The following is a 288,358-nucleotide window of genomic DNA, read 5'->3' as shown; positions in this document are numbered from 1 at the left end:
GTGAAAAGGACAGCCAAAGTACTGTGTACATCAGCTATTGTTAAGGGGTTAAAACCTTTTACAGGTGCCAAGTTGTGACATTCTGCATCTTCACACCAGGCACTGACATTTTGGAGTTGAGGTATTCTTGCACCCCAGCACATTCACATGGACTCAACAGACTTGACAGATGTATTGTGCATCTGCTCTACTGCTCTATATAACTCCCAAGGCCTTGCTTTATATATTTTATGTTAACTTTGTTAAAAAAATGAATTGTAAGTTTCTGCTCTAAAGGCGCATGGTACAGCTATCAATGTCACTGATCTGTCTACTGTCACAGGGTGCGCAAATACCGAATGTTTGAAATGGTTATGCCAATAAAAAGATGATGAGCTCTACCTGCAAAGGGTTAACATAAGAGTCGCTATAAATATGTAGGCACAGGAGGAACAACAATAGTGAGAAGTAACCATTCAAGTGCAGTTGTACCCAAAAGTTTAATGTCCCTTTAACTACTCTATAGTATATAGGACTCAAATATTATTATAATTATATTATTATTTTTAAATAATATTGGCCTTTGTGATCTGGGTCTTTTTTGATGCATGATCCACATGAGAGAGAGGAGGAGATTAATTCCTAAAGAAAAGGACGATTAGGTTTCAACAGTGGCATCTTGTCTAGGTGCTAATGTTGCAAAGCCCCTCTTAACCATTACACTGCCACTCTTATTGTTTCTAGACATAACTTACTGTCACCTAGAACAACTCCAATTTTCAATATAAAAAATTCCCTTTATCACAGTGCATCACAAACACCACACAATTTTATTACATTAAAGGGACCAACAAACCTTTTATTTGTGCAACAGCTTATATGTTCTCCTTCAAATGTGAAAAAGGACACTTGCTTAATGAAAATCAAGAACTCTAAGCTGTCCCCATTAAATTGAAGCAACTACAACTAGAGAGAATGACAGCAACATTTTAACACAGGAGCTCTTCATGTAGAAATGAGAATTAATTGGGTAGTCACGATTTTAAGTGTGATTTTCAATTAAAGGGTGCAGTAAAAGTCAAAATTAAAGGGCCAATAATAGTGGAAAATGATGACACTGTAATTCATTAGAGCATACAATTTTAGCACAAGAGACCATGCAACTATGTGTGTTTAACCCCTCAATGGGAAGTAGCATAGTGGAGTCCCTAGAATTAAATGTGGGTGGAAGCACGTCCAGGAGGCACACCAGTATTTACTGGACAGGGACCAAGGACTCGTGTGGGCGGGAACTAGTGTGCCCATGGGTGGTAGGCAGAACAGGGTGGGGCAAGGCCAGGCCAAGCATGTCACAGGTGGTGCTGGGGGCCAGGAAAGCAAGTGTATGACCACCGTCAGGGTGGGGTCCGTCAGTAGTTACCACCCATCGGCAATGCCATTGCTTAAGCAGAAATGGCTAGTTAGCCATTCAGCAGCGGTCATTTAAACTTTCATGGGACCAGAGCAGTATAATTTTATAGAGACTTTTCCTTTTACTTTATTCTCTTGGCATCCATAATTTGAAAGTATACCTTGGTAGGCTGCGGGAGGCAACAATATAGTACTTAGAGTAGCTGGTAATAAGTGTCTATACAAATATGCCTCTTGTCAATGACTCTCCATATGTGTTAAACTTAGGCTGACCATATTTCCGCTTTAAAGGACAGTCTACCATAGAATTGTTATTGTTTTTAAAAGATAGATAATGTATTTATTTATTTATTTATTACCCATTCCTCAGTTTTGCATAACCAACACTGTTATATTTATACCTCTTTTTACCTCTGTGATTACCTTGTATCTAGGAACCTTCTTCCAGCCCCCTGATCACATGACTGTGACTGTTTATTATCTATTGTCTTGCATTTAGCATTGTTTGTGCTAAATCTTTAATTAACCCCCTGTGGCCTGAAACACAGTGTTATCTATTATGGCCCACGTTGTGTACTTTCATGTCTCTTGTGTTGAAAAGAGTTTAAAAAGCATGTGATAAGAGGCAGCCCTCAAAGGCGTATAAATTATAGCATACGAGCCTACCAATGTTTAGTTTAAACTGAGAATACACAAGAGAAAAAAAGCAAATTTGATGATAAAAAGGTAAATTGGAAAGTTGATTAAAATGTACAAGTCCTATCGAAATATGAAAGTTTAATTTATACTAGACTGGCCCTTTAAAGGGACACATATGAAAAATACATATGGTCAGGGTTCTTATACAAAACATTTCTTTAAACAGCCCTGAAAAGAGCCCTGACATATGTATTTTTCATATGTGTCCCTTTTTTAAAGCGGCAATATGGTCACCCTAGATAAACTAGCTCCCAGTAGTGCATTGCTGCTCTTAAAGGGACAGTCTACTTGATTTCTTTTATTTGTTTAAAAAAGATAGTAACGCCTTAACTACCGATTTCCCAGCTTTGCGCAACCAACATTGTTGTTATTAAAATACTTTATAACCTCTAATCTTTGCCTGCTTCTAAGCCTTTCAGGCTGCCTTTTATCTCAATGCATTGTATTAGCTTTTCACATCAATACAGAGCTAGTCATGTGGGCGGATATAGATAACTTGTGTTCACTCCCGTGGAGTTATGCAGGAATTAGCACTAATTGGCTGAAATTCAGGTTTGGTAAAAAGCACTGAGTTAAGGGGGCAGTCCTGCAATATTACAGTGTTGGTTATACACAACTGGGGAATGGGTAATAAAGAGATTAACTATCTTTTTAAAACAATCTCAATTTTCAAGTTTAAGCTGTCTTTAACTATAGAACCCTGTGATTGCCCTGAAAATCAATTAATGGTTCTTTTAAATATTATAAATGCCTTAGTTTCTGCTGTATTGGTTGGAGGCAGGTGACGTAAACTATGAACAATATACCAAAAACAATTTGTTAAAAGATGTATTTTTTCTAAACAGAAAAACACAGCACAATGCTTTTGTATATAATATGCATTGGCGTGTGTTTGATATTTATGTCCCTTTAAGACTATAACCTCTACTATAAAAAAAACCCAACTGTGAATCATTGGTTTAGAAGAGAAACTACTAATGACTGTCATTAGTTTGTTTATTTACTTAGGTTAAATTACAAAGTACAACACATATAAGATCAGGTTAATATATCATATGTTTATCCGATCGGGATGATTTCTATCCACCACTTTAGAAGTCGTAAGAACGCTGCTACTTAACTTTGGTTTCCGGCGGGAAACTGCTGCATTCACAGCATGGTAAATCGGCCCCTCTGTCTTTTAAAGCAGCTGCTAGTATTGACTGAGAAATCTATACAAATGTATTCAGCATGGAATAAATCTAAAGCAAGTAGTTGTCTTCCTCGTTTTCTCCTTAACATTCCTGTTAGGAAACTCCACGGTCGGCTCAAAATCTCACCAAAACATATTGGATTTGTAATAAAGAAAACTCACTCAGGCATAGAACTGCTTGTCTTAGATTTGTAGCTCATGTGAAAGCATGAAAAAATATTTAATAGCAATTCTAATGTGCTTGCACCAAACACTTATCTCACTGAGAATACAGCAAACCGAGATCACACATAGATTTAGTGTTCTATTAATCCAACATATTTACCTGCTATCGAAATAATGATTTTCAAAGCTTGCAATAGCACTTAATACAAGTATTGATATATATATATTAGGGTTGCCACCTCAGCCATGTTTCCCTTGACACTTATGAGTTATAAATGCTGCAGGGTGTGCAGGTAGGACCCTAGACAGCACCATAGTTGCCAACAGTCCCTGATTTCCAGGGACAGTCCCTGGATTTTTTTTGTCCCTGGAAATGTCCCTGAAAATCTCTTTTGCACAACATTTGTTGTTTGCATATATATATATATATATAGATATATATATATATATATATATATATATATATATATATACACATACACATACACATACACATTCACATACACATACACATACACATACACATACACATACACATACACATACACATACACATACACATACACATACACATACACATACACATACACATACACATACACATACACATACACATACACACATACATATATATATACAGATAGATAGATGATAAATAGATATAGTGTATTATTAAATATAATTCATTTCTATGGAATATTGTTATTATTATTGAATGGATTCACATTATTTGTCTTTCTAATTTTGATGCTGTGTTGTAAAAATAACCATATGCCCAGAATGTGTTCCAGAGACTGGGTAGGTGTAAGAGCTTGGTGCTGTAATCTGTATAATAAACTATGGATAAGTCTAAATTTATACTATTACTTTTCAAATGGGTGTGTTTTGATTGCAGAACTAAGTGGGCGGAGCAGTTGAACAGTAGGTCGTCAATACTCCAGTAACCGCTTGCTTGCCTCTGCTGCAAAGTTGAGGTTTTCTTTAAATGTTGGCAACTATGACAGCACACAAATAGTGACACTGAACAGCACTTTTCATATTCCTCTCTGCACACCCAGCAGCATGTATAATTCAAATGTGTCCTAAGAAAACATGGCCGAGGTGGCAACCCTAGTGTATATGTGTGTGTGTATGTATATATACACTCACTGGCCATTTTATTAAATACACCTTGCTAGTACCGGGTTGGAACCCCTTTTGCCTTCAGAACTGTCTTAATTCTTTGTGGCATAGATTCAACAAGGGGTTTGGAAAACATTCATCAGAGATTTTGGTCTATATTGATAGCATCACGCAGTCGCTGCAGATTTGTCGGCTGCACATCCATGATGCAAATCTCCTGTTCCACCACATCCCAAAGGTGCTCTATTGGATTGAGATCTGGTGACTGTGGAGGCCACTGGAGTACAGTGAACTCATTGTCATGTTCAAGAAACCAGTTTGAGATGATTTGAGCTTTGTGACATGGTACATTATACTGCTGGAAGTAGTTATCAGAAGGTGGGTACACTGTAGTCATAAAGGGATGGACATGGTCAGCAACAATACTTAGGGGCCAAAAGTGTGCAAAGAAAATATTCCCCACACCATTACACCACCACCAGCATGAACCGCTGATACAAGACAGGATGGATACAATGCTTTATGTTGTTTACGCCAAATTCTGACCCTACCATCTGAATGTTACAGCAGAAATCTACACCCAGGCAACGTTTTTCCAATCTTCTATTGCCAATTTTGGTGAGCCTGTACGAATTGTAACCTCAGTTTCCTATTCTTAACTGAAAGGAGTAGCACCCAGTGTAGTCTTCTGCTGCTGTAGCCCATCTGCTTCAAGGTTCGATGTGTTGTGCATTCAGAGATGGTATTCTGCATACCTTGGTTCTATCATTCTCGAACCAGTCTGCCCATTCTCCTCTGACCTCTAACATCAACAAGGCATTTTCGTCACACAACTGCCACTCACTGGATATTTTCTCTTTTTCTGACCGTTCTCTGTAAACCCTAGAGATGGTTGTGCGCGAAAATCCCAGTAGATCAGCAGTTTTTTAAATACTCAGACCAGCCCGTTAGGCACCAACAACCATGCCACTTCAAAGTCACTTAAATCCCCTTTCTTCCCCATTCTAATGCTCGGTTTGAACTTCAGCAAGTTCTTCACCATGTCTAAATGCCTAAATGCATTGAGTTGCTGCCATTTGATTAGCAATTTGTGTTACCAAGCAATTGAACAGGTGTACCTAATAAAGTGGCCAGTGAGTGTGTGTGTATATATATTATATATATATATATATATATATATATATATATATATATATATATATATATATTTTATTTAATCACGATTTTCTTATAAATGACTATAACACCTTATTTTTTTAATTAAAAAAATATTTAACACTACAGAATCTTAATGTACATGTTTCTGAATGTCCAATACACTCTGGAAGCATAAAAATACAAACCACAAAATAGTTAAAATAAAATTAGCTGCCTGTGCTGTGTTTACATAGTAGACACTAGCCAGTTCCTTGGTCTTCTGACACAACATTGTCATGTTTTTTGGGCAGTCAGTCTAGCTGTGGTACGATTAACATATGAAGCAGTATAAGCATGGAAAAACCTGAAAAGTGGCAGACCTTTACAGCAGTATGATTTGTGTATAAGTGCAGTAAAGGTAGTACAATGCACACACTGCTGCATTTGTAGTGACTGTCCAAGCAAACAGAGGGATGTGGCATTGACAAGGTTAATCCTGACATCCTGCAGCCTGTCATATTACATCACACAGCTATTCTGTAGTATATAACATAACACTAAGAGCAACTATAGTTAGAGTACATAATACAAACAAGTGAACTCAACACATACAAATCTAATTGAAATGAAATTAGCTGGCCAGTTCTTACCACATTGTCTATGTTTTCTTGGCAGTCAGTCTAGCTGTGGTATGAGTAACATATGAAGCAGAGTGCATGGAGAAACCTGAAAAGTGCTGACTGTCCAGCAGCATGATTTGTGTTTCTAAGTGCAGTAAAGGTAGTACAATAACACTGCTTCATGTCTTAGTCATTTAGCTGAGTGACTGTCCAGGAAAACATGGGGGATGTGTAGTTGACTTTCATCCTCCCTCTCCGCTTTCGTTTTCATGACAAACAGAGACATTTTTTTTTAAATTGTGTAGTCTCGGCGGTTTTTAAATCACGGCGATTTATTCACGGTTTTAAATCGCATATGCGATTAATCATGCAGCCCTAAGCCATAAATATGGTTTTATGGTAACATTGCAGTGTGCTGGGTTTTTTTAAAAAAAAAAATATGTCAGGCATTTGCTTTAAAAGAGCAGTAAAGTAAAAATAAAACTTTCATAATTCCGATAGAGCATACAATTTTAAACAACTTTCCAATTTACTTCTATAATCAAATTTGTTTTGTTCTCTTGGTATCTTGTTAATCAGTCAGTTCCAGATCAACAAAGCACTTCTGGGAACTAGGTAATGACATCTGGTGAGCCAATGACAGAAGGCATAAATGTGCAGCACACAATCACTATTTAACTTCCAGCAGTACATTGTTGAAAAGCATAACTAGTTAGGCTCAGGAGCAACAAAGGATACCAAGAGAATTACATACATTTGGTAATAGAAGGGAAATTGGCAAACTTTAAAATTGCATGCTCTCAATCATGACTGTTTAATTTTGACTTTACTGTTCCTTTGAATAAGGGAAAAAATAATGAGGGAGATTAGGAGGAAATTAACTTCCTCAACCCCCATAACTGGGCACCCTACAAATTAGTTTTTTTTTTTTTTAACATTAAACTGGTGTAATCCAGTTATAAGCAACCAGTATTATTCATATGCCAGCCTCTATGGTTTCAAAAGGGCCACATCTACCGTTAAAACGAAGCATGAAAAGGGAAATAATATAAATGGTTATTGCGTGACAGTAAAATCCTTTTCCTACTTTGGAATAAGGTGTGGCAGTCACATGGGAGTAACCCCTCATTGTTTTCCTCTGGATCAGCATAGACCCTGACCAAACAGAAGGTTGGCTACACCTCGCTTTGCCACCCAACAAGTATTGTACTGACATGGCCGGTGTTTTTGAGGTTCAGGTCAAAGTTCAAAATAAAGTTCAATATAGAAGTAAAGATGCCATCATTGTCAAACCTTGTAAGTGACTTCTAGAATCTTATTCTAAACAATTGATCATTTAAATCATTCCTAGCAGCTTCAGTTCCTGATTTATTCTGTATAATATAATGCTTCATGGTAAAACTTTTAAAACAGTGAGCTTAAATAATAAGCTCACAGGCTAGTCTAAATAAGCTTCCTACCAGAGGTGACCATATTTCTATTTTGAAAAGGAATCTAATAAATCATTTTAGGTGGTGGCTCTGAAGTTAGTAAGAATAAGTAAGTTGCAAAGCATCCTAAATACATTTTTTTATCTATATGCCCCTTGTAACTGTCTTACCGGATATGTTCAGATAGCTCCTAGTAGTGCATTGTTGATGCTTCAACAAAGAATACTAAGAGAATAAAGAAAAATTTTATAGTAGAAGTAAATTGGGAAGTTGTTTGTATATTTGTAAAAAAATTGTTTGCTCTATCTGAATCATGAAAGAAAAAAAATTGAATTTCATGTTCCTTTTAAAGGGACATTTTGGTCAAAACTGAAATGCACATAGATCTATTGCATCTTTTAATAGAAACACATTAATAATATACATATAGTATATTGACAAAAATGATTGTAGTAAAAGTTACCACTGCTTTAGTGTTAGCATTTGTCTCTGCACGTGCATGTGAAGAATAGCTAGATATTCTCAGTGCTCCAGTATTTTAAATGCTGTAGTTGCTCAGAAAGCCAGTGGGGCCGGTGTCCTGGCAGAACAGCCAACTCCTTGATTAGCCAATTCCGTCACAGTGACGTGGAATCAGCTTTCTGACTGAAAATTCCCTCAAGTGGCATGCGCTTTATTGATTCACTGCATCAAAATATATAGAATGCACTGTAATTCCCCCATCTTCACTATCTTTTTTTTTCCTTCGCCTGAGGGGGGGTTCAAGGAAGGCGTTGCCCCCTTTTAAACCTTATTCCCCAAGGTTCACTTCGGGTGTATGCCAGAAGATCAGCGGGGAACCCCCCTGAACTCCCTAGGCAGAGGCAAAAAATAATTTGTGATGATGGGGGAATTACAGTGCATCTTATATATGTGTGGTAAGCAAGTCGTTCCGTTGCAGGGATTAGCTTCTGTGGTGGAGCACATGCGCAGTGAGTCAATTTTTGATCAGACTTGGTTAAATTTGACAGTCTTGCGGCTATTGAATGTGGTGATGCCCTGTAGAATGCGTGACGCGGTGGAGCACATGCATCGTGAAAGAATTTGCAGTCACACCGCTGATTTCACGTCAACTGGAAGTGACAGATTTGGCTTATCTGAGGAATTAACTAATCAGTCAGAACACCGGGCTTGTAACCTGCCAGCAATCATGCAAATTGTGTCATTACCAGATACAAGCTCTCTGAGCAAGTGCTGAGTTAAAAACGCTGGCGCACGCATACTTAAGTACACTCTTGAAACAGCTATAGCTTTTACTAAAAGCATTTTTGCTAACACATGTATATAGCAAAAATGCTCCTATTCAAAACAGAAATGCACCCAAATTCCTGTCTGACATGGCATAACCAGTTGCTTTAATATCATAAACACTAAAACCCCATAAAACCACCCTAGCTATTTAATGATGTCAATATGTCTTTTAAACTCAAACAACAAAGCTTACATTTTATAGATTATTTCTTGGTTACACCCATGTCTGTTTTCAGAATGCTGATTTATCTATTGCAGCAACATATTTATCATTGCAAACCAATATTATATGAATAATGATTCTCACTTTACTGTACTTTTTTGTTAAAATGCAATTTAGTGTCTTGAAGTTTTAAAAATAAAATATTAAAACTTGAATAAAATGCTTACACACATTAATTTGTTACTATTAGTAAAGTGGCACCTGTATTTAAACACAATTATCATCAATATTAAATCATGTCACGTTTTGCTTTCATGAACTGAAACCCCCTTCAAAATTAAACTCGCATGACTAAGATAGAGCATGTATTTTTTTTTTATAAATCATCTTTTATTGAGGGTTATACACGTGTTTATAAACATAAAAACCAAAACGAAACAAAAAGCAATTTGACCTTATACAATCATGTGACGTCATAATAACGATAACTAACAACGTACTGTCTCACCATAATAAATAGTAATAACCTAATAATTTAGTCAACTTTGACTACCTGTAAACCCCCTTTTATTTTTATTTCTCTTCGTTTCCATTTCTGCAACAAAATACTTGTAACTCTTACTGCAAACGTGATTAAACCAACTAAACCATAACAAGGGTCTTATTGACCATAGTTATAACCTAAAATGACTAGAATGTTTGTTAGTACTTAAGCAAAACAAAACCAAAAAAACTCATCCGATCCGGGCGATGTCTTTATCCAAGCGGGCAGCAAAGTCTTCTTCCATCCAGCAGCATCTTCCATCAAGCGGAAGGAGCGAAGTATGAAGATTGATGGAAGATGCTGCCGGATGGAAGAAGACTTTGCTGTCGCTTGGATAAAGACATCGCCCGGATCGGATGAGGAGTTCGGCCCGGTGTGGTGAAGACAAGGTAGGGAGATCTTCAGGGGGGGTAGTGTTAGGTTTATTTAAGGGGGTTTGGGTTAGATTAGGGGTATGTGGGTGGTGGGTTGTAAGTTGGGGGTGGTATTGTGTTTTTTTTTTCAGGCAAAAGAGCAGTTTTCTTTGGGGCATTGCCCCCACAAAAGGCCCTTTTAAGGGCTGGTAAGGTAAAAGAGCTTTGAACTTTTTTTAATTTAGAATAGGGTAGGGAATTTTTTTTATTTTGGGGGGCTTTATTATTTTATTAGGGGGCTTAGAATAGGTGTAATTAGCTTAAAAATCTTATAATCTTTTTTTTATTTTTTGTAATTTAGTTTAGTTTATTTAATTGTATTTTTAGATAGATATTTGTAGTTTATTTAATTTATTGATAGTGTAGGTGTATTTGTAACTTAGGTTAGGATTTATTTTACAGGTAATTGGGTAATTATTTTAACTAGGTAGCTATTAAATAGTTAATAACTATTTAATAGCTATTATACCTAGTTAAAATAATTAACAATTTACCTGTAAAATAAATATAAACCCTAACATAGCTACAATGTAATTATTAATTATATTGTAGCTATCTTAGGGTTTATTTTATAGGTAAGTATTTAGATTTAAATAGGAATAGTTTAATCAATAATATTAATATTAGATTTATTTTAATAAGAGTTTAGTTAGGGATGTTAGAGTTAGATAGGGTTGTTATACTTAATATATATATATATATATATATATATATATATATATATATATATATATATATATATATATATATATATATATATATATATATATATATATATTATAACGATATTAACCCTAATATAATTAGGGTTAATATAGTTAATATATATAATATAATAACGATATTAACCCTAATATAATTAGGGTTAATATAGTTAATTTAGCTGGTGGCGGTGTAGGGGATTAGATTAGGGGTTAATACATTTATTATAGGTGGCAGCGGTGTAGGGGGATTTAGATTGTAGGCAAAAGAGCTGATTACTTTGTGACAAAGCCCCGCCAAAAGCCCTTTTAAGGGCTGGCAAAAGAGCAGTTTACTTTGGGGTAATGCCACGCAAAAAGCCCTTTTCAGGGCTATTTGTAGGGTTAGACTTAGGTTTAGGTGGTAGGGATAGTTTAGTATTTTAGGGGTTAAATAATTTAATATAGATGGCGGCGGGGGTAGGGGCTCACTTTAGGGGGTTATAGATTTAATATAGCTGGCGGGGGTCCGGGAGCGGCGGTTTTAGGGGGTTAATAACTTTATTAGGTTGCGGCAGGGTTTGGGAGCGGCGGTTTAGGGGTTAATACATATTTTATTGTCAGGATAGAGAGGGGGGATAGCGGATAGAGGGTTAGACGTGTCGGGCTATGTTAGGGAGGCGTGTTAGACAGTGCGGGTGATTTCATACTTTAGTCAGGTTTTGTAGGCGCCGGCAGTTTCTAACGTGGCGTAAGACTCTGGCGACGCCAGAAATTTTGTACTTGCGCAGATTTCTGGACATCGCTGGTTTATCCGACTTACGGCACGTTAGCAACTGACGGCGCCGTATATTGGATAGCTCGAGATGCGAGCTGAAACTGCGGGCGATGCGGGTTCCCTCGCTTGCGCCGCAAACCTACGCCGTATATCGGATCGCGCCCCAGGTTCCTTGCTGCCAGTATGACTAGGTTTAATATTTAGAATCTGTGAAACCCTCCTTGTTACTTGACAAGAAAATTATAATTAGAAGGGTAAGTTTATGGGGATTTATTTTCACGACCCTTAATAGCCAGAAGTGAACTCTAGTTTATGCCAAAATTGTTTAAGTTTAGGGCATTCCCACAGCATATGTATTAAGTCTGCAGCAACTAAACTGCATTTTGGACATTTGTTAAAGTTTATATTGTTCCATCTGTAAGCTCTATCTGGTGTATAATAAATTTGATATAAAAGTTTTATGTGGGACTCTCTCCATGTTTCGGCTATAGTAGCGTCACAGAGTAGGGAGAGGGATCTTGTGATTTGTACATCCTCATCTATATTAATTAGAGTGAGATTTGACCATTTCTGAGCTAACTTCTCTAGATTAAGATTGCCCTTATGTGAGTTAAGATAAGTATACCATGGCGAGATAGAAAAGTGACCTGTTTTGATCAAAGCTGGCCATGACTCCAGCTTCCCCCACGACCATTTCCATCTAAATTTGGTATATAGCTGAATAGCATAATGCCTGGCTTACAGGTAAGCAAAGAAATCTTGTCTAGATAGATTGAATTCTAGTTTCAACTCTTCAAAGGATTTAATCATTCCTGTCTCTGAATTAAATAACTGTGAGATAAGAATGAGCCCTTGCTCCATCTCTTCAGGAGTAATGTTTGTGTTCCCCCTTGAAATTCCGGATTTCCTAGGAAAATTTGATATCTAGGTATGTTAGTATTTATTCCCATTCGTGTTCCGATCTTATTCCAAGCCTGTATTATTGTATATATTGTTTTAAGACTTTTCACATGCTTAGATATTAGGTAAGGCGGAATGTGTAACAAAGAAACTGGTCTTAGGGGGTATATGATACTATATTATATAGAGCATGTATTTTTAAGACACTTTTCAATTCACTACTATTTTCAAATATGCTTTATTCTCTTGTTGTCCCTTGTTTAAAAAGAATACGCACATATCCTTCACTAGTAGGTGCTAGCTACTGATTGGTGCCTGCACACATTTGTCTTTTGTGATTGGCTAACTAGATGTGTTCAGCTTGCTGCCAGTAGTGCAATGATGTTCCTTCAGCAAAAGATATCAAAATAATTAAAGGGATAGAACACTGCAAAATTGTTTTTATATTAATGTATTTTCAATGACTTGTTATACCAGCTGCTGAGTATAGAATGTATGAGAAATTGCATTTTAAGATTTATTTGTGTATATGAAGTAGCTGGTTTTGTGCTTTTAAACTACAGCCTATTACAATGGGTTGAACTTAAAGGTAATATCATATCTCATTATGTTATCACTTTGTGTACACACACTTGGTTCTTTATCTTATATTTGTCTGGAAAACTAAAGCTCAATAAATAGAGAGAACAATGGAAAATTATCATTTTATTACTTAACTACCCTGCACCCCACTGAGAGTGTAACTTCTGCTGGCTGTGTTTACTTTAGGCTATTCAATAGCCTGGGGTAAATGAGCTACTTGTAAACAATGTAATACACTCCAGCAGGTAAAATGGATCATTGGGAACAATTTACATGGGAGATTTTTTGGGGGGTGAACTGTCCCTTTAAGCAAATTTGATAATAGAAGTAAATTGGAAAGGTGTTTAAAATTGTATGTCCTATCGAAATCATTAAAGAAAATTTTGGGATTTCCTGTCCCTTTAAAGGGACATGAAACCCAAACATTTTCTTTCATGATTCAGATACTGCATACAATTTTAAACAACTTTCAAATCTAATTTTATTAGCTTATTTGTTTAAAATAATTTCTAGATATGCTCAGGAGTTTGTAGTTAGCTGCTGATTGGCGGCTGAACTTGTATGCCCATTTCAATTGGCTTACAAATGTGTTCAGTTACCTCCCAGGAGTGCATTGCTGCTTCTTCAATACAAGATACCAAGAGAATTTCTAGTTTGGTATCCTTTGTTTAAAATATTATCTAGATAGGCTCAGCAGTTTGCAGTTAGCTGCTGATTGGTGGCTGAACTTGTATGCCTATTTCAATTGGCTTACAAATGTGTTCAGCTATATCCCAGGAGTGCATTGCTGCTTCTTCAATAAAAGATACCAAGAGAATTTCCATTTTTCTACATATCCAGGAGTACACATTTGTTTCAAGAGAAATATCACCAATGATAGAATACAGTACATATATGGTAACTGCTAAATGCTCCTGAAGCCCTGTTGTAGGAACATTACAGTCTAGATTTCTAATTCCACTCTTGCTACCCTTTGCAAAGTGATCTGACACAATTCGTTTTGTTTTTTCATTTCTGTTAGGCTGCAGCGTTTCCTTGGATGGCAGGTTAACAGGTCCAGACATTAAACCCAGGTTAGTGGACAGCAAAGTGTTAAATCATTGTTGAATGTGTTGTGGGCAAAGGGATCAATCACTGATTCTGATAAGTTATGCAGTAGTTATTTAACACCTCAATTGCCATAAGGATTTCTAGAAATAAAGGGGCTAAATTATTATGTTATATTTTACTTCTGTTATTAAATTTAGCTCTTCTCTCTAGTATCCTTTAGTTGAAAGTAAGTTCATTTCCTTGAGTGCATACTGAAGTAGACTCAAGCAGGGGTGAAACTACAGGGGGGTACAGAGGTCGCAGGTGCGACTGGGCCCCTGAGGGTGGGGCCCAGCTTAAAAAAAAAAATGTTAATAAAAAACGTTAACCTACCACTGCCTGCACTGATATAATGTGAGTGTGATTTGACTACAGGGGTTAGTGTTTCTGTTTTACCCATTGGTGTTTATGTGTGTGTGTAGGGTGTGTGTGTATGTGACTGTGTGTGTATTTATGCATGTATGTGTGTTTGTGTATGTTTGTTGAACCAGCAAATTACAGACCTTATTACTACAGTATGGGGGGGGCAGGGGGTAAACAGTGTCACTATACAGTACCATTATATACAGTATGGGGGGTGGACCATGTCACTGACTACTGTGGTCACTTTATAAAGTACTGGGCGGGTAGGGTCAGGCCAGCCATCTCACCGGCAGATTACAGACTGTGTCACTGACTCACTATATGCAGTACTGGGGGGTTAAATAGTGTCACTATATCAAGATTTGTGACTTATGCACCATATGCATAAAATGGTTACAAACATTCCTGCCATATAGTGCTTGATCTTGTCTTATCCTTTTTTTAAAAAAACATTTATGTTACAGGCTTGGAAAAGGTATATGATATATCACACATAGTGAAATGCAGCACATATACTTTGTCACTCCAGTCACCCTGGTGACAGATGATGTGCCATGTGAAATATGACACATAAAGTATTGCATGACAACATGTGACAGCTAAAATGCTTCATACCAGTAAGTTAAAGGTAAAGTATGTCAAGTAATCTTCCTTCCAGTTTAAAGTGTACCACAGTGAAATACACTAGATATACGGTGTATGGAATGACATCAAATACAGACAGGTGCTATCATGAGTTTTATTTTTCTTGCTGTACTTGAAATGTATTTATTTATGTTTTCTTTTGTGTTTCTGAAGTTTTGTTGTATTTTCAATAGGGAGAGCAGAATTGTAAAGAAATCCCTAATTTAAAAAAAAATATATTTAACACTGATATTTTTGCCCTGGTTCGCATACTAGAAGCAAATCTGTCATGATCTAAGAACTTAAGACCAATATATTAACATGAGGCCCATAGATCAATAATTTGGAAGCCTTAAAGGGACATGAAACACATTTATTTTATTTTCATGATTCAGATAGAACATACAATTGTATAATATACAAACAACTTTCCAATTTACTTCTATTAGCAAATTTGTTAATCCTCTTTGCATCCTTTGTTGAAGGATCAGCTATGCACTACTGGAAGCTAGCTGAACACAGTGAGCTGATCACAAGTTATATATCTGCAGCTAGTAACCAATAGTGCATTGCTGCTTCTGAGCCTACCTAGTTATGCTTTTCAACAAAGGATACAAATAGAATGAAGAAAATTATATAATTAAATTGGAAAAGTGTTTAAAAATACATGTTGTATCTGAATCATAAAAGTTACATTTTTACTTGAATGCCCCTTTAATATTCTTGAGCAGACATGGCCGGTGACCCAATCAGAAGTGAACAAATTAGAGCATGTCATCCGTACACTACAATGGCATGTTAAGGGCGGCATACAATACATTTATATAATTTTTTGGGGTGGCGATCAAACACAATAAATTTCCTAAAAAACAAAAGGATATAACAACCCTGAAAGGTGCGCTAAAAGAAAAGGGGAAAGCAAGCAAAATAAATCAAGCCAATAGCCCCAATATGAGTACAAATAGTCCCAAATATGAAACTCCAGGTCCGATGATCAGGCAGCACTCCAAACAAAAAGAGGGTCACAAAACAAGTCCTGAAAGAAAGAAAAGGAGGCACCTTATGGTGTAGTAACGTTAACCCAGAAGACAGGCATATAAGGTAACGACAAATGTAAACTCACAAAAGTAGTAGCACACACAGTGCTATAACGAACAAGCCGAGGCTTCAGAGCCGCCCAGCAGACTGTCTCCTGGAATCACTAAGCCAGTCACGACACAAGGCATCCACCAATCAGGGATTACTTCACCAGTTGCATCAGAGGTAATGTCAGAGGACGTCCGCCAATCGTCAGGCCGAAAAGGGAGGTCTGTAGCACCCAGGAAGTTTTGCCCGGGAATGATCAATGTCACCGTTCGGAGCTAGAGGTTGTCTCGTATGATCTGCTGAAGTTCATGGTCTACTGAATCTTTCTGGAATCAGACTGACAGATAACTTTTTACACGGCACTTACTCTGGGGAGCTAAGGAAATTGTGAGGAGGGATCGTTGACAAAGACCTACACCGCTACCTCAATTTATGGTTTTAGAAATCCCTGATGTAGGCAGCGATTCCGGCTTGTTCAGATAGCGCATGCGTTACCTGTGAACGCGTTCAAAATCAGGGGTCAAATTGAATAAGAAGCTTATGCGCATTTTTGTGTAGGGCCATTTATTCCTGTGAGTTGGATGCCGAACAGGGTACAAATCTATTGGATCATTGGCAAAAATTTGGGAGGAGGAACAGGAACATAAAAATAAAGGAAAAATAATTATAATTGATTTTATTGGGCAAATTAGATTAAATTGATGAATGAAACTAACTTTTATTTTTAACGATTTTTTACAATAGTATTGTCCATAATGCAGAAGTTTACCATCACTTTAACGTTGAGTTTAATGCCCCTTTAACAATTATTAGTACTGATTCATCAATGAAGCTCCATAGTTATCATTACTCATTTGATATACAGTCAATATATTATTAGATTTCTTGGAGCATTTATATAATTTTTTGGGGTGGTTTTCACATATCTCTTTTCTATATGTGGATCAGTGTCTGTGACTGATTAGAATCTCCCATTTTAAATATATTACACCTTTAAATACAACAGAACAGCAATGCATTTCCAAATTGTTCTCTTTTCCCTGCACAGCTGTCTCTGTGACTCTGAACAGATGCTCAATCAGAAAGATTTGCTCAGCTCTGTAAACAGATTGTCTTCTGGTGTGCCGCTGCGCATTCTCCAGTTAGTCTGTCTCTCTCTGCCTGCAAATGTTCTACTCATTCATAACATTCGATATATAATCTGTCCCATTCATGTTTATGTCATTACCAGTACATCACTAAATCCTACACTTACTTAGTAAGTTAGTATGTGTGTGTGTGTGTGTGTGTGTGTGTGTGTGTGTATATATATATATATATATATATATATATATATATATATAAACAGAATATATATATATATTAAAATATATATATATATATATATATATATATATTAAAATATATATATATATATATTAAAATATATATATATATATATATATATATATATATATATATATATATATATATATATATACACAAATTCACCTCACTGACGAGGCCCAAAGGAGGCCAAAACAATCGTCTGTTGTTGTTTAAAGGATTGCTTGGAATTTCAAGGCTGGACTGACCTTGCTAGGCAGGATCAGACCGATATACTTCAGGAAAGTTCTCCTCTGTGAAAAGCACAATTGGGCTAAAATAAGCTGTTCTTGGATGGTAAGCTGGTCATAAAACAAGCTACTACGCTGTTGTTCATTCTTAGCATACTACTTTTCTTTCAGTATGTAGCTAAATAATATTTTTACCTGCGGGAGGTACTTATGGTAAGTTTATAGAATCAAGGTTAGAGTCAAGTTTCTGACCAAATTTGCCACCTTGATAGTATTGATTGTTTGGGGCCAGTATGCCAACTTAACCAATTTAAAAAATTTCCACACAAAACGAGATTTTTTAAACTTATGGAAAAATCTGGTTAATCAGTATAATTTACATCATATGATATTCTTCTAGAATTTATACATTTACCTTCTCATTCTTTAGGCTTTAAGTTAAAACAATGTTACCCATATTAAATGGCCATTTTAGAGAAGAAGAGAAAAAAGACACCCCAAAAAAGACATAGATAAAGTACCTCACAGGAACCACAGAAAATCGCTGGTCCTAAGCAGAAACTGATGCTAAATAAATCAACAGCGGTACCATGTGTTTAATCATTTTATCATTTTTCAAGGGTTAAACACACAGAATTGCATTTCTTTATTTCACTATAATGGCCCTTTAATCCAATATATTAATGTAACATCTTACATAGAATTGTTAGCAGCCCGATAATGAAAAAATAAAATCAGTTGGGACAATTGTGCAGGTAACACTTTGACATTATTTTGTGTTAATTTTTAATTAAGATTTTAAAAACATGCAAACAAGATATACCACTTAAAAGTGAGATGCACATAAGTGTCTTTCAATTTTTTACAGAAGCATGTTTGCAATACCTATATGACTCTTATACTTTTCATGATAGCTTTTTTGTTCACAGGCATATACAGCAAAATAATTGTAAAACTAACTTTTTTAGCTAATTGTCAACTCTTTTGTAGTTCAGGGGCACACCCGTTAGAAAACCACTCAAATGTTTATAGATATGCGCAAAAATGTATTTTCATTATTTGTTTGCAAACCAAATGAACATACTGTATTTAACCTCTTTACACCCTTAGGACGTTCCATGCCTTCCTAACGGCGCTGGGCTTTAGACCCATAGAACGACATGGAACGCCCTTTGTTATTCGGTGTCCTGCACCCTCCTGCTTTGAGGAAAAGGATCATCGGGCTGGAGTGTGTGCCTAGCGTTGTAGGTAGTCCCCCATAATCCGATCTTGGCCTTGAAATCGCGTGATTGCATTGACGATCGCATGGTTTTGTTTTTCAAGCATGTGTTTACATCGGAACTTTGTTCCCATGTAAAAACACTTACTCGGCCATCAATCGGTTAAACTAATCGTGTATGAAATTTTTTATTAAATTAAGGAACTGATGAACAAATACAAAACGTGTTAATTTAGTTTCCACTACTAAATGGAGAAACTAAATGAACACATTTTGTAAAGATTTAATAAAACCCATCAAGAACAAAAATACATTCACATACATACATATACCTATGTAGTGCTACTTACATACTTTACAATTACTTTAATAAATTCACAGACAAAACATACACTTAGAAATAATGCAGTTTTCTACAATCAGTATTTAGAAGCTGTGCTACTTTCTATGAGTACTGATAGCCCCTGAAACAGATCTGAATAAAAACAAAACACGGAACACATGACCTGCCCCAGTTCTGCCAATTATCTCTTTTACAATTTTTTATATGGTTTCATTCTGTTGCTGTTTTTGTAAGTATTTATAAATTTCTAGTGACAACTGACTCTATTCTGGTTCCGTGGTCCATTCTGTTTTACAGATTGCTTTTTTATTTATGTATATATATATATATATATTATTATTATTATTATTATTATTATTATTATTATTATTATTATTATTATTATTATTATTATTATCAGGTATTTGTAGAGTGCCAACAGATTTTGCAGCCCTGTAATATATAATATATATATATATATATATATATATATATATATATATATATATATATATATATATATATATATATTATGAAGCTTGTTTAATAATAGCACAATTATGGATATGCCAAATGCTGCTTAGCTTCCTATGCCAAATTAAAGTCATGTTTCCAATTTGTTGCATCTAAAAGAGAATTTTAAAATGTATTAAAGCTTTCTTAGAAAACTGTTGCTACTGTACTGAAGAAAAACAAATATGCTTGTGACTTGTCGTTACCAGCTAGTGAGCAATATGTTACTAGGTTTATTTGTGCAGAAACATGCACTTCCTGTCAGCTTCAAAATCAAAATAATCTTTATCTATCTGAATCATGAAAGTTTATTTCGGACTAGACTGTCCCTTTAAGTGTGTCGATAGCTTAGCTGGTAAACTGTGCCTCAATAACATGGGGCCGTTTGAGAGATAGTAATGAGTTGCTACTTCAGGGAAGTTTGGGCCGAGTACACACGGAACAGTGACACCTTGTGATAGATGCTGACTTAAGCAAACTTGAACCGTTTGTCTTCAGGATAATAACAATTGAAGCAAAACTGAAGTGCGTGTGTTTAGCATGCACCATTTAGATATTAGTGGACTATCAAACAATCAGGGATAATAATGAAAAATCACATTGTGTTCTAGATATACCATACCTAATTCTAAAAACCGAATTGTAAGGTATTGACTGACCAATATAACTCTGTATACTTAAAACACTATATCTAAGTCAGTGGCGTAGCGTGGCTTCTCAGCGCCCAGGGCAAGGCAAGAATTGCGCCCCCCTAATCCATTAGCACTGACTGAGTCTCTTCCACCAGTACAGTAGCGATTGGCAAATTTGCTTTGAATATAGGAGACAGCTCAACAACTTAGGAGACAGGTTTTTGTTTTAAAACAAACAAAGCTTTATTTTAACAACAAAAATATATACTATATATATATATATATATATATATATATATATATATATATATATATATATATATATATATATATATATATATATATATATATATAAAATTCTAAACTCTACATTCATCCTTAAAAATTAGGATTCAATATGGTTGCAGGCAGGCAGCCATTACTTTATTATATACATTAAGTAAGTAGATTATATAACTTAACAATTACATTTTTTATGGTTTAATATTTAAACATGGGATTTAATTTTTAAATACATCTGAGCCAGCATGCCAGAGTGTGAGAGTGATCTATGCTGCTTTAAAGTGAAAGCCAGTTCATTTTTAACCTGGGTAAAACATACAAGATGTAGATCATTTACATCTTGTATGTTTTATTTTACCCAGGTTAAAAATGAATTTGAAACAAAATAACCAGCTTTCACTTTAAAGCAGCATAGATCACTCTCACACTCTGGCATGCTGGCTGGCTCAGACTCTGGGTCCTTTGGAAGTTGGAATTTGGCTGGCTGGCTCAGAGTGACTCTGGGTCCTTTGGAACTTGGCTGGCTGGCCCTGCGATGTCACCTGGGTAACGGTAGAGGCTAAGCTGCATTTTGCGTGCGTTGCCATTTCCAATCCCTATTCCCCAGGGCCCAGGCAAAAACAGGGGCTATAATAATTTAATTATAATTCTGGCTGGCAGTGGCACTGGTGGTCTGGTTCTGATACGGACCCGGTGATGAGTTTGGTAATTTCTGTTGACACTACTTACCTTATCATTGCGGGCGCGGCGTACTAGTCTGACTCCACTCTGGCTCTGCTGCTCTGACTTCTTCCTCCCTCCTGACATGTGCGCTGGGAGTGGGAGTGGACCGTGCTAACTAGTGGCATAAACACTAGTCTAGCAGCAGGTAACGGTCGAATAGGATTACACTCATAAAATTATGATAATTAAATCATTACACAGCACGTCTTGACTTCAGAGTAGTAGACAGTTCACTTGAGAGACAGAATGGCTGGGCGCAGGCGCCTGTCAGATTTTTTTAGCCTCCCTGTAGCGCCGCTTGGAGTGGGACTGTGACAGTCTACTGTCTTGAGATGGTGGGGACTGGGGAGGCTGGGAGCCAAGCATTTTGCGCCCCCCAGAATTTTGTGCCCGGGGCAACCGCCCCTGTGCCCCCCCCCCCCCACGCTACGCCACTGATCTAAGTACCTATACACTATATTTCGCTATATATCAAATATTTGTGGTGATAAAACAATTTTAACAACAGAGAAGGGATGTAGATGAGCTTAACCCTCTATAGACATTACAAAATCATATATTGTTATACATAGCAGTTTAAACATAATAAAGCTGACTCTCATTCTGAATTCCGGACAAATTTGCATATCAGAACCAATACAATGTTTATGAGATGACTATGGGATTGAGAATCACTTAACCATACAATTATGGAGAGTGTTAAGACATATACAAATAAAGAAAGTACAATAAGCTTGCATATTATATGTTGTAAACAATCTGAAACACTGCCCTCATTTGCAAGTGGTTCAATTGTGTTCAGTACTGAGAAACATAGTATCCATAGTGATATCTCTCAGTTACTATTCAGCAACATTGTGTTTAACAGGAATATTTCTCTTCACTACAAGTTTTATATTCGTAATTATAGAGATAACCACTGCTATCTACTAAAGATCGTTGATATCAGCAATCGAATAAGTTGAGACAGAATTATGATGTTATAAACTTAAACCATATTTTTTTTTCAATATCTGCTATATATAGCAAGCAATCAACCACACTGTTCTCTATTATAAGTAGTCTTTAATTTTAACTATCAACAACGCATGTATAGCGATAAGCTTTCGGCCATTAGATTTGGGAGTTTTTCATCTAAAAACAAGAAGAATGCAGGAAATAATTTTCTTGTAGAAGTGCCCATAATTATCATCTTCTGGATTTTCTCAGTTCTCATAATGTCAAATGTAAGTTACAGTTAATTTACAAGGTTTAAAATGCAGTCCAAAATTGCAGAATGTTACAGACCACGTTTTCAAAAACTCACTGTCGCTGTACAAACCAGGAATCGCAAAAACTCACTCTCACTGTACAAAATGAGTTTTGTATGTTGTTTAACAGGTAAGACAATGTCAAACACTTAACTCCTGACCACAACAACGAAATTGCAAAGACAAATCTCATTCTTAAAGAGAACAATACTGTACTGTACTGTAAATAATGAAAAATGAAATAAAGATTGTGATACCGGGTTTGCTAAAACCATTTCACTATACTGCACTCGGGTTTTCTTATTTCTCGCATTCCCTAGAGATCATAGCTGTACAGGATATCAAGTATTATTAGCACTTTACATCTGCTGATAATTGGCAACCATGTAAATGCAGCATATGTGTCTAACTATGGTATTAACCCTTTTGTGGGGGTTAAATTCTCTTTTATGAGCAGAACACAGCAGGTGAGCCAACAAGGAGTAGGTCACATGGCAGGTCAGCAGTCACATGTAGCCCCAAATGACCTCAGGTTTCCTACCTGTGAGCTGCAATGCTACTGGCTCCTGATCTTTATCTATAAAATTAGTTACGTTGTAGGGGTTAAACACATAGCTAGGGTCAATAATGCAAAAATTATTATTTTAAATGTGATCGTTGTGATTTTTTTTCCCCCTGAGATCAAATATATCAATCATCTTTCTTTATATCAATCTATCTATTAATCTAGATATCATTCTATTGTTATGTATAAGAAAATATAATTATATTGTTTAATTAAAATCTTTATAACAAGAAACACACCTAATAAACTGCAGAGATTTTGTGCAGTTAAAAAATAAAATTATTTTGAGAAAGCATAGCTGTGTTTACAACAATGGTGTCCAACCTTTACACCTATATATCTATTTTTGGGTGGTTGTTGTGTTTTTATTTATTTATTTTTTTTAATTGGAAGATTGATTGAGGAAATGTTATAAATTTTACTATTCAAAGCAAAAAATATATGCCGCACTTATAAGGCTGAATCCTAGTGCAGCCATTGTTTAAGCCCTTAACTCCGTTAGGACGTTTCATTCCATCCTAACCGCGCTGGGCTTTAGAGCCGTTAGGACGACATGGAACATCCTAGCCATTCTGCTTTACTGAAGCAGCTACGGCTTCCTAACTGTGATCGTGGACTGGAGGGTGTGTCTAGCATCATAGGCACTCCCCCCAGACCCGATCCCATCATTGAAATCACGTGATCACACGTACAATGGAGTGATTTCAATTTTTACTTATTTGTTTATATCCAGCGGCGGACTGATCAGCCGGGCAAATAGGACCTGGACCGAGGGCCCAGCATGTCAGGGGGCCCACAGATAGAATCTCCATGGGTCCTAGTGTGCTGCTTAAGCTGGTGCTGACAGCTGCCCTATCAGTAACTAAGTAGTGGGTTTAGTGGGGGCCCTGGCCCCAGAGTGGGGCTCTTGTGCCTGGATGTGGGTTTTTTTGCTCCGTGGGCCCTAGAGTGTGGGGGAGCCCTGTTGGGTGTCTGTCACTGTGAGGGCTATGGAGTGGGGGTCTGGCCCCGGAGGTTAGGGGCCCTATCTCTGTCCCTTGATGTTGGAGATCCTAGCCCTGGAGGTTGGGGGCCTAGTAGGGGTAGGGTAGGGAGGCTACGCTACTATGTACATTTACATACATTTGAATACATTTGGGTCAGTGTGAGACAGTGGGGGCCCTTCCCTAATTTTTGCCCGTGGGCCCTGATTGGTCTCAGTCCGCCCCTGTTTATATCGGAACTTTGTTCCGATGTAACAAATAAGTGCCTGCAGAAAGGGGTTAAGTACAAACAAGCATTTTATGTTCAACACTAACTTTCAAATATTTACCATTTCTGAATGTATATATGTATTTAGTTGGGCTTGTGATACAGTACAAACCCTAACTCATTAAAGTCATTTGGTTCAGTACTTAAACATGTTAAAATGTGACATTTTTCCATATGAGGAGTTTGACAAGCTACTATATCGATCTTCATGAAATGAAGAATGAAAATGGATTTAATTGGATAGTATTAAAAGGGCATGAAATCCAGTTTTTTTTTTTCTTTCATGATTCAGATTAAGCATACAATGTTAAACAACTTTCCAATTTACTTATTGTCTAATTTACTTAAAAGGACACTAAACCCAGATTTTTTCTTTTATGGTTCAGATAAAGCATGCAATTTTAAGCAACTTTCTAATTTACTCCTATTACCAATTTTTCTTCGTTCTCTTGCTAACTTTATTTTAAAAGCAAGAATGTAAAGCTTAGGAGCTGGCCCATTTTTGGTCCAGCACCTGGGTAGCACTTGCTGATTAGTGGCTAAATGTAGCCACCAATAAACAAGCGCTATCCAGGGTGCTAAGCCTAAAATTGTCCGGCTCCTAAGCCTTACATTCCAGCTTTTAAAATAAAGATAGCAAGAGAACGAAGAAAAATTGATAATAGGAGTAAATTAGAAAGTTGCTTAAAATTGCATGCTCTATCTGAATCATTAATTATTATTTTTTTAGTTTAGTATCCCTTTAATTCTTAGTATATTTTATTGAAGGATCAACAATGCATTACTGGAAGCTAGCTGACCGTAACAATGACAAGAGAAATGTATGTGAAGCTATCAATGACTAGCTAGCTTCCAGTATTGTTACTGAGTCTACCTAGGTATGCTTTTCAACAAAGGATACCAAGAGACAGAAGCAAAATAGATACAATAGGTAAATGGAAAGTTAAAATTGCATGCTCCTTTTTGAATCATTAAAGGTTAATTTTGACTTTTCTGTCCCTTTAATGAAGAAACTGAGAAGTAGTTTAGTACATATAAATCTTTGTAAATCAGAGTTTTTTTTTAATTGTGTTGGAGCAGTACAAAAAGGCAGAGACTGAATTGTGTCAGAATGCAGATGCTCTCTTCAATATCAGACAAAAAAAAAACTAAAACGTTATATTAGGTTTACAAGGTAAGTTTATATTTTAGAACTTATGCTTATTTTGAATTATGTACAACCCCCACTTTTTATAAATCCAAAATCCAGAATTTTTCATCAATATTTAAAATAAATCCTCCCCCCACACACCATCTTCTGTCTGTGCCTTTCTAAGACTGATGGTACAGCCAATCAGAATTGTACCACAAACCCCTAGACTTTATCCAGAGCGTGTTATAGGGACACTCAAGTCTTCATTAAACTGTCATTATTCAGATAGAGCATGTCATTTTAAACAACTTTCCTATTTACTTCCATTAACAAAATGTGCACAGTCTTTTTATATTTACACTTTTTGAGCCACTAGCTCCTACTGAGCATATGCAAGAATGCACAGAATATACGTATATACATTTGTGATTGGTTGATGGCTGTCACATGATACATGTGTAGTGGACATGGGCATAACTTTTAAATTTGTCAGAAAAAAATCTACTACTCATTTGAAGTTCAGACTAAGTAATATTACATTGTCTTGTTATCTTGCATTTGTTGATTATGCAAAACTACTGTATTTGCTGGTCCTTTCATGGTGTTCTGACTTTAAAAATCCATACGGCTAGATTTACGGCTAGATTTAGAATTTGGCATTAGCCGTCAAAAGCAGCGTTAAGGGGTCCTAACGCTGCTTTTTACCGCCCGCTGGTATTTAGAGTCAGCCAGGAAAGGGTCTAACGCTCACTTCCTTACCGCGACTCCAGGCTACCGCAGATCCCCTTACGCCAATTGCGTATCCTATCTTTTCAATGGGATCTGCCTAACGCCGGTATTGGAGTCTTGGAAGAAGTGAGCAGTAGACCCTCTACCGACAAGACTCCTACCAACAAAAAAAGTCAGTAGTTAAGAGCTTTATGGACTAACACCGGAATATAAAGCTCTTAACTACTGTGCTATAAAGTACACTAACACCCATAAACTACCTATGTACCGCCACTATAATAAATAATTTAAACTCCTAATCTGCCGACCGGACACCGCCGCCTCCTACATTATACCTATGAACCCCTAATCTGCTACCCCTAACACCGCCGACACCTATATTATATTTATTAACCCCTAATCTGCCCCCCCCCAACGTCGCCGCTACCTAACTACAAGTATTAACCCCTAATCTGCCGACCGGACCTCGCCGCCACTATAATAAATGTATTAACCCCTAAACCGCCTCACTCCCACCTCGCAAACACTATAATAAATATTATTAACCCCTAATCTGCCCTCCCTAACATCGCCGCCACCTACATACAATTATTAACCCCTAATCTCCAGCCCGCAACGTCGCCACTACTATAATAACGTTATTAACCCCTAAACCTAAGTTTAACCCTAACCCTAACACCCCCCTAACATAAATATAAGTTAAATTAAACAAAATAATATTCCTATTATTAAATAAATTAATCCTATTTAAAACTAAATACTTACCTAGAAAATAAACCCTAATATAGCTACAATTTAACTAATAATTACATTGTATCTATTTTAGGATTTATATTTATTTTACAGGCAACTTTGTATTTATTTTAACTAGTTACAATAGCTATTAAATAGTTATTAACTATTTAATAGCTACCTAGTTAAAATAATTACAAAATTACATGTAAAATAAATCCTAACCTAAATTACAAATACACCTAACACTACACTATCAATAAATTAATTAAATAAATAACCTAATAAATTACCTACAATTAGCTAAACTAAAATACAATTAAATAAACTAAACTATATTACAAAAACAAACAAACAAACACTAAATTACAAAAAATAAAAAAATATTACAATAATTTTAATCTAATTACACCTAATCTAAGCCCCCTAATAAAATAAAAAAGCCCCCCAAAATAAAAAAATTCCCTACCCTAGTGAAGACGACTCAAGGTAGGGAGATCTTCAGGGGGTTAGTGATAGGTTTTTTTAAGGGGGGTTTGGGTGGGTTAGAATAAGGGTATGTGGGTGGTGGGTTGTAATGTTGGGGGGGTATTGTATTTTCTTTTACAGGTAAAAGAGTTGATTACTTTGGGGCAATGCCCTGCAAAAAGCCCTTTTAAAGGCTGGTAATAGAGCTGATTACTTTTGTAATTTAGAATAGGGTAGGGAATTTTTTATTTTGGGGGGCTTTTTTATTTTATTAGGGGGCTTAGATTAGGTGTAACTAGATTAAAATAATTGTAATATTTTTTTATTTTTTGTAATTTAGTGTTTGGTTTTTTTTGTAATATAGTTTAGTTTATTTAATTGTATTTTAGTTTAGCTAATTGTAGGTAATTTATTTAATTAATTTATTGATAGTGTAGTGTTAGGTGTATTTGTAACTTAGGTTAGGATTTATTTTACATGTAATTTTGTAATTATTTTAACTAGGTAGCTATTAAATAGTTAATAACTATTTAATAGCTATTTAATAATAGGAATATTATTTTGTTTAATTTGAATTATATTTATGTTAGGGGGGTGTTAGGGTTAGGGATAGACTCAGGTTTAGGGGTTAATAACTTTATTATAGTAGTTGCATTGTTGTGGGCGGGAGATTAGGGGTTTTAAAATTGTAGGTAGGTGGCGGCGATGTTAGGGAGGGCAGATTAGGGGTTAATAATATTTATTATAGTGTTTTCGAGGCAGGAGTGCGGCGGTTTAGGGGTTAATACATTTATTATAGTGGCGGCGAGGTCTGGTCGGCAGATTAGGGGTTAATAATAAAATGCAGGTGTCAGCAATAGCGGGGGCGGCAGATTAGGGGTTAATAAGTTTAAGGTTAGGGTTGTTTAGACTCGGGGTTCATGTTAGGGTGTTAGGTGAAGACTTAGAGAGTGTTTCCACATAGGAAACAATGGGGCTGCGTTAGGAGCTGAACGCTGCTTTTTTGCAGGTGTTAGGTTTTTTTTTTCAGCCCAAACTGCCCCATTGTTTCCTATGGAGATATCATGCACAAGCACGTTTTGCCAGCTAATGGCTACCGTAAGCAACGCTGGTATTGAGGGTTGAAGTGGAGCTAAATTATGCTCAACGCTCCCTTTTCTGAGCCTAACGCAGTCACTCAGACAACTCTCAATACCAGCGTTGTTTAAAGGGTGCGCTGGGAAAAAAGCAGCGTTAGCTACGCGGGTCTTTACCGACAAAACTCTAAATCTAGGCGTTAGAGTTTGGCATTAGCCGTCAAAAGCAGCGTTAAGGGGTCCTAACGCTGCTGTTTACCGCCGCTGGTATTTAGAGTCAGCCAGGAAAGGGTCTAATGCTCACTTCCTTACCGCGACTCCAGGCTACCGCAGATCCCCTTACGCCAATTGCGCATCCTATCTTTTCTATGGGATCTGCCTAACGCCGGTATTTGGAGTCTTGGAAGAAGTGAGCGGTAGACCCTCTACCGACAAGACTCCTACCGACAAAAAAAGTCAGTAGTTAAGAGCTTTATGGGCTAATGCAGGAATATAAAGCTCTTAACTACTGTGCTATAAAGTACACTAACACCCATAAACTACCTATGTACCCCTAAACCGAGGCCCCCCCACATCGCCGCCACTATAATAAAAAATGTTAACCCCTAATCTGCCGACCGGACACCGCCGCCACCTACATTATATCTATGAACCCCTAATCTGCTGCCCCTAACATCGCCGACACCTATATTATATTTATTAACTCCTAATCTGCCCCCCCAACGTCGCCGCTACCTAACTACAAGTATTAACCCCTAATCTGCCGACCGGACCTCGCCGCCACTATAATAAATGTATTAACCCCTAAACCGCTGGACTCCCGCCTCACAAACACTATAATAAATATTATTAACCCCTAATCTGCCCTCCCTAACATCGTCGCCACCTACCTACAATTATTAACCCCTAATCTCCCGCCCACAACGTCGCCGCTACTATAATAAATGTATTAACCCCTAAACCTAAGTCTAACCCTAACATCCCCCTAACATAAATATAAATTAAATTAAACTAAATAATATTCCTATTATTAAATAAATTAATCCTATTTAAAACTAAATACTTACCTAGAAAATAAACCCTAATATAGCTACAATATAACTAATAATTACATTGTATCTATTTTAGGATTTATATTTATTTTACAGGCAACTTTGTATTTATTTTAACTAGGTACAATAGCTATTAAATAGTTAACTATTTAATAGCTACCTAGTTAAAATAATTACAAAATTACATGTAAAATAAATCCTAACCTAAATTACAAATACACCTAACACTACACTATCAATAAATTAATTAATTAAATTACCTACAATTAGCTAAACTAAAATACAATTAAATAAACTAAACTATATTTAAAAAAAAACACTAAATTACAAAAAATAAAAAATATTACAATATTTTTAATCTAATTACACCTAATCTAAGCCCCCTAATAAAATAAAAAAGCCCCCAAAATAAAAAAAAAATCCCTACCCTATTCTAAATTACAAAAGTAATCAGCTCTTTACCAGCCCTTAAAAGGGCTTTTTGCGGGGCATTGCCCCAAAGTAATCAGCTCTTTTACCTGTAAAAAAAAATACAACCCCCCCAACATTACAACCCACCACCCACATACCCCTATTCTAACCCACCCAAACCCCCCTTTAAAAAACCTATCACTAACCCCCTGAAGATCTCCCTACCTTGAGTCGTCTTCACTCAGCAGAGCCGAAGTCTTCATCCAATACGGGCAATGTGGTCCTCCATCCGGGCAAAGTCTTGATCCAAGTGTCAAAGAAGAGGTCTTCCATCCTGGCGATCTCTTCTTCCAAGCGGCATCTTCTATCTTCTGTCTTCCGGATCCATCTTCATCCCGCCGACGCGGAACATCCTCCTTCCCCGACGGACTAACGACGAATGAAGGTTCCTTTAAGGGACGTCATCCAAGATGGCGTCCCTCAAATTCTGATTGGCTGATAGGATTCTATCAGACAATCGGAATTAAGGTAGGAAAAATCTGATTGGCTGATTCAATCAGCCAATCATATTGAAGTTCAATCCGATTGGCTGATCCAATCAGCCAATCAGATTGAGCTCACATTCTATTGGCTGTTCCGATCAGGGTTAGACTTAGGTTTAGGGGTTAATACATTTATTATAGTAGCGGCGTCGTTGCGGGCGGGAGATTAGGGGTTAATAATTGTAGGTAGGTGGCGGTGATGTTAGGGAGGGCAGATTAGGGGTTAATAAAATTTATTATAGTGTTTGCGAGGCGGGAGTGCGGTGGTTTAGGGGTTAATACATTTATTATAGTGGCGGCGAGGTCCGGTCGGCAGATTAGGGGTTAATACTTGTAGTTAGGTTGCGGCGACGTTGGGGGTGGCAGATTAGGAGTTAATAAATATAATGTAGGGTTCGGCAATGTTAGGGACAGCAGATTAGGGGTTCATAGGGAGAATATAGGTGGCGGCAGTGTCCGGTCTGCAGATTAGGGGTTAATAATAAAATGCAGGTGTCAGCGATGTCGGGGGCGGCAGATTAGGGGTTAATAAGTGTAAGGTTAGGGGTGTTTAGACTCGGGGTTCATGTTAGGGTGTTAGGTGTAGACTTAGAGAGTGTTTCCACATAGGAAACAATGGGGCTGCGTTAGGAGCTGAACGCTGCTTTTTTGCAGGTGTTAGGTTTTTTTTCAGCCCAAACTGCCCCATTGTTTCCTATGGGGATATCGTGCACAAGCACGTTTTGCCAGCTTACCGCTACCGTAAGCAACGCTGGTATTGAGGGTTGAAGTGGAGCTAAATTATGCTCAATGCTCCCTTTTCTGAGCCTAACGCAGCCACTCAGACAACTCTCAATACCAGCGTTGTTTAAAGGGTGCGCTGGGAAAAAAAGCAGCGTTAGCTACGCGGGTCTTTACCGACAAAACTCTAAATCTAGGCAATAGTTTTTAACTCTGACTTCCAGGCTATAGATTTTAATCAGCTCAGGTTAAGGTTTGTGGGGCTGGTGGTATGGATTTTAAATGGACTATTTATGGCTTGTATATAACTGTGTGTTGAACCCCTGCAAAAGGGTTAAATACACAGTTAAAATCTATTCGAGAGCAGCAACATACAACTGGGAGCTAGCTGATCACAACTGGTGAGCAATGGCAATAGGCATATGTGTGTAGCTACAAATCACCAGCTAAACTACCATTATTGCATTGCTGCTCCTGAGCCTAGCTTCTTTTTAACAAAGGATACAAAGAGAACAAAGTAAATATGGAAACATAAGTAAATTGAAAAGTTTCTTAAAGTGATGGTAAACTCTCCCCTTTTTAAAATCAGATCTGGTATGTAAGCGCTATTTTAGATGGAGTTTAATTCATCATGTGCAATGAAGATGCGCTATAACTTAGTTATTAATATAGATATGAAATTCAAATACCCCACGTTACACCACCCACTTCAAAAGTCAATTTTCCTGTCAGCTAAATGATTGAATTACTCTCCAATCAATGCTCTAGCTACAACAAAAGTGTCATATGGGGAGAGCGCTGATTGGACAACAATTCAATCTGTTAGCTCACAGAAAATGTTACTTTTGAAGTGGGCGGAGGAGCATGCAGTATTTGAATTTCATATCTATATTAAAAAGCATGTTATACTGCATCTTCATTACAGCTAATGAATTAAACTCCATCTAAAATAGTGCTTACATTCCAGATCTGATTTTAAAAAGGGGAGAGTTTACCATCACTTTAAAATTGTATTCTGTCTGGGCCATGAAAATTTATATTAAAGGGACATGAAAGGCAAAATTTAAATAACTTCCAAGTAAAGAATGTTTATTGTCAATTATGCAACATTGTAAATGTGTTACTTGTTACAATACAGATTCAACAACATGTCCTGCATTTAAATGATTGCTATAATAAGATCAAACTACATTAAAGGGACAGTAAAGTAAAGTATAAACTTAAAGGGATACTGAACCCAATTTTTTTCTTTCATGAAATTTTAATCAAATTTCTATTTTACTCCTAATATCAATTTTTCTTCATTCTCTTGCTACTTTTATTTTAAAAGCAGAAATGTAAATCTTAGCAGCCAGCCCATTTTAGGTTCAGCACCATGGATAGCGCTTTCTTATTAGAGGATTACATTTACCCATCAATAAGCAAGCATAACCCAGGTTCTCAACCAAAAATGGGCCAGCTCCTATGCATCACATTCCTGCTTTTTAAATAAAGATAGCAAGAGAACAAAGAAAAATTGATAGTACGAGTAAATTAGAAAGTTGCTTGAAATTGCATGCTCTATCTGAATCATGAAAAAAATGGGTTTAGTGTCCCTTTAAAGGGACAGGAAACCCCAACATTTTCTTTCATAATTTAAATAGAACATATATTTTTAAACAACTCTCCAATTTAATTCTATTATCAAATTTGCTTCATTATCTTGTTATCATTTGCTGAAGGGTCTATCTGAACACATTAGCCAATCACACAAGAAAAATGCGTGCAGGCACCAATCAGCAGCTAGCTCCCACTAGTGTAGGATATGTGTGTATTCTTTTTCAAAAGGGGATACCAAGAGAACGAAGCATATTTAAATATAGAAGTGAATTTGATGTTTTAAAATTACATGCTCTATCTGAATCATGCAAGTTTAATTTTTACTTTTTGTCTTTAGTCATCTGGCTGCAGTGTTTGCAACAATGTTATATATAGTTGCAAAATGCTAAAGACACATGCAGGCTCCTAAAATCCTATCAGCCTATCTAGGTTTACTTTTCAACAAAGGATATCAAGATAACAAAAAATCCTATAACTGCACCACATTATTTTTCAAAGTGACGTAATGTAATAAAGTTACTGCATCAACTCCAAGTTCTTTTAACAACTATTGAATCATACAGGGAGTTTCAAAAACAGTAAATAGTGTGTTATGTATACATAGAGCTATATATTCAGTTTATTGCAAGCTCAATTTTATTCAAGATGTCAACATGCTGTAGATTCTAAAGCTATTAAAGAGAATGGTTCACGTTGTTCGTTCAGTGTAGTGTAATGAATACAATGAATGCGTAAACAATAACGCAATTTATACAAGACACAGGTCAATTGCCTGGTGAATCTGAACTTAGCCCCTAAGTGGTTTTTCAAATGTTAAAAGGAAATAAAACCCAGACTTTTTCTTTCATGATTTAGATAGAGCATGACATTTTAAACAAATTTCTCATTTACATCTATAAACTTTTAATCATTCTCTTTATATCTTTTGTTGAACAGCAGGGAAGTAAGCTCAGGAGCATGCTCGTGTCTGGAGCACTATATGGCAGCAGCTTTTTAAGAATCGTATTCATTTGCAAGAGCACTAGATGGCAGCACTATTGCCTGCCATGTAGTGCTCCAGACAACTACCTAGGTGTCTCTTAAAAATAAGAATACAATGCAAACAAAACAAATTTGACAAATTATAGTAAACTGGACAGATTTTTTAAATTGTATGCTCTGTCTTACATAGTAGACGAGGTTGAAAAATAGACAGAAGTCAATTGAGTTAAACCTATACAAATCTTTATATACAATAAAAGCTCCAGTTGATCATATCCCTGAATTCTGTTTCTAGCCAGAGATGTATCTAAATCGATTGTAAATGTATCTAAGGTATTGGCATTTACTACCTACTAAGGTAATGAGTTCTACAATTTGATTCCTCTTACAGTAAAAAAGCGTTTAAATTGCTGGAGATGAAATCTCCTTTCCTCCAGCCTTAAACAGTAACCTCTTGTCACAGTCAATTTTCTTGGAATAAACAGAGCTTCCGCCATCTCTGTATATGGGCCTTGAATATATTTATATGAAGTAATCATGTCACCTCTGAGGTGCCTTTTTTCTAAAGAAATCAGACCCAGTTTGGCTAACCTCTCCTCATAGCTTAAATTCTCCATTCTCCTTATTAGCTTTGTGGTCCTTCTCTGAACTTTTTTCTAAGTCTGCAATGTCTTTTTAAGAAATTGGTCCCCAGAATTACAAAAGAACGTTTATTTTTTTATATATCCCTTTAATAAGCATAACAGGATTTTTTCTACACCTGTCTTCATACACTACAAAATACTAAAGGAAACAAGAGTTATGTATAGTAAAAATTGGTGCGTTTAAAATTAAACTTTTATAGTTCAGATAGACTCTTGAATTTACTTCTATTATCAAATGTATATCTCTTGGTATCATTTGTTGAAAAGTATACTAAGGAAAGATTAAGAGCTGCACTGCATTGCTGGTAATTGATGGCTACACACATATGACCCAATACTGCATTACTGTTCTGGAGCTAACTTTAAACCCTGTAAAGCGGTTAGACACAAAATTAAACACCTAGTTATATGCAAGTGATAGAGTAAGCTTAAAAACACTACAATTTTAAACTTTTATGTCCCTTTAACTAGGACAGTAGATGATAGCTTATATTAGTTATAGGTCCTGAGAATTACTGGCTTTGTGCCAAAAAGGATGACCACAATGCTCCTTTATGGAAGATACATTAAAACAAAAATGCATATTGCAGGGCTCGAGCCAGGCTGGTGATAATGTGCATTTGTAATGCATCACAGCAATATGCATTTTCCATATGTGTTCACTTTAATGAGACCAGTCACTCCAAATAGTGTTTGGGTAATTAGTAAAACAGACTATTTCACAATATAAACACTATAGCTCATAAATAGTTAATATAGACCATTTGCTACTGAGGCCAGTGAATGGGAAGAGTGATGAGGTTTTAAAAGGGTCACTTAGGATATGATAGATTAACCTGTAAAAAGCTAATACTGATCAACAGGTGTTTATGTAATATTGTTTGGGAATCAATACATTTTGACAAAATATTATATATGGGTGTCTATGTTTAGTTAAATATAAGCAGCAATCTGCATTTTGATCAGTATTTGATGGCTTTGCTTGTTTGTGAAATAATTAGGTGCTGCTAGACATGAGAAATACATTTTTTAGATTTGCAAACCCAGTAATTGTTAATACAGCAGCGAATTAGTTAATGTGGGGGCACCGAGGTTTGCGTGGGCAGTGTATGTATCAGGGTGTAAACAAGATGTCACAATCCAGGAACACCCCCTCCCACCATAGTGCTTCATCCTCCTCTTTTGGATCGAATTTTTTTTTTTCTCATCATCAACAAACCCTCAACCCACTCAGTACCACAAAGCTTCACTCAAGACTACAGCATCTTTACAAGACTCTCTCACTACAGCATCCCTGCAAGAACTGGGAGCGTGATGGCAGCACAGTGTAACCCACCCGTGACCATAGTATCTCAGACCAGCCCACTCGTAATTCATTTAACCCTTTCACTAATAAAAGGAAAATATTGCAGTGTACAGCAGCAGGTCAGAATCTACACCCGACACTCGTGATCTGCAAAAGACGAGTAAAGGTGTTGACTGCCCTATCCTCATCACCTATGGTGGGGGTATCCAGTTCAGTATCAAAATGTTCCCTTCTTCATATATCCTCTTACTCCTGCAGATCGAGAGACCCACGCGTGACAAATCACCCCACCACCCCCGCATATTTCCCGAGCCTCCTTGCATCCTACCTGCTGGGGTCATGTGTGCTGGAAATCGGAGCTCAAAGCACCGGCTGGAAGGCGCTGCTGCTCCCTTCACTCTGCAGTGCAGCCACGGCGCATGCGGAGCGCACAGACTGTGCTGACATGCAGGCTGCGGCCGTGTGCCTTGTACTCCTGGGGGAGGAGGGGGCTGTGCCAGGGGGAGAAGGCAGTGCCAGGGAGGGGCACCTGTCAGGCAGGCATGGAGGGGAAATTTCAGCAGTATCACTGAATATATAAATCAAAAGTAAGTCTCTAAATCAAGAGAAGAAGGTGAATGTTATATTAAAGCACCAAGGTTGCGCACCCCTGTATCAGATGAAAGCAAGTGGTGCACCTGCTAGGAAAGAAGTGCAGCCCTCAATAAGTTGTTTCCTTTCAAAATATTAATGATGTCATTTTATATGTAACTCAAGGTCTTGTTTTTAAGGTGCTTATTAATAAAATTAAAGCTGGTGTTATTTAGACAACGTTTTATAGCAAGGATGAACTCTCTTCATATTTTCACTAAAAATTATAATAATTTTATGGGTATTAACTCAAAAGTCAATATGCAACTGAATAGCTTAGATTAGATTTGCTAACAAACAGGACCCCTACAACTTTGTGTAACTGCACAAATTAGCTCAGGCACTATAGGGAAATTCAGGATTAAAGTGGAAGCATTTTTAAAATATTTTTTGGTACTATGCTGGTGTTACATAAATCCAGTATTATTTACACTTATTAATTATATTATTTGTTACAGGGACATGAAACCCTAAATTGTCTTTCATGATTTAGGTAGAACATACAAATTTTAACTACTTTCCAGTTTACTTCTATTATCAAATTTGCTTCATTCTCCTTGTATAATTTTTGAAGGAGCAACAAAGCACTACTGGTTTCTAACTGAACACATGGGTGAGCCAATGACAATCGGTACATATATGTAGCCAGCCACCAATCAGCAGCTAAAATCTAGGATCTTTGCTGCTCCTGAGCTTTCCTAGATAAACCTTTCAGCAAAGGATAACAATAGAAGGAAGCAAAATAAATAATATATGTAAATTGGAAAGTTGTTTAAAATTGTATTCTCTATCTGAATCATGAAATAAAATTGTTGGGTTTCATGTCCCTTTAAAGTCATTTTTTTATTTAAGCATTAGAAATTACTCATTGGATTTCAATAAATCTAAATGCAAAATAAATATTTTAAATGCATAAAAAAAACTGTCATTTTGAATACAAAAATATGGATTGTTTTGCAATCCCAGGACATACCTCTGAAAAGTCTTTAAAGTGTTATATTTGTCATACTACCCATAGTGTGGCCAATTAGGCACACATATAAACAAGCTCTCGCACCTACAGTATCTCACAAAAGTGAGTACACACCTCACATTTTTGTAAATATTTTATATCTTTTCATGTGACAACACTGAAGAAATAACCTTTGCTACAATGTAAAATAGTGAGTGTACAGCCTGTATAACAGTGTAAATGTGCTGTCCCCTCAAAATAACTCAACACACAGCCATTAATGTCTAAACCGTTGGCAACAAAAGTGAGTACACCCCTAAGTCCAAATTGGGCCCAATTAGCAATTTTCACTCTCCAGTTTCAAGTGACTTGTTAGTGTTACAAGGTCTCAGGTGTGCAAAACAAATTCAGTACAAGACTGAAAAAAGAATGTACATGGATAGCACTCAACAACTCAAATTGATATGAAATTATACATAAAGGTAGATAGAAAAGACCCTTGCATAAAAGGCTGTCTGCATAGGGACGTTAAAACGTAACTTTTATTTTTAATTAGGCAATAAAAAAAGAAAATATTAACATACATACAATTAAAAACACTGTAATGGGGGAAGCCCCCATGGTATAGAAATTATAGCAAAACTCTGATAGGTAGAGTTGAGAATGGAGTGTAGTGCCAGGTAATACTAGGGTAGAATATGGCAATAGCCTCCCGTATAAAAAAGTAAGCAGGAGAGCATGTGACAGTAGTCACTGTGAAATTAGTAATGGGTATCAGATACTAATATACTGGTGCTTGGACTAGTAGCACATACCTATTTGTAACATATCCCAGTATTGAACTATCCACTTGTGTGTGTGGTCACATAAATTGAAAAGTATAGAAGTGATTATATCACCTTAGAATATAGCACACAGGTAGGTATGGTAAGCTGAGAGTGTGTACTCATCTACATTGATAGCCAACATTTGTTTGTACACACTGGTACAGTGTTGGATAAACCACTTCTCTTACTGGACCCCAGAATTGGGGAATTAGGTCAGGGTATATATCACCCTGTGGTATAGGCCACTGAGCAGTTAATATTGTTGGCTTACAAATATTAAATGAACCCAAATATGTGGGAATACGTGAAAGTATTCATATAATAATAAAGGTAGATCAACACTCTAAAATTAATTTGTGTAGCATAGGAATTTATTAATAAATGTAGCACAAAGATTCAGTGTTGTTGGCTTATGATATTATTTAACAACAACAGCAAACCCGGATTTGCTGTGCAACGATAAGGTGTGTTTGGTGTAACTTGAGTTTAGAAGAGACACATCAATCTCATAATTTGATTTTTATTTTGGAGAGATGGTCCTGGAGACCTGCTAAAAAATCCCTGTGCAGCTCAAAATGTATATAGTTGTGCACTCATAAATTAATTAATGAAATTAAGTATCAATATATAATATAATATAATATTAGTAAAGATAGTATATATTCGGCATACTATATAAACCAAGTACTTGATATCTGTTAGTGCTAGGTAATAGACAGATCTCCCTTTCTCCACCCACAATACTTAAAGTTAAGTTAAGTGATTAGTTCCTATGGACTGGGTGCCAAAAACCATTGGACAGTCAAAATATACATATATTTTAGTATTTGTGTTTTTGAATTGCAGTTGGGGTCAGCTTGGTTTATAATAATCCACTACTACAATGTCACATCTAAAAGTTTGTTAAATATGTGATCGAGCAGCAAACTAACCTTGCATCTCCTTTACAACACCACTTTGTATCTAATATTGTAATCAATTACACTATACAAAACCACCTATATGTGGTCACAATATTGAAGTTTATAACATATTAATACATTTGCGCAAAATTCTGCCACATAGGTTGGAATACGTAGCTATTTTATCAAAGTGGCGGTATAAATAATAACAAGGAGGCTATGAAAGGTGAATGTACCTGTTATACCACCCAACTCCCCCTAACATGTTTTGCAAAAGAGCTTTATCAAAGGTGGGGCGGCCGGCTCTAATGCAGACTTTTATAGGCTGGTACGTAAGATACTTCACACTTTCCCCCAAGAATGATAGGTAGAACAGGATGTGGCTTCTCATAGGCCCCACACAGGGGGCGCGGCTATCCAATCGTGTGGTAGCTGGTGTGACGTGTAAGGACGTTTCCCTGGTGATGGGAACCAAACATAAACAAAAACAGATCAGAGACTGTAGGTATGTGTAATGCACCGATCGTATGCAGTGTATTCATTCAAAAGCCTCACTCGGCTTAACTATACAGTCTTGGAACGTACAGTAGGAATCTGACGTAGGTAAAAAATTCAATTGTTCCCAACACTTAAATAAGATCCTAGAGTATAAGTTTATTATTTAACTTCTTGGAAACATATATATGCATGTACAAAAAAATGTTGGCTATCAATGTAGATGAGTACACACAGCTTACCATACCTACCTGTGTGCTATATTCTAAGGTGATATAATCACTTCTATACTTTTCAATTTATGTGACCACACACACAAGTGGATAGTTCAATACTGGGATATGTTACAAATAGGTATGTGCTACTAGTCCAAGCACCAGTATATTAGTATCTGATACCCATTACTAATTTCACAGTGACTACTGTCACATGCTCTCCTGCTTACTTTTTTATACGGGAGGCTATTGCCATATTCTACCCTTGTATTACCTGGCACTACACTCCATTCTCAACTCTACCTATCAGAGTTTTGCTATAATTTCTATACCATGGGGGCTTCCCCCATTACAGTGTTTTTAATTGTATGTATGTTAATATTTTCTTTTTTTATTGCCTAATTAAAAATAAAAGTTACGTTTTAACGTCCCTATGCAGACAGCCTTTTATGCAAGGGTCTTTTCTATCTACCTTTATGTATAATTTCATATCAATTTGAGTTGTTGAGTGCTATCCATGTACATTTTTTTTCAGTCTTGTACTGAATTTGTTTTGCATATCTATCCTTATATATGTACAGCACCTGCCCTTTACTCATTGATCATTGTGTCCCCCATTCGAGGGTTTCGATAGTAATCATTTAGGGCAACAACATATATAGTGCCATCGTTCTTTTCTTCTCTCTTGTGTCTCAAGGTCTCAGGTGTGAATAAGGAGCAGGTGTGTTAAATTTGGTGTTATCACTCTCACACTCTCTCATACTGGTCACTGGAAGTTTAACATGGCACCTATGGCAAAGAACTCTCTGAGGATCTGAAAAAAAGAATTGTTGCTCTACATAAAGATGGCCTAGGCTATAAGAAGATTGCCAAGAACCTGAAACTGAGCTGCAGCATGGTGGGCAAGATCATACAGCAGTTTCACAGGACAGGTTCCACTCAGAACAGGCCTCGCCATGGTCGACTAAAGAAGTTGAGTGCACGTGCTCAGCGTCATATCCAGAGGTTGTCTTTGGGAAATATAAGTATAAGTGCTGCCAGCATTGCTGCAGAGGTTGAAAGGATGGGGGTCAGCCTGTCAGTGCTCAGACCGTACGCCGCACACTGCATCAAATTGGTCTGCATGGCTGTCGTCCCAGAAATAATTATTTACAGTTAATGGTGGGGGGGGGGGGGGGGGGGGGGGCGGCTAGAGTGTTTGTAAACAGGAAACCAATATATTTTTACATATCAATCTTATTATATTGAAATTGGATTAGCAGCCACAGATATAGAGCAAAGAACAGAACATAACTAACAAAGTAATTGCAATAGAGTATACAATTGTATATAGTATGCTCTTATCTGTGTATTAATTTAAAGCTCTGCCCTAAAGGTCACAATCAACATTTAAATTATAAATTTTATACATTCATACTTAAAACGTGAAAAGAAAAAAGAAAAAAACTACCACACATACAATAGCTTAAGCTAATATTAAAAACACTAAAGCCAGTTGTGGTTTAAATTCCCATATAATTTCTAAACTCAGAGTAGAAATTTTAAATAGTAACAGCCAACAGTAACATAATGGTTCTAAATAAAGCCCTTTCAATCCGAGGGCTATAGTTAAGTTATCCTTATTTTTACTTGTATACTGCTCGGCTTATATCTAAAATGAGTTTACCAATACATTGTTATTAACAACATGGTTTAGCTAATTAAAACAAAGGAGAGACAAAGCTTCTCCAAGAGGACCCCTGACGCACGTTTCATAAAAAACGCTTCCTCAGAAATAAGCCTCTTCTAAAGATGATGCGCAAGAAAGCCTGCAAACAATTTGCTGAAGACAAGCAGACTAAGGACATGGATTACTGGAACCATGTCCTGTGGTCCGATGAAACAAAGATAAACTTTTTTGGTTCAGGTGGTGTCAAGCGTGTGTGGCAGCAACCAGGTGAGGAGTACAAAGACAAGTGTGTCTTGCCTACAGTCAAGCATGGTTGTGGGAGTGTCATGGTCTGGGCCAGCTTGAGTACTGCCGGTGTTCTGGTAAGATGGCGAACTTTGGAAAACAGTGAACCATGTCACTTCCTGTGATGTTACTACTCCCATTACTACTCTAAAGCTGAGTGTCCGTGCTCGTGCATGAGAAACAGCCCCCCGCCCCTCAGCTATCGCAACTGATTCTTCTGCTGGAGACTCAGCTTTAGAGTATTAGTAGTAATGGGAGTAGTTGCAGTGGGGGGCGGAGTTCCGAATATTGCCGAGGAACTGAAGAAACAACTTCCCATGAACGCACCATTTTTGATACAAAATCCCACGCTCTAAATATTTTACCAGTGACATATGCAGCCAGGTATGTGATGACGCTGGCACACATGCGCATTAGGTCCAAAATTTGTGAAACAACTGATGTAACATCACAGGAAGTGACATGGTTCGCTGTTTTCTAAAGTTCGGCCATCTTACCAGAACACCGGCACTGGGGAGCTACAGTTCATTGAGGGAACCATGAATGCCAACATGTACTGTGGCATAATAAAGCAGAGCATGATCCCCTCCCTTCGGAGACTGAGCCGCAGGGCAGTATTCCAACATGATAACGACCCCAAACACACCACCAAGACAACCACTGCCTTGCTAAAGAAGCTGAGGGTAAATGTGATGGACTGGCGAAGCATGTCTCCAGACCTAAACCCTGTGGAGCATCTGTGGAGCATCCTCAAACGGAAGGTGGGGGAGAGCAAGGTCTCTAACATCCACCAGCTCGATGATGTTGTCATGGAGGAGTGGAAGAGGACTCCAGTGGCAACCTGTGAAGCTCTGGTGAACTCCATGCCCAAGGGCGTTAAGGCAGTGCTGGAAAATAATGGCTGCCACACAAAATATTGACGCTTTGGGCCCAGTTTGAACATTTCCACTTAGGGGTGTACTCACTTTTGTTGCCAATGGTTTAGACATTAATGGCTGTGTGTTGAGTTATTTTGAGGAGACAGCAATGTTATACAGGCTGTACACTCACTACTTTACATTGTAGCAAAGTGTCATTTCTTCAGTGTTGTCACATGAAAAGATATAATAAAATATTTACAACAATTTGAGAGGTGTACTCACGTTTGTATCTCTGTGCAGTATTTTAGTATACGGTATCAGGTTTCCACAGAATGCACTCCAGCCTCTCAGAGGGTAGTGGAAACAATACACTTTTCAGAGCTAAATTACAGAAAAAGCAGTCAAAATTATTAGTTAATAATAATAATTATGCCACACATATAAAGGCAACTGATATCCAGTAGTCAATCCAGCACACATGTATATGAGAAATGTACGCTGGAGGCTGCTGCACACAGCCCATAGAACAAACACAAGTCCAATACAGCTGCACTTGAAATACATTTCTCCTTTATTGTTCAGAACTTCGTTAAAAGACAATGTTTCGATTAAAAGATCTAACATACACCATACTAACATACACTTTTATAATATTAGACAGATATGCAATAAAGCCACCTCTTAATTAATTAACCCCTAAGTGAACTCTAATATATACTTAACCAACTATGTATCGCCCTCTATAATACACTAAAAATATAGACAAGTTTAAAAAAATGATAAATTACTTCTCTACCTTTCACGATTAGCCACCAATTCTAAACACACTAAGGTAACTTTATGCAAATAAGTAAATCCATTAACAGTCTAGACAAGAAGAGATCAAACACAAATAAGATACTAAAAGAAAGACCAATCCCTATCTCTATTCATACCGATTGGTTGGAGGGTATTCAAGGTTTAAATCCAAAAGGTCTCTGCATTCAATCTATCTTTTCCCCTTCATGGTCTAGATATGCAATCTGTGACTTGAAATCTCGATTGAGATACATTATGACCAGCTTCTATAAAATTATATGCAACTGGGGCTGATATATGTTTGCTTCTGATTTACGATTTATGTTCTATTATGCGATCCATAACTCATCTAGTGGATTCCCCATCCCCTAAATAGATCTTCCTGCAGGGGCATTTAAGTGTTACAGACCCTGTTCAAGAGGCTAGTAAACAGATGTAAATGTAACCTGTTAAAACAGGAAATAATAAGGAGAATGGGTGTGCACTCCACAGAATCCTCAGTGGTTATTAAACGTATATTGTTTTGCACTTGTATTCAAACAATAAAGTTTTCATTCTTAACAACCTAGTAAAATGTAATTTGTGCTTGTTTATCAAAATATTAAACATGTACATATTCATTTTTCACTACAGTATTCCTCTTTCACTTTTCATGTAAACCAATCTCAACAACTTTACATTCTTATCTATACAAGGGAATGTCATACATAACAGGACATGTAATAATTCTTTTCTAATAGAATACAATAATGCATCTGAGATTATCTGCATATAAAGTACATTTAACTGTAAAGAACTGACTCTATACATACATACACACATACATACATACACATTTTGCATTAACAGTAACATTAAACATCAATATAGCATTCAACACCAATGAATACTGCATTAATAAAATAATTTAAAAGTAACTGGAGCCTTACAATCTTATATTGATTACCTCAGTTGTGCTTACAGATCAACTGATTCATTGAATACAGAAATGTTGACATATCTCTCTTATTTTCTCCCATCTGACATTTTGCACATTTAATAAAGCTGTATATAAAATATCTCTTTTCCACCTTAACTCCTTAACGATCAAGGACATGCCAGGCACGTTCCCACAAAAAACGGTTGTTAATGACCAAGGACGTGCCTTGTACATCCTCTGGGGTTTTTAACTGATGGAAGTGATTGTGATCGCTTCCAGCCGCTTTCAGGGTATTGCAGCGATGCCTCGATATTGAGGCATCGGGCAAAACCCTTTGTTAAGCAACCAATGCCTCTGTGGCCCTCTCTGCATAAGCCAGCGATGGTGCCGATCATTGGTGGCGTGGGAGGGATATGAGGGAGTCGGGTGGGCAGCCCATCGCTGGAGGAGGCAGGACTGGAGGAGGTGTGTGAGAGGCGTGAGGGAGGTGTGCGAGAGGCTGGAGGGAGTGTGCGAGGGGCGGGAGCGGGTGGAATGTGGCGGGAGCAGATACGCCACAGAAGTTAGTGAGTGGGAAGGAGGGGGAGGGGGATAGTGTTTTGGTAAAGGGATCTGGGAGGGGAAGGGGAATGAGGGGTGGGCAGCTACACTACAGAAAAAATATGTTATTTCATAATTATTATTTTTTTTTAAAAAAAAGCCTAATTTCCTGCAAACTGGGTACTGGCAGACAGCTGCCAGTACCTAACATGGCAGCTAATAGGTTAAAGAGCTGTCTGGGGGGTGCTCAGAGATGTTGGGTGGTAAGGGGGGGATCCTACACTGCAGAAAATATATAATAATAATAATAATAATAATAATAAAAAAAACTTTTATTTTTATGTTTGTAAATAATTTCAGTGAGAAACTGTGAAAAAGTTACGATTTTTTTTTTATTTGATCGCATTTGGCGGGGAAATGGTGGCATGAAATATACCAAAATGAGCCTAGATCAATACTTTGGGTTGTCTACTAAAAAAAATATATATACATGTGAAGCGTTATTCAGGGATTCCTGACAGATATCAGTGTTACAATGTAACTATCGCTAATTTTGAAGAAAAAAAAAAGTTTGGAAATAGCAAAGTGCTACTTGTACTTATTGCCCTATAACTTGCAAAAAAAGCAAAGAACATGTAAACATTGAGTATTTCTAAACTCAGGACAAAATGTAGAAATTATTTAGCATGGGTGTTTTTTGGTGGTTGTAGATGCGTAACAGATTTTGGGGGTCAAAGTTTTAAAAAAAAGTGTGTTTTTTTTTTAAATTTGTTCATATTTTATCATTTTTTATAGTATATTACAGTTGCAAGAAAAAGTATGTGAACCCTTTGGAATGATATGGATTTCTGCACAAATTGGTCATAAAATGTGATCTGATCATCATCTAAGTCACAACAATAGACAATCACAGTCTGCTTAAACTAATAACACACAAAGAATGAATTGTTGCCATGTTTTTATTGAACACACCATGTAAACATTCACAGTGCAGGTGGAAATAGTATGTGAACCCCTAGACTAATGACATCTCCAAGAGCTAATTGGAGTGAGATGTCAGCCAAATGGAGTCCAATCAATGAGATGAGATTGGAGGTGTTGGTTACAGCTGCCCTGCCCTATAAAAAAACACACACCAGTTCTGGGTTTGCTTTTCACAAGAAGCATTGCCTGATGTGAATGATGCCTCGCACAAAAGAGCTCTCAGAAGACCTACGATTAAGAATTGTAGACTTGCATAAAGTTGGAAACGGTAAGACAAATTGTCTATAAATGGAGAAAGTTCAGCACTGCTGCTACTCTCCCTAGAAGTGGCCATCCTGTAAAGATGACTGCAAGAGCACAGCGCAGACTGCTCAATGAGGTGAAGAAGAATCCTAGAGTGTCAGCTAAAGACTTACAAAAGTCACTGGCAAATGCTAACATCCCTGTTAGCGAATCTACAATGCGTAAAATACTAAACAAGAATAGATTTCATGGGAGGATACCACAGAGGAAACCACTGCTGTCCAAACAAAACATTGCTGCACGTTTACAGTTTGCACAAGAGCACCTGGATGTTCCACAGCAGTACTGGCAAAATATTCTGTGGACAGATGAAACCAAAGTTGAGTTGTTTGGAAGAAACACACAACACTATGTGTGGTGAAATAGAGGCACAGCACACCAACATCAAAACCTCATCCCAACTGTGAAGTATGGTGGTGGGGGCATCATGGTTTGGGGCTGCTTTGCTGCATCAGGACCTGGACGGATTGCTATCATCGAAGGAAAAATGAATTCCCAAGTTTATCAAGACATTTTGCAGGAGAACTTAAGGCCATCTGTCTACCAGCTGAAGCTCAACAGAAGATGGGTATTGCAACAGGACAATGACCCAAAGCATAGAAATAAATCAACAACAGAATGGCTTAAACAGAAGAAAATACGCCTTCTGAAGTGGCCCAGTCAGAGTCCTGACCTCAACGCGATTGAGATGCTGTGGCATGACCTCAAGAAAGCGATTCACACCAGACATCCCAAGAATATTGCTGAACTGAAACAGTTCTGTAAAGAGGAATGGTCAAGAATTACTCCTGACCGTTGTGCACGTCTGATCTGCAACTACAGGAAACGTTTGGTTGAAGTTATTGCTGCCAAAGGAGGTTCAACCAGTTATTAAATCCAAGGGTTCACATACTTTTTCCACCTGCACTGTGAATGTTTACATGGTGTGTTCAATAAAAACATGGCAACATTTCATTCTTTGTGTGTTATTAGTTTAAGCAGACTGTGATTGTCTATTGTTGTGACTTAGATGATGATCAGATCACATTTTATGACCAATTTGTGCAGAAATCCATATTATTCCAAAGGGTTCACATACTTTTTCTTGCAACTGTATATGATACAATGAAAGTAATGGTATCTTTAGAAAGTCCATTTAATGGTGAGAAAAGCAGTAAATAATATGTGTGGGTACAGTAAATGAGTAAGAGGAAAATTACAGCTAAACACAAACACCGCAGAAATGTAAAAATAGCCCTGGTCCTTAACGGTAAGAAAATTGAAAAATGGTCTGGTCACTAAGGGGTTAAAGGGACATGAAACCCAGAAAAAATCTTTCATTATTCTGATAAATACAATTTTAAAAAAAGTTTCTAGGTTACTTCAATTATCAAATTGTCTTCATTCTCATTTTATTCTTTGTTGAAGAGATGTCTTGATAGGCAGCATGCACATGTCTGGAGCACTACATGACAGGAAATAGTGCTGCCATCTAGTGCTCTTTCTAATATATAAGATTGTTGCAAAACTGCAGCCATATAGTTCTGCAGACAGATGCACACTCATGAGCCTACCTTCCTGCTTTTCAACAAAGAAAGCAAGAAAACTAAGAAAATTTGATAATAGAAGTAAATTGGAAATTCTTTCGTGAATGCCTGAAGAAATACCACACACAAAGTGCAAGCAATTTTAAGCAACTTTCTAATTTACTCCTATTATCAATTTTTCTTCGTTCTCTTGCTATCTTTATTTAAAAAATAAGGCATCTAAGCTAAGGAGCCAGCCAATTTTTGATTAAAAAACCCTGGACAGCACTTGTTTATTGGTAGGTGAATTTATCCACCAATCAGCAAGAACAACCCAGGTTGTTCACCAAAAATGGGCCGACATCTAATCTTACATTTTTGCTTTTCAAATAAAGATACCAAGAGAATGAAGACAATTTGATAGTAGGAGTAACTTAGAAAGTTGCTTATAATTGCATGCTCTATCTGAATCACAAAATAAAATAGTTGGGTTCAGTGTCCCTTTAAGTGTTTTGTGTGGTATTTCTTTAGGCATTCAAAAAGAGGAGTCTGACAGTTCGAATAAAATCCAAAGTATTTATTGATATACATTAAAATACAAGGAAGGAAGAAAAGTATTGTTAGGGTAAGCGTAGCACTGAATACATTTTCGACTGCACTGGCTAGTTGGCTCCGGTATGTCTTTCTTCTTTTGCAAGTATGTATATTAACTGTTTAATGTGAGAGAACGATCCAGTTGCACTAAGTACACACCCTCTTGAGAAAGAGCGAAACGCGTTGAGGTATTTTGACCTTTCCTGGCCACCGTACTAGCCGTCACTGGCATTCTGCTGGGTGGGTGTGCTCTTAATGAACTCCTGAATGAACTTTCGTTTACTGAATCAATCATCCTGAACGGACCACAGCGTTTTTCTCAGCAGCAGACATCTGGGCTTACAGGACCTTTGTGGAATGGATTTGTTTGCTGTTGCTGCTATCAATTACAGACAGTCGCCTAGATTTAGAGTTCTGCGTTAGCCGTCCAAACCAGCGTTAGGGGGTCCTAACGCTGGTTTTGGCCGGCCGCTGGTATTTAGAGTCTTGTAGGTAAGGGTCTAACGCTCACTTTCCAGCCGTAACTTTTCCATACCACAGATCCCCTTACGTCAATTGCGTATCCTATCTTTTCAATGGGATCTTTCTAACGCCGGTATTTAGAGTCTTGGCTGAAGTGAGCGTTAGAACTCTAATGACAAAACTCCAGCCGCAGAAAAAAGTCAGGAGTTAAGAGCTTTCTGGGCTAACGCCGGTTCATAAAGCTCTTAACTACTGTGCTCTAAAGTACACTAACACCCATAAACAACCTATGTACCCCTAAACCGAGGTCCCCCCACATCGCCGCCACTCTATTAAATTTTTTTAACCCCTAATCTGCCAACCGCACATCGCCGCAACCTACATTATCCCTATGTACCCCTAATATACTGCCCCTAACATTGCCGACCCCTATATTATATTTATTAACCCCTAATCTGCCCCCCCAACGTCGCCGCTACCTACCTACACTTATGAACCCCTAATCTGCCGACAGGACCTCGCCGCCACTATAATAAATGTATTAACCCCTAAACCGCCTCACTCCCGCCTCAAAAACCCTATAATAAATATTATTAGCCCCCCTTAAAAAACCTAACACTAAGCCCCTGAAGATCTCCCTACCTTATCTTCACCACGCCGGGTATCACCGATCCGTCCAGAAGAGGGTCCGAAGTCTTCATCCTATCCGGCAAGAAGAGGTCCAGAAGAGGGTCTGAAGTCTTCATCCTATCCAGCAAGAAGAGGACATCCGGACCGGTAGACGGCATCTTCTATCTTCTTCCATCCGGCGTGGAGCGGGACCATCTTGAAGCAGCCGACATGGATCCATCCTTCTCTTCTGGCGACTCCCGATGAATGAAGGTTCCTTTAAGTGACGTTATCCAAGATGCCGTCCCCCGAATTCCGATTGGCTGATAGGATTCTATCAGCCAATCGGAATTAAGGTAGGAAAAATCTGATTGGCTGATTGAATCAGCTAATCAGATTCAAGTTCAATCGGATTGGCTGATCCAATCAGCCAATCAGATTGAGCTCGCATTCTATTGGCTGATCGGAACAGCCAATAGAATGCAAGCTATATCTGATTGGCTGATTTTAGATTAGGGTAGGGCATTTTTTTATTTTGGGGGGCTTTGTTATTTTTTTAGGGGGCTTAGAGTAGGTGTAATTAGTTTAAAATTCTTGTAATCTTTTTTTATTTTTTGTAATTTAGTGTTTTTTTTTTGTAATTTAGTGTTTGTTTGTTTTTCTAATTTAGTTTAGTTGATTTAATTGTAGATAATTTTAGATAGTTTAGTTAATTAATTTATTGATAGTGTAGTGTTAGGTTTAATTGTAACTTAGGTTGGGATTTATTTTACAGGTAATTTTGTAATTATTTTAACTAGGTAGCTATGAAATAGTTATTAACTATTTAATAGCTATTGTACCTAGTTAAAATAAATACAAAGTTGCCTGTAAAATAAATGTATAATAGCTACAATGTAATTATTAATTATATTGTAGCTATATAAGGGTTTATTTTACAGGTAAGTATTTAGCTTTAAATAGGATTAATTTATTTAATAAGAGTTAATTTTTTCGTTAGATAAAAATTATATTTAACTTAGGGGGTTGTTGGTGTTAGGGTTAGACTTAGCTTTAGGGGTTAATACATTTATTAGAGTAGCGGCAAGGTCCGGTTGGCAGATTAGGGGTTAATACTTGAAGTTAGGTGTCGGCAATGTTAGGGAGGGCAGATTAGGGGTTAATACAATTTATTATAGGGCTTTTGAGGCGGGGTGAGGCGGTTTAGGGGTTAATACATTTATTATAGTGGTGGCGAGGTCCGGTCAGCAGATTAGGGGTTAATAAGTGTAGGTAGGTAGCGGTGACGTTGGGGGGGGCAGATTAGGGGTTAATAAATATAATATAGGGGTCGGCGGTGTTAGTGGCAGCAGATTAGGGGTACATAGGATAATGTAGGTTTCGGCGGTGTATGGAGTGGCAGATTAGGGGTTAATAATAATATGCAGGGGTCAGCGATATTGGGGGCGGCAGATTGGGGGTTAATAAGTGTAAGGTTAGGGGTGTTTGGACTCGGTGTACATGTTAGGGTGTTAGGTGCAGACTTAGGAAGTGTTTCCCCATAGGAAACAATGGGGCTGCGTTAGGAGCTGAACGCTGCTTTTTTGCAGGTGAAACTGCCCCATTGTTTCCTATGGGGATATTGTGCACGAGCACGTTTTTTAAGCTGGCCGCGTCCGTAAGCAACGCTGGCATTTAGAGTTGCAGTGGCGGTAAATATGCTTGTACGCTTCCTTTTTGGAGCTTAACGCAGCCCTTCAGAGAACTATAAATACCAGCGTTGTTTAAAAGGTGCGGGGGGGAAAAAGACACGCGTAGCTAACGCACCCCTTCTAACGCAAAACTCTAAATCTAGGCGAGTATTCCTTACAATGATGTGCTGTATTTTTATTTTAGTCTTGCGAGTGTCTGCCATACATAGGGGCATTTTATCTATTAAACTACTTTTATTTGAATCAGAGGTGTGCTCTCTTTTTTCTTTTTTAGTTCTTATTCCAAGGATTCCATGGATTCTGAATTGAACTGTGTTGATATCACAGACTTTTGTGGGTGTGCATTATATTGTTAAACCACACTGGCGCTGCACAAATATTTTTGAATTGCATCGAGCTATTAGATAGGGATATCCAATTTTACTATATATTCATTGGTGTTGTTGTGCAACTTTGTACCCTTCTGTGTATCCTTCTTTTTGAGTGTGTGCACTAAGTAAATAATGTCTTAGCTTTAGCTTACTGACCATAGAGACTCAAACTAGACTTACTGTTAGTATTACCATATAGAGACTAGCCCAGCATGTTTGCTCATATAGGCATATTGATATTTCTCCAAACAGCAAATAGTTACTCTAATGCCCAACTTCACATGGTATATACCTCCCCTTAAACCTGCTACAACAATAGTTAGCATCTCAGGATCCGTACATTTCACATGAATAAAAATGCACAAACCGTGGTAGCAATGCTTCCAGGGATTAATTTGCATAGCCTAGTGTAGGTTAACTTAAGAGTGCATTGGTGAAGTGTTATGTTGATTAGTGATGTTCATTTTCAATTTTAAACAAAAAATTAAAAAATGTAGATGTTGTGTGTCTTGGTTCTAACTGCTAGATTTTTGTTTTCCATGTCAAGCTCTTATGTGTAATGTATGCAACTCGTATATTAACTGCTTAATGTGAGGGAACATTTCAGTTGCACTAAGTACAAAATGTCTTAGCTTTAGCCTACTGATCATAGAGATTCAAATTAGATTTACAGTTAGTATTATCATATAGAGCCTAGTCCAACACGTTTGTTCATACAGGCATACTACAATATCTCCAAACAGCAAATAGTTACCCAAATGCCTCACATGGTATATACCTCTCCTTAAACCCACTATAATAATAGACAGTATTTTAGGAACCGTACACCTCACATGAGTAGTTTACTTCTAAACCTTTACATCTCCCTCGTATGTTATAGAGTTCATTTTCTTTGCATGTCCATTATATCATAATCTTAACCATATTATGTTAACATAGGTCCAAGAGTGACCATTTTTATCATTACACTCCCCCTAGATACAAGTCTAAACTGTTTGGGTCTGAGAGTGGCTCAATATACCATGAGAGGGATCTATAATAACTAAAATAGAGGTTTCAATTTAGTTGGTTCAGTATTATTCCTGTAATATCATTTTTGTCTATTCTGTAAACAGTCGACTACATATGAATCAAACATGATTATTTACTATCACCTAGATTACGAGTTATGCGCAATATAGAGAAATTAACAAATGCAATAAAAGTTGCGTTATTTAACCCCTTATAGCGCAGCCATTACAAGTTTTCAACAGCCGGCTTGTGCGTGTGATATGGCTGCGTTGAGCTCCATACCGCACACAATACAAGCGCTAATTTGAACTGCTCGTGCACGCTTTCCCCATTGACATCAATGGGGAGAGTGGGTCAGAAAAAAGCCTAACACCTACGATCGCGGAAAGAAAAGCTCCGTAACGCAGCCCCATTGATGTCTATAGGGGAAAAAAAAAAGTTATGTTTAAACCTAACACTCTAACATAAACCCCAAGTCTAAACACCCCTAATCTGCCGCCCTCTACATCGCCGCAACCTACATAATGTTATTAACCCCTAATCTTCCGCTCCCGATATTGCTGCCACCTAAATAAAGCTATTAACCCCTAATCTGCCGTCCCCAACATCGCCGCCACTATACTAAAGTTATTAACCCCTATTCCCCTGCACCCCAACATCGCCCACACTATAATAAATCTAGTAACCCCTATTCTGCCGCTCCCCGACATCGCCGCCACTAAATAAAGTTATTAACCCCTAAACCTCTGGCCTCCCACATGACTGCCACTAAAAAAACCTATTAACCCCTAAACCGCCAGCCCCCTACATCGCAACAACCTAAATTAAACTATATATTAACCCCTAAACCTAAGGCTAACGTCCCCTAACTTTAACATAATTAAAATAGACCTAAATTAAACTTACAATTATTAACAAAATAATTCCTATTTCAAACTAATTTTGTACCTGTGAAATAAATCCTAAGATAGCTACAATATAACTAATAGTTATATTGTAGCCAGCTTAGGTTTTATTTTTATATCACAGGTAAGTTTGTATTTATTTTAACTAGTTAGATTAGTTAGTAAATAGTTATTATTTACTAATTACCTAGTTAAAATAAATACAATCTTACATGTGAAATAAAACCTAACCTGCCTTAAAATAAAACCTAACATTACAAAAAATAAAAAAACCTACCATTACAAAAAATAAAAAACACTAAAATTACTAAAAATAAAAAAACTACCATTACACAAAATAACAAATGAAATTATAGAAAACAATAAAAATGATTCCTATTCTAATACACTTAAAAAAACCCACCCCAAAATAAAAAAGCCTAATCTAGAATAAACTACCAAGGGCCATTAAAAGGTCCTTTTGTGGGCATTGCTCTTTTTCCTGCCCTTAATAGGGCATTCAGTTATTTTATGAAATGCCCAAGCCCTAATCTAAAAATAAAAACCCACCCCAAAACGAAAAAAAAATACACAAAATAACAAACAAATGATCAAAAGTAATAAAAATTATTCCTATTCTAATACCTATTTAAAAAAAAAAACAACCCCAAAAAGAAAAACCTAATCTAGAATAAACTACAAATAGCCCATAAAAGGGCAATGCCCTAAGTTAAACAGCTCTTTTACCTGAAAAAAAAAATCTAAAAACCTAAGCTAGCAATTGCCCTGAAAAGGGCATTTAGCTCTTTTGCATTGCCCTGAAAGTGGCATTTAGATCTTTTATGAAAAGACTAAATCCTAAACTAAAAAAAACCCACCCAAAAAAAAACCTTCACTAACCCCGAAGATCCACTTACAGTTTTTGAAGTCCCATTTGAACGATCTTCATCCAGGTGGTGAAGTCCTTATCCAGGCAGCGAGAAGTCTTCATCCAAGCGGCCTCTTCTATCTTCATCCAGGAGGCACAGTCCTCATCCAGGTGGCGAGAAGTCTTCATCCAGGTGGCCTCTTCTATCTTCATCCAGGCGGCATCTTCTATCTTCATCCCGGCGGCGCAGAGCGGGTCCATCCTGAAGACATCCGGTGCGGAGCATACTCTTCATACAGTCGCCACCATATACTGAATCTTCAATGCAAGGTACGCAATTTAAGATGGCGCCCCTTGCATTCTTATTGGCTGATTTGATTTTGGAAATTCAAATCAGCCAATAGGATGAGAGCTACTGAAATCCTATTGGCTGTTCAAATCAGTGAATAGGATGAGAGCTAATTATATTCTATTGGCTGATTTGAACAGCTTATAGAATTTCAGAAGCTCTCATCCTATTGGCTGTTTTGAACAGCCAATAGGATTTCAGTAGCTCTCATCCTATTGGTTGATTTGAATTCCTAAAATCAAATCAGCCAATAGGAATGCAAGGGACGCCATCTTGAATTACGTACCTTGCATTGAAGATTCAGTGTACGGTGGCGACCGTATGAAGAGGATGCTCCACGCCGGATGTCTTCAGAATGGACTCGCTCCATGCCGCCGGGATGAAGATAGAAGATGCCACCTGGATGAAGATAGAAGAGGCCACCTAGATGAAGACTTCTTGCTGCCTCGATGAGGACTTCGCCACCTGGATGAAGATCGTTCAAGCGGGACTTCAAAAACTGTAAGTTAATCTTCGGGGGTTAGTGAGTGATAGGTTTTCTTAAGGGTTTTTTTTTGGTGGGATTTTTTTTAGTTTAGGGTTTGGGCTTTTCGTAAAAGAGCTAAATGCCCTTTCCAGGGCAAAGCGAAAGAGCTAAATGCCCTAAAGGTTTTTGTTAGAGTTAGGTTTTTATTTTGGGGGGTTGGTTAGGTGGTGGATTTTACTGTTGGGGGGTCTTTGTATTTTTTTACAGATAAAAGAGCTGTTTAACTTAGGGCAATGCCCTACAAAAGGCCCTTTAAGGGCTATTGGTAGTTTATTGTAGGCTAGGGTTTTTTTTATTTTGGGTGGGCTTTTTTATTTTGATAGGGCTATTAGATTAGGTGTAATTCTTTTTTATTTTGGATAATTTCGTTTGTTATTTTTCATAATTTAGTGTTATTTTTTGTAAATTACTATTTTTTATTTTTTGTAATTAGATAGTTTGTAATTTTTAGAGTAGTGTTAGGATTTTTATAATGTGTATTTTAGTTTAATTTAATTGGTAGTTTAATATTAGTTAATTAGTTATATTAGTTTAATTGTTAGTTTAAACTTAGTTTTTTTTAATTTGACAGGTAAGTTTTAATTTAAAATAGGGAAATTTTAATCTAAAATTAAGGGGGGCGTTAGGTTAGGCGTTACTAGTTTAAATTAGTTTATTGCAATGTGGAGGGCTTTCAGTTTAGGGGTTAATAGTTTAATTTAGCATATTTCATTGTGGGGGGCTTGCAGTTTAGGGGGTTAATAGGTTTATTTTAGTGGCGGTGGTAGAGGGTTTAATAACTTTAGTATAGTGGGGGCGATGTGGGCGACGGCAGATTAGGGGTTAATAATATTTAAATAGTGTTTGCGATGCGGGAGAGCGGCGGTTTAGGGATTAATAACTTTATTATAGTGGTGACAATGTCGGGGAGCAGCGGAATAGTGGTTAATACAGTGGTTAATACATTTTATTAGTGGTTGCAATGTCGGGAGCGGCAGATCAGGGGTTAATAAATTTATTTTAGTGTTTGCGATGCGGGAGGACCTCGGTTTAGGTGTTAATAGGTAGTTTATGGGTGTTAGTGTACTTTATAGCAGTTTAGTTATGAGTTTTATGTAACAGATTTGTAGCGTAAAACACATAACTACTGCTTTTAGATTGCGGAACGGAACTTGTCGGTATAGGCTGCAACGCAAGCTTTTTAGCCTCTCCTCAAAACTCGTAATGGCTGCGCTATGGAAATCCCATGAAAAAACGTAATGTTTTACATGTGCGAGACTGACGTTGCGTTACAGGCTAAAAGGCTTGCGGTACAGCTATACTGACAAGACTTGTAATGGCTGCGGTGGTGTTTTAAAGGGACTTTAAACCCCAAATTTTCATTCTTTAGATATCCTTTGTTAAAGAAATAGCAATGCAAATGGGTGAGTCAATCACATGAGGCAAATATGTGCAGCCACCAATCAGAAGCTACTGAGCCTATCTAGATATGCTTTTCAGAAAAGAATATCAAGAGAATGAAGCAAATTAGATAATAGAAGTAAATTAGAAAGTTGTTTAAAATGGTTTTCTCTATCTGAATCATGAAAGAAAAATGTGGGTTTAATGTCCCTTTAACACTAAAATGGCCATGGTGTATGTTTTTGAATATTACTTTAACATGTTTACTTAATACTGTGTGCTCGAATAACCTCAATAAAAAAACCTAAATAAAAAAAAAGAAATTAAACAAACATCTTTCAATGCCAATATGAAACATGAAAATTGCATAAAATATTATACAATTGTGCACATACATTTTATGTGTCACATAAGCAAATATATAACAAAATCAGTGTTGCGGTGAGGGAGTTAGGGCAAGTGGAACTCAGAATGCAGGAATAGATAGGCTGAACAACAGAAGTCTTTTAAAAAGATTTACTGAATGAATAGCAAAAGAACAATTGGCAGTTAGAACTGAAGAGAACACCTAAACAGTAAGTATATCATAAGCGTCAGGGCTGAACACTAGAATCCTTTACAATTTCAGAGAACCTTGGAGGGTTGCAGAAACAAAGTCCAGTGGATTCAAATGCATCAGTATTGCAATATACCTAGTGGGAACTGTTGATGAGCTTGCCACAGAATACAATACAGGTACAGAAGACTTAGCAGGTTTGAAGATAGTTGTCTTTAGTACAGCAGACACAGGAGAATCAGCAAACACAGGATACTCAGCGGGTATTGTTTGTGAGGCTGCCACAGGATACCAGGTAGGTACAGCTGGCACAGCAGGCTTGAAGAAAGCTGGCACTGGTATAGCAGTCATAGGAGACTCAGCAGGCACAGGATACCCAGCGGGTACTGTTGGTGACACTGTCATAGGATACCAGGTAGGTACAGCAGGCAAAGCTGGTTTGAGGAAGGTTATCACTGGTATAGCAGACACAAGAGACTTAGCAGGCACAGTACACCCAGTGGGTACTGTTGGTGAGGTTGTCATAGGATACCAGGTAAGTACAGCAGACAAAGCTGGTTTGAGGAAGGCTGTCACTGGTATAGCAGACTCAGGTGACTCAGCAGGCACAGGATATTTTGCGGGTAGTGTTGGTGAGACTGCCACGGGATACTAGGTAGGTACAGCTGGTTTGAGGAAGGCTGTTATATGTTCACTTAATCATTTTTTGCAATGACTACTTCCCAAACAGTGATAACAACCCTTTTTAGGATTAGACAGGAAGCTTTGTTTTATTAGCCTAGATGGCCCTATATCAAGATGTAAAAAGCTGTTTTCTAAAATTCTTGGACCTTATAAAATGCTGGCATGGGGGAGTTTGAAAAAATAGAAATATTGGGAATATTTTTACTTTCTCTATTATACTCAGTAACAAAAAACACGTTTTTTTGTATTTTCTTTTTTCTTAAAGGGACACTGAACCCAAATTTGTTCTTTTGTGATTCAGAAAGAGAATTCAATTTTAAGCAACTTTCTAATTTACACCTATTATCAATTTTTCTTCATTCTCTTGCTTTCTTTATTTGAAAAAGAAGGCATCTAAGCTATTTTTTTGGTTCAGTGCTATGGAAAGCACTTGTTTATTGGTGGGTGAATTTATCCACCAATCAGCAAGAACAACTCAGTTTGTTCACCAAAAATGGGCCGGCATCTATACTTACATTCTTGCATTTAAAATATAGATACCAAGAGAATGAAGACAATTTGATAATAGGAGTCAATTAGAAAGTTGCTTAAAATTGCACGCTCTATCTGAATCACAAAAGAAAAAATTTGGGTTCAGTGTCCCTTTAAATCCAATCAACTCATGTGTAGGTATACACACAACTTTCTTCAGATGTTCTGAAATCATATCTAGAGCATAGCCACATATTAAATTCAGGAGATTGAATTGAAAATAAGAAATTCTGTCTGAACTTTTTTTGTAAATATCAGTGATCAATCCCTACTTACGTTTGCATACTTTGGCAGGGCCGGCTCAATACATTGTGCTACTAGTCCTACTAGTCTGGCCACTGACATTACTAAGCCTGCCTATCTGCATGCAACCAATGCTTATGCACAATTTCAGCATAAGTGGGAAGAAGTTAGGGGTTAATTCCGTTTCTTTGTGCATTCCCACACAAAGACAGAACACAGGGGTCTGACAGTGACTGACTCAGTCAATAAAGTGCTGCCCCTTGTCAAGTGCTGCCTGGGTCCCTTGGACCCACTTGATCCCATGGTTGAGCCAGCCCTGTACTTTGGTATCAAGAAAGTCAATCGCACTATAAACTGACTTGTACTGAAAAAGAGAAGACACCATATTGAGCTCTTTTACAAACTTCATCAATGAGTCAATGTCGCCCCCAATACACCAAAAATATAATTGATATAGCACCACCATGTGGAGCCATATTGAAAGAAACTATTTGTGTGTAAACAATTGTTTTTTAAAATACATTAAAATATGTATTGGTGTATGATAGAGCAATGTTAGAACCCATCATGGTCCCCTGCTTTTGAATATAATATCGATCACCAAATAAAAAATAATTGCAGTTAAACAGCTGCTTCAATAAATTCAAAATAAACTGAATTTGGATGGTAATTCATTGTCCACTGGTAGATAATACATAATTAACACCTTCTATCCCACTTCTGTGAGTAATTGATGTATATAAACGCACTATATCAAGCCAAAGTAGTATACATTTTCCACTTGAAATAATTACTGCCTGTATTTTCTCAATTAAGTCACCTGTATCTTTAATATAAGAGGCAGCATTTTCCACAATAGGCCTTAGAATTCTGTCTAAATATACAGATATATTCATCAGAATGGAATCAATAGGGCGACCAGGAGTTTCTTGTAAACTCTTATTATTTTTTGGAAGAATATATAATACTGGGGTCTTAAATTCTTTTGGTATCAAAAATGTAAGTTAAGTTGTCAATAAGCACATGTTTAAATTCGTTATCAACCTTCATTAGCTCTTTTCTAATAACATAAACTAGATCTTTATTAATTATAGCATAAACCTCAGTATTAGTTAATAAGCTATACATTTACATGATATAATAATTGTATCCATAAGTACTTTGGCTGCTCCCTTATCAGCATGTTTTTAAATCACACTAGGATAGTTTTTTAGGAATTTCAAAGCTTCCAATTAATCTCGCTTCAAATTGTGTAGTATAATATATTATCTAACCCGTTCTTTCTCTGATGTTCTAATTTACATTTGTAATGCCTTAACATAATTAACAACCAACTTCATTAAGGTTTCTAGACTAGATACAAACATGCTCTTATTCCTTAGACCTAATGTTTACGGATCCAAATTATTAAAGCAATTTTTCTCATACGTTGTTTATAGATCCTGAGCAAAAAATTATTTGAATTTTAAAGTGTGAAAAAAAACTTTAGTAAATTAATCTGCTGATTAAATTAAATACTCTTTTCCAGAACTTTTTGTGACAAATTAACTACTTGTGTCTGTTGCTCCTCCTGGAGCCTCCGGTTACCATTCTGCGTTGTTGTCCCCTGCATTTTTGTTGTGGTGGACGATCTCTCTTACCATCATTTATGGTGGTGCCATCTGACACTTTGCCGCTGTCTGCGTCAGAGTTACCCTGTGAGGAATCAAAGGAAAGTGGTGAGCCGTCAACTTCTGTGTCCACTTTTGGATCTCTGCGTGTCTTGAGTTACGTTTCATCCTATGATCACGATCATCATAATTACTGTTTAGCCACCTATAGACAATGCCCTTCAAGTTATCCTGCTCATCTTTGGCAAATTTACAGCTTCTTCAATGTTGGCCTTTTAATTCAGCATACCCTCTCAAACAACACACAAACCACACACTCTCATACAAAACACACAGCGCACAGCGCTCTCATATATATGTTTATCTTTACAGGATTATGAAAACACTTCAAGTGACAGATTCCTTTTGACTTTTGTAGAGGGCTACAGAGCATTGCAGTCAACAAGTTACAGCACTGATATTTTCCAGACATGGGTCTAAAGATACCATTAACAACATTTAAATAATTTTAAAATGTGCGGCTCTCTAGCTTACACTTGATACCAGTTCCACTTTGGATGTCTCAAGATTAATTTTTAACATAAAAGAATTTCATAAGCAGAAACCCGCCCCGCTGCCATAAGATTTTATGCAACTGTATACAATGATAAGTAATGCAGCACTGCACATCACTTGCACTAAAGAGAAAACAAACTTCATTCAAGCTATCAGAAAAACCTTCCAAAAATATTGTTTTAAATACAATCAGGAGTTAAGAATCAGGAGTTAAGAAGCAGCAGTCATAAGACTGCTGCTCCTTAACCCGTCCGCCACCTCTGAGGTTGCAGACTACAATCATCCCAATCAGATACCGAAGGATGATTGACACCCCTGCTAGCGGCCGATTGGGTGCAAATGTGCAGAGGGCGGCATTGATATGCTGTCAGCATTTATCAATGTCGGGCGGATATGATTTGCTACAGTGAATCATGTCCACCCGCTATTTGTTAAATCTACCCCTTTGTGTTAACCACCTCAATTGGAAGTGTATTCCATGAATCAACAACCCTTTCTGAAGCATTTTTTTACAGAAAGGCTGGTGGATTGATGGAATAAACTTCCAATTGAGGTGGTAAACACAGACGGCGAGATTACGAGTTTTGCGTTAAGAGCTATGCGGTGCTAACGAGCAGTTTTTTCTCACCGCTCACTTACCTACAGCACTGGTATTAAAAGACAAGAAGTGAGCCTAGAGCAAAATTTAGCTCTGCACTGCACTTCAATACCAGCGCTGCTTAAGTCAGCGGTGAGCTGGTCGTACGTGCTCGTGCACGATTTCCCCATGGGAATCAACGAGGAGATCCGGCTGAGAAAAAGTCTAACACCTGCAAAAAAGCAGCGTATAACTCAGTAACGCAGCCCCATTGATTCCTATGGGGAAATAAATTTTATGTTTACACCTAACACCCTAACATGAACCCAGAGTCTAAACACCCCTAATCTTACACTTATTAACCCCTAATCTTCCGTCCCCGACATCGCTGCCACCTACATTATATTTTTTATCCCCTAATCTACCGTTCCGGACATCGCCGCCACTATAATAAACATATTAACCCCTAAACCGCCGCACTCCCGCCTCGCAAACATTAGTTAAATATTAATAACCCCTAATCTGCCATCTCTAACTGTCAGGGTTTTTTCTCTGTTTTGTTTGCCATGTGCTTCTGGCAGCCATTTTACTCACCTCTCTTGCTGACTCTGTTGCATACTGTGTGATGCTGCTCATTTCCTTAACTTCCTTTTATGGCCAGACTGGTGTACATCATCCGTGTGAGACAGGATGCAGTCCCAGAATTGTGATGTCATCACTTATTATTTAAAGGGCCTCTGTTCAGTATGCTTTGCCCTTGCGTTTGTGAGAGCTCCTGTGTATTACCTGGCTGTCTGACGTCCCTCCTGGTTCCTGATCCCAGGCTTGTTCCTGACTCTGCTGTTCTCCTTGTTCCTGATTCCGGCTCGTCTGACTACTCGCTTTGGCTCCTGACTCGACTCGTCTGACTATTCGCTTTGGCTCATGACTCGGCTTGTCTGACTGCCTGCTCTGGTTTTGAATCCTGGCTTATTTAACTTGTGGACTTTTTATTATTTTTTGCTATTATTAAAGGTGTGATTATTTTTGCACTTCTCGTCTCAGGCTGATTCCTGACATCCTGACACTAACATCGCCGCCACCTACCTACATTTATTAACCCCTAATCTGCCTCCCCCAACATCGCCGCCACTATACTAAATGTATTAACCCCTAAACCTAAGTCTAACCCTAACACCCCTAACTTAAATATAATTACAATAAATCTAAATAACAATTAATATTATTACCTAAATAATTCATATTTAAAAAAAAATACTTACCTGTAAAATAAACCCTAAGCTAGCTACAATATAACTAATAGTTACATTGTAGCTAGCTTAGGGTTTATTTTTTATTGTACAGGCAAGTTTGTATTTATTTTAACTAGGTAGAATAGTTATTAAATAGTTATTAACTATTTAATAACTATCTAGCTAAAATAAATACAAAAGTACCTGTAAAATAAAACCTAACCTATGTTACACTAACATCTAACACTACACTACAATTAAATAAATGACCTAAATTAAATACAATTAAATAAATTAAATACAATTAGCTAAAGTACAAAAATAAACAAACACTAAATTACAGAAAATAATAAACAAATTACAAGATATTTAAACTAATTACACCTAATCTAATAGCCATATCAAAATAAAAAAGCCGCCCCCCAAAATAAAAAAACCCCCTAGCCTAAACTAATCTATCAATTGCCCTTAAAAGGGCCTTTTGCGGGGCATTGCCCCAAAGAAATCAGCTCTTTTACCTGTAATAAAAAATACAAACAACCCCCCCAACAGTAAAACCCACCACCCCCAAAACCAACCCCCCAAATAAAAAGCTAACTAAAAAAAAACTAAAGCTCCCCATTGCCCTGAAAAGGGCATTTGTATGGGCATTGCCCTTAAAAGGGCATTTAGCTCTATTGCGGCCCAAAATAAATAATCTAAAAAATAAACCCACCCAATACACCCTTAAAAAAACCTAACGCTAACCCCCTGAAGATCGACTTACTGTTCTGAAGACCGGACATCCATCCTCAAGGAAGCGGCAGAAGTCTTCATCCAACCAGGCTGAAGACCTCAATGAAGCCGGGAGAAGTCTTCATCCAAGCCGGGCAAAGTGGTCCTCCAGACGGGCAGAAGTCTTCATACAGACGGCATCTTCTATCTTCATCCATCCGACGCGGAGCGGCTCCATCTTCAAGACATCTGACGCGGAGCATCCTCTTCATCCGGAGTCTTCTTACTGAATGAAGGTTCCTTTAAATGACATCATCCAAGATGGCGTCCCTTAGATTCCGATTGGAACCCTTATTCAGTAAGAAGACTCCGGATGAAAAGGATGCTCCGCGTCGATATCTTGAAGATGGAGCCGCTCCGCATCGGATGGATGAAGATAGAAGATGCCGTCTGGATGAAGACTTCTGCCCGTCTGGAGGATCATTTCGCCCGGCTTGGATGAAGACTTCTCCCGGCTTCATTGAGGACTTTCGGCCCGGTTGGATGAAGACTTCTGCAGCTTCCTTGAAGATGGATGTCCGGTCTTCAGAACTGTAAATTGATCTTCAGGGGGTTAGTGTTAGGTATTTTTAAGGGTGAATTGGGTGGGTTTATTTTTTAGATTAGGGACTTTGGGCCGCAATAGAGCTAAATGCCCTTTTAAGGGCAATGCCCATACAAATGCCCTTTTCAGGGCAATGGGGAGCTTAGGTTTTTTTAGTTAGTATTTTATTTGGGGGGTTGGTTGTGTGGCTGGTGGGTTTTGCTGTTGGGGGGTTGTTTGCATTTTTTTTTCACAGTTAAAAGAACTGATTTCCTTGGGGCAATGCCCCACAAAAGGCCCTTTTAAGGGCTATTGATAGTTTAGTTTAGGTTAGGGTTTTTTTTTATTTTGGGAGGGATTTTTTTTATTTTGATAGGGCTATTAGATTAGGTGTAATTAGTTTAAAGATCTGTAATTGGTTTTTTATTTTCTGTAATTTAGTGTTTTGTTTTTTTGTGTGTTTTAGCTAATTTAATTTAATTAATTGTATTTAATTTAGTTAATTTATTTAATTGTAGTGTAGTGTTTGGTGTATTGTATCTTAGGTTAGGTTTTCTTTTACAGGTCAATTTGTATTTATTTTAGCTAGGTAGTTATTAAATAGTTAATAACTATTTCATAACTATTCTACCTAGTTAAAATAAATACAAACTTGCCTGTGAAATAAAAATAAACCCTAAGATAGCTACAATGTAACTATTGTAACTATTATTTTATAGGTAAGTATTTAGTTTTAAATAGGAATAATTTAGGCCTAGATTTGGAGTTTGGCGGTATCCGTGAAAACCAGCGTTAGAGGCTCCTAACGCTGGTTTTAGGCTACCGCCGGTATTTGTAGTCAGTCAGGAAAGGGTCTAACGCTCACTTTTCAGCCGCGACTTTTCCATACCGCAGATCCCCTTACGTCAATTGCGTATCCTGGCCTAGATTTGGAGTTTGGCGGTAGCCGTGAAAACCAGCGTTAGAGGCTCCTAACGCTGGTTTTAGGCTACCGCCGGTATTTGGAGTCAGTCAGGAAAGGGTCTAACGCTCACTTTTCAGCCGCGACTTTTCCATACCGCAGATCCCCTTACGTCAATTGCATATCCTATCTTTTCAATGGGATCTTTCTAACTCCAGTATTTAGAGTCGTGGCTGAAGTGAGCGTTAGAAATCTAACGACAAAACTCCAGCCGCAGAAAAAAGTCAGTAGTTAAGAGCTTTCTGGGCTAACGCCGGTTTATCAAGCTCTTAACTACTGTGCTCTAAAGTACACTAACACCCATAAACTACCTATGTACCCCTAAACCGAGGTCCCCCCACATCGCCGCCACTCTATTAAATATTTTTAACCCCTAATCTGCTGACCACCACCTACGTTATCCTTATGTACCCCTAATCTGCTGCCCCTAACACCGCCGACCCCTATATTATATTTATTAACCCCTAACCTGCCCCCCACAACGTCGCCTCCACCTGCCTACACTTATTAACCCCTAATCTGCCGACCGCAAAGCGTCGCTACTTACGTTATCCTTATGTACCCCTAATCTGCTGCCCCTAACACCGCCAACCCCTATATTATATTTATTAACCCCTAATCTGCCCCCACAACGTCGCCTACACTTATTAACCCCTAATCTGCCGAGCGGACCGCACCGCTATTATAATAAAGTTATTAACCCCTAATCCGCCTCACTAACCCTATAATAAATAGTATTAACCCCTAATCTGCCCTCCCTAACATCGCCGACACCTAACTTCAAACATTAACCCCTAATCTGCCGACTGGAGCTCACCGCTATTCTAATAAATGTATTAACCCCTAAAGCTAAGTCTAACCCTAACACTAACACCCCCCTAAGTTAAATATAATTTAAATCTAACTAAATAAATTAACTCTTATTAAATAAATTATTCCTATTTAAAGCTAAATACTTACCTGTAAAATAAATCCTAATATAGCTACAATATAAATTATATTTATATTATAGCTATTTTAGGATTTATATTTATTTTACAGGTATTTTTGTATTTATTTTAAATAGGTACAATAGCTAAAATAGTTAAAATAATTACAAAATTACCTGTAAAATAAATCCTAACCTAAGTTACAATTAAAAGTAACACTACACTATCAATAAATTAATTAAATAAAATACCTACAATTACCTACAATTAAACCTAACACTACACTATCAATACATTAATTAAATACAATATCTACAAATACAATGAAATAAACTAACTAAAGTACAAAAAATAAAAAAGAACTAAGTTACAAAAAATAAAAAAAATATGTACAAACATCAGAAAAATATTACAACAATTTTAAACTAATTACACCTACTCTAAGCCCCCTAATAAAATAACAAAGACCCCCAAAATAAAAAAATGCCCTACCCTATTCTAAATTACTAAAGTTCAAAGCTCTTTTACCTTACCAGCCCTGAACAGGGCCCTTTGCGGGGCATGCCCCAAAGAATTCAGCTCTTTTGCCTGTAAAAAAAACACATACAATACCCCCCCAACATTACAACCCACCACCCACATACCCCTAATCTAACCCAAACCCCCCTTAAATAAACCTAACACTAAGCCCCTGAAGATCTTCCTACCTTATCTTCACCATACCATACCATGTCCTGATCCAAGCCCAAGCAGGGGGCTGAAGATGTCCATGATCCGGCTGAAGTCATCATCCAAGCGGGAGCTGAAGAGGTCCATGATCCGGCTGAAGTCATCATCCAAGCGGGAGCTGAAGAGGTCCATGATCCGGCTGAAGTCTTCTATCAACGGCATCTTCAATCTTCTTTCTTCCGGATCCATCTTGCAGACCTCCGACGCGGAACATCCTGCTGGCCCGACGGACTACCGACGAATGAAGGCTCCTTTAAGGGACGTCATCCAAGATGGCGTCCCTCGAATTCCGATTGGCTGATAGGATTCTATCAGCCAATCGGAATTAAGGTAGGAAAATTCTGATTGGCTGATGGAATCAGCCAATCAGAATCAAGTTCAATCCGATTGGCTGATCCGATCAGCCAATCAGATTGAGCTCGCATTCTATTGGCTGTTCCGATCAGCCAATAGAATGCGAGCTCATTCTGATTGGCTGATCGGATCAGCCAATTGGATTGAACTTGATTCTGATTGGCTGATTCCATCAGCCAATCAGAATTTTCCTACCTTAATTCCGATTGGCTGATAGAATCCTATCAGCCAATCGGAATTCGAGGGACGCCATCTTGGATGACGTCCCTTAAAGGAGCCTTCATTCGTCGGTAGTCTGTCGGGCCAGCAGGATGTTCCGCGTCGGAGGTCTGCAAGATGGATCCGGAAGAAAGAAGATTGAAGATGCTGTTGATAGAAGACTTCAGTCGGATCATGGACCTCTTCAGCTCCCGCTTGGATGATGACTTCAGCCGGATCATGGACCTCTTCAGCTCCCGCTTGGATGATGACTTCAGCCGGATCATGGACATCTTCAGCCCCCTGCTTGGGCTTGGATCAGGACATCGGAGGAGCTCTTCTGGATCGATCGGTGAACCTGGTATGGTGAAGATAAGGTAGGAAGATCTTCAGGGGCTTAGTGTTAGGTTTATTTAAGGGGGGTTTGGGTTAGAGTAGGGGTATGTGGGTGGTGGGTTGTAATGTTGGGGGGGGTATTGTATGTGTTTTTTTTACAGGCAAAAGAGCTGAATTCTTTGGGGCATGCCCCGCAAAGGGCCCTGTTCAGGGCTGGTAAGGTAAAAGAGCTTTGAACTTTAGTAATTTAGAATAGGATAGGGCTTTTTTTTTATTTTGGGGGTCTTTGTTATTTTATTAGGGGGCTTAGAGTAGCTGTAATTAGTTTAAAATTGTTGTAATATTTTTCTGATGTTTGTAAATATTTTTTTATTTTTTGTAACTTAGTTCTTTTTTATTTTTTGTACTTTAGTTAGTTTATTTCATTGTATTTATTTGTAGATATTGTATTTAATTAATGTATTGATAGTGTAGTGTTAGGTTTAATTGTAGGTAATTGTAGGTATTTTATTTAATTAATTTATTGATAGTGTAGTGTTAGGTTTAATTGTAACTTAGGTTAGGATTTATTTTACAGGTAATTTTGTAATTATTTTAACTATTTTAGCTATTGTACCTGGTTAAAATAAATACAAAGTTACCTGTAAAATAAATATAAATCCTAAAATAGCTATAATATAAATATAATTTATATTGTAGCTATATTAGGATTTATTTTACAGGTAAGTATTTAGCTTTAAATAGGAATAATTTATTTAATAAGAGTTAATTTATTTCGTTAGATTTAAATTATATTTAACTTAGGGGGGTGTTAGGGTTAGGGTTAGACTTAGCTTTAGGGGTTAATACATTTATTAGAATAGCGGTGAGCTCCAGTCAGCAGATTAGGGGTTAATGTTTGAAGTTAGGTGTCGGCGATGTTAGGGAGGGCAGATTAGGGGTTAATACTATTTATTATAGGGTTAGTGAGGCGGATTAGGGGTTAATAACTTTATTATAATAGCGGTGCGGCCCGCTCGGCAGATTAGGGGTTAATAAGTGTAGGCAGATGGAGGCGACGTTGTGGGGGGCAGATTAGGGGTTAATAAATATAATATAGGGGTCGGCGGTGTTAGGGGCAGCAGATTAGGGGTACATAGGGATAATGTAAGTAGCGGCGGTTTACGGAGCGGCAGATTAGGGGTTAAAAATAATATGCAGGGGTCAGCGATAGTGGGGGCGGCAGAATAGGGGTTAATAAGTGTAAGGTTAGGGGTGTTTAGACTCGGGGTACATGTTAGGGTGTTAGGTGCAGACGTAGGAAGTGTTTCCCCATAGACAACAATGGGGCTGCGTTAGGAGCTGAACGCGGCTTTTTTGCAGGTGTTAGTTTTTTTTTCAGCTCAAACAGCCCCATTGTTTCCTATGGGGGAATCGTGCACGAGCACGTTTTTGAAGCTGGCCGCGTCCGTAAGCAACTCTGGTATCGAGAGTTGAAGTTGCGTTAAATATGCTCTACGCTCCTTTTTTGGAGCCTAACGCAGCCATTCTGTGGACTCTCAATACCAGAGTTATTTAAAAGGTGCGGCCAGAAAAAAGCCAGCGTTAGCTACGTGGGTCGTTACCGACAAAACTCTAAATCTAGCCGTTAGTTAATTAAAGTAATTTTCTTTAGATTTATTTAAATTATATTTAAGTTAGAGGGTGTTAGGGTTAGGGTTAGATTTAGGGGTTAATACAATTAATATAGTGACGGCGACGTTGGGGGCAGCAGATTATGGGTTAATAATATTTAGTGTTTGCGAGGCAGGAGTGCGGCGGTTTAGGGGTTAATATGTTTATTATAGTGGCGGCGATGTCCGGAGCCGGAGCGGCAGATTAGGGGTTAAAAATTGTATTATAGTGTTTGCGATGCGGGAGGGCCTCGGTTTAGGGGTTAATAATAGGTAGTTTATGGGTGTTAGTGTACTTTTTACGGCGTTGTACCATAAAACTCTTAATTACTGACTTAAGAATGCATTAGGGATCTTAGAGGTAGAGGGTGTACCGCTCACTTTTTGGCCTCCCAGGACAGACTCATAATACCGGCACTATGGAAGTCCTATAGAAAAAAGGGTTTACGAAGTTTACGTAAGTCGTTTTGCGGTAAGGCCAAAAAAGTGTGCGGGGACCCTAAACCTGCAAGACTCGTAATACTAGCGGTAGTGAAAAAGCAGCGTTAGGACCTGTTAACGCTGCTTTTTCAGCCTACCCCACAACTCGTAATCTAGCCGAGAGACTGTAAAGGAATTAAAAAATGCCTGGGACATGCATTTGGTTCTCCTAAGAAAACAGTAACATGTACTTTGGGTATATTTGATGCCATGGGCCTTTTTGGTTCTTGTCTACCGTCAAATTCTATCGGCTAGATTACGAGTTTTGTCGGTAATGGTGTGCGGTGCTAACGAGCATTTTATTCTCACCACTCACTTAAGACAGAGCTGGTATTACAGGTTTTTAGAAACCCGGCGTTAGCCGCAGAAAAGTGAGCAGAGAGCAAAATTTAGCTCCACATCTCACCTCAATACCAGTGCTGCTTACGTTAGCGGTGAGCTGGTAAAACGTGCTTGTGCACGATTTCCCCATAGGAATCAATGGGGGAGAGCCGGTTGAAAAAAAACCTAACACCTGCAAAAAAGCAGCGTAAAGATCATAACGCAGCCCCATTGATTCCTATGGGGAAATACATTTTATGTCTACACCTAACACCCTAATATGAACCCCGAGTCTAAACACCCCTAATATTACACTTATTAACCCCTAATCTGCCGCCCCTGACATCGCCGCAACCTGCATTATATTATTAACCCCTAATCTGCCGCTCCGGACACCGCCGCCACGTACATTATACTTATGAACCCCTAATCTGCTGCCCCCAACATCGCCGACACCTACATTATATTTATTAACCCCTAATCTGCCGCCCCAATGTCGCCGCAACCTACCAACATTTATTAACCCCTAATCTGCTGCCCCCAATGTCGCAACCACTATAATAAAGTTATTAACCCCTAAACCTAAGTCTAACCCTAACCCTAACCCCCCTAACTTAAATATAATTTAAATAAATATACATAAAATTACTATAATTAACTAAATTATTCCTATTTAAAACTAAACACTTACCTATAAAATAAACCATAAACTAGCTACAATATAAGTAATAGTTACATTGTATCTAGCTTAGGGTTTATTTTTATTTTACAAGCAACTTTTTATTTATTTTAACTAGGTACAATAGTTATTAAATAGTTATTAACTATTTAATAAGTACCTAGTTAAAATAAATACAAATTTACCTGTAAAATAAAACCTAACCTAAGTTACAATTACACCTAACACTACACTATAATTAAATTAATTCCCTAAATTAACTACAATTAAATACAATTAAATAAAATATCTAAAGTACGGAAAAAAACAAACACTAAATTACAGAAAATAATAAAATAATTACAAGTTTTTTAAACTAATTACACCTAATCTAATCCCCCTAATAAAATAAAAAAGCCCCCCAAAATAATAAAAAGCCCTACCCCAGTGATTTTCAACCTTTATTTTGCAGTGGCACACTTTTTTAAATTAAAAAATCATGCGGCACACCACCATCCCAAAATTTTACAAAATAACACATTGTAGATTAATACAGTGTGTATATAAAAAAAAAATACAGTGTATATATATATATATATATATATTTATATATAAAATATATATACACATACATACACACACTGTACTGTGCTGTTATGCCATGCCTCCTACAAACTATACATGATATTGACATTCATTCACAAACAATCATAATGATTGTCTGTGAATGAATGTCAATATGTCATGGCTGTAAATGACGCCTGATGAGCCTGTCACATACCTCCCAATATTTCAAAATTTGAAATAGGGACACCCCCGCACGGGGAAAATTCCCCTCCCCCATCAGTCATTATCTCACTCAAAATAAAATAACGGCCCACAAGCAAAATTTAAAAAATATGTGACATTGTTGTCAGTCTGCCGCGGCACACCTGAGGATCTCTCACGGCACACTAGTGTGCCACGGCACACTGGTTGAAAAACACTGCCCTACCCTATACTAAATTACAAATAGCCCTTAAAAGGGCCTTTGCGGGGCATTGCCCCAAAGTAATCAGCTCTTTTACCTGTAAAAAAAAATTACAATACCCCCCAACATTAAGGACCACTTCGCCCGGCTTCGTTGAGGGCTTCGGTCCGGTTGGGTAAAGACTTCTCAAGGTAGGGTGATCTTCAAGGGGTTAGTGTTAGGTTTTATTAAGGGAGGATTGGGTGGGTTTTAGAGTAGGGTTGGGTGTGTGGGTGGTGGGTTTTAATGTTGGGGGGGTATTGTAATTTTTACAGATAAAAGAGCTGATTACTTTGGGCAATGCCCCGAAAAAGGCCCTTTTAAGGGCTATTTGTAATTTAGTATAGGGTAGGGCTTTTTATTATTTTGGGGGCTTTTTATTATATTAGGGGGATTAGATTAGGTGTAATTAGTTTAAAAAACTTGTAATTATTTATTTTCTGTAATTTAGTGGGGGGATTTCATACTTTAGATAATTTTATTTAATTGTATTTAATTGTAGTTAATTTAGGGAATTAATTTAATTATAGTGTAGTGTTAGGTGTAATTATAACTTAGGTTAGGTTCTATTTTACAGATAAATTTGTATTTATTTTAACTAGGTAGTTATTAAATAGTTAATAACTATTTAATAACTATTGTACCTAGTTAAAATTAATACAAAGTTGCCTGTAAAATAAAAATAAACCCTAAGCTAGCTACAATGTAACTATTAGTTATATTGTAGCTAGCTTAGGGTTTATTTTATAGGTAAGTATTTAGTTTTAAATAGGAATAATTTAGTTAATTGTAGTAATTTTATTTAGATTTATTTAAATTATATTTAAGTTAGGGGGGTGTTAGGGTTAGACTTATATTTAGGGGTTAATACATTTAATATAGTTGCGGCAACATTGGGGGCGGCAGATTAGGGGTTAATAAATGTAGGTAGGTGTTAGTGATATTAGGGAAGGCAGATTAGGGGTTAATAAAATTTAACTAGTGTTTGCGATGCGGGAGTGTGACGGTTTAGGGGTTAATATATTTATTATAGTGGCGGCGATGTCCGGTTCGGCAGATTAGGGGTTAAAATTGTATTTTAGTGTTTGTGATGTGGGGGGGGGGCTCGGTTTAGGGGTTAATAGGTAGTTTATGGGTGTTAGTGTACTTTTTAGCACTTTAGTTAAGAGTTTTATACTACGGCGTTAGCCCATAAATCTCTTAACTACTGACTTTAAAATGCGGCACCAGGCTTGACAGGAGAGGGTGTACCGCTCACTTTTTGGAAGACTCATAATACCGGCGCTATGCAAGTCCCATTGAAAAAATAGGATACGCAATTGACGTAAGTGGATTTGCGGTATTTTCGAGTCTGGCCAAAAAAGTGAGCGGTACACCTGTACCTGCAAGGCTCGTAATACCAGCGGGCATTAAAAAGCAGCGTTGGGACCTCGCAACGCTGCTTTTTAAGGCTAACGCAAGACTCGTAATCTAGGCGTATGTTTCTATTATTTGTGTAACTGTAAAACTGCAAATAATACAAAATGTAAAGTTCACAGACTTTATCATGCATACTAACAAATGCAAATAATTCAGCTGCCAAAAAAGCTATCTAAGCTTACTGTAGGGTTGCCACTTTTTCTGGTCATGTTGATTAGCATACATTTGCATAAATAATTATAGAGCATAAATCAGGAACAGAAGCTGCTACATCTGTTTTTATTGTTTGTTTATAATTAAAGGGACATTCTACACAAGATTTTTCTTTGCATAAATGTTTTGTAGATGAGCCATTAATATAGCCAATCTAGTAGTGTTTTTGTACAAATGTATAGTTTTGCTTATTTTTTTAATAACATTGTGCTGATTTTCAGAGTCCTAACCAAGCTCCACCGTGTCAGATGTATACATGTGTATACAGACTACTGCTGTATCCATTTTATGTTTTCTGTTTTTTCATATGCAGGGAAGGGGGAGTGTCTGCTCTTCTTGTTTTCCCAGCCCATTTTACTTGGTGTCTCAGCCTAACCTCATCAGCAATGCTAAAGTGGGAGCTTCTAAGTAAGTTTTTAAAAGGTTTTATACTGGATTTTTAGATCAGCATTTGTGCATATTCTTCTTTATAGTAGTGTCTGTTAAGAGATAAACAACACCCTTATCTGCAGACTTGGAATAATAGTTAGAAGGTACTACTGAGTTGAGAGATACCGAAATTGGGCTAGATTACGAGTGGAACGCAAAATTATGCTTTCGTGAGCGCGAAATTTGCACTCTACTCAGAAATACTGGCACACGCAAATGTGCAGTGGTATTACAAGTTAAACCCAATTTGCTCTCACTTCTATAGTCTCCAACGGGAGCCTTGTTCTCATGCCGTGAGACACGGCAAAGAACCTATCATGTTGGGCAGCATGTTTAAAATATATATGTATATTAATATATACATATATATCTATGTGTTTATATGTGTATATACACATATTAAAACATAAATATACATATGTATATAAGCATATACATATATAAACAGTATAAGCACAGTGCCCATAGACTGCAATGTAAAGGCACTTTTCAGTGCCATTTTTTTTTCTAACACCCCACATCCCCTCACTTTAACCCCTTATAACTGCTTTGTACAGTTTTTCCCCCAAAATAATAAAGATGCTTATATATATATATTATTATTTTTAAATGAACTGTACACTTTATCATGGGAGTAATTGGGGGACTTTTTTTAATTAACCAGAGGATAATTAACCAGAGGACTGACCTCTGGTTAATTGCGCTTAGCACAAAGTGCTACTGCGAGCTCAACCAGCCAATGGCTGGTTATTTACTGGGCAAATTTACCCCTTTACAGGCACACATTAAATTAGCACTTCACTTGTAATCTAGCCCATTGTGAGTTTGCCTAGTTCGCAGCCTTAGACTGGACCCTTGAAAGTTTAAAGGTGGCATTCTTCCAATTAACACCCCCCTCCACAGTTTATCTGGTTGGAGCAGTCAACACCAAACTACTAAACTTTGAGCTCCACTTTCACGCTCATTAACGCTACACAATACTATTTGCAACCACATTCGGATATATACTCAGAGACTACTAAGAGATCTGCTAAAATGGTGGCTGTGGAAGAATGGGAAAGGAGAGTTGAACAGCTTTTAAATCAGCACTTTCAACACCTAGAGATAAGACTCAAGTCAGTGCTGATCTCCTTCTCTGAAGATATTGACTTTTTGATGGCCTTTCTCTCAAGACAGAAGAAGCTTGCAGTAATCTTAACTCTGTGAGGTTGAGCGATGCTGAGGACATCATTGTGCACCCAAGAGAGAACCTTCAGAAGTTCATGCTCCCTCTTACATGTGGGACTTGTTTAGATTTTATTACATAAAGTGTCCCGCTGTCTGCAGAGTTTGTTGCTGAAGTTTATGGGAGCCAAGCAAGAAATAAAATCTGGGAATCAGTAGTGCTTGTTTTGCAATTAGATCTACCTACCTTTGGGCATCTACAGAAGTTTGTTGATTGAATTACCCCCAGGAGAGCTATTAATCGTTCAGAGAGGCATCAGTGGAGCCCTAAATTAGGAAAAGCGGAGAACTTTTGTCATGGTGGAACTTAAATCTACAAGATACGAAGACAGTAGGATCAGCAGAGTAAATATGGCAGTTTGAATTGCATTCTTAATCATCCTACTTGACCATCTTGTCCCACATGGTTCTAATAACCCCTCAGTCAGAGGTCACCTGATGCAGACCTGGATCAGGGTTTGGATTGGGTTGAGATTGAGGACTATCTTGGAATGGAATATCTTGCCTACATTTATTCTTATGCTCCTTTAATAGTGCTTCTTCCTTTTTAACAATGAAGGTACCATTTCAGGTTCTCCACTGTATTTCTCCCATCACTCATGTTATATTTGTACGGTCCAAGAAAGACCTTATAACTCATAAGGGAGATTGTTATTGGTAGCGGCAATCCAAATGTTAATTGTAGATTCACAGTAAATACATTTATATTGAACTATTACACATAAAATGAGTGGAGTTAGCGTGCCTAGACATTCCCATAGATGGTCCCAAGTAAGTGACTACATCCATGTTGACTCACATGATCGACCCGTGTTCTTCACTCCAATTTTGGTTAGAAGCCTTTCACTCTGCAGGCCTGAGTCATGAAAGTGTCATGTGGAGATTTTGCAAAAGGTTTACAGAGATCTCCCTTCACATGAAGCTACCGGAGACTGGGGTACCACTTGCCATGGGTATCGGATAAAGGATCATATAGTGGAAACCCTTTGCTTATAATTAAAAATGACTTATGTCTGAAATCTCATTAAGGGGGCCCTTAACATGTCTAGTCTATGTTATCTTGCTCTTTACCCAGTTGTTGGTTAGTTTTATTCTGTATCTTTTTTCATTAGTAAGGTAAGCTTTTATTATGTTTCAGTATGTATTCCAGATAAAGTTAGATATGATTGAAGTATCATTATTACTCTGCTAATGCACATGTTTACTATACATTATTTAAGGGAGCCTAACTGAAAAGCTACTACATACCTGGGGGGGGGCTTTCATCTTATTATATCTGTTGGTGTACTTGTCTCAGGAGTTGACAACCAATAAATGTTGTATGTCTTTGCAATTATGAATATTAATAATTAATAGCAGTATGAAACTATTGTCAGTGATGTCTACAATTAATATAGCAGAAATTTTGTCAATATACTTCAGTGAGATCTCTTTGGTATACTCCTAAATATCACTATGTAGATATCTATAAATTTGACAACAATATTATTATTAAAATTGATATTCAATCCTTTGTTCTTGATTAGTTATATTTATAGACACCTTGAATTATATTTATGTAAAAACTAGATTATGACTCAATTATACACATTTGTTCAAATACCACAAATGAGAATACCAGAACAGTCTATAATTAGCCAACAAGTTTTAGTCTAATGCCAAAATATGGATTGCTAACTTAACAGTACTTAGTTAACTATATAACAAGATACTTAACACAAATCTCAATAAATCTAAGAGAACTTTCAGAAAAGTATAATTAAACTATTTAGCCCACAAATGGTTCTATATAACTTCAATTAAAACACCAGAAATTGTATATTATTAATGCAACAACCAATAATATGCAATTTCTAAGAGATTTCACAATAAGTAAGACTGACTTATAAATATCAAAATACAAATTATTTTTCCTAGCAATAAAATAACTTAGCATCAATATAATTATTTATATGCTGCACAGGTCAATGGGACATACATTTAAAGTACAAAATACCCTTTTAAATCACAGCTACAATTTAACTATAGCTATAGAATACCTTTGATTTAAATATTAAAATATGCTTAACCAAATAACCAAATGAGGGTTCATCTTTTTCAGATAGATCTATTTACTATCATATGAGAGGTATTGCAATTATAAAAAAAAATAATGCCCAATTTTGCTTTATAGAGACTTTGATTCAAAGCCAGGTTGTCAGTCAGTCAAAATTCAGCAGCATGTGTACTTTTTCTCTTGCATGAGACTTTTAACAAGCCCACCTCTATTCTAATCATTGGTGAACATTTGGATAAGCTCCAATCAATGCTTTTCTCTTATAGGCCCTTCAAAGCTGTCTTTCCATTGGCCCTACGAAGCTGAACATTTAATTGATTTACTGGGAAAGTATGGATTTTAACAGTCAACTCGTTTGGCTGTTATACCAGTTTTAGTCTATTAGGGAGCAGCAGACATAGAAATGCAGTTTACTATATATCTTATTTTAATTTTTAAATGCATATTTAATATACTAACTATTTCTTGCATCCACAAACAAATATGTCCAATATGTAAGGGATCATTTAATATTATTTAATCTGAGTATTTCAATACTAAACATTATATACTACTTATAATATTTTAAAAGATGCATTTAAAAGTCACATTTTTATGAGGGACTAGTAGTATAAACCAATAATAAATATATGTATATCTGACTTATTTTGTATATCAGTTCATTTGATATTCTGGTACATATTTCATTTCCCAGTCACCATCTTATATCATATAGATGAACATTATAGTTATTGATTAATAAATGTCTCAACAGTGTTTAAGACATGGGCTCAAAATCTATGATGCATTTATATGTTAACTTAAAGGGGCCTATTTACCAAGCTGTCAACTGTTCTGCATTCGCCGGCACCAATACGCTTGCCTAACATCACCGCCGCGGACCTGAGTACGCTTTCCATATTTAACAAAAAAGCTGTCAAAAAGCTGCGCACCAAGTATGGGGTGATGAGCAGCGGACTGTTGTTAACTAACAGCCATCGATCTCGCTGCTCTTTGGCTTTTTCCCAGCTTTATTTGTATACTGTCAGTAAGCACCGCCACTATACTTAAATGTTTAACCCCTATCACGCCGCACCCGGACCCCGCTGCAACTAAATAAAGTTATTAACCCCTATTCCTCCAATCCCAGAGCCCACCGCCACCTACATTATACTTATTAACCCCTAATCTGCCGCCCCCTACACCGCCTCCACCTACATAAAGTTATTAACCCCTATCCTGCCGCTCCCGAAACCCACCGCAACTAAATAAATGTATTAACCCCTAAACCGCCAGCCCCCCACATCGCCATAAACTAAATTAAACTATTAACCCCTAAACCTAACAACCCGCTAACTTTATATTAAATATTAACTCATCCCTATCTTATAATAAATTTAAACTTACCTTTAGAATTAAATTAAACTATATTAAACTAATAATTAACCTACCCTAACTATTATAATAAAATTACATTAAACTATATTAAATGAATAATTAATCTAACCTAACTTTTATACTAAAATTACAATAAACTACAAATTAAAATAACTATATTATATATTTAAACACCTAACCCTACTCAAATAATTAAAATCTACACTAAAAAATTACAAAGTTGCAAAAAACTAACGCCTAGATTACGAGTCTTGCGTTAGGGTTAAAAAGCAGCGTTGAGAGGTTCCAACGCTGCTTTTTAATGCCCGCTGGTATTACGAGTCTGGCAGGTACAGGTATACCGCTCACTTTTTTCCGCGACTCGAACATACCGCAAATCCACTTACGTCAATTGCGTATCCTATCTTTTCAATGGGATTTTCCTAACGCCGGTATTACGAGTCTTGGAAAAAGTGAGCGGTACACTCTCTCCTGTCAAGACTCCTACTGCATTCAAAAGTCAGTAGTTAAGAGTTTTATGGGCTAACGCCGTAACATAAAACTCTTAACTAAAGTGCTTAAAAGTACACTAACACCCATAAACTACCTATTAACCCTTAAACCGAGGCCCCCCCATATCGCAAACACTTAAATAAAATTTGTAACCCCTAATCTGCCGACCGGACATTGCCGCCACTTTAATAAATATATTAACCCCTAAACCGCCGCACTCCCGCCTCACAAACACTAGTTAAATTTTATTAACCTCTAATCTGCCGTCCCTAACATCGCCGACACCTACCTACATTTATTAACCCCTAATCTGCCGCCCCCAACATCGCTGACACTATACTAAATGTATTAACCCCTAAACCTAAGTCTAACCCTAACCCTAACACCCCCTAACTTAAATATAATTTACATACATCTAAATAAAATTACTATTAGTAACTAAATTATTCCTATTTAAAACTAAATACTTGCCTATAAAATAAACCCTAAGATAGCTACAATATAACTAATAGTTACATTGTAGCTATCTTATGGTTTATTTTTATTTTACAGGCAACTTTGTATTTATTTTAACTAGGTAGAATAGTTACTAAATAGTTATTAACTATTTAATAGCTACCTAGCTAAAATAAGTACACATTTACCTGTAAAATAAAACCTAACCTAAATTACAATTACACCTAACACTACACTATAATTAAATTAATTCTCTAAATTAACTACAATTAATTACAATCAAATTAAATAAACTAAAGTGCGGAAAACAAACAAACACTAAATTACAGAAAATAATAAAATAATTACAAGTTTTTTAAACTAATTACACCTAATCTAATCCCCCTAATAAAATAAAAAATCCCCCCAAAATAAAAAAAGCCCTACCCTACACTAAATTACAAATAGCCCTTAAAAGGGCCTTTTGCGGGGCATTGCCCCAAAGTAATCAGCTCTTTTACCTGTAAAAAAAAATACAATACCCCCCCAACATTAAAACCCACCACCCACCCACCCAATCCCCCCTTAATAAAACTTAACACTAACCCCTTGAAGATCACCCTACCTTGAGACATCTTCACCCAGCCGGGCCGAAGTCCTTCACGAAGCCAGGCAGAAGTGGTACTCCAGACGGGCAGAAGTCTTCATCGAAGCCGGCCAGAAGAGGTCTTCCAGATGGGCAGAAGTCTTCATCCAGGCAGCATCTTCTATCTTCCTCCATCCGGAGCGGAGCGGGTCCATCTTCAAGATATCCAACGCGGAGCATCCTCTTTCAACGAAGTCCAACTGAAGAATGAAGGTTCCTTTAAATGACGTCATCCAAGATGGCGTCCCTTGAATTCAGATTGGCTGATAGAATTCTATCAGCCAATCGGAATTAAGGTAGAAAAAATCTTATTGGCTGATGCAATAGGTGCCGTCTGGGTGAAGACTTCTGCGGGCTTGGATGAAGACTTCGGCCACTTCGTTGAGGACTTCTCCCGGCTTCTTGGAGGATGGATGTCGGCTCTTCAAAACTGTAAGTAAATCTTCTGGGGTTATTGTTAGGATTTTTCAAGGGTTTATTGGGTGGGTTTTAGTTTTAGATTAGGGACTTGGGCTGCAATAGAGCTAAATGCCCTTTTAAGGGCAATACCCATCCAAATGCCCTTTTCAGGGCAATGGGGAGCTTAGTTTTTTATAGTTAGCTTTTTATTTGGGGGTTGGTTGTGTGGGTGGTGGGTTTTACTGTTGGGGGGGTTGTTTGTATTTTTTTACAGGAAAAAAGAGCTGATTACTTTGGGGCAATGCCCCACAAAAGGCCCTTTTAAGGGCTATTTGTAGTTTATTGTAAGCTAGGGGTTTTTTTATTTTGGGGGGGCTTTTTTATTTTCATAGGGCCCTTAGATTAGGTGTAATTAGTTTAAAGCTTTGATAATTTCTTTTTTATTTCTTGTAACTTAGTGTTTATTTTTTTTGTGTAACTTAGTGTTTATTATTTTTTGTAACTTAGTTTTTTGTAACTTTGTAATTTTTTAGTGTAGATTTTAATTATTTGAGTAGGGTTAGGTGTTTAAATATATAATATAGATATTTCAATTTGTAGTTTATTGAAATTTTAGTTTACAAGTTAGGTTAGGTTAATTATTAATGTAATATAGTTTAATGTAATTTTTGTATAATAGTTAGTGTAGATTAAATTAATTAGTTTAATATAGTTTAATGTAATTTTAGTATAATAGTTAGTGTAGATTAAATTAATTAGTTTACTATAGTTTAATATAATTTTAGTATAATTGTTAGGGTAGATTAATTAATAGTTTAATATAGTTTAATTTAAATCTATTATAAGTTTAAATTTATTATAAGATATTCAATATTTATTGTAAGGTTAGCGGGTTGTTAGGTTTAGGGGTTAATAGGTTTAATAAGTGTTAGTGATGTGGGAGGCCGGGGGTTTAGGGGTTAACAACTTTATTTAGTTGCGGTGGGTTCCGGGAGTGGCGGGATAGGGGGGTTAATAACTTTTATTTAGGTGGTGGCGGTGTCAGGGTGGCAGATTAGGGGTTAATAAGTATAATGTAGGTGGTGGTGGTGTCGGGGCAGCAGATTAGAGGTTAATAACATTATGTAGGTGGCGGCGGTGCAGGGGGCGGCAGATTAGGGGTTAATAACATTATGTAGGTGACGGCGGTGCAGGGGGTGGCAGATTAGGGATGTTAAGACTCGGGTTCATGTTAGGGTGTTAGGTGTAAACATAACTTTTATTCTCCCATAGGAATCAATGAGATATCGGGCAGCAGCGAACATGAGCTTTCGCTGCTTTCTGACTCCCATTGATTCCTATGGCATCCGCCGCCTCCAGGACGGCGGATTGAAAAGCAGGTACGCTGAGCCGGAATAGTGGCGAGAGTACCTGGTAGTTATTTCATAACTAGCAAAAGTAGTCAGATACTGCCAAATTTGCATTTGGAACATCTGTAGTAACGTAAGCATCGATCTGTGTCGGACTGAGACCGGCAGATCATATGGTTACGTCACAAAATTCTACTTTTGCCGGTCTGTAGGCTTTGATAAATAAGGATAAAGCAACCGCTGCGGCCGATATAGCACTCCACACTTTGTCAGCAATTACCTTGCCTGTTATCATATGGCAGCGGAAGGCTCTATATAATACCATATGCAGAACAGACTTCATTTTATATAAGAGTCACATAGACTCGGATGTGAGACGAATATAAAGCGCACTACAATGTGAAAAACTTTACCCCATCACCATAGAGCACAAGAGAAGCACGTTTTTGGCTAATCATCTGGAAATGGAAATTCCACATATCTAATGACTCTAATAAGTACCCATACCCCAGATTGGTAGGGATTACCGATTGCAAGCAGTGCACACTGGATCAAACTTGCTTTTCACATTATCACTCTGGTATAGCCAAGAAGACCGCTCCGTTTGCTATAAGCCGTGTATAATACCTTATTGATATAATGAAATCAAGAAGAACACCCAGGCAGGACAAATCGTCCAAAGGACCATCCATATCTAATACAAAGCTAAATATCTTCTTTTAGGTACTTGAAATGCCTGGAGTGGACCCATCAAGTACACAGGACCAAGAAATGGAGACCTTAGACTTAGAGGCTAGCCTGCCTTCACTTCAAGACCACGAACCAGTCACCAAAGCTGACATTGGAAACTTACCTACCAAAGCAGACTTTTCTTCTTTCTTAACAAATGTGGGGAAGATGATAAAAGAGGGATTGGCAGAGGTAAAGAAAGATCTCTCTGACCTAGGAGATAAGGTCGCATTCTTAGAAGAAAACACAGAGCAAATTAATAATGACAGCAACCTACAAAATTGGGCTGCAACCATGCAAGACTCCATGTTACACCAAATGCAACTCTACATAGAAGACCTCAACAACAGAGGACACTGCAGTAACTTCAGAATAAGAGGCATATCTGAAAAGATAACAGCAATCTCAATTCCACAGCACCTACAAGACCTCTTCCGACTACTCCTACAAGATGCTGCCTCCACTAACATACCCTTTGAACGAGCTTACAGGGCACTCAGGCCGAAATCACCAGAGGACAAGCCCCCAAGGGATATCATCCTTAAGTTCCAGCTCTATACAGATAAGGAAAAAATCATGAATGCCGCAAGGAAAGCTCAACAAATATCGTATGAAGGAGATGTTCTTCAAATCTACGCAGACTTAAGCCCAATAACACTGGACAAGCGAAGGGGAAGCTAAATACCTTACAATGCACCTGCAAGACCTTAAGATTCCCTACAGATGGGAATACCATTTTGCATTAAAGTCTTCACAGGATACCAGACAGCTATTTATAGAACACCGGAGGATCTCAAGATATACTGCAAGCAACTGAATATACCGCAACTGAAACCTCCTTCCCTAAACCAGTCTTTTGATAAAGGAGAAATTATAAGGCATAGCAACCCAAAGCCACAGCGGTCCAGCTGGACAAAAGGGAACAGAAAGAGATCCAGTTTGGCCTCTGGCTTAACAACTACTCCAAAGGATCCGTTATGAACCTCTCCTCTTCCTTGTAAGTAATGATGGACTTTGTATTACATTCCCACTTCTGATAAGTAGGATGTGGGGCCTACATTGCCTGGCGTATCTGCCAGTTGAGACTAGGAGGAGTAAGTATATTGCTTATCTAATTGTCTTTAGTTACTCTTAGTTAGACTCTGTAATTCTTAAGACTAGAGCACCAGCTCACAAAGCACCCTTTAGGACCAAAGTAAAAGTTAAGTTTTCTAGCTTAACTCGAAACAGAGGGAAGTTCCCTTTATTTTATAGTTTACCATTAGTATTGCACTAGGAAGTACCCCCCCCCCCATAGAAAGGATGTATTGTATATTGTTATATGCAATAGCATTAGAATTTTTGTTTAGTTATACTGTTATTTGTTATGCATTTGCTCTTTGACTACATTCAAACTATTACTTGTAGTTTATTGCTCACAGCAGGTTTTCCCATGCAAATGTAACATACTCTTTCTGGTTATACACTACTACACACTGCAGGTTGTATTTATCATTTATATACCACGCCTATCTCACTATCACTTTTATCAAGGTCCACTGCGAATACCCCATGAAATGCCTTTTCTGACACCAGACCTCAGAGATGTCCTGATCAGACCTTTTAAATCACTTATATAGTCATGGCTACTCGTAAATTCAGAATCACAATGCAGAACACTAAAGGCTTAAATTTTCCGAAAAAAGGTCAATAGCCCTTAACTGGTTCCACAAACAGAAGTGCAAAATCATTTTTGTACAAGAAACCCACTTCCTTCAACAGTCTGAACCTAAGTTTACCACTAAACACTATGGTTATTTCAATTCACATAAAGACAAGAAAAACAAACGGAGTGGGTATACTATTTCATAACTCACTGCCCTTCAATTTACATTCCAAATACACTGACAACGAGGGTCACTACCTGATATTAGTTGGGGATCTCTTCCACAAACCTATCACGCTAGTAAACATATACGTCCCCAGCACAGGACAAGCACATTTCCTCAGAACTAGAGAGATACTTGAAATTGCAAAACAGTACAATCATTTTATCGGGGGATTTTAATGTTGCACTTAACCCCTCATTAGATCACTCCAAAGCAAAAAATTCACACCCCCTTAATTCCCTTAGGGTGATCACGCAGTGTTTACGTTCTGCTACATTTCTAGACCGTGGAGAATTCAACACCCAGCTCAGAAAACGTTCACCTTCTTTTATTATCCAAACAAAACACACTCTAGACTAGACTATGTCTGTGTTGATCAGTTAAGCTTACCCTTACTTCGAGATTCAGACATAAGCCCGACACCATGGTCAGATCACTCTTCAGTGTCAATAGATTTAGAATGGCCAGATCGTCCTTCCACGGACATTGTATGGAGACTGGACAACACTCTTCTACTTCAACCCCCTATAACAGATAAAATAGCGCGAGCACTGCGTGAGTAATTTCAGCACAATGATACTGGCCAAACCTCACCACAGATAACATGGGAAGCCCACAAGGTGGTAATCGGAGGAGAATTCCTCAAACAAAAAGCTATTTTACTCAAAACATATAAAGCTGAATATAACAAATTAATGAGCCTATTTCGAGAGGCAGAGCTCATCCACATGAGCAACCCCTTGAGCGACACTAATACCAACAACCTCCTAGTAGCCAGACAAAACTTAAACAACTTGTTAAATAAAGAGGACCATAGAAAGGCCTATTATCTTTAAAAAATATATACTTTACTGAGGGCAATAAAGCTGGTACTTTACTAGCAAGATCTCTTAAAAAACAGACTTATGCAAGCTACATCCATAAAATGACTTTGATAGAAAATATTGACACCTTCGACTGTAGAGAAATTGCAAACACCACCTATTATACTAACTTCTATAATATCCCCCCTACCTGCTCATCTACTGATATCCCCAAGATAGATCAATATCTCAAGAGTGCCCAACTACCAACAATCCCTGAAACTATATCTAAATCCTTAGAGGACCTGATTGATGCCAAGGAAATCCTAAAAGCTATCAAAAGCATACTCACACAAAAATGTCCAGGGCCAGGCGGCTTTACTAATATTTACTATAAACAGTTTAGGCAAATACTAACACCACATCTAGCTAAAATGTTTAACACACTAGATCAGGAAGGACTTTTCTCACTGCAACAACTGGAAGCACACATTTCAGTGATCCATAAGTAGGGCAAATCAGCGACTGACCCAAGCAATTACCGCCCCATATCGCTATTAAACGTCGATATAAAAATGATTTTAAAAATTATAGCTAGAAGACAATCCTATTCTGTCCTCAATAGTCCATGTTGACCAGGCAGGCTTTGTGCCGCGCAGGGAGACCAGGGATAACACTATCAGAGCATTACTACTGATAGAATATGCTCACAGAACTAACCAATCCATGGTCTTGGTCTCCACTGATGCGGAGAAAGCCTTTGATAGGCTGAATTGGGTTTTCTTAAAAAGAACGCTGCATCTTTACTCCACGCCTACAGCTAAGGTGAGAGTTAATAGAGTTTTGTCCCAGGGCTTTCCGATATGTAATGGCACCAGGCAGGGCTGGCCGCTCTCCCCTCTCTTATTCATATTGACAATGGAAGCATTGGCATCCCATATCACATGTCCAAATATCACTGGTATTAAAACTGGTATTAAAATAGGACCAAATTAATACAAAATATCGATGTTTGTGGGCGATGTCTTATTGACAATCTCATCCCCGGTTGCTTCCTTACCTCCCCTACTGGAAGAATTTGATAAATTTAGTACCTTATCTAACTACTTAATTAATAAACAGAAATCCTCAATATAAACCAGCCAGGGAACAAATTTAAACATTTCCGGAAAATGTGCCCATATAAAGCACATTCTTGTAAACTGAAATATCTAGGTATACAATTAACTCCCCGATTGTCACAACTTTATGACAGGAATTATAAGTCTTTATTTAACTCCACCCAACATACGTTGCTCACATGGCAGGATAGACCACTCTCTTGGTTGGATAGAATGCAATCCATAAAGATGACCATAATCCCAAGAATACTTTACACACTCCAGACCATACCGATTTTGCTCCCTAAATCCTACCTCCTGCAATTGCAAAAACTTATTAATACCTTATGTATGGGGCAAAATCCGCCCTTGTATAAATGTAGCAACCATGTATAGATCACTTGCACAGGGAGGACTGGGGGTCCCCAAACTTGAGTCTTATTACAGAGCTATAATATTACAACAGATACTCGATTGGCACAACAAAAAAGAAGACAAGGCTTGGATTTCCTTGGATTCATAGATTTTAAAAACTCCAAGAGGCCTATTTATCATATGTCTGTCGGACCTGATCCGACAGTGCGGATAAGGTCCGACAGACATCACTGAATGCGGAGAGCAATATGCTCTCCGCATTCAGCATTGCACCAGCAGTTCTTGTGAGCTGCTGGTGCAACGCCGCCCCCTGCAGACGGGTGTCAATTAACCCGATCATACTCAATCGGGTTGAATTGTGGCGATTCCTGTCCTCCTCATCAGAGCAGGCAGACAGGGTTATGGAGCAGCTCCATAACTTGTGTTTCTGGCGAGTCTGAAGGCTCGCAAGAAACACGGGCCCTCAAGCTCCGTTCGGAGCTTGATAAATGGTCTTCCAAGTCCTGGAGCTATTTGCTGGATGCCTAAAAGCATACGGCCCACTTTATGTTATGTCACTTGGTTACGACCATACCAAAAATCTCCACACTTTACTCCCCACTGACCCCAATATCCCCTAATATGGAGTTCATGGGAGGATATGAATTAATGGGGAAAACAGTGGTAACATAGGAAATCCCTGACACAGTCCCGATTATTGAAACTCTAGAGCAGGGGAAACTAAAACCACAAATGGACCTACACAACATACTAAACGGGGCATTTACCTCCTGGCTTAAATATTCACAATTGAATCACTTCCTACAACATAACCACCTTAAACGAAACCTCACTAGAACCCCAACCCCCTTTGAACATCTATGCCTATCAACTACACCACCCAAAGGATCCTTCTCACTATCTAAAATAATACTAGACATGGCAAGCCAAACTTCACTTCCACTCTATACAACACAATGGCAATGTGAGATAGGTACACAACTAGATGAAACGGACTGGACTAAAATATACCAAAACACTCGTAGGTCCTCCACATCTGCTCGCTTGATAGAACTAAATTTTAAAGTCCTCCTCCGCTGGTACTTGATACCTCCTAGGCTCGACAAAATCTATACCCTCTCCTTCCCGCTATGCTGAAGAGGGTGTGGGGATACGGGCACCATGTTGCACATGTGGTGGAAGTGTCCCAAACGGTCAGCTTACTGGAAAGAGATAGAACAAACACGTGAAAGTGCTACTTGGACAGGACTTCACTTTAATAACTTTGTTATTGAAAAAAAGCACTAATTGCAGATGTAGAATACACTCCCTTCACTAATTGAGCAAATGTTTCCCTTTGTAATGTGCGTTTGACTATAGCTAGGGGGTCCACACAGGTTTATAACAAAGGTCCTTTGAAATAAGATTATTCTGTCTGTGATGTGTAATTTAGCATAGCCAGTAGTCTGAAGTTAATTTCTGATTTCAGAATTTAATGCAATTTACAGTATAGAAATTACACATACATAGATTAATTAATCTATGTACATATTTTACAATAATATCTCACCTTTTACATGACATATCTTTAATCAAGAGAAGACAACCCTTGGTTACTTTTGCTTTAAAACGAGGAAAAAGAAACGCTGGGTCTTTAGGTAAATATACACAGTTTATTAGGAGCAGGCTTCCATAAAAGACATCAGGTAAGCTCCTATCTAAAGCGTTTCGCGCATGAGCACATGCGCTTCATCAGAGATATTGGTCCCTACTGCTGGGGGTCAATTTAAAGGTGTGAAGAGCCAATCAGAGGAGTGTTAGTATTAACCCTTTTTGTGTATAATAAACTGTATAGGCTAGTAATTAAGGGAAACACACCAGGATACAACTGATAGTCAAAACGACTTTTGCTTTACCCAGAGCTCAGGCTAGACTTCAATACTGCCTGCAATCTACTCCTTATAGATTTCCTATTAGTGTAAAAGCATGGCAACAGGGAATTTTCTGTGAGAATCATTGAGTTGAGATCTCATTAAGGGGGCTTTGAACATATATCTGTTATGCTATTTTATTTTTTATCCAGTTATTAGTTAGTCTCCTCATTGGTGATTGAAGATTTTATTTATATTCATTCTTTATCATATATCAAGCTAAAAATAAGTTTGCAATGTTATATTCCCTATATTTGAAAGCTACCACATACCGGGTGGGTAACTTCTATTATGTCACTTATATTGAAGAGTAAACAACCCCTGGTAGTTCTTGTGTTTCCTCATAGCCCTTTATAGTCCAAAATATTGCCTGCAATTTGTTCCATATAGAACCCTTATTATTGTAACTGATACCGAATTGCAAGTGGCAGAGATAGTCTGACATACTTATCGTAGAGAATATATGTTCAATACCTATTATTAGGCACTACTTTTTATGGCTAGACACTTAGTTTTAAGAGACTTTTTCAGGGTTTGGTTTTGGGTCCCGGTTCAAACAGCTAGCTAGTTTTAGTTTTATTATAGATGTTTTTCAGACAGGAAATGCATATTACATACATTTGCTCTTTATTATGTATTCTTCAGTGAGTATTTTACCCTGCTATATATCTATGTCCAGCAAGATCCATATTTCATTATGAGGCTCATTAGCTAGAGTATTGGTCATCAATAATTTATATATTCTACTATGTGATACTGAATATGCTTCACTGGCAACCTGGGTCCTTACTTCATCCCATCTTCATTTATGATAGTTTACCCATTAATATGTTGATACTTCACATGTATAGCTATACCCGTGAAGCAGAGCCATATGTCCTGCACACTATACATAGGATGGCATTAAAGGGACATTGAACACTTTGAGATGGTAATATAAAATGATAAATTTTATATATAAAACAACTCTGCAATATACTTTCATTATTTATTTTGTCCTCTTTGCCTGTAATTCCATTCTGAAATTGTGAGCTTTTCAGTTCCTGTTAGAAATGGAAGTGCAGAACACTGTTAAATCCAGCACAACCATTGGCTGCACACTCTAATGACCTATGTATAACTGACCCTAATTGGCCACAGCAGAGAAGGTAACACAAGTTACAACATGGCAGCTCCCAGTGTTTTATAGACACTAAAACTTTACACTTATTTTGTCACTTTTTAAACAACTAATGAAACTTTAAAAAATACATCTACATGTTAGTTATGGACTAATCTTTTCTTTGAATGCATCATTCTATCTAGCATGTATTTAGTGTTTAATGTCCCTTTAACCCTTCCTAAGTCTCTCAGATCCTATAGACATAGTCCATATCCAAAGAATCTGTATAGTCCATACACACAAGTAATGTTTACTTTACTGTAAAACAAGAGTGAGGTCCAAAAGAGACTATTTTTTTTTTTTTTTTTTAATTGTTCACTACTTTGGACCAAGTTTATCATATATATAAAAAATAAAACGAGGTTCACCATTTGAGACCCAAGCGTGGTCTCCTATTGTTCAAGAACTCCTTCTGTTAATTTGTTTTCTATATATCAGTAGGGGTTCCATAAGCGGCCTCATGTTTTATTTAGAAGGTATGCAGTCTGATGGCAAGTGATATATATAGTTACATTTTTTCTAAGTGTCATATAAACCTGAAATGTATACATTCTCCTTACATTGAATTTATGTTTTTTTAATGATTTTCTTTTGTATTCTCTATGGACATATGTTTGTTTGTATGCCTTGAACTGAACTAATGAGGTGAATGGAGAATTTAAACTACGTGGAGAGTTTAGCCGAATTGGTTCTGTTTTCTCTAGAAAAAGGCAATTGAGAGGTGATATGATTACTTTATACAAATACAATCAAGGTCCATATACAGAATTGGAGAAAGTGCTGTTTATTCCAAGGCAACTGTTTGTGACAAGGTGTTATATTTTAAGGCTAGAGGAAAAGAGATTTAATCTAAAGAAACATAAATGTTGCTCATTGTGTAAGGCAGGAGTGCATGTAAATAACTTAGATAAATGGCTCAATATGAAAACTAAAATGTTTCTTTTATGATTCAGGCAAGTTTCTAATTCACTTCTCTTATTCTTTGTTGAAGAGATACTAAGGTAGGTGCCTGGAGCACTACATAGCAGGAAATAGAGCTGCAATCTAGTGCTCTTACAAATGAATAGCATTCTTACAAAACTGCAGCCATATAGTACTTCAGACACGTGCACGCTCCTGAGCTTACGTCCCTGCTTTTTATTAATGAAAATAAATTAGAAAGTTGTTTAAAATTGCATACTGCATCTGAATTGTTGGGGGAAAAAAATTGGTTTTATGTCACTTCAAATCAGGGTGGATTTGATTTAAATCACAATTTAAATCACTAGTCAGTAAGAACGATTTTAAATCGATTTGAATAATGGTTTTCGTTTTTAAAATAATAACTTTTCAGATTATGTTTCTGGTTATATCAGATCATTACTGATTTGGTTATATATAATTAGATACGCATAGAAAGATCATTAAAATTAATGACATTATTTGGAGGTGAACTATCTAAAGTTTAATAGGTTAATTATTCATATTTTATCAATTTTTCAGCTATTCTTTATTGAAATTAGAAAAATAATGATTGCCTTCATAATAACAATTTAAAGGGACAGACTAGTCAAAATTCAACTAGCATTATTTAAATAGGGTATGTAATCATCAAACTTACTTTGTTCTTTTGGTATTCTTTGTTGAAAGCTAAACCTAGGTAGGCTCATATGCTAATTTCTAAATCCTTGAAGGCCGCCTCTTATTTCAGTGCATTTTGACAGTTATTATTATTATTATTATTAATAAAGCTAGACAGCGCAAGTTCATGTGTGCCATATAGATTGGAGTAATGGAATTAATTTACCAAAAAAATTAAATGCTATAGCCATGAATATACAGTATCTTGCTATATAATTAAAAAAAAATCTATATTTCAGGATGAATAACCATTATATTATAATGTATCTTATTTTTTAAATAAAACAAGCTTTATTGAGTGAAAAATGAATAAAATACAGAGTCACAAGAAAATGTGAAGTAATACAAAGTCGTGGTTACATGGGAGCGCACAGCGCACCCACAGACATCAAAAATAATAATATGTGACTAAGAGCTTGCTTTTTTTTTTTTTTCACGAAACTGCAACAAACATTTAACATAGCAGTGTAGGTTAAGGTCATGCATAAGTGCAATCTTACTGTGCACCAGAGGGATAAAACAGCGGAATTCACAGAGAAGAGAGAAGGGGGAGAAGAAAAAAAAAAGGGGGGGAGGGGGAATGAGCATGTGATAGAGTGTCCTACATTTTTTTTTTATTGAGGTTTGATTTAAGGCATATATATTATAAAAGTCAACCAAGTTCATACAATCAGTATAAAATAAACAAAATGAACATAACATAATTATATGACACTGGTCAGGACTATCATTAACAAAATATTTGCCAGATAGACTATGCGCCCTCCAAATGTTATAAAAGGCCACTTTGTGTGTTCGTGTTTTAACGCTGAAAAAAATGGCCATTTCAGCGTAAAAACAGCAATACAGCCATTACAAGTCTTGTCAGTATAGCTGTACCGCAAGCCTTTTAGCCTGTACACAACGTAAGTTCCGCACTCGTAAAAATTAAGTTTTTTCATGGGATTTCCATAGCGCTGCCATTGTGAGTTTTGCAGTGAGGCTAAAAAGCTTGCGTTACACCCTATAACGACAAGATCCGTACCGCCATCTGAGACCAGTAGTTATGAGTTTTACGCAACAAAACTCTTACATAAAACTCATAACTATAGTGTTACAAAGTACACTAAACACCCTTTTGAAAGTACAGACATGTGTTCAGCTTTCAATGTTATATTTGATAAGTTTATTACTCTCAATGATTCAGACGAATCTGTGAGAAGGGACTGTGTTCCCTCCTTTGAGGTCGCCAGGGCCCTTGATTGTCTTTGTGTGCTCTCGTGCGTGCTCTGGCTGGTTTTTTGTGTGCGCCCCCTACCTCTGCGTGTCCTCCTCCCTGTTCTCCTACATCTAAAAAATCCTCTCTTTTATTCCTACTAGAGGATCTAGGTGTAATCGTGGATGTAGGGTTGGGGGGGTCTTCATTACTGGATTGATAATTGCTAGAACTACCTTCCTCCCCATCAGTGTCGGATATGTCACTTTCAATTATGTTGACTTTGGGATTCCTGTTACTATTCCTATAAAAGCCATTTTTCCGCCATTTATAAACTCTATTGTTGTTAAAGTCACTAATGTCTCTGTTGAGTTTACCCTGTTTTACACTTTTAAGTTCAAGTTCATATTTGTCTAGTTCTTGTTGGTAAGACTTATATAGTTGGTTAAAGTCTTTATGCTGTTGGAATTTTTTGAGAGCCTCATTTTGTTCTTTAATTTTTGTCTCTAGTAAATCATACTCAGACTTATCGTGTTTCACTAGTATGCCCATCAATTTGGCAGAGCATTCTGATAGGGCCTCTTCCCATTCTGTTGTTAGAGCTGGATTTTTAAACTCAAAGGCTGGGAAGAGCTGAATTCTAAGCCCTCTAGGTATTAATTTTCTTTCAATATACTTCTCAAAAAAATGACGATTCCACCATACTTTGTCTTGGCGGTACATCGTTCTATGGACATCTTTTAGGGCCCCATCTAGGGTAGTAGCTATAGTGACATTCCCTGTGGTGTTGTCTCCATCAAAGATCTCATTAAGATCTGCATTTCTCTAAGCTTGTCTGGTTTGTCTATCTAGATCAAATGTAGATTCCATGTTTATACGTGGAGTAGTTTGTGTGCTCTACTATTCTGAATTCTGGAAAACCAGATACCATAGAATTAACACACAAAAATGAATAGTGGCACTACTTGTGCTTTTCCTCATTAACTTTATTTACATATATATTAATATGATTCATATGTATTAATTGTGTCAGTCTATAGAGGAAATGGTGCTTGTGCACAAAGTCAATCCAACCGAAAGGAAAATTGATATAAAGGATACCAAAATTCCAAAAGTATGCACTTGTAGCACTCTGGGCCCTAAACTGAGGGGCAGGAATTCCCAACAGGGTTTTAAAATATAACTTTTATTTATTAAAATTAAAAAACCAAATTGTTGGTTAAAAATACACACACAATTAAAATGCACACCAGTACCATATTCTAGTGGTATTACGTTTATAAGATCACAAACTGTTAAGATTAGGCCTGTATATATTCACAATTATAAGTGATCTAAATTGTAACAGATAACGTCCGCTAAATACTGTTGCAATAGAAATTGAAACAAACAGTTATAGAGAGATGTGATTTGGGTAAGTTTTGATCAGACTAGTCCATAATGCCTATCCGGTATGTTAGTGTCTCATTGAAGTCAGAGTATCTAAAGGTTGCTAAATTGGTTTAGCTTCACCTATCTTATATTTCATTCAGGTTCCTAAATAGGAATATGTCAGTATATTTGATAGTAGTATGTCAATAATATCTGGTATCTACTCAATATTACTAAAAGAACCTGGGATATATCAATTCCAGTGTGAGGTGGATCTGCAGCTCAGATTACAATAACTTCCAGAATTACTCAATCAACTAGTGTGAACTTGTATTGTATTCAAACTAATAACAACCCTTCCATTATAACTTTAAACAACTACTGCCATATAAATCACGACTGAAATATCAGTAACAATTTATCAATTATCAATCCAGTAATGAAGACCCCCCCAACCCTACATCCACGATTACACCTAGATCCTCTAGTAGGAATAAAAGAAAGGATTTTTTAGATGTAGGAGAACAGGGAGGAGGACACGCAGAGGTAGGGGGCGCACACAAAAAAACAGCCAGAGCACGCACGAGAGCACACAAAGACAATCAAGGGCCCTGGCGACCTCAGAGGAGGGAACACAGTCCCTTCTCACAGATTCGTCTGAATCATTGAGAGTAATAAACTTATCAAATATAACATTGAAAGCTAAACACATGTCTGTACTTTCAAAAGGTCTCTCATTCTGCCCCTCAACTAATGTTGACAAATTTGAAACCATAAAGGATATTCATTTGTTCATCAGAAAATTACTTTTAAAAAAACATTTCTCCCAAAATTCTAATCCAAATGGCTGGTCTGAAGAAGAATTGAATAGCCTTAGAGATCTGGAGAATCTATTGACAGAATCTGAACCTCAGCCCCCTACTAAATGGAGAGATAAACTTAACAACAAATCTACTTTTGTACCAAAATTCATTAAAGCCCCTCAGATTAAAGTTTTCAAAAAAAAAATCACCTCTTTACCTATTTTACCTTCACAACAAAATATAACTCATAAAGAACATCTGGCCATTCAAGAGATGAAAGAATGGGACCAAGTTGTAATAAGAGGATCTGACAAGGGAGGTAACATTGTGATATGGCCGTTAGAATTGTATTTAAAAGAAGCCGCAAAACAATTAAAAGACAAATCCTGCTATACTAAACTCCTATTTAATCCAATGGAAGGATATATGAAAATCTACTCAAATCTAATAAACAAAGCTTATAATGAAGGAGTAATTACAATTAAGGAAAATAAATTTCTAACGGTGGTCAACCCCAAAATTGCTACATTTTACATGCTACCCAAGATACATAAAAATGCAGAAATACCCCCAGGACGTCCGATAGTGTCAGGAATCGGATGCCTAACAGAGAAAGCTAGTGAAAATATTGATCACAGATTAAGATCTTATGTTGAAGAATTACCGTCTTATGTTCAAGACACCATGCAAGTCTTACAAAGACTGGAACACCTGATACTTATTGAAACAACATGGTTGGTAACGACGGATGTTGAGTCTCTCTATACATCCATAAACCATAGACAAGGTATTCAAGCTGTTCAATATTTCTTGGAGAAAAATTCTGAAGAAGGTATAGAACATGACCATTTTATTCTTAAATTACTGGAAATGGTTCTGAATTACAATTTTTTCACATTTGACGGTCAATTCTTTCTACAAACCCGAGGAACAGCTATGGGCACGACATGTGCACCCACATATGCCAATTTGTTCCTCGGGTGGTGGGAAACAGAATTTGTATTCACAGATGAAAATCAAAAATACATAGATCTAATACCATTATGGATTAGATTTATAGATGATATTTTCATTATCTGGGAGGGTACGCATTCAGAATTATTACAGTTCCTTACACACCTGAACAATAATCAACTTAACATCAAATTAACACATGAAGAGAGTTTAGTCCAGATTAATTTCTTGGACATTACTATTCGTAAAAATTCTGACGGAGTCATAAGTACTGATCTATTCAGGAAACCTACTGCCACTAACAGCCTGCTACACAGTAGCAGTGCACATGCACCAGGCACTATGAAAAGCCTACCTACAGGGGAATTCCTGAGGCTCCGCAGAAATTGTTCAGAAACCCAAACCTTTGAAGTAAGGGCACTGGATTTGGAAGCAAGATTACTGAAGAGAGGATACAGTAAAAGATCGATCAAAAAGGCCAAACAGAAAGCCCGATTAACATCAAGAAATAACTTACTGTATAAAAGACAAAACAAGACCAGTTCCCAAACTCCCAGACTGATCCTAACTCACAACTCGCAAACTCCTCAAATCATAAGCATAATTAAAAAACACTGGAATGTTCTCCTGACAGATCCTTTACTGAAATCAACATTTGGAACAACTCCGTCATTTGGATTTAGGAGAACTAAGAACATTAAAGATATTGTGACAAGCAGTCATTTTCAAAGGAAAAAGACCATTTCCTCCTTCAATCCAGGAGCCCATAAATGTGGAAATTGCAGTACTTGCAGTTTTATGAAAAATACCACTGAAATTGAGGACAGATTTGGGAAGAAACACAAAATTAAGAGATACATTAGCTGTAACACTGAGAGCGTTATATATGTACTACAGTGTACGTGCAATTTGTATTACGTGGGTATGACTACCAGGAAACTGAGAATTAGGCTTCTTGAACATCTCAGAAACATCAAAAATGCCGCCAAAGACAAAGAAGATCTTAAAACCCTAACCAGTGTAGCTGCACACTTCTTAAAACATCATAATTCTAACCAGAAAGATCTACTATGTTGGGGCATTGAGAAAGTGAGTCTGGGGTTCCGAGGGGGAGACTTAGAAACGGCACTACTAAAGTCTGAAAGCCGTTGGATCTACCTATTAAACTCGATTCAACCTTGGGGTCTCAATGAACAAAATAATCTTTATGTCTATCTGTAAATGACCATAAATATACACAAGCATTGATTTAAAACCACATGTATGTATTAATAATGTTCCAAAAAATAAAGAAAAAAAGAAGAAAATGTCTGATACCATCTAGCACTTAATAACATATTAATATTTGATACAGAGGTGAAGAACTATCCTGGAACATCACTAATAGACATCCACCTTAATTTTAGGGTTCATAGTGTAAACTTAAATAAATGGATATATTAATAAAAATCAAAAATACAAAATGTGTATACTAAGTATCTTACATCTTACTTAAGATGAAGGAAGTTTTCTGTTAATAATTTATAACAGCTACAATACGGGATACACTCTTGAATATAAGAGAGTATATCCTAAGTATGAACTGATAACATTAAAAGAACAGTTAACAATAAATTCTGGGAATGAAAACATTGCAAACAGTATTTGCATCATAAGAGCAAGTGAGTCAAACAATAAAGGTATGATATTACACATTAGAGTCCTTCACCTACCCGAGTGGCATAAATCATGATTATGTTTTTACGCCACTATACTGATAATCCACCCTTCCTTGTTTTTCACTACACTATTATTTTGAGTTTGAATTTTATTCACAGGTTTTTTTAAAAAAATTCTTAACACAATTATCTGCAAGAACAGAATGATTTTACCTAAGTACCACGTATTCAACCTATTTGATTACACTTAGATCTTCACTTAAGATGAGCATTATTAATTATAAATTTTGCCCCCTTTTTTCTTAAACACTGTTAAACATTATTTATTTACACATCACAAGGTGAACCTTCACAGATATTTATTTCAGTTATTAGAAGCATCGATATATATGCACTAGGCACTGATCCCCATTTCCAGCACAGACCCATAGTCACTTTAGTATGCTCTCATAGAGGACTCAACTATACAGAGTATAAAATGAATCTATATCTTATGATAGGCATTTTGGATATTAATACCCATATGGCACATGAACTCATCAGTGTTATATAGAATTATTGTGTATAAGACTAACATGATATTTAATTTAAATGACAAAAATTTTCTGGTAAAGATAGACTTTAAAGACAAATAAATAACACATCAAAACATATATACATCAAAATAGAGGATACTTGACTCCGAGTGCTGAATAATGATGCTACACAATTAGTTCTCATAATTACAATTTTATTTGGCAATAGCATCATAACTCAGAGACTATTATTAGGTTATTACATGATATTCATCTTTCAAACTCAGTATTCACTCTAAGTACGTAAATTTAATTCTATGATTGGTTCATAGAAATGTCAATCAACATACATATACATGATTTTTACTCAATCAGAGTGGAGCAAGGGCGGGACTTCCGGTTTGCAGGGTTTAAATCCCCCAAAATTTGGCGGCTCGCTGCCTTTGATAAAGCCCTATCGGGCGAAACGCGTCAGGGGAGAGTGCTGATTCTTTCACACTCGATCTGTTTTGTGTCTTTTTAACCGCCCAGTACCATATACCTATGTGCCGCTAAGATTGCACTCTATACATAAAATCATTACTGAGTGATTTGGGGTTTTTTCTAGTGGTATGGCCATGATCTGTACCCTAGTATGATAACGATACTAGTTGCCTTCTGGGTATTTAATTTAATTTAACATAAAAGAAAAAAACTATGTTTACTTGAATATTAAGGTTCTTATAATGTGAGCAGTGGTGCGTGCCTGATGAAACCTGAGAGCAATGAATGACTGTTAGTTTGCATTTGCTTACCGGGCAGTAACTGCCGTGCTGATCCACTACAAGGCTCTTTTAACGTAATACATACAATATACATAGTCTGGGTTGTGCCAGACTTAGCTTAACCTTATACAGCCTGTGAATACAGTGGATAATAGACAATAAAATGCTAACTTTCTGTGTTTATTCACAGAGGATTTTCAATCTTAGCTGAAAGAGTGTTGCTCAGCTCGTGTGATTCAGCATTAGCTGGGGGGAGTCACCGCGGTTCACGGAACTTCTAATAGTAACATAATATGTAGCCTGGGTTGTGCCAGACTTAGTCAAACTTATAACTTAACCTTTTCAAGAGAGATATAATGATGTGTGCCTGAATAATTCAGTGATTAGTGAATGATTGTAGATTTGTGCCTGTGGACCGGGCTAGTACTGTCCAGCTGATCCACTAAATGACTCTCCAACGTACAATACATACTATATAGAGCTTCGGTTGTGCTAGACCTAACCTCACTATATATATACAGCAATTGAATATAGTGGATGTCTGATAAAGACGACATAAGTTTACTGTGATTAAAGAAAATACTCTTTAACACACAATATATATTATATATAGTCCGGTTTATGCAAGAATCAGCTCAATTTATGTAAGGTGACATTACACACTCACAATACAAAACGAACATTGACAACTGTCTAAACTAGCATATGTTACTGATATTTCAGTTGTGATTTATATGGCAGTAGTTGTTTAAAGTTATAATGGAAGGGTTGTTATTAGTTTGAATACAATACAAGTTCACACTAGTTGATTGAGTAATTCTGGAAGTTATTGTAATCTGAGCTGCAGATCCACCTTACACTGGAATTGATATATCCCAGGTTCTTTTAGTAATATTGAGTAGATACCAGATATTATTGACATACTACTATCAAATATACTGACATATTCCTATTTTGGAACCTGAATGAAATATAAGATAGGTGAAGCTAAACCAATTTAGCAACCTTTAGATACTCTGACTTCAATGAGACACTAACATACCGGATAGGCATTATGGACTAGTCTGATCAAAACTTACCCAAATCACATCTCTCTATAACTGTTTGTTTCAATTTCTATTGCAACAGTATTTAGCGGACGTTATCTGTTACAATTTAGATCACTTATAATTGTGAATATATACAGGCCTAATCTTAACAGTTTGTGATCTTATAAACGTAATACCACTAGAATATGGTACTGGTGTGCATTTTAATTGTGTGTGTATTTTTAACCAACAATTTGGTTTTTTAATTTTAATAAATAAAAGTTATATTTTAAAACCCTGTTGGGAATTCCTGCGCCTCAGTTTAGGGCCCAGAGTGCTACAAGTGCATACTTTTGGAATTTTGGTATCCTTTATATCAATTTTCCTTTTGGTTGGACTATATTAAAGTTATTAACCCTAATCTGCCGCTCCCGACATCGCCGCCACTAATAAAATTTATTAACCCCTATCCCGCCGCTCCCCGACATCGTCACCACTATAATAAAGTTATTAAAGCCTAAACCGCCGCCCTCCCGCATTGCAAACACTATTTATATATTTTTAACCCCTAATCTGCTGTCCTCCCACATCGCCCCCACTATACTAAAGTTATTAACCCCTATTCCGTTGCTCCCCGACACCACCGCCACAATAATAAACCAATTAACCCCTAAACCTAACCCCCCTAACTTTATATTAAAATTACAATTTCCCTATCTTAAATTAAATTAAAACTTACCTGTTAAATTAAAAAAACTAAGTTTAAACTAACAATTAAACTAACTACCAATTAAAGAGACTAAAATACACATTAAAAAAATCCTAACACTACTATAAAAATTACAAATTATCTAATTACAAAAAATAAAAAATACTAAATTACAAAAATAACAAACACTAAATTATGAAAAATAACAAACGAAATTATGAAAAATAAAAAAAGAATTACACCTAATCTAATGGCCCTATAAAAATAAAAAAAGTCCACCCAAAATAAAAAAAACCTAGCCTACAATAAACTACCAATAGCCTTTAAAAGGGCCTTTTGTAGGGCATTGCCCTAAGTTAAACAGCTCTTTTACCTGTAAAAAAAATTACAAAGACCCCCCCAACAGTAAAACCCACCACCCAACCAACCCCCCACAAAATAAAAAAAAACCTATCTCTAACAAAAACCTAAGCTATCCATTGCTCTGAATAGGGCATTTGTATGGGCATTGCCCTTAAAAGGACATTTAGCTCTTTTGCATTGCCCTGAAAAGGGAATTTAGCTCTTTTAAGAAAAGCCCAAACCCTAAACTAAAAAAAACAGCCAATAGAATGAGAGCTATTGAAATTCTATTGGCTGATTGAACAACCAATAGAATTTCAGAAGCTCTCATCCTATTGGCTGTTTTGAACAGCCAATAGGATTTCAGTAGCTCTCATCTTATTGGCTGATTTGAATTTCCAAAATCAAAACAGCCAATAGGAATGCAAGGGACGTCATTTTGACGTCGCGGGATGAATATAGAAGATGCCGCCTGGATGAAGATGGAGCCGTCTGGATGAAGATCCTTCAAGCGGGACTTCAGCAACTGTGAGTACCTAAAGAGGGGTTAGTGTTAGGTTTTTTTAAGGTTTTTTGGGTGTTTTTTTTTTTTAGATTAGGGGTTGGGCATTTCTTAAAAGAGCCAAATGCCCTTTTCAGGGCAATGGGTAGATTAGTTTTTTTTAGATAGTTTTTTTATGTTGTGGGTTTGGGGGGGTGGGGGTTGTAATGTTAGTGGGTCTTTGTATTTTTGTTTTCGAAAAAGAGCTGATTTCTTTAGGGCAATGCCCTACAACAGGCACTTTTAAGGGCTATTGGTAGTTTATTATAGATTAAGTTTCTTTTATTTTGTGGTGTTTTTTTTTTTAAATGGGTATTCGAATAGGAATAATTGTTATTATTTTGGATAATTTGTTTGTTATTTTTTTAGTTTTGGGGTGGGTTTTAGCTTATGTTTGGCCACTTTTGGACCAAATTAGCGAGGAGGGGGGTAAAGGAGTGCAGCGGGCAAGACCCGCTCGAGGTGGAGTGGGGAAGGGAGTGGAGGGCGGAGCCAGACAAGATAGCAGGATAGTTAGTAGAGGTCATATTATATAATTACAGTATATTGGGCTTAAAAGGAAGGACATGTTGTTTATAAAAAGTGAGGGGTAATAGTTAAGTAGGAAGCAGCTGAATCTTAATCCAACACTTAATGCAAGTAAATTTGCTTTCTATATAATGAATAAAAATTGCACTCTACAATATTATATTATGTGGAGAGGGGGACATTAAAATGTTTGGAGCATAGGGGACCTCTGGGTGAGCCCCTCTCCTAGGGGAGTGCCACCTATAGGCAATGCGGGAAAAAGGAGTAGGGATATGACCCGCAGGCAGTAAGTACCAGCGGGAAAGGGAGGAGAGAGGCTCAACAGGAACAAATAATATGTACTAATAATGTGGACAAGACTAAAGAGAAACTAGGGATGACAGTCATACAGTCACAAATAATGATAGCAGATAACATATAGAATAAAAATAACACCACATTTAGACAACAAAAACAAATACCTATACAACTGAATATATCGAAATGTAAGGTAGATGGTAAATAGTTTTACCCTGAGGCATCCCTAAAAACTGCATATCTAAGTAAACAGATACATTTTGGTGTAAGGATAATAGAAGGAATATTATAACTTGCATACCTCCATAAACATGCAAAGCTCAGAAACCTTTATCTCCGGGATTAGATACGCAAGAACTTTAAACCCAAAGGGCTTAGTGCAAGAAAAGAACGGTATGCGATAATAAATCGCATACTTGGGTAAATAAATATTCTAGGAATGACTTACGGAGATCCGGTCTTACAGGCCCGGCATTAGGGGTGACATAATCTAAAAGTGACCCCTAGAGGCATGCATATCCTACTATCAAAGGTGACAACAATTATGAATATCCGCTATAACAGGGTAAAGGAAATCTGTGCATAGTAGTCATAGGGGATGTCCTAGCATACACTTAGCCACTTAACTTATCTGGTAATATAACTTGGAGTCAGAATATAAACAGGATAAGAGGATAACATAAATGAATCTATTATCCTTTGAATAAGTAATAAGCTATGCCTTAAAAACCTCAGTGAAATGGTAATAGATATTCTTATATCCTGTTTACTGCTAGGCAATATCCTATATTATGTTGAATTTATACTATAAATGAGAGTGTGCCTAGTAATATTATACTAGTGAAGAAATATAATGAGGAGGCTAGTATATTGTAAGAAGAGCCCAATATGCTTACAATACAATTATAGGTATGTAATCAGGGCACAAGGGACATTAATAAACAATTACAATACTATCGCCTAAGGTAACTTTGTAAACTATAAAGGTAGGTAACTAGTTATATTGAGATCAGTGAGTAATAAATGGACCTCTACTGGTTATTTTGTTTATTCAGCTAGACAAGTCAATAAGATAAACCTTAATTATTGAAATATATGAAGTCCACCTAGTTACTAAGCAGTGACATGGCTCTTTATTATGTAGGTAATCTAGGGCTTGTAGGTAGTAGCATGTCTCTATAATGCCGTTCCAAATTTATTCTGGGTAGCTACAGACAGTAGATAGACACTGGGATCCACAGACAGTAAATACTCATGTTACAAACATATCTAAGGGTAAAAGAAAATCACCATAGGCAACAGACCTCAAACAAACAGTACAAAATGTACAAACATTACTTAAAACATTTAAGGTATAAAATGAGTAGATAAGAGCGGGTGCTCCTAGCAATGATAGTTCTCTGAGGTAGCGAGTGTAAGCAGTCCTTGAGTTAACATGCTTAGAAGTTCTTTCTGGACTATAGAGGAAAGCAATAAGCCGACCTCCCTGATACAGTTGGGGAAGCTCTCATTACCCCTTAGTAGTGGCGCAATAACATAGTAAGCCTTATCTGGAGGGAGGAGTGAAGAAGAGCCGCTGGGAAGGATTAAGTGAATAAAATGGGATACTGAGGGTAACAACAAAGTCTGATATACAGCCTAATCTATTTTGCAAACTTTTCTCTGAAGAATAACATGTCAAATACTAAACAGCAAAGTTCCATCTTGAGGAGTCCTATTGTATCAATGCAGCTGATCCCTTAGCCGACACCAGATCTTGAAGCGCTATGTATGCTCGTCTGCTCTAAGAGCCCCATAATCCAAACTGTGCAAGATGAATTTATGTCAGCCAAACTGAGCTCTCGGCGATCCAATCCCCCAGAAGGGGTCTCAATGAATGCAAGACCGCTTATGTGCAGCCGCTCCTCCCAACAGGTTACTGCAGACGGGCTTTTCAGCATGAGCCCAGTGAGCCAAAGATGGGTTATGTTAAGGCTGATAGCGGGAGAAAATACATTATCATAGATGCCCGGCTCCTGATCTCTCAGGATAGAGGTGGGTTTAGAGGTGTTGTGACCGCCGCACTTAGGTGATTTTTTTATCAGACATGAGAATCACCTGGGTCTGTTGCGATGAAGTCGCTGAATTATACTGTGGCTCAGAAACTAGAGCCGTAGGTAGCTGCGCACGGGACCAGAGTTCCATCTGCTCCACTGTTGCTATCTCTGATATCCCGTTATGATCGCAGCTGCCTCTAATGACGCCACTCAGACAGGTGAAGTGATAAGCCATGCGAAGCTCCAGTTTCTTTAAGTAAGCCCTTATTTCGAAGTAGCAGTCCTCCATTGTCTATAAATGAGCCGATGGTCCTTTATAGGTTGAGCTGGCTTGTGAACATAAGAGGAGTACAATCACCAAGATGGCGGGGCACACTGCGTGGCTGCACTGCACTTAGAAGTGTATGGAGTCCATAACTCCGCAAATATGATTCATTTTCAGATTGTCCATAACATGGGGTATTTATCTGAGGTCTTCAGAATGTAAATTAAAAAAAATTTCAGGGATTATACAGATGTAATACTCCATATAGGTGCCCAAAGACCAGGAGCTACATAAAAACACGTCTGATCCTCATAAAAGTTGGCTCCGCCCCCCACCATTTTTTATTTTTAATGGGCAGCAAAAGAGCTGAATGCCATTTTAAGGGCAATGCCCATACAAATGCCCTTTTCAGGGCAATGGGTAGATTAGCTTTTACTTTATTTTTATTTTGTGGGTTTGGGGGTGGGGGTTTCTATACTGTTAGAGGGTGTTTGTTTTTCTTATGTAGAAAAAGAGCTGATATCTTTAGGGCAATGTCCTACAAAAGGCCCTTTTAAGGACCCTTGGTAGTTTATTATAGATTCGTTTTTTTATTTGGAGGTGTTTTTTTTTTCAAGGGTATTAGAATAGGAATATTTTTTATTGTTTTAGATCATTTCGTTTGTTATTTTTTTGTAATGGTAGGTTTTTTTAATTTTTGTAATTTTAGTGTTTTTTATTTTTTGTAATGTTAGGTTTAAGTGTAAGGCAGCTTAGGTTTTATTTCACAGGTATGTATTTATTTTAACTAGGTAGTTAGTAAATAGTTAATAACTATTTACTAACTAGTCTACCTAGTTAAAATAAATACAAACTTACCTGTGAAATAAAAATAAAACCTAAGCTAGCTACAATATAACTATTAGTTATATTGTAGCTAGCTTAGGTTTTATTTCACAGGTAAGTATGTATTTAGTTTTAAATAGATATTATTTAATTAAAAATTGTAACTTTAATTTAGCTCTATTTTAATTATGTTAAAGTTAGGGGGTGTAAGGGTTAGGGTTTCGGTTAGGGCAGGGGCGTATTTAGGTTTTGTGCTGCCCTAGGCATTTAACACACACACACACACACACATGTTTTTAAGCCTTTTTTCACATTAATATTTTTTGGGTCAAGGTGTAAATTTATTATTGTTTTTATTTTGTTCATAAACAAAGTAAATGTAAAGGGAAAAAAGGAAGGGAGGGAGATAAGGGAAGGAGATAAGGAAGGGAGGGAGATAAGGAAGGGAAGGAGATAAGGGAGGGAGATAAGGAAGGGAGAAAGAGAAGGAAGGGAAGGAGGGAGAGGAGTGAGAGGAGGGAAGGAGGGGAAAGGAGGGAGGGAGAAGAGAGAGAAGGGAGGGAGAGGAGGGAGAGAAGAGAGAAGGGAGGGAGAGGAGGGAGAGAAGAGAGGAGGGAGGGAGAGGAGGGAGGGAGAGGAGGGAGGGAGAGGAGAGAGGAGGGAGGTAGAGGAGAGAGGCGGGAGGGAGAGAGGAAGGAGGGAGGGAGAGGAGGGAGGGAGAGGAAGGGAGGGAGAGGAAGGAAGGAGGGAGAGGAGGGAGGGAGGGAGGGAGGGAGAGGAAGGAAGGAAGGAAGGAGGGAGAGGAAAGAAGGAGGGAGGGGAAGGAAGGAAGGGAGTGAGAGAGAGAGAGAGAGAGAGAGAGAGAGAGGAGGGAGCCAGGTAGAGAAGGGAAGGAGAGATAAATAAAATAACCAGTGCAGGGACACAGCATATTTTTAATTAATAATAAAGAGAAAGAGTAAGGGTCCCATCTTGCTGCAGTCCTGCTTCCCCTCAGCATTCTCTGCTTACTGGACTGGTAGTGTGACACTGTGTCTATTGGCACAGCACGAGAAAAAGAGCCAGTCTCAGATCAGTGTACTCTCTGTCTGTAATCAAACTGATATCAAACTGTAAGCCGCAGCAGTGCAGCACCATAAGAAAAAAATGAGTGGCTCCCGGTCCCGCCTCCAGCAAAGGGAAGAAGAATCATCAAACTATATAAAGTTAAAAGGAAGTGTTTATTCAAGTACAGCTCTGTACTTGAATAAACGCTTCCTTTTAACTTTATATAGTTTCTTCCCTTTGCTGGAGGCGGGACCGGGAGCCACTCATTTTTTTCTTATGGATGGTGCTGCACTGCTGCGGCTTACAGATTACAGAGAGAGTAGTTAGTTACAGTACATACACTGACCGGCTCTTTTTCTCGCGCTGTGCCGATAGTAGACACAGTGTCACACTACCAGTCCAGTAAGCAGAGAATGCTGAGGGGAAGGACTGCAGCAAGATGGGACCCTCACCCTGCACCTGGTCACTGGTGATATAAAGTTAAAATGAAGCGTTTATTCAAGTACAGTCTGTACTTGAATAAACGATTCATTTTAACTTTATATAGTTTCTCACTTCTTCCGTTTGCTGGAGGCGGGACCGGGAGCCTTCTGCAATCTGCGGCTTATAATTTGAGTACAGAGTACACGTCACTGATTTTCAATATATAGATGCTTGGCCAGGGGTTTAATTGCATGCACAGTAGCGCCTCTCTCTCTCCTGCTTGTGTGTCCACTTCAATTTATGTTTATGGGTTATTATGGCAATGCAAAATCATCATGAGAAATAGAGCCGGTGTCAGATCAGACAGAGTGTAGAGTTGAAAGGGGGATATTATCAGGAGGTAGGGGGTTAATCTGCTCTCCAGATATCTGTGTGATCCATAATTGACTGATGTGTAGTTGCAGTGTCAAAAGTATAGATACATTTCATAACGTCATGAGTGTCGTTGCCTTTCCCCATATGCTTGTGGCCGGGACTGTTAGGATCTCTAGTAGAAGTAGTATATGCAGCAGCAGACAGACAGGTCAGTATACGCATCTAATGCAAATTGCATTAGATGGTGTATTGGCCTGTCTCTGTCTGCATATGTTTATAATAACATTTGAATGGAGAATTAAATTAAATATTTTTCTTGAACTTTCTGTAGGTTGAAGCCCATTGTGTTTCAACATATCTCTAATTTTATTTCTGCTTTTGTAAACACCATGAACTGTTGTCTTTAAGGGATTTAAATAAATAATATTGTATATAATAATGACCCAAACCTGTCTCCTACTTGTCTCACATGAATGTTATGTAAACCAATGGTTACTGTCCATAGCTTTCTAACACTGATAATTAATCCCCTTTGTTTACAAACTTGAAGATCATAGATTTTGTCATCTTTGACCTCACATTGTCAACATTTTCTTGCCTTACTGAATTAATGCTACAGAACTTTGCGAACATCTATTATTTTACCTCAGCCTGATATACTAGAGATCCTAATAGTCCCGGCCACAAGCCAAGATGGGGAAAGGCAACAACACTCATGACGCAATTACATTTATCAGTTGGTCAGAGTGCTTTGGGTCTCCATAGTTTGCAAGGCTTTGCCTCCTACCTTATAACTTGAGTACCGGTGTTCTAGGTGGTAGGATGGGCTTAACTTACGTGACTTATGTTCACTTAGAGTTTCTCAGTCACGCGCGCCACATCCTGATCCACCTCCCAATATCCCGCTCAGACTGTCTTTACACACTGTGCACAGATAGGCTAATAGCAAGAGCCACTTGCTTGCGCTCAGCCTATCTGTGCTCAGAAAGCCCCACGCCTACATAGCTTGTCATCATTAGATTATCGCTGTGCGCACAACATTTTCCCTTATGCGGTTCCAGCCACGCCATTAATTTTAGTTTCACACATAAATATTAAAATTTAAAACATTTTACATTTTTTGAGGGGGCACAGCATTCGATTTGGGTGGGCATTGCCCCCCAATGCCCCCCCTTGGAGCCGACCCTGCCTAAGACCCTAACGTTAACCCTACGTCTAAACACCCATAATCTGCTGCCCCAGACATTGCTGACATCTACATAAAGTTATTAACCCCTAATCTGCTGCTTCAGACATCGCCGCCACCTAAATAAAGGTATTACCCCCTATTCAGCCACTCCCCAACATCGCCACCATTATAATAAAGTTATTAACCCCTATTCCCCTGCACCCCAACATCGCCCACACTATAATAAAGATATTAACCCCTATTCCGCCGTTTTCGACATCGCCGCCACTAAATAAAGGTATTAACCCCTAAACCTCTGGCATCCCACATCACCGCCACTAAATAAACCTATTAACCCCTAAACTGCCATCCCCCAACATCACAAAAAACTAAATTAAACTATTAACCCCTAAGCCTAACAACCCCCTAACTTTATATTAAAATTACAAGATCCCTATCTTAAAATAAATAAAAACTTACCTGTGAAATTAAAAAAACTAAGTTTAAACTATATATTAAACTAACATTACTATTATACAAAAATAAAAATAACTACAAATTAAATAAACTAAATTATACATTAAAAAAACCTAACACTACTAAAAAAAATTAAATCTACAATTACAAAAAATAAAAAATACTAAATTACAAAAAATAACTTACACTACATTACAAAAATAACAAACACTAAATTACGAAAAATAACAAGCTAAATTATCCAAAATAAAAACAATTACACCTAATCTAATAGCCCTATAAAAAAGCCCCCCCAAAATAAAAAAAAACCTAGCCTACAATAAACTACCAATAGCATTCAGCTCTTTTCCATTGCCCTGAAAAGGGCATTTAGCTATTTTAAGATAGCCTAAACCCTAATCTAAAAAAAAACACCCCAAAAAAGTTTTAAAAAACGTAACACTAACCCCCGACGATCCACTTACAGTTTTTGAAGTCCAGACATCCAGACGGCGAGGTCTTCAGCCAGGCGGCGAGGTCTTCATCCTTCCAGGCAGTGTCTTCTATCTTCATCCAGGCGGCATCTTCTATCTTCATCATGGCGGTGCGGAGCGGTTCCATCCTTCAAGACATCCGGCGCGGAGTGTCCTCTTCATACGGTAGCCGCCGTACACTGAATCTTCAATTCAAGGGAGCTGTTTCAAAATGGTGTCCCTTGCATTCCTATTGGCTGATTTTATTTTTTAAATTAAAATCAGCCAATAGGATGAGAGCTACTGAAATCCTATTGGCTGTTCAAATCAACCAATAGGATAAGAGCTACTGAAATTCTATTGGCTATTGGCAATGTTGGGAGAGGCAGATTAGGAGTTAATAAATTTAATTTAGTGTTTGCGATGCGCGAGGGTGGCGAAATAGGGGTTAATAGGTAGTTTATGGGTGTTAGTGTACTTTGTAACCTTTTAGTTATGAGTTTTGTGTAACAGTTTTGTTGCGCAAAACTCATAACTACTGGTCTCAGATTGCGGAACGGATCGTGTTGGTATAGCCTGGAACGCAAGCATTTTAGCCTCACTGCACAACTTATAATGGCAACGCTATGGAAATCCCACGCAAAAACGTAATTTTTTTGAGTGCAGGACTGATGTTGCATTACAGGCTAAAATGCTTGCGATACAGCTATACCGACAAGAGTTGCAATGGCTGTGTTCTGGTTTTTAAGCTGAAATGGCCATTTTTTCAGCGTTAAAACCAGAGAGCAAAACTTGTAATCTAGGTGTAAGTGAGTTGCAGATGGTGTCGGCAACTCAGATGTCGTATTGGTTGGTTCTGAAAGTGCTTCAGGTTTCAAATATGTCTCCCGCTCAACCATTTGGTCTTCTCTGAAAGAGCCCCCAGAGACATCAATACATTCATCTGTAACTTGCGGCATGTCAGAAGCTGCTCCCTGATGATTGAACTATAAGTTTTCCGTAGCCAACGATGGGTGTATTATATTCCTCAGGCTCCCCCATTCTTTTTCAAGAAGCATAGACAGCTGGTGAAAGTGGTCACTCAAAATGTCCAATTCGCTTAGAAGGAGATGAGTGGCATTCGCCATCTTAGAATAAAGTCACTCTCTACTACTGAAGAATTTCCCCCACAGTTCTCTCCTAGTGTCATTGGGTTCATGGTGTACTGTGGTATTTCCACTCTTGCACTACTTACCCTGTTTACTGGTGGGGGGTGTTGTGATCCTCACATTTTGTAGACCGCCTCAACGCTCTGGTTCAGGAAGCTGTAGTAGTACCTCATAAAAATTATATCTAGTAGTTCAGCCGTAGCTGTAAATGTCACTTTTGTCGGTTTTGAGGATAGATGGTATAGGAGTCAGCTGGTAATTGACGATTTGTCAGCTATCTACTCGCAGCTGCTGAAATTGCGACCGGACGAGTTGCTGCCCAGAGACACTTCCCCTTAAAAAATGATTTAAATAAAAAAAAAAATCTTAGGGCAATTTTTAGCGTAGGTTTTTTTTGGGGGGGGTTAACTTTGTTTTTAGTATAGGTGTTTTTAATACAAAAGAGCTATTCATTTCAAATAGGGCACTATATTAGTATAGGGTTTTTCGTTTTGGGATGGGCTTTTTAAAAGGGACTTTAGTTTTAGGGGAGTCCTTACTTTTTGTTTTTTGGGGGGTTTTTTGGTAAATTTTCTTTTGTGATGGTAGTATTTTTTGTGTATGTAACTTAGGGGGTGTTAGTTTAGGGGTCTAGGGGGGTTAGTTGTTAGGGAGTTACGTAGTATAGGGGTAGTTTGCGATGGGGGCTGTGGCGGTTTAGGGGTTAATAGGTTAGGGGGTGATTGGATTAATATGTTATGGCAGATTAGGGGTTAATGGTGTAGCGTTGTTAGGATGAGCTGGGCATGAGGGCGTGTAAGGGGTCAATAGTTTAGAGAAGCATTATATGTATATGCATTTTCTTATATAATACATACTAGTCCTAAAGCCCGTTCACACGCGCCGTGTTGTGTTATATGTAATTCATTTTCTTTCATTCTCTCTCTCATTCTCTCTCTCTCTCTCTCTCTCATTCTCTCTCTCTCTCTCTCTCTCTCTCATTCTCTCTCTCTCTCTCATTCTCTCTCTCTCTCTCATTCTCTCTCTCTCTCTCTCTCTCTCATTCTCTCTCTCTCTCTCATTCTCTCTCTCTCTCTCATTCTCTCTCTCTCTCTCATTCTCTCTCTCTCTCTCATTCTCTCTCTCTCTCATTCTCTCTCTCTCTCTCTCTCTCTCTCTCTCTCATTCTCTCTCTCTCTCTCTCTCTCATTCTCTCTCTCTCTCATTCTCTCTCTCTCTCTCTCTCTCTCTCTCATTCTCTCTCTCTCATTCTCTCTCTCTCTCTCATTCTCTCTCTCTCTCATTCTCTCTCTCTCTCTCATTCTCTCTCTCTCTCATTCTCTCTCTCTCTCATTCTCTCTCTCTCTCATTCTCTCTCTCTCTCTCTCTTTCTCTCTCTCTCTCATTATCTCTCTCTCTCATTCATTCTCTCTCTCTCTCTCATTCTCTCTCTCTCTCAATCTCATTCTCTCTCTCTCTCTCTCTCTCTCATTCTCTCTCTCTCTCTCTCTCTCTCTCATTCTCTCTCTCTCTCTCTCATTCTCTCTCTCTCTCTCTCTCTCTCTCTCTCTCATTCTCTCTCTCTCTCTCATTCTCTCTCTCTCTCTCATTCTCTCTCTCTCTCTCTCTCTCTCTCTCATTCTCTCTCTCTCTCTCTCTCTCTCTCATTCTCTCTCTCTCTCATTCTCTCTCTCTCTCTCTCATTCTCTCTCTCTCATTCTCTCTCTCATTCTCTCTCTCTCTCATTCTCTCTCATTCTCTCTCATTCTCTCTCTCTCTCTCTCTCTCTCTCATTCTCTCTCTCATTCTCTCTCTCTCTCATTCTCTCTCTCTCTCTCATTCTCTCATTCTCTCTCATTCTCATTCTCTCATTCTCTCTCTCTCTCATTCTCTCTCTCATTCTCATTCTCTCTCTAATTCTCTCTCTCTCTCTCTCTCTCTCTCTCTCTCTCTCATTCTCTCTCTCTCTCATTCTCTCTCTAATTCTCTCTCTCTCATTCTCTCTCTCATTCATTCTCTCTCTCTCTCTCAGATCAGCTGTGCTGCCCGGTCCTCTCTCACTCCCCCTGCGTGTGCGATCACCTGTGCTGCCCGGTCCTCTCTCACTCCCCCTGCGCGTGCGATCACCTGTGCTGCCCGGTCCTCTCTCACTCCCCCTGCGATCAGCTGTGCTGCCCGGTCCTCTCTCACTCCCCCTGCGCGTGCGATCAGCTGTGCTGCCCGGTCCTCTCTCACTCCCCCTGCGCGTGCGATCAGCTGTGCTGCCCGGTCCTCTCTCACTCCCCCTGCGCGTGCGATCAGCTGTGCTGCCCGGTCCTCTCTCACTCCCCCTGCGCGTGCGATCAGCTGTGCTGCCCGGTCCTCTCTCACTCCCCCTGCGCGTGCGATCAGCTGTGCTGCCCGGTCCTCTCTCACTCCCCCTGCGCGTGCGATCAGCTGTGCTGCCCGGTCCTCTCTCACTCCCCCTGCGCGTGCGATCAGCTGTGCTGCCCGGTCCTCTCTCACTCCCCCTACGCGTGCGATCAGCTGTGCTGCCCGGTCCTCTCTCACTCCCCCTGCGCGTGCGATCAGCTGTGCTGCCCGGTCCTCTCTCACTCCCCCTGCGCGTGCGATCAGCTGTGCTGCCCGGTCTTCTCTCACTCCCCCTGCGCGTGCGATCAGCTGTGCTGGCCGGTCCTCTCTCACTCCCCCTGCGCGTGCGATCAGCTGTGCTGCCCGGTCCTCGCGCTGCTGTGTTTCACCCCTGCGCGTGCGATCAGCTGCTGTCTAAGGCCAAGTGTTTGTCTGAACTGCGCATGACGGCTTCAGACAAACTCTTGTCTTTTATAATATAGGATTATTTTAAGTATTGTAGAGATTTTAAAAAGCAGTTTTTTTCCTATATTCTTTTTTATCTTAAACATTAATATTTATTTTTCTGTATATAACTCTCAGCTAGATTACGAGTTTTGCGTTATGAGTGAAAAAGCAGTGTTATGCTATTACAAGTCTTGTAGGTATAGGTGTACCACACACTATTTGGCCGTCACGCAACGTCAGTACCACACTTTTTAAAATGTCTTTTTTCAATGGGACTCCTATAGCGCCCAAAGGCGTAACTAGAAACCACAGGTCCCAGGTGCAAGAATCTAAGAAGGCCCCCCCACCTCCACACCAAAAAAAAATGTGAATTTGATACATATCTTTTTTTCAACATTTAACACAGAAAAAAAAAGTGAATCAGATTACATGTCTGCAAAACGGGGTACCCTGTGCCCACAGTCTGTGAGATGGTCTGATCTCCTTTTACTGTATATAGTGACACTGTTTAGCCCACCAGTACTGTAAATAGTGAGTCAGTGACACAGTCTGTAATCTGCCTGTGAGATGGCTGGCCTGACCCTACCCGCCCAGTACTTTATATAGTGACCACAGTAGTATGTGACATGGTCCAGCCCCTCTGTACTGTATATAGTGGCACAGTATAGTGATAAAAGCAAATTATACTATTTTGTTGTTATCAGCCAGAGTGATAAACCTGTGACAGAGATATGTGTAGGTAAGGGAATGGGTTTCACAGATATTCAGAAGCAGCCTCATCTTAGAATACATGTGACCTTGCAATGTACAGTGTGAAGCAAATCCCTATATCATTTGCTGTTATAATAGTATAACAAAACACATCATAATAAGGTCTGTAGGGATATCTAGATATGCCATTTTAATAGTTTTCCCAGCTAATACTTGGTTTTGTACTGTCCATGTATACTTCTGTGCTGATATCTTTATGAATTAATATTGCAGATCAAAGTTAATATTCATTATATTATTATTTATAAATGGTTCTGTAATGACAGTGTTAAGAATGTCTAGTCCAGTAGTATCCCTGTACTATTATCAATATTAAAGGACATAATGATAATGAACTATCAATAAACAGTTCTGAGGAGATACCAAGTCCACCTAAATAATACCATTACCCACTGTTTATATCAATTCAGCATAATGTATACATGAATATAATAATTAGATGTACCAGTAATTTTAAATTTACTACATATATCATACTCAGCAATTTTAATACATAGTAATAACATAATACTTTGGTAATGTAATGAATCAGGTACTGAGTCAATGTTAATGTTGAATTATCATAGAGTAATCACCATTAATGTTGTCATATTCAATACCATGTTGACATGCAGGAACGTAACAATGAATTTACTAGTGACTAGTGTTACTATTATTGCCCATTGGCAAGTGCTTGCTCTGTACTTTGCATTTGTCAGGATGCCTGTGCTAAGATCACAATGTTTACTGTAGTGTAAGCCCATTAGTTTATAATTTTTTGCAAAGCACTGAAACTCTCTGGCACGTAGTCCTCCTAAGTCTGTAACGGGACACACAGTACAGTACCATTACCAAAGTTGTATTGATTAATTCAACAGGGAAATGAAATCAGTTTTGCACAGTCCATCCATCCACACTATGTTAAAGTTTATTTATTCAGTCAGTCTCGGTCAGGTCAGGAAACAACATAATAACCATAAAAATGTAATGTGTGTGACCGACTGAATAAATAAACTAACATAAGCATAAGGGAGGGAGGGCCTCAGCAACAGCCAACATTTCTTTAAGCAATTGTCGGTGCCGTGTGTGATGACTTCTACTAGTATACAGAGTGGCAGCTGACAGCTGAGAGACTGAAACTTAAAGGGACATGAAACCCAATTTTTTTTCTTTCCTGATTTAGAAAGAGCATGTCATTTTAAACAACTTTCTAATTTACTTCTATTATCTAATTTGCTTAATTCTCTTGCTTAAAAGCATAACTAGATATGCTCAGTAGCTGCTGATTGGTTGCTGCACATAAAGGCCTTGTGTGATTGGCTCACACATGTACATTGCTATTTCTTCAACAAAGGATATCTAAAGAATTGAGCAAATTAGATAATAGAAGTAAATTGGAAAGTTGTTTAAACTTGCATGCCCTATCTGAATCATGAAAGTTTAATTTTGACTAGACTGCCCCTTTAAGCAAACTCACTACTCAGTGTCAAAGACATGAATGATCTGATCATCTGCCTTAGCCCATGCTGTCTGACTGACTGACATTCTTTAGCTAGCATACAAAGAGAGAAGCGCTCTACCAGGAACGAACAACAGCTCAGTGGCTTGTTCTATGGCGATTTACCACCCGGAAGCAGCCTCTTTTAGACCAGTGTGCTTTTCACAGAAGAAAATTTTCCTGAAATATATCAGTCTGATCCCGCCAAGTAAGGTCAGTCCAGCCCCGAAATACCAGGCAATTCTCCTCTGAACAAGGAACATGACAACCCCAGACGATCGTTTCGGCCTCCTATGGGCCTCGTCAGTGAGGTGCAGCCACATTCCTCTAAGCACACTGGGCAAGGAGTCCACGTCTGGTTTCCCCCATCACCCATAGGGAGACTTCCCCAGGGTCATAATAATTTGCATACAAAGAGAGAAGCGCTCTACCAGGAACGAACAAATTCTTTAGCTAGCCTCTGAGTCTGACTGTGTGCTGCTGCTCAGTGCTCACTCACCGTCACTTCTACACTCGTTGTTTCTAGCCGCAGTCATCCATCCTGGCTCCTTGCTCAACTCAGCTGCTGCCTCTGTCTGCGCCCGCACACCGCACGCACCGCTCACTGACTGACTACACGTGCAGATTGAGCAGACTACACGTGCATTCAGTCAGTCAGGAGCGAGGAGGTGCCAGAGTCAGACTATATGATGTAGGCAGCCCACAGTCAGGAAATTAATGAGAGGAAAGAAAAAAGTTTTAACATTTTTTTTTTGAAGACGGCCCCATCAGGCCCCCTTAAGGGGAATCTCCCGCCGGGCCCGGTCGCAATCACAACCGCTGCACCATGGAAGTTACGCCCCTGATAGCGCCGGTATTACGAGTTTGCCTGGGAGGCCAAAAAGTGAGCGGTACACCCTATACTGACAAGATCCGTACCGCAATCTAAGGTCAGTAGTTATGAGTTTTACGTTACAAAGCTGTACCATAAAAAAAATTATAAAAAAAATCTTAGGGCAATTTTTAGCGTAGGGTTTTTTTTCGGGGGGGGGGGGGGTTAACTTTGTTTTTAGTATAGGTGTTTTAAATACAAAAGAGCTATTCATTTCAAATAGGGCACTATATTAGTATTGGGTTTTTCATTTTGGGATGGGCTTTTTAAAGGGACTTTGGTTTTAGGGGAGTCCTTACTTTTTGTTTTTTTTGGGGGGGTTTTTGGTAAATTTTCTTTTGTGATGGTAGTATTTTTTGTATAGCTTGTAACTTAGGGGGTGTTAGTTTAGGGGTCTAGGGGGGTTAGTTGTTAGGGAGTTAAGTAGTGTAGGGGTAGTTTGCGATGGGGGCTGTGGCGGTTTAGGGGTTAATAGGTTAGGGGGTGATTGGATTAATATGTTATGGCAGATTAGGGGTTAATGGTGTAGCATTGTTAGGATGAGCTGGGCATGAGGGCGTTTAAGGGGTCAATAGTTTAGAGAAGCATTATATGTATATGCATTTTCTTATATAATACATATTATTTTAAGTATTGTAGAGATTTTAAAAAGCTGTTTTTTTCCTATATTCTTTTTTTATCTTAAACATTAATATTTATTTTTCTGTATATAACTCTCAGCTAGATTACGAGTTTTGCTTTATGAGTGAAAAAGCAGCGTTATGCTTCATAACGCTGCTTTTCCCCTAACACCGCTATTACAAGTCTTGTAGGTATAGGTGTACCACACACCTTTTTGGCCGTCAGGCAACGTTAGTACTGCACTTTTAAAAAAGTCTTTTTTCAATGGGACTCCCATATCGCCGGTATTACGAGTTTGCCTGGGAGGCCAAAAAGTGAGCGGTACACCCTATACCGATTAATCCCTAAACTAATAATCAGCCAATCAGATTGAGCTTGCATTCTATTGGCTTATCGGAACAGCCAATAGAATGCAAGCTCAATCTGATTGGCTGATTGGATCAGCCAATCGGATTGAACTTGAATCTGATTGGCTGATTGCATCAGCCAATCAGATTTTTCCTACCTTAATTCCGATTGGCTGATAGAATCCTATCAGCCAATCGGAATTGAGGGGACACCATCTTGGATGACGTCCCTTAAAGGAGCCTTCATTCGTCGTAGTCCGTCGGTGAAGAAGGAGGTTCCGCGTCGGCGGGAGGAAGATTCAAGACCCGGCTTGGAAGATGACATCGCCCGAATAGAAGACCTCTTCAGCGCCTCTTGGAAGATGACATCGCCCGGATCGAAGAATTCTTCGGCGGCGCCTGGATGATGACTTCATTGGATGGAAGATTTCTTCAGCGCCGCTTGGAGGATTAACTTCTTCCGCTCCGGATGTCCACTTCGGTTCCATCGCTGCTCAGCTGAGTGAAGACGACTCAAGGTAGGATGATCTTCAGGGGATTAGTGTTAGGTTTTTGTAAGGGGGGTTTGGTCTAGATTAGGGGTATGTGGGTGGTGGGTTTTAATGTTGGGGGGGGTTGTATTTTTCTTTTACAGGCAAAAGAGCTGAACTTTTTGGGGCATGCCCCCAAAAATGGCCCTTTTAAGGGCTGGTAAGGTAAAAGAGCTTTGAACTTTATTTAATTTAGAATAGGGTAGGGCATTTTTTTTATTTTGGGGGGGTTTGTTATTTTATTAGGGGGCTTAGATTAGGTGTAAATAGCTTAAAATTGTTGTAATATTTTTAAAATGTTTGTAACTTAGTTTTTTATTTTTTGTAACTTAGCTTTTTTTATTTTGTGTACTTTAGTTAGTTTATGTAATTGTATTTAATTGTAGTTATTTGTAGGTAGTTTATTTAATTAATTTAATGATAGTGTAGTATTAGGTTTAATTGTAACTTAGGTTAGGATTTATTTTACAGGTAATTTTGTATTTCTTTTAGCTAGGTAGTTATTAAATAGTTAATAACTATTTAATAACTATTCTAACTAGCTAAAATAAATACAAAGTTACCTGTAAAATAAATATAAATCCTAAGATAGCTACAATATAATTATTATTGATATTGTAGCTATATTAGGGTTTATTTTACAGGTAAGTATTTAGTTTTAAATAGGAATAATTTATTAAAGTATAGTGTAGTGTTAGGTGTAATTGTAACTTAGGTTAGGATTTATTTTACAGGTAAATTTCTCTTTATTTTAGCTAGGTAAGCTATTAAATAGTTAATAACTATTTAATAGCTATTGTACCTAGTTAAAATAAATTGAAAGGTGCCTGTAAAATAAAAATAAATCCTAAAATAGCTACAATATAATTATTATTTATATTGTAGCTATATTAGGGTTTATTTTAAAGGTAAGTATTTAGTTTTAAATAGGATTAATTTAGTTAATAATAAAAATATTATTTAGATTTATTTAATTAATATTTAAGTTAGGGGGGCGTTAGGGTTAGTGTTAGACTTAGGTTTAGGGGTTAATACATTTATTATAGTTGCGGTGGGCTCCGGGAGCGGCGGTTTAGGGGTTAATATGTATAGAGTAGCTTGCGGTGGGCTCCTGGAGCGGCGGTTTAGGGGTTAATATGTATAGAGTAGCTTGCGGTGGGCTCCTGGAGCGGCGGTTTAGGGGTTAATATGTATAGAGTAGCTTGCAGTGGGCTCCGTGAGCGACGGTTTAGGGGTTAATCATTTTATTTAGTTGCGGCTGTGTAGGGGGGGACAGATTAGGGGTGTTTAGACTCGGGGTACATGTTAGGGTGTTAGGTGCAGACAGCTCCCATAGAAATCAATGGGATGTCTGGCAGCAGCGAACTTGTACTTTCGCTATGGTCAGACTCCCATTGATTCCTATGGGATCCGCCGCCTCCAGGGGTGGCGTTTTGAAAACCAGGTACGCTGGGCCGTAAAAGTGCCAAGCGTACCTGCTAGTCATTTGATAACTAGCAAAAGTAGTGAGATTGTGCCGCACGCATCTGGAGTGACGTAAGAATCGATGTGTGTCGGACTGAGTCCGGCGGATCGAAGCTTACGTCACAAAATTCTACTTTTGCCGGTCTCGAGCCTTTGATAACTAAGGCGAATCAGCCTCGCCACAAATACGCTGCGGAATTCCAGCGTATTTGAGGTTGACGGCTTGATAACTACCCCCCTTAGTGTAGGCTAGGGTTTTTTATTTTAGGGGGGGCTTTTTTATTTTGATAGGGCTATTAGATTAGGAGTAATTCATTTTTATTTTTGATAATTTCTTTTTTTCTTTTTTGTAAGTTAGTGTTCATTTATTTTTTGTAAGTTAGTAAATTGTATTTTATTAATTTAATTTATTTTATTTTATTGTAATGTTAGGTTTTAGTGTAAGGCAGGTTAGCTTTTATTTTACAGGTAAGTTTGTATTTATTTTAACTAGGTAGCTAGTAAATAATTAATAACTATTTACTAACTATTCTACCTAGTGAAATAAAAATAAAACCTAAGATAGCTACAATATAAACAATTATTTTGTAGCTAGCTTAGGTTTTTTTTACAGGTAAGTTTGTATTTAGTTTTAAATAGGAATTATTTAGTTAATAATTGTAAGGTTTATTTAGATTTATTTTAATTATATTTAAGTTAGGTGGTGTTATGGTTAGGTTTAGACTTAGGCTTAGGGTTACATTAGAGTTAGGGTTATTCTTAAGGTTAGGGTTACATTAGGGTTAGGTTTAGGGGTTAATAACTTTAGTATAGTGGCGGTGACATTGGGGGGTGGCAGATTAGGGGTTAATAAGTGTAGGTAGGTGGCTGCGATGTTAGGGGCAGCAGATTAGGGGTTAATAACTGTAATGTAAGTGGCCGCGATGTTAGGGGCAGCAGATTAGGGATGTTTAGACGTGGGGTTTATGTTAGGGTGTTTCTTTCCCCATAGACATCAATGGGGCTGCGTTACAGAGCTTTTCATTCCGCGATCGCAGGATGTCTATGGGGAAATTGTGCACGAGCATGTCAAAGCAGAGCTTGATTTCGGTGCGGTATGGAGCTCAACGCCACCATTTCGCCCACACAAGCCTGCTTTTTAAAACCTGTAATAGCAGCGCTATAGGGAGGTGAAATAACGCTGAAAATGTTGCGGTCGTTAATTTTCCTATAGCGCTCAAAACTCGTAATCTAGCTGATTGTTATTAAAGTCAGTAGCTACACCTTTAAATTTTTACATAACGGCATTTGTTTAACTTTGCAAAGTTAATGATTAACTTGCATTTTAATGGGCTAACATTGCCAGTAGTGCAATATATTCACAGTGCTGCCCTGCAGTTTAGGTACAGGGTTTCAGCCATATTTGTCTCACCACCTTTTCAGTGGCGAGATTTCCCAGTGTGAAGCAGGTAGTGTAGTTTCAGTAGATGTAAAGTTAGGTATGTATTATTTGAAGTGTTCCTACACTGAAACCTCTTTTTGTTTCAGTGAGCGCACTGTCTGTGCTGTGTAGGAACAATTCTTATACAGCCCCCCTTTCAGCTGAAAGTGCTGACAAGTGGCGATGTCGACATACTTTTGCTAAGGCAGCGATCCCTATTATTTCCTATGGGAAACACATCGGCACTCATCGGCCCTTTTTAAAAATATATATTAACAGACTGACGGACAGCGAGCTTGGTGAACCCAAACAGGCAGTTTCTCGTCAATGTTTTAAATGTCGGGGTCTTATAGAGTTCCATAGCAGAAAATAAATAGGTGGAGTATTAAGTACATCTGCTAGGAAGTAGATTCAGGTGCTGTAGCTCAGTAAAGTGTTCAGTCAGCAAAATGATCTGGCAATCTAATGGTCAACCACTATTAGGAAAAAGAGTAATCAGAAACAGTCCAGGCCATGCACATGTAGGTAACCTAATAGGTATCTGGAACAACAGCAGAGTGGTCAGCAACAAGTCAGGAATTCAAAATGTCAGAGAAGCACATCTCAATTTAATCATCAATCCAGAACTACAAACAGGCACCACTGGAAAGCAAACTGTTAACACTGCACAAAGACAGTTTCATCCTTAAAGTAAAAATGTGCACCAGCGATAGTCAGGGGGCAGAGCCCGATCGACAAGAAACTAGACTTGTCCCACCTCAGCTTCAGTGGTCACCGATATCACAATAAATGTGCATGGTTACTCCCCCATACGTTGTCACTTATGTCTTAAGCTCTTTAGAACCAGTTGGTGTTGTGGATCAGAGGAGGGATGGCCCTTCCATTGCTGAAGTTCAGTTTCTGTACCTTGAGTCATAACCCCACAGGAGCCACAGCGGGTCCCAGCATGCAACATGTCCTCCTGCAGCTTCTCCAGTTCCAATAGGGCCTTAAGAAGGGAAGCTAAATGAACACAGCTCCTCTGTATATACTGAAGAGTAGAGTGTGTCTGTCAGTACATAAAAATTTACTTTTGAATACGAGATTGCATTGTAGATCAGTATAAATAAAAAAGAAGAAGCAGATAAAGTAAATAACTATAATTAAATAGATGCTAGTGGTATCCGTTATAAAGCATGTTCAGATAATTGCTCCTAGGTCTGCTCTAAAAGCCATAATAGTCGAAAAAAATCACATGCTCTAATTTGTTAGAGCATTAATGTGTTTAACCCCCGCAAAGGGGTTAAACACAGTAGAAGTACCGCTCGGGACCTGCAGAGCTTTGCTGGACATGAGCTTAAACCACTGATGTGTAAGTAGTGCTGCTCATTGGATCAGCGGTGATTTCCGCTTAGGACTTGCTGTGCTCTGCGGGTCCCAAGCGGTTAAACGTACAGTAGTTCAGTGTCGATAGTCTCAAAATGAAATACTCTAACGGATTAGAGCATGTGATTTTTTTTTTAAATTATGGCCTTTTAAGAAGTGGAACAGTTAAAGGGACAGTCTAGTCCAAAATAAACTTTCATGATTCAGAGAGAGCATGTAATTTTAAACAATTTTCCAATTTACTTGTATCACCAATTTTGCTTTGTTCTCTTAGTATTCTTAGTTGAAAGCTAAACCTAGGAGGTTCATATGCTAATTTCTAAGTCCTTGAAGGCCGCCTCTTCTCTCAGGCCATTTTGACAGTTTTTCACCACTAGAGGGTGTTAGTTCATGTGTGTCATATAATAACACTGTGCTCACGCACGTGGAGTTCCTATGAGCCAGAACTGATTGGCTAAAATGCAAGTCTGTCAAAAGAACTGAAATAAGAGGACAGTTTGCAGAGACTTAGGCCTCTATTTAACAAAGTCTGGCGGATCAGAGTCTGCGGATCAGGTCCGCCAGACCTCGCTGAATGTGGAGAGCAATACGCTCTCTGTATTCAGCATTGCACCAGCAGCTCACAAGAGCAGCTGGTGCAACGCCGCCCCCTGCAGACTCAGGGCCAATGGGCCGCCAGCAGGGAGGCGTCAATCAACCCGATCGTACTCGATCGGGTTGATTTCCGGCGATGTCTGTCTGCCTGCTCAGAGCAGGCGAACAGGTTATAGAGCAGCGGTCTTTGTGACCGCTGCTTCATAACTGCTGTTTCTGGCGAGTCTGAAGACTCGCCAGAAACACAGACCGTCAAGCTCCTTTTGGAGCTTGATAGATAGGCCCCTTAGAGGCCTACTTATCAAGCCATCAACTTACTTGCATTCGACGGCACCAATACGCTCGCCTGACATCGCGGCTGTGGACCTGAATATGCTCTCCATATTTATATAAAAAGCTGTCAAAAAGCCGAGCACCAAGTACAGGGCGATAAGCAGCGGACTGTTGTTAACTAAACAGTCATCGATCTCGCTGCTATTTGGCTTTTTCACAGCTTTATGTATACCCTGTCACTAAACACCGCCACTATACTAAAATGTTTAACCCCTATCCCACCGCTCCTGGACCCTGCCGCAACTAAATAAAGTTATTAACCCCTATTCTGTCGCTCCCGGAGCCCGCCGCAACTAAAGTTATTAACCCCTATCCCGCTGCTCCCCGACACCGCCGCAACTAACTAAATGTATTAACCCCTAAACCTCTGGCCTCCCACATCACTACCACTTACTATACCTATTAACCCCTAAACCGCCAGCCCCCCACATCGCCATAAACTAAATTAACCTATTTACCCCTAAACCTAACAACCCGCTAACTTTATATTAAATATTAACTCATCCCTATCTTATAATAAATTAAAACTTACCTTTAGAATTAAATTAAACTATATTAAACTATTAATTAACCTACCCTAACATTACATTAAACTATATTAAACTATTAATTAATCTACCCTATGACCTCATTCAAATGTATCAATTTCGGGATTCATTGTGGTTAAAAGGGCCTTTTGAGGGGCATTGCCCCAAAGAAATCAGCTCTTTTACCTGTTAAAACAAAAATACAAATACCCCCCCAACAGTAAAACCCACCACCCACACAACCAACCCCCAAATAAAAACCTAATCTAAAAAAACCTAAGCTCCCCATTGCCCTGAAAAGGGCATTTGTATGGGCATTTAGCTCTTTTTCAAAAGCCCAAACCCTAATCTAAAATTAAAACCCACCCAATAAACCCTTAAAAAAGCCTAACACTAACCCCCAAAGATCCACTTACTGTTTCTGAAGAGCCGACATCCATCCTCAACGAAGTGGCAGAAGTCCTCATCCAAGCCCGCAGAAGTCTTCATCCATACGGCATCTTCTATCTTCATCCATCCGGCGCGGAGCAGCTCCATCTTCAAGACATCCGACGCGGAGCATCCTCTTCTTACGACGTCTTCTTCCAAATGAAGGTTCCATTAAATGATGTCATCCAAGATGGTGTCCCTTAGATTCCGATTGGCTGATATAATTCTATCAGCCAATCGGAATTAAGGTGGAAAAAATCCTATTGGCTGTTGCAATCAGCCAATAGGATTGAGCTTTCATCCTATTGGCTGATCCAATCAACCAATAGGATTGAGCTCACATTCTATTGGCTGATTGGAATAGCCAATAAAATGTGAGCTCAATCCTATTGGCTGATTAGGCCAATAGGATTTTTTCCACCTTAATTCCGATTGGTTGATAGAATTCTATCAGCCAATCGGAATCTAAGGGACACCATCTTGGATGACGTCTTGAAGACGCCGGATGGATGAAGATAGAAGATGCCATCTGGATGAAGACTTCTGCGGGCTTGGATGAAGACTTCGGCCGCTTCCATGAGGACTTCTGCCGCTTCGTTGAGGATGGATGTCGGCTCTTCAGAAACAGTAAGTGGATCTTTGGGGGTTAGTGTTAGGCTTTTTTAAGGGTTTATTGGGTGGGTTTTAATTTTAGATTAGGGTTTGGGCTTTTGAAAAAGAGCTAAATGCCCTTTTAAGGGCAATGCCCATACAAATGCCCTTTTCAGGGCAATTGGGAGCTTAGGTTTTTTAGATTAGGTTTTTATTTGGGGGGGGTTGGTTGTGTGGGTGGTGAGTTTTACTGTTGGGGGGGTATTTGTATTTTTTTACAGGTAAAAGAGCTGATTTCTTTGGGGCAATGCCCAGCAAAAGGCCCTTTTAAGGGCCATTGGTAGTTTATTGTAGGCTAGGGTTTTTTTTTATTTTGGGGGGGTCTTTTTTATTTTCATAGGGCTCTTAGATTAGGTGTAATTAGTTTAAATATTTGATAATTTATTTATTATTTTGTGTAACTTAGTGTTTATTTTTTTTGTAACTTAGTATTTATTTTTTTGTGTAACTTAGTGTTTGTTATTTTTTGTAACTTTGTAATTTTTAATAGTAGATTTAAATTATTTGAGTAGGGTTAGGTGTTTAAATATATAATATAGTTAATTTAATTTGCAGTTTAATGTAATTTTAGTATAAAAGTTAGGGTAGACTAATTATTAGTTTAATATAGTTTATTATAATTTTAGTATAATAGTTAGGGTAGATTAATTAATAGTTTAATATAGTTTAATGTAATTTTAGTATAATAGTTAGGGTAGATTAATTATTAGTTTAATATAGTTTAATTTAATTCTAAAGGTAAGTTTTAATTAATTATAAGATAGGGATGAGTCAATATTTAATGTACAGTTAGCGGGTTGTTAGGTTTAGGGGTTAATAGGTTAATTTAGTTTATGGCAATGTGGGGGGCTGGCGGTTTAGGGGTTAAAAGGTTTAGTAAATGGTACTGATGTGGGATTTAGGGGTTAAAAACTTTATTTAGTTGCGGTGGGCTCTGGGAGCGGCGGGATAGGGTTTAATACTTTTATGTAGGTGGCGGCAGTGGCGGGGCGGCATATTAGGGGTTAATAAGTATAATGTAGGTGTCGGCGATGTCATGCGGCAGATTAGGGGTTAATAAGTATAATGTAGGTGGTGGCGATGTCGGGGCTGCAGATTAGGGGTTAAAAAGTATAATGTAGGTGGCGGCGATGTTGGGGCGGCAGATTAGGGGTTATTAAGTATAATGTAGGTGGCGGCGATGTCGGGGTGGGAGATTAGGGGTTAATAAGTATAATGTTGGGGGCGGCGGATTAGGGGTGTTTAGACTCGGGGTACATGTTAGGGTGTTAGGTGTAGAATAATTTAAGCGGAAATACTGGCGCTGAAAGCAGGGTAGTACACAAATACAATATACGGGTAACCTAAAAGGGTCTACCTTAGCAGAAATATAATCGTTATAAAAGTTAATAAATGGTAATAGCCTAATATATATCATAGAAAATATATTTAATAGTGTAAAATTACAATACAATCAAGATTATAAAATCAGTGTTAATAAAATCAGTACATATATACTAAAAAGTAATTAATGGGGCCCTTTAAATTAGTTTGAAAAAACATACAGAAAGGGGAAAGATTAACCACAAATCTATATATATATATATATACTGTGATTGAGGATAGAAGAAAACTATACTCAAATAAATATAAGTATAAAGAGGGCAGAGATATTCAAACAGTATAAATAAAAACAAATAGCAATACAAACAGACTTAATAACTGGACGTCCAGCGTAAAAACCAGGGGTTAAAACAGTAATAATATGGGGTTAAAACAGTATTAACCTGAAAGTGCACTATAGTGAACAAAAACACTCGTGACTAGATGATCATACTAATAGCATTGGCTCAAGCTAATGGGCGAGTGAGGTACCTTGCGCTAATCTGTGGAGCACAGATTGAATATTGTTCGTCCTGTAGGTGGGTGATCCTCTGGAGGTGGGTGTGTACTCCTAGCGTAGTCCGCTTACAACACCCTTTCTGAAAATGTCCAGCTGATTTTGGGAGGAACAGAATGTAAACGATCTCTGGGGTAATAGCAATCCTTTAGATGATGGTAGATAGTAACTTCAAGGCACTCTTATTCCGTGGTGCTTAGTGCAGGTACTAGATCATCTGGCAGTATATTCAATTTGTAGACTGGTGCGCTCCCTCAGAGGCCTGTATTCAAATTCACAGGCCTTGGGGGTAGTGAGCCAGGCGTTGGTAGTTGTCCTGTGTGCTTTTTCAACACAATAGCGATCCTTTCGGCGGCTGTATCAAGTTCACAAGCCTTAAAGGAGTTCAGCTTAGCAGTAGTTCTTCCTGTAGGAAATGAGACACAGTCATCAACCGGTTTCTCCCCTCACTTGGGGCTTTTTCAAGATGTGTTCTCATTGCTTGCAGGTATTCCTTTATAGGGCTATCCTGCATCCTTATTGGTTAGTTCAAAGGGGTGTGTGATCCCAGTTAAGGTGGAAATTGAGTTATATCCCTTAAACTTTTAAAGGAGGTATCTTATTGTCTCTTGTAGTTTTTTGGAAATGTCCCGTTGTTAATTTTAGTTTAACAACTAGTATACTAAAAGTACATATTGCTCCGGAAAGGAACAACCATACGTGTAATATGGTCACATCCATGGTGTCAAGTGAAATTGACTTAAATTATGAGTAAAGTCTGTTCAAGAGTTAGTATTTTTTGGAGTCCTCAATTTGATTAAACACATAGGTAGAGGTAAAAGACATATGTCAGTATTGTACAGGGAATATAAAGTTTTTACAGAGTTTTACATTTGATAGTTACAAACAGAAGTAAATTAGGGACAAAAAGAGAGAACTGGTGGTTCTCATTGTCTTAGAGTTAAAGTTAAACACATAGGTAAAGAATTTTCCCCATATGTGTATATGATACAGAAAATAGACAGACATTCTAGATATTTCACGTTTGGTGGTTGTATATTGGGGCATACTTATCTGATCAAGAGTCAGTATTGTTTGGGAGATGATAGTATGATTAAACACATAGTTAAAGGTTAAACACATATGTCGATATTTGTTTTCTTTTTGATAAATATTATAAAATCTTACATTTGGTACTTGCAAACGGAAGTTAATTATGAAAAAACAGTTCTTAGTGTATTAGGGGTAAAGTTAAACACATAGGTAAAAGTTAAACACATAGGTAAAAGTTAAACACATATGTGTATATGACATTGACAGACTATTCCAAAGTTTTACATTTGGTACTTGCAAACGGAAGTTAGTTATGAAAAACGGTTCTTAGTGTATTAGGGGTAAAATTAAACACATAGGTAAAAGTTAAACACATATGTGTATATGACATAAAAAATGTAGACAGACTATTCCAAAGTTTTGCATTTGGTGGTTGCATACTTGGGCAAATAATGAAAGGAGGTTCCGATTGTTTTTAAAAGGCATATCTAATAGAGACCCTTAGGGGAAGTTTTAGTCAAACATAAAAGGAGCTACATCATGTTCTGAGTTTAAGCCTAATGGGTGCAGTGTTTTCATGGTATATATCAGTTCGGCTTCCTTTTTTAGGAGCTTTGTTTCAAAATTCCCTCCTCTCCATTCTGGTTTGACTTTCGAAATCCCCCAGAATTTAAAGTCTTTAAGTCGGTTATTATGGACCTCTCTAAAGTGTCTGTATAGGTGTGTTTCCTTGTCGCCTTTTTCTATGATACAAAGGTGTTCTCTAATTCTTTCGCGGAGTGTTCTAGAGGTCTCTCCTAAATATTGCATATTACAACTACACTGTATGAGGTATATGATTCCTTTATCTGTACATCTGATAGTGTCATTTATATGGTAGGTTATTCCTGTTTGAGTTGACGTATATTCTTTGGTTTTATTTGTGTAGTGGCAGGATCTGCAGCAATGGCAGGGAAAGAAGCCTTTGACTATGTTCCCTAGTAGGTCATGTTGTTTGGATTGATTATTTGTTTTAAACTCGCTGGGGGCCAATGTGCTCTTTAGGTTCTTTGATTTTTTGTATATAAATCTCGGGTTAATAGAGATCTTATCTCCAATAATTGGATCCTCTCTAATTAGGTGCCAATGTTTTTTAATAATACGTTTGATAGTCTTATGGTCCCCATTATAGTTTGTAATGAAAGGGACAGATATATCCTCCGTTTCTTTTATGCCTATAGGATCTTCATGTCTTTTATATTTAAGTAAATCTTTTCTATCTATGTCTTTTATTTTATTGAAATTATCCTGAATTGTTATATCATCATACCCTTTGTCATTAAATTTCTTTATTAGAATTTTAGACTGTTCTTCGTAGTCTATTAGGTTAGTGCAGTTTTTTCTAATCCGCAGAAATTGTGCTTTGGGTATATTTTCTTTCCACTTTGAAAGGTGGCAGCTTGTAGCATGAATAAAGTTGTTGGAATCTATTTTCTTAAATAAAGTTTTGGTATTAAATTGGTCATTGTTGGTTTCAATGTCCAGATCTAGAAACGAAATTTTATGTTTATTTATTTCGTAAGTGAACTGTAATCCCCTGTCATTTTGGTTCATGGAGGAGAAAAGTTCTAATAGTGTTTCTTCAGTACCTTTCCAGATAATCAGAATGTCGTCAATGTACCGCTTATAGGTCACCAGATACTGCACCAAGCTATTGGTTCCCAAAAATTCGGACTCCCAATCCCCCATAAAAAGATTGGCATAGCTTGGTGCAAATCTGGTGCCCATAGCGGTACCTTTAATCTGTAGATACATCTTTTGATTAAAAGAAAATGTATTGTTTTCAAGAATGAATCTGATGCTGTCTAATAGGAATTCTCTTTGTTCTTTGGATATAGTTTCATCTTTCTTTAGAAACTTTGTAACTGCTTTAACACCTAGATCATGTGCGATATTAGTGTATAAAGATGTCACGTCACATATAGCTAAAATGATTTCACCGTCAATTTTCAAGTTATCTAGAAGTTGTAGCACTTGTGTTGAATCTTTCAAATATGAGGGTAATTGTTTGACATATTTTTGAAGGAATCTATCTATGTATTGGGACAAGTTGGCGGTGAGTGAGTTTATCCCTGAAATAATCGGGCGACCTGGTGGATTTTTTAAATCTTTATGAATCTTTGGTAAAAAATAAAAAATGGGAATTCTAGGAAATTTGGGGTATAGGAAACTGTATTCTTTAGAGTTGAGTATACCTTTATTTTTAGCAGTATCTAGAAGTAGTTTCAAAATTAGATGGTCGGCTCTAGTAGGGTCTCTTTTTAACTCTTTATAGGTGGTTTCATCCTTCAATAGTCTTTCTGCTTCTACTAGGTAGTAGTCCCTGTCCATAATCACTACTCCACCCCCTTTATCGGCTGGCTTAATTATGATGTCTTTGTTCTCTTTCAGTCTTTTGAGGGCATCATTTTCAGATTTTTTCAAATTAAAAAGGCGTTTTTTATATTTATTTGGCTCATACTTTTCTATGTCTCTTTGTACTAGTTTTTCAAATAATTCTACGTTCTTCCCTTTCTCTTGAGTGGGGTAAAACTTGGACATTGGTTTTAAATCTGTATGAACAAATTTGGGGTCTTCGGTGTATTGTCTGGATGTGTATTGTTCAATTGGATTTTTAATAAAATACCTCTTGAGTGTGAGTTTCCTTATGAACTGTGATACATTAATATGTGTTTCGAATTTATTGAGTTTAGGGTGTTAGGTGTAAACATAAGTTTTATTCTCCCATAGGAATCAATGGGATATCGGGCAACAGCGAACATGAGCTTTCGCTGCTTTCAGACTCCCATTGATTCCTATGGCATCCGCGGTGGATTGAAAAGCAGGTATGCTGGGCCTGAATATTGGCGAGCATACCTGTTAGATATTTGTTAACTAGCAAAAGTAGTCAGATAGTGACATAAGCATCGATCTGTGTCGGACTGAGACCGGCGGATCGTATGTTACGTATGTTACGTATGTTACGTCACAGATTTCAACTTTTGCTGGTCTGTAAGTTGATAAATAAGGAGAATCAGGCTCGCCACAATTACGCTGCGGAATTCAAGCATATTTGCGGTTGACGGCTTGATAAATAGGCCTCTAAGATACAAGGTAATTACAGAGGTAAAAAGTGTATTTATATAACTGTGTTGGTTATGTAAAATTAGGGAATAGGTAATAAAGGGATTATCTATCATTTAAAACAATAAAAAATCTGGTGTTGACTGTCCCTTTAAGGAGAGGACACATGTATCTATGTGGCTGCATGCTACCTATCAATTACTAAGGATTAACAAGGCATGTAAATTTCATTAATCTACTTTATGGGTTAGTCAGTGTAGACTACTACTGTCTGAACCTGCATATTGAAAATTCAATGGAAAGCCTTACTCCATAAATATCCATGGAAGTAATCCTAGGTGAGCTCAGGAACGTGCAGGTGTCTTAAGCCATCGGGCAGCAGTGTTTGCAACAATGTTTATACAGGAGCGTAACTACCATTGGCCCAAGAGCTGGAGGGGGCCAATAACAGCCAGTCTATACATAGGCGTATGCAGAATGTGTACAATCCTAATGCAGGGGAGCCTTTTATTAGTGCAAGTAGCAGGTCCATCTATCTATCCTCAAATCATAATACAGAGCTTTTGCTTTTTACTAAGTTACCTTTGGGGGGCCCCAAAAAAATCTTGCACCAGGGCCCTCTGTTGAGTAGGTCCGCTGTGTTTATAGCAATGTTATACATAGCTGTTTGCACTGCTGCCATAGACTTCTAAAGACACATGCGCTCTCATATCAGCCTACCTAGATTTATCTTCAACAAAGGATACCAAGAGAACAAATCAAATTTGATAACAGAAGTAAATTGGAAAGTGTTTAAAATTGTTTGTGCTATTGAATCATGAATTTTAATTTTGACTTTACTATCACTTTAAAATCTGCATTCTACCTTTTATCATTACCAAATCCTATTAAAAATTATGAGTTATGTAATCTACAGGACAGTTTGACTTTCATTTGGGGTCATGGACAGGGGAAAAATCAATAGGAAAACAATGTTTGTTGCATAGATAAGGCGGAACATTGGCATACTGCCTTTGGTTTCATATTATTATTCAGGTATGATTGATTTTAATTCAAAATTCTAAAAACATTGCTTAGTTTGACCTAAAAAAGTGAAATGATATATATTAAACCACTGTTCAAAGATTTATGGTTTACATAGGAGCATTACTCAGGTGTTTAAAAGGCTTTACCTACTATTAAACATATTGTAAAATTGTGGGAACATCTGTTAGCCAGACAACATATATAACCTTAGTTACCTTCTCTGCACCTCATGGTTTTGGGATACAGGATAAATGGGTTATTATGATATTGTTAATACTTTCAAAGACAATACTTTGATTATGTACAAGAAATATAATACATTATATTAAATTAACTCTCCTAACTGGTTTCATTACCTCCATATTCCCTTTGAGATCTAAATGCTATTTCCATTCACCTCCTTTATGGAGTCTTACTAAATTGCAGACTGCTAAATAATGCAAGCTTTTTTAATGTACATGTTGAGATCATATCCCTGCACCTGCTGGAGAATTAGAAGATCAGAAAGCAAATCAACCACATTTTCTTCTTATAAGGTAATTAAGGATTTACCTTGTTGGGTTAGTGGAACCAAGTTGCAGGAGATGGCAAACACTCAGCAGTCACATACAGGCCGTGTTCATCACAGAGAAAACTAAGCCAAGCGTAGAAACACTAGGAGAATCCAGAAGAGTACAAAGTATCAATAGGTGATTGCAGCACCTGTTTACCTTGCTGTGTGTTAACTGATACACCGCAAAGCTTCACTTGCAACAGCCATTCAAGTTATCAAAATGTCAATATGTAAGCCCACATGAGCCTTGTGTTTCGGTAATGTCCCTTCCATCACCCCTGTTACTGGTTTATCCAAACAAGTGCCACTCCCCCTAGACACATCCACCCTCAATATCACTACAGCAGTAGTATGTAGAAATAATAATCACTCACATATGCCGTGAAATGTTTCTGTGCTGGTCCTTGGGGAAAAAGTGTCGTCCTCCGGGCTAAGGTTCCCCTGCTGCAAACTGCATCCTTAGTGAACGATCGTCCCCTCTTTCAGCACTCCCCTCTGTATTCCCATCTGCGTGTGATCTGTTCAGCAATTCAGATCTGAATGGCGTGGATGCGTGTATAGCGTAGGGGGAGGGAGGGGTGTGTCTTCTGCCAATAGCTTGTAACGTTGTACCTTGTGGCTGATTAACTGTGGGGGTTTTCTTAAACTTGTATTTCAATCCAAAACAGGAAGGCTGTTGTGCTGCCTTGGCTTTGAATCCGTGCTCTCTATGGTATCCAAAGGAATCAGGAACAAAAACAAAAAGCGGAGCACCGGATAGTGTGGAAAAAGACAAAAAACTTTATTCCTTAAAACATGAAAAAAATGGTTAGAGCATATAACCAGTAGGACAATATTGTAGGTGTGGGTATCCACGTACCCTCTGGCTGACGCATTTTGGCTTATAGCCATATTCGTAGCCGATGGGTACCTGTGCCTACACCTCTTAAATAGTAAAACACTTACTTTTTCATTGGTTAAAAACATAGTACACGTGACTATACAAACACACCTACACCTGTGTGTTAAAAACACGCCTATTCTTGGGGCTTTAAACATTTTCCTATGAATTCTGCTCAGGTAATGAGCCTTATGTAACTATTACAAGCATTAGATTTACCTTATCCATTATGGCTCTTACTGACGTATCTGTTTAACATCCAGATCCAGAGCACTAATCCTTATACATAAAAACTTAAATATGGATATAAACATAATTCTAAGTTTAAAGGGTATGATATTTGTAAAAGGTTATAGTTATGCTAGCAGCCTCACTTAAAACCAATGCATGTACACAATAACTTATTAGAGACATAAGAAGGTAATATGCTTTCATGTATTATATTTAACCTTTAGTGAAATTAGATGAATTTCAACATTGTTTTTCCTATAGAAGTTTATACTGCATTGTTACTCTACATATTCTAATTAGACCCCTATGGAAATAGTGATAAAGGGGTGAGATATGTGAATATGTACAATGATATGGTATATTATCTTGTTTGCCATTGTTTTAGGAAGTATGAACATGATGAGTGTTACTCTACATATCCAAATTTATCCTCTGAGTGGCTGGTGTTGGAGGGTTGAAATACACTAGACGTGTACAATAATATGGTATGGTATACTATCTTATCTACCATTATTATTTGTAGGAGTATGAACATTCTGATTTACTAGTGAAGGTTTTCCTCTATATATGGCGGGATTCAATGCCAAAAGTTAATTAGGTCAAATTCTGAATTGAAACCATTCGGGACCCTGGTATTAAGTCTATGGCCTCTAGTTATGAAAGTCTGGCGGACCTGATCTGCCAGTGCGGATCAGGTCCGCAAGACTTCGCTGAATACGGCGAGCAATACGCTCGCTGTATTCATCATTGCACCAGCAGCTCACAAGAGCTGCTGGTGCAACGCCGCCCCCTGCAGACTCGCGGCCAATAGGCCGCCAGCAGGGGGGTGTCAATCAACCCGATCGTACTTGATCGGGTTGTATAGTTGCGATGTCTGTCCGCCTGCTCAGAGCAGGCGGACAGGTTATGGAGCAGCGGTCTTTGTGACCGCTGCTTCATAACTGCTGTTTCTGGCGAGTCATCTGGCGAGACATCTGGCGAGTCATACGGAGCTTGATACATATGCCCCTATGTATCCAAAAGACTTCTCTTTTGGAAAGCAAAAATTCTCTATCACCACCTGACATCTGTTTTGACCACTTCAATAATGATTCTTTCCATGTTGTATTCTAAAATGCTGTACAAGCGGTGTAGTGATCTCACCCTGTTTAATGTTGTTCACATGCTCCCGAATTCTGGATCTCACATCACGTGTAGTTAAACCTACATATTGAATGTCACACAATTTACAGTTCAAAAGGTATATCGCATAAGTTGACCTGCAGTTAAAACAAGCTTTATGCTTAAAGGTCTCCCCTGTATAAACACTGTTAAAGGCATTCCCTGTTTTTACATATTCACATGCTGTGCAGTTCATATAACTACATTTATATACTCCTTTGAATCTTAACCAAGAGGATACACTCATCTCTTTATCCTTAAGTTGTGTAGGCGCTAGTTGATTACCTAGTGTTTTGCCCCTTTTGTATGCAAAGCGACAACCCCTAGAGACCGTCTCTGTCAGATCATCATCCGCCTTAAGCATTGTGATGTGTTTGCGCAGGATATGACATATTTTATGATACTGCCTGCTGTATTGAGTGATGAATGTCACTCCTTTAAACTCTTTATCTGCCTCTTCAATTTTGTTTTTATCATTCAAAAGGACAGATCTGTCCATATCATCTACCTCCTTGCATATTTTGTCTATGGCTTTTCTAGGGTACCCTCTTTCGAGAAATCTATCGGTCAAATCATTAGCATGTAAGAAGTAATCCTCAACTTTGGCACAGTTTTGCTTAACCCTGATAAACTGACCTTTCAACACAAAGTTGAAGACCCATCTGGGATGGCTACTTTGGGCATGTAGTAGGGTATTCCCTGTTATGGGTTTCCTATACAGTTCTACCATTACTCTCTGGTCCTTAACTCCCTTCAAAATAACGTCTAGATAATTTATGCTAAATTCTCCATATTTGAAGACTAGCATCATTGACGTTAAGATAATGTACAAACTCAACTGCTTTGTCTTTGCCCCCCTTCCAAACCAACAGCAAATTGTCTATGTAACAATGGTAGTATGCTATATTGGACTGGAACGTGTTCTTCTCCCCAAAGATGTGGCGCAGCTCCCACCAACCCATATAAAGGTTGGTGTAAGATGGGGCAAATTTTGCCCCCATAGCTGTGCCACATCTTTGGAGATAGAAGGTCTGTTCAAACATGAAAAAATTATGGGTGAGCAAAAATTTGGTCACTCTCAATACAAACCATACAAAATCCTTCTCATAGTTGGATGCTCTCTTGAGAAAGAACAAAAATAGGTAGGGTAAAGCGCTAGACCAATCCTACTATGCCTAACTATAGTAACTGTCTCCTCCCTAGACAATTCAAAAAACAAATAAATAGAACAATGGGTATAGAAGGCGCTAAAAAGCTGTAGGATTTATAGATAAGTAGTATCACCTTATATATAATAGATATGTATCACCTTATATAAAATAGATTAATGAGCCAGTATTACTATAAAATCGCAATTTTAATAATCTTATGAAAAATTATAAAAACCAAACAATGGCTAAAACACACATCCAGATATAAGATCTATGTCTCACAATGACTAAAAAATATATGTCATTACCAGATATGCATTCACACTAGTCACTCAACATAACAATCTCTGAGTCCTATGACACATAACATGTGTAGTGACAATATGTTAGTGCTAGTAATCGTAAATGTCCAGCAGTTAATGTCTCTTATGGGGATCCCCAAATAAGATTCCTAAAAATTCTGAAGTATATATGGGCGATTGATTAAATAAATCTACAGTTCTCCAACGAAAGCTTCTTTATGTGTGTGCCCCCGGCTGTCAGCGTCCTCGCTTCACCTTCGGTAGCTTTGGTTTAATACGGCTACAATTTGAGGTGGCTTACATCCTCCCCTTTTCGCTGTATAAGCGATTGAAACAGTCTATGATACTGAATGGAGCAGGGAGGCTCTCTTACCTCCTTTAAGTGTCTACTTGTCGGCCTTCTCACCTGACCTGACACTATGGCTTCTCCTTTGGTCTCTGGCGTCCAAATTTCCGTTAATGACGTCACCCGGTTCCCAGATCCTAGGTGACTACTTGCGCAAGTATTACCACGGATGTATCCAGATGATCCTCTGCACTTGAGTACACCAGGGTACGCAGAGTTCAGCTTAGCTCGATTTCAAACAGCCCACAGTAAACGGCAGGATAGTCCTCTTAGTTCGATTTCAAACAGCCCACAGTAAACGGCAGGATAGTCCTCTACGCGTTTCAACCCCTTTCAGGGTCTTTGTCAAGATACCATTTCCTGCATCTTCAGTCCTTAAATACTCTGTCTATACCTGTATAGACAGAGTATTTAAGGACTGAAGATGCAGGAAATGGTATCTTGACAAAGACCCTGAAAGGGGTTGAAACGCGTAGAGGACTATCCTGCCGTTTACTGTGGGCTGTTTGAAATCGAGCTAAGCGGAACTCTGCGTACCTTGGTGTACTCAAGTGCAGAGGATCATCTGGATACATCCGTAGTAATACTTGCGCAAGTAGTCATCTAGGATCCGGGAACCGGGTGACGTCATTAACGAAAATTTGGACGCCAGAGACCGAAGGAGAAGCCATAGTGTCGGGTCAGGTGAGAATGCCGACAAGTAGACACTTAAAGGAGGTAAGAGAGCCTCCCTGCTCCATTCAGTATCATAGACTGTTTCAATCGCTTATACAGCGAAAAGGGGAGGAGGTAAGCCACCTTAAATTGTAGCCGTATTAAACTGAAGCTACCGAAGGTGAAGCGAGGACGCTGACAGATGGGGGCACACACATAAAGAAGCTTTTGTTGGAGAACTGTAGATTTATTTAATCAATCGCCCATATATACTTCAGAATTTTTAGGAATCTTATTTGGAGATCCCCATAAGAGACATTAACTGCTGGACATTTACGATTACTAGCACTAACATATTGTCACTACACATGTTATGTGTCATAGGACTCAGAGATTGTTATGTTGAGTGACTAGTGTGAATGCATATCTGGTAATGACATATATTTTTTAGCCATTGTGAGACATAGATCTTATATCTGGATGTGTGTTTTAGCCATTGTTTGGTTTTTATAATTTTTCATAAGATTATTAAAATTGCGATTTTATAGTAATACTGGCTCATTAATCTATTTTATATAAGGTGATACATATCTATTTTATATAAGGTGATACTACTTATCTATAAATCCTACAGCTTTTTAGCGCCTTCTATACCCATTATTCTATTTCTCTTGAGAAAGAAGGCAACTGCTTCTAATCCGCGATCATGTGGGATCGACGAATACAATGATTTTACGTCAATTGTAAGCCAGCCGTTGCCTTCCTCCCAAGTGACATTCTCGATTTCTTTCAAGAGTTGTTTTGTATCCCATAGATAGCTCATCAGATCCCCTACTAGGGGCTAAAGTAGGGTATCCAACCATTGTGATAGTGGTTCCAGCAGGGAACCAATCCCACTGATAATGGGTCTACCTTTTACGTTCTCCAGGGTCTTGTAGACCTTTGGAAGGTGGTTAAAGGTCAGAATCCTGGGATGTTGTGTGTAAAGGAAATTGCTTGTCTACTGATCAAAAAAGCCAGATTCCCTACCATCATTAATGAGTTGTGAAAGTTCACGCTGGAACCTTATCGTTGGATCAAAGACTAATTTGGTATACTATAAGGGGTTCTCCAGCTGTCTGAGGGCTTCGTTAATAAAATACTCTCTGTTCATAACTACTACTGAAACCCCCTTATCTGCTGCCCTAATAACCAAATTACAATTGTCTCTTATGTTCTTGAGAACAGTTTTTTTCTTTAGCTGTCAAATTACTTTTAGAACCCATTGTTGTGGTATAAGCTAATTTGTTGAGCTCAAGTTCTACCCTCTTCTGGAACTTTTGCAGAAGTTGTCCTCTGGATTGTATAGGGTAAAATTTTGAGACACTTCTGAGTGTGGGATATGATGTATTGTTTGAATCTATCACACCATCATCCTCAATATCTCTCTCTTCTTGAAGTGTCTCAAGGTTTACCACATCACAACATTCACTATACGTTAACCCTAGAATCCCACCTCCTTATGTACCACATATGGATTCAATATTTAAGGAGTTGGACTGTTTTTTGAGTGTAAGTGTTCTGATAAGATTATTTATGTCTATAAGTGTTTGAAACAAATCAAAGTCATCTGTGGGTACAAAGCTTAATCCTAGACTTAACACCTTTTCTTCAATCACATTAAGTCTATAGTCTGATACATTTATAATTGGTGTCAATTGTATTTTTTCTGCTGCCGGCCTCTCTGGACCAGATATCTTCCCCTTAAATGCTCTCCATCTCTCCCCCCCTTCTGGTCCTGCGGGGGCCATGGACACCGTGGTTTGCCTAGCCTCTACCTCTTGGTATTTTGACCATCTGCCTCTACCACCACTCCTGCCTCTATCCCTGGTTTGTGGCTTGGGTATGTGCTTGATTTTACTATCGCTATGTGAGACTGTGTATTCTCCTCCCCTGAGGTTGAGCCTGCATACTGAGTCTCATCCTGTGATTCCACTTCACTGTCTGAAAATTTAACTTTTTTTGTGATTGTTTTTTTTTTTTATCTCCTTTGTAGTTTTTCCCTTTATGTTGGTTCTTAAATTTATAAGATTATGACCTCAGCTTCCTATTCCATATATATACCTTGTTACTATCATAATCACTCTATTAAATATAATACATGAAAGCATGTTACCTTCCTATGGCTCTAATAAGTTATTGTGTACATTCATTGGTTTTAAGTGAGGCTGCTTACATAACTATGCCCCTTTTACAACTATCATACCCTTTAAACATAGAATTATGTTTATATCCATATTTAAGTTTTTATGTATAAGGATTAGCACTCTGGATCTGGATGTTGAACAGATACGTCAGTAAGAGCCATAATGGATAAGGTAAATCTAATGCTCGTAATAGTTACATAAGGCTCATTACCTGAGCAGAATTCATAGGTAAATGTTTAAAGCCCCAAGAATAGGCGTGTTTTTAACACACAGGTGTAGGTGTGTTTGTATAGTCACGTGTACTATGTTTTTAACCAATAAAAAAGTGTTTTACTATTTAAGAGGTGTAGACACAGGTACCCATCAGCTACGAATACGGCTATAAGCCGATACACGTCAGGCAGAGTGTATGTAGATAACCACACCTACAATATTGTCCTACTGGTTATATGCAGTAACCATTTTTTCCATGTTTTAAGGAATAAACGGCTAGATTACGAGTTTTGCATTATGAGGGGTGCAGTGCTGACTTGAACGTTATTGTCACCACTCACTTCCCTACAGCGCTGGTATTACAGGTTTACAAAAACCTGGAGTTATCAGGCAAAAAGTGAGCGTAGAGCAAAATTGTGCTCCATACTGCACTCCAATACCAGCGCTGCTGAAAGCCGCGGTGAGCTGGTTTTACGTGCTCGTGCACGATTTCCCCATAGACATCAATGGGGAAAGCCGGCTGAAAAAAAGTCTAACACTTGCAAAAAAGCAGCGTAAAGCTCCGTAACGCAGCCCCATTGATTCCTATGGGGAAATAAAATGTATATTTACACCTAACACCCTAACATGAACCCCGAGTCTAAACAACCCTAATCTTACACTTATTAACCCCTAATCTGCCGCCCCTGACATCGCCGACACCTACATAATAGTAATTAACCCTCAATCTGCCGCTCCGAACATCGCCGCCACTATAATAAACATATTAACCCCAAAACCGCCGCACTCCCACATCACAAACACTAGTTAAATATTGTTAACCCCTAATCTGCCGCCCCTAACATCACCGACACCTACCTACATTTATTAACCCCTAATCTGCCGCCCCAATGTCGCCGCCACTATACTAAATGTATTAACCCCTAAACCTAAGTCTAACCCTAACACCCCCTAACTTAAATATAATTAAAATAAATCTAAATAAAAACTACTATCATTACCTAAATAATTCCTATATAAAACTAAATACTTACCTATAAAATAAACCCTAAGCTAGCTACAATATATCTAATAGTTACATTGTATCTAGCTTAGGGTGTATTTTTATTTTACAGGCAAGTTTGTATTTATTTTAACTAGGTAGAATAGTTACTAAATAGTTATTAACTATTTACTAACTACCTAGCTAAAATAAATACACATTTACCTGTAATATAACACCTAACCTTACACTACAATTAAATCAATTACATAAATTAAATACAATTACCTAAATTACAAAAACAAACAAACAAACACTAAATTACACAAAATAAAAAAATAAATTATCAGATCTTTAAACTAATTACACCTAATCTAATAGCCCTATCAAAATAAAAAAAGCCCCCCCAAAATAAAAACAACCCCTAGCCTAAACAACCAATAGCCCTTAAAAGGGCCTTTTGTGGGGCATTGCCCCCCCAAAAATCAGCTCTTTTATCTGTAAAAAAAAATACAAACAACCCCCCAACAGTAAAATCCACCACCCACACAACCAACCTCCCAAATAAAATCTTAACTAAAAAAACCTAAGCTCCCCATTGCCCTGAAAAGGGCATTTGGATGGGCATTGCCCTTAAAAGGGCATTTAGCTCTTTTTCAAGTGCCCAAACCCTAATCTAAAAATAAAACCCACCCAATAAACCCTTAAAAAAACCTAACACTAACCCCCGAAGATCCACTTACAGTTTTGAAGACCGGACATCCATCCTCAACGAAGCCGGGAGAAGTCTTCATCCAAGCCGGCAGAAGTGGTCCTCCAGACGGGCAGAAGGCTTCATCCAGACAGCATCTTCTATCTTCATCCATCCGGTGCGGAGCGACTCCATCTTCAAGACATCCAGCGTGGAGCATCTTTATTCTCGAAGAAGACTTCGATTGAAGAGGATGCTCCGCGCTGGATGTCTTGAAGATGGAGCCGATCCGCGCCGGATGGATGAAGATAGAAGATGCCGTCTGGATGAAGACTTCCGCCCGTCTGGAGGACCACTTCTGCCGGCTTGGATGAAGACTTCTCCCAGCTTTTTTACAGGTAAAAGAGCTGATTTATTTGGGGCAATGCCCCGCAAAAGGCCCTTTTAAGGGCTATGGGTAGTTTAGTTTAGGCTAGGGTTTTTTTTTATTTTGGGGGGGCTTTTTTATTTTGATAGGGCTATTAGATTAGGTGTTAGTAGTTTAAAGAACTGATAATTTCTTTTTTTATTTTGTGTAATTTAGTGTTTGTTTGTTTTTTTAATTTAGGTAATTGTATTTAATTTATGTAATTGATTTTATTGTAGTGTAAAGTTAGGTATTAGTGTAACTCAGGTTAGGTTTTATTTCACAGGTAAATTTGTATTTATTTTAGCTAGGTAGTTAGTAAATAGTTAATAACTATTTACTAACTATTCTATCCAGTTAAAATAAATACAAATTTACCTGTGAAATAAAAATAAAACCTAAGCTAGATACAATGTAACTATTAGTTATATTAAAGCTAGCTTAGGGTTTATTTTACAGGTAAGTATTTAGTTTTAAATAGGAATAATATAGGTAATGATAGTAGGTTTTCTTTAGATTTATTTTAATTATATTTAAGTTAGGGGGTGTTAGGGTTAGGGTTAGACTTAAGTTTAGGGGTTAATAAATTTAGTATAGTGGCGGTGAAGTTTGGGGCGGCAGATTAAGGGTTAATGAATGTAGGTAGGTGGCGGCGATGTTAGGGGCGGCAGATTAGGGGTTAATAATATTTAACTAGTGTTTGTGATGCGGGAGTGCGGCGGTTTAGGGGTTAATTTGTTTATTATAGTGGCGGCGATGTCCGGAGCAGCAGATTAGTGGTTAATTAATTTATTTTAGTGTTTGCGATGTGGGAGGGCCTCGGTTTAGGGGTTAATAGGTAGTTTATTGGTGTAAGTGTACTTTTTAGCACTTTAGTTATGAGTTTTATGGTACAGCTTTGTAGCGTAAAACCCATAACTACTGACTTTAGATGGCGTTGCGAATCTTGACGGTATAGGCTGTACCGCTCACTTTTTGGCCTCCCAGGCAGACTCGTAATACCGGCGCTATGGAAGTCCCATTGAAAAAGGACTTTTTGAAAGCTGCGGTAATTACGTTGCATTACGGCCAAAAAAGTGTGCGGTGCAGCTAAACCTGCAAGACTTATAATACCAGCGGTACTGAAAAAGCAGCGTTATGAGCCTTAATGCTGCTTTTTCACCCATACCACAAAACTCGTAATCTAGCCGATAGTTTTTTGTCTTTTTCCATACTTTCTGGTGCTCCGCTTTTTCTTTTTGTTCCTGAATCCAGAAGAGTTGTCCGTAAACAGGCTACAGTTAAGTAACAGTATTTCTGTCAGGAACCAGATAACACAGCAAAAGAAGTGGGCAGATGGATAGTCTTGATTTGCTGGTTGGTGACCCTTGGAACTGTATATCTGAGTGCAGTAAAAAGCAAACAGTATAAAGAGTGCCTGGATTTCCATAGAATAACCAAGCACTAAAGTGATGTCTGCAAAGTCCTTTTAATACTTCCCTAAAGGTCATGGCACCACAATTACTGAAGTGTCACTTCTGACATGAGGTTTACAAGGAGTATTACCTTTAGCGCAAGCATCACAGACAGACAGATAAATCGATGAAAAGTAGAGGCCAAAAGTTCCTGCTTGCTAAACTTATTACACCTCTCCAATGATTCTTCAGGTACTGAGATGCCTATAGAGCATGCAGAGCTAACTTCCTAACACAGCCTGTCTTTAGAGTAGCCCAAAGTTCCACCTGCGCTAACATCATTAATAGCGTGGCCCTGGACATTCAGAGAAGCATGACCCATACCTCACCTAGGTAAACACAGGGAGCCCTTACACTAAGCATTTTAATTCTAGCTCAGCAGAATTATAACCATTGGGAATAGGTACACCTGGAAGAAGGTTGATTGGACAAGGTTTGTGCCAGTTTCTTGTCCAAAACATCTCAGAATTCTTGGTATTTTATAAGGAGAGTAGACTAGCTCAACAAAAAAACTAATCAATAGGGATCTTTGGGTTCCTAGAAGACACATTTCTTACAAAAAGAGGAAATGAAGGATGTAGTTCCTGTTGTCTAATTGAAAGTGGGATTATGGACTTAAATCATTGAAAAACCAATGAAACAGTAATGGTGAAGGAAAAAAAAACACAATGCAGAAGAGAAATAGTTTGTCAGAATAGGGCTGGATTTAAACAATTTTGAGTTCAATAGAACAAACGCCTTTTGTTAAAAAAAATGTTTTAAAAAGAGTGAGACAACTTGAGATCCATAAATCAATCACTTATGCCAGGGTCAATGAAAGCCTCGACTCAATAACGTCAAATTCCATATCTTACTCTCTGTAAAGAGATTGGGTAAGTGAGGCTCTGGGGTAGAAAGTATATATGTTCAGTGCAGCAAGGAAAATCTCTTTTAATTCTACCAATCTTAGAACAAACAGGGAGGATCTAATTAGCTGACCTAGTTTACCACAAATGAGGAATGGATTATTATATCCTCCATAAGTTTTTTCAGCTTCAGATGGGGAACCTCATAAAAGCCCAGTGTGCTCGGGTTCTTCACACTCTTCCATTCTACAACTGGTATGCTGATATGAAGTCATTCTTTTGTGGCACATGTTATGTAGTCATCTATTTGAATTACTAATGTAAGCATAGCTGACAGAGAATCAGGTGTGCCAACAAAAGCCATGTTCATCTTTTAAACTAAGGTCTATCCAGAACTGCTGTGAGAGGGCAGGTTTACTCCCGACTGTATCATTAGAAATTCTTCTAAATTCCATATAATAGAATAGACAACAACAGTGTAACAAGTACCAATAGTCTGCAGATTTTGTGAAAGAATCCAATATAGGATTTTTAGGGTCTGGCAGATTATGAGCCAAAACTTGAGCTTCTTTTGCAAGCAGGGATTTACAGTAACAAATCGTAATGAAATCTGAGTCATAGCATGAGGCTTTACAGAAAAGAAGACTTGGCAGGAGGTGATATATGCTTCATATTGCTTGCAGTCTCTGTCAACATAAATATATGCTATTAATATATAACACGCTTGTTACAGTGCGGTCACAATATTAGAAGTAAAACACATACAGTACAGTGAAACCTTATAGTGGCTATATAAAAAGAATATTAAAAAAGCAATCAATTCCAAAAAAACACACATTTTACAAACTACAAAGCTGAAAAAAATTCACTTTTGTAAAACAAAAAAGCTGCGTCTATGGTCTGCTATAAGATATTAACATCCTGTACACAAAATCTTCTTTCTAAAAAGAAAAGGAAAAACATGCCAAAAGTTAAAAATATGTTTATTTAATATACGAAAACACGATACTTACATGTTATAGTATTTAACAGTATACACACATGTACAATAGTTTTATTATCAAGGTGTATTTCTTTATCATATACATAGCGAATATATAGGCGTTTTTTGTAGAAAACTTCACTGGGAGTTTCTAATTTTTAAAGGAATATTTCTTTAACCTTTAAAAAAACAAAAAAAAACAAATTATTATGATTATTATGCCCACAGCAAGCCTCTTTCATGTTTAACCCATTAGTAGTTTGGTTGTTTGCATTTCCCTGGTATCATTGTGTTATATTTATTTCAGTGGTGGGTATTGCACTGGACTTCTTTCTTTTTGTGCACTGAGGTTTCGCTGGGTTCCGCCGGTTTTTGCGAATGATCGCCAAGTATGTGATCGAGGTGTCAGTTTTTAAGTGTTAAAAAAAATAGAATTTTTTTTTCTTTCTTGCAGCTAAATAAACACAAGTAGGCAAACTGACTGTTAGGAGGTGTTTATATATTGCTGTTAGGAGGTGTTTATATATTAAGGTAAACACCAGGGTGGGTGGTGGAGGGGGTCTTGTAGGGATAGTGCTTGCAGATTTTCTGGGATATTGCTATAAGTGTGTGAGCTGTAACAAAGAGAGGGGTAAGGTAAAACTTCCTGTTGATAAAGTGAAGGAATAGGGGGTGGTATATCTTGAAAAAGAGTAGAGGGGGAGAGGGAAGATTGGAATGTACAATAATAAAGGTTAAATCCAATTCCATATTAGGCCAACAGATATAAGAAAAAAAACACTCAATGTCTTGATTGGAGATATCAGTCAGATGATTTACCTTGAAAATTGTTGGCAGATTTTCTGGGATATTGCTGAAACAGGTGGTGCACACTATACAAACAGGTCACGCACACTATACAAACAGGTCACATACATTATAAAAACAGGTCACACACACTATACAAGCAGGTCACACACACTATACAAACAGGTCACGCACACTATACAAACAGGTCACATACATTATAAAAACAGGTCACACACACTATACAAGCAGGTCACACATACTTAGGGTTGCCACCTCAGCCATGTTTTCCTGGACACTTATGAGTTACACATGCTGCAGGGTGTGCAGGGAGGAACATGTATTGTGTTTCTGGACAGCACTATTCATATTCCTCCCTGCACACCCTGCAGCATGTGTAACTTATAAGTGTTCTGTATTTTAAGGGACAGGTGGCAACCCTACACATACTATACAAACAGGTCACACACGCTATACAAACAGGTCACACACACTATACAAACAGGTCACACACACTATACAAACAGGTCACACACACTATACAAACAGGTCACACAAACTATACAAACAGGTCACACATACTATACAAATAGGTCACATACGCTATACAAACAGGTCATACACACTATAGAAATAGGTTACACACACTATACAAACAGGTTACACACACTAAACAAACAGGTCACACACACTATACAAATAGGTCACACACACTATACAAACAGGTCACACACACTATAAAAATAGGTCACACACTCTATACAAACATGTCACAAGCACTATACAAACAGGTCACACATACTATACAAACAGGTTAGACGCACTATACAAACAGGTCACACATACTATACAAACAGGTCACACACACTATACAAACAGGTCACGCACGCTACACAAACAGGTCACACACACTATAAAAACAGGTTACACACACTATACAAACAGGTCACACACACTATACAAACAGGTGGGTGTATATGTCAAATGCATGCATATGAGTGTGTGTATATAGGGGGCTATTTATTTGGTCCCAGTCCAGCCCTGAGTAAAATAGTTGTACAACATAATTACAGATTTCCACATAAAAAATACTAAACAATTTCAAGTTCAAAATGTAAATAAGTAAGTAAATACAGTATATAAGCATTGGGTTTCCTTTTATTAACCTTAATTATATAATATTGGAAAATATTAGTACATACATTACAAAAAAATGTACATTCTTTACAGTGCTCAGAAATTAAACAGAATCTGTCCATATGTCAGTAAGGTATATCCTTTGTGGTGACCTCTTTTCTCCTGAATTTCTGTACAAACGCTGCGGAATCTGTTTGCGCTCTACAAATACCTGATAATAATAATAATAATAATACAAAGAATTTTTACAAAAAAACTTAAATAACAACTACTAAATCACTTAACATAGACTATTTTGACCGTAAATTATTTTAATTCTACCAAAATCAATAATTTTATGCAAATATCATTTACTGAGATTTAGGCAACATAGGCAGTCACATGCAATTAAATGTTATAAAATACTGGGATCTTTGTTAACATGATGGCTCTCTTTTTTATGTGAAATAAAAAATGGCTGGATTTTATCACATACTATGGTATAATGTGAACAGTAGAAATAAACACTAGAGGGCAGTATAACACTATTTATATTGTTCTGCAGACCAGTTGGCTAGAGATATGATAAAGGTTGACATAAAGAACAGAATACACCGTTGAGACTCAGAAGTTATGTTCTAGTTACTATTTCATATGTGCAATCACCTTACAAAAGGTATATGGGAAACAATGATGAACATTATGAAATGCATCATTGCATTAAAGGGACAATGTAATGTGAAATTGTCTGCCCTTTTATTTGTTCCCAATTATCCATTTTACCTGCTTGTGTGTATTAAATAGTTTACAAATATGTCTTTTATCTTTATTGTGGCATTTGAAATATCTACTTTTGCCTGCGGTGCCCCCACATATACTGAAGATGCAGCAGCTGCAGAAGAAATAACACTCCCACTGCAAGGTAGGAGAGAGAAGTGATAAAATTTTGTTTTCTTTTAAAAACGTATATAACGCATGTTTTTTTAAAGCAACTGATACAATTTCCCTGTAAGCTCAGACCATTTTAATGGGTTGTGGTGTCAAAGAACAAAACCAGCTGTTTCATATATACAAACAATCACAAAGGAGCAATTTCTCAAACAATGTATACTCTGCTGCTGGTATAACAAGTCATTAGAAACACATTAGGGGAAACCTATTTTGCAGCGCAATGTCTTTTTAAACATATTAAATTTGATCCTGTTGTCCTAGGCACAATATTTACATTTTCTCTTTTTGTATTGTTCTTTCTCCCATTGTCTTACCCCATTGTGGGCCAGATTACAAGTGGTGCACTAATGAAAGCGGGGGGACACGATATCGCTGGACTAACATTAGTGTGAGCCGTGCGACTTGATATTACAAGTCCATGGTAAATCGCATTACTGGAGAAGGGTTAGCGCGGCCGGCATTGCTCTAGCGCAACCTATACTTTCAATGAAGATTGCAAATGCGCTAAATAGTGCTCATATTAAGTTGCGCTCGACTGTATCTACATCCTCTTTATTTCCTCATCTGCCATATACAGAGCTCTGTCTTGCGGATGGCTTTAATTGGATAATCAAATCTCTCATTAGGATGGCTAAAGCTGTAACCAATTGCACAAGACTAGAAGGTACAACGCTCAGGTTAACATACATTTATATACAGATAATGCTTCATATGCTCCTGCCAGCTTCACTCTAGAGCTAATGTTACATAAGTGAAACTCAATGTACAAAAAACAATCTGTGCTCTTAGCTGCTGTGAATGACAGTTTAGTAGTGAATGTTATTAATAACTGTTTAATAGCAGTTAAAGGGGCGTTGTAGTAAAAAAAGCATGTCCCTTTAACTGTTAGAGCATGCCATTGTAGCACCACTGACCCTGCAAGTCCATGTGCTTAACACACACAGAGGGGTTATCCACATAGTTAAAGGGACAGGAAACCCAAATTTTAGGTAGAACATGGTGTTTGCTTTGTTGAAGGAGCAGCAATGCACTACTGGTTTCTAACTGAACACATGGTTGAGCCAATGACAATCAGTATATATATACAGCCACCAATCAGCAGCTAGAACCTAGGTCCTTTGCTGCTTCTGAGCTTTCCTTGATAAACCTTTCAGCAAAGGATAACAAGAGAAGGAAGCAAATTAAGTATTAGAAGTAAATTGGAAAGGTGTTTAAATTGTATGCTCTGTCTAATACTTTCCAGTCAAAATTAAACTTTCATGATTTAGATAGTGCATGCAATTTTAAGGCAGTTAAATTTACTTCTAATATCGAACTTTGTTCTTTATGTATCCTTTGCTAAAAAAGCATTTGTGCATATCCTCAGCATTAGCAATGCACTACTAGGATGTAGCTGATGATTGATGGATACACACATATGTTTTTTCTGTTACTGGCTCACCAGATATGACTTTAATTCCTCTTCAGGGGTTAAGCACATAGTTATATATATGCAATAGCATGTCTCCCAACCGTCCCACATCCCGCAGGATTGACAAGGGTTGGGAAGTATGGCCCACCTTCTGTCTGCAGCCCCTCTTTGTCCCAGTTTGTAGGGACTGACCGAGACATCCACACGTGACTTCATCTCTCCCTGGTATCGCCACAAAATGCAGGTGAATTGCTGCCCACAAGCTCATTAACCTCCCACATCTCAATAATCATCTGGCCAATGTTGGGAAGTATGTGACAATGCAATAATAAAATGATCTCACATGTTAGAGCATTTTCTTTAAGCGCATATATGTCCCATTAGCAGCAGCATTCTCACAACCAGTGGCATGACTGGTGAGCCAATCAGCATCAGCATTCTCACAACCAGTGGCATGGCTGGTGAGCCAATCAGCAGCAGCATTCTCACAACCAGTGGCATGGCTAGTGAGTCAATCAGCAGCAGCATTCTCACAACCAGTGGCATGGCTGGTGAGCCAATCAGCAGCAGCATTCTCACAACCAGTGGCATGGCTAGTGAGTCAATCAGCAGCAGCATTCTCACAATCAGTGGCATGGCTGGTGAGCCAATCAGCATCAGCATTCTCACAACCAGTGGCATGGCTGGTGAGCCAATCAGCATCAGCATTCTCACAACCAGTGGCATGGCTGGTGAGCCCATGTGCCCCTCCAATTGTGATCATCCTTACTAGTACAGTTTTCCCATATCCAGGACATGCCACACCCACTGCACACCTGACCCAATCCATGGCCAGCCCAACCACGCCCACAAAACAACAACAACTTCGCCAGTGAAACACCCGCCACACATCTCCTGTCGAGGTCCCGACTACAAAATGCTGGTGAGGTTCCAGTGGGCCAATGGGAATTGTTGTGGGTTATTTCCCCCCCCCCATGTGGTGTCTAGAGATGCTACTGCACACAACCCTGCCAATCACCAGCTGTGCCTGATGGAGACCAGGGTAAGTAGTGTTTAAATGACATGCTCTAATGTCTCATTAAAGGGACATTGTGCTAAACTATTTTAGTCTATAAAAAAATAAAAACAAATTAAAAATGTGTTTTTTTATAGCTTAAAAATATATAAAGTTTTATGTGTAAATAAAAACTGAACGTAATGCAGCAGTGTCAGCTGTGTACTGACTTCCTACTGACATCTATGTGTAACTCCCTTGGTTGCCAATGGGACACACAGTGTGGTCATTTGTAAACCTCCTGTGAGTACTTTGCTGCTCTCTTCCTTGCAGCTTTTACAAATACGTCAGCGTTTTCCTAGATTACCACTTCCAAAGGATTCCTCTTTTACAAATATGGCAGAAGCCTTTACACGATGATCACTGCCATATAGACATTCCTCCCAACATTCAAAATATAGCTGAAAACAGCACAGTCTCCACACTGTATAGTCCTAGTTACTGCACTGCTCTGCTTGCCTCAAATAAAAGCCCAAAAGAAAATAATTGTAATGGAGCTATAGTAATTATAAGTACTAAAATAGGCCATTATTGGGGTATCACATTCATAAAACAGCAATATTTTTGGCTACATGCAGCCCTTAATTACTATTGATTACTGTTGCAATTATTTTGCATTATACCTCCCAACATTTACAGTATCTAATCTATGGCCTATTGCAGTTTTTAATGAGGGTACAAGAACAAAGCACATGACATGGCCTTTTAAAGAAAAAGTTTTTTACCAGACCAAAACAGTTCATGTCATTTTCATAATCTATTCCCAACATATAAGCACTGGAAACTCAGGCTTTATAAAGGGGGTTTTGTTACAACTTAAAGGGACAGTAAACACCTTATAATTACAAGACATTTCTGTTACCGTCCTACAGAATAACATATCAGCCAAGTGTAAACATTTGTTTAACAAAATAAAATCCTGTTTACTGCAATTGGTTTTCAATAGAAAAACTGCACCCAACACTCGCCTTATTCGGAGGAGCCAAATAAATTTGAGTCGGCAGACAACAAATCTAATCATTGCCATTAAGTTAGTATAAAGTGAATTGTTTTGCAGTTAATATCTATTAATGCCAATAAGGAAATCATTTGATTCTGAGTTAACTCTGAAAAGTCAGCAGGATGCTATTCCAACTCAATGTACAATTTTCAGAGCTAAATTACATGAAAAGGGGCAACATAAATAATGAGTATATTACAAAGTTGTTTTATTATTCATATTTAAACATCCTATGTTAAAGCTACACTAATAACATAACGAAAGGCTAAACTGACAGTTATGGTATAACGTGATGCCTGGTTGTCATGGTGACAGCCTTAGGGGAGTGGCTTATGTGATGCAGCAGTTATGTCATAAAACCAACTGACAACACAAAGCCACCACCCTCATAACTGCTGCTCACTTTACTAGAGTTGCCAGACTGACCCTGCTGAGCTTCAGTAATCACTGACATGTAAATATTAGTTATCTAATATCTTTACTTCACAGCTAATAACATTACAGTAGAGCTAGTGCTTTACAACGACAGCTCTGTATATGAGCTAGTATGAAGGACAGTGACTACCTCCAACACAATGCAAATGGCATCTGGTGGGAGCTGCAGGTATGAACACTAATTACTACAGGTGATGTTACCATGCTCATCCCAACTCAGTAACTGAATAATACTAAATCACATTTATATATATATTATAAAATAATATAGAAAGCTGACAGAATTAATAGCTTAAACTTTGTAGGTTCCTATAGGCACCAGTACTCTGAGACAAAACATAGCATACAAACCTTACATAATAATGATCAATATTATCTTCACACCAACTATATTTAAAAATACATATAATTTAATAAATATTTGAATTTTTAAAATAATTATTTTAAACATATTATATCATTATATGTATTATAGACATAACTGTAGGACACACCAATGCCTTTCTGTGCTTCCTCTACATATCTTTATAAGACTTGCAGCTGGCAATAAAGACGTTAAACCAGCTTTAAGGATGGTAAGAATGCATTACTAAAGCAAGGACTTCTAGTAAAGGCCTAGAATATAAACCCCACAGCATAGGTCTGCTATTTATACACAGCAAAATCACTGGTGCTGGGACCCTCAATAAACACTGTACTGTAAGGTGCATCATCTAATGCAGCTGTTTGTTCTGCTTGACCCAGATGAAGAAAAGACAACTGGCGATCTGAAATAAATTCAGATCAGTCTGATGTGCATCTGGCCAGCAGTATACGCGCTGATAGCAGATGTCCTCATGCTGCAAACTCACTGTTTGCTGGGACCCTCATTAAACACTATACTGTAAGGTGCAGCATCTGATGCAGCTGTTTGTTCTGCTTGACCCGGATTAAGAAAAGACAACTGGTGATCTGAAATAAATTCAGATTACACTGATGGGCATCTGGCCAGCCGTATATGCGCTGATGGCAGATGTCCTCACGCTGCAAACTCACTAGTGCTGGGACCCTCATTTAACACTGTACTGCAAGGTGCAGCATTTTATGCAGCTGTTTTTTCTGCTTGACTCGGATAAAGAAACGGCAACTGGCGATCTGAAATAAATTCAGATCAGACTGATGCTTATCTGGCCAGCAGTATACGCGCTGATGGAAGATGTCCTCATGCTGCAAACTCAATAGTGCTGGGACCCTCATTTAACACTGTTCTGTAAGGTGCAGCATTTGATGCAGCTGTTTTTTCTGCTTGACCTAGATAAAGAAACGGCAACTGGTGATCTGAAATAAATTCAGATCAGACTGATGTGCATCTGGCCTGCAGTATATGCACTTATTTCAGATGTCTTTCAAGGATTTTTATATTACTAAACTGTATCTAAGGTAAGATTTTCTGAGGTTAACAATTTTGTAAGCTCTTTGAGCAAGACATCTCATTACCACACTAGATTGTAAATACAGATCCTGCTCCAAGAGCCGATAGACATGTGCAGTGAGGTCATATCATTTCTCACATTTTTTGTTGCGCTTTTCCTTTACTTTGCCATTTCATAAAAATCTTTAGCTTTAATTCTGTTCTGTATGTTTAAAGCTTTCTGTACTTTTCAAGGCTTATTGATATAAGATATACAAATCATCTCTGTGACACTAGCGCTTCAATCATAACACCAACAATAAAGCATCATTACACTTACACTGCTATAACTTTAATAAACTGATATTAAATCAACTTTAACGGCTTAAATGGCTTAAACGGTCACTCTCACTGCACATATCTGTATAATCTAAAAATGTTAAGGATCTGGGCAAAGAGAATACAATGATATAATTAATATGTCTGCACTTATATCCTCAATGCAATGAGGGACAAGTACTACTGTTGGATTCTTTTTAAGCAGAGAGTCCTAGTGAAGCACAAAATTTGATACGCCATGGGATGGTCCTGTATTTTATACCTCAGATGAGAAACTGAAAAAAATACTGCATTATAAGGTATAGTATAACAAAGACTGGAATACTCTATGGCAGTGGCAGGAAGATTGAAGATTTCAGAGGGACTAGTGTTATGTTACATGCTGAGTGCAGTCTTTCATCAGGGATTTATTTTTTTTCTCTACACTGTAAGTACCCAGAAGTAAGTTCTCCTTAAATACAAGATTATAAGCTCTTTGTGCAAAGCACTAAACACTAGATTGTAAGCTCCTTGGAACAGGGTCTGCACTTACACCCATGGAATTCCTTTAGAGCAGGGACTTCCATTGTACCAAATAAATGTATTGTTGTTAAAAGAGTGAGATACCTCCATTTAATTAGTTCAGCAAAGAATAATTATACAATGGATAGAATATACAAATTATTCCATAGAGTGTATTACTAATTCAAAATGCATTTTTAATATAGCACCCCTTATGCTGCTGTCAGTTTAAAGTAGTTTAGCAAACTGTGAAATACATGAGGCTTAAATAACACAGCATCAATCATAGGCAGCCTGTTTTGCTACTTTGGGACTCTTTCTTACTCAAGTCATTATGGTTGATGCTGATGTCCTCAAGCATTCCACTATTTGCTATAGGGGTGCCCATTATATTGAAATGGATTTTGAATTATAAGTGTTGCAATTTTGCACAGCTAAGTATATTTATTTTTTGCTAAGATTAATACAATGGAGGGATGAGCCCCAAACGGGCCAAACTGGCTGTCTATGGTTGGTGCTGCTGTTCTGCTCAAGCATTCATTTCATGCTTTGTAAGTGTGGTTATGAAAATTAATGTAATCATCATCAGAACTGGCATATAACCGTAAACCTAAAATCAATGCTTGAGTCCAATAACATAGCAACTACATCATACTGAAGAGCCCCAATGAGGGCGAAACAACCTGCCTATAGTGAAAAAAAACACTTTACATTTGTAGTATTCCAATATATTATTCCCCTGCAAGACACCACTCTTTTTGTACTGTTTTGTATGTATGCAGAACTACTATAAAATAATAAGGCTTCCCTATATCATAAGATTCAAGATTTTGCCTGATTTCCAAATGCCCTTGACATATTAAAAGGGTTCCTACCTAAACCTATTAAATGGTCAGATGTTCTGCACATATCTGCAATAAATATGTTTTTATATTTATATATGAGGACACAAATAATATCTGTTAATGATAGCAGCAACTGGATCACCTGAAAACCCCTAGCACTTATGTCCATGTTTATTTCAGTGTAGCCCTCCATTTCCCAAGTTGCCTACTAGCTTCATTTGTCAGTGCCATAATGGTCTAGCTAGCTATAATAAGACCACTACTTAAATAAACAGACAAACTTCTCTCAGAAAATGTAACCCACACTGCATAAATGTAAACTTCAAAATCCTCACATTTTCATATATGATGTAAAAAAAAACAATCTTATCATACTGTAACACACCTAGTAAAGGAGGCTTAATTACAGTATACTAAAAACTTGAAAAACAGCCCTATTAGTACTTAGAAATCATATAAATAAGATATTTAGATATTTTAAATTGCACTTTTGATATCAAATATCTGGTGTCAGATCAAAGTATTTGACAAAGATAGAGGATAACTACATTATTTTTTAGAAACTGAATAATAAAGAATGGATTTTTGCACATGTCTAGTAAATTCTTTGTGCCTTGATAAAAATATAATCTAATTCTTGAGAGCATTTATTGTTAAATGTTTGTAGTACACTGTAGGTTACATCCTATGGAACCTACTAAAGGGACATGAAACCCATTTTTGTTCTTTCAGGATTCAGATAGAACATTTCAGGAAATTTTAAACGATTTTCCAATTTACTCTTTGTATAAAATGTGCTTAATTCCCTCGATATACTTTGCTGAAGACACGATAAACATCAACATTTTAAAGTACAGTTACACTCATAATAACACTATGTGATAAAAAAAACATATTAAATAAAAATATTGCATTAAAAAGTTGTAAGGGCTCAAAGATATGTGGTCCCAATACTGCAAAGAGTTTTAACATAGTGATACATACATACACATGTCTAAATATGTATATTTATATTTTTATATATATATATATATATATATATATATATATACATATATATATATAATGTATATATATATATGTGTGTGTGTGTGTGTGTATTTATGTATTTATATGTGTATATACATATTTACAAACATATAAACACTTAAATACATATGCACACATATGTAGACATACATACTGTATATATATATATACATATGAAAACCTGAAAAACATGTTTATGCAATATTCATGAGTGTTTACTGTGTATTTACTATATATATATATATATATATATATATATATATATATCACATTCCAATGTTCTGCACAAAGGGGAATATTTTTTTTAAAATAGATATTCCTATATATATATATATACAGTATACAACAAGTGAGTAGACCCCTGTGCAATATCACTTACATGTCAAATGATTCAAAATTATATAACCTAACAGTAACTGCATTACATCTAAGTTTTACAGTAGGGTATTTGCTCTTATGTAAAATTAAAAACTAACAGTTTAGACTTACTATATTAAAAATGCTGGCCCCAAAGCAGGAATCAATGCAACAAAAGTCAGTGCACCTTTCATTACTGAGATTCAAATCTTTTTTTTTTTTTTTTTTTTTTTTTTAAACACTTTGCATGTCCACTTTTATTTTTGATGACAGACTCAATCCTCCTTGGCATGGAGGAAACCAGTGTGATACACTTTTTTCAGCTGCTCTTTGCTGGAGGGGTTGTGTTGCTCTACCATTCTCTTTAAAATACCCCAAAGGTGTCCTACTGGATTCAAGTCAGGTGACGTACATGGCCAGGTCATAGTTTTAACTTGTTTCTCCTTTAGAAAATCCTTTGTGGTTTTGTCAGTGTGCTTTGGATCTTTATCATGCTGGAATATTCTTCCTCTGCCAAATTTCTGCAGACTGGGAGTGGGAGTCATCTTGTCAGCCAGTATTTTGGTATGTTGCATTCATTCATGGTGCCATCTATAAATGTCATCTCCCCCAACACCTTTTGCTGTCATTCAGCCCTATATCGTCACGCTCCCACCTCCATGATTCACTGTTGGAACTATGCATTCTCTGTAATAATCCTGACCAGGTTCACACCAAACATGATGCACCCCATCTGAGCTGAAAAATTATATCTTGGTCTTGGCCATCTTACCAAATAATGTGCTCCCAGTATTCATCAGGCTTTTCATGTTGTTTAGCAAAGTTTAATCTTGCAATTTTGTGCCGAAGAGCAAGCAAGGGTTTTTTCCTTGGATGCTGTCCATAGAAGTTGACATTATGCAATGTCCTTAGCACTGCCTGAGCTGTCACAGAAACTCCAATTTCTATCGATAATCCCTGAGCCAAATCGGAAGCACTTGCATTAAGTTTCTACTTTGGGGCCTGTATTTTCAATATAATCTTTCTAAAGTATTGGTTTTTGATTGTTTATAATAGGAAATACAATTTAGAAATAAAACAATTAATGAGAGGTGATACAATTTTGAATAATTTGATATTTAAGTGAAATTGCCCAGGAGTGTACTCACTTCTGTTGTATACTGTATATGTATATATCTAGACCTATATATAATCAAGTATACAGTATATATATTTATATACATTTGTATGTATATGTATATATATATATATATATATATATATATTTAAATATTGCTTTAAGAATAAATAGAACATATTCTGTTACGCGCAGAACATTAGATTATGAAAGATGCAATATTATCTTCTTATCTTACGCTTTTAATAACCGTGATTGTGTTTGTGCGACTTGTGGGTGCTAGGTATTTTTTCAACTTTTTTTTACTCCACTGAAGTCTATGGGGGAATGGGATTTTTAACAAACAAGACACAATAGCCAATAGCCTAGTACAGCAGTAAAAATTGGAAAAGAGTAGTATGAAAGCAACTCACAAAGGAAGAGCACCTACAGGGTGCAGAATACATAGGCGGGAAATTCTCAGTAGTCCAGCAAACTGACACTGGCACATCTGGGGTTTTGATTGTAACAAGCTCTAAAATCCTCCTCCCCAGCTCTGCACAAGCCCCTCATCTTCCCACTCGGTACAACATTTCAATGTCACTGCACTGCAGCCTGGGAATAGGATTTTGCATTCACAACTTCTCCAAGTCTAGGTTTTACCGTGACGTTGCGAAAATGAGAGAGCAAATGTTTTACTTTTAACTCGTAATACGAGCGTGAATCTCTGAAAGCAAATAATTCTTTATAGCAGTTTTAATGCTTGAAAGAGAGAGAATAGCTGGTATTTGTATGTAGGGTTCCCAGCTGTGCATCAAAAAAATACCGGACGACCTATTGGTGATTGGTTACAGGATGTAGCTGGGTTCACACAATGTCTCCACAAAAGCCCAATCTTAGACCCCACCATTGATTCCACCACATATATTTTTCACAACTAAGCAGTCATTTTATCCTCTTAGTTGCCAGTAACACATGTACAGAGCAGTGATGTGACCCCCTTGCCTGCTAGAGGTACACACCCAGCAATGATTGAACACACAGAAAATGCACAGTGTAACTTCTTTTTGAGCCATATTTCTTATGCATAAAGGCATAGAAGGCCCTTTCCATTTAGTGGACAGGTGTCTTCTGGCAACCCTAATCACAGTTAGCTTGTGTGCTTGTATATGTGTATGTCACTACCAGCATGTGTGTGTGTTACAGTTAGTATGCGTGCTTGTATATGTGTATGTCACTACCAGCATGTGTGTATGTGTGTGTGTGTTACAGTTAGTTTGTGTGCTTGTATATATGTATGTCACTATCAGCATGTGTGTGTGTTACAGTTAGTATGTGCGCTTGTATATGTGTATGTCACTACCAGCATGTGTGTGTTTGTTACAGTTAGTTTGTGTGCTTGTATATGTGTATGTCACTACCAGCATGTGTGTGTGTTACAGTTAGTATGCGTGCTTGTATATGTGTATGTCACTACCAGCATGTGTGTATGTGTGTGTGTGTTACAGTTAGTTTGTGTGCTTGTATATATGTATGTCACTACCAGCATGTGTGTGTGTTACAGTTAGTATGTGCGCTTGTATATGTGTATGTCACTACCAGCATGTGTGTGTATGTTACAGTTAGTTTGTGTGCTTGTATATATGTATGCCACTACCAGCATGTGTGTGAGTTACAGTTAGTATGTGTGCTTGTATATATGTATGTCACTACCAGCATGTGTGTGTGTTACAGTTAGTATGTGCGCTTGTATATGTGTATGTCACTACCAGCATGTGTGTGTGTTACAGTTAGTATGCGTGCATGTATATGTGTATGTCACTACCAGCATGTGTGTGTGTTACAGTTAGTATGCATGCTTGTATATGTGAATGTCACTACCAGCATGTGTGTGTGTGTGTTACAGTTAGTTTGTGTGCTTGTATATATGAATGTCACTACCAGCATGGGTGTGTTTGTTACAGTTAGTTTGTGTGCTTGTATATGTGTATGTCACTACCAGCATGTGTGTGTATGTTACAGTTAGTTTGTGTGCTTGTATATATGTATGTCACTACCAGCATGTGTGTGTTTGTTACAGTTAGTTTGTGTGCTTGTATATGTGTATGTCACTACCAACATGTGTGTGTATGTTACTGTTAGTTTGTGTGCTTGTATATGTGTATGTCACTACCAACATGTGTGTGTATGTTACAGTTAGTTTGTGTGCTTGTATATGTGTATGTCACTACCAGCATGTGTGTGTGTGTTACAGTTAGTTTGTGTGCTTGTATATATGTATGTCACTACCAGCATGTGTGTGTGTGTAACAGTTAGTTTGTGTGCTTGTATATGTGTATGTCACTACCAGCATGTGTGTGTGTGTTACAGTTAGCTTGTGTGCTTATATATGTGTATGCCACTACCAGCATGTGTGTGAGTTACAGTTAGTATGTGTGCTTGTATATATGTATGTCACTACCAGCATGTGTGTGTGTTACAGTTAGTATGTGCGCTTGTATATGTGTATGTCACTACCAGCATGTGTGTGTGTTACAGTTAGTATGCGTGCTTGTATATGTGTATGTCACTACCAGCATGTGTGTGTGTTACAGTTAGTTTGTGTGCTTGTATATATGAATGTCACTACCAGCATGGGTGTGTTTGTTACACTTAGTTTGTGTGCTTGTATATGTGTATGTCACTACCAGCATGTGTGTGTATGTTACAGTTAGTTTGTGTGCTTGTATATGTGAATGTCACTACCAGCATGTGTGTGTGTGTGTGTTACAGTTAGTTTGTGTGCTTGTATATATGTATGTCACTACCAGCATGTGTGTGTGTGTTACAGTTAGTTTGTGTGCTTGTATATGTGTATGTCACTATCAGCATGTGTGTGTGTGTTACAGTTAGCTTGTGTGCTTATATATGTGTATGCCACTACCAGCATGTGTGTGAGTTACAGTTAGTATGTGTGCTTGTATATATGTATGTCACTACCAGCATGTGTGTGTGTTACAGTTAGTATGTGCGCTTGTATATATGTATGTCACTACCAGAATGTGTGTGTGTTACAATTAGTATGCGTGCTTGTATATGTGTATGTCACTACCAGCATGTGTGTGTGTTACAGTTAGTATGCGTGCTTGTATATGTGAATGTCACTACCAGCATGTGTGTGTGTGTGTGTGTGTGTGTTACAGTTAGTTTGTGTGCTTGTATATATGAATGTCACTACCAGCATGGGTGTGTTTGTTACAGTTAGTTTGTGTGCTTATATATGTGTATGTCACTACCAGCATGTGTGTGTATGTTACAGTTAGTTTGTGTGCTTGTATATGTGAATGTCACTACCAGCATGTGTGTGTGTTACAGTTAGTTTGTGTGCTTGTATATATGTATGTCACTACCAGCATGTGTGTGTGTTACAGTTAGTTTGTGTGCTTGTATATGTGTATGTCACTACCAGCATGTGTGTGTGTGTTACAGTTAGCTTGTGTGCTTATATATGTGTATGCCACTACCAGCATGTGTGTGTGTTACAGTTAGTTTGTGTGCTTGTATATGTGAATGTCACTACCAGCATGTGTGTGTGTTACAGTTAGTTTGTGTGCTTGTATATGTGAATGTCACTACCAGCATGTGTGTGTGTTACAGTTAGTTTGTGTGCTTGTATATGTGTATGTCACTACCAGCATGTGTGTGTGTGTGTTACAGTTAGCTTGTGTGCTTATATATGTGTATGCCACTACCAGCATGTGTGTGTGTTACAGTTAGCTTGTGTGCTTGTATATGTGTATGTCACTACCAGCATGTGTGTGTGTTACAGTTAGTTTGTGTGCTTGTATATGTGTATGTCACTACCAGCATGTGTGTGTATGTTACAGTTAGTTTGTGTGCTTGTATATGTGTATGTCACTACCAGCATGTGTGTGTGTGTTACAGTTAGTTTGTGTGCTTGTATATATGTGTTCCATCAAAGTGTTTGTGCGGATATGTTATTGACAGTATATGAGTGTGTATTGGTATGATACTGCTGTACATGTAAATGTGTGCATGATCATTCCAGACTATTAGCATACGTTTGTGGCTGGTTGGTTAGTTTATGCAGCATGTGTGTAGGATTCTTAGCACTGGGTCCTAATTTAAAAAACTGTGTACAAGATTACATTTCAGTTGTAAACCTAACAGCTTGTAGTAACAGACAAAATCTTCTTAGACTAACAGAGAGGAATACTCTTACTACACAATGTCAAGTTTACAACTAGAATGTGATTAAGCTAATGTCTAGTAGAGATGTGCATTTGGTAGTTTTGTTTCGTTCACTGCCAAATGTGGAAGTAGGAGGCTATTTTCGGTATTCAGCTCTTTTCTGAGCCGAATATCCTCTTGTGCAAGTGAAACGCACCAAGATCTGGTTTTGCACGTCGCACATCTAATGTCTGGTAGTGCTGAAGGAATAAATAGCAGTGTGTCAGTGACATATTTATTGACTCTTTAGAAATAGTTCTACTATTTAACTGTTCATTACATTCCAAAGTGTAAAGTTGTAAAACACTGATATTAATGGGGTTTGTGTAATATATTTGTGTGTCCCAGCGGTGGTGGAATGGTGGTTGGTAGGGATTAACCCATATGAGTATACCCCTTCCTGAACCATGTTAATGCAGGTGAGAGGCATTTACAGCAACAGGTGGTACGTGTGTATGTCTATATATGTCTATATATATATATATATACACACACACAGTATATATATATGGGACAAGGGAGAGGTCACCAGCGCTCAGACTTGGCAATACAAGAAAAAAATAATTATAAAAGGTTGTAAGTATAAGATAGTTCTAGATAGATAATGAATAATCAATCTATTTAGTTTAGTGTACAATATATACATTCAAAGAACTCCTTGAAACATATGTATATATGTAGTGCACAGGAGAAAAATATAAATAAATACGAGGAATACAGAACAGAGATATTATTCTTATTAAATTGTATAGATAGATACTCATGCTGCTTGTAATAGATACAGTGTACCCCTTACACTGAAAACAATACAAACATAAAGAGAGAGAATCTATAAGGCACTATCGCACTGAGATATAAGTCCTAGTTGTAGGAGATCTAAACAAATGATTCCAGAGGGGTGACAAAAGGTATGGTCCACCTTCACCTCTATTTCCAGTGCAGATATATCCCAAAACAGAGAGATGGATGTAAGCTTACCAGCTATTACCTCAATCGTATGAGGTAAGTTAAATGTGCAGAGGGAGGGCACAGCCACCGCTTTGTCGTCAGCCTAGTGTCTCAATACGTGAGATGACTCTTGGTATGGGAGGAGGGAAGGTAGTCCTGTGTGAAAAGAATAAAAAATCTCATAGTGTGATATTGTTTGTCTCAAGATTATTTTATTATAAAATGACAGATATAAACTCACATATTTAGACCTCAATCGTATATGAGTGAGTGACATGCGGTATAAACTCCAGATAAAATTTGTATGTATGAGTAATTTATATAAAAATTCTAAAACGTTTCAGGTTTAAAAATATACCAGTATACACCAGTATACTAAGATCATAACAGCCCACTTGTTTAATTCCTTACGCATTTCAAAGATTTGAATAACTTCTTCGTCAGAGGATATCCGTTTAAAAAAAATTGAAGGATTTTGGCAACCCTGTCTCTGAGTCATTTTTCTAATGTATATACTTGTTATATACACATAAATACACATGAATACACATATATACACACCTATATATACACACACCATCAACAAAAAGATTATGACTCACTGAAGGCTCAGATGATGGTTAGCATTTTTTAGCAATAAAGTATTTTAATTAAGGTATTACATTTTTTTTTTTTTACATAATGCTATTGCACAGCTAAAAGACTACAGTGTAAGAGTAATACGAGCATTTTTGTCTGCAAGCCTTTAATAAATAAAGCCCAAAGACTAGACTTTTTTAAACCAATTGTTTGTCACACAAAAGAACATTTTATCTAGCTTTTGAAATGGTTTAAGGAACATTAAATACCATGTAATTACAAGGGATTTTTGTTGTCTTGTTAAAGATTAACATATCAGCCAAGTCTAAACATTTTAAAAACAAATAACATCTTGTCTTCTGCAATTGTTTTCAGTAGTTAAACTCCACCTACCACTTGTCTCATTTCGAGGAGCCAATCTAGGCTTAAGTCTGCAGCTGACAAGGCTAGTATCAGTTATTATGTTAGTATAAAGTGTTGATTGTTTTTGTAAGTTTGAGAATTAGAAAAGCTAGAAATTAAACGAGGGCAAAATAAATAATGCATATTATTGCATAGTTTTTTACGACTCATAACCAAACCTTTTTTACTGTCCCTTTAATATGATAATGTCTGTCAAAGGCTACATGTCCATTTGATATAAGATTTCAGGGAATCTATAACTGAGAGATCTACTCATTTTTATTATGATGATTTTAAATTCAAATAAGTAGTGATATTAACCTTTCTGTATTTGTCATCTCACTTTCAACTTGACATTAAGCGTCATATCTAACAAATGCCGGGCGGACATGATTCGCTGTAGTGAATCATGTCCGCCCGGCATCGCTAAATGCCAACAGCATACACTGTCAGCATTTATCATTGCACAACCATTTCTTGTGAAATGCTTGTGTAATGCCGCCCCCTGCATATTCACGGCCAATCGGCCGCTAGCAAGGGGTGTCAATCAAACCAGTCGGATTGGGATGATTGCAGTCTGCTTCTTAACTTAGGTTTTAAGTGAAAATTGATTGAATATTGTTAAGTGTGCTTGAGTATTTACTTAACGTGAAATCTCAACAAAAATTCACAACACCCAAAGGTGTAAACAAAATTAGTTTTTTTCGCAACCATAATTTATAACCCTTTGCAAATTGATGTGTAATTAGTATTTGCCACAAATGGAGATAATTTATTTTATTTAATTTACAAGGTGTCACTACTAAATCTAAGGCATTTTATCCTCAAAATGTTTCTATCATGTATATTATAGAGCAACAGTTAAAGGGACAGCATACTGTAAAATGTTCTTTCCTTTAATTTGTTCCAAATGATCCAGTTTACGTATATTTCCTTTACTTTTATATTGTCATTTCAGTAGCTGATTTTGCCTGCTGAAACCACAACCTATACTGCAAATTTCAATACCACAGAATTTGCTATAGAAAAGCTTTGTAAACAAGAAGGTGCATAAGAAATTATCCTACTAGTGGGGGTGATAGATATTGGTACTAAGATGATCATTTCAATTGTTCTTGCCAGCATGGAGAAAAATCATCAGCTTATTTTACTGAGCAATATAATAAAAGTAAGTGTTTCTCCTTAAAACATAAAACATATTAGTGAACAGCTTAGTGAATCTAGCAAGACCTGAGAGTCTTAGAGAATAGGGCCCTAAGTAATGCGCTTTGTGTATATACAGAAAGAGGCAAAAGAAGATTTTTTTTGTGTTTGTTTAGAGAGTGATAAAATAATGAGGTCTTCTCTCTCTGCAAGATTGGCTCATTTTAATGGTTTGTAATTTCAAAAATCAGCTTTTTCAAAAATAAACATAAAGGAGTAATTTCCCATTCATTTTATACTCTGCAGTGCCTATAGCAAGTCATTGGAAATGCATTAAAGGGAAACCAGTTTTACAGTAGTCCTTTTAAAATATTTTCCCATAGAAATGTTAAGTAAAATTGTTTAAATTTAATGTGAAACTGACAGGAAGTTCACATTTGTGTACAACTGAGTCCTGAGAATCTACTACTCATTGGCTGGTGGGGCAGCTCATATGGGATTATATTACTTTTATTTGGAAAAATCTTATTGGTTATATAGAGAGAGAAAAGGCTAGGTTTTGGCATGTGTTGCTTTCCTCTCCATGCTGATAGATTTTAGGCCTCATTATCCTCTGTTAGCTTATTATACAAAACCAGCTCTATTTTGTTTGTAGTTTTTTTTTACTATAACCTGGATTTCATCCCAGTCTTTTATTATTCAACTTGCAGTCCTGAAACTCTGTGATTGGCTCAGGCACAATAAATAGAATTTATTATGCAGTGCTACAGCTGGTTAAGGTTAAACAAACTGTTGTGATAAAGTTGTATCATCTTTTTTGGAAGTGATTCATAAAGTTTAATCTGTCACTTTAGTCCAGTGAATAGAAGCTAATGCTGATCTTTTATAAAACAATGTGCATATGTTTTGTGTTGCAGAGCTCTTCCCCTTCTTTTTTAAAGGGACATAAATCTGCAAATAAAATAAAATATATATATATATACTCTAATGTGATAAAGAGCATTATATTAAGGTGACCATACATCCCCAGTTCCAAATTTGGGCAGTCTGTTCCTAATTCAGGAAACTGATGTCAGCTTAGATGTCCCTCATTGACGTGAATTTTCCAGAATGAGGTTTGGCAGTGCACAGCAGCCTCAGCTCATAGCCCAAGGACTTCTATGCCTGACACTGAATGTGTACGTTGTAATGCTTCTGCCCTACTAGGTGACACTGTGTGCTGTACCACCCTCAGGCCAAAGAGACACAGATAGTAGGATATGAACTTCTAGGTAACAGTGGGTAGATAAATACCCTGGCTGGAGCAACTACATTAATCTTTCGACTGAACAGGCACAAATTCCCAAAGAAACACTCTAATATTTTGTGGAAAGCCTTCCCAGGAGAGTGGGGGCTGTTATATGTACACATATATAAATATGTGGACATCTCACCATCACAACTTTATGAGCTTGTTGGACATCCTATTCTAAAATAATGTATATTAATATGGTATCCCCCCACTTTGCGACTGTAACAGCCGCTACTCTTCTGGTAAGGTTTTCCACCATGTTCTGGAGGGTTTCTGTGGGAGTCTGTGCCTATTCAGCATTTGTGAGGTCAGGACAAAAAATCTCTAGCTTGCAATGAGCATTCCTATTCATCCCATAGGTGTTCAGTAGGGCTGAGGTCAGTGGAGGTCCTCCATACTGGGCCACAAATATACATTGTGAACAGGGACAGAACTACCTTCGGAGCAGCAGGTGCAATGGCACCAGGGCCCATGTGCTGGGATGCCTATAGCAGTCAAGTCAATATATACATGTGTGCCTTTGTGTTCACTATCTGTGTTTAGATACTCATCATCATTATACTGCGCAGCATACTCATCATTGTATAGATACTCATCATCATTATACTGCACAGCATACTCATCATTGTATAGATACTCATCATCATTATACTGCACAGCATACTTATCAGTGTATAGATACTCCTCATCATTATACTGCACATCATAATTATCAGTGTATAGATACTCATCATCATTATACTGCGCACCATACTCATTATTGTATAGATACTCATCATCATTATACTGCACAGCATATTCATCCGAGTATAGATACTCATCATCATTATACTGCACAGCATACTCATCATTGTATAGATACTCATCATCATTATACTGCACAGCATACTCATCCGAGTATAGATACTCATCATCATTATACTGCACAGCATACTCATCATTGTATAGATACTCATCATCATTATACTGCACAGCATACTCATCATTGTATAGATACTCATCATCATTATACTGCACAGCATACTCATCCGAGTATAGATACTCATCATCATTATACTGCACAGCATACTCATCCGAGTATAGATACTCATCATCATTATACTGCACAGCATACTTATCAGTGTATAGATACTCATTATCATTATACTGCACAGCATACTCATCCGAGTATAGATACTCATCATCATTATACTGCACAGCATACTCATCATTGTATAGATACTCATCATCATTATACTGCACAGCATACTCATCATTGTATAGATACTCATCATCATTATACTGCACAGCATACTCATCCGAGTATAGATACTCATCATCATTATACTGCACAGCATACTCATCCAAGTATAGATACTCATCATCATTATACTGCACAGCATACTTATCAGTGTATAGATACTCAGTATCATTATACTGCACAGCATACTCAGAGTATAGATACTCATCATCGTTATACTGCGCAGCATACTCATCAGTGTATAGATACTCATAATCATTACACTGCACAGTATGTTCACCATTAGTGTACAGAATTTCTGACATTATACAGCACAGCATATTTATCAGGATAGGTATATTATTACTATTGCTTATTACTGATCTTCTTTCAGGAGAAAGGGGGCCCAAACATTTTTTTGCATTAGGGCCCTCTGTTGAGTAAATCCGTTACTGATTGTGAATTTGTTTAAATAGCCCAAACTTATTTAAATGTACTCTAGTCTTTCTAAAGGGAATAGAAACATTTCAGTTTAACTGCATGAAAAACAGGCAAAATAAATATGTAATAAAAAAAATGCAGTGAATAGTTTATTTTCAATCATGCACAATTAAACACTTTAGGTGATCAGAATTTTGAGTTAAATATATTTTTAATTTTAAATCAGGAGTGATACATCCCAGTTGAGGCTACACTGTGTGATCCATCAATGTCTTTATAAACTCAAAGCTGGAAATAGCCACATAGTGAAACACTACTATGCATGTGGTTATGCACATTAAGGGCCAGAATATAAGTGGAACGCAATATATCGCTTTTGCTAATGTAATGTAATGGTATTACAAGTTAGGTGCAATGTGAGAGTGCGCTACTATAGACTCCAATGGGAGCCTCGTTCTGATGCCATCAGAGAAGGCATCAGAACATTGTACAGCAAAAGGGGTAAGTCGTACAGCGATGGGCAGCAGTTAGTAAATATATATGTAAATACACATATTAACACATAAATATATATGTATATAAGACCCCAAAAACTGCCTAGTGCGGATCTTTTTAATTAAAAATAAAATGGTTTATTGATTAATTTTCTGAACACTAATTGCTACCGCGAGCTTGCAGTAGCAATAACCAGTCACTTGCAATGGCTGATTAATTATTGCGCACCTGCAAATGGGCAAATTTGCTCATTTGCGGGCGCGCAATAATTTAGCGCTCCACTTGTAATCTAGCCCTGAATATTTCAATCTCTCCCCATGACAAAAAGCAGCCATGAGTTTACTGGCTACAGCTTTTTATTGGTTAGTTATTGGTGGGTAAGATATATATGAAAATGCATATATGTATATATTACAAACAAAAATCAGCTCTAGACTTTAAACACTGAGGGTCCATCACAGTCCTTTAGAAAAACTTATTTAATGATTTTCAACTAATCATGTCTGCCCAACATCGATAAATGCCGACAGCAAACGTTTATGACCACTGCTTCTTAACTTAAGTTTCCGGCGAACCGTAAACTTCTGGGGTAGACTGCAGCATCCGCTGCTTGATAAATCTACCCCTCTAAGGATATTTGTAGATAAATTGTTTAATATGTTTTTCTAAAGGATTGTGATTGACCCCCTGAACTGGAAATGATGCATTACATGTTATGCTTTACTACCATAACTGTTTTGAGATGGTGTTATAATTATTAGAAATGTTACACGAAAAATGCAAGAATCAAAGATGTCTTGTCTTCTGATTCATTTCCATTATGGTGAAATTAGAATTCTCATTACTTACTACACCAAACCTCTTGCTTATTACTGGTTATAAATGGCATCCCAAAATGATTCACTTATGTGTACTGCCAATTTCAATAAAGATATCATGACATTTCTGTACATGCACTTTTCAGTTCCAGTCCTTAGGACCCTGCCATATATTTAGGATTACCATGGACAAGAACAGGTAAAGCACATTTACTGAGCAGCTGATTAGAATGCCTCTAATGTCCACACAGTTAACAAAGTTTGCTTGTTAGCACTTACTGAGAAATTGAATTAAAGGGACACTAAACCCATTTTTTTTTCTTTAATGATTCAGACAGAACATACAATTTTAAGGCACTTAATAATTTATTACTATTATCACATTTTCTTCATTCTCTTGCTATCTTTGTTGGAAAAGCAGACATGTAAAGCTTAGGAGCCGGCCCATTTTTGGTTCAGCACTTGGGTAGCGCTTGCTGATTGGTGGCTAAATGTAGTCGCCAATAAGCAAGCGCTATCCAGGGTGCTAAACCTAAAATGGGCCCGCTCCTAAACTTTACATTCCTGCTTTTAAAAAAAAGATAGCAAAAGAATGAAGAAAAATTATAATAGGAGTAAATTAGAAGAAGTAAGTTGCTTAAAATTGCATGCTCATGATCTGAATCATGAAATAAAAATGTGGGTTTAGTATCCCTTTAAAGAGTCATACCCTAGTGTTAAGATAAGGTTTTATGCACAAAATGGCAATTGCATGAGCATTCAGGCTTCCCATGCCAGCTACAACAATGTGTTTTTAGTGGCTAGCCATATATATTCTGAACTGTACAGCTCCCAAAAGGCTTTACCATTCACAGTGTTTGTTTGTTTTAGAACTCGGATAGGGTGAACTATGTAATGTATTTGATAAATCAAATGATCCTTGTATTTGTTAACATTTTACATTTTATATATATATATATATATATATATATATATATATATATATATATATATATATATATAATGATTTATTCTGACACTAATTCTGTATATATTTATAATTGTAATAAAAATATACTTGGAAAGCTGAATGGACCCTCCAATTTTCCAAGGGACTTTTTTTCTGGAATTAAGCCAGCTACAGATTATGGATGTTAATTTATTTATCACTATAAGAGAAGATCTTTTCCATGGATAATATATTGCTTTAGCGTGCATTATTCAAGATGTGGACAGATTGCACATTATACAAATTACCTCAATATACTCTGTAAAATTACTTATTTCTATGCATCAGCTACAGATTAAAGAACAGTGATAGAGTTATTTAGAGCTGTGATTCCCTCATCTGTTACTGGCTACATTTATTATATATTCATAGGAAGAGGAAAGCCCTTCTAATATATGGCAGGGGAAAACAGGCCCATTAGACCATCTGTGTGTTTATATAATATTAATCCTTTTGTTGCATTAAAGCTTTGTTCCCTGCTTACAAATAGTTTGCATTTAATGTATATATATATTTAATCATATGTACCAGTTTTACATAGGTTATGATTGATAACGTAAATAAAGTCTCATGTTAAAGGGACATGATGCTTAACATTTAATAGCACATCTGTACATTTCAATATTAAATAAAAACATTTCTGCAATACAACTATAGTAACAAAAATATTTATAGTTAAAGCTTTTATCATTACATAGTTTTAATTGTGCATGAGTATATGATCAGGCTGTGATGTCAGTTGTCAGAATGCATTTCTTTCCACTGCTGAAAGCGCGCACAAATGTGAAAAAGCTATAGCATCCACTGTTGTTTTAAAATATGGTAGATTTTTTATATAATAATAACAAAATATAATTCTATGGTAAAAAAACACCTGACCATAATAAATAAGTTAAGTGACATAAACACTGAAAAGGATCTCCATTGTTTCCAAATAATTAATTAGGAATCAAATTATATATGTTGGGATAAGTTAAATATTTGCATAAAATTCTCGTCGGGTTCGCACAATTTTACATGCAAGCAATGTGCATCAAAATCAAAGCATAATATAATACCAACACTTATAATTGTCAAGGTAGCGCACCATGGTACATGCACTTAGGGGCAAATTTATCATAGTGCGAGCGGTCATTAAACAATGTATCGTATCATGTCCGCCACACATCGACAAATGTTGACAGCATACGCTGTCGGAATTTATAATTGCACAAGCAGTTATTGTGAACTGCTTGTGCAATGCCGTCCCCTGCAGATTCGCAGCCAATCGGCCGCTAGCAGGGGGTGTCAATCAACCCGATCGTATTCGATCGGGTTGATTTCTGCCCGCTGCCTCAGAGCAGGCGGACAGGTTATGGAGCAGCAGTCTTTAGACTACTGCTTCATAACTTCTGTTTCTGGCGAGCCTGAAGGCTTTTGCTGAAACAGGGGCATCAAGCTCGATTCGGCCCCTTAGAATTTGATTTGAAATGTGCTTCAAACTTGACACAGCCTTTGAAAAAACAACAGCATTGCATAGCATGTTGGACTAACAGTCGGACGGTGCGTCAACAAATGCACACACACTAGCGCTCCCTATTTTCAGATAAAATGGTGTTTTGAAATTGCGCACACTGACAGTTACTGCTTACCTAGGCTGCATTTGCTTAGTGCTTTAACGTCCATACAGTGCTATATAAAGGGGGCATATTTTTTCCTTTCCTCAAAAAGCTTGCCTTAAGGGGGTAATAATAGTAATTATTGCATCTAAATTTTACTGAAATTTTTGCCATAATGGAGCAGCACCAATCTGTCCCTTAATTTACCATAAGAACTGAATCTATTGAACACTTTTCTACAAAAGCTGTGTACTTATTGTAAAACAACTGAAGTAGCTTCTTCAGCTCATTTATGTGACTCATGCTTAGATTTTTTAATTGCATACCGATCAATCTAATGATGTTTCTATGTGTACTAATGCACCTACTGTCTCCTCCTTCTAGATAGATGCAGATGGCGTACCTTCCAGCAAAGAAAAAAAAAAAATTACTACTGCCATTAGGAAGGCCCTGGCTGCACTACCACTTTCGAATAAGCAAAAAAAGGTCCATTCAAATTTTACCTTTTACCAGTAATATAAGTCCTGACCTACAAAATACAGAAGTATCTTCGAACAATGAGGATCACTCTAACAGTGAGGCTCTCTCATTGAACGCAGAACCTGATAATTCCACCTTTTTATTTAAAATTGAACGTATTTGTTTTTCTCTTTTGAAGGAAGTGTTAGTCACTTTAGGGGTTGTAGAATCTAAACCTTCTGATGATAAACCCTGTATTCATTTAAATTCAGTATATAAAACTGTTGTCAATCTCCCTGAGATTTTCCCTATACCTGATGCTGTCTCTGATATGATGGCTAAGGAATGGTCTAAGCCAGATGTCTCTTTTAATCCCTCTACTAGGTTTAAAAAATTATATCCTTTACCCTACTGATAACTTAATGTTATGGGAAACGGTTCCCAAAGTTGACCATTTCCACCATCTAAATGCACTACTATTCCTCTAGAAGACAGTAGTTCTTTTAAAGACCCTTTATATAGAAACTTGAATCTTATCTAAGAAGTTGTTCACTGACCCTGAATATTCTAATCTATTGAATTTACTTCAAAATGCAAACAATTTTAATTGTGATGCAGTATTTGATATTATAAAAATGAACATCAAAAGCATTTCTCTAGCTATACTTACTAGAAGAGCCCTATCCAAGATTTTCACCAACGCTAGGATTTACCATCACTAAAAATAAACTCTAGCTTCTGTCATCAATTACTAAAAAAGGGGTGCTAAACTCACCTTTTCTGTGCTGAAGTAAATCAGTAAAATCAGCGCCTTCCGGCTGCCCATGGCACCTCTAGCCATGTCAGTTGACACGCACGGGTTAATAGGTGGAAATATCACCTTATTGAAGAAGAGCGCTGATTTTAGCGATATACTTCAGCACAGAATCTGTGAGTTTAGCACCCAGTTTTTTTTAGTAATTGATGACAGAAACTGGAGTTTATTTTTAAATCCTAGCATTCGTTAAACGCTTGTATTTACCATCACTTCTAAGTCCTGGAATACTGACATGGGCCTCTATGTATGAAGCAGTCTACTTTCCTGCATTCGCCGGCCCAATAGGCTCGCCTAACATCGCTGCCGCGGACCTGAATACGTTCGCCAAAGTTATCAAGAAAGCTGTCAAGAAGCTGCGCACCAAGTACGGAGCGATGAGCAGCGGACTGTTGTTAACTGACAGTCATCGATCTTGCTGCTCATCGGCTTCTTCGCAGCTTTCTTGCTAGCCTGTCACTAAGCACCCACACTAAACTACACTGTTTTACCCCCTAAACCGCCACTCCTGGAGCCCCCCGCACCTAAATAAAGTTATTACCCCCTAAACCGCCGCTCCTGGACCCCGCCCCAACTCTAATAAATGTATTAACCCCTAAACCGCCGCTCCCGGACCACGCCGCCACCTACATTATACCTATTAACCCCTAATCTGCCGCCCCCTATACCGCCGCCACCTATATTAAAGTTATTAACCCCTATCCTGTGGATCCCGGACCCCGCCGCAACTAAATAAATTGTTTAACCCCTAAACCACCGCACCCCCACTATACCGCCGCCACCTACATTAAACTCATTAACCCCTAAACCACCACTCCCGGACCCCGCCAAAACGAAATGAAATGTTTAACCCCTAAACCGCCGCTCCTGGACCCCGCCGCCACCTATATTAAACTTATTAACCCCTATCCTGCCCCCCTATACCGCCGCTACCTATATTAAACTTACTAACCCCTAAACCTAAGTCTAACACTAACACCCCCCTAACTTTAATATTATTTTAATAAATCTAAATAAAACTTACTTACTTATTTTAGGATTTTTTTTTTTTTACAGGCAACTTTGTATTTATTTTAACCAGGTACAATAGTTATTAAATAGTTATTAACTATTTAATAGCTACCTAGCTAAAATACTTACAAAATTACCTGTAAAATAAATCCTAACCTAAGTTACAATTAAACCTAACACTACACTATCATTAAATTAATTAAATAAATTAACTACAATTACCTAAAATTCAATTCAATTAAATAAACTAAAATCTAGTACAAAACCCCCACTAAATTACAGAAAATAAAAAAAGAATTACAAGAAGTTTAAACTAATTACACCTAATCTAAGCCCCCTAATAAAATAATAAAGCCCCCAAAATAAAAAAATGCCCTACCCTATTCTAAATTACAAAGTAATCAGCTCTTTTACCAGCCCTTAAAAGGGCTTTTTGCGGGGCATTGCCCCAAAGTAATCAGCTCTTTTACCTGTAAAAAAAATACAACCCGGTATAGGGGGCGGCAGATTAGGGGTTAATAGGTATTATGTAGGTGGCGGCGGGGTCCGTGAGTGGTGGTTTAGGGGTTAATATATTTATTATAGTTGCGGCGGGGTCCGGGAGCGGCGGTTTAGGGGTTAGTAAGTTTATTTAGCTGCAGCGAGGTCCGGGAGCGGCGGTTTAGGGGTTAATAAGTATGAAGTAGGTGGCGGCGGTGTAGGGGGGGCAGATTAGGGGTGTTTAGACTCGGGGTACATGTTAGGGTGTTAGGTGCAGACATCTCCCATAGGAATCAATGGGATAAAGGGCAGCAGCGAACATGAGCTCTCGCTGCTGTCAGACTCACATTGATTCCTATGGGATCCACCGCCTCCAGGAAAACCAGGTACGCTGGCCCGGAATAGTGGCGAGCGTACCTGGTAGGTATTTGATAACTACCAAAAGTAGTCAGATTGTGACGAACTTGCGTTCGGAACATCTGTAGTGACGTAACCATCGATCTGTGTCGGACTGAGTCCGGCGGATCGTAGGTTAGTCACTAAAATTTACTTTTGCCGGGCTGTAGGGCTTGATAACTACAGCAAATCAGCCTCGCCACAAATACGCTGCGGAATTCCAGCGTACTTGCGGTTGACGGCTTGATAACTAGAGGCCATGGTGTCTAAAACTAGATTACTGTCTCTTTATTTCCAAGGAAAGAAATTGTTTGGGTCTCAACTGGATTCTATTATTTCTAATATTACTGAAGGTAGGGAGCTTTTCTTCCTCAAAACAAAAAAGTCAAAAGGGAAATTTAAAGCTCCTAATCGTTTTTGATCTTTTCAACAGAATAGAGAACAGAAAATTGACTCCTACCTTAAACCCTCTTGCTCAGTCTGGAGACCCACTTCAAATTGGAACAAATCCAAACAGAATAAGAAATATAATCCAGCCTCTAATACCACATGATGGTACGGCCCCCAACCCAGTGTTATTGGTAGTGGGCAGATTAAACCTTTTTCCGAATGTTTGGTTACAATCTGTCCAAAATCCCTGGATTGAAAACATTATTTCTCAGGGATATCAAATTGGATTCAAAATAAGACCTCCCAGTTAAATGTTTTGCAATATTTATTTATTTATAAAATATTTTACCAGGAAGGATACATTGAGATTTCTTTCATTTTCAAGTATGTCCTGGGTCCACAAAACATTGCATTGATACAATAGGGTACAATAAAATACAAAAACAATAATAATACACAATATATGCAGAAATTTAACATAGAACAGGTAGGAAATATATCATCAACCATGACAGGTGCATTATGTTTTGAGATATGTAGAGAGGGATCTCTTAAAGGATATTAGGCTTCGGGAAGGTTTGAAAGTGTGCTGGAGGTCATTCCATAATTGTGGTGCTCTGTAGGAAAAGGAGGATCGAGCTGCTTTCTTTTTGTATTGAGGCAAGCTAAATAATGTGCTGGTATTGGATCGGAGGTTATAGGAGGTGGGAATAGCCGGGGGAGAGCATTCTGCTTAGGTAGGGTGGGAGCTTCCCAGAAAAGCTCTTAAACACAATGCAGGGAAGATGGAGGATGTGTCTGGATTCCAGCAACAGTCAGTTTTGTTCTTTTAGCATGTCACAATGGTGGGTACAGTAGTTACATTGTAGCAAAAAGCGGCAGAACGAGTTATACAATGTATTAAGTTTATTAAGGTGAGTTTGTGGTGCAGGTGCATATACTACGTCCTCATAATCCATGATTGGCATCAGCATTTGCTGTACAATCTTTTTCTTTACTGTAGGGCTGAGGCAAGATTTGTTTCTGTACAGGGCACCTAGTTTTGGATAAAGTTTAGATGCAAGTTTTTCTATGTGGAGGCCAAAAGATAGATTGGGTTCTAACAACATACCCAAATATTTGAAAGAGTGGACTGCAGTCAGTGTGCAATTTGATTTTGTTTTGATGCATAGTTGGGAATTTTGAAGTTTGTGTAATTTAGGTCCTGTTCCAAAGATCATTGTGACAGTGTTTAGGAAGAGTTTGTTTTTTGAGATCCACTTTTCTACATCTGTGAACTGGTCTTGGAGCACTGCTTCAAGCTGCGGCAGATCAGAATTGTTTGCATAGATTACCGTGTCATCTGCGTACATGTGTACAGTTGAGGATTGCAGACATTAGGCAGATAATTTATAAATAATGTGAATAGTAGGGGGCCGAGAATGTAACCTTGGGGAACACCACTCATGGCTGGGAGAGGGTGGGAGTCACTGTCAGAAATTGAGACATATTGTGATCGATCCGATACATATGATCGAAACCAGGTTAGCGGACGATTAGCAATACCTGAGTTTTTTAGTTTGAGCAGTAGTATGTCATGGTCTACTGTGTCAAAGGCCTTTGCAAAATAAAGGAAAATAGCTCCAGTTTGGTCTCGTTGTTCCATGCCAGTTTTGATGTTGTTACAAACTTTTAGGAGGGCAGTTGTAGTGGAGTGATTTGGGCAAAAACCTGATTGATCAGGGATCAGATAGTTAGAGCATTGGTAATATTCACATAATTGTATATAGACGCATTTTTCTAAGATTTTTGACAATACTCGGAGCAATGATATTGTGCGATAGTTAGAGACCAAGGTTATCGCCCCACTTTTATGGATAGGCACTATTCTTGCAGTCTTCCAAAGTTTGGGTATGTATCCAGACACCAAGGATTCATTAATTAGGGTTGTGATTTGATCAGGTCCAGACTGGTTTTTCATTTTTAGATTATTAAGGTGTTTCTTAATGACATTGATGGGTACAGGTCTAAAATTTAATTTCTCTATATTGGGTTTTTGCTGAATTTGTGGGGCCTGATCCCCATTTGTAGTTTCAGGATGCGTGCCATTTATTAGTTTGTCAATCAGGGTAGTGGAGCATCCAACAAAATAATTGTTAAAGGCATTTGCTACTTCTAAGGGGTGTTGCAGGGTTTGGTTGTCCACATTAACAGTGGAGGGTTGGGAGTGGATTGGTGGAGTTTGTAAGTTATTTATGAGTTTCCAAAACTTTCTAGGGTTTATATGTTATTGTGCAGATTTTCACAGAAATATTGGGCCTTGCCCAATTTTGTTTGTTTAGTGCATATATTTCGCCATTGTCTATATACACAGTGATCTTTCATAGAGCCAGTATGCTTAAACTTTGACCACAATGAATTCCGAAACTGGTACATTTGAATGAGGTCAGCTGTGATCCAATTCAAGTGTGCTCCTTTTACTCTCACCTTACGCAGCGGGGCATGTCAATTCCAAACTTGTAGGAGTTCGGACTGAAAGAATTCAACTGCAGAGTCTAGATCTGGGATTAGCCATGATTGAGAGATGATTTTGGACTTGTATTGTAAACACCAAGCTTGCAGTGCATCGATTTTTGGTAGTAAGCTGTGGATATTACAGTGCACAAAAAAGAGGCCTTTTTTTGCTGGAAGGCTAGGAATGGAATTTGTTGGGGGACCAGGGATAGACTCTGCATCATTTGCAAGGGCAAGTAACATAAGGAATAGGAATTTGGACATAGTTTTTGTTTGGCCATATAGTGAATGGGATACTTTATAATTTTGTGAGGGGGGTAGGAGGGTTATTTTTTATAACTCTCCACCAGCACTCAGCAGACATGTTACAGCAAGAGAGCAGGCCATGGTGTATGATAATTTATTTTCCAGTTTGAGGTGTGTGCTTATGGCGGTACTGATGTGAACAAAATTGGAGTGAGAAAAGGGTTATCACGAATAACAGTATGGTCAAATTTGGATTCATGTTAGTGGTATGAGGTGCGTAGATGAAAATAAAACAAAAATAGTACAACATTTAAAAAAATAAAAGTATATACTATCGATGTGTGATATATAGCTATTTGTAGGGAAAGAGGGTGTGTATTCTATAGGGTTAAGTGAATGGAAGGATGTGCTGATCAGTGATTGCAGCTGTCATTTTAGGAGAATGAAAGTTGTGTGGGAGACTAACTATAAATGTGGAAATAAGCTTGGGGTGGGTGATAAACTATCTTCCAGAGGCTACCTGTTTGCAGAGAGAAGTGGGACAGCTGAATATGCAGGTCTGTGAATTTCTTTCAAGACTGAGGCAGATATACTTTAAAATCAGTCTGAGGGAGAGAGATATATTAGTCAGATGGGTCTGCAAAAAAAGTTAAGAGAGGGGGTATCTATGGACAATTGAGCTAGGGGTCGTTCAGGCAGAAAACACAGGGAAAGTTCACAATTACAGAGATAAGAGAGGTATCCATGTAGGGAAATAAAACCATTAAACAAGGAACAAGAAAGATATATGGTCCTCCTGAACTGCTTGTGCAATAATAAATGCAGACAGCGTATACTGTTGGCATTTATCAATGTATGGTGGACATGATCCGTTACAGCAGATCATGTCTACTTGCACTTTGATAATTCGGCCCCCTAGTCTGTTTTTTTTTCTTTTTTCTGGTCCTAAGAAAGGCCAGAATGCCTCTGCTATTTCTTTAGCCTCTTGGTTGAAACTTTTGATTCAGCCACAGAGAATTACAGCTCATTCTATTAGATCGGTTGCCACATCTTGGCCTTTCAAGAATGAGGCTTTAGTTGATCACATTTGCAAAGTGGCCACTTGGTCTTCTCTGCATACCTTTACTAAATTTTACAATTTTGATGTTTTTGCTTTGGCAGAAGCAGCCTTTGGTAGAAAGGTCCTTTGGGCAGTTGTCTCAGTTTGATAATTGTGCCTATATATTGAGTTTGTCATAAAATACATTATTTTTGGGTTATGGATTTAATTTCTCCCTTGTTTTTTAAGGGTTAAATACTTACCTTAACATGCTGGAGAGCATGCTAACCCAATCCTCTTCTTGCCAGAGCCTTGGCCATGCATGTCATCTCTTAAATGTGTGTGGAAGAGGATTTGTTTTCCAGAAGGACAACATTTCTGCAATTCTAGTTAAAAACATATTTGGTTTGCGCAATAAATTCTACCACCCTCAACACAGAAAAATAACAAATAATATTAAAAAAAATAGGAGGGTGCTTAATCAGCAAAAGAAACCAAAGGACCATATATGGAAAAACTAGCTGTTGCTCACGGCTTCGCTTGCGTGAATTTTGTGATTTGTAAAAAATAGCCAAAAATGCAACCACTCACAATTACGTATGCCCTCATGTGTGTGCCCGTTCGGGATGCACACTCACAGACATAAACTTTGTGAGTTTTCATTCATTCTCAGTCGCCTAGATTACGAGTCTTGCGTTAGCCTTAAAAAGCAGCATTGAGAGGTCCCAACGCTGCTTTTTAGCGCCCGCTGGTATTGCGAGTCTGGCAGGTACAGGTGTACCGCTCACTTTTTTTCTGCGACTCGAGCATACCGCAAATCCCCTTACGTCAATTGTGTATCCTATCTTTGCAATGGGATTTTCCTAATGCCGGTATTACGAGTCTTGGAAGAAGTGAGCGGTAGACCCCCTCCTGTCAAGACTCCTACCGCATTTAAAAGTCAGTAGTTAAGAGTTTTATGGGCTAACACTGTAACATAAAACTCTTAACTAAAGTGCTAAAAAGTACACTAACACCCATAAACTACCTATTAACCCCTAAACCGAGCCCCCCCCCCCACATCGCAAACACTTAAATAAAAATTTTAACCCCTAATTTGCTGACCGGACATCGCCGCCACTTCAATAAATATATTAACCCCTAAACCACCACACTCCCGCCTCGCAAACACTATTTAAATATTATTAACCCCTAATCTGCCATCCCTAACATCGTTGACACCTACCTACATTTATTAACCCCTAATCTGCTGTCCCCAACGTCGCCGCAACTATATTAAATGTATTGACCTCTAAACCTAAGTATAACCCTAACACCCCCCTAACTTAAATATAATTTAAAATAATCTAAATAAAATTACTACAATTAACTAAATTATTCCTATTTAAATCTAATACTTACCTATAAAATAAACCCTAAGCTAACTACAATATAACTAATAATTACATTGTAGCTAGCTTAGGGTTTATTTTTATTTTACAGGCAACTTTGTATTTATTTTAACTAGGTACAATAGTTATTAAATAGTTATTAACTATTTAATAGCTACCTAGCTAAAATAAATACAAATTTACCTGTAAAATAAAACCTAACCTAAGTTACAATTACACCTAACACTACACTATAATTAAATTAATTCCCTAAACTAACTACAATTAAATACAATTAAATACAATTATATAAATTACAAAAAAAACAAACACTAAATTACAGAAAAAAAATTAAAAAAAAATTAAATTTTTTTAAAACTAATTACACCTAATCTAATCCCCCTAATAAAATAAAAAAGCCCCCCAAAATAATAAAAATCCCAACCCTATACTAAATTACAAATAGCCCTTAAAAGGGCTTTTTGCGGGGCATTGCCCCATAGTAATCAGCTCTTTTACCTGTAAAGAAAATGCAATACCCCCAACATTAAAACCACCACCCACACACCCAACTCTACTCTAAAACCCACCCAATCCCCCCTTAATAAAACCTAACACTAACCCCTTGAAGATCACCCTACCTTGATATGTCTTCACCCAACCGGGCAGAAGTGGTCCTCCAGACGGCCAGAAGTCTTCATCCTATCCGGGAATAAGAGGTCCTCCAGATGGCCAGAAGTCTTCATGCAGATGGCATCTTCTATCTTCATCCATGCGGAGCGGGTCCATCTTCAAGACATCCGACGTGGAGCATCCTCTTCTTTCCGACGACTAACACTAAATGACGTCCCTTCAATTCCAATTGGCTGATAGAATGCTATCAGCCTATCGGAATTAAGGTAGAAAAAATCCTATTGGCTGATCCAATCAATTGCTGATTGGAACAGCCAATAGAATGTGAGCTCAATCCTATTGGCTGATAGGGTGATCTTCAAGGGGTTAGTGTTAGGTTTTATTAAGGAGGGATTGGGTGGGTTTTAGAGTAGGGTTGGGTGTGTGGGTGGTGGGTTTTAATGTTGGGGGGTATTGTATTTTTTTTTTACAGGTTAAAGAGTTGATTACTTTGGGGCAATGCCCTGCAAAAAGCCCTTTTAAGGGCTAATTTTAATTTAGTATAGGGTAGGGATTTTTAATATTTTGGGGGGCTTTTTTATTTTATTAGGGGGACTAGATTAGGTGTAATTAGTTTTAAAAAAAAAAACATTTTTTTTTTTTGTAATTTAGGGTTTGTTTTTTTCCGTAATTTAGATAATTGTATTTAATTGTAGTTAGTTTAGGGAATTCATTTAATTATAGTGTAGTGTTAGGTGTAATTGTAAATTAGGTTAGGTTTTATTTTACAGGTAAATTTGTATTTATTTTAGCTAGGTAGCTATTAAATAGTTAATAACTATTTAATAACTATTCTACCTAGTTAAAATAAATACAATGTTGCCTGTAAAATAAAAATAAAACCTAAGATAGCTACAATGTAACTATTAGTTATATTGTAGCTATATTAGGGTTTATTTTATAGGTAAGTATTTAGTTATAAATAGGAATACTTTATTTAATTATAGTAATTTTATTTAGATTATTTTAAATTATATTTAAGTTAGGGGGTGTTAGGGTTAGACTTAGGTTTAGGGGTTAATAACTTTATTATAGTGGCGGCGACGTTGGGGGCGGCAGATTAGGGGTTAATAATTGTAGGTAGGTTGCGACGACATTGGCAGATTAGGGGTTAATAAATATAATATAGGTGTCGGCGATGTTGGGGGCATCAGATTAGGGGTTCATTAGTATAATGTAGGTGGCGGCGGTGTCCGGAGCGGCCGATTAGGGGTTAATAATATAATGCAGGTGTCAGCGATATCAGGGGCAGCAGATTAGGGGTTAATAAATGTAAGATTAGGGGTGTTTAGACTCCGGGTTCATGTTAGGGTGTTAGATGTAGAAGTAAAAAGTATTTCCCCATAGCAATCAATGGGGCTGCGTTAGGTGCAGAACGCTGCTTTTTTGCAGGTGTTAGGTTTTTTCAGCCGAATCTGCCCCATTGATTCCTATGGGGAAATCGTGCACGAGCACGTTTAGCCAGCTCACCGCTACCGTAAGCAACGCTTGTATTGAGGTGAGATGTGAAGCTAAATTTTGCTCACCGCTCCCTTTTCTGCGGCTAACGCCGGGTTTAAAAAAAAACTTTAATACCAGCGTTGTTTGTAGGTGAGCGGTGAGCATAAACTGCGCATTAGCACCACAAGCCTTACCGACAAAAACTCGTAATCTAGCCGAGTGTGTCTCTTACATGGGCTCCAATCAGCTAAATTGTGAGGGGGCGGGGGGTCTGTCCGGCACATCAAAAATATGTTATTATTATTCTGTTTACATTTACTTTAATATTAAATTGTAATTATATATTATGACTCAACTGTCAGATGTGAAAAATAAATTTGGCATGTAAACTTACTTTATAATGAAGGTTTTAAATGATATGATAAATGGTATCCTTATAATAATCACCCCCTCTTTCCCCCCTTCTTAAGTGGATTTTCGGGAAATGGTATAACACGTGTTTCTTTATTTTTTTTTTTATTTTTTTTTTTTTATTTTTTTTTATTTTTAATTTTTAAACAGATTTTATTGAGATTCAAATAGCATACAGTAATAAGATGTTACAGAAAAACCACAAAAACATTACAAGTGACTTACATTCCACATCAAAGCTTAGTACTTGCATAGAAACTATTCGAATGTATAGTAACCTCAAGACATACATGTATACTTCTGTTCATGTTACCATATCTAGTTCAATAGGAATCTCAAGTGGCAAAACAGATAGATGTAATATTTATCGCTGGAAACCTGGGTTATCAATTGTGAACCCTAAACTGTAACAGATCAACCAGGTTGCCTTGACTGGTCATGTTTTGTTTTAGTTTGTTTTTCTCTTTTTCTTTCCCCTCCTTTAAAAATAAAGGTGGGAGTGGGGAAAAGGGAAAGGGATGCAGAGTGGGGAAGGGGGAGGGGAGAGAAAAAAAAAAAAGGGGGGGGCGATTGTGGAAAACAGATTTTACTCTTGGGCAGTTTCCACCTAATCTACCTATCGTTCGCATTTATAGAGTTATTGGATGTTGATCCAGTCTTCCCAGATCATCCAGTAATCCTCCATCCTCTCCAAAGCGTTATATGCAAACTTTTCCATATTAGCCAGGTATTGGACCACTTCGCAAACAGCTGCAATGGTGGGTGGGTCAATTTGCTTCCATGCCCTGGCTATGCATAACTTTGTGGCCGCCAAAATATAGATTACTAGTTGTTTACTACACTTAGGTAATTGTTTGTCAAATATATGAAAGAGAGCCTGACTAGAGGTCAGCTGCACATTCACATTCATGGAGTGCAGGAGAGTCTCCACATCTTTCCAAAGATCAAGGATCTTAGGGCAGGACCACCACACGTGAGAGTCTGATCCCTCACCGCCACAAAGCCTCCAACACCTCGATGAGGTGGATGGAAACATTCTAGACAGTCTGGTGGGCACTCTGTACCATCTTAGAATAAGCTTCATGTAGCCCTCAAAGATGGTTGTGCAGTGTATCGTTTTCTTTGTTAGAGTAATAGCAATGCTCAGTTCTGCGTCTGAGATTTTTAAGGACAGTTCTTTACACCACCGTTTAATTTGACCAGGGAGACCAACTGAATGATCCCGCAAAATGGCTTGGTAGTGGAACGTGAGGGGCTTGTATGTACCCAGTTCATTTATCCATCTTATCTCCCATTGGGAATGTGTCCTAAGTCCACGAGCTCCAAACCTCCAAGATGTAGGAGACTGAGTATTCTAGAGCATTCAAAGTGAAACCAGAGAGGTGGTCCTCTCAGGGAATCAAGGACTTGAGGGACTGTCAGTAGTCTGCCATTGGAGAATAATTGTTCCACAGTGTCGAGGTCATGTTGAATCCAGTACTCAACGTGGACATCTGGGCAGTCCCACATCAAACCTCGCAGTTGATGGATTGGCGAGGGGTGTGGGGCAATCTGTGAGTGATGTCTGAGTGTATGCCATATCTTGATGTTATGTTGTACAACAGGGTTGGTAAGTATGTTCACCAGTTGTTTATAACTAAGAACCCATAAGAGACTGGAGAGGTCCAATCCCTCTGGTAATTGGAGTTCCTCCAATCTGAACCATCCTGGCCTCTCGGCTGCAGGACCCCAGGCCGTGATGTGCGAGAGTCTCGTAGCCTCATAGTAAAGGTATATGCTGGGGAAGGCAACTCCGCCTCTTGCATACTCCCTCTGCATGATTTTATGACTAATCCGCGGGGGACCATGTGCCCAAACGTATCTACTAAAGATCTGGTGTATCTGCTGTAGGATGCCGTGGGGGATATTCAAGGGGATGCATCGAAAGAGATATAGCGCCTTTGGGAGTAAGGACATCTTTACAGTGGCCACCCGACCCAACCAAGAGAGCTCCTTAAAGTCCCATCTATTCGTCAGGTTCTTTAATTCTTTAATCAGCGCATTAAAATTTAACAATATGGTTTTATCTACGTCCGCACTCAGATAGACCCCCAGATGTTTAATAGCATCTGCGGACCAGTGAAAGTCATGGTTGTCCTTCAACTGCAAAAATTGTGCATCAGTAAGATTAATCCCATAAGCCTCAGTTTTGGTCTTATTCACTTTGTAATAGCTTAGAGCACTAAAGCCGTCTAATGTAGCAAAAACAGCCGGAACTGACGACTTAGGATTAGTAAGAAGGAGAGTCACGTCGTCGGCGTATAACAGGATTTTCTCCTGAGCAGGACCCATTGGTAATCCTTCGATAGTTGGTGTAGACCGAATCAATTCTGCCAGCGGTTCCATAACCAAGGCGAAGAGCAGGGGCGACAACGGGCACCCCTGTCTAGTGCCATTTGAGATGGCAAATGCCGGGGAACAGAAGCCTGTGCCCCTCACCCTGGCACTTGGGCCAGAGTATAGGGCCTTAATCATATGAACAGCCTGGAGTGGGAAACCAAAAGCCTCCATAGTTTTCCACATATATTCCCACCTGACCCTGTCGAACGCCTTTTCGGCATCTAAGGACAGGGCCAGGAGGGGAGTTCCTGAACGCCTTGCCTCCGCGAAAACCGAGATCAGGCGCCTAGTATTGTCAGGGCCCTGACGTCCCCTAACAAAACCCACCTGATCAGTTGCTATCAGAGATGGAAGTAAAGATGCCAATCTATCTGCTATGAGCTTAGAATAAAGCTTTATATCTACATTTATCAGCGAGATAGGGTGAAAATTACAGCAATAAGAGGGATCTTTACCTGGCTTGGGTATAGTGACAATAGTCGCTTCAAGGAATTCTGAAAGTATCTCCTCCCCTTTGCCAATTTCATTGTACATTTGGCCAAGTATTGGTTTTAGCAGTGTTTGCGTCTTTTTGTAAAATTGCCCTGGAAACCCATCTGGGCCCGGTGCTTTTCCGTTCTTCAATTGCTTAATCCCCAGACCTATTTCTAGCTCGTTAAATGGCTCAATTAATTTGTCTTTGTCCTCATCCGACAATGTGGGTAATTGTAGGTTTTCTAGAAATAGGGATATTTCAGAGGGTGTGGCTTTAACAGGTGTTTCAGAGGCCTCAATATTATAAAGCCATTCATAGAAATCTGCAAAGGCCTTTCCTATATCATCCGGTGCATAAAACTTCTGCCCGTTATGGTTAATATAGGGTATTCTGGAGATAGCTGTCCTCTGTTTTAACTTGTTTGCCAACAGAGTGCCCGCCTTGTTACTTTTCGAATACATAACCATCTTAAACTTGGCCAGAGCCCGCTGTATTCTTTCTAGTTCCAGGTGCTTAATTTGTTTTTTCAGACCAAGAATGTCAGTGGACAGACTAGCAGTAGGGGATATTTTATTCTGTTTTTCCTTGGTGCGCAATTCGCAGGTCAATTTCCCCAAAGGGGCACCCCAATGCTTTTTGATGCTTGTAGCTTTAGCAATACAGAATCCTCGGACAAATGCTTTTAAGGCTGCCCATCTGATTTGGTGGGAGGTGTCATGAGGGCCATTTGTTTCCAAGAATTCTTCTATCTTTTCGAGTAGTTCAGGGATGAAAGACGCGTCCTCCCATAGAAACTTAGGAAGTCTCCAGGAGGGTCTGCTCAAAGCGGATCCATCCATAGTTATTGACATCACCACAGCGTCGTGGTCTGACCAAGGGCAGCTACGTATGGAGGAGCTGGTGACCTTATTCAGCGTCCAGGAGTCCACAAAAAAAAAATACAATCGCGAGTATGAGCGGTGTGGGGGTGAAAAATATGTGTAGTCCTTAGTATCCGGGTGACAAGCCCTCCACACATCATAGAGAGAAGATTGAAATATGAGGTTTTGGAATTTAGGAGCTGTGGACATCGAATATTGGTCTGTCACTTTACCATTTGGGAGCCGCTTATCAAGCTCTGGGTCCCAGATTAGGTTAAAGTCCCCACCTAACACCAGCGTGCCCTGTCGCAGACCATCTATAAAGGATAGTATCCTACGTAGAAATTTGATCTGGCCCTGATTGGGGGCATATATGTTCACGAGAGTGAATAAGTGCGAGTTCAGTCTACAGACTAGTAGTAAAAATCTACCTTCCGGGTCTGTTTCAACATGTAACTGTTGAAAATCTACCATTTTGCTAATGCATATCGAGACTCCTCTACTTTTATCTTGAAAAGTCGAACTAAGGACCACCGGGTATTGTCTAGAGTTAAAATTCGGGATTTTATTGGATGCCCAGTGTGTCTCCTGGAGGAAAGACACATCACATTTAAGTTTAGTCAGAAAGGATTGTAAAAGACTTCTTTTAGAGGGTGAGTTTAGGCCCTTCGTGTTTAGAGAGACGAACTTAATATCAGAAGCCATATCAGAAGCAAAAAAAAAAAAAAAAAAGGGAGGGGGGGGGGGGAAGGAAGAGGGGAAAGGGATAGAGATAGATAAAGGTATGAGAAGGAAGGGTTGGGAGCAGAGGAAAATTAGTGATCCTGTACAGAGGACCAGAGAGGCAACACCAAAATAGTTATAACTCTATTATCCGCCCCTCTACCAGAGAGGGGTGGAATAGTATAATGTGTGAATAAATTTGTAGTTTCGAATGAATCTATGTTCTCTTGCTTACTTCCAGTAAGCTTCGGGTTTACCCTTAAGGGGGGGGGGGGGGTGAAGAGTAATGTTATGAGATCTATAAAAGTTAGTATCTAAAACAGAGATAATGAGGCCGGGGCAGGCCTAGGTTTGGGGGGAATTAATGTCGCACTAGGGGGTGGATGTATATCACGCCTGCGTCGGGTGTCGCAACATTCAGGGGGGGCAATAAGATTCCCTCACTCTGGTGACTAGCCAGCAGGTAGAATATATCATACGGATTCTGGAGGGCATGTATTAAGTAGCTTGCGCTGGGTCTCATTTTAAGTGTCCTGAAGGGGATTATGTTAGTTCCGGGAAGTCTTATATTATATTAAGGTATCAACTGTAGGCTCATAACTACTGAAACATATCAAATGTCAACACTGGAGACAAATCTTATTGTCTAGATTCATTTAAGCAAGCCTAAGATTATATATATAATGACAATATTACCGCTTAGAGTCGTGTGCGGCCAGAGGGCAGAATGGGCGTATATCCCCTTGGGGATGGGCCAAAATATAATGGCAGGACCAGTATATAGCACCTCCTCCGCCCCACACAAACCAAGGGTATCACATCAGCCACAAACAACTTTATCAGAATAATACACAAAACTTATTTAAGAAGTAAACCTTAACGTAAAACTAGATAAGTGTATACTACGTTGACATAACATTCAATGACTCATATCTATTATAACATGTCAAATGTTGGCATTATGGTTTCATTAAGTAAGGACCAATGTCACGGGTAGACATTGCTCCTCTAGTAATATTTCACGCAAGGACAGCATAAGCTATACAGAGGAAGGGTATGAGCTTAGCCACATATGAAACCCCAACAGGAGTTGAAATTGGGTTTGTGGTGCATTAGTAGACTGATTATATGCTCATAGTTATCTCACCATATTCATTATTAGCAGTTTGCATCATGTGTCAATGTTGTAGATAAATCTTACCCTCTAGGTTATCTTTGCATAAGTCTGAAATCGGACATACAATGACAATATTGCCAGTTGGAGTTGTGCGCGGTAAAAGGACAAGGTGGACATGCGTCCTCTTGTAAGTGGGTCAGGTTATATTGACCGGGCAAATATCTAGCGCAGCCTCCACCGCACACAAATCAAGGGCTTTATAGCGGCAACAAATAACTTGGCAAAGCAACACATAAAACTCTTTTAAGTGTTAAAACAGAGTATCGAAATGGGTAGGTGCATAGTGTACTAATGATTTAAACGATAGCACATATCTATTACAACCTACCAAATGTTAACATTCTGGTTATTCTAAAAGAGGTTGTGGGTCTGATCGCCTGAGTAGGCATAACATATGTTAGGATTGAGTACATTACATATTGATAGATTAATTATAAACTCTTAGCTACCATAACATGCTACCAAACGTTCGGACTACCTAATGGTACAAGGGTGAGACAAAGCGGGCCGGTCTCCACAAGAAGATGACCAAATGTGGTGTAATCCAAATCTCAACCCTCATTGTCTCAATTACGTATAAAGTAATACATCCTTATTAATACATGAATATCCTGGCTAAACAAGAAACATATTAGGTTTAATCATTAAACATCACTGTTAAAGGGCTAGCCAAAGTCTCGTAATGTGCACCCATCTTGCATAATAGTGGGTTGTCCAACAACCGTTCTCATGGGATCCCAGACCTTCAAGCGTGCTCCCAAGTGTGTTATATAGCCTTTGACAGCTAGGAAGTTGGGGGCAATCAGTAAAAGTCAGTATGCTGGAAGGACGTTTAGAGTCCTAGGTCAAATTTGAGTTCTAGGCCACATTAAAGTCTATGGGAGTTGTATGGCCATGTGGTTGCTTATCAAAATGAGCAGGAGGATATTGTATCCGTGTATGAGAAAAGAGGGAAGAGCGTGTAGGCCCTCCTTGTAAAACTACAGTTCTCCAACTTATGCGTGACATGAACAGGAACCACCCCAAGAACAGAGGGGCATGGTCTCCCCCAATGTAACATAGCAATAATCACAAGTCATAATAGAGAAAAGAAATTATACTTATCAGTCTTCATCATCAGAGGGGTTCTCTGCTCCCGTCGGTAACAGCTGGTTAGGAATTGAGTTCCTTCTTTTAGGGGCAGCGGGTCTTTGGGTGAGTGGTCTCCATTCAAAGGCAGTGGGTCTCAGAAGTGAAGAGGATGAACTGCTCTGCTTTGTGTTCAATGGAGGAGAGGGCCTAGTCTCTTCGTCATGATTGCCCTGCGTGGACCATCCTTTAAGTAGTAGGATTCCTTTGTCCGGTGTATCAGCAGTGTATAGGCGTCCATCTTTCTGGATCAGCAGCTTGGTAGGGTAGCCCCATCTGTATTTTATACCAGCTTGTCTCAATGATTTGGTAACTTCTCTGAAAGTACCCCTTTTTTGTACTGTATGTTGAGACAGGTCTGGAAATATTTGTACAGATTCAAATCTCTTGGGTAGTGCTGGGCGTTGGAACATGGCCCTGAGGATCTGCTCTTTATACGTAAAGTAATGGAATCTGGCAATTACGTCCCTAGGTTTGTCTGCCGGAACATTCCTTCCTCTGGGAAGGCGATGGACCCTGTCAACCAGAGTTTCATTAGGGAAGGCCGGGGTGTGCAGGATTTCACAAAACTCAGTGAGGAACTTGCCCAGTTCTGCAGGGGAGACATCTTCTGAAATGCCTCTAAATCTCAGTTTATTCCTGCGTGAGCGGTCTTCCATATCTGCCATTTTTGTTTCTATAGTGTCTATCATGTCTACCAAAACTCGTGAGTGGTGGGATAAATTTTCTTGTTCCACCGTTAAATCTTCTTGCTTTCTTTCCAGCACATCAATCCGTTCACTAATTGTCCCAATATCTTTCCTGAGATCCGCCGCAGAGCCCTTAATGGCTGCTGTGAGAGTCTCCTGAAGAGAGTTTATTCTCTGGGTGAGAGTGGATACTATATCTGCAGCCATAGCGCCTGATAGATTGCTACCCTCGCCACTTGACTCTGTCATTTCAGGGCTATTGGCTATATGCTTTTGTGCAGTGATCCGCCACTGACTTCTTATATTCAGAAAGATTGGCTGTTTTTCTTCTAGAGCCCAGTGGCATGTTAGGGAAATTGAAGGCCCAAGAATGTGACAGCTGCAGAAACGTATCAGATATAGCAAGAGTCCCTCAGTACACAAAAAAGGAAAACGTTTTACATACTATGTCTTCAGATATTTTCTTATAAATAATAAACTCAAGCCCCGGCCTCACAAGGCCTGCACCTCAAAACATGGGTGTGCAGTATCTAGTCAGGTTCAGAAATCTTTTTTCCAGATAAAGCCCTTCTGAGCAAAGCAAGGGGTTTGACACTCTATGTAATGTTAGAGTGTCTGCGTTCCTGATTATCTTCAGTACCCTGGCTTTAGGTATAGTGTGTATTAGCAGGGAAGCTTCTGTGCCAAGAGCAATTCAAGCTGCTGGGTAAGGCTTGTCTGTTTAGTAAAGGGCCTATCCGCCCCGCTGAATGTTGTTAAAAGGCCTGAAAAACTTCTATGGTAGGATCCAGTGTGTATGGCTCTTTTTACAGTCTTTTAGGCAGGGTGAGGTGTGCTTGTGTATGGATGGATATTTATCGAGTATGCCAGGTAGCTGCAGATTATCTTGTAAGTATGATAAGAGTGTCTCCTAGATTAGTGAGTATAGGTTATCCGTCCGTGAACTCTCAGACCGGCATGATACAAGCAATGTCTCTCAGTAATTTAGCAAGCGTTAATAAGGCTCCTTTACTGTTCTTTTTGTAAGAAAAAATGCGGTAAGTGTAATGTGAGCTGAAAGGTTGGTTTCTCACCTATTTGCGCGAGCAGCGCTCCAAAGCCGTCTCTTCTCACTACACCTCAGGGTCTAGGGTGCTTCCCAGGTGAGGGCCGCAAGATGGCGGAGGTTTCGCGCCAAACTGTCGGCAGCCCTGTATGTGCCAAGTCTTCCCTGTTATCTGCCCAGGTCTCCACAAGCACCTGTTAAAAGTGTCCCCAAGCCCTCCGGTACAGCAGCAAGTTCTCAGGAGGCTGCAGCTCGCCTCGATCAGTTGTCTTGGGCTGTCGCTCCAGCACTGGCTCACTCAATGTGTCACGCCGCTGATCCGGAGCGGAGCCCCGACCCTCCGGGCAGTGGTGTTGTAGTTAGTGGGATCGATGCGGCTGAGAGAAGATGACCTCAGGCGGGGAAGCTGCCAAGCCGCCAGCGATCAATGCAGCTGCCGTTAGTGGGGCCGGGCCCCGGTCTCATGGAGGTCCCAGCTGCTTCTTAGCTGCAAGGTAGGGTACTGTTATCGCTCCCCTCAGATGATTAGGGCACTGGAATCAATTCAGGGCGAGATGCCCAAAGAGGTGCACACAAAACAAGAAATTAAAAAAGACAAAATAGTAGGTTTTAAACGTTATAAGTAGTTAAAGTAGCAGGAGCTCTGTTAATAGACGTCCGTTCTCCTCAAAGGCTAGCTCCGCCCCCGTGTTTCATTATTTTTAAAGAAGAATGTAAATACCAATTTTCACGTCTGTAACATCTTTGTTTTTTAAGATATAGGTATCCTCATAAATCACCCCCCCCTTTTTCAATCCCTTAAATGGATTTTTGGGAACCGGTAAAACTCATGTTTCTTTCTTTTTAAAGGAGAATCTAAATACGAATTTTCACATCTGTAACATCTCGGTTGTTGAGATATAGGTATCCTCATAAATCAACCCCTCCCCCCCATTTTCACCCCCTATAAGTGGATTTTCGTGAAATGGTAAAACATGTGTTTCTTTATTTTTAAAGGAGAATGTAAATACCAATTTTTATGTCTGTAACATCTTCGGTTTTTGAGATATAGGTATCCTCATAAATCACCCCCCCCCCCATTTTCTCACCCTTTAAGTGGATTTTCGGGAAATGGTAAAGCATGTGATTCTTTATTTTTTAAAGGAGAATTTAAATACCAATTTTCACACATCTATATCATCTTCGGGTTTTGGAGATATAGGTATCCTCATAAAAAACTTTACCCCGTTAGGTACGTAATTTCCAAAAATCCTTCCTTAGTGGGTTCCTACGTCATAAAAACAACGTACCTACCAAATTTCACATTCTAAGGTTAAACGGTTTGAGCTGGGCATTGATGAGTCAGTAAGTCAGGACTTCTTCTTTTATATATATATATATATATATATATATATATTGGTATATTCGGTCTTATAAACCTTTATAGTTTCAACTTCATATGTAAAATAAAACCACAATCTAAAAGCTATCTTCAATTTAAATCCTCAATCTTTATAATGATATTATAAAGATTTTACAAAAGGTGGACATTTCCCCACTATTTGGGTATACTGGTTCACCTAATCCAAAAGAGATACTTTTGTGTAGTTATTCCTTCCATAAGTCTCTATTTAAAGGTTACAAACACATTTTGAATTTTGATTAATGGAATCAATATTGCGAACAAAAGTTATACGGGCTAAAAGATACAAGATCTTGGGTGTTTGAAAAAAAAAAAGCAGACAAAGGGATTTTACATTGACATACATACACATACATAGAGAAACATGCATTTATATGTATAGAGATATGTTTAACTATGGAGATAATGAAAATATTTTACATTACAATCTTATGCACATTAAACAATATCTCAGAGGGATTTTTAAAAAGATATTTGCATATAGATCTCAAGATATATAGACATATATATTCATATACATATCTCCCTATTGTATTGCTTGTGGGATATCCCACTAACGGACTGAACTTGGCCAGTAATCTTCTTATCCCGGCGTCAAGCCGGAATGATAGGGAATATCCAAGAGCAGAGAAAGTTCGCAAGATGAGGTAAGCGGTACTCATTATAGGCAGGATAATCTTTAGCGGTAACAGGCAGGGAATCAGCGGTTAGGTAGTTCAAGGGTAGACCACTTGAAGGACTGAAGACAAACAGGATAGCCTTTGGCAGCAACAGGCAGGGAATCAGAGGTTAGGTAGTTCAAGGGTAGACTACTTGAAGGACTGAAGACAAATTGGATAGCCTTTGATGGCAACAGGTAGAGAAACGAGTGGTAAGGCAGTTCAAGGGTAAACCATTAGTATGGTCAGGCAGGCAGAGTTTGGAAACATTAAGGCAGTCCAAAAGTAAACCACTAGAATGGTCAGGCAGGCAGGGTTTGGCACAGTAAGACAGTCCAAAGGTTCAAGGTATAAACAGGTAGAGGGGTCAGACAGGCAATGTTCAGCAACAGTATGGCAATCCAGTACTTTAGGGGTTAAGCAAGCAGAGTAGTTAGACAGGCAGAGTTCATTAACAGTGATGCAATCCAGTAATTTAGGAGTTAAGCAAGCAGAGTAGTCAGACAGGCAGAGTTCATAAACAGTTATGCAATCCAGTACTTTAGGGGTTAAGCAAGCAGAGTAGTCAGACAGGCAGAGTTCATTAACAAAATATTGCAATCCAGAATACAGTCATCTATCACACCCAGGAGCACACAAAGTAACACCTATACTTGGGCAGTGATAGATTACTAGAGAGCAACTTCCATAGGCGCAGGATTTGCGCCACAGGCAACAGGACCAACACAGCCCCTGACAACGAGAGGCGCTGCGTCCCTAGCAACAGCTAGAGCAGCTTGGCGTGACATAGCCCCCCTCTCAAGGGTTCCCTCAGGGAACCAGAGTTGCCTTTAAAGGATGAGCAGCATGGAATCTGGAGACAAAAGATGGAGCATACACATCACGGGCAGGAACCCAGAAACCATCAGTCACAGAGTAACCCATCCAATGTACAAGATACTGCAGTTGTATGCACCTGTATCTGGGGTCCACATTTTTAGCAACCTCCTATTCAGGGTCACCATGGAGCAAGAGCAGAGGAGGAAGAGCTCTGAGCCTGGTATATCTATTCTTGATGTAAGGCTTGAATAGTGAGATATGGAAGACTGGATGTATGCATAGGGTTTTGGGCAAGGCCTCCTTGTAGGCAACAGGACACAGTCTTTTCAGGACTTTGTAAGGACCGATAAACCTAGGCCCTAATTTATGACTGGGTTGACGTAGATGAATATGTTGAGTAGTGTAATAACCCAAATATTTATTCTGGAATTACAATATGTACAAGTATCTTTTTCACATAATATGCTTGAATAAAACTTAATATGAAAAAATGGTGTTTGTTCCTTTATTTCACAACCATTATTTATCTGAGAAACAATGGCAATGATAAAAAGGAGTTTAATTTTATGAGACAGAGTATAGGATAACATATGCTTAGTGTTAGCCTTTGTCTCTCTGGTCTCATTAATCAAGCTATGAAAGTATGGCAGAAACATGTGTCTAAACAAGCAAGCAAATAATAGAACGTTAATAAAGATCTTTTAGCTCACCAATTGTCAGTTATAGTTAAGGTCCCGGTGTGCTGGAATACAGTGGAGTAAGCAACGTTTGTTGGAAGTGTGCTGACTGAAGTAATTGAGCTGAGCGATCCGGTACTGCAAGCTGAACAAACTCGGCGTCAGCGTGGAGGCAAAGTGAAAGTTGGAGCGGCCGCCCTTGACGTCAGAGGAAGTTCCGATGCAACAGCTGTTGGAGTCTTGCCAGGCTTCAGAGGTACGATGTAGCATAACAGCTACTGAGCAGAGGGTAAATTCGGAGAGGCACAAGATACACTAACAAGCAGCAGCAAGTAGCAACAACTGAAACTTGTTCTGGTGTGTCACAAGTAACAGTGAGGCTGAGTATAACAGGTGTAACCAGTTAATACCAAGCAATGAAGCTATAGGCTTCATTGCTTATAAAGGTAGAAAAAACGAAAATGAGGATAAAGCAGGATCCACTCCTTAAAGAGACAGTACTGTGACAGAGGGCCCCCCCAAAATGAACCACTCCGTGGTTCAAGGTCTCGGACGATCCGGATGCCGTCTATGAAAAAGGGAAACCAACCGAGGAGCTGACAGGTTGGCAGAAGGTTCCCAAGAATCATCCTCCGAGGAATATCCCTTCCAACGAATCAAATATTGCAATTTTCCCAAAACGATTCTTGAATCAAGAATCGTTTGAATTTCAAATTCTGTTTCTGGTACAAGTGGTGGTTGATGAGCAGAAGGCAAAGTGGCCCCTCTCAGGGCATTATAAGGTTTTAATAAGCTTACATGAAAAGTTGGATGAATTTTATAGTGGGAAGGCAAATCAAGGGTAACTGCATTGCTATTAATAATTTTAATTTTAATAATGGGAAACGGTCCAATGAAGAATTTGTTCAATTTCCTAGTAGGAGTTGTTAAACGTAAATGTTTAGTGGATAACCATACTAAGTCTCCAGGTGAGTAGTTAGGTGATGGTCTTCGTCGTAGGTTATAATAATTCTGTTGTCTCTTCTGAGCAGACCTTATGTTGTCCGATAGAATAGAGAATGTTTCAGCAATTGTGTTAGTAGTATCTGTCACAACTGGACAGGCACTGTCTATTTGAGTGTTGAGATGGAATGTGGGGTGAAAACCATAGTTTGCAAAAAAAGGAGTAGTTTGCATAGAGGTATGGTAGGAGTTGTTGTGAGCGAATTCTGCCAGAGGGAGTAGAGAAGTCCAATTATCCTGATGTTGTGTTACATAGCACCTTAAATACTCTTCTAACCATTGATTGGTTCTCTCACATTGCCCATTAGTGTGGGGGTGATAGGCAGTACTTAAGAGTCTTTCGATTTGTAATGCATTACATAATTCCTTCCATAACCGAGATGTAAATTGCGTTCCCCTGTCTGTTGTTATGGATTGGGGTATTCCATGTAATTTTACAACATGTTGGATTAGTAGGTTAGCAGATTCTAAAGATGTTGGAAAGGAATAAAATGAGACATCTTGGTGAATAGGTCTACTACCACCATAATCGTTTTATTTCCATCTGAGTTTGGTAATTCAACAATAAAATCAGTGGCTATGTGAGTCCACGGTTTGTCTGGAGCGGGTAGAGAGAGTAGATAACCGATTGGTTTTTGTTTGTCTATTTTGGAGGTAGTGCAAGTCTCACAACATTGTATGTAAGTTCTTATGTCCTCTTGCATCTTTGGCCACCAGTATGATCTTTTAATCAATTCTATGGTTCTATGAATTCCAGGGTGTCCACTGAGTTTGCTATCATGCAGGCTTTTTAGTAGGGAATTTCTCCAAGATGGTGGTACGTATAGTCTATTGGAGTAATAAAATAATCCATCATTACATTTTTCAAGCTTTTCCTTTGGAAAAGTGCTATCCAGGAGTTGTTCCTGTTGAAGGTTCCCATCTTGTTTGAAAAGGAGTCCAAGATTATTCTGTATACAGTTATCAGGAATTACAGTGCCATGATACTTTAAGTTAGTGGGTTTCTCAGGTAATCTTGATAAGATGTCTGCTTTAGAATTTTTAGATGCACGTCTATATGTAATGATATAAGAAAACCTAGTGAAGAACAGACTCCATCTAACTTGTCTAGAGGTGAGAGTTTTATGGGTTTTTAGGTATTGTAAATTCCTATGATCAGTATAGATCTGGATAGGAATTTTTGTACCCTCAAGGAGGTGCCTCCAGTGCTCTAATGCTGCTTTCATTGCCAGTAACTCCTTCTCACCGACATGATAATTTAGTTCAGAAGTAGTTAAAACGCGTGAGTAGTAAGCTATTGGATGCATCCGTTCTTGTGGTGAATTTCTTTGAGATAGGATAGCACCAATTGCATAGTGAGAAGCATCAACCTCCAGTATATACTGGAGATTGGGATCTGGATACTTAAGAATTGGTGCTGTAGTAAAACTTGTCTTTAGGAACTGAAAGACTTGTTCAGTCTCAGGTGTCCAATTGAAAGGTCTGTCTGATTTGGTGACATTTGTTAGGGGTTTTGTTATACCAGCAAAGTTTTTAATGAATTTGCGGTAGAAATTTGAAAACCCAAGGAACTTTTGAATGTCACGTTTGTTCCTTGGTGTGGGCCAATCAAGGATAACTTGAATTTTGTTAGGTTCCATTGATATGCCACTTGGTGTTATATTATATCCCAGGAATGTAATATTTTGTGTATGAAATATACATTTTTCAAGCTTAGCATAAAGACTGTGTGCTTTCAATCTGTGTAAAACTGCACGGACATGTTTAACGTGGTCCTGATAATTAGATGAATATATGAGAATGTCATCTAGATATATTACCATGGATGTGTCTAATAAATCCCTGAAAATATCATTTATAAATCGCTGAAATGTGGCTGGGGCATTACAGAGCCCAAAAGGCATGACTGTATATTCATACAGTCCATACCTTGTTCTTAATGCGGTTAGCCACTCATCTCCTGGTCTTATTCGGATGAGGTTATAGGCTCCTCTCAGATCAAGTTTTGTAAAGATGGTTGCGCCTTTTAGCCTTTCAATAAGTTCAGGGATCAAGGGTAATGGGTATCTGTCTTTGAGTGTTCTTTTGTTTAATTCCCTGTAATCTACTATTGGCCGTAATGTTTGGTCTTTATTTCTGACAAAAAATATGCCTGCTCCAGCCGGAGAGGTTGAGGGTCTTATGAACCCTTTTCTTAAGTTTTCGTTAATATAAGTTTTTAAATTCTGTAGTTCTGGTTCTGAAAGTGGAAATATGTGTCCGTATGGAATGTCAGATCCTGGGATTAAGTCTATAGGACAGTCATATGGACGATGAGGGGGCAGAATTTCTGCCTCTGTTTTACTGAAAACCTGTTTTAGATCATCATACTCTAAAGGGAGATTTGACTCAGTAAGTGCTAATATAGGTATCTGTGGATTGCATGTTGTCTTGCAATATTCTGAGCTGAAATCAAATGTACTAGTTAACCAGTTAATTGTGGGTTGATGTGTTTGTAACCATTGTAACCCTAACACTATATGGAAAATAGGAGATTGTATCACATCAAATGTAATGTATTCCCTGTGGGATGTGTGAGTGGTTACCAGGATAGGAATGGTTTGATGTGTTATTGGTCCTGTTTCTAACTGTTTACCATCAATAAGACGCACCATTACAGGTTTGTTTTTTGCAATAAGGGGAATTTTATTCAATTTTACATAATTTGTGTCAATGTAACAGGAAAAAGCTCCAGAATCTATGACTGCTTTAGAGTGGAAGAGTCGGTGATCCCACTGTAAGGAGACAGGAAGTAAGCAGTTAGTCATTTCTGTGGTTAAAGACAAAATTGCAGAATTAGGAAGTTCAGGCTTACCCTTTTTTTGTTTCTTGAGGGAAGGGCAAGCTGTAACCTCATGATCTTTAGAGCCACAATAGAGACATAGATGATTTGTCCTACGTCTTAATTTTTCTTCTGGAGACAGGGGTCCTCGAATTACTCCGATGTCCATAGGATGAACGTTGTGTGTGTGATGTTAGTCTATTTTCTGTCAATTTTGTATGTGAGTCATAAGTAGATTTTTCTAACTTTCTTTCCCTGAGCCTGTGGTCAATCTTAATTGAGAGCTGCATTAATTGCTCAAGATCTTCTGGCAGATCTATTCTTGCAAACTCATCTTTAATTGCCTCTGAGAGGCCTATCCTGAATTGATTTCTAAGGGAAATCTGATTCCAACCGGAATCTTGCTGCCAAATTTTAAACTCCGAAATGTAATCCTCCACTGCCCTTTTTTGCTGTCTGAGAGACCTTAATTTATTATCAGCTGTTAGCTGTTTGTGTGGATCCTCATATAGAGAGGAAAGAGCTTTAAAAAATTCATCAATGGAGTTCAGTATAGGGTCATTCCGTTCAAATAAGCTATCCGCCCATGCCCTAGGCTCTCCTCTTAGGTATGAAATGACAGTTAATACCTTCATTTTGTCAGTACTAAAAGTTTTGGGCTTCAAAGTGATAAAGAGTATACACGAATTCAAAAACTGCCTAAAAAGTTTTCGGTCTCCAGAAAAAATTTCTGGAGGACTTACAGGTGGTTCATTAATAGTTTCTGTTTGGGGTTGTATGGGTTTTAAACTATCTTGTATGATTTTTCTAAGTGTCTGGTTCTCAACCTGCAACTCCCTTAGACCAACATTTAACTGATCTACTTTTTGATCTAATGTTGCAACATAATTTGAGAGTTCCATAGGATCCATCACTATGGTCTTTTTCTTTAGGCTTGGTATTTCTGTAATAACCCAAATATTTATTCTGGAATTACAATATGTACAAGTATCTTTTTCACATAATATGCTTGAATAAAACTTAATATGAAAAAATGCTGTTTGTTCCTTTATTTCACAACCATTATTTATCTGAGAAACAATGGCAATGATAAAAAGGAGTTTAATTTTATGAGACAAAGTATAGGATATAGGATATGCTTAGTGTTAGCCTTTGTCTCTCTGGTCTCATTAATCAAGCTATGAAAGTATGGCAGAAACATGTGTCTAAACAAGCAAGCAAATAATAGAACGTTAATAAAGATCTTTTAGCTCACCAATTGTCAGTTATAGTTAAGGTCCCGGTGTGCTGGAATACAGTGGAGTAAGCAACGTTTGTTGGAAGTGTGCTGACTGAAGTAATTGAGCTGAGCGATCCGGTACTGCAAGCTGAACAAACTCTGCGTCAGCGTGGAGGCAAAGTGAAAGTTGGAGCGGCCGCCCTTGACGTCAGAGGAAGTTCCGATGCAACAGCTGTTGGAGTCTTGCCAGGCTTCAGAGGTACGATGCAGCGTAACAGCTACTGAGCAGAGGGTAAATTCGGAGAGGCACAAGATACACTAACAAGCAGCAGCAAGTAGCAACAACTGAAACTTGTTCTGGTGTGTCACAAGTAAGAGTGAGGCTGAGTATAACAGGTGTAACCAGTTAATACCAAGCAATGAAGCTATAGGCTTCATTGCTTATAAAGGTAGAAAAAACGAAAATGAGGCTAAAGCAGGATCCACTCCTTAAAGAGACAGTACTGTGACAAGTAGAGAACCAAACACGTTCACATACCAAGAAGGTACGTACAGAAGCTCTATGATGATAAGCAAACTTCTTGTATCTAGAGACAGCTGAACATAGCTGAGAGCGAAAACATTGCCAATGTGTGGTGAGTTCAGTAACGTGTTGGTCTGCAGCAGAGACCCCAGTGGACTGAGCAGAAAGAGGGAAGACACAAGGTTGAGGCTTGAAATGGAGAACATTGTAGAGAAGAGTGCCAATGAGTGTTTCTTGCCAGCTCAGCTAGCGGTAACAAATCAGACAAGTTGGTATGGAGGGAATTGACAAAGGCTCTAAGGTAGGCCTCGAGATCCTGGTTTACTCTCTCAGTAAGTCCATTGGTCTGAGGATGGTAGCCAGAAGACAAGGAAACAGTGGTTCCAATCAACTTACAAAAGGCTCTCCAAAAGGTAGAGAGGAATTGTGGACCTCTGTCCGAAACAATATTCACAGAAATGCCATGAAGTCGTACCACATGTAACAGAAAAAGAGACGATAATTTTTGGGCAGATGGCAGTTTCTTTAAGGGTACAAAATGAGCCAGTCTGGAAAACCGATCCACCACAACCCAGATAACTGTATGAAGGTCAGAAGGAGGGAGGTCCACAATGAAGTCCATTGTTATGTGTGTCCATGGTTGTTTGGAAATGGACAATGGTTGGAGCAAGCCAGGAGGTAAGGATCGGGGAGTTTTGTTGGCAGCACAGGTCATGCAGGGTTTCACATAATCATGAGAATCAGACTTCATAGATGGCCACCAAACATGTTGGGAAAGCAGCTTAAAAGTCCTTGTCAAACCCAGATGTCCTGAAAGTTTACTATAATGAGCCCAGGATAGCACAGGAGTGTGTAGGTTCAGAGGTACAAAAAGGATATCGGAAGCCACGGGGGCTTCAGGTGGTTTTCTAGACTGAGCACATTGCAGTCTTTGAAGAAGGGTGGTATTCAGTTGAGCAACCACACAGGAGGGAGGTATGATGTGTTCAATAGGAGCTTCAGAAGAATCACTAGAGTGAGGAAACTGACGGGAAAGGGCATCAGCCTTCTTGTTTTTGGTCCCAGGAAGATAAGAGACCACCAAGTTAAAACGGGAAAAGAACAAGGCCCATCTGGCTTGTCGAGGATTGAGTCGATGAGCAGTCTCTAGGTAAGTCAGATTCTTATGGTCAGTGAGAATCTGAATGGGATTGGCGGTGCCCTCTAACCAATGACGCCATTCGGTCAATGCCATCTTAATGGCTAAGAGTTCATGATTACCCACGTCATGATTCCTCTCTGCAGGAGTAAAGCGTTTAGAGAAAAAGGCTACAGGGTGCCATTTGGAGGTTAAATGATCCCTTTGGGTAAGAACTGCTCCGGCCACTATCTCGGAGGCATCAACCTCTAAAGTGAACTGTTGGTCAGGATCAGGATGGCGGAGCACAGGAGTAGAACAGAAGGCCTTTTTTAGATGAGAGATGACATTTATGGCTTCAGGAGGCCAGTGTTTACAGTCTTTGTTCCATTTTATCAATTCAGTGAGTGGAGCAACTGTTTGAGAAAAGTTCTTTATAAACTTGCGGTAATAATTGGAGAACCCCAAGAATCTCTGTAATTCCTTTAATGAAGTAGGTTGAGGCCATTCTAAAACCGCGGTGAGTTTAGCAGGATCCATGGCAAAACCCTCCTTCGAGATGACATAACCAAGGAATTGGATCTGAACCTGATCAAACTCATATTTTTCCAGTTTGACTACCAGAGAATTATATCTGAGACATAGTAGTACCTCTCTCATGTGTTTATGATGCTCCTCCAGAGTCGAAGACAATGACAGTGCGATTAAGGAGGTCACGGAAGACATAGTTGACAAATGTCCGGAAGACTGCAGGGGTGTTACACAGCCCAAAGGGCATTACAAGGTATTCGTAATGCCCTGATCTTGTGTTGAAGGCGGTCTTCCATTCATGGCCTGGGAAGATACGAATCAGATTGTATGCCCCACGTAAGTCCAGCTTGTTGAAGAAGCAAGCATTCTGGAGTCAATCATACAGTTCAGTGATCAAAGAAATGGGATAGCGATTTTTGATAGTTATGTTGTTCATGGCCCTGTAGTCGATACAGGGTCTGAGCCCACCATCCTTCTTACTGATGAAAAAGAAACCTGCCCCAGCAGGAGAGGAGGAAGGGCGAATGAAACCTTTAGCTAGGTTCTCTTGGATGTACTCCTCCATGGACTTGGAGAGCGGATAGGTCCTTCCCTTAGGAAGTGGGGCTCCGGGAAAGAGGTCAATTTTGCAGTAATAAGGACAGTGGTGTGGTAGCACATCGGCTGCTTTCTTTTCAAAAACATCTGAGAAGTCTGCATATAATGAGGGAAGGCTTGAAGGAGTCTGAAGAGTGGTTATGGGAATGTGGAGCGGAGGAGTGACTTAAGCAAGGCAGGTGTGGAAACAGGAGGTACCCCAGGAGGCCAGTTGTCCTTCAGCCCAGTCGAACTGTGGATTGTGTATATGAAGCCAAGGTAGACCAAGGTTGAATGACCTTGAACTGCAGCTGTTTGGTATGAAGGACTCCCACAGTCAAGGTTAGGGGTGCAGACTCAAAATGGATCAACCCTGAACCAAGGGGGGTACCATCCAGAGTAGTTATTTTGAGACAATGTCTTTTCTGCAGAAGAAGCAGCCCAGCTTCAATCATAAAACAGTGATCCAGAAAGTTTCCAGCTGCCCCGGAATCAATGAAGCTTGAGTGTGGAAGTTCTGAAGGAAGGTAAGGGTAACAGGTACCAGAATACGAGAGGCGTGAGGGGATTTAGTAGTGATCATGCTTAGAAGTACCCCAGAGTCATACTCTAAGCATAGGCTTTTCCTGGGCAAATGTCACAATTCCGTAGTTGATGGGAGTTAGAGCTACAATAAAAGCATAGTCTCAATCTCCTTCTCTGTCTGTCAAACTCTGTGGGTTTGAAGGAGGAAAGATCCATGGGTTCCTCTACTGGGGTAGCTGGAGATGTTGAAGGGGTAGAGGATACTGCAGAGACCGGACGAATAGAAGGATGGGAGGGAAGGATTCTCTGAGTTCTGTCTCTCTCGGCTTGTCTCTCCTGGAAGCAAGAGTCTAGACTGATGCAAAGTGTTATAAAGTCATCCAAGGAAGATGGAACATCACAATAAGTGAGTTAATCTTTGATGAGTTCATGCAGACCACTTCTGGTTAGACAGGCAGAGTTTAGCAACAGTAAGGCAGTCCAAAGGTAAACCACTAGAATGGTCAGGCAGGCAGGGTTTGGCAACAACAAGGCAGTCCAAAGGTTCAAGGGATAAACAGGTAGAGTGGTCAGACAGGCAATGTTCAGCAACAGTATGGCAATCCAATACTTTAGGGGTTAAACAAGTAGAGTAGTCAGACAAGCAGAGTTCATAAACAGTGATGAAATCCAGTACTTTAGGGGTTAAGCAAGCAGAGTAGTCAGACAGGCAGAGTTCGTTAACAAAATATAGCAATCCAGAATACAGTAATCTATTCCACCCAGGAGCACACAAAGTAACACCTATACTTGGGCAGTGATAGATTATAGAGAGCAACTTACATAGGCGCAGGATTCGCGCCACAGGGGATTCCAACCTGCATCAGAGAGAGGAGCGTGTGCCGCAATGACATCAGTGCCGTACGCAACAGGAGCCGACACAGCCCCTGACAACGAGCAGGGAAGGAGGCGCAGCGTCCCTAGCAATGGCTAGAGTGGTGTGGCGTGAAAACTATAAATAGATATATCAGACTAAAAATCAACACATACATAGATAAATATTTATTTATAAATAAATAGAACATATTCCATTACAACTTTTTTCGCAATATGTGTAATATTCGCATTTTCATGTACACTTTTCGAGGAGAATACGTCAAGGGTTTTGCGCAACATATTAGGGTTTTTGTGTGTTTTTTTTTCTATTTGTCTTCTCCATTGACTTGTATAGGGAAAACGTGAACGCACACGCAATTTGGCTGTTTGGATTAAGCGACTTAACACGCACGCAACATAAGTTATTTTGCAACTTGTAATAACTACGCGTCCCCAAATGCGAAAAAGTCATAAAGTGCGCTGTGTTTTCGCAACTGTTTTGCCGCACAACTTGTAATCTTGCCCACAGTGGGGAGACGTCCCTGTTTTATAATATTTTGCTAATTTGCATGGATTTTTTAGAATGGTCACCAGAACTCAACCTCTATACAAGGTGTGGAAAAGAAAAAAAAAACACAAAAAGAATGCAATATGTAGCAATCTTTGCCTTGACTGACATAGGCAGAATGTTTACTGTTAAAACATAACTTTTATTTATTATTTAAAAAATTGAATATAAAATATAGTAAATATGTATATAATGGTTCTTGTGTGATAATATCTGTATAATCTTTGAGCTGTAAGCTAGTTACCACAAGAATAACCATCAATGGGTTAATAATCTCTAGAGACAACTGTGACAGTATTAAGTAATACGCAACCTAAAATGTTATTACTTGGTATGGCCTCTAATGAAATATATTATCCTGAATGGACAAGGAGTGCAAACAGTACAAAATATCCAATAGTGTGCAGTGTTTCATCACCATAATCTCATTCATCAATTATATGTTGGAATATGGTCAATAGGTTAGGGTTAATGTGAGGTGTAGGATGTTATTGTTAAACAAATGAAAGCGGATTGACATCCGCTGATATAAAAGTTAATATCTAGTAATTTAACCCCTCCTCCATAGATCTTGACTATGGTTGGTATTCCACTAATATTACTATTGATGGTGAATCTCACTCAGCTTTAAACTGCAGTTTCTTTACTGCTTAATAACATGCCAATCTATACTAAGTTATTGTACAGCTGAATGTTTGTGCAACAAACGTCCAAGCTAAGCACTTTTGGGTGCCTTTGCTTAGCTCTAAATAAAACCGTTTGTCCGTATATTGTGTACATTGATTAGCAGTTGTATTGAAAGTACTAATTTCCTCACTGTTTGCAATTTGTACATTTTATTATGCCGGTTAGTTAGTAACCATTATGCGTCTATAGTTCAGATATTGGGAGGTATTAGATTACATTCACAGCTATCAACTGCTGTCTTTATGCTGCTCTATAGCAAAACGGAAATAAAAAATTATTTAAAAAAAGTTGCGTTTCAAATAATTGTATATGGAAGAAGTTAAGTACAATGGTTGTACTAATGCTTGATCTTGATAGAGTTAGTAGTGCACACACTCTATATATTATTTTGGCAAGTAAAGTCAGAACACTGGCAGCTAGCTGCATAGTTACTTTGTTTCAAAATAATCTGCATTATTTTAACGGTTAGATACTAGTCACTGTAAGTGTCAGTGAGTAACTCAGTTGCTCTAAATTATTCAGTTGCGTTTGTGTTATAGGTAATATAATGAAACCCAACACAATAACTATATTTTCTATTAGTTTAAAAGAGCTCCCATGCGCTCCAAACCCCCCTGACGCGTTTTGCCCTAACAGGCTTTATGAACCCCTGTCTTTGGGAATATTTATAAAGAGAAAAGGCAAAACGCACCGTAATACCTCTAGACACTCTCTGGGATTTTTTAAAATATTGATGGAACAATGTGTATTGTAACATTCTGTGCACACTTGCACAATCAATGCCAGATACAGTTAAAGCTGTCCATAAGACAAAAGGTGGTAATATCAAATATTGAGAATGATGTTATTACAGTATGATTGCATAGTTTACTAATTAGTGCAAATAATACATTTTTTGTTTGAGAAATTAACGCCTAGATTTGGAGTTTTGTCGGTAAAGACCTGCGTTGCTAACGAGCCTTTTTTTTCCAGCGCACCCTTTAAACAACGCTGGTATTACGAGTTTTCTGAATGGCTGCGTTAGCCTCAGAAAAGTGAGCGTTGAGCCAAATTTAGCTCCACTTCAACCCTCAATACCAGCGTTGCTTACGGTAGTGGTAAGCTGGAAAAACGTGCTCATGCACAATTTTCCCATAGGAAACAATGGGGCTGAGCTGGCTGAAAAAAAAAACTAACACCTGCAAAAAAGCAGCGTTCAGCTCCTAACGCAGCCCCATTGTTTCCTATGGGAAAACACTTCCTATGTCTGCACCTAACAACCTAACATGTACCCCGAGTCTAAACACCCCTAACCTTACACTTATTAACCCCTAATCTGCCGCCCCCGCTATCGCTGACACCTACATTATATTATTAACCCCTAATCTGCCGACCGGACACCACCGCCACCTACATTATCCCTATGTACCCCTAATCTGCTGTCCCTAACATCGCCGACACCTATATTATATTTATTAACCCCTAATCTGTCCCCCCCCCCAACGTCGCCGCCACTTACCTACACTTATTAACCCCTAATCTGCCGACCGGACATCGCCGCCACTATAATAAATGTATTAACCCCTAAACCGCCGCAATCCCACCTCCCAAACAATATAATACATTTTATTAACCCCTAATCTGCCCTTCCTAACATCGCTGCCACCTACCTACAATTATTAACCCCTAATCTCCCGCTCTCAACGTCACCGCTACTATAATAAAGTTATTAACCCCTAAACCTCTTTTACCTGTAGATAGAAGATACCGCCTGGATGAAGATGTCTGCCGGTCTGGATGTCCTCTTCTGCCCGGATAGGATGAAGACTTCTGCCAGTCCGGATGTCCTCTTTTGTCCCATCGGTGGCCGGCTGGCTGAAGACGGCTCAAGGTAGGGTGATCTTCAGGGGGGTAGTGTTAGTTTTTTTTAAGGGGGGATCGGGTGGGTTTTAGAGTAGGGGTGTGTGGGTGGTGGGTTGTAATGTTGGGGGGGATTGTATTTTATTTTACAGGTAAAAGAGCTGATTACTTTGGGGCAATGCCCCGCAAAAAGCCCTTTTAAGGGCTGGTAAAAGAGCTGATTACTTTGTAATTTAATTTAGGGTAGGGCATTTTATTATTTTGGGGGGCTTTTTTATTTTATTAGGGGGCTTAGATTAGGTGTAATTAGATTAAAATTCTTGTAATTTTTTTTATTTTTTGTAATTTAGTGCTTGTTTGTTTTTGTATTATAGTTTAGTTTATTTAATTGTATTTTATTTTAGATAATTGTAGGTAATTTATTTAATTAATTTATTGATAGTGTAGTGTTAGGTGTATTTGTAACTTAGGTTAGGATTTATTTTACAGGTAATTTTGTAATTATTTTAACTAGGTAGCTATTAAATAGTTAATAACTATTTAATAGCTATTGTACCTGGTTAAAATAAATACAAAGTTGCCTGTAAAATAAATATAAATCCTAAAATAGCTACAATGTAACTATTAGTTATATTGTAGCTATATTAGGGTTTATTTTATAGGTAAGTATTTATTTTTAAATAGGAATAATTTATTTAATTATAGTAAATTTATTTCGTTTTATTTAAATTATATTTAACTTAGGGGGGTGTTAGGGTTAGGGTTAGACTTAGGTTTAGGGGTTAGTAACTTTATTATAGTAGCGGCGATGTTGGGTGCGGGAGATTTTGGGTTAATAATTGTAGGTAGGTGGCGGCGATGTTAGGGAGGGCAGATTAGGGGTTAATAAAATTTATTATAGTGTTTGCGAGGCGGGAGTGCGGCGGTTTAGGGGTTAATACATTTATTAAAGTGGCGGCAATGTCCGGTCGGCAGATTAGGGGTTAATAAGTGTAGTTAGGTTGCGGCGACGTTGGGGGGGGGGGCAGATTAGGGGTTAATAAATATAATATAGGTGTTGGCGATGTTAGGGACAGCAGATTAGGGGTTCATAGGTATAATGTAGGTGGCAGCGGTGTCCGGTGGGCTGATTAGGGGTTAAATAATTTTATTAAAGGGTTTGCGATGTGGGGGGCCTCGGTTTAGGGGTTCATAGGTAGTTTATGGGTGTTAGTGTACTTTGTAGCACTGTAGTTAAGAGCTATATGTTTCGGAGTAAGCCCATAAAACTCTTAACTACTGACTTTTTTATGCGGTAGGAGTCTTGGTGGTAGAGGCTGTACCGCTCACTTTCTCCAAGACTCGTAATACCAGCGTTAGACAAATCCCATTAAAAAGATAGGATATGCAATTGACGTAAGGGGATTTGCGGTAGCCTCGAGTCGCGGAAAAAAAGTGAGCAGTACACCTGTACCTGCCAAACTCTAAATACCAGCGGGCATTAAAAAGCAGCGTTAGGACCCCTTAACGCTGCTTTTTAAGGCTTACGCAGAACTCTAAATCTAGGTGATATTCTTTCAAACAATTTTTTTTTTTTTTTTTTTTTAAAAGGGGCATTAAAGGGGCATGATACCCAAACTTTTTCTTTCATGATTTAGATAGAGCATGCAATTTTAAAAAAACTTTCTAATTTACTTCTAATATAAAATTGTATATGTTCTCTTGGTATCTTTTTAAAAAAAAAAAACTCTGGAGCACTATATAGCAACAGTTTTTCAATAACATTATCCATTTTTAAGAGCACTAGATGGCAGCACTCTTTCCTGCCATGCAATGCTCCAGACACCTAACTAGATATCTTGTCAACAAAGAGCAAATTTGATAATAGAAGTAAATTGGAAACATTTTTAAAATGTGATGCTCTGTACACTGAATAACAATAGAAAATGTTTGGATTTGATATACCTTTAAAAATGCTTGAATAAATATACACATTCTAACTTGGAGGAAAGCTAAATTCGTTGGTTTAAGTTGAAATTATATTCAGTACATAATGTTGGGTAAGTTGTACTACACCCACGTACAAATTATGGCCACCTACATTGTACAACAATAGGTATCATATATTATCTTTAAAAAAAAAAGAAGAAAGAAATCAGCAGTATGGCTACTTTTTGTTCCTGTTATACATTGGTCTTTCTGTTAGCACATAGTAACTAAAATGCAGTGAGTCACAATGATTCCTAGTAAGCCACCCACTTGTCATGTAAGATGTCATATAATTGCAGAAATGTATGTCCATTAAGCCGAAGTTACATTGCAGGAAATTGCACTACATTCCATATACTGTAATATAGTTAATGTGTGTGCTCCTATCTATTAACATCTAACATGTTCACATATCCTTATTATTATTAGTATTGATAACATTGGATGTAGGTTTTAAAGACACATAAAAATCATTGTCAATATATGGTCCTATAAACAGCAGTTTCCAAATACTAAAAAAAAAAAACCACGTTTGAAATGACACTAAAGACCACTGCCCCTGGAGATCTCCGCTTGGAAATACTGGGAAGGTCTAGATGATTATGTTCTCCTGTCTCAATTGCAAATAAAAACATTACTATGATAAACATAAATGGTGTATGGAATCAACTGCAAGGGAAATTGGCAAACATTACGCAGTAGCTTCAACAGAGCATCTTCCTCTTATCAATCTGTGCGGTGATGGCAGACAATGTTCTGTGACTGCTAATTGTTTATCTAATGTTGCATTGTATCTTCAGATTGATGGACATTTATTTTTGCAATTAATTAAGATTTTACATGAATAGTGGGTAGCTTACCAGGAATCATCCTGAGTCACTGCTTCTTAGAAAATAATGTACCATAGAAGCAAAGGTGGAGTGTACAGCTGTTATTTTACAATAGATCTGCCTGTTATATCATGTCAAGACATAGATTTTCCTTTTATTTGAAGTGATTTATTCAAACACCAGCGCTTCTAATTGTTTTGAACCACTTAGAAAATTTAACCAAAACTTTCCAAAGCTTCCATAAAAATGATTATAGATTGAAATGGGGCTCAAAAAGACATGATGGACAATTCACCATGAAAAATAAGGTCCCCAGAAGGAGTAAAACAAATTCAGCCTTTCAGAATCATGGTAAATTGCTTACACACTCATTTATAACTGTTCCTAATTGACCCCAACAGAGAAGGAAACCTAGGTTAAAACATGGTGGTGTTCTCTCCTTTATGGACACTAAGGGGTAGATTTAACAAATGTTGGACGGACATGATCAACTATAGCTAACCATGTCCACCTGACACCGCTAAATGCTGACAGCATACGCAGCATACACTGCACAAGCATTTTAGATGTGGCGGATTAGTTAAAGAGCAGCAGTCTTACAACCTCTGTTTCTTAACTTAAGTTTGCAGCATCCGCTGCTTGATAAATCTACCCCTAAAACTTTAACAATGATTTTTTCACTCTTTAACTCCTTATCTGCTGAACTATTTCCATCCCTGAGCGGAGCCTTGTGGCGTTTAGGTGCTTCTTACATTTAAGCCCTACTATAGGCCCTTTTCAGTGTATAACCCACACATATCATATATTGTTTTCAGCAGATTCAAAAGATAATATTATTTTTTTTTAAAGAAAATTTTTATTGAGGTTTGCAACATATACAAAAATAAACCAAAGGCTTTATATACATTCAAGACTAAGACATGTTACTTTCAGGCAACTGGGAGAGAAAAGAAAAATTACACTTCGATCTTTAACTAGAGTAACCACACCTGGTGGTTTAGCTGTGGACCCAAAAAAAAGAGAAAAAAAAAAAAAAGGAAAGAGCATAGTCCTTCTCAGAGAGTGGGTATTAGAGTTAGCAGAAGTGCTATATGTAATAGTCTGCACTATTGATGCGCCTTTGCCATAATAACCTCATTTTCTAATGTTAAGGGGGTATAGGGAAAGTACAGCAGACAAGAGCCGCTCTAGTATAAATTTCTGATATCTAGGGTTGAAAAAAAAAAGGTAAAGAAGCACATGACCGGGGGCTGGGGAGTATATTACTATATAACTGAGAATTGTATATAGGATAAATCCAAGTTTGGTCTTGTAACCTACAGTATGGAGGAATCTATGGCTGCTCAAATATAAAATGATTCTATGGAATAAGTTAGTGCGTATTTGTGACCAAGAGTTTAACACAATAGAATTGTAAACACATACATACATTTTTGTATGATACATGTAAAACATTGGAACCTACTAAACATAGATGAAGGAAGCTCCATAGGAGTCTCTAAACTTTAATAGAATGCCTATTTACCAATCTATCTCTCCACGCTCTCCCTAGATGTTTTGCTACCTCGGCCGCTGGCAGCATCTGTATATGCAAGTGCTATATAGGTGTGAGAGTAAGGATTGGTGGTGTGTCCTGTCCCATATAGGCTAAATGGTTCTTTAGATTTAATAAAGATTGTGTAATGGATAGGCTTCAATCTGCAAGAGGAGTTAAGGTTCCAAGGAGTATTACTGTATTTAATATGTAATTTTTTTATGTAGATGTGTGATTTCACTAATACTTAAAGAGCTCTATGGATCATACGTGTAACACCTATGCATCATCCGGTACAAACAAGAGATAAATACAAGGAACTATGGTACATTATCTCGTCTTAAATTCAAACAGTATACTGCAATGAGCAGAAAAACAAGGGAATTTGCACTATATTTCTTAACTGAGTTTCTGCTCGAGAAGCAAGAGTAATAGAGAGGAAAACAAGTAATATAAAAAAAAATTGGGGGAGAGGGGATCATGAAAAATGAGAAGGGGCTAATGGAACCCAGAGTAGAATTTATAGGCATATGTGAGTATGCAAGGTGTTCAACCAACTCCAGATTTTTCACAGTTGGGGCAGAATGGGGTGAGAGTGTACTTGTGTCCCATAAGTTTACTTAAGTCCCGAATTTTTGCTGATGGAAGAGCCGTTGTACTCCGAACAATGTGGTGATGCAGGGACAAGTCCCACAATGGCATTTTCTCTCCCCTACGGCTAGGTACTGCCCAGATGAGAAGGTAGGGAGTATTAGACACTGAAGTGATTGCGTCTTTGGGTAAATTGTCACACCGGCTATAAGGGAAAGTCCCGGTAAGAAGTATGTCATATATCGCTGCTGTGGCATTTTGATCCAAAGGCATTTTGCTACTTCTCGTACAATGGACTCCATCCGATATAGAGGGGGTCTCCACACAACTACAATGCATTGTTGCTTGTTCCTCTTGTGGTAGTTGTATGGCGAATTCCTATACCGCCAACAAGCTCCGCTTCAGGTCGGCAAAATGTTCCTCCATTTGTTTAAATATTAAGTCCTCCTCTCTGACATCGGACTCCATGTTCTTGGGTGTTTAAGATGAGGATGACATGTAAGCAGCCAAGAGAGTGTATTGCAGGGCCCAATCTCCGGTATTATCTAGCAAGAAAGCTTTGGCCTAGATATCAGAGGGAGAGAGGGGGGGGAGGGGGTTCAGCTGCCCTGAATGTAAATTAAGCGGCATAATTTTTGAGCCAGACCCCGAAAGTAGGAATTGCAGTAGAAAGGTGTTAGATCTAATTAGTTTCTCCCCAGCTTGCCTGCAGCCAGCGATGAGGAGTTGTGTAGAAATATCTCAGTTCATCAGGCAACAAGAGAAAGTATATAATGGTGGCTCAAATTTTCAGGGAATCAGGGCTGCTTCATATAAGAGCTTTGTGTCAGAGCTTCCACCGTTCAGTCTCAATCAAAGGCACTGGGACTAATACCTTAAGATGAGACATAAAAAGGTGATTATCCTCCTAGAGATCATAGGTAGTTGAGTAGATATAGTATTTTTAAGCAGGAGCTTCCATGAAACGTGTCTGCTCTCTCCAACAGCTGGCTCCGCCCCCTCAAATGATACTATTATTTTATGTATGTATCATGGCATGTAAGAAATTAACAACAAAATGTGTGGGAAAATGTATATTTTTATTAAAATGTTTAATTAAGAAGGTTTTCTTTTATCTATCTTTAGTTAAAAGAAGGGGTTATCCTCATATAAATAGGGGCTTTGAGTTATGATTATATAACTTTGATGTGCACATAGTGGCTTCTAAGAGACTTTACCAAAATAAATGGACAGTTATCCATGCCAAAGGATCACTATTTAAACGGTGATCATCTGGCTTTTAAAATGATGTAAGGGCTTTACTTAAAAGAGGGGCATCTAAGCTTTAAAACAAGGGGTCTTGGTGGTGTCTAGGCCTTTTTGATGGCTTATTATAAGTGCCTAGATCGCCCCCTTGTTAAAATATATATAAAGTATATACAAAATATATATATAGTATATTAAGATTTTAATAATCAAGGTTAAAAACAATGTTTTCTTTTATTTCCTAAACTCTATAGACAAACAAAAAGGGGTAATCCTCATATAATACAGGGTCTTTGGGGTATATTTATATAACTTTGATATGGAGATAGGGGCTCCCATGAGCCTCTACTCAAATCAATGCACATTTATTCACTTCAGGTGATCACTATTATTACAGTAATCACCTGGTGATTAAAATGTATATAGGGGCTTTATTTTAAAGAGGGGGTTATGAGATTTACAACAAGTGGTCATGGGCATCTCTAGGCCTATTTTGTGGCCTATTATAATAAGATGTGTATTGAAATGTGTGTTTTTTTTTTCATTATTTTTTATAAAATTAACTTTTAGTTACCAAAGACACATCATTTGACAGAGCAGGCAATTTCCTTTCAAACAGTGGATCTTGGGTGTTTCTAGGGCTTAAGGAAGCCGATATTAAGGGATTTGAATATTTACCCCTCCATACAGATCTTTTAAAGGGACATGAAACCCAATTTTTTTCTTTCATGATTCAAATAGAGAATACAATTTTAAACAACTTTCTAATTTACTTCTATTATGTAATTTGTTTCATTCTCTTGGTGTCATTTGTTGAAGTAGCAGCAATGCACTAATGGTTTCTAACTGAACACGAGTGAGCCAATGACAATTGGTATAAATATGCAGCTACCAATAAATGGCTAGAACCTAGATTCTCTGCTGCTCCTGGGCTTTCGTGTATAAAGCTTTCAGCAAAGGATAACAAGAGAAGGAAGCAAATTAAATAATAGGAGTAAATTGGAAAGTTGTTTAAAATTGTATTCTCTATCTGAATCACGAAAGGAAAAATTTGGGTTTCATGTCCCTTTAAGCTCCTAGCTGCTGTCTAGACTTCATGGTGACATCATCGGCATCACCTACTGTTTCACCAGAAATGCCTGTGCAATGTTAAATGCCGACAGCGCATGCTGTCTGCATTTAGCAATGTCGACCGGACATGATTCACTGCAGCGAATCATGACTGCACGCCATTTGATAATTCGGCCCCTATGTCTTTAGTGTGGATGACAACTGCGTGCTGTTATCCACATTTAAAAGGTTAAACAACTAGTCATTAAAAAAAAAAAACTTCATATTATTGCATATTATTCTTAGGTGTTTTTGATTTGAAAATAAATTTGGAGCACAAAAATATTAGCGCCCTATTCAAGTTAAATCAATAGTATTCACATACACACACATGCACCCATTGGTATCCCTTTACAGAGGCTTCTATTAGGATTCACATACACACACAAGAATGTATCCACAGACACCCATATGTACATATATACAGGAACATCACAGATATTCATAAGACTCACAGTCACACGGATACACACATATTTAAGGCTGGAGGAAAGTAGATTTAATCTCCTGCAACGGAAATGTTTTTTCACTCTAAGAGCAATAAAATTGTGGAACACATTACCTAAGTAGGTAGTGAGTGCCAATACCTTAGATAGATTTCAAAATTGTTTGGATAATTTCTGGCTAGAAACAGAATTCAGGGATATGATCATTTGTGTTAAATGGGTCACTTTTTAATGGAATTAATCTAAGATCAACTAGAGCTTTTTAGTAAGTATAGTAAGTATATTAGATTTGTATACTCAATGGACTTCAGTCTTTTTTCAACCTCATATACTATGTTACTATGCTATATATGTCTTCTATGATAAATAAGATTTTACACAATACCCTCATAAGCAGACCAGCAATCCCTATAATCTATTTACACTTGAGATAAATACTGTAGGTATAGATGATAGCTACATATATATATCAAGAGTAAACAGATGATAGGCATCCCCTGGTTATCTAACTATAATACCAAAGCATCATCAATTGTATAATTCTTATTAATGTAAAAGCAACTTTAGGGTATTAATAAAACTCTAAATAAAAATTGATCTAGCCATAAAAAGACTAATTCTAAATGTCAAAGATTTATATGAGCAACTACAATTTTAAACAACTTTCCAATTTACTTCTTATTTAATGTAATTCCTTTTCTTGTTATCCTTTGCTGAAAGGTTTATCTAGGTAAGCTCAGGAGCAGAAAAGGGCCTAGGTTCTAGCTGCTGATTGGTGGCTGCATATATATACCGATTGTCATTGGCTCACCCATGTGTTCAGTTAGAAGCATTGCTGCTCCTTCAACAAATGATACCAAGAGAATAAAACAAATTAGATATTAGAAGTACATTAGAAAGTTGCTAAAAATTGTATTCTCTATCTGAATCATGAAAGACATTTTTTTGGGTTCCATGTCCCTTTAAGTTCTATGGAGCGCTCCCTAAGGGGATTATTTTTACATGCCTCAGCCAATTATACCTGTCATATGCTGCCTGGCCTGCTCAGTGGCAGAACTCCTGGGCTTGGTCACACCTGCTGGGCCCCTGAAAGATGGACCATGGTAGTTCTGCCCCTGACATTTATATATATATATATATGTATATATATATATATATATATATACTGTATATATGTACACTGTGTGCAGAATTATTAGGCAAATGAGTATTTTGACCACATCATCCTCTTTATGCATGTTGTCTTACTCCAAGCTGTATAGGCTCGAAAGCCTACTACCAATTAAGCATATTAGGTGATGTGCATCTCTGTAATGAGAAGGGGTGTGGTCTAATGACATCAACACCCTATATCAGGTGTGCATAATTATTAGGCATCTTCCTTTCCTTTGGCAAAATGGGTCAAAAGAAGGACTTGACAGGCTCAGAAAAGTAAAAAATAGTGAGATATCTTGCAGAGGGATGCAGCACTCTTAAAATTGCAAAGCTTCTGAAGCGTGATCATCGAACAATCAAGCGTTTCATTCAAAATAGTCAACAGGGTCGCAAGAAGCGTGTGGAAAAACCAAGGCGCAAACTAACTGCCCATGAACTGAGAAAAGTCAAGCGTGCAGCTGCCAAGATGCCACTTGCCACCAGTTTGGCCATATTTCAGAGCTGCAACATCACTGGAGTGCCCAAAAGCACAAGGTGTGCAATACTCAGAGACATGGCCAAGGTAAGAAAGGCTGAAAGATGACCACCACTGAACAAGACACACAAGCTGAAACGTCAAGACTGGGCCAAGAAATATCTCAAGACTGATTTTTCTAAGGTTTTATGGACTGATGAAATGAGAGTGAGTCTTGATGGGCCAGATGGATGGGCCCGTGGCTGGATTGGTAAAGGGCAGAGAGCTCCAGTCCGACTCAGACGCCAGCAAGGTAGAGGTGGAGTACTGGTTTGGGCTGGTATCATCAAAGATGAGCTTGTGGGGCCTTTTCGGGTTGAGGATGGAGTCAAGCTCAACTCCCAGTCCTACTGCCAGTTTCTGGAAGACACCTTCTTCAAGCAGTGGTACAGGAAGAAGCCTGCATCCTTCAAGAAAAACATGATTTTCATGCAGGACAATGCTCCATCACACGCGTCCAAGTACTCCACAGCGTGGCTGGCAAGAAAGGGTATAAAAGAAGAAAATCTAATGACATGGCCTCCTTGTTCACCTGATCTGAACCCCATTGAGAACCTGTGGTCCATCATCAAATGTGAGATTTACAAGGAGGGAAAACAGTACACCTCTCTGAACAGTGTCTGGGAGGCTGTGGTTGCTGCTGCACGCAATGTTGATGGTGAACAGATCAAAACACTGACAGAATCCATGGATGGCAGGCTTTTGAGTGTCCTTGCAAAGAAAGGCGGCTATATTGGTCACTGATTTGTTTTTGTTTTGTTTTTGAATGTCAGAAATGTATATTTGTGAATGTTGAGATGTTATATTGGTTTCACTAGTAAAAATAAATAATTGAAATGGGTATATATTTGTTTTTTGTTAAGTTGCCTAATAATTATGCACAGTAATAGTCACCTGCACACACAGATATCCCCCTAAAATAGCTATAACTAAAAACAAACTAAAAACTACTTCCAAAACTATTCAGCTTTGATATTAATGAGTTTTTTGGGTTCATTGAGAACATGGTTGTTGTTCAATAATAAAATTAATCCTCAAAAATACAACTTGCCTAATAATTCTGCACTCCCTGTATACATATAAATATAAACCAATACAACATTTTTGCATAGGAAATTAGCACATCTAGGCAAGTTCCCTGCTTGCTTTTCCCCAGTAAAACTCCATGTACACTGTTACCAATGCACAAGAGGATTCTGGGTAAGATATGCAAATTAGATATGCAAAATCTCAGATTTTTTTGCTTCAAATACTGTTTTACACAGCGATCCCTTAATAGGGTTATTGCAGTAATACAGAAACCACTGCTAGACAGCCTGTTTCATTCTTTTAGAACTCGTCGGTAGCAGATAGATTTCTGATTGCTGCTTACGTAAAGCTAATTTCAGGGGTAAATCAAAATTCATTAAAATGATGGTGGAGATAAAAGTCTGGGATTAAAATCCTCCATGTCTCAAAAGTAAATCGATACAATTTTTTTGCATAGGAAATTAGCACATCTAGGCAAGTTCCCCACTTGCTTTTCCACAGTAAAACTCCATGTACACTGTTACCAATGTACAAGAGGATTCTGGATAAGATATGCAAATTAGATATGCAAAATCTCAGATTTTTTGCTTCAAATACGGTTTTAACACAGCAATCCCTTAATAGGGTAATTGCAGCAATACAGAAACCACTGCTAGACAGCCTGTTTCATTCTTTTAGAACTCGTCAGTAGCAGATAGAGTTCTGATTGCTGCTTAGGTAAAGCTAATTTCAGGGTTAAATCAAAATTCATTAAAATTATGGTGGAGATAAACGTCTGAGATTAAAATCCTCCATGTCTCAAAAGTAAATCAATACAAACATTTTTAATAGGAAATTATCACATCTAGGCAAGTTCCCCGCTTGCTTTTCCCCAGTAAAACTCCATGTACACTGTTATCAATGCACAAGAGGATTCTGGGTAAAATATGCAAATTAGATATGCAAAATTTCAGCTTTTTTTGCTTCAGATACTGTTTTACTGGGGAAAAGCAAGCAGAGAACTTGCCTAGATGTGCTAATTTCCTATGTAAAAATGTTGTATTGATTTGCTTTTGAGACATGGAGGATTTTAATCTCAGACTTTTATCTCCACCATAATTTTAATGAATTTGCATATATATATATATATATATATATATATATATATATATATATATATAATTCATCCCTCACATTCAAAAACATCCGCCAGGGTATCAGGAAACAATTATAGATTACAAAATATATTCAAAACCACACTCACTGGACTTATTAGCAAAGAACTGTTTATTCAAGTGACGTTTCGGAGCTCACTAGCCCCTTCCTCAGAAGGGTTGGTCTGAGGAAGGGGCTAGTGAGCTCCTTTACGTCACTTGAATAAAGAGTTCTTTGTTTATAAGTCCAGTGAGTGCGGATTTGAATACATTTTGGAATATATATGCACTTGTTCTTATAGTTAATTCCTTGCCCAGGTGCTGCCTCTGTGAAGTATTTGTATAAGAAATTAGTTGATTGAGGGCACTCACAGGTCTTTACAAAAATCTGTTGATTATTATTATTTTTAAAAAGTTGTTTCACATACAGCATAAATTAAGTTGACATTTCGGCTTTCATTTAAGCCAATTTCAAGATATCACATAAAGTGTTTTGAATCTGTGTACAAAATGACAAATACAAAGGACAATCAACCCCCTCAGGTTACAACATAATTATTAACCCACCTAAAAAAGCTACAAACAAGTGTGCTGTCTATATCTATATCTAACTATTCTTAACCATATTTTAAAACTGCTATTTCAAAATTATAAAGTCAATACATGTAAGTCTGGAGCTCCTAAAGCACCTCCCAGGATCCCTAAATAAAAAAATAACCTCCTTTAAATATTACCTTATTATTCAAAGAAAACCCCAATAAAGACACAGACACAGTTCCTGGTGTAAAAAAATTGGAAAAGGTCACGGTTTTAATTAAATGTAAACATTCAACCTTTTATTGCAGAATTATTTTAGAGTGACCCTACATCACAAAATCAAATTCTCATTAATTTTCACAAATCACAATAAATGCACCAGCATAAACATGGGGGTCCATGTCTCAAGGGGGGGAGTAACAACCCCCTGTGGCGAGGAGGGCAAAGTAAAGGAAAAACCCACGGCATAGCAGGACTCAATGCCCATTTGGCCAAAGACCACCACTAAGAAGCAGACTGAATGCATATGAAGGGAGCAAATTAAGGGCTAGGCTTAAGGACAGATAGGGTTAAAGGAGGTGGTGAGCATAGGATCCTAAAGAAAAAGGAGGAGGGTCCCATGACTCACCTAGGTGTGAGGTTGTGTTGATGTAGTTGTGGGGGTGGAGTTGTAGAAGGTATGAAACCCCGCACCTACATGCCAGATCCCAAAATTCACCGCCCCCCAAAAAAGCGGGTCCTCTTTTCTGCCAAAAACCCTGTTCTTAACTCCACCATTCTTCTGATCACGTATCTGATGTCCGCCAAGAGTTGGTTGCTCCCTTGGTTTCACAGATGCACCCCGGTAATCATTGAGTGTGCTAGAATTACACCCCCCACCCTTAGCTCTGCTTTCCTGGCTGCTTGGTTTAATATTTTCCTGTCCTCTGCAGTAAACTGTCCTCTGCATTTCTATCCCCCTCCAGTGTAGCCTTGAAATGATGCTGAACCACACCACCTTTACTTTTGGCCATATTATGCTCAACCATTGGAAAAACTTGCTTACTCTCTCCTGCAACTCCATAAATGGGCCATCTCCTATATCATTACCCCCTAAATGTATTATATGTACATTGGGTACTACCCCCCATCTTAACCTGGCTTTCTGATTCAAGTTTTTTAATCCCACCCCCCCCCCCCACTTTAATCCTCCTTTTCCAATCCACCTTTCACTACCCTCCCTATTAGAAAAGCCTAAATGGGCTCCGTTGGCCAAGGAAACGGCTCTTGCACATGCCCAGTAAATGTGAGTGACTTATTATCCATACCCTTAGCGCTTTTCCTAAAAAATAATAAAATTAACACCAGTTAACAACTTTAGTTGATAATCATGCGAATAACAAACTGAATCCCCTTCTCCTTTTTTTACTCTGATATAACCTTTGTACGTGCCTGTTTTCCATCTCCCCAAGCTTCTAATTTGATCCACCGTGCATCCTTTCCCCGCGGCGCTAGTGGCAGCTCCAATCCTAAATGAGTGTGGAGCAAAATAACTTTGGCTCCACCCTAGTTTTCCTATCACCATTTCCATCACCCTCCTAAATTAAAATCATGTTACACTACTCCCATCCTGATATCTAAGCAACAAGTCTCCTTCTTGCTCAATCAAACCATTTTATATTTTTACACAAGCAACCAGGCTTTTGCAGAGTCCCTAGTCGCTTTTGCAGAGACTATGCCACTTTTATTGCACTATACGTTTTAGAGCGCCTCACCATGATCAATATGGCCACCACCCCTATCCTCACATCATCTTTCCTGAGCCAAGTGTTCCTACTTGTTTTGTTGCTGGCAAATAACTCACCTATCTTAAGTGCCCCATGAAATGCCAATGAAAACTTGCTCTAAATATTTTTGTCTCCACGTCACTCACGCTGCTTAGCCCTATCATCCTCATTTTTTAGCCTGTCCTAAGGGATTGGTTCTCTTATCTAAAACCTTTGCCTCCCCTGCTGAACATGATTTTACCTTTTATTTTTACCACAAATCTCTGTGCCATATTCCTCTCACCATACCATTTGTGAGAAAAATGATATTTCTGCCATCCCTTAGTTTTTTTATTCCCTTTTTCCCCAAATTCCATAAACACTTTAAAAACCTATCAACCTTGCTGCCTATCCAGTCTAAGACTACCCTGAACTCCTGCCATTGCTTCCAGTATCTTTCATATGCTACCCAAGTGCCAGGAGCCACAGATATTCTGACCACCTCATTGATTCCCGCTATCCATTCCCAATTTGCCAAAGAAACATAGGGCAGAGCTCACCTACTGGTTTAGCCCTGGGTGCTAGTTTCTTAAAATTATCCCACTTAAAATGTGAAAGTGTCCGCAATGACATTCTATCCCTAGCTTTGAATTCAATGTTAAATTTCAAACACTGCAAAATCAAGTATCTAGGATATCTTATCACTGGTAATTATGTTTCCAAGCAGTTTCAATGTATCCACCACTCCTTTATTATCTGACCAGAAAGTTATTCTCTTATCTGCTAGCCTTTCTCTCCATAGAGTCACTACCACCACTATGGGAAATAATTCCAACAAAACCAAGTTCTTGACCCAACCATTCTCTTTCCATTCCTTGGGCCCTTCTCCTGCTCACCACTTTTCTTGCAGAAATGCCCCAAAACCACAACTACCTGCTGCATCAGTAAACAACTCCAACTCCTCCCAAATTCTAACGCCATTGAACTGTACCAGGAATAAATCCCACACTTTAAGATCCTCCCTTAACTCCCTAGATATACTGATTTTATTCTATGGCTTCCTTATACTGTGGGTGCTAAGCTCTAGCCTTCTCTTAAAAAATCAAATAACTTTCTACAATACACCCAACACCTTTTGCATTTCCCTGAGCGATACATTCTTCCTGCCAAACATGTCCCTTATCAAATCCCTGGCTTTCTTCACTTTTTTAACTGGCAATTCACACTGACCCTTCATGAAATGTATGATTATGCCTAAAAAAGCTAGCCTGGTAAAAGGGCCCTCTGTCTATTCCTTTGCAACTGAAATGCCTACAAATTCTAACATCTCTAAAAAAATGTTTTAAACTTTTCGCAATCCTTAGACACAGACAACCCCATCAACAACAAAAAATGTCTAAATAATGAACAATGTTTTCTTTGGTACCATCCTAAGTGGTGACAGAACCAAATCATCAATCGTTTTTTCTTTAAGTGGGCCTGTCATCCTACCCATTTTTACTTCTTTATCTAGCTATTCTTGCAGAACCTCATGGAATTCCACCGCTGATTTCAAATTTCTCGCTCTGCCTGCCCCTTTCACCACAGATTTTATCAGCACTTTAAAACCTTCAACCAAAAAATTTAAAGAACATTCTTGTCACCAACATTCTCATAAACCAACAACTCCTGCAGCAACCTATCTACCTTCAGAGGTGTTTTGGCTAACCCCAATCCTGCTCCACTGTTGGTATTACTTTGTCCATGAAAGGAATCCCTGGGCCCATTTCCGCTGCCTCTCCTACAAAGCACTCTGGGTTGATTTCCAGTACAATATCTGCATACATGCCTGTATTTGCAGGTATTTCCCTTATCACACCTCTTATTATACGCACAACATTCCTTTCCTTCTCCTCTACTTCCTTTTTCGTATGCTTACTATGGGCCTAACATTTTGCGGCTTTGCATTTCTTACCACCCTGGACCATAGGTCCATTAATTTAACTCCAAAATATTTTCTACCTTTCTCCCCTAGCTGCAAATTCCCCCTTATAAACTACACATCATAATCCTTGCAGGAGTACCCCCCATACTTGGTGTAACATTCTGCTATAAAGGTGAATGTACCTAACCATAGCCTTCATGCTTTTAAGATTCACTACCATAAAACACTCCGCATAAATTAGCATCCCTTTTACACATTCTGGAAAAACCTGCTTTAACTTGCGACTTTTACCTTCTTCCCCCCTAGGCTTCCATGCTACTGGTTCCCTCGTTATCTCAAAAACATCAGTGCATTTACCCTTTTCTGCCTTTTCTACTACTTTTGCCTTCAGGTGTGTTGGTAGCGGCAGTAACCTTGTTGCTGACACTTCATCATCTGCGTCATATTCCTGATCACATTTTTCAGTGTCCCTGTCCTTATCCTTTGACCCTCCCCAACTCACTCATTCCCTCCCTTGCATAGTTCTTTTTTATTAACAATAGCATGTGCCTATTACCTTCATCTTTTACCTTCTCATACTCTGAATCAAATCATATGAGCTATCCGATGACAAATTCATTCTGTACACATATTTCTTACCTTGCTTTCCTCTGTTTTGTCCCTCAGATCCCTTCCCCGTCTCCATCCATCACATCAGTCTGTCTGCTGCTACTGGGCTCCTCTGCTCCTGTTTGATCATTAGCCTCAGGTAAGGATTTCTGTACCTGTAAAATATCCACATTATTGCTTCTATCCCTTTTCTTTTTTCCACCCTGTTGTCCATAACTCCATTATCCCCTTTGTCCACTATATCATTTACTCCCTTGTTGTTGGGCCTGTCTCCTTGCCCCCAGACCCTCCTCCTGTCCCACAATCCTTATCTGTGCTAACTGAACCTGCATGTCCTTCCCTCCTGCCGCAATAATAATTTATAATTATGTTGGAGTCTCTATCATTCACTTCCTCTGTTCTTAGCCTCTAGACCCCTCTTGATTCCTTACTTCCTGAATCATATCTCTCTAAACTGCTGCCTATCTTTTATGCTATTCCCCTGCTGACTATCTTTCTCCCTATAGTCCTCCTAAAGATCTGCTCCTTTGTACCCCTCCCTCTCCCAACCTTGCCCCCATGTTGCCCATTACACCAGCTAATAGGATGGCAATTGCATTTCACTCCCCCTATCGAAACCACCACTCTGCGGCATCTAAAATGGTGGCCTCCCTGTCCTGCCTCCCTCCCACGCAACATTGCGCCTCATGTTGAGGTGACCAGGCTGCGTCCGATGAAGCACGACAGGGTCTGAAAAATCTGCGTCACATGTGACCCCGAGTGCAGCCTACTGACGTCACCAGAAGTGGACAATCTACAGGGAGGTGGCTGGGAAGGTGGGTTTCACCTCAACACCCTCTTGGGGCCTACCATCCTGCAATCCTCATGCCTTTCACACACTCTCTTTGCCTCAATCTGTCAGGAGCCAAAGGAAGGGGAGTCACAAGAAGGGGAAGTGTCGGAGGGGGAGTTGCAAGAAGGGGAGGTGAGGGAGGGGGAGCAGCATGACCAGGAGTCATGGGATCGAGAGCAGGAGGGGGAGGCATGAGACTGGGATTGGGATGCATTGTTGTGGGTATAATTGCCACATCTCTCCCATCAGACATTCTCTCTACCTCAACATCAGACCCCCACCCCATGGGAGAACTGAGGATGGGAATTTTTTTGCACAAATGTTTTTCTTACTATTCCTTTGGGTTTGGAAATCACAGAAACTGAAGGGGCGACAGAAGGAGACACAGAAGGACTATGAAAGGATACTCCCTGTTGAGCTGTTAATAAATAACTGCATAGAAAAGTGGTTCTCAACCTAAAAGACCTCAATGCCGGTAAATTTAAGATGGACATGTCCAGGGCCTGGTAGTATATATACTGAGGAAAGGGTGCACTACCCCGAAATGTCACGCAATAAACCACGTTTTGTTAAATCCAGAGTGCTGTTTTTACTGCTAATATATATATATATATATATATATATATATACACGCACTTTGTTGTCAGGGTTCGCTTACCATGCTAGGTAGTAATGAATACAATCTCTTCCAAATCCCCAAAGTATTATAGGACCGTTAGGTATATTTAAACAGCACTTGCCTTAGATTATTAGAGCCTCCAGTTACCTTAACTCGCCACCTGACTCCATTCATATGGCAAAAGTATTGTTCATACTCTGCTGCTAGTCTTAAAGGGACATTAAACCCCAATTTTTTCTTTCATGATTCAGATATAGAATACAATTTTAAACAACATTCCAATTTACTTCTATTATCTAATTTGCTTCATTCTTTCCTTTGTTGAATAAATAGCAATGCACATGAGTAAGACAATCACACAAGGCATCTATGTGCATCCACCAATCAGCAGCTACTGAGCCTATCTAGATATACTTTCCAGCAAAGGATATCAAAAGAATGAAGCAAATTACATAATAGAAGTAAATTAGAAAGTTGTTGAAAATTGCATGCTCTTTCTAAATCATGAAAGAAAAAATTTGAGTTTCATGTCCCTTTAAATGTGGATTTCTGTATCTTTCTTACCTCCTTCCAATAGTCAGCCGGTGTGCCAAGTGTGTACAAACTGGGCAGTGTGACGCCACCTGTAAGCATGCTCGGCCCGCACTTGAGCGTATATATATCCCGCGGGCAAAACAAAATTCCTTCTAGGCTGCAGCCTGTCTGAAATTTACCTTATTAGCGGTAAGAAGGTGAAGTGTCTACACTTTTTACACGTAAACAGGGCTTTTTCAAGGTGTGCACAGTGGGGGCATGTCAGGTCGCGGCCCATCAGCAGGGTGGCTGTTTAGAAACCAGGTCATAGAACACAAAGTCAACTGGATTACTTACTTATTTCAATGTAGCCATTATGTAGCGAGTGTTGTATCTCCATGATGGCTATGTGTCTATGTTTTATTTAATTTATAGCAAAAATGAAACAGTGTTCCAGCATTCAGGACAGGTAATGCATGTCACCTACGGGTCACTGCCCTAAGACCCTAGTACAGTATACAAAAAGAGCAGGAAGGTGACATCAAAAACTTGTATTCAGTAATTACTGAGACAAAACAGACAGGCGACATTTCAAGGGTATTATCCCTTATTCATGCCTTGCCAAACAAACATGCAATGAAGACATATATACCTACATACCACTAGGTGGCGCTAAAGATAACAACCTAGATTCTTATTAGTTTCAATACATTAGATCTAGAAATAGATCTCACAACTTTTATTTCATCATTTAATTAAAAGTCTCCCCCATAGTCAAATGTTACGGGTCCGTAAGATTGTCTCAGATGAGAATTTAGTGGACAAAAGATTAAAAGAGATGGGGGACAGATTTAAAGAAAGGGGTTATCCTGAGATTTTGATTAATGATGAAATAAAAACTGTGAGGTCTATTTCTAGATCCAATTTAATGAAACCTAAGAATATTGGCGTTAGAACTGTAAATAATGATAACAAAGATGGTAGGCTTATAATTGTGTCAGAATATAATGCTCAGAGTAAAGAAATCCAATGTATCATTAGAAAACACTGTGGTGTGCTGACTAGTTGTAATCCTGGTATACAAGAATTTCAAAAATGCCCCATGCCTACTTAAAAAAAGGGGCACTAATACTCAAACTAAATTGGTGAAAGCAGACGTAGGGTCTAATATAAAATCTGGCCCTCGGTATATAACTACTAAGAAGCTAGGTTGTAACCCGTGTTTGGGGTGTTCATGTTGTAGCAACACGACAACAAAGGATCTGTGTTTTATCATCCTCACAGAGGCAAAAAGTATGATATCAAAGTTTTTTTTACTTATTTAACTACGTTCATCATTTATATGGTTAAGTGTCCATGTGGTGAGGTTTATATAGGCGAGTCCACAAGAAATGTTAAGAACCGCATTATTGATCATAAAAGTAATATCCGCACTAATTTGAAAGCCCCTCTTATCATTTTTTGAAAGCTGGCCATTCAATTAGTCAGCTTAAAGGGACACGCAATCAAAATTAAACTTTCATTATTCAGATACATGCCATAAAATGCCATTTTAAACAACTTTCCAATTTACTTCCATTAACAAAATGTGCACAGTTTTTTTATATTTAAACTTTTTGAGCCACCAGCTCCTACTGAGCATGTGCAAGAATAAGTGTGTATGCATTTGTGAATGGCTGATGGCTGTCACATGGTATGTGTATGCATTTGTGATTGGCTGATAGCTGTCACATGGTACAGGGGGGGTGGAAAAAGACATAACTTTTAAAATTGTCAGAATAAAAATCTACAACTCATTTGAAGTTCAGACTAAGTGCTATTGCATTGTCTTGTTATCTTGCATTTGTTGATTATGCAAATCTACTGTGTTGACTGGTCCTTTAAGTTTCAAATAATTGATCATGTTGATAAACCACGTAGAGGTGGGGATAGGGAGTTGTTGCTTAAGCAGAAAGAATCCTTTTGGATATATGAATTGGAAACTCTTGAACTATAAGGGTTGAATAAAGAATGGGATTTGCCTGTGTTTTTGTAAAATATTTTATTTAGTAAAATGTTTGATTTTGATTTTGTAGTTATAGATTTGTAAATTATTATTTTTGCTGTTTTCCTTCCTGCTCCACGTTTAGAGGTGAATCTTCTGTATAATCCATACCACTGGTTACTTATAAACAAAATTGTAAATACAATACATCCGGAAGAGATAACAAAGAGTTAATTATCTTTAAATCAGTTGCACAACACTGCATGTTTATACACATTGTTATCTAGTGTCAGTAATGCACAAATTACATCCTGTAACAAAATAGAGCATGTAGTTTTTGCATTAGAATGTCCCAATGGCCAAACGATCCAATGATTTATTTATGTATTAACAGATAAGGTGAAGAGAGGAGTGGCTAAATTATCAGATAAATTTAGACACTTCTCTATCAGATTTGCTGATGTTCAACAGAAAATACTGGATGCAGAGGATGTGCTTAATATACAAGTTTCATTCTCTTACAATACAATCATCAATTACAACGAACGCTAGATGATCTTAAAAATAGGTCTAGACATAATACTATGTAATACTATGATGCTGATCAGTTTGCTAGCAAGGATTAAAAACTTGGAATGGATCTACTTTGCATAATATACATTACCACAACTTACTATGGAAAGAGTACATATGACTGAACAGGAAAGACACTGCAAATGGCATTTTACAATTGCAACTAGTAATGATTAAGTACAACACTTTTAAGGTAAAATTAACCATTCTCTGATGGAATATGCTAAAACACATAACATAAAATCAGTGTTATTATCAACAGATGCCAAAAAGGTGTTTGATCACCTGAACTGGGACTTTCTATTCCACACACTAGAAAAATTTGGCTTCGGAGAAATTATGACAAAAAGAATCAAGATCTTATATAACCTTCCAACAGCAAAAATAAGAGTGAACGGCCTATTATCTGACAGTCTAGACATAGCCAATGGTACCAGACAAGGTTGCCCATTGTCTCCCCTCCTATTTCTCCTCAGCATGGAAACTTTAGCAGCCCACATACGGAAAAACCCTAACATTTCCAGAATCTTCTTAGGTGATAATGAGTACAAACTGTCCTTATACACAGATGACGTACTACTTTCTTTGTTATCCCCACAATCCTCCCTCCCAAAGTAGTTAAAGAATTCCACTATTTTGGCTAACTATCATATTTCCTGGTTTATAACCCTAAATATGAACTCTTAAACTTTAACTTATCCTAAACAGAACTTGCCAAACTAATGGAGGTTTGCCCCTACAAACTCCAAACTATATGGACTCAAATCGCCCCTTTTCATGGTGGGGAAGGATGCAATTCCTTAAAATGACGGTTCTCCCTAGAATATTGTTTATATTCCAAGCGGTACCAATAGCCCTGGCTCCAACATATATACAACAGTTGCAACACTCAATTAATGCTTTTGTTTGGGGCGTCGTCAAGAACACAAAACGGAGGAGGGCTTGGAATACCTAACATAGAAACATACTACAAGGCCACTTGTTTACAGAGAATTTTAGACTGGCACCAAAACACTCAAACCAAAGCATGGACGACAATAGACTCACATATACTAGTGAAAACAAACACTGGAGCTCTTTGCTGGGTCTCTAAATCCCATAGACCAGAGGCAGCTACAACCTTTCCCCTATATAGAAGCATTTTTGGTTTATGGGACAGACTCTTGCAAACTATCCGATATATCTCCACATCAAAGTCCCCCCTATCCCCAATCTCATCAAATGCAGAATTGTTAGGTGGGATGGAATACACCTCAACTCACCTTATAGATAGAAAAACAGGTCCCACTATCCCAATTTGCAAATTAATGAATAGCCCCAGCTCAAGTCAAGGGACGAAATGAAAGACATTTTTAACTGACTCAAATACAGACAGTTAACACACCTTCTACACACATCTCCATACAAACACAATCTGATCAGACAGGTAACCCCTTTGAATCAATATGCCTACAAGAGTACCCCATTAGACACACACTAGCAATAGCAAAATCAATGCTAACACAAATCCAGATCACTAGCCTACCAGATTACACTAATAGATGTGACTTGGAACTGGGCAAAGTTTTAGAACCACAGACCTGGTGCTGCATATTTCATAGCATCAAAAAATCATCGACCTCTACAAAGGTTATTGAATTAAATTATAAAATAATTACCAGATGGCACCTCACCCCATCTCGCCTCAAAAGCATATAACCTAGTTCTTCTGGTAAATGCTGGAGAGGCTGCAACACCAAAGGTACCATGCTACATATCTGGTGAAAGTGCCATAAAATCTTACCCTTTTGGACTTCATTAGAAAATTTCTTACAACTTATGCTTGGCCCCACATTCACTCTATTGCACTCTTAAACCTCCCAGCTAAATTCCCCTGTAAACTCTGTCTCAAATTACTACAATTCTCTCTCAATGTTAGGGAATCTGGAAATGAATCAAATGTACAGAACCTAATGAATGGTGTATATGACAAGTCCATATAGAGCAATAATATAAGAAGGATTTGTAGCTACAGGCCTGCTCCACAGTATCCTATCTTAGAAGATACTGTGTGCATATGTAGTGGTTTGCTATTTCAAACTAAGAAGTTATTCAAAGAAACTGAATACAATGAAACTACTTCCCAGAATGTCAAAGTAACAGCGAGCTATAGGATACGTAAAATAAACAAGGCAAAGCAACTAAATATACTAAGGATGATTAACAAGTATATACTGTGCAAAAAAATACAGGAGTATATGTTTATCCTTCATCTGTAACGATATATTAATCTGAGGACTAGTTGAGGATCAACGGTAAGACATAAAAACAAATATAGAAGGGGGGCGGAGCCAGCCACCATCAGAAATGGCTGCAAAGAACTGATGCTCCGTTATTGCAGGATCTTCCTGATCACTTAGTAACACAAGTATGCAGGGTAACTACTATAGAGATAGATGACTTCACCTTAAAACACCACCTAGATCAGATCGGAGCCTTCAGATAAAAATTTCCTGCAGAACACCGGGTACAGCAAGGTGCCACGAGGATATGAGGTGGAGGCCTGCGGTAGAGGACTGAGCGCTAAACGGGTCGTATGCCGGAGCGGGTAAGCATAGGTGTTACGCACAGATCTTGCCATACTACCCTCCGCACTAGACCACCGCCAAAAACCCAGAAAGTTGAGAGGCGCTGCACCTCCTCCGGCAATGGCAGACACGCTGTCCCTTAGGGCTTGCCTAAGAGTAGACATTACATAGTACATCCTACAGGCAGCATAATACTAGCAAACTACTCACCCGCTCGCAATATAAGGGATCAGAGGGACATGCTGGACAGAGACTCATACTGGTCCTGTAGATAACTATCAGCCCATATTAGCCGCAACGACTCCAGCTTACAACATAGGCCCACAATTGTACGTCTCAAGATGGCGGCAGCTGCACTATAACAATTCACCCGCAGGAACAGTTAGCACATATATGATATTCCCAGACAACTTGTATGGGGCTGCAAAATCGTATACTCTATGTTATAAGCAACAATCAGTACCTGTGCAAACCATCAACTTAAGAGAAAAGTAGATTTTGCAAATAGAGTGATAAGCAAATCCTGTAAATAGATCACAAAGACATAAGCTATGTAAAAAGACATTGCTAACGATTTTTGTATTATACATGCTGTTCCCCAGCTAACAAGATTGATACTGCACAAGTTAATATAACCTGCTGAGAGAAACTTTACCATAGTTTAACACAGAAATAATAAGAGAACCTCTTTTGAAGGAGACACATTTAATAATTTCTGGCAGCACTGGACTAGAATCCTTGCAACTCTTGTTGTAACTATTGAAAAGGCACTAAACTACATTTAATCAAAGACAACCAGGAATTTTACATAATATAGCATACGCCAAAATAGTCAGACTACACAGATTCCCTCTCCTTTCACGAGCCCACAAGATCGCTCTAGGGGAGAATTACCCAAGTGAACTAGCCACAATGGCCTCTAAAAAACCCTCCAAGAATGACAAAACTGCCAAAAAACAAGCAACCCCAGCATCCAAGTTAAATAATTTTTTTCAAAGTGCTAGATGTGACGGAAAGCTCCTTATCTCTATCACAGGAGCCTGATATTGTTCACTCAGACACAGAATCCTCAGAAGCAGGATACCCAATCATGGAACCTCTCACAAAAGCTGACATAGAAAATCTCCCGACAAAAGCAGATTTTGCCTCCCTTATTTCACAAGTTGGGAAAATGATTACAGATGGCCTTAAAGAGGTCAAGAAAGACATCTCTGAGTTAGGAGAAAGAATGATGCACTTAGAGGAAGATCTAGAATATGTGCAACAAGACACAGATCTACACAATAGAACACTGGAGGCTCAAGACTCCATGATGCAACAGATGCAGCTACATCTAGAAGACCTAGATAATAGAGGATGCCGAAATAACATCAGAATCAGAGGCGTGTCAGAGAATATCACAGCGCAACAAATTCCACAATACCTGCAGAGATTGTTTCAATTCCTACTTCAAACTCCCGAGCCACCTGATATGCCCGTTGAAAGAGCGCACAGGGCCCTTAGGCCTAAGCCCCCAGAGGGTAAACCTCCCAGAGACATAATATTGAAACTCCAGTCTTTCAACGATAAGGAAAAGATAATGGAGGCATCCAGAAAGAAAAGACAAATCTCCTACGAAGGAGACAACATACAAATATATGCTGATCTCAGTAACATCACATTGAACAGGAGAAGAGAAGCTAGATACCTGACTCTACACCTACAAGATTTGAAGATACCATATAGATGGGGTTTCCCATTTTGCTTAAAAGTAATCAGAGGCGCAAATACAGTCACGTACAGATCCACAGAGGACTTATCAGAATTCTGCAGACAACTGAACATACCAGAACCCTCTCTACCCAGATTGGAAAACCAACCAACATCGTATCACCACAACCTAACCAGAGACCCCAAACCACAGAGAGACACTTGGACCAAAGTCAATAGGAAAAGATCTCAACCATCCACCAGTGTACCTGGCACTGGCTTCAATCAGTCTTGAAGATGGGTTGTAGATAAGGAAGTGAGAAGAAGTTAATCTCCTGATGTGACCTCATATTCTCTCATCCTGCCAAACACTTCTCAGCTTAGGTTTGAACTCACATTTAAGAGATATCACCAGAATGGGAATGACTTGTCAAGATGAAAGGTAGGTCGACCTTAGGTCGTACCTACTATTGATTCCACACTGTTACTATAATCGTTTAGCTTTTTATAATTGCAGCAACAATTTATATTACTGTTATGCTATTATACTGAAATAGAAGATACCGATACTCTCATGTTCGTAATACCAAACTAACCGGATAGTATCCCCTACAGTCATTTATATTGTATGTACCAATATACAATTGTTATGTTTTTGTTATATGTTAGATTTTTTATTTTTAGAGTGTTTATTTTTATAGAATTGCAAGTTCTGCAGATTAACAGACTCCGCAGCACCTGCCTAACTTACACTATCTCTATCACTACCATGACCAACAAGCGTTGTTTCCCTAGACAGATATTATGCTAGACGCCAGACATATTAATATAATATCACAGAACCTTAGGGGCCTAAACTCACCAATGAAAAGATCCATAGCGTTAAACTGGTTTGCTAAACAACCCACTTCAAACGTACAGCTGAGCCCAAATTTTCATCCAAACAGTTTCCCATAGGCTATTTCTGCTCGGATACCAGTAAAAAAAATGGGGTGGGTATCCTCATCAACAAAACTTTACCACTTAAAAATGTCACCTCTTACTTAGACACGGAAGGGAGATATATAATCCTAGTAGGGGACCTCTATAACATGCCAATAACATTAGCCAATGTATATGCCTCAAATAGAGGCCAAGCCAAATTTTTCAAAAAAATCACAGGTAAACTTTTAGAAATTTCAAAAGGAACCACAATCCTAGCTGGCGATTTCAACGCTACATTAAACCCTAAACTAGGTTGCTCTCTAGCCAAAAGTTACCTATCAAATTCCACAATTAAAACAATAACTCAGAGCATAAGGTCCTCCTCCCTAGTGGACATTTGGAGAATACACCACCCAACTCAACAGACTTACTCTTTTTTCTCACATCCAACTAAGTCACACTCTAGATTGGATTATATTTGTATAGACCAGTTGGGACTGTCTCTTGTAAAAGACTCCGACATCACACCAACTCCTTGGTCAGACCACTCAGCCGCATCTGTAACGTTAGATTGGCCGAATACACCACTTAAAGATTTCTGTTGGAGGCTGGATGACACCCTCCTCATACAGCCCGACATAGCTGATAAAATCTCAAGGACTCTAACAGAATATTTTCAATTTAACCATACCCCATCCTCTACCCCCACTATGGTCTGGGAAGCACATAAAGCTGTGATAAGGGGACAACTTATTAAACAAAAAATTCACCTTAGGAAACTTCATAATAAGGAATACCTATATTTAACGCAACAACTAAAAATTGCGGAGAGCAGACATATGGAAGACCCCGATACTCCAGACAGCTTTAAAAATCTTACAACAGCAAGAAGGGAGCTAAATAATCTGTTAAATAAAGAGGCCCACAAAAAAGCATACTACCTGAAAAAGCTATATTTCACAGAAGGCAATAGAACAGGCCCACTTTTAGCAAAAGCCTTAAAAAAAGATCCCTTGAATACCACATCCATAAAATGCTAGATGACACAAATAAGGAAATCTTTGATTGCAAGGAGATAGCAAATACCTTCAATAATTACTATAAATCCCTATATAACCTCCCATATAAAAATGACCCCCACTCCAGAGGAAAAATAGTGGAATACATTAGGGAAGCACATCTTACCGTTATTCCGGAGACAATAGCCAACACTATGAGTGACCCTATAACAGAACTTGAAGTAGCAACAGCTATTAAACGCCTCCCAACCCAGAAAAGCCTGGGCCCTGACGGACTCACAAATATGTATTATAAAAAGTTCCAGCAAACTCTAGTCCCCCACTTAACAAAGCTTTATAATTCACTAGATGAGGAAAACCATTTTTCCCCTCTACTACTAGAGGCACATGTCACAGTAATACATAAAGAAGGGAAACCTGAAACAAACCCAAGTAGCTATAGACCATTCTCCTTACTTAATGGAGATATCAAACTCTATGCGAAAATACTAGCGACCCGAATCAACTCTATCTTATCTTCCTTAATACACCTGGACCAGGCTGGTTTTGTTCCGCACAGGGAGGCCAGGGACAACACAATAAGAACGATGCGCTTAATAGAATACGTGAATGCACACAATATCCCAATGTCCCTGGTCTCCACTGATGCGGAGAAAGCGTTCGATAGAGTGGCCTGGTTCTTCCCCATTGAGTCCTTGCAAGGTTTTGGGTTTAGCAAAGTCATGATAACCAGAATTTTCCAACTTTATAATTGTCCCTCAGCCAGAGTTAAAGTTAATGGAGTCCTCTCTCGAGAATTCCCAATTACCAATGGAACAAGACAGGGATGCCCACTCTCACCAATCTTATTTGTATTAGTGATGGAAGTTCTGGCCTCCCACATACGTAACAACCTGAATATCGAGGGAGTAAGCATAGGGCCAAACCAGTATAAATTATCAATGTTCTCAGATGACGTCCTCTTGACCCTGACTTCCCCAAAACGCTCGCTCTCTGCCCTCATAACTGAATTCGACCAATTCAGCTCCCTGTCCAATTTCTCAATCAACCAACTAAAATCGGAAATAATGAATATTTCCATGCCACGTAGTGACTCCCAGGCACTTAAGACCATATGCCCATACAAAACTCAGAAAACGCAGTTGAAGTACCTGGGAGTATTTCTAACACCTAAGACCTCGCAGTTATTTGATGCCAATTACAAGACACTACAATCCACTATAACACATACACTACAAAACTGGAAGGATAAACCCTTGTCATGGTGGGGCAGGATCCAAGCGCTAAAAATGTTGATTCTTCCGAAGCTTCTGTACATTATGCAAACAGTACCCATTGCCCTACCAAAACAATTCCTTTTCCTCCTTCAGAGAAACATACACTCCTTCGTATGGGGTAAGATTAAACCACGCATTAACACATCTACATTACACAGGCCAAACAGAGAGGGTGGTCTAGGTGTCCCGAAAATTGAATCCTACTACTACGCAACAATCTTACAACATATCTTAGACTGGCACCTGAAAAAAAGATGATAAAGCCTGGATATCATTAGATTCACAAATCATTAGGGCCCCAAAACCAGGCTCCATTTGATGGACCCACAATATGTCACACTTCTACCTTCTACAAACCCATATTCGAGTCCTGGGATCTACTAGTTCAAAAATACCCACAACTCTCTTCCCCACATTCTCCACTCACACCAATTTCACCGAATATGGAACTTACAGGAGGGTACGAACCTTTTCAGCATACCAAAATCACTTGGGACCTACCAGACTCAAAACCAATCTTTAATTTATTAGATAATCAAACACTTAAATCTAAACAAAACCTGACCAATATAATGAATGGTGCCTTCGCATCATGGTTAAAATATAACCAGCTCTCCAACTTCCTACACAAGATACACTACCGTAAAGACCTAACTAGACTCCCCACCAACTTTGAACGTCTGTGTCTCACAACCACACCTGTTAAGGGAACCCTATCTATCGCCAAAGCAATACTAGACAGTGTCACACAGGTTCGTCTGCCAACATTTACATTGCATTGGCAACAAGACCTAGACGTTAGAATAGACGAGGAGGACTTGAAGACAATATTTAAAACCACTTCTAAATCCTCAACATCTACGAGAATAATAGAAATTAATTTTAAAATCTTAACGCAATGGTATCTAACACCTCATAGACTCCACAGAATCTATCCCGCCTCCTCTCCACTATGCTGGAGGGGATGTGGAGAAACGGGCACCATGGCACATGTATGGTGGAGCTGCCCCAAGATAACTCCATTCTGGAAATTGGTAGAGCAGTTGATACGTGAAATCGGAGGATTAGATTTTATATTAACACCTACAATAGCGTTACTGAGTCACCCCTCCAAATGTAGATGCAAAATCCGACAAAACTTAATCCAAATCTGCCTTAATAGTGCTAGGTCACTCATAGCTTTAAATTGGAAATCAACACACATACCCAACAAAACACAGTGGATCTCGAGGATCTCTGAGACCCTTCCCCTGGAACAATATGGCTATTTTAAAAGAATGAAACTCTACTGGGAATCCATACCCAAATAGATAAATATAGAAAGGGCGGAAAATGAACCTACCCATACCAGAATTAGACAGAAGCTGTTATATTAAAACTAGATAATTCCACTGTGATTGAGACCCCTCCCCCATGCTATCCCATTCTTGGAGTTTGTAACATAAACACCAACATAAATATTCACAGACTAGACAATATTGATCTTGCAATGTTTTCTACAAGTAATTGTTGTTAAGTTTGTTATGGTTTATTATTTTGTCACGGTTTATTATACCTCTGTGACAATAGAGTTTTGAACGTAATGATACATGTCTATAATTCTGTAGGTACTAGTTGGAACGTAAAGCTTAAAATTTTGGACTATTCAGAGACATTGTTCCGAACACACAGTCGATACCAGGGTAACAAAGCCTTGTTACCTCACCTTTTCAGTGGAAAAGACAAGTTCACTAAATGTCTGATTATATGATATGTTAATCTATCCAACTCAATATGTTATCACTGCTATGAAAACAAATAAAAAATATATTTAAAAAAAAAATAAAAAAAAAATATAGAAGTGTGATATATCAGCTGAGAATTCCTGTTGGTTGCAGGAACGATCGTACCTGTATTGTTTGGCGCGTAGTCTAAGGGAGGCGTGTGCGGTCAGAGCTGTTGTTTCCCAGCTGGGAAATTAGAGCCGAGTAGGAATCGGCAGTTGTAGCGAGGTATCTGAGGAACTACAGTTGTAGTGAGGAAATGATGCGGCACAGCGATTCAAGTAAGGGCTTGCTTCCAATCTGAACTCCAGATAGGAAGGTAGTAACAGAAAATTAACAAGCAATGTGGAAGTCAATACCTGGGGCTTATAAAGGAGCTAGATCCCTCCTTGAATTAAAGGAGTATACACTGACTGAAAGACAAAACATGACACTCAATTTGGCAAAGATTTTGATTGCAAGAAAATGGAAGAAACCCACAACACCAAAAATTTCAGATTGGATCTCCAACACAGCCTAGATGCTAACCCTTGAGGAATACGGATATTATAAAGCACAAAAAATGGACACCTTCCTAGATTCATCTAGGAAGCTATACTAAAGGATTACCACTCTAATCAGCAGATGTCCCCCACTCCATGGCCACTTAGACAAACTATGGTTCTCCCACCAAGACTCACAGCTCCATCTAATACTTCTTCTACATCACAGTAACTCAGGCATTTTCTACATGATTTACCCAGGGTCTGGACACTTTCAACATGTATTCATTTAACTAAAAATCCAATGTACTCAAGAAAAAATTTACCACAGATTTGTAAATTATTATGTCTTTATTTTCTTTTTGTTCTCGATGTTCAAAAATTCAATTAAAAATAATTTTAAAAAAGCAAAAAAAATAAATAAAATAATAATAATTTGCAATAAAATATATCTGGAAAAAAATAGTCCATCTCAGGGCACACAAAACGTTTTACTTCTCTATGAAACTTAAAGATGCTAAACTTTTCAAGATCACTTGGCTGGTGTAAGTTTATTATCATTATTATCAGGTATTTGTAGAGCGCCAACAGATTCCGCAGCGCTGTAAACATAGTTGGTGTACAGGATAGCTTTTGTAGGGGTCAAGTGGGTAGAGGGCCCTGCCGAGAGTTTCACTGTTGTAGTCGGCTCTTATGAAGCGATCTGTAAACAGCTGGACCCACAGGCTTACATTCTAAGGGGTTCAAGGGGAAAGCAATGGAGTTAGGAAAGGTTAGTGTTGGTTGTATGCATCCCTGAATAGTAGAGTTTTTAGGGAGTGCTTGAAGCTGTTAAAACTAGGGGAGAGTCTTATGGAGCGAGGCAGGGAATTCCACAAGATGGGGGCCAGTCTGGAGAAGTCCTGTAAATGGGAATGTGAGGAAGTAACAAGAGACGAGGAGAGGAGGAGAACCTGAGCTGATCGAAGGGGACGGGAGGGAGAGTATCTAGAGACAAGTTATGAGATGTAGGGGGGAGCAGTGCAGTTGAGAGCTTTATATGTCAGGGTGAGGATTTTATGTTTAATCCTAGAGGCAAGAGGAAGCCAGTGAAGGTATTGGCAGAGAGGTGCAGCAGATGAAGAGTGACGAGTAAGGAAGATGAGCCTGGCAGAGGCATTCATAATGGATTGTAAAGGAGCTATGCGGCAGCTAGGTAGACCAGAGAGGATGGAGTTGCAGTAGTGGAGGCGGGAAAGGATGAGAGAGTGGATTAAAATCTTGGTTGTATCTTGTGTAAGGAAATGTCTAATTTTAGCGATGTTTTTAAGGTGGAAGCGGCAGGCTTTAGCCAAGGCCTGAATGTGAGGAGTGAAGGAAAGATCTGAGTCAAGTGTGACCCCAAGACATCGGGCGTGCGGGGTAGGGGTAATGATGAAATTATCAACAGTTATAGAAATTTTGGGGGTGGAGATATTGGAAGAAGGGGGAAAAATAAGGAGTTCAGTTTTGGAGAGATTTAGCTTAAGGTAGTGAGAGGACATCCAAGATGAGATGTGAGAAAGACAGTTAGTGACACGGGTTAGTAAGGAAGGAGGTAGGTCTGGTGCAGAGAGGTAGATTTGGGTGTCATCGGTATACAAATGGTATGGAAACCCATGGGACTTTATTAAGGAACCTAGTGACGACGTGTAGATTGAAAAGAGAAGGGGACCAAGGACAGAGCCTTGAGGTACCCCAACAGAAAGTGGTAACGGGGCAGAGGATGCTCCGGAGAAGGCTACACTAAATGTACAGTAAGTCAGATAGGAAGAGAACCACGAGAGAGCTGTGTCACAGATGCCGAAGGATTGGAGGGTTTGGAGCAGAAGAGGGTGGTCAACAGTGTCAAAGGCTGCAGAAAGGTCAAGGAGGATAAGCAGAGAGAAGTGGCCTTGGGATTTTGTTGTAAGTAGGTCATTGGTAACCTTGACAATTGCTGTCTCTGTAGAGTGATGGGAATGAAATCCAGATTGCAGTGGGTCAAGAAGAGAGTTTAGTGGAAGGAAATGGGATAGACATGCATAAACTAGTTTTTCTAGGAGCTTTGAGGCAAGAGGGAGTAGGGAAATAGGGCGGTAATTGGAAGGGGAGGTTGGATCGAGGGAAGGTTTATTGAGGATAGGTGTGACCAGTGCATGTTTTAGAGATGAGGGAAATATACCAGTGCTGAGGGAGAGGTTGAAACTGTGTGTGAGTATGGAGGTGAGGGTAGAAGAGAGGGAGGGGAGTAGCTGTGAGGGGATGGGGTCGAGGGGACAGGTAGTGAGATGGGAGGACAGAATAAGGGCAGAAACTTCATCCTCATTAACAGGGGCAAAAGAGCTGCAGTTTTGGATATTTGGGTTTTGGTTGATTGTGAGCTTTTGAGGGGGTGGGAGATTGGAAGTATGTTGAGAGCTGATTTCACTTCTGATGGAGTCAATTTAGTTGTTGAAGTGGTTGGCAAAATCTTGAGCTAAGAGAGAGGTTGTGTTAGGAGGTGGGCGGAGAAGAGTGTTGAACATGGAGAACAGACGTTTAGGGTTAGAGGAAAGAGTAGAGAAGGGATTAGAAAAATATTGTTGCTTATAAAGATTACGGGCAGAATAGTAGGAGTTCAGGATGAACTTGTAGTGAAGAAAGTCAGCTGAACTTCGAGATTTCCTCCAATGTCGCTCAGCAGTACGGGAGCATCTGCGTAGGTATCGTGCCAGAGGAGTATGCCAGGGCTGAGGATGAGAGTGTGGTTTCTGAGGGTGGAATTATACTGGCAGATAGATTGGTCAGGGTAGGAAAGGTAGGTGATGGATGAGAGGAGAGGTTTGAGAGAGCTAGTGAGATGATGCAGATCTAGTGACTTAGCTCTTCTGTGAAGTTTGGTGTGAGGGGTAGAGGGAGGGGGAGTTGTAGGTAGAGAAGTGATGTTGCAAGTTAGGAGATGATGGTCAGAGAGAGGATAAGGGTAGTTTGTTAAATTTGAAAGAGTGCATCGATAGGTGAAAGTCAGATCAAGGGAATGACTTTCTTTGTGAGTGGGAGAGTCAGTCCATTGTGACAGGCCAAAAGAGGAAGTCAGTTGAAGAAGTTGTTTTGCAGAGGAGGCAGTGGGATTGTCAAGAGGGATGTTAAAGTCGCCAAGAATGAGGTAACAGGAAGGAGTCGTAAATTCATAAGGTAATATACTTCTTTACATATAGACAAATGGTCTTAAAGGGATATTAAACTGCTGGGCACAACTTTATTACAATGGCTGACAGGAAAATATCACCTGAGAATCTCTATGTAAAAAAGGAAGAGATTTTACCTCACAATGAGGGCCGGCCTTTGGGGTGTGTGACCTGTGCGGTTGCACAAGGCGCAACACCCCAGAGGGTGCCAAGGGCGCCTAATTTGCAGACAGAAGGCATTTTTAAAAAAAAAGTATTTTTATTACCAATGGCAGCGGGGGGAGGGGCTGAGCAGCGGCCGGTGCACACGTGACGGCCCTGTTTGGCACATAATACAATATGTCACTATAGAAAAGTAAATAAACAGCTGGCTTAGCTCAGTGCCTGACCAATTAATACAAAACACCAAGCTCTTTGCACTCTTTGATTCTGTGGGAGCCAATGCGCCAAGTCTGGAAGAGATGATGCTCAATGATACAATATGCTCCGCTGTAGGATACAGTCTCTGAATTTGTCAGCTGCTGTCTCCTAACAGGTGTCAGTTTTCAAAATTCATTCCTACTACTTTCCTCAGGAATTTTCTAATACCATTTACCTCAGATAGCCTATTTTATATTGTTGCCAACTGCAGCAGGGCACACACAAAAAAAACTTGATTGGCCCTCTTAAGTTGTTTCCAGCCAATAGAAACTTTGTCTTGTCCCACCTAATATCGAAAACTTCAACTCAAGAGCAATAGCCGTGACGTCATCTGCCTAGATACAAGAGAATATGAATAAGGAATATGAATGTCAGTGCTTGAGTAAAGCTTAAATATAGTTTAATTTCCCTAAATAGTCATGTTTTGATTAAAAAAACACAAAGGAGCGGCTATCCACCGATGCAGAGAAAGCTTTCGACTGGGTTAGATGGTCCTTCCTTAAAGCCACCCTACAGACACTGGGTTTGGGGGAATCCATGCTCCATAGAATATCTGCATTATATAACTTTCCTAGTGCCCGAATTTCCTTAAACGTTATACTCTCCCTTCCTTTCCCGATCTCGATTGGCACCACACAGGGGTGCCCCCTGTCCCCCCTACTGTTTATCTGTCTCTTAGAGGCCTTTGCAGCCAAGATAAAACAGAACCCAGAGATTGAGGGCATAGTGGTAGGCAAGGAGACTTGTAAATTATCGCTATTCACAGACGACGTGATGTTTACTCTCGCCAACCCTAGTAAGTCGATCACCATCCTCCTAGAGGAATTATCACTCTTTAATAGAATGACAAACTTCCTTATTAATCACTCTAAATCAGAGTTCATGGGGGTCTCCCTGTCTCCTGTCCTATACCAACAAATTAGGCTATCCTGCCCCTTCCGCCGGTGTAAAAATTCTTTAAAATATTTGGGCATACATCTTGCCGACGATCTGGAGTCGATATATAATTTAAATTATGTCCCTATCAAACTGGCTTTAGAGCGTGAACTCTCCTCCTGGCATTCTAATCACCTCTCCTGGATAGGTAGAATCAATGCGGTTAAAATGACGGCCTTCCCCAGACTTTTGTATATACTACAAACCCTTCCCATACCCCTCCCTCCTCGATTCCTCATGAAAATACAACAACTATTCAGCTCCTTTATATGGAAAGGTAGACACCCAAGAATTAATAAAAAGATAATGATGGACCCTAGGATACATGGTGGTATGGGGGTTCCCAATATAGAATTATACAAGAACGCAGTTTTAATCCAGAGAATCCTTGATTGGAGGATACATAAATCCCAAAAAAAGGTGGATCCATCTAGAGGAGTACTTAAATAAAGACCTATGTCTACAATCTTTCTGCTGGTCCCCCCAATCCGGAAAACTAATAAGAAATATAGAAAACCTGATCACCATGGAAACTATGACCCAATGGCAAATGGCTAACAGGACTAACCCGTATCTTTCTTCCAGACCCTCTCCTCTCACCTCTCTAGTCCATAACGTAGAGTTTTCCCTGACTGACCTAGGGATTCGTGCAACTGATCTTGATCCTTCCACAGACATTGCTGTTCACCATCTTACGGAGAACGAGCACCTGCACCCGCATACAAAACTACAAGAGCTTGGATTCAGCTGGGCCCATAATTGGTTCAACTATAGAAGAGTTCATCACTAGATTACAACCCATAAACAACAACACAATATGTTGAGACCCCTGACTAATCTAGAAAAACTGTTGTCTTCCACAAACCCACTTAAACACACCTTATCCAAGATCTACTCAATTTTATCTCAACCCCCCCGGGGCAACTTACCTTGCTCTATAGAGTCTTGGGAAAGGGAACTGGGGATTATTATTCTTCCCCAGACTGCATCTTCCATATTTATTAACACCAAGTAGTCGTCCTCTCCGGCAGTGTTGGTAGAGATGAACTATAAAATACTCCATAACTGGTACCTGTCATGTTTGATGTCTTGTCTGTTTGTCTGTTCCTTTAAATTTGAACCTTTATAAGGCTCCTCCTAACTAAATCCTGTGCTCTGTAATTTGATCCTTATGCTGGGTTTCCTGGCTTGTGCTGAAGCTATCTACATGCTCTCCGGATCTCTACCTGAGCCTACTCACAGGAACAGACCAAAAGCTATTTCCTGCTACTTTGTGTTATTTCTTATGCTTGCAACAAATACCTTTGTCTCCTCAGCATTTACCTAAGCTTATACGCTTACCGCTCACAGATTCTGCTCTTCAGAATTCCTCTGCCGTGCCTGTCAGCAGCTCCTCTGATACACTCACAGCCTGCACTTCCGGTTTGGCGATACCGGACTCCAGGTAACAGCTGCATTTCCTCCTGCTGAATCTTTCACCGGACCACAGGATTAAAGGTATTGAATTTTCCTTTGGCATTATCATTTTGAAAGTGTTCTCTGGACTCATCAGGTATTATCGCAAACTGATATATTTTATGCTGTGAACTGAACTATCTTTGTTTTCATTGTGCCTATGTACATACACCTCAGGAAAAGCTGCATTTATGTGACTCTATCTTCAGTGATACTCCTACAAGTAAACTGACTTATTAGCTTAAGAATAACTAAAGATAGCCTAGTTAATCTTTAGTAATATATGCAAGTTTCATTTTTTGTCTCACTCTTGCCTGTTAAACCTCAAATAAGGCACCAAAATCCTTTTCTCCTCTGTTCAGCAAGTATTGGATTCAGCTCTCACTAATTGAGCTAATCCTTGTTGCAGAGTTGAGAATTCCTTTTTTAACCCATACTGGGCCCTCAGTCTAGGATCAGAATAGGGGATTGTGACTTAACAGCCCCGATATTTGTGAGACTGAGTGGTTACCTAACCAATTCCCTGTATTGATTCTTACATATTACAGAGCCAAAAAGAAAAAGAAAAGGGAAATAGTATGGAGTTAGCAGAACTCACTAATAAAGTATCTGCATTAGCTCAGAACATGGATATACTAATTCAAGGCATTAGAGAGATCCAGTCTGAGAATCAGTATCTCAGAACAGTCATTGACAACAGACCCTCCATGCCTGAATCACCCCCTGATCCTCAAGTCTGTCCCCCAGAGAGATTTTCAGGGGATAGAAATCAGTTCAGAGACTTTAAAAATTCTTGTCTCCTTTTCTTCTCATTGAAACCTAAGACTTATCCTACTGAACGTACAAAAGTTCTTACTGTTATTTCATATCTGAAAGGAGAACCCAAAGCTTGGACCACCAATTTTTTTGAGAATAACGATCCAATTCTGGATTCTCTACAACAGTTCTTTGAGAAGATGTCTTTCCTCTATGAGGATAAAAATAAACAGAATACAGCTGAAAATGCACTTAAGGCATTAAAACAGAATAGAAGACCAGCTGAGGATTATGTCTCTGATTTCAAAAGGTGGGCACCTGACACCATGTGGAATGAGGCAGCATTGCTATACCAATTTCGTACTGGTCTTTCAGACATACAAAATGAGGAAGAAGGAAAGCTGAGCCCAGGTGTCAGGAAAAAGTTTTATTGCAAGGTAGGCTTTCTGGATACAAGGTGAACTCCAATCTTTCAGACATAGTTAAGGATGAATTGGCAAGGGGTCCTCTCCCCTCTACCCATGCTGTCACTAGATCGGAGGATTCGTGAACGTAAAAGTGAGAGAGGTTATGCAGAACAGCCATGGAAAAAGTCACCTATTCCATCCTATACTCCTCCTGCTGCTCGCACTTCTGATGAACCAATGGAGATTGCTTTTACTAAAGGTCCTTTGACTACAGAAGAAAAGAACAGAAGAAAGGCCAATAAATTGTGCTTATACTGTGCTTCCAAGGCACATACAGTAAAGGAGTGTCCTATTCTCCAGAAACAAAAGGGTAAGAGTAGCTCTTCAGTAGTAGTTTGCACTCAACACTTTTCACCTATTACTCATTGTAAACTCTCTATCTCTTTACAGTGGGAGGGACAAAGAATCCAGACACAGGCCATTATTGACTCCGGAACCACGGGCAATTTCATTGATAAAACTTTTCTTGATAAATATCACATTCCATTAATAAAACGCATTCATTCACTAGCCATACGTGTGATTGAAGGGTTCTTATTTATCTTCAGGTCCTATCACCCATAAGACCGTACCACTGCTCATGACCACTACTTCTGGTCTTAGAGAGTCTATATCTTTTGACGTTATAGCATCACCCCTGTTTCCTATAGTTCTAGGTCTACTCTGGTTGCAAACACACGAACCTCACATATCTTGGAGAAATTCACAAGTTCTCTTCAATTCTACATTTTGTTCTAAATCCTGTTACCTGCCAACACATATACTTAACACATCCCTTGACACTTCTGTTATTCCTAAGACCTACTCAGACTTTATGGATGTTTTTGACAAAACTGAAGCACAGGTCATACGACAGCCCAATAGAATTGTTTCCTGGTTCTGATATCCCATACGGACATATATACCCTCTTTCTGAGCCAGAATTAGTACATTTGAAACAATATCTCGATGACAACTTACGGAAGGGCTTTATTAGGCTGTCCACATCTCCAGCTGGTGCGGGTATGTTCTTCGTCCATAATAAAGATAACACGTTAAGACCAATTATTGATTATCGAGAGCTCAACAAAAGAACCAAGAAGAACAGATACCCTCTGCCCCTTATACCAGAAATCATAGAACGTTTACAAGGGGCGACTATTTTCACAAAACTCGATCTCAGAGGGGCGTATAACTTAATAAGAATCAAAGAGGGACATGAATAGCTGACAGCGTTTCGAACAAGGTTTGGCTTGTTCGAGTACACTGTCATGCCATTCGGTTTATGTAACGCACCAGCAACTTTTCAGTGCTTTATTAATGATTTATTTAGAGATCTACTTGACGTATGTATGATTATATATTTTGACGACATACTGATTTACTCCAAGTCTGAAGAACAACATACATTACATATACGCACAGTCTTACTCCGACTTAGACAAAATTCACTTTATGCTAAACCTGAAAAATGTATTTTCAATACAAATACTATATCTTTTCTGGGTTATTCAATTTCTCCTTCAGGCATACAAATGGAACAAAAAAAAAATAGAAGCTATAACTTCTTGGCCTACCCCTACTAACAAGAAGGAGATACAGTGTTTCATAGGTTTTATCAGAAATTTCTCTTCTATAGCTAAACCTATCACTTCTTTAAGTAGCAATTCATCTACATTCCATTGGACCCCTCAAGCAGAAAAAGATTTCTAAAAGTTGAAGTATTCTTTCACTACTGCTCCAATTCTTAAGTTTCCTGATCCTCAATTGCAATATATATTGGAGTTTGATGCATCTGACTATGGCCTGGGAGCTATTCTGTCACAAAGAAAAACACCCAACACACCTATACATCCCGTTGGCTACTTTTCAAGAGTTATGTCATCTCCAGAAGTAAACTACTCCATTGGAGAAAAATAACTCCTGGCTATAAAATCTGCCCTTGAATTCTGGAGGCATCTGCTGGAAGGTACAACCATTCCTTTTTTTATTTACACTGACCATAAAAACCTGGAATACCTCAAAACCAATAAAACACTATCGGCACGTCAAATCAGATGGAGCTTATTTTTCAGCCGTTTTCATTTTCTTATTACATACAGGCCCGGATGCAAAAATGGTAAGGCTGATTCTCTTTCCAGGAAAGTTTTGAGACCTTCATATTCCAACACAACTGGTACTATCATTCTTCAAAGTAAATTTATTGGTTTAGCTCTGGATTTCACTACTAACCTCCAGTCCTCTCAAAAACAAGATCTCGAATTACTTCTACCTTACCTTACCAAAAATAAGGATGATCTGTATTATCATAATGGAAAACTCTATGTACCCCCAAATCTACGAAAAGAGATCTTGCATTCTGTCCATGAATCTGTTATAAAACTCAACAAAAAACGTAAATGAGAGGGCGCTAAAAGCTAAGAGAAACCAACACACTTAATCAGCATTAATTAGGCATCCATAATGAAGAAAACAATACACCAAGTAATTTAAAAGGTTTACTATCAAAGATAAATTGCACAACATGCGGGACGTCTCCCTGCAAAGGATAAATATTACAAATAAAATAAATCGAAAGAAAAGTACTATATGGAATACCACCCTAAAAATTTAAAAAATGAAAAAATATCAAAAATCAAAAAACAAAAAACAGAAATCTAAAAAACAATATTGCTGACTAAGAGAATATCCAATCAAAGGAAACGTCAAATGTTCCTCTTTGTTGCTGTGGGATCCAGTGTGTGTCAGTGTTGGAAAACAAATGTTGCTGGTTAGAAAGTGTCAATATAGTAGTTACTCCTTATGTTTGTATCAACTCTTCAAGTGTTAACACATATTGCAATTGTTTCCCATAATCTTATGTGTAGGCCAAAATACTGCTTCAGTATATGCAGAATGTGCAGTAGGTGAAACTTTGTTTATAAAAAAAGGTATATTTGGATCACTTCAGATAAATGAGTATTGACTCCGTGAGCCTTGTTCGATAGTCACTGATTATTAGTATTTGTATACACTTCTCACCTTAACAGCCTGCTGTATGTCAGTTTACTTAGCAAAACGACTTATACTTTTTACCGGAACTTTTCCTCGCCAAGCGCGATGACACTCTTGAACGGCTGTGTGCCAGATGATCGCTTGTGACAGGCAGCTTGGGGTAATACCGGAATCTTTTCCTCGCCAAGTTCGATGACAATCTTGAACGGCTGTGTATCAGATGACCACACTTGACAGGCAGCTGGGGTAATGCCGGAATCTTTTCTTCTCCGAAACCGTTACCTCTCCAGTCAGCGTCTTTCGAGATTTTCACCTCCGTTGGTTATATGCAGCTGTAGCAAAAGGGTAATCAGCTGAGCTGATATTGTGAAGCAACCTCCGCTCTTAGCGTATTTCACGCGCGGGTAATCTACTAGGTACCTAGTTGTAAGTTCTTGACAGGGTCAGCAACTCTCTTTCTCTACGCGTTTCACCCGTGTAGATGGGCTTTCTCAAGATGACAGTTGCTCCCGGAACTCATGTTTAAAAATCCGCTGCTGTGTTTCGATTGGATGATCATTTTCCTCAATTAGATCTTAAGGTGAGTTGCTTGTTAAGGTGGTATGTAGAGATACAGAGCAAAACTTTTTTGCTGCAATATTTGAATATTAGTCATTTAAAGGAGTTTCTATAAGTTTTTACTGGCCCCAGGGAATTTCGATTATTTGACATGGGTTATATCCGTACATTAAAGTTTTTCTCCAAATCCTGGATTCCGTAGAACCAAACATCTCCTACAAAGGGATTTCTGGTGGCCCTCCATTTCATCTGATGTTGATAAACATATTAAAGCTTGCACTATTTGTGCTATGGCCAAACCTTCCAAGGCTGCTCCATACTTCTTACTTCTATCTCTACCCGTGGCTGATAGGCCTTGGAAAGACATTGCTATGGATTTCGTGGTAGAACTACCTAGCTCTAACAACTATAATTGCATCATGGTGGTTGTCGATTTATTCTCCAAGATGGCTCATTTTGTACCCTGTCATTCCTTGCCTACAGCCTACAGCCTACAGCAAAACTTTTTCTTTCTCATATTGTTAGGTTACATGGACTTCCAGACACCATAACAGAGATTCTCAATTCACCTCAAAGTTTTGGACACAACTATGTATCATTTTGAAAATACAGCGCAGACTCAGCTCTTCATATCACCCCCAAACAAATGGGCAAATGGAGAGGACAAACCAGACCCTCAAGCAATACTTACGCTGTCATTGTGCTTTTTTACAGAATGATTGGTTATCTTTACTACCAACTGCTGAATTTGCTTTTAATAATTCAGTTAATGCTTCTACACCATCTGTCCCTTGGTCAATGACACTATAAACGAATTATCTCAACACTTTCAGATTATTGAGGACAATCTCAAAACTTCTCAACAACAACAGAAGACCTTTTATGATTTACGCAGGAGGCAACCACCTACTTATGTAGTTGGTGATATGGTTTGGTTGTCGACTAAACATCTGCATCTGAAGGTTCCTACCAAGAAACTGGCAGCTTTATATATCGGTCCATTTAGAATTTCTAGGGTTATTAATCCCAACGCTGTCACTTTGGAATTACCAGACTCCATTCCGGTGCACCCCACTTTTCATGTCTCACTGCTCAAGCCCTCTACGGTTGGGGGTCCTCCCTTTTCTAGTTGTGCTCCCCCAATATCTGATCTTTTGACTCCAGAATATGAGATTCAGGACATTTTGGATTCTCAATGAGCTACAGTATCTCATCCATTGGAAGGGGTTTTCCCATGATGAGAATTCTTGGGAACCCTCCACCAATCTGACGGCTCCTTGCTTGGTCTCTCTCTTTCATCAGAGGAATCCGGATCGTCCTAGGCCCTGAGCCTCGGAGTGGCTCCTTTGGGGGGGGGGGGTTCTGTCATGTTTGAGGTCTTGTCTGTTTGTCTGTTCCTTTAAATTTGAACCTTTATAAGGCTCCTCCTAACTAAATCCTGTGCTCTGTAATTTGATCCTTATGCTGAGTTTCCTGTCTTGTGCTGAAGCTATCTACATGCTCTCCGGATCTCTACCTGAGCCTACTCACAGGAACAGATCAAAAGCTATTTCCTGCTACATTGTGTTATTTGATTTCTTATGCTTGCTACAAATACCTTTGTCTCCTCAGCATTTACCTAAGCTTATACGCTTACCGCTCACAGATTCTGCTCTTCAGAATTCCTCTGCCATGCCTGTCAGCAGCTCCTCTGATACACTCACAGCCTGCACTTCCGGTTTGGCGATACCGGACTACAGGTAACAGCTGCATTTCCTCTAGCTGAATCTTTCACCGGACCACAGGATTAAAGGTATTGAATTTTCCTTTGGCATTATCATTTTGAAAGTGTTCTCTGGACTCATCAGGTATTATCGCAAACTGATATCTTTTATGCTGTGAACTGAACTATCTTTGTTTTCATTGTGCCTATGTACATACACCTTAGGAAAAGCTGCATTTATGTGACTCTATCTTCAGTGATACTCCTACAAGTAAACTGACTTATTAGCTTAAGAATAACTAAAGATAGCTTAGTTAATCTTTAGTAATATATGCAAGTTTCATTTTTTGTCTCACTCTTGCCTGTTAAACCTCAAATCAGGCACTAAAATCCTTTTCTCCTCGGTTCAGTAAGTATTGGATTCAGCTCTCACTAATTGAGCTAATCCTTTTTGCAGAGTTGAGAATTCCTTTTTTAACCCATACTGGGCCCTCAGTCTAGGATCAGAATAGGGGATTGTGACTTAACAGCCCCGATATTTGTGAGACTGAGTGGTTACCTAACCAATTCCCTGTATTGATTCTTACAGTACCTCACCCCAAGACGTCTTCATAAATTTTATCCAACAACTAGAAACCGTTGCTGGCGATGTGGCCATTTAGACAGCGGTATGGGACACATGTGGTGGTGGTGTAACAGTATAAACCAATTTTGGAGAGCTTTGATAGGGGAAATAGAGAAGATATTCCAGACACTGCTGCCCTTGGACCCGCTAATATTCCTACTTAACAAATACATCAAGCTCCCTTCCAAAGCCCACAACATATTGTTTAGAATATTTACCAATAGCGCCAAATCACTCATTGCCAAAAATTGGAAATCTCCCAACCCCCCTAATTTCACAATGTGGAGACAGACAGAAGGTCTCAGATCTCATAGAACTAGAGGAATATCGATCTTTCAGAATGGATACTAGAGACCTTTTTATCATAGCTCAAGACATGTGGGATCAATATTTGAAATCTGACTGAAGCCCATTCTTATATTCACTCAACTTTCCTAAATAGATACCTGACTGACTGGTTTATCTAGGGGTAGATAACCCATTAAGGCAACATAAAATGACATCATGCACATATAGCAGCTATGAAATGACCTCATGCACATATGGCAGTTATTTTACTGGAACAACAATCTGAATTATTTGGTTTTCTTTTATTTTCGTGTTATTTTATTTTCTTGTTGTATTCATATTCCAATAAGAGAACAGTTGTTTATATCTAATGCATTTTGATCACATTATGTTTTCGGTTTGTATGTTTATGTATATCCGTTAATGTCAACTTAAAAACTTTCTCAATAAAAAGAACTTGGAATAAAAAAACACAAAGGAGCGTACAATAAATATTATACATATACATAATTTTATTAATGGATTTTAATATACATTTTTATTACAAAGAACAGTCTTCCAGTGAGGTAAAACAGGTCTGTAACTATCATACATACAATTGGTTATAATTGGTAACAATTGCCTTGTACACTACACAAAGTAGGCATTTGTCACCCCTCAGAGCTACCTTTCATTGCATGTTGTCAGTACAATTATTTAATTAAGAAATTAATTTATACATTTAAATATTGAATCTAATATTACAGCATTCAATATAAAAATAGTCTAGAAATAAAAAATAAACATAAAAGTTTTGCTTCATTCTGCCATAAAACGTTTCAGTTTAATAAAATTGTATTAATATTAACATATATTTCAAAGAACTGAAAAAATTACATAATTTATGTAAGAACTTACCTGATAAATTAATTTATTTCTTATTGGCAAGAGTCCATGAGCTAGTGACGTATGGGATATACAATCCTACCAGGAGGGGCAAAGTTTCCCAAACCTCAAAATGCCTATAAATACACCCCTCACCACACCCACAATTCAGTTTAACGAATAGCCAAGTAGTGGGGTGATAGAAAAAGGAGTAGAAAGCATCAAAAAGGAACTGGAAATATAATTGCGCTTTATACAAAAAATCATAACCACCATAAAAAGGGTGGGTCTCATGGACTCTTGCCAATATGAAAGAAATGAATTTATCAGGTAAGTTCTTACATAAATTATGTTTTCTTTCATGTAATTGGCAAGAGTCCATGAGCTAGTGACGTATGGGATAGCAATACCCAAGATGTGGAACTCCACGCAAGAGTCACTAGAGAGGGAGGGCTAAAAATAAAAACAGCCATTTTCCCCTGAAAAAATTAACCCACAACCCAAAATATAAGTTAATTCTCATAAATGTGAGGACAAAAATTAAATCAAAAGCAGAAAAATCAAGCTGAAACCAAAAACTTTTTCTACCAAAAACTGCTTCCAAAGAAGCAAATACATCAAAATGGTAGAATTTAATAAATGTATGCAAAGAAGACCAAGTAGCAGCTTTGCAAATCTGATCAACTGAAGCTTCATTCTTAAGTCCATGAGCTAGTGACGTATGGGATAGCAATACCCAAGATGTGGAATTCCACAGAAGAGTCACTAGAGAGAGAGGGATAAAAATAAAAACAGCCATCTTCCGCTGAAAAAATTAAATCCACACCCAAAAGAATAGGTTTTTCTCATAAATGCAAAGAAAAAACTTAGAACATAAGCAGATAAATCAAACTGAAAAAGCTGCCTGAATAACTTTTCTACCAAAAACTGCTTCCGAAGAAGCAAATAAATCAAAATGGTAGAATTTAGTAAATGTATGCAAAGAAGACCAAGTTGCTGCTTTGCAAATCTGATCAACTGAAGCTTCATTCTTAAGTCCATGAGCTAGTGACGTATGGGATAGCAATACCCAAGATGTGGAATTCCACAGAAGAGTCACTAGAGAGAGAGGGATAAAAATAAAATCAGCCATCTTCCGCTGAAAAAATTAAATCCACACCCAAAAGAATAAGTTTTTCTCATAAATGCAAAGAAAAAACTCAAAACATAAGCAGAGGAATCAAACTGAAAAAGCTGCCTGAAGAACTTTTCTACCAAAAACTGCTTCAGAAGAAGCAAATAAATCAAAATGGTAGAATTTAGTAAATGTATGCAAAGAAGACCAAGTTGCTGCTTTGCAAATCTGATCAACTGAAGCTTCATTCTTAAAAGCCCACAAAGTGGAGACTGATCTAGTAGAATGAGCTGTGATTCTCTGAGGTGGGGCCTGACCCGACTCCAAATAAGCCTGATGAATGAAAAGCTTTAACCAAGATGCCAAGGAAATGGCAGAAGCTTCCTGACCTTTCCTAGAACCAGAAAAGACAACGAATAGACTAGAAGTCTTCCTGAAATCTTTAGTAGCTTCAACATAATATTTCAAAGCTCTTACAACATCCAAAGAATGTAAGGATCTCTCCAAAAAATTCTTAGGATTAGGACACAAAGAGGGGACAACAATTTACCTTTTAATGTTAGAATTCACAACCTTAGGTAGGAATTTAAATGAAGTCCTCAAAACTGCCTTAGCCTGATGAAAAATCAGAAAAGGAGACTTACAAAAAAGAGCAGATTATTCAGAAACTCTTCTAGCAGAAGAGATAGCCAAAAGGAACAACATCAACACTTTCCAAGAAAGTAGTTTAATATCCAAGGAATGCAAAGGCTCAAAAGGAGGAGCCTTTAAAGCCTTCAAAACCAAATTAAGACTCCAAGGAGAAGAGATTGATTTAATGACAGGCTTGATATGGACCAAAGCCCATACAAAATACCAGGAAGCTTAGCAATCTTTCTTTGAAACAAAACAGAAAGAGCAGAGATTTGTCCATTCAAGGAACTTGCAGACAAACCTTTATCCAAACCATCCTGAAGAAACTGTTAAATTCAAAGAATTCTAAAAGAATGCCAGGAGAATTTATGAGAAGAGCACCATGAAATATGTCTTCCAGACTCAATAATAAATCTTCCTAGAGACAGATTTACGAGCCTGTAACATAATATCAATCACTGAGTCAGAGAAACCTCTATGACTAAGCGTTCAATTTCGATTCCTTTAAATTAAATGATTTGAGATCCTGATGGAAAAACGGCCCTTGAAACAGAAGGTCTGGTATTAAAGGAAGTGGCCAAGGTTGGCAACTGGACATCCGGACAAGATTCGCATACCAGAACCTGTGAAGCCATGCTGGTGCTACCAGAAACACAAATGATTGTTCCATGATGATCTTGGAAATCACTCTTGGAAGAAGAACTAGAGGCGGGAAGATATAAGCAGGTTGGTAAAACCAAGGAACTGCTAACGTACCTGGGAAGTCTCTTGTTTAGATGAAAAAACACATCTGGATGGAGCAACCACTTCCCCCGGATGTATTGTACGACTGAGATAATTCACTTCCCAATTGTCTACACCTGGGATATGTACCACAGGAATTAGACAAGAGCTGGATTCCACCCAAGAAAGTATCCACGATACTTCTTTCATAGCTAGGGGACTGTGAATCCCACCCTGATGATTGACATATGCCACAGTTGTGATATTGTCTGTCTGAAAACAAATCAATGGTTCTCTCTTCAACAGAGGCAAAACCTGAAGAGCCCTGAAAATAGCATGGAGTTCTAAAATATTGATTGTTAATCTCGCCTCTTGGGATTTCCAAACCACTTGTGATGTCAGAGATCCCCAGACAGCTCATCAACCTGAAAGACTTGCATCTGTTGTACAGTCCAGGTTGGACGAACAAAGAAGGCCCCTTGAACTATACAATGGTGATCTAACCACCAAGACAGAGAGAGACGAACATTGGGATTTAAGGATATTAATTATGATATCTTTATATAATCCCTGCACCATTGAATCAGTATACAAAGATGGAGAGGTCTCATATGAAGATGAGCAAAGGAGATCATGTCCGATGCTGCAGTCATTAGACCTAAAATTTCCAAGCACATAGCTACTGAAGGCAAAAATTGAGACTGAAGGTTCCAACAAGCTGAAACCAATTTAATTCATCTCTTGTTTGTTAGAGACAGAGTCATAGACACTGAATCTATCTGGAAACCTAAAAAGGTGACCCTTGTCTGACTTTTTGTAAATTGATCATCTAACCATGTCTTTGAAGAAACAACACTAGTTGATTTGTGTGAGATTCAAAATTTTTAGATCCAGAACTGGCCTGAATGAATTCTTTCTTTGGGACAATGAATAGATTTGAATAAAACCCCAAACCCTGTTCCTGAACAGAACTGGTATAATTACCCCTGAAAGCTCTAGATCTGAAACACACTTCAGAAAAACCTGAACCTTCACTGGATTTGCTGGGACACGTGAGAGAAAGAATCTTCTCACAGGAGTTCTTACTCTGAATCCAATTCCATACCCTGGAGAGACAAAACTCTGAATCCACTGATTTTGGACAAAATCTGACCAAATGTTTTGGAAAAAAAGTTTAATCTGCCCCCACCAGCTGAGCTGGAATGAGGCCTGCACCGTCATGCAGACTTGGGGGCTGGCTTTGGTTTCTTAAACGGCTTGGACGAAATAAATTGTTACTTTGGAAAGAAAGATAGTAATCTAGACTTAGATACCATGTCAGTATTCCAATATCTGAGCCACAAAGCCCTAACATCAATTTTGATGATATCAAAAATGGCATCACAGATAAAATGATTAGCATGTTGAAGCAAGCGAACAATGCTAGACAATCAGGATCTGTTTCCTGTTGCGCTAAGCTTTCCAACCAAAAAGTTGATGCAGCTGCAACATCAGCCATAGAAATGGCAGGCCTGAGAAGATAGCCATAATATAAATAATAGATATAATAAGAACTAATAGGCGCAGAGTGTAATCACTAAACTCCTGAATTACCTTAGGGTCCCTTTCAAAGGTTTGGAGAATCAACAGGAATAGTTAAATTAATCAGGAGCGCTAGAAAGCTAAAAGCGATTATCTGATGGTATTAGTAAAGTGCCAAGTGTATGTGCAAAAAATTGTGAAAATATTAATAAAGTGCAAAAAATTTAAATACTTCAAATAGGTGAGGTTTAATCGATAATTATTTATCTGAAATATATTATAAAGTGAATACGTGTAGTCATAAAACCAGACAGGTATATGTCTATTAGCATATGCCTCTATGGATTACTCAAAAAAGGGGTGAAATGATCATCTGATCAAAAATCAGTCTGTAATTTAAAACTGTGTATGGTGTTTAGAAAGTGCTATAAGATAGAATTAGGCGAAGGAAAACAGTCTCTTCATTGATTATTAAAATTATAAATATTAAATCTATAAGTGCAGATTCAAATACTTAAATAGTGTAATGTGGGATTTAAAACACAAATTATCAACAGTTAATAAAAATGTATCAGAACATTCGGATTGTATGTAGTGGTGATGGTAATAAATGCACAATGAATAAGAAATTAGGCTCTGCCTAAAATTTAATCTGTTATAAACAAGTGCAAACAAATCTTATTATTGCTAAAAACGGACGTCTCCGTGTAACATCAAAGTTAAAATTAAGGTTGCCACCACATTTAAAAAGGAGAAATTGGCTTATAGACAGAAAAATTCCGGATATCCAATTGAACAGTCTGTATTATAAACGGGAAATCTTTTCTTACCCGTAATCAGTCCACGAAATCAGTTTGGAGGGGAGATTTTTCTGACTTACCCCCAAACAATTCAGCCGTCAGTCCTGTAGATAGAAAATTACCGCCGTAGCGGAGTGACGTCACTTTTTTATAGGCGCTGTCTGCAGAGTGCAATCTGATTGGTCCTTAGGTGGGCAGTGTCAGATTTCTCACTGCCGTGATCCTTTTGAATGGAGTATCCGCTCTTAAGTGCCAACGAGCACGCAGGATACTGTTTAGATCATCCGCTGTAAGGGGACAGCAGTCTCAGCGGTGTGTAGATACTATAGTCTCACCTCACTTCAAAGATAGAGCCGGTCTGATGCACACAGTTTCCAAATGTGCAGTAGATGTAGAATCTTTTATTTCAAAAGTGCTGGTGCCTATATGGAAAGTGCTGGTGCTATTTCACGGATTATGTTAACCAGACATTAACCAAGGCAGTATTTATGAAATAGAAAGTTTTTTTGGAAGCAGAATATCAATTCAAACTGCAAATGTAGCAACAAAGTTCAACAAAGTTCATAGGCAACTAACATCAACGCGTTTCTCCCTGTGCAGGGCTTTTTCAAGATGAAAGTGTTGCCAACAGTTGCACCTTTTTAAAGGTGTTCCTAATTTTCTATTGGTTCAATGAAATTAGTTAAGGTGGTTTAGGCAATTTCATAAGGTGGTATTGGCAAACCTCTATTTGGGCAACCTTACTAATAATTTATGTGCAAATACATATATAACAATTCCAAATGTAAAAGAATTTTCAGTATTTAGAAGTATATCAGTTAAAACCTATATTATTAAAAATTCTTAAAAAGTACACAGATATCTAAATAAATTTATTAGATGTAAGATATTCATATCCAATAAAAATTTAAATTATGGAATATAAATCTAGCTCTATGACTAGGAGCATTAATACATACATATAAATGAATACTTTTAGTAATATATAAAAATAGTAAATATATAAATATAGAAATGAATTCATAAGCTTAAATCTTGTTGTTATTATTCAGGACAATGACTCATACGAGAGATTCCATTTCTTATAATATAAGAGTGAAGGAATAGTGACCAGAAACTATTAAAAATTAATAAAAATTAATAAAAAATTGATAAAAATTAATAAAAATTAGTAAAAAATCTAAAATGGGGTTAGTCCAACAAAAATGGTGAAATATCAAGTTCTGAGTTCAGTCCATTTGGAAATAATGTCTCATGTTTATAAATGAACTCTGCTTCTTTCAATTTAAGAAATGTTTCTATATTTCCACCTCTCCAATTTTGTTTGACATGTAATATTCCCCAATATTTAAGATCTGATGTTCTACCTTTATGTTTTAATTTAAAATGTTTATATAAATTGGTGTCATCAATTCCTTTTTCAATACACAGAAGGTGCTCCCTTATTCTATCTTTGACCATTCTTTTTGTCTCCCCAAAATAAATTAAATCACATGTGCATTTAAGGGCATATATAACTCCCTTGGTAGTGCATCTGATGCATTCTTTAATTTTAATTTCTTCTCCTGATTTTGGGACCTTTAGTGTACTTCTTTTATCACTATGTTTGCAGGCCTTACACGAGTAGCACGGAAAGAAACCTGAAATTTTTTCTCCCTGTAGGTCTTTTTGTGTAAAGCTCCATGTTTTCATGTTCGGTATACTAGGTGCCAAAATGGACTTAAAATTTTTTGTTTTCTTAAAAATTATTTTAGGTTTAGATGGGAGGGAATCTCCTATTATGGGATCTTCTTTAAGTATGGCCCAATGTTTATTGAGGATTTTTCTCAAGAGGCCATGGTCTGCACTAAAATCTGTAATAAATGGGACATTAATTATTTCTTTATTCTCTTTGATATCTTTTTGTTTATAAGTGAGTAGGGAATCTCTTTCTGTTTCTTTAGCTCTTTTTACAGCTTTATTTACAGTATCTTCATTATAACCTCTATCCTTGAACTTTTCTATTAATACCTCAATTTGATTCTCAAAGTCACACATTCTAGAACAGTTTTTCCTTATCCTTAAACTTTGTCCAACAGGGATATTATCTTTCCACTGTTGCAAATGACAGCTGTTAGCGTGAACAAAGCTATTGGAGTCCACTTCTTTAAAGTGCGTTTTCGTTTGTATTGAATTATTAATAACCATAATTTCTAAATCTAAAAACACAATTTTTTCTTTGCTGTAATTAAAAGTGAAGTTCAGGCCACTGTCATTAGTGTTCATGTTTTTAAAGAGGTAAAGTAATTTTTCTTCTGTCCCCCTCCATAGAAGTAGAACATCATCGATGTACCGTCTATAGAGCACGAGGTCTGCACCACAGTCATGCATCTGGAAAAAGGACTCCTCCCAATTTCCAACAAAGAGATTGGCATAACTGGGCGCAAACCTCGTGCCCATAGCCGTACCCTCGATTTGTAAATAAAATTGCTTATCATGCATAAAATAATTATTTTTTAATATGAACTCTATACTTGTAAGTAAAAATTCTTTTTGTTCAGTCATCATATCAGGATCAGTATCTAAATATTTACTGATAGCTTGTATTCCCTTTGCATGATCTATCACCGTGTAGAGTGATGTTATATCTCCCGTAACTAAAATCAGATTTTCTTCCCATACTGTATCTCTTAAAATAGTTAAAACCTCAGTCGAGTCTTTTAAATAAGAATCTAATTTCTTAACAAATTTTTGTAGGTAAATGTCTACATAGTGTGAAAGATTTGATGACAGAGAGCCAATCCCGGAGATAATCGGTCTCCCTGGAGGTTGTTCTAAATTTTTGTGAATTTTTGGAAGGAAGTAGAACACCGGGACCCTCGGAAAAGTAGGGTCCAGGAATTCCACCTCCTTCTCATTAAGTATGCCCAATCTTTTGCCCTTTCCTATCAATTTCTTAAGATATGCTGCAAATTTGTTAGTTGGATTTAGTTCTAATTTTTTATATGTTTTGGTCTCACCTAACAGTCTATTGGCCTCTAATTTGTAGTAGCTTGTATCCATCACTACAATCCCGCCGCCCTTATCGGCGGGCTTGATGGTTACATCTTTATTCTTTTTTAAGTTTTCTAAAGTTAATATCTCCTTTTTAGTCATATTTATTTTTGTAAATTTCGAGAACTTACTTCTCCTTAAGTCTTTATGGACCAATTGTTCAAAGGTGTCTAAGTGAGTTCCTTTTGACGAAACAGGGTTAAAAGTGGACTTAGTTCTTAAATTAGTATGGATAAAATTATCTTGTTTAGTACTGATTCTATTGGTACAACTTGTTTCCAGTGGACTTTTCATATAAAATCTTTTTAGTGTGAGATTTCTCACGAACTTCCTAATATGTATGTGTGTATTAAATTTGTTTAGTCTCACACTAGGAGCAAAGGATAGACCGTAACTTAAAATTTTTATTTCATCATCTTTTAAAGTGCTACTGCTAATATTAAAAACTCAATTTTTATCTGTATTTACCTCCCTCTTTTTGCTTCGTGTGTTGATCCCACTCCCTCTTGTTCCTCTAGAGGTCTTTTTTGTTGTTTCTGTTTGTCCATGTATTTGTCTTGCTCCTTTCTATCAGATCTTTGGAGGTGCCCTCTCTTAGAGGGCTGTTCACTAAAAAAGAAGCTTCATCTTCTTTTTGCCTAGGTCTTGCTTCTTCATGATTTAGGGGAGTGTATCTATTCCTCATTGGTATTTCCCTATGGTTTCTATTCTCACAAACTGGTCTATTCGGTCTATAATATTCTGTCCTCTCTCTATAATGGTCATTATGATAATAACTATTTCTATCCTCTGGATAATGATTGTTTCTTCTATCATATCCATTATAATTCCTATTATCATATCCATTATAATTTCTATTATTGTAATAGTTTTGTGATATGCTATTATTTTGTTGACCTGATCTCCATATTCTATTTGAATTCCCATTCCCTCTATTTATATTTGTGTAATTATTTCGTCTGGGGTATATAGAATTTCTATTCTCCTTATTCTTGCTGTAATTTACAACCTTCCACTCTTCTCCTGGGGAGTTAGTGTCCATGTTGGTGTTTTCAGTACTTAAGTCTTGACTTAATTTTTTAGTATCCCTATCTAATTTCTTCCATTTAGTTTTTAAAATATCTTTATTCAAAGTGTCCATTCTCTCAATCATATCCTTTTGTTGTTGTTTAAAATCTAATGATTTCTTATCCTTTAATTTATCTTTAATTTCTATTATATCTTTTTCTAAATCAATTAAAGTTTCTTTTCTAGACTTTTAGGATTTCCATCAAGTCTGTGGAGGCTTTAAATAATACCCCATCCCATTCTGCTTGATAGTTATCTTTCAGAGGAAATGCACAAGCTTTGTTTAAAATTAACCCTTTAGGGACAAGTCCTTTCCCAATGTACTTATTTATAAAGACAATTTCAGTCTTTTGTTTAATTCTTTAGTTAGGAGTTTTTCTAATTTTATCATAATTTCTTCTAAACTTTCATATTCTGAACATCTAGTACTATCATCCTCCTTCTGATCTGAAAGATCTTTGTAGAGGTGATCTCTAAATTCAAATATGTCTTCCATATTTGGTGAAAAAGACATATTGAGTCTAAAATAAATCCAAAAGTTAAAACTAAAAAATCTAAAGTTAACTGTACAATAACAAACACTCGCTGCTTACTAGATAGAGACCTTATAATAATAGATATAATAAGAACTAATAAGCATGCTCGTTGGCACTTAAGAGCGGATACTCCATTCAAAAGGATCACGGCAGTGAGAAATCTGACACTGCCCACCTAAGGACCAATCAGATTGCACTCTGCAGACAGCGCCTATAAAAAAGTGACGTCACTCCGCTACGGCGGTAATTTTCTATCTACAGGACTGACGGCTGAATTGTTTGGGGGTAAGTCAGAAAAATCTCCCCTCCAAACTGATTTCGTGGACTGATTACGGGTAAGAAAAGATTTCCCGTTTATAATACAGACTGTTCAATTGGATATCCGGAATTTTTCTGTCTATAAGCCAATCTCTCCTTTTTAAATGTGGTGGCAACCTTAATTTTAACTTTGATGTTACACGGAGACGTCCGTTTTTAGCAATAATAAGATTTGTTTGCACTTGTTTATAACAGATTAAATTTTAGGCAGAGCCTAATTTCTTATTCATTGTGCATTTATTACCATCACCACTACATACAATCCGAATGTTCTGATACATTTTTATTAATTGTTGATAATTTGTGTTTTAAATCCCACATTACACTATTTAAGTATTTGAATCTGCACTTATAGATTTAATATTTATAATTTTAATAATCAATGAAGAGACTGTTTTCCTTCGCCTAATTCTATCTTATAGCACTTTCTAAACACCATACACAGTTTTAAATTACAGACTGATTTTTGATCAGATGATCATTTCACCCCTTTTTTTGAGCAATCCATAGAGGCATCTGCTAATAGACATATACCTGTCTGGTTTTATGACTACACGTATTCACTTTATAATATATTTCAGATAAATAATTATCGATTAAACCTCACCTATTTGAAGTATTTAAATTTTCTGCACTTTATTAATATTTTCACAATTTTTTGCACATACACTTGGCACTTTACTAATACCATCAGATAATCGCTTTTAGCTTTCTAGCGCTCCTGATTAATTTAACTATTCCTCATAATATAAATAAGCTTTCCTTGGATAAGATTCAAGTTTCCTATATAAAGGATCCTTAAAGGAAGTACTATCTTCCATAGGGATAGTAGTACTTTTGGTAAGAGTAGAAATAGCCCCATCAACTTTGGGGATTTTTTCCCAAAACTCCAATCTAACTGTTGGCAAAGGCTACAAATCTTTAAACCTAGAAGAAGGAAAAAGAAGTACCAGGCCTATTCAATTCCTTTGAAATCATATCAGAAATAATATCAGGAACTGGAAAAACTTCTGGAGTAACCACAGGAGGTTTATAAACAGAATTTAAATGTTTACTAGTTTAAGTATCAAGAGGACTAGCTTCCTCAATATCCAAAGTAATCAACACCTCTTTAACAAGGAACGAATATACTCCATCTTAAAGAGAAAAGTAGAATTGTCAGTGTCAATATCTGAGGTAGGATCTTTTGAATCAGATAGATCCTCATCAGAGGAGGATAATACGGTATGTTGTTGGTCATTTGAAATTTCATCAACTTTATGTGAAGTTTTAAAAGAACTTTTACGTTTATTAGAAGGCGAAAATAGCAGACAAAGCCTTCTAAATTCTCGAAGTAGGGATAAGGGGGAGACTGGACAAGAAGGGGTTAATAAGCACTCATTCCTATGATTGTTAATAACTGTGTTGAAGTATTCAACTACTGTGAGAGAATATAATTAAGTTAAAACTTATATTTTATTAAACCACTATTTAAAAAAGAAGGGGGAGAGTGTTAATAACACTCCACCACAACTAGGTTGCCCCACACTACCACTCCACACAATTACCAATGAAAGACACACTGCAATACCCAGACAGTAAACACAGGTTCCACCACCCCCCTGTATTCCTGGCCAGTAACAGGATACGCTGGCTTCAGGTGACAGGGATGGCTTCTCTCTGTGTATACCTGTCCCTTGCAGTGGATTACCTATTACATAAGTAAACTAAACTAGTGAGCGTTAAAAATACTTAAGTTAATATAAGCATGTGGAAAGAAAGAGCACAAACGCGTTTCAGCCGAGTAGCGGCCTTTCTCAATGTGCAAATTAATTTTGACAAGACGAATGACTCGCTCACAGCACCTTAAAAACCAAACCCCTATTGGATCCGTCCAATTATAGCGCGCATTAAATGCACGCCCATATTTCAACGAATCACGTGCGTTTAAGAGCAACATGCTATCCGTTAGCTGATTGGTAACTGGTAACTGTGTATAAGCCCAATCAGGGATAGCTTAATGTGGTCTACGTACGTTTAGGGGATGGCAAAAAATAGTACTGTGTGTTTGATCACTCTATAGATTCCGATTCTATGTGCACCCAGAATGATTAAAAGAGCTTATAATATTCCGGACATGAGTATTGTTATTGCGATAACCAGATGTCATGTCCAAAATATGCCTAAACATCACGATTGTGAGATACAGCTCATTTATAGAATTTAAATAATGCGGTTGGCACTTGCGGTGTGTCAGTGAAGAAACTAGCTTAAAATACTTATTAGGCTGGAATGAAATTGTTATATATGTTCATTGCTTACTCCTTCCAATGCTCCTTTAAATTGTATCCTATAGGTCCTAACATCTGAAATATATCAAATGTTATATGAAATCGGGCCTGAGGGTACCTAAGAGTAAATTAGAGCTTATTGGTACATAGGAAGAAAAGCAGCAGAATGAACACTTGCATTAATATAGTAGCCATTATATCATTGTATTTAAGATTTTATACAGTGCTCTTTGGCGCATCTGCAGTTTCCTATACAGAAATTATTCTGGGTGCACATTAGAAATCGGTTGTACTGAGAACTATCATTGAGAGTCAGTATTAGTGCAAATTTAAAAATAGAAATGTACAGTATATATTTTTAGAGGAATGCCCAAAAATTATTGTTCTCATTCATGCCATTAGGCATGACAGCATTTAAGTTAAAAATCCATCTCGCCTCTTTTCTCAAAAGGGCTTGTTCCATATCCTTGCCACGTATACCTGGGCGTAATGTTTCCAGTCCCCAGAACTTAAAACTATTTGTTTTACCTCCATGACAGTGTAGAAAATGCCTGTCATGGAGGTAAAACAAATAGTTTTAAGTTCTGGGGACTGGAAACATTACGCCCAGGTATACGTGGCAAGGATATGGAACAAGCCCTTTTGAGAAAAGAGGCGAGATGGATTTTTAACTTAAATGCTGTCATGCCTAATGGCATGAATGAGAACAATAATTTTTGGGCATTCCTCTAAAAATATATACTGTACATTTCTATTTTTAAATTTGCACTAATACTGACTCTCAATGATAATTCTCAGTACAACCGATTTCTAATGTGCACCCAGAATAATTTCTGTATAGGAAACTGCAGATGCGCCAAAGAGCACTGTATAAAATCTTAAATACAATGATATAATGGCTACTATATTAATGCAAGTGTTCATTCTGCTGCTTTTCTTCCTATGTACCAAAATTCAGCCGTCAGTCCTGTAGATAGAAAATTACCGCCGTAGCGGAGTGACGTCACTTTTTTATAGGCGCTGTCTGCAGAGTGCAATCTGATTGGTCCTTAGGTGGGCAGTGTCAGATTTCTCACTGCCGTGATCCTTTTGAATGGAGTATCCGCTCTTAAGTGCCAACGAGCACGCAGGATACTGTTTAGATCATCCGCTGTAAGGGGACAGCAGTCTCAGCGGTGTGTAGATACTATAGTCTCACCTCACTTCAAAGATAGAGCCGGTCTGATGCACACAGTTTCCAAATGTGCAGTAGATGTAGAATCTTTTATTTCAAAAGTGCTGGTGCCTATATGGAAAGTGCTGGTGCTATTTCACGGATTATGTTAACCAGACATTAACCAAGGCAGTATTTATGAAATAGAAAGTGTTTTTGGAAGCAGAATATCAATTCAAACTGCAAATGTAGCAACAAAGTTCAACAAAGTTCATAGGCAACTAACATCAACGCGTTTCTCCCTGTGCAGGGCTTTTTCAAGATGAAAGTGTTGCCAACAGTTGCACCTTTTTAAAGGTGTTACTAATTTTCTATTGGTTCAATGAAATTAGTTAAGGTGGTTTAGGCAATTTCATAAGGTGGTATTGGCAAACCTCTATTTGGGCAACCTTACTAATAATTTATGTGCAAATACATATATAACAATTCCAAATGTAAAAGAATTTTCAGTATTTAGAAGTATATCAGTTAAAACCTATATTATTAAAAATTCTTAAAAAGTACACAGATATCTAAATAAATTTATTAGATGTAAGATATTCATATCCAATAAAAATTTAAATTATGGAATATAAATCTAGCTCTATGACTAGGAGCATTAATACATACATATAAATGAATACTTTTAGTAATATATAAAAATAGTAAATATATAAATATAGAAATGAATTCATAAGCTTAAATCTTGTTGTTATTATTCAGGACAATGACTCATACGAGAGATTCCATTTCTTATAATATAAGAGTGAAGGAATAGTGACCAGAAACTATTAAAAATTAATAAAAATTAATAAAAATTAATAAAAAATTGATAAAAATTAATAAAAATTAGTAAAAAATCTAAAATGGGGTTAGTCCAACAAAAATGGTGAAATATCAAGTTCTGAGTTCAGTCCATTTGGAAATAATGTCTCATGTTTATAAATGAACTCTGCTTCTTTCAATTTAAGAAATGTTTCTATATTTCCACCTCTCCAATTTTGTTTGACATGTAATATTCCCCAATATTTAAGATCTGATGTTCTACCTTTATGTTTTAATTTAAAATGTTATATAAATTGGTGTCATCAATTCCTTTTTCAATACACAGAAGGTGCTCCCTTATTCTATCTTTGACCATTCTTTTTGTCTCCCCAAAATAAATTAAATCACATGTGCATTTAAGGGCATATATAACTCCCTTGGTAGTGCATCTGATGCATTCTTTAATTTTAATTTCTTCTCCTGATTTTGGGACCTTTAGTGTACTTCTTTTATCACTATGTTTGCAGGCCTTACACGAGTAGCACGGAAAGAAACCTGAAATTTTTTCTCCCTGTAGGTCTTTTTGTGTAAAGCTCCGTGTTTTCATGTTCGGTATACTAGGTGCCAAAATGGACTTAAAATTTTTTGTTTTCTTAAAAATTATTTTAGGTTTAGATGGGAGGGAATCTCCTATTATGGGATCTTCTTTAAGTATGGCCCAATGTTTATTGAGGATTTTTCTCAAGAGGCCATGGTCTGCACTAAAATCTGTAATAAATGGGACATTAATTATTTCTTTATTCTCTTTGATATCTTTTTGTTTATAAGTGAGTAGGGAATCTCTTTCTGTTTCTTTAGCTTTTTTTACAGCTTTATTTACAGTATCTTCATTATAACCTCTATCCTTGAACTTTTCTATTAATACCTCAATTTGATTCTCAAAGTCACACATTCTAGAACAGTTTTTCCTTATCCTTAAACTTTGTCCAACAGGGATATTATCTTTCCACTGTTGAAAATGACAGCTGTTAGCGTGAACAAAGCTATTGGAGTCCACTTCTTTAAAGTGCGTTTTCGTTTGTATTGAATTATTAATAACCATAATTTCTAAATCTAAAAACACAATTTTTTCTTTGCTGTAATTAAAAGTGAAGTTCAGGCCACTGTCATTAGTGTTCATGTTTTTAAAGAGGTAAAGTAATTTTTCTTCTGTCCCTCTCCATAGAAGTAGAACATCATCGATGTACCGTCTATAGAGCACGAGGTCTGCACCACAGTCATGCATCTGGAAAAAGGACTCCTCCCAATTTCCAACAAAGAGATTGGCATAACTGGGCGCAAACCTCGTGCCCATAGCCGTACCCTCGATTTGTAAATAAAATTGCTTATCATGCATAAAATAATTATTTTTTAATATGAACTCTATACTTGTAAGTAAAAATTCTTTTTGTTCAGTCATCATATCAGGATCAGTATCTAAATATTTACTGATAGCTTGTATTCCCTTTGCATGATCTATCACCGTGCACTAAAATCAGATTTTCTTCCCATACTGTATCTCTTAAAATAGTTAAAACCTCAGTCGAGTCTTTTAAATAAGAATCTAATTTCTTAACAAATTTTTGTAGGTAAATGTCTACATAGTGTGAAAGATTTGATGACAGAGAGCCAATCCCAGAGATAATCGGTCTCCCTGGAGGTTGTTCTAAATTTTTGTGAATTTTTGGAAGGAAGTAGAACACCGGGACCCTCGGAAAAGTAGGGTCCAGGAATTCCACCTCCTTCTCATTAAGTATGCCCAATCTTTTGCCCTTTCCTATCAATTTCTTAAGATATGCTGCAAATTTGTTAGTTGGATTTAGTTCTAATTTTTTATATGTTTTGGTCTCACCTAACAGTCTATTGGCCTCTAATTTGTAGTAGCTTGTATCCATCACTACAATCCCGCCGCCCTTATCGGCGGGCTTGATGGTTACATCTTTATTCTTTTTTAAGTTTTCTAAAGTTAATATCTCCTTTTTAGTCATATTTATTTTTGTAAATTTCGAGAACTTACTTCTCCTTAAGTCTTTAAGGACCAATTGTTCAAAGGTGTCTAAGTGAGTTCCTTTTGACGAAACAGGGTTAAAAGTGGACTTAGTTCTTAAATTAGTATGGATAAAATTATCTTGTTTAGTACTGATTCTATTGGTACAACTTGTTTCCAGTGGACTTTTCATATAAAATCTTTTTAGTGTGAGATTTCTCACGAACTTCCTAATATGTATGTGTGTATTAAATTTGTTTAGTCTCACACTAGGAGCAAAGGATAGACCGTAACTTAAAATTTTTATTTCATCATCTTTTAAAGTGCTACTGCTAATATTAAAAACTCCATTTTTATCTGTATTTACCTCCCTCTTTTTGCTTCATGTGTTGATCCCACTCCCTCTTGTTCCTCTAGAGGTCTTTTTTGTTGTTTCTGTTTGTCCATGTATTTGTCTTGCTCCTTTCTATCAGATCTTTGGAGGTGCCCTCTCTTAGAGGGCTGTTCACTAAAAAAGAAGCTTCATCTTCTTTTTGCCTAGGTCTTGCTTCTTCATGATTTAGGGGAGTGTATCTATTCCTCATTGGTATTTCCCAATGGTTTCTATTCTCACAAACTGGTCTATTCGGTCTATAATATTCTGTCCTCTCTCTATAATGGTCATTATGATAATAACTATTTCTATCCTCTGGATAATGATTGTTTCTTCTATCATATCCATTATAATTCCTATTATCATATCCATTATAATTTCTATTATTGTAATAGTTTTGTGATATGCTATTATTTTGTTGACCTGATCTCCATATTCTATTTGAATTCCCATTCCCTCTATTTATATTTGTGTAATTATTTCGTCTGGGGTATATAGAATTTCTATTCTCCTTATTCTTGCTGTAATTTACAACCTTCCACTCTTCTCCTGGGGAGTTAGTGTCCATGTTGGTGTTTTCAGTACTTAAGTCTTGACTTAATTTTTTAGTATCCCTATCTAATTTCTTCCACTTAGTTTTTAAAATATCTTTATTCAAAGTGTCCATTCTCTCAATCATATCCTTTTGTTGTTGTTTAAAATCTAATGATTTCTTATCCTTTAATTTATCTTTAATTTCTATTATATCTTTTTCTAAATCAATTAAAGTTTCTTTTCTAGACTTTTAGGATTTCCATCAAGTCTGTGGAGGCTTTAAATAATACCCCATCCCATTCTGCTTGATAGTTATCTTTCAGAGGAAATGCACAAGCTTTGTTTAAAATTAACCCTTTAGGGACAAGTCCTTTCCCAATGTACTTATTTATAAAGACAATTTCAGTCTTTTGTTTAATTCTTTAGTTAGGAGTTTTTCTAATTTTATCATAATTTCTTCTAAACTTTCATATTCGGAACATCTAGTACTATCATCCTCCTTCTGATCTGAAAGATCTTTGTAGAGGTGATCTCTAAATTCAAATATGTCTTCCATATTTGGTGAAAAAGACATATTGAGTCTAAAATAAATCCAAAAGTTTAAACTAAAAAATCTAAAGTTAACTGTACAATAACAAACACTCGCTGCTTACTAGATAGAGACCTTATAATAATAGATATAATAAGAACTAATAAGCATGCTCGTTGGCACTTAAGAGCGGATACTCCATTCAAAAGGATCATGGCAGTGAGAAATCTGACACTGCCCACCTAAGGACCAATCAGATTGCACTCTGCAGACAGCGCCTATAAAAAAGTGACGTCACTCCGCTACGGCGGTAATTTTCTATCTACAGGACTGACGGCTGAATTGTTTGGGGGTAAGTCAGAAAAATCTCCCCTCCAAACTGATTTCGTGGACTGATTACGGGTAAGAAAAGATTTCCCGTTTATAATACAGACTGTTCAATTGGATATCCGGAATTTTTCTGTCTATAAGCCAATTTCTCCTTTTTAAATGTGGTGGCAACCTTAATTTTAACTTTGATGTTACACGGAGACGTCCGTTTTTAGCAATAATAAGATTTGTTTGCACTTGTTTATAACAGATTAAATTTTAGGCAGAGCCTAATTTCTTATTCATTGTGCATTTATTACCATCACCACTACATACAATCCGAATGTTCTGATACATTTTTATTAATTGTTGATAATTTGTGTTTTAAATCCCACATTACACTATTTAAGTATTTGAATCTGCACTTATAGATTTAATATTTATAATTTTAATAATCAATGAAGAGACTGTTTTCCTTCGCCTAATTCTATCTTATAGCACTTTCTAAACACCATACACAGTTTTAAATTACAGACTGATTTTTGATCAGATGATCATTTCACCCCTTTTTTTGAGCAATCCATAGAGGCATCTGCTAATAGACATATACCTGTCTGGTTTTATGACTACACGTATTCACTTTATAATATATTTCAGATAAATAATTATCGATTAAACCTCACCTATTTGAAGTATTTAAATTTTCTGCACTTTATTAATATTTTCACAATTTTTTGCACATACACTTGGCACTTTACTAATACCATCAGATAATCGCTTTTAGCTTTCTAGCGCTCCTGATTAATTTAACTATTCCTCATAATATAAATAAGCTTTCCTTGGATAAGATTCAAGTTTCCTATATAAAGGATCCTTAAAGGAAGTACTATCTTCCATAGGGATAGTAGTACTTTTGGTAAGAGTAGAAATAGCCCCATCAACTTTGGGGATTTTTTCCCAAAACTCCAATCTAACTGTTGGCAAAGGCTACAAATCTTTAAACCTAGAAGAAGGAAAAAGAAGTACCAGGCCTATTCAATTCCTTTGAAATCATATCAGAAATAATATCAGGAACTGGAAAAACTTCTGGAGTAACCACAGGAGGTTTATAAACAGAATTTAAATGTTTACTAGTTTAAGTATCAAGAGGACTAGCTTCCTCAATATCCAAAGTAATCAACACCTCTTTAACAAGGAACGAATATACTCCATCTTAAAGAGAAAAGTAGAATTGTCAGTGTCAATATCTGAGGTAGGATCTTCTGAATCAGATAGATCCTCATCAGAGGAGGATAATACGGTATGTTGTTGGTCATTTGAAATTTCATCAACTTTATGTGAAGTTTTAAAAGAACTTTTACGTTTATTAGAAGGCGAAAATAGCAGACAAAGCCTTCTAAATTCTCGAAGTAGGGATAAGGGGGAGACTGGACAAGAAGGGGTTAATAAGCACTCATTCCTATGATTGTTAATAACTGTGTTGAAGTATTCAACTACTGTGAGAGAATATAATTAAGTTAAAACTTATATTTTATTAAACCACTATTTAAAAAAGAAGGGGGAGAGTGTTAATAACACTCCACCACAACTAGGTTGCCCCACACTACCACTCCACACAATTACCAATGAAAGTCACACTGCAATACCCAGACAGTAAACACAGGTTCCACCACCCCCCTGTATTCCTGGCCAGTAACAGGATACGCTGGCTTCAGGTGACAGGGATGGCTTCTCTCTGTGTATACCTGTCCCTTGCAGTGGATTACCTATTACATAAGTAAACTAAACTAGTGAGCGTTAAAAATACTTAAGTTAATATAAGCATGTGGAAAGAAAGAGCACAAACGCGTTTCGGCCGAGTAGCGGCCTTTCTCAATGTGCAAATGAATTTTGACAAGACGAATGACTCGCTCACAGCACCTTAAAAACCAAACCCCTATTGGATCCGTCCAATTATAGCGCGCATTAAATGCACGCCCATATTTCAACGAATCACGTGCGTTTAAGAGCAACATGCTATCCGTTAGCTGATTGGTAACTGGTAACTGTGTATAAGCCCAATCAGGGATAGCTTAATGTGGTCTACGTACGTTTAGGGGATGGCAAAAAATAGTACTGTGTGTTTGATCACTCTATAGATTCCGATTCTATGTGCACCCAGAATGATTAAAAGAGCTTATAATATTCCGGACATGAGTATTGTTATTGCGATAACCAGATGTCATGTCCAAAATATGCCTAAACATCACGATTGTGAGATACAGCTCATTTATAGAATTTAAATAATGCGGTTGGCACTTGCGGTGTGTCAGTGAAGAAACTAGCTTAAAATACTTATTAGGCTGGAATGAAATTGTTATATATGTTCATTGCTTACTCCTTCCAATGCTCCTTTAAATTGTATCCTATAGGTCCTAACATCTGAAATATATCAAATGTTATATGAAATCGGGCCTGAGGGTACCTAAGAGTAAATTAGAGCTTATTGGTACATAGGAAGAAAAGCAGCAGAATGAACACTTGCATTAATATAGTAGCCATTATATCATTGTATTTAAGATTTTATACAGTGCTCTTTGGCGCATCTGCAGTTTCCTATACAGAAATTATTCTGGGTGCACATTAGAAATCGGTTGTACTGAGAATTATCATTGAGAGTCAGTATTAGTGCAAATTTAAAAATAGAAATGTACAGTATATATTTTTAGAGGAATGCCCAAAAATTATTGTTCTCATTCATGCCATTAGGCATGACAGCATTTAAGTTAAAAATCCATCTCGCCTCTTTTCTCAAAAGGGCTTGTTCCATATCCTTGCCACGTATACCTGGGCGTAATGTTTCCAGTCCCCAGAACTTAAAACTATTTGTTTTACCTCCATGACAGTGTAGAAAATGCCTGTCATGGAGGTAAAACAAATAGTCACTTAAAGGAACCGTCATTCGTCGTTCAGTCGTCAGTGAAAGAAGATGGCTCCGTGTCGGCTCGTCTGAAGATGGCTCCGCTCCGCTCTGGATGGATGAAGATTGAAGACGCCGCCTGGATGATGACTTCAATCGGATGGAAGACTTCTTCAGCGCCCCTTGGATGATGACTTCAGTCGTATGGAAACTTCTTCAGCGCCCCTTGGATGAAGACTTCGGCTGCTGCGGATCTCCTCTTCTGTTCCATCGGTGGTCAGCTGGCTGAAGACGGCTAAAGGTAGGATGATCTTCAGGGGGGTAGTGTTAGGTTTATTTAAGGGGGGTTTGGGTTAGATTAGGGGTATGTGGGTGGTGGGTTTTAATGTTGGGGGAGTTGTAATTGTTTTTACAGGCAAAAGAGCTGAATTCTTTGGGGCATGCCCCGCAAAAGGCCATTTTAAGGGCTGGTAAGGTAATAGAGCTGTTAAATTTTTAATGTAGAATAGGGTAGGGCATTTTTTTATTTTGGGGGGTTTTGTTATTTTATTAGGGGGCTTAGATTAGGTGTAAGTATCTTAAAATTGTTTTTCAAATGTTTGAAATTATTTTTTTTATTTTTTGTAACTTAGTTTTTTTATTTTTTGTACTTTAGTTAGTTTATTTAATTGTATTTAATTGTAGTTATTTGTAGCTAATTTATTTAATTTATTTAATGATAGTGTAGTGTTAGGTTTAATTGTAACTTAGCTTAGGATTTATTTTAAGGTAATTTTGTATTTCTTTTAGCTAGGTAGTTATTAAATAGTTAATAACTATTTAATAACTATTCTAACTAGCTAAAATAAATACAAAGTTACCTGTAAAATAAATATAAATCCTAAGATAGCTACAATGTAATTATTAATTACATTGTAGCTATCTTAGGGTTTATTTTACAGGTAAGTATTTAGTTTTAAATAGGAATATTTTATTTAATGATAGTGTAGTGGTAGGTGTAATTGTAACTTAGGTTAGTTTTTATTTTACAGGTAAATTTATCTTTATTTTAACTAGGTAGCTATTAAATAGTTAATAACTATTTAATAGCTATTGTACCTATTTAAAATAAATTGAAATTTGCCTGTAAAATAAAAATAAATCCAAAAATAGCTACAATATAATTATTATTTATATTATAGCTATATTAGGGTTTATTTTAAAGGTAAGTATTTAGTTTTAAATAGGATTAATTTAGTTAATAAGAGTTATAATATTTAGATGTATTTAATTAATATTTAAGTTAGGGGGTGTTAGGGTTAGACTTAGGTTTAGGGGTTAATAATTTTATTATAGTTGCGGCGGTGTAGGGCGGCAGGATAGGGGTTAATAGGTATTATGTAGGTGGTGGCGGGGTCCGGGAGCTTCAGTTTAGGGGTTAATAAGTTTATTAGAGTGGCGGTGGGCTCCGGGAGTGGCGGTTTAGGGGTTAATACATTTATAAGAGTTGCAGAGTTGCGGCGGGGTCTAGGAGCGGCAGTTTAGTGGTTAATAACTTTATTTAGTTGCGGGGGGCTCCGGGGGTGCCGGTATAGGGGGTAGAACAGTATGGTTAGTGTGGGTGCTTAGTGACAGCTTGTCAATAAAGCTGTAAAAAAGCCGAAGAGCAGCGAGATTGGATGAGTGATAACTATCACAGTCCGCTGCTCATCGCCCCGTACTTGGTGCGTGGCTTTTTGACAGATTTATTTTTAACTTTGGCGAGATTTTTCAGGTCCGCGGCGGCGATGGTAGGCGAGCTTAGGCGGGCGTATTGGGCTGGCGAAGGCAGGTAAGTAGACACGTTGGTAACTAGGCCTCCTTATCTCCACTAACTTACAACAGATACACTTATCTTTGGTTTAACTGTTATCAGGCAGCAGGGTTCCAACAGTGGTTTCTGAGACAGGATCAGATTGAGACATCTTGCAAATGTAGGAGAAAAAAACAACATATAAAGCAAAATTATCAATTTCCTTATATGGCAGTTTCAGGAATGGGAAAAAATGCAAACAGCATAGCCCTCTGAGCATAGAAAAAAGTCAAGATGCATATAGGAAGTGTGGTTAAAATAATTAAATTATTTGGCGCAAAGTATGACGCACAACGCAAAATGAAATTTTTTGGTGCTAACAACATCCGGAAATGATGCAACTCGCGTCATGGCAGACGCAACCTTGTGCAAGGAAACCTGGCATCAACTATGACGCAGAAAATGACGAATTTGTGACACCGAACGTACCTCCGCGCCAAAAAATTCTCGCACCAAGAATGACGCAATAAATATCAGCATTTTGCGACCTCGCGAGCCTAATTTTGCCCGCAAAAATTAAATCAAAAGTAGTCAATTTAAAGAAAAGACTATACCCCAGGTAAGAAAAAATAACTTCCTAATTTTTTTTTCCCAATTTTGAAACTGATAGTCTGCAAAAGGAAATATACATAGTAGGATTGTATATTCCATACATCACTAGCTCATGTGAAAGATACAGAAAGAAAAATTAATGTAATTTTATTTTAAACAACCTCTTTTCACCTTTGGGATTGAGTTGTAACTAGTTTTCTTTATCCTTTTTTTTTTTTAAATATATTTTCAGACCAGATAAAAACCATTTCATGAAGTGATGTCACATTTTTTTTAATTATAATAAAAAAAATGATTAAACCCTCTCTTAATTTGTTTTTAAAACTCAGAGTTAAATTGTTTAAATTAAAATATTTTATAACCCTATTGCTCAAGTAAATGCATTTTTTAAATAATATTCAGCCTATAATTATTGCATAAAAACATCAATATTTGCAAGTCCCATTATTAAAAATCAATTGTATTGTTTTTGTGGTTCCAATGTCCGTTAAAAATGTAATAATTTATTGTACGCTTAAAATATATTTTTTCTATTTATCTTTGTATATAAAAACTGGATACATTTTATGAATTCTGGAACTTTGTATGATTATTTAAATATCTCAATAACATGTTAGTAATTTGTAAGAACCACTGTTATATATGATTTTATATATATATATATATATATATATATATATATATATATGTAAACTTGTTGCTGATATTACATAGAGAGAGATTTGCTGATGTAATAGTTACAATATTAGTTGAAGAGATATCTCTAGTGACATAGAAGCCTGACAGTCATTTGTGGTTTATAGACTTGCAAAATAAGCATTCTTTTTTAATTGTGTTTTCAAAATCAATTGATTTGGCTTTATTTATTAGGAGTGCAGAATTATTTACATACATTATATTCTATTATTTTTTTTATGCATAAACATTTCTTAGGACAGGGTCATTCGATTCCAAACCTCAAGATCCACCAGACCTCAAGATGGTAGTTACAGGGGGTGCCCTGGGGCTGATGGTGGTTACAAGGGGGGCCCTGGGACTAATGGGGGTTACTGGGGGGCTAATGATGGTTATAGGGTGGGCCGTGGAGCTGATGAGGGTTACAGGGGGGCTGTGGCTGATGGTGAGTACAGGGGGTGCCCTCAGGGCCGGATTTCCCATTCGGCACAGTAGGCATGTGCCTACAGGCGCATTGCAGTGAGGGGCACCTGTTTGTCAGTGTATCTTAATAAAAAAAAAAATTCTGAGGGCATTCATTTTAGTAAGAATTGTGCTGCCAGCTGCTTACAGAGTTGAGTGTTTCATTGGGAATATGTTACAGCAGTCAAGGGAGCCATGAAGGAGAGAGGGGCAAAGATTAAAACTAAATCCCTCCCATTTTCGCCAGGCATGTTTACTGTTAAAGTTTCACTTTTATTTTCTGTACTTCTGTTGCCTCCCTCACATAGCCAAGCTCCATGCTGATGTGGAGCAAACACTTTTTGTTGAATGAATGAAGGCTTCAGGACAGGTTAGGACTGTACAAGACTTCTAAATGCTGCCTAGAATGACAACATAACAAGCAGAGCACACTTTAACCCCTTGGCTACCCGAGAGGATTGCAGTGTATTCACTTGTTATGTGCTGTATTCCTTTTTTATAGCCAGGGGGTTAGATTCTGCTTTAGGATGAATGTTTTTGTTCTATAAAGGCCTTGGAAGTGAGGAGGTTATGTGGGACTAGCTGCTCTGCTCTTTATTAAAAGCTATTGATTGTGATTTACAGCCTTTAGGGCACTTTGACAACGATGTTTGTAGACTGTAAGGCTGTTGCTTTAAATGAAGAGCTTGATTACTAAAGGTTAACTAGCAAAATAAAAATGTGTATGTGTGTAAACCACTCACATGGCATATTTGTGTGTGTGTGTGTGTGTGTGTGTGTGTATATATATATATATGTATATATATATATATATATATATATATATATATATATATATATATTATACAAACACATAACATTAAAAATTGTTCATCTGTTCTTTTATCAGGTAAGTGTGGTAAGTTTGTGTTTTGTGGTAAATTGAATTTTACCCCTGTATTTTCTGGATTATTTACTATAGATCTATTTACAAATACCACTGTCTGGGTCCAAAAAGTAGAGCTCACAAATATTCTTACTGCCTTCTAATTTTAAACACATTTGTTGACCTCTGGATTACATATAATCTACAACATTCCATTTTTTCCTTTGAGAGCAACATCATATTATATTTATATTTCAGAACAAAATAAATGTAACATCTGTGTGTATTTGTACCAAAAATATCAGAGTTCACAAGATTTTTTTCATGTAGTGGAAATAAGACCTACATTTTATATTTTCTTCCACTAGCTGCAAAGGTTGTTGATGAGCTTGCATGCTGTTAGTTTTCAAATTGCTATTGTTTACCCAAAACTGTGTTTAACTCCAACAAAATGTTAAGCACATAGTCAAAGTCATCTCCAGAAAAGCAATACACTAATGGCTTGTCAGTAAACATGTCCTATGAGCCCATTTGGATCTGTACAGATGTGTATTGCTCTCTCAGAACTGACATTGACTATGTGTTTAACAAGTGGCTAACACACTTCTGTGCAAGCACTAGTGCAATAATAAAATGCCCTAGCAAACCGTCACATTTTATGTCCCTTTAAATAGGATTTTCTTTAGAATATTTTGCATTAAAAGTGTAACATGATTTGTTTTTGTTATACATAATAGAAATTGTATGGCCATTTGAGTTAAGGGAATATTGATTTTTGGTGTAGCTTCCATTACAACAAATATTGCAATTGGTGTATGTATTTGTGTATCTCCATAAAAGGGAAAATGTAATTACCTTAAGCTTTAATATTTTACATCTAATATTTATTTTTAGTTGTCCTAAATAATAATAAAAAAAATGTCCTTTTTTTCACTGTTTTTTGGAGGGTGCTTCAGGTTTCTGTGCCTACAGGCACCTGAGATGTAAATCCGGCCCTGGGTGCCCTGTGGTTGATGGTGGTTACAAGGGGGCACCCTGTGGCTGATGGGGGTTACAGGGGGGCTAATGGTGGTTACAGGGTGGGCCCGGGGGCTGATGGAGGTTACAGTGGGAGGCTGTGGCCGATGGGGGTTACAGGGGTGGCCCTGGGGCTTATGGTGGTTACAGGGGGTGCCCTGGGGCTGATGAGAGTTACAGGGCCCCCCTGTAACCACCATCAGCCTCAGCACCCCCTGTAACCCCCATCAGCCCCAGGGCCCCCCCTGTAACCACCATCAGCCCAGGTCTCCGGTGTAACCCTAATCAGCCTCAGCACCCCCTGTAACCCCCATCAGCCACAGTGCCCCCCCATAACCATAATCACTCATAAATTATCTAAAATCATCACCCATAACAAATTGTTCAGCTAATGAGATAATCTGGCATAAGTGATTTATACAAATAAGGTGGCAGCTGTACAATTACATTGATTTGACAGAGCAAGATGTAACTATGTGCTTATAAGGTTCACCTTCATAAGAGAATATGACATTCTGTATATTTTAGCATATTTCAGTTGATGTTTAGGTGAACGTGGGGGGGGGGGGGCGCCACGGGAGTAGCCGGCCCTGCTCACCTGCTCACAATTTCCTCAGCTCACCAGAGTAAGTTCTGTGTAAAAAGTTATTCTTCAGCTGCTGTCCAGCTGCAGGAAAAACAAAAGGGAAAAAATTAACAGCAACCAATCAGCTTCAGCGGTGCTAAGGTCATGAACTTGTTTACTGTGATCTCATGAGATTTCATAGTAAACTCCCTAAAACTGAATAGGAAATTAACATGAATGTGCACGAGTCAAGCTCCCTTGCAGGTCCCGGGACAGGCATAATGATTTGCTACTTAAAGTCCTTTTACACTGGGGTGTGAATACTTAGGACATTTTGAGGTAAAATATCTTTCTTTTTTACATAGAGATGTTCAGGTGATATTTTCAAGTCAGCTTTTTACAGCTATACTACATCACTTTTAAGTGTTTCAACATTTGGGTTTCATGGCCCTTTAATTCACATGTGAATGCGGCTTTCTTCAAAGCTGTTCTTTGATTTTAACTCATTCAAAGTTTCAAATGGTGAACCTTTGCCTCTTCATATTGGGCACTGTCATTTTGGAGCATACATATTCTCACACCCTGTGACAGATATGATGTACATTTACATATCAGTGAGTTGTATCATGCTCTTCAGTTTAGCAAGAGCTTCATATTTTTGCAGCAGCTACATCAGGGGTGGAGATCTGACAGCCCGAGGGCTACATGTGGTTTTTGAGCCCACCAGGAAAAAGCAGAACTTACAATGTGTGCCATAATTTTTGTGGCTTCAGGAAAAATTAAAACTAAAAAATGTGCTTTGGGTGACCACAATTAAAAAAGTCCTCTTGAGATGAGAACAACATGTAGAGAGTACCCTGCAAACTTAGCTAAACCTGTCCCTGTGCCGCTGAATATTTTTTGGAAATATATTAAATATTATATTTGTTGCTTAATAGTTGTACATTTTATATGCAGCCCACTGTTCAAAACAGCCAATATGATTTCAGAAGCTCTCCTCCTATTGGCTAATTTGAATTTGAAGAATAAAATCAGCCAATAGGAATGCAAGGACAGATAGCTCAGCATGTTAAGGAACTGAGCTCTGTAGCAACCTAAGGGTTGCAGGTTCGATCCTCGGTAAGGTCCACTCAGCCTTTCATCCTTCCAAGGTCGATAAAATAAGCAGCGCCTTGAGACCCTTACGGGTGATTAGCCGTGCTTTACAAGTACCCAACATATACAAACATACAGGTGCACCATTTTGAAACAGCTACCTTGCATTCAACTTTAGTGTACGGTGGTGACGTACTTTTAGGGGGGGACTTAGTAATTTTTTAAGGTAAAAGAGCTGTATAACTTAGGGCAATGCCCTACAAAAGGCCCTTTTTAAGGGCTATTGGTAGTTTATTGTAGGTTAGGGGGTGTTTTTATTTTGGGGGGCTTTTTATTTTTATAGGGCTATTAGATTAGGTGTGATAGTTTTTATTTTTGATAATTTAGTTTATTATTTTTTGTAAGCTTAGAGTTTTTTTATTTCTTCTAATTTAGTGTTTATTATTTTTGTAATTTTAGTTTTTTTAATTTTTTTCGTAGTGTTAGCTATTTTAAAATTATTAATTTAGATTAATTGGTAATTTTTTTAAATTTTATTACAATAGTTATGTTAGGTTAATTTATAGTTTAATCTTAGTTGGTTTTTTTTATCTCACAGGTAAGTTTTTATTTATTTTAAGATAGTTACATTGTAATTTTAATTTAAAGTTAGGGGGTGTTAAGTTTAGGGGTTAATAGTTTAATTTAGTGTTTTACAATGTAAGGGGGCCGGCGGTTTAGGGGTTAATAGGTTTAGTTTAGTAGTTACGATGTGGGGGGCTGGAGGATTAGGGGTTAATACTTTATTATAGTGTTGACGATGTGGGGGGCCGGCGGTTTAGGGGTTAATAGGTTTATTTAGATGTTGTGGTGGTGGATTAGGGGTTAATAACTTTTATTAGTGTCGGCGATTTTGGGGAGTGGTGGAATAGGGGTTAATAATTATATTTAGTGTTGGGGAGCAGCGTACTAGGGGTTAATAACTTTTATTATTGTCAGCGATGTTGGGGGCGGCGGAATAGGGGTCAATAGGTTTATTTAATAGTCGCAATGTGGGTAGGTGGCAGATTAAGGGTTAATAAGTTTAATATAGCGTTTTCAATGCGGGTGGCGGTTTAGGGGTTAATAGGTAGGTTATGGGTGTTAGTGTACTTTGTAACATTGTAGTCATGAGTTTTGTTAAACATTTTTGTTTCGCAAAATCCATAACTACAGGTCTCAGATAGCGGAATGGATTATGTCGGTATAGGCTGTAATGGCCTGTAATACGGCACTATGGAAAATCACGCACTCAAACATATTTTTTTTGAGTGCTGAATGGACATTGTGTTACAGGCTAAAATGCTTGCAGTATAGCTATACCGTCTCGACTCGTAATATGCGTTCCTGGCCATTCCAGCGTAATGGACAATTTTTCAGCATTAATAGCCGTATCGCAAACTCGTAATCTATCCGACTGTGAGATGTATTTTGCAGTCACCTATTATGAAAATTAGAGTATTTAATTGATGATTTCAAATATTACCTTTTATGAGTTTGCAGAGGTGGGGGATATAGATAGATAGATAGATATACACACAAACAAACTCAAAAAGCAATCCAGTAACAGCACTGTTAATTCCTTTTACTCTATGTCACCTCAATAAAGTAACTTTTTTACAAGGAATAAACATGATTCGACTCTTCCTGGCTGCCGTAACTGGTTGCTGCATGGCCTGCTGGGTGGGTCTCTTCAATTGGACTGCCAAATTTGTCTATCAACTTCAGTTGTTAGCGTGGTGAACGTTTTGGGTACATTCTCGCCACAAGTGGATATTACCTGTGAGATACGGACCCTTACCACCCTGCTTTCATTGTGGATCCGAGATGGTATTTCAGAGTTCGCTCCTTGATGATATTTTGATTTATATTTTTTTATCCTGTGAGTGTCTGTACTTTAAAAATGTGAAAGAAATGCAAAGGTGTAAAGCTCACACTCTGTATCATTCACTTTAAACCCAAGCAAATTATACAGCTGTCAAAAATTCACTGATCTAAGAGTGTGCACCACTGTCACATGGTGTAAGAATATGGGTGCTCCAAGATGGCAGCTCCCAGAATGAAGAAGTGGAGCTACAGCATATGGCCCTTTTAAGGTGTTAAAATAGGGGGAATGGCCTTGAAAAGCATTGCAGTAACAAGAGGAAATACAATAAAATGGTGAGTAGTAACAATTGTAGTTGTGCACAGTCATTTAATGTCCCTGCAGTTGCAGACAACAGATTATACTACATTCCTTGAAACATCAGTTAAGTTTAGAGAATATCTACAGAAGCGGATGATCAAGCTAAAAAGGTCATACAGTACATACACTGTTGTGCATAATTTAGATGATTCCATGTATTCTATTCTCTATATCTGTGACTAAACCCCTGCAAGCAATGCTGTGGGTAAACATTGTATTAACATTTATACTAGGGATACTTTAATATTATGACTGTAACTTAGATATCTGAAAAACAAAATGAGTTAAAATTAAAAGTAACACTTTCCCTTGCACAGATTAGTCAATACTTGTCAGGGTGCCAGGAATCAGACTGAGACGAGAAGTACAAAAATAATCTCACCTTTATTAATAGTAAAAAATAATAAAAAGTCCACAAGTCAAATAACAAGCCAGGAATCAAAACCAGAGCTGGTAGTCAGGAGCCAAAGTGAGTAGTCAGACGAGCCGGAATCAGGAACAAGGAGAACAGCAGAGTCAGGAACAAGCCAGGGATCAGGAACCAGGAGGGACGTCAGACAGCCAGGTAATACACAGGAGCTCTCACAAACAGGTCTGAGACAACGCAAGGGCAAAGCATACTGAACAGATTCCCTTTAAATAATAAGTGATGACATCACAATTTTGAGACTGCATCCTGTCTCACACGGATGATGTACACCAGTCTGGCCATAAAAGGAAGTGCAGGAAATGAGCATCATCACACAGTATGCAGCAGAGTCAGCAAGAGAGGTGAGTAAAATGACTGCCAGCAGCACATGGCAAACAAAACAGGGAAAATGCCCTGACAATACTAAAGGTCAGATTTATCAAACGATCCGGCTGCAGGTTGGCATGAGCACTGTCAAAATTTATTTCCATTAATGTATTTTCAATAACTTGCTATACCAGCTGCAGAGTATAAAATGTATGAGAAATTGCATTTTCAGGTTTATTTGTGCATTTTAAGTAGCTGGTTTTGTGCTTTGAAACCAGAGCCTAGTACAATGGGTTGAGCTTGCAGATAATATCAGATCTCATTATGTTATCACTTTGTATACACACACATGGTTCCTTATCTTATATTTAGTAAACCAAAGCTCAATACTTAGGCCCCAATATTCGAAAGTGCTACAAGGCGCCAAAATATTCCAATTACGAGATTACCACAGCGCAACCCCAGTGATAATTTAAGATGTTCCAGTATACAGCTCTCCCAGTAAGCTGTAAATAAATAATAATAAGGGGGGTATGAAACAGCGCTTACAAAGCTAAAAAAATACTCAACCAGAGAAAGGATAGAATCCTATTCACACCAAATATTTCAATTTAAAAAATATATATTTATTAACACAATACTATTTTTTTTTCAATAAAAAAATATTTATTAACACAATACTATTAAGATTCATATACTATTTAATTAATAACATGCAAGTGACCGGTCACTGTGAACACCTAATATATACTTAAAATACACTTTCAGAGATAAAGTAATAGTATTATCTCAAAATTGTAACCTAAATCCCCAAAAATATATATAAAAATCAAATTAAAACAATAATACCCTTATTGAGTAAAACAACACCATATGAAAAGCCCGAAATTGGATATTTGATCCTGAAGCTACTGCTTCTAAACTCTGTGCAGTGTGTCTGGAAACAAGTTATTCTACTCTCAACAGACCTGACAACTTTATCGTCTATCCCTGGTTTCTCAACAGCCGGGCCGTGGCCCAGTACCGGGCCGTGATAGCCCTGCTGGTGGGCCCTGACCTGTCATGCCCCCACTGCACACTCTTACCCCACTGCAAACCAGGTGCAGACTGAGACCAATCAAGGCCCCAGGAACACTGTCTCACACTGACCAAAATGTATAAAAAAGTATGCAAATGTACATGGTAGCCTTCCTGCCCTGCCCCCAACAGGCCCCTCATCCTACAGAGCCAGGACCCCCAACATTAAGGGCCAGAGAAAGGGCACCCAACCTCCAGGGCCAGACCCCACACTCCATGGCCCTCACAGCGACAGACCCCTGCCAGGGCCCCCACTAAACCCACACTTATTTGCTTAGTTACTGATAGGGCAACTGAAAACTCCAGCTTAAGGAATGCACCAAGATCCGTGGAGATACCATTTGTGGGCCCCCCTACTTGCTGGTCTCTCGGCACAGGTCCTATTTGCCTGGCTGATCAGCCCGCCCCTGCTGCTCACTATATATAGATATATATATAGATATATAGATATAGATATATAGATATATAGATATATAGATATAGATATATAGATATAGAGATATAGACATAGATATAGTTATATATATATATATATATAAATAAACTACTGGGCCCCGGACATGTCTAGCTAAAATTTACCGGGCCTTGAGGTCACTTTGGTTGAGAACCACTGGACTCTATTCCCTGCTCGTCAGGACTCCCACTCTTTGCGGGTGAAGGGGAAGAAGAAATAAAAGCGTGTTTCTTACTTTCAGGAGGTTTTATCATTATTGGTCCTCACCCAGGTCTTTCCAGGTTCAACACCATCTCCGTTCACCCGTGTCGAGTAGCCAAACTGCTGTTTAGATGTTCCTGCGTCACGTGTTGATCTTTGACCAATGGCTGCTCCCAAAACACGGCCTTGTGGAGTTGTCAGCTGGTACACTTAGGATACTGGTTCTTGTTACTTCCGCATTACATTTGACGTTGTAGCCAATAACCGCTCTCAAAAAATGGCTTATGGAATTGAGCCCATGTAGGGTGCAAAGTTTGTTCTCTGCACAGAGATATGGCTCAAATTTTTCGTGAGCCACTTATTATACAGACACAGTCCTTCAATTGACGCGTTTTACCTTCTTTCAAGGCTTTTTCAAATATTCCAAGCAATCACCCGCTATTTTGAGCGAGTTTGTTGGAATATTCAAAGCTCCTGTCATAGCTGCATTGCTGAGAGGCATTCACTATACATGCCATTGGTCATTGATGCTGACTTAGGCAACAACCATCATCGCCGACCATGTGGGAGATTACATATACAGGGTAGGTTTCTGTGCAACTGCCACCCATAAGTTCACCTCACACATTGGGTGAATCACATATATGGTGCCAGCAGATCAGATACTTCTGTAAGTCGGATAAACCGGCAAGGTAGAGAAATGTGAGGAAATAGATTTTTCTGGAGTCGCCAGTGACTTATGGCAGTATATGACCTGCCGGCGCCTAAGTAAATAACAAAAAAGTTTAAAATCACCCATAAACATCTAACCCGCCTCCCAAAAATTAACCCAACACATCAAAACTACTATATCCGCCATCCCCCCACATTGCAACTAATAATAAAATGTATTAACCTCTAAATCGCAATCTACCTAAACTATAAACCCCTAATCCGCGAACCCCCATATCACAAAGTACCTAATGTATTAACCCCTAATCCACCATCCCCCACATTGCAAACTACCTAATACATGTTTTAACCCCTAACAACACAAAGTACCGATCAACACTATTAACCCCTAAAATGCCATCCCCCACAATGCAAACTACCTATTAAAACTATTAAACCCTAATCCACCAATACCCCACAACGCAATCTACCTAATTAGCCCCTAAACCGCCATCCCCCACAACAAAAAGTATTAATCTTATCACTAAGCCCCCTAACCTAATACCCCCTAAATTAACCCCAATTACATAAAATAATAAAAAAAACTAACTTTTTAACAATAAATAAAAATAAACAAAATAAAAAAATCCTAACTTAAAATTAAAATAAAAATCCTAACATTACTTAAAAAAATCACTAAGATTAAAATAAAAAATCTAATATTACAAAAAATTAAAAAAAAATCTAAAATTACAGAAAATATTAATGAAATTATCCAAAATAATTTTTTTAAACCTAATCTAATACCTCTATAAAAACAAAAAGCCATCCCAAAATAAAAATACCCCCTAATCTAAGAATAAACTACCAATAGCCCTTAAAAGGGCCTTTTGTAGGGCATTGTCCTGAAGCAATCAGCTCTTTTACATAAAAAAACTACAAATTAGCCCCTTAGAGTAAACCCACCCACTCACCCAACCCCCAAAATAAAAAAGACCTAACTAAAAAAATCGAATCTACCCATTGCCTCCTAAAGGGGCATTTGTATGGGCATTACCCTTAAAAGGGCAATCAGCTCTATTGCTGCCCTTGAAAAAATAAAAAAGTCCTAATCTAAAAAAAAACCACCCCCAAAAAAAACAAACTAACACTAACCCCAATAAATGTACTCACCATTCCTTATGTCCAGACATCCATCTTCTTCCAGGCGGATACAAGTCTTCATCCAGGTGGATCCATCTTTGTCCATCGTGGGACCATCTTCTATCTTCTTCCTGGAGGTGCGGAGCAGTCTTTGGCAGCCACAGTCTTCAGCGACGTGGAGGTCCTCTTCATGCGATCGTCCACCATACACTGAAGATTGAATGAAAGGTACCCCTTTTATATTGGGGTAACTTGCATTCCTATTGGCTGAAATTTTCAAATCATCCAATAGGATGAGAGCTACTGACATATTAAGGATAGGCTTTGTCATTTTTACATTTATTTTGTAGCCTAGGTTTTTAAAGTTAGATTTTGTTATTTTGGGGTGTTACTTTAATGTAGGTGGGGTGTTATGTAACTTTTTTATTTTTTAATGCAAAAGAGCTTTGATCAGTTTAGGGCAATACCCTACAGAAGGCCCTTTTAAGGGCCATTGTAATTTATTTTAGAGTTATGGTTTAGGTTTTTTTTTATTTTGAGGTGGGATTTTTAATTTATGGGGCATGTAGTTTAGTGTTAGGTATCATTTTCTATTTTGTGATAAAAAAATTTTTTATTTTCTTTAACTTGGATTTTTTTAAATTTTTTTGTAGCTTAGTGGGGTTAGTTTAGAGGGGGGTTTAGTTTAATGGTTGGCTAGTTTAGAGGGGGGTTTAGTTGTTAGTGCATTTCTAGTTTGTGTTGGGAGGCAGCAGGTTTAGGCTTTAATCTCCTAACCACCCACCATACTTGTATGGGGTTGATTGGGTGATTATTTTTAATTAGGATTTTGTAGGCTTTAATCTCCTAACCCCCTCCCCCTCCATACCTGTATGGGGGTTGATTAGGTGATTATTGATAGTTACCATTTATTAGGCCTTAATCAACTAACCACCCTTCATACCTGTATGAGGGTTGATTTGGTGATCAGGTTACGGCAGCTTAGGGGTTAATAGTGCATTTATCTAGAATTTTTTAAATAGTATGCATTGTTATGTATGATGAATATTCTTTTAACTATTGTATATACATTGTAAAAAAATCTTTTTTATTTTAAATTTAAATATATATTTTAAAATGTATGTTCATGTTACAAAAGGCATTAGTATTAGAATTGTTTTATTGCATAACAGGCATGCAGTTATGTGATACTATAATTATATTGCAACTGTCTTATATAACATAAAGATCTATTTTAAAAATATATTTTTATTAACAATAATAAATGCATCAATAAAGAATATCTACATTTTAAATGATATATCCAATACTTAAACTAATATTATTTATACATTACCATGCATTTTATTTCAAAGATTGTAGATATAATGTAGTCAGGCCTTGCATTGATATTCACGGCATGAGAACCTAGCGCAGCCAAGGGGGTAAGTCACACAGCGATAAGCAGCAAATTAAAAATATATATGTCAGCCATTTGAGATCAGTCTAGAATTAGACCCAATAGCTAGAGTGAATATAATACACACACTAGCACACTGACAGAAACCCAGGATGTGACCCACTCTGAAAGTTTTAAGTAATGTAGTGCAGAATAAACAAAATAAATTACTCACAAAGAGGAGCTGTGTACTGGATGCAGAGCCAAGGTCAGGTTGGCTTAAAGGTAGGTAAAGGAGTGTCCAGGAGAATGATCAGGTAAGTAGAGGTCAGTAATATATTTAGGCAGGAATATATAAATCCAAAAGTGTTGTATAAACAAATCAGAGGTCAGATACAATTCCGGCAGGCAGGAAGGTCAAGAGCGTAGGCCACAGGATTAACCCGTCTGAGTATTCGAAAAGGACCAACATAACGGGGAGCCAATTTATTGGAAGGCACACGAAGGTTCAAGTTGGGGGAGGACAGCCAAACTCTCTCACCAACCTGGTAGGAAGGTGTGGGCAGACGCCTACGATCAGCCGGGAACTTTTGGCGCTGCATAGAACGATGAAGGCAATCCTGAATCTGCACCCACGTGGAATGGAGTTGCCGGAGATGCTCCTCCAATGCCGGAATACCCTGAGACATGAATGAATCGGGCAACAAGGATGGTTGAAACCCATAATTTGCCATGAACGGGGATAACTTGGAGGAAGCATTAATAGCACTATTACGAGCAAACTCTGCCCAAGGTAACAGTTCAGACCAATTATTGTGGTGATCTGAGACATAGCAACGGAGGAACTGTTCCAGAGCTTGATTAGACCGTTCCGCAGCCCCATTGGATTGAGGGTGATATGCTGAGGAGAAGGAATGCTAGATCCCCATTTGAGCACAAAAGGAACGCCAAAATCTGGAGACAAACTGGCTACCCCGGTCCGACACTATCTCCTTGGGTAACCCATGTAAACGGAAGACCTCCCGGGCAAAAATTGAAGCAAGCTCCTGAGCGGTAGGCAGCTTCATCAAGGGAATGCAATGTGACATTTTAGAAAAACGCTCAACCACCATAAGGATAACAGTATTGCCATTGGAAACAGGGAGCTCGACAATGAAGTCCATGGAAAGATGTGTCCAAGGACGCTCACCATTAGCAATAGGTTGAAGAAGACCCACAGGAAGACGTCGAGGAGTCTTATTCTGTGCACAAACTGAGCAGGAGGCAACATACGCAGCAACATCAGAATGAAGACCTGGCCACCAGAATTGTCGAGTGACAGACCAAATCATTTTGCCTGGGTGACCTGTGGCTTTAGGATAGTGGTAAGTGTGAAAAAGTTTAGTTTGAAGATTCTCAGGAAAAAAACACTTACCACTAGGTTTCTCAGGCGGTGCATTGGTTTGTGCAGCCAGGATCTCCTCCCCCAAGGGAGAAGTCAAATTAGTACGTATGGTAGCCAAAATATGGTCAGGAGGTATAACAGGAGTAGGTACAGACTCCTCCTTGGGCAGAGGCAAAAATTGTTGAGAGAGGGCATCAGCCCTCTACCAGGCAGGTAGGAGACCACATAATTAAATCGAGACAAAAATAGCACCCATCTGGCCTGTCGGGCGACAAACGTTTTGCTTCAGATAGACAAGTTAAATTATTGTGGTCAGTAAGAATGAGCACTG

Source organism: Bombina bombina, chromosome 1 (assembly GCF_027579735.1).
Source record: "Bombina bombina isolate aBomBom1 chromosome 1, aBomBom1.pri, whole genome shotgun sequence".
Classification (NCBI taxonomy): domain Eukaryota; kingdom Metazoa; phylum Chordata; class Amphibia; order Anura; family Bombinatoridae; genus Bombina; species Bombina bombina.
Note: the sequence above shows the minus strand (reverse complement) of the source record.